Source organism: Acipenser ruthenus, chromosome 8, assembly GCF_902713425.1.
Source record: "Acipenser ruthenus chromosome 8, fAciRut3.2 maternal haplotype, whole genome shotgun sequence".
Lineage (NCBI taxonomy): Eukaryota > Metazoa > Chordata > Actinopteri > Acipenseriformes > Acipenseridae > Acipenser > Acipenser ruthenus.
This window is the reverse complement of record NC_081196.1, coordinates 11,893,029-12,181,386: the sequence shown is the minus strand read 5'-3', so window position 1 is coordinate 12,181,386 and position 288,358 is coordinate 11,893,029. Positions and strand designations below refer to the sequence as shown.

General features: G+C 36.5%; 2 protein-coding genes across 6 annotated transcripts; one reads left to right on the top strand and one right to left on the bottom strand.

Moving 5' to 3' along the window:
• Positions 1 to 23,798: 23,798 nt before the first annotated feature.
• LOC117972789 (platelet-derived growth factor D-like) lies at positions 23,799 to 82,340 on the top strand. 2 transcript variants are annotated; one of them, XM_059028509.1, is made up of 8 exons: positions 23,799 to 24,550; positions 52,604 to 52,808; positions 53,630 to 53,810; positions 60,686 to 60,742; positions 61,774 to 61,975; positions 64,002 to 64,216; positions 67,347 to 68,454; positions 81,673 to 82,340. In XM_059028509.1, the coding sequence occupies exons 1-7, from the start codon at positions 24,439 to 24,441 to the stop codon at positions 67,476 to 67,478; spliced, it is 1,104 nt and encodes a 367-aa protein (XP_058884492.1). In that variant the 5' UTR covers positions 23,799 to 24,438; the 3' UTR covers positions 67,479 to 68,454; positions 81,673 to 82,340. The 2 variants fall into 2 exon arrangements, with proteins under 2 accessions (XP_058884492.1, XP_058884493.1); XM_059028510.1 differs by having other exon boundaries at positions 23,800 to 24,550; positions 52,622 to 52,808.
• A 32,067-nt stretch (positions 82,341 to 114,407) lies between these two features.
• LOC117406115 (cytoplasmic dynein 2 heavy chain 1-like) lies at positions 114,408 to 271,950 on the bottom strand. 4 transcript variants are annotated; one of them, XM_059028505.1, is made up of 91 exons: positions 271,691 to 271,950; positions 270,050 to 270,253; positions 266,349 to 266,519; positions 265,937 to 266,075; positions 265,543 to 265,661; positions 265,094 to 265,238; positions 264,136 to 264,368; positions 263,650 to 263,784; positions 263,435 to 263,548; positions 263,066 to 263,177; positions 262,841 to 262,965; positions 262,242 to 262,417; positions 261,537 to 261,732; positions 261,318 to 261,413; positions 260,431 to 260,592; positions 260,204 to 260,302; positions 259,456 to 259,595; positions 259,112 to 259,340; positions 258,835 to 258,962; positions 258,030 to 258,145; positions 257,703 to 257,830; positions 256,996 to 257,145; positions 256,524 to 256,729; positions 256,263 to 256,418; positions 255,919 to 256,033; positions 255,427 to 255,597; positions 254,272 to 254,654; positions 253,671 to 253,803; positions 253,404 to 253,521; positions 252,557 to 252,669; positions 252,352 to 252,465; positions 251,418 to 251,568; positions 251,120 to 251,325; positions 250,193 to 250,375; positions 248,828 to 249,010; positions 247,470 to 247,693; positions 246,478 to 246,593; positions 245,864 to 246,063; positions 244,818 to 245,082; positions 244,331 to 244,538; positions 243,578 to 243,707; positions 242,991 to 243,146; positions 241,616 to 241,875; positions 240,290 to 240,536; positions 239,644 to 239,795; positions 239,071 to 239,215; positions 238,410 to 238,512; positions 237,645 to 237,812; positions 236,934 to 237,064; positions 234,522 to 234,770; positions 233,659 to 233,767; positions 233,172 to 233,285; positions 232,151 to 232,293; positions 231,639 to 231,720; positions 231,336 to 231,490; positions 230,909 to 231,046; positions 230,187 to 230,300; positions 229,214 to 229,374; positions 228,571 to 228,694; positions 228,209 to 228,330; positions 225,243 to 225,329; positions 224,847 to 224,973; positions 223,142 to 223,283; positions 222,823 to 222,932; positions 221,823 to 221,843; positions 219,567 to 219,665; positions 218,763 to 218,886; positions 208,176 to 208,339; positions 207,591 to 207,710; positions 206,979 to 207,113; positions 202,996 to 203,139; positions 201,198 to 201,287; positions 195,493 to 195,558; positions 194,964 to 195,014; positions 194,726 to 194,803; positions 192,926 to 193,057; positions 192,563 to 192,635; positions 179,441 to 179,601; positions 178,639 to 178,764; positions 174,609 to 174,719; positions 174,084 to 174,239; positions 170,514 to 170,589; positions 169,321 to 169,532; positions 168,655 to 168,759; positions 147,579 to 147,695; positions 138,551 to 138,760; positions 134,813 to 134,902; positions 123,553 to 123,662; positions 123,275 to 123,356; positions 118,744 to 118,860; positions 114,408 to 114,978 (listed from the first exon to the last, which is right to left on the bottom strand). In XM_059028505.1, exons 2-91 carry the CDS (start codon positions 270,242 to 270,244, stop codon positions 114,820 to 114,822), a joined length of 12,951 nt encoding a protein of 4,316 aa, XP_058884488.1. In that variant the 5' UTR covers positions 270,245 to 270,253; positions 271,691 to 271,950; the 3' UTR covers positions 114,408 to 114,819. The 4 variants fall into 4 exon arrangements, with proteins under 4 accessions (XP_058884488.1, XP_058884489.1, XP_058884491.1 ...); XM_059028506.1 differs by having other exon boundaries at positions 237,645 to 237,794; XM_059028508.1 differs by having other exon boundaries at positions 237,645 to 237,791.
• Positions 271,951 to 288,358: the final 16,408 nt, after the last annotated feature.

The following is a 288,358-nucleotide window of genomic DNA, read 5'->3' as shown; positions in this document are numbered from 1 at the left end:
AAGCACCACTGGAGGTTGGCTCTTAGTTTAATTGATGGCCTAACTGATAAGCAAACTAGATATCAGAGAGGCACCTTAAAAAAGGTGTGTGAGTGAGTGAGTGAATAAGGTCAGGATGCTGGCAGGAAAGCGTATGTGTGCTTCAATAAGTTCAATGTTTTGCAATTGCAGGTAAGGTTTGTACTACTGTACTACATTATTTTGGTACACATACAGTAACAAAGAACCATCTACTGTGGTTACCTTGAAGGAACCCCATACTTAAATTACTTTGTTTGAGGAAAGCTAACAGTAACAGCAGAAATAAGGGGATTAATAATGTTATTAACCCTATTAAACTTGGAGTAGATTGGCTCCTAGTATAGGAGTTGGCCATTTAGTCCTTTGGGACACAACCAAGAAAAGTGCCAGCAGTTCCTGTTTATGAAGTTTATTTATAACCTTAAACAACTAACTGCGACTTCAAATTCAGAATATTGTAGTCCACATCTTGCGTTTAAACCACTGGAGTCCATCAGTAATTCAGTGGTATTTAGCATCACAGGTTGCCCATCTTTATATGTCATACTTAACAAACTTTTTAGGAATATACTGCCTAATGGGACACTGTCCTCTGAAGCGGACAAGAAGTTCATCCACTGTAGGCTGGGAGAATGCAAGACGAGCAACATCATTTTGAATGAGCTGAAGGGGGCAGACTAGCCGAAGCATGGAGACCAACAAGGAGAGAGTCCAATCTGGAAAGTATAAGAACTTGGACCAGGAGTTGAGTGGAATAAGTAGTGAGAAAAAGACGGATTCGGTAGATGTTGCTAAGAAAGATGTGGCAAGTGCGTATCAAGAAAGAGATGTGTGGAGGCATATTCAGACTGTATTCCTTATTTTCTGTCTTACGCTTAGTTACTAGATTTAATATAATGTTATAATTACATATATGTTAGCTTCTTAATCTATGTGGTAAACCTTTTTTAATGGAGTCCACATTTGGAAGACTTGGTTAGACACAAACCTTGTGAAATAATGATGGTTCCTTTATCAGTCAAATGACTCATGCATTTTAAATGTGTTTTCCTATCTTCATGTGACCTCTTGATAGAGAATGCAGGACGCAGCACTGCAGTATTAAAATATCTGCAACGAGCACTTGGTAAATTAACATTGGTTTCAAAATAAATACAACAAAGTGCCAGTAAAACATGGTCAAATTTACTGGACTGACTCTTGTCCTTTCATTCTGTTTAGAACAGGCTGCTGTCTATTATTGCATTCAATACATTTGGCATTGCTTGGGAACACCACATTCCTTTTTTGCTATCTAACCTCTCAGTGAAATGAGAGTATGAAATCTTTCCCTGCACTGCTGCTTCACTTCAGTATGTACTGCTCTCCAACAAGAACAATGTGTTTCAATAGAGTTGTTACAGGGGGGTGCACAACTATTGGTGGAAAAGCTTAAGCAAATCTGTGTTTTTGTTTGCTGAGCTTCATAAATCCAAAAGCTATGACCTTTATCCTCGAAACCAAGAAACTGATGATGACCAATGCATGCTAACTGATCTCTCAATTTTAACATAAAAAGTATCTTTATAATTGTACACAACAGACCCCTCGTGGTAAATTGGCTACCATTGTTTTAACAATGTTACCATTGTCTCACCATGCTTCTCTTTTTTTTTTCAAACTAAAATTATGAACCTTACTTTGAAGCAAAGGAAAGAAAAAAATAACCAATTATCTGATTGATTTAGTTGGTCACTTGCCTCAAAATAGGGCCTTAAATACACAATGAGAAAACAATATCGTTTATGCCTGAATGGGGGTGGGAAGTACCAACACTTGCCCTTGAGCATCAGTATTAACAACCAAGCAAGATGAATGTGTGTTCATGCCTAATATCTTGATGACAACCCCCTAATGGAAGTGTTGGTGCATCTATCAACAATATGGGATCCTTATATGTTCAATGCATAGATCCTGCTCCCACTCTATCAGCAGTACTGTAAATGATCCTCTGTACTCCCAATCCATTATCTTTTGCCAATTTGTCAGGAAACGTTAGTCTTTACAGTGATCAATGACAGTTCTTGCAATGCTGTCAAGATTTCTTGATTAAGTTTGAAGGAATATTTATTGGGGACTGTTTCATTGAGTTCTGGGGAAAATCTATTGTTGTTTCAACAGCAAATTGGATTCAATTAGCAAGAAATATGCAGATAAGGATTATTTCTTTGGCAGACAGTCTTACTGTGATGTATTGGACTTTATGAAAGTTTGGGTTTTTTCTCATAGAAAATGTAGACTGTATAGACTGTAGGTTTGAATTTGTTGTTTGTAAAAAGGAAATTTCTTTTTTTACCTTGGGCAAAATCAAACTCAAAGGATTTTCCTTTGTGCATCTGACAATCAAATGTAACACTAGTTTGACTAGTACGGTGTCCATATTAGGACATCGTCATTTCTCACATCTTAGCGTCAGTTATCAGGAATTTCTTTGTCATGGATCATTTAGTTTGGTGATCAGTCGTCATTTCTCAATCATTTTTTCTGTCATCCCTCATGTGTTTTTTATGTCAGCCATTATTTCTATCAGGTATCATTTGTATTTTGTGTCCGCCGTCACTCGAATTTCGAGTCACGGAAAACCTCTGTCAATGAAATTCTCTGTCAACCATCAGACAGCATTTTTTCTGGGACTTAACGTAACAGCCAATCACGTTTCTAAATTTCCATATCCTATGATTTCATTGGCTACTGCGAATGTCAATCAACTGAAAACAAAAACTTTTCTGCATGATTGTTGTGGGGATTAGTTATTAGCTGTGGGTTGTATTTAATGTATTTATTTGTTTGCTACGAGCCTAATATATTTGAACATTTACAAATACCCGAGCTTAAACCTCTTTCATGAATTGAAAATATGAAGACAAAAATAATAAATAACTTGAAGTAAATGTTAGTATTGCTACGTGAACGAATAAAACGCAAAATAACACACTTTATTCCTTAAGCGTCATTAGGACACTTATTCCTTATAAACAAATAAATACATTAAATACAACCCACAGCTAATAACTAATCCCCACAACAAACATGCAGAAAAGTTTTTGTTTTCAGTTGATTGACATTCACAGTAGCCAATGAAATCATAGGATATGCAAACTTAGAAACGTGATTGGCTGTTACGTTAAGTCCCAGAAAAAAATGCTGTCTGATGGTTGACAGAGAATTTCATTGACAGAGGTTTTCCGTGACTCGAAATTGGAGTGACAGAGGTTTTCCGTGACTCGAAATTCGAGTGACGGCGGACACAAAATACAAATGATACCTGATACAGATAATGGCTGACATAAAAAACACATGAGGGATGACAGAAAAAATGATTGAGAAATGACGACTGATCACCAAACTAAATGATCCATGACAAAGAAATTCCTGATAACTGACGCTGATACGTGAGAAATGACGATGTCCTAATATGGACACCGTAGATTAGTACCCTGCCATGCATTTATAATCATCATTTCCCATGGCTGCACCAATAGCATGCACTATTATACAACAAGAAATTAATTGGGTATGGGTTCTCAGTTAAGATACCAAGGGCAGGATTTTCAGAAGGTTGTAAATGATAACTCCAGTGTTAATCAAGAAATCGGTATGTAGCATTGATTTGGGCATTTTCAAGCGGTCGTTATGCCTATTTCATTATCAAGTAACCGTCCTAATGTGATTTCCCAAATTATGTTGATTAACACATTTCATTTGAAAATCACTTGCTACTAAAGCTCTCATTACTATACCACGAGTTCGATACAATAACACTAGTTTATCCTGTAACCCCTGCCCTAAATGTCTTGGGGGGCTTTGTACCATGAAAGTTGGGGAACCCCTGCATATTTTACTGTGTAAGGAACATTCACTGCCCTCAATATTTCATGTCTTTTGTGTAATATGTATGTGTAAATCAGGTACAAAAAATAACAATGAAAAGCTGTATTGTTTCCTTTCTGCATGTATTTTTAAATACAATGAAAACCTTTTTGTGTAATCATGTTTGTATACATTTATTTGATCACTTGATTCTGTTCCAGAACTGATATGCCTTGAATGAATTAACCAAAGAAGTTTTAAAATACTTTTCGTTATACCTTTGGGTTTCTGCCTAATGAAATGACTTCTTCAGATAATTGAAAAATGCATTTTAAGTATATACCCTGCATATGCATATATAACATGTTAGTTTATTTTTGTTTGTTTTAGCAATCAGTAATAAAAAGAAAATACAGATGCACACTCTTAATAAAAAAAAGACTTTTCATTTCAGCTTTTATACCTAATAAACAGATGACGAATAATAGAGAGAAGGCACATTTTCAATTTAAATAACTAAGGTTGTTTTTACATCAAATTGCTCTGAAATTAGCATGAAAAGGAACGTGTGTTTACAATTTCACTAAAGGTATTTGTGACTACCTCAATGACAAGTTTCAGTATAACACCAAAGCATTTATGAACATTTTAGTTCCATTATAAATGTTTCACATACAGAGCATGATTTCCTGTCACCTCTCAAGGTATTGTATGTTTTCAGCAGAACCAGGTGAAAGTTTCACGATAATTTACAGATAAGGTTCGTTGGTAAAACATAAAATCCAAGGTGTGCCTGACAAAGAATTTGGCCAGTGCTTATTGTAACAACTTAAATCAATAATCCCTCACAGACAGGATGTTTATGTCATCTTTTATAACCGTCTAGATTAAGATAAGATTAAATTTTACTTAGGTATATTAATTATGTATTTTTGCTAACACCAGCAGAACAGATTGACCTTTGTTCCACAGTCGTCTGCCCATGAACAACAGCAATAAACTGTCAATAATGCCTTATCACACTACCTAAATTGAAAATGGATTGTGAATGGAATGAATGATAATCACCATGGATACGGTGTTAAGCCACATTTCCACTGCTAAGAGTATTTAATATGGTATTTTGTGGGCCGGAATATGCAGCTAGCCCTTTTCATATCTTTTATGCCTTTTTACCTGGAGAAATAATCACAACGTGCCACCCAGTGAATAGTCAGCTTAAGAGAGCCGACAGCACATTGCTGTTGTGTGTTTTCTACTGTATTTGTACAATTATTTTTCGTTTTTGGTATTGAAGATCCTGCTTGCGTTTCATTAGCAACAGCACTATTTTTGGCTTACACTGACACATGATGATTTTTTGGATCTAGGAGATTGGACCAAACTGTTTTTTTTGTTTTTTTTCCTGTAAATGGCTTAGGTACTGGTGCAGGAACACATATACATATACAATATATTTCAGAGAATGTAAAGGCAAGTATTTATTTACAAATTGCATTTTATGAGCCATTGTTAATGTTTCATATAACAACTGTTTTTACTGTTTGTGTGAAAGAAAAATATTTCTTCTTATAGCAGACTTTTTCTAACGTTATCATTTTTCTTTAAATAGCACTTTGATATTACAGCACAGTGTTACAGAAATGCGAGGGAAGCAAAATTTTAATATGCTCGAAATAATGGATTACTCTATCGAAGAACACATGAACAATGCATGTTATAATCCTGCCAGCAATAGGTATATAACATTATTAACCTAGGATTAATTGAATATATAATTATTAACTTATAAAAACAATAAAGCATTTTAACAGCTCCATTCATAAATTAATTCTATAGCTTTAAAAAAAAAAAAAAAAAACGGTTTTATTGGCTTCCAGCCAGCCTTCTGGTTCAGCAAGCCTTTTTTCAGTTATGACATCCCCATGGAAGATGTGTAACTGTATGCTGAAATTCTAATTAAACTGGGGGCCTTTATCATGACAAGGCCCAAGGATCTAAGCTAGAACTGATGTTTTAATAATAGTTTCTGCCAAATGCTTGTCAGTTGCAGCTTAGGTTTATCTGGGAATTTAGTTCAAATAGCTGGAAGTTAGTTATATGGAGATAAGAGCTGATTTTATTATATAACCATACAATGACAGTGAATTGTAGTTAAACATATTTTACCCCTTCTCTAGAGGCCAAACAAATGCTGCTTAGTTAAAACAACAAGGTACAATTAAAATAACAAACTGTTTCCATAGACTAAAGAAACTTTTTTGTTTACACTATATATGTTTAAATTCTAGGACTACGAGATTTCCTTAAGGTTTTGCACAACTGTCATATATATATTATTTTTATCGGATACACTTACCACTACATGAGCTACACAATGTTACTCCAGTCACCATTTACTACATGCACTTGGCATACAATTCTGTAAGTGTAAAGATAGAACTGTATACTGTGCATTAACAATAGATATTTAACACATTTTCCTGATCATATCATTTTGTTGTAAGTACATATATTAAATTACATACCGAGTGCTGAAGTACAGTGTGGCTTCAGTGTATTGATGTTAATGTACCTGTATATTAAAGTGTGTCCATTATTATTATTATTATTATTATTATTATTATTATTATTATTATTATTATTATTATTGAACTCAATATAAAAGTATGCAATACATATAACACAATATGGCTTTTAAAACTATTTAGCCACAAATTATACACCCAGGAGTGCACTAAAATTGGCTAACTGCTTAAAATTATATATTTTTTTAATTAAAGAGAATACTAAGAGTGAGAGGATAGCTATTTAAATAACCATTAAAATAGCCTATATTTAAATGGTTTAATTAGTCTTATCAATTATTTAACAATGTATCCCGGTTTTGAGTTTTGAAAATCTGGTTACCCTAATAATAATAACACTAATAGCTTTTAATAGTCCCCAGTCCGAGTGGCATGTACCCATGGGTATTTAATGAAAAAAAAGGGACAATATCTCCAGGCAGCTGGCAAGATTTTTGACAAATCAGTAAAGACAGACGTTGTCCAAGGTGACAGGTGGATTGCAAGCATGGCACTGATATTGACATCAGCTGTTTCTCCAAACAGTGCTTTCTTATCTGACAGTTAAGTCCTAATGTGTCTTTTTAGCACCAGAAGTAGGCATAATATGTAATAAACATTGTATTGTGTGTTAGTCATACTCTACAAAAACTGCCATATTCGTTACAGAGACTCGTTGTACTTGTTATTTGGCACACTCCTATTAACACCATTGTCTGAGACAGCCATCATGCCTAAAAAAGTCTAACTTCAATTTAGACTTTGTCCATTTACAGTACTGTTTTAAAGACTTTAGAGCCATAACAATATGAGTATTGCTTTACTGTGCTGTATCCTTGTATTTGCCAGATTGAGGGTGAAGATAGCAGGTGTTAATAAAACCATTGAAGATTCAGTTTTCAGAGTTACGAACATTTCAGACTTACAAACAACCTCCATTCCCAAAGCGTTTGTAACTCTGGCGTTCTACTGAACCAGTATTGATGTATGCGGTAATATGTTTATTATCTAACTTTGTAACATTTGCAATGGAATGCAATGTTAAATACTGGCATTCCATCGTAAAGTAAATCTTATTCTCATTCAGATTAGCAAGAGGGAAGGGACATGGTACTATTGCTCCCTGCTGTCTACAAAGCTGCTTGGCTACCAGGATTTTTATCAAAGATGTATTTCAGTTCTTCTATGTGTGTTTCTGGGCAGCAGTGTGGAGTAGTGGTTAGGGCTTTGGACTCTTGACCGGAGGGTTGTGGGTTCAATCTCAGGTGGGGGACTCTGGTGTACCCTTGAGCAAGGTACTTTACCTAGATTGCTCCAGTAAAAACCCAACTGTATAAATGGGTAATTGTATGTAAACATAATATGATATCTTGTAACAATTGTAAGTTGTCCTGGATAAGGGTGTCTGCTAAGAAATAAATAATAATGGGTTACAGAGACCAATATTCAGAATATGAACTGATTTGGGGGCTAGTTATTAAAGATTGAGTTTAGGTTGGCACTGGTTCAAAAAAAAGAGGGCCCTGGTTTTTTTTCTTTGTATAGTGTGTTCACTACAGAACGCTCTCACCCTGTGAGCTGGTAAAATTCACTTTTGCTGGGAAAATGTGAACCCTGCTTCTGTTTGTTTCAAGAGAAAGCTGAAATTGCAATCCTCATATCGAAAGGCTACTTCTTACCATGCCAGTTATTTGCTTCTGTGCCATAGGCAGCAAAGCTCACAAAACAACAAAAGCAATTTCATTTCAGAGACATTAGGTCCATCATGTTTTGACTGGATTCTTGAAGTTTTTCTGGTAAGGTCATTGAGTCTAAAGTATTCAGTATTCATGCCATACAGAATCCAAACCATCTCTGCTCAATTAAATACAGCCCCATTAATAATAATGGAACTCTCCTTTCCTGTGCCAACACCCTTTTATTAAACAGTTGTCAGAAAATAAGGTAACTACAAATGAGTGAACATTGGCTTGACCTATGAAACCAAATGTTAAAAACAATAAAAGCTTTGCATGCTGTTTCTTTGTTCCTCTACCTAATTCTAGCTTTAAAAAGCATTTTATGAAACTGATTAACATGTTTTCCAGTAGAACTTTTAATATTTTATTCAAGGTCAGCTGAAAATACTTTTGTTAAATTATAGGATGCTCCTGGGTGTTCAGGTGTAAGAAATTTGATTTGTTAAAAGACAGTAATTGGGGTTTAAAAGTAACGTAGATAAGTAATGCATTTACAACTAGGGATGAACTCTCTAAAATTGTCTCTATTTCAATTTTGTTTTTCATTATATGTCTCTCTTTACAACTCTTCTAATTATAACACAAGACCATTGCAAAGTTTCCCGAACATACTAGGTCAGAGTTGTCAGCTCTTCATTCTACAGCTGATGGCAAATCATTGAAGTGAGTGTGCATCATCAAAATCCACAGCAATTCGAATGCAAATGATTCAATCAATACAGTGTCTAGGTAGAATTCACCCTTGGAGTGGGACTCAAGGGGGAATAGCTTGGGACTGGTGTAGCAATACATTTGGTCACATTGCAGTTAGAGTTTAAAATATGACCGAACCTGTCATTTTGCTTACTTTAAATCACATAAATACACTAAAGAGACACATTGCTAGTTTGGCTTCCACAAAGTCCCTGTCTTAAATGATTTAACAACGGCAGTATTTAGATCAACCACTGTTTAGATAAATTGAATAGACCCCATGAAGCCATTAAGTAACAGGAACTTTTCATCTATAGCATGGTCTGTGAGATATCTACATGTAAACTCAAGCTCAAAATTAACACATCTCTGACATAAGAAAAGGGGGACTAGTGATAATATAGCCAGTGTTAATAAAAAGTGCATGGATTTGATAACTTTGATTACCACTCCTTTAAGGTTTAAAAAATTAGCAAAACAGGATAAAGTACTTGGCGTTGCCATTCTTTTCTTTATATTTGTCCCTGCCAATTATTTTTCCTTGACTCAAAGGGTAATTACCTCTAAACTGGTATGTGTTTATTCTCCAAGAGAATTTTTGGGGTGATTTAACTAGTCTAAAATGGCTCACCTGTCTATCTTTCAATTTCATTATCCTTGTCAGTTTGAATCTCCAGCTCAAGTCTCCTTCAATACCCGCTGTTCATCATGTTCAAGGGGGCGTTCAAGATATGCCCCTAATAATTAGTCATGCATGTACAGTACCCAGGAGCTTTTAGTACTCTGACAAGCATATCTAAGAACTGAATAAAAACCCTGGCCTGCGATCTTTGTTTTTAATATCATGTGACAATGTACATTTTCAGTAATTTTAAGGCATAAAAGTACAAAAGCAGTGTATAACTTATTTTGAAAATGTAAAATATCAGTAAGGTATTACAAAGGTTTTTTTTTTTTTTTAAACTGTAACCTTATGGAGTTATGTAGTTTTGCTTGCCGAAGGGGTGAACGGTATAGCAGAATACAAAACAAAATAACTCAGTAAGTGTAATTCAATGTCCTGACCAGAGCATCTCACTTTTAAATGCAAACTGCCAGGCAACAATTTTAAATACTCTATCCTGATTCGTCAAAACAGGTCGCACGGAGGTGTGGATATTACAGCATATCACCATGGGTTGGCACTTCTTTTCAAAAAGGGGCAAATCACTGGTAGATATTCATACGGCACTAGAATTTTGGTGAAAAAAAACAGCAGACATATTGGAATTTATCGCAATAAACATGACTGAGATTTATGTAGATGTTGACCTTTTGGGAAACCAAAGTGTACATAAGATATTGAATGAATATGAATCGGACACCAGTGATTAATTAAAGTAGTGAAATAAGACAAAAGTAAGTATTCAAATCAATTCAAAACTTGCCATTCTGATCACTCTGCTGCTTCTTCCTGAACTACAGCATTTCCCTGTCCCATTCTGAAAACAGTTTAAGAAATATATTTGGATCGCTCTTAAAAGAGACTTTGGTGGTTAAATGGATGCTTTGTTGCCGCTGCCCCCATCTCTGTGTGTTCTTCTCTGGTCGGTTGCATCTCCTGCCCTGCCTGCTACCACAGGTCCCACTCCCTGCGCAGCTGTGTGGTCTGATGCAGAGTATTTATAAATGCATCTCGACAATTCCTGCCGTACCTTTCTCTCGATATAAATGTGTCCAGGTACGATGGTATCATCTCTTCTGCTGTGCCCTGCATTGTTTCAAATAGTTTCTTAACTGTCCAGCCATAAACTGCAAAGTCAGTTTGATAAGTAACCTTGTATTCCATAATGCAAATAAAGTATTTCTCGCCACTGAAGCGGAAGCACAAATCTGGTATGGCTAATCGCTATATTTATGTACGGTTTAAAACCCCTCAGCAGCCAATCAGCGTGCAGCATCCGAACATTCCGTTTTATAAATATATATCACTTTTAATGTAAATTCATTGTTTATCTAATAAATTGCCCTTTTAGATGACCACTGATACATTTTGAAAGTCAACAGCTGTAATAGGATCAATGGGATAATAGTTGTCTATGGAGGTCATTGTTTCTGCAATTGCAGCTAACAAGGTTGAAATTCCTCACCTCCAAGCCTTTTATAAAGCTTAATAGGAGTAGGAGATGCCCATAATATAAGCACATTATAAAACATTCAGTCTCAAGCTTTAAGTGGTTTGAAATTGGACATACAATGCAGACACAGATACAGAAGCCTGTATCTCAAAATGTTTTTTACTCATCATATCAGAAAATAGTTATTTATTGTCTCTCTGATTACATGGTCTGTTATCTTCACGCCAGACTGGACCTTTTCTGTATTGATAATAAACATGTCAAGCATGTAAAAAAGTTTGTGTGATGGAACAGCAGACTCAATATACTCTGTGGTGTTTCAAACTGATTTGGGAACATGATAAACAACATATTTTTCTAACTAGAAAACCAGCTTCTCAATATTTCTTAATCAGTGTTTAAAATAAATATACTTCTATGCGTTACTCAAACTAAATGCTAAAAACAAATCATTAGCAATTGTGTCAAAAGTTTGATTACTTTGATATTTCAAGTATGGGCCCTGCCTTGGTTACAATATCTCCATGACTGTTTATATCTGGTGAGATGGGAATTCTAATTTCTTATGAATCTTACCTAGCTCCAGACATAATCATGAAGGGGTCTTAGACCACTGAACCCACACATGCAATCAGGGAAAGGGTATGCTTGCACATGATGAAGTACAAAACCACAAGGTCACTGTGCTTGATTGCAGATAGTGCACTGTGTTAACGTTTGTCGAAGTTTTACTGTTTCTTTTCAGTCCTTCTATATAGTTGTTATTGTATATGCTAGTAAGTGCAGTTAAGAACAGAAAAAAAAACTATTTGTATTTGTTCATTTTGAGGCTTTTTTTATAAATAAGAATAATGGCAGGGAAATGTCATAAACACAGCTATAAAAGGAGAACACTGTCTCCATGTGTTATTGTAAAATTTTAATATTCATCCACAAGCAACCAGTATTTTTTTTTATCAGAACAAGCAAATATGCTACAGAGATGGATACTGACACAGAAGATTAATATAAAATGGATACATGGATTCTTTCAGAAATTTCAATTTTGCCATGTTTCCAAAACACAGGGAAAGTATAGAGCAGTGTTCCAACCCTGTTGTAAATTGTTTAATTGATCTAATTAAACCTACAACCAGACCCTGCAGTAGTTCATTATTTAATTATACTTGGTAAACCTGGAGTGGAATGGCCCTCCAGGACTGTGATTGAATAACCCTGGCATAGGGTATAGCAACTATTTAAGGAAGGGAGTCCCTTAGTAATATTCCACCGTGCAGGACTCTCTTGGCTTATTGTGCATATTGATTGATACCTTTCAGATACCACCATGCTTGTTCTTTTTCCCAAAACTGTCACCAGAAGGCACCAGTCAGCAGTTGTCTTCTGGGACATTTCCCATCACACAGTGGATCAGTTGCAGTCTAAAATACAGATGCTTTGTTCAACTGAGGTGTGTCTATTTACTTCCCAGAAAAAAAGTATATCACAGCTGGTACATGTAATTGGGACAAAAAGTCTAATATCAATTGGATCCAATTTTACAGACATTGAAAGAGATTATTGTATTTGCAGGGCTTTAATCCTCCTGATACCATTACAAAACCCACGTGAAAACATGTCATAGCATTGGTATATTATTGGCATGGCTACAAGAATCTTGACACTGTTGGAGAGTGTGCACATTGTCTGGATATGTAAACACACTTAATGATGCATACTAACACCTTCAATGTGTTGATTAAGTAACAATGAGGCTCAGTTATACAGGAGAGATAGTACATGCCAGCTACAGGGCAGATGGTTTATAGAAACCTGAATTTACAGCTCTCCAGACTGAACATTTGAGGCTGATTATCCAAGGTAACTTTCTCTGTATGTGAATTTAGCTTATGTGCACCATATACTTTAAGCATTAATACATTAAATATGGATTTCAACCTGCATGTAGTGCCCTGGGTCATCCTTGAGTGGCTACCATTTTAAATGAAAAGTTCAAAGAGCTGAGTGACGGTTTGTAGATAAATGTAATCAATTTGCTTTAGAGCAGGAATGAAGTGGACAAAAATGTCAAATTATTGTCAATATGTCAGACACTGTAAAACGCAGAGTCCATATCCATCATTATGATGTGAAATAGAAAGAGCTTGAAAATTGTAGGTACGTTTACATGAGGATAGCCTTGTCAGGATGCCAGTAGCATTTCACATGTATGATTCTTTTAACCCTTTAAGGACACGATCTTACTGAAGTGTCTTTCTGGGCCTGTGATTGGGTAAACATGATAACACTGTAAATCTGATGTATTGGACTTATAATTATATTAGAACATTGATTCTGTCTCATGTGTTTTAATAGTCATAAATATCAAGAAATCAGTGGATATAAACAGATAATGTTGCAATTTCACTATGTTTACTTATAATAGTGATTTGTAGTTAGCACTATTTTTGTTGTTCTTGCAGTTTGTAAAATACTGCTCTGATAATAGAATATCCTGTGTATATGTTTACTGTTTATGTACAGAAATTGATATGCACACAATAATATAAATGTTTCCACTCTACAGAATTTCAAGATGGCAAGACAATTAGATGACTCATTGTTGGCAGAAATACTGTCTGGTGAATCAGAATTTTCTGACAGTGATTCAGTTTATATAATATAGGGGTTCTCGGTATTATTTATTTTTAAAATAAATGTTCAGTTCTAAACCACGTATTGTGTTTGTTTTTTAACAAAAGGCTCTAAATTCATCAAATCACTCAGATGAAAGAATGTCTTGTATTTTGCCCATATTTTTTAAAACTCAATAATTTTTTTTTTTTTTTTTTTTTGTGGAAAATCAGTAAAGGTACTTTGTGTAGTTCCTGAAGTGTATAATATTCTCAGATGAAACAATCACTGAGGTGAAACAATGTCTTGTAATTTGCCCAAACATCAATATTTTTCAACAAAACTTTTAGTAAGTATTGTAAGATCCCTCACGTCATAGTGTAACATGTTTTTAAATACATACATAATAATAAAAAGAAACTTAACGTTTAAAAAAAATATATATATATACTGTTAAAAAAAAGAGAGACATTGTTATGTTTTCTGAAGTACTTTATAATGTTCCCCAGAGTGTTCTGATAACAATTCAAAGATGCTACTGTAAAAAGTAGATTTTTATTGGGGGGTTTTGTAGGAAAACAGTCAAATACAGCCAAATAAAACCTGGTCCTGGGGAAGAATCCTACTGAAAAAAACTTGGTCCTTAAAGGGTTAATGACAACCATCCAGTCCCAAAAAAGCTATAGAATGTAGTTTTAACTGCACTTCAGTAACCATTTATAATTCATCTAGTCCCTGAGCAGCCAATAAAATTTTTTAAAAAAAACTCAATTTACAAATATTTTCTGACAGCTTGTCTTGCAACAGTTCTATGGACATCAATATTTCCATTCAAAACCAGAACAATCTAGGACAGATAGGGTGTATGGTCAGCCTTCTCAATGTTCTCTTACAGTATACACCTAAGTGTTCACAAGAGACAACTACATATAAACCTTTATTGCATCTCAACAAGAGCATTCCCTGTGTATTTCTAGTAATCTTAAATGCAAGACAAATTGTGTTACTGTTCAACAAACCTCTGTACAACTACACTCTGGAGGTAATGTCCCAATTTACATGGAATGCATTTCTGTTGCAGTTTAAGGGCCGATGTATTCCATATTGTTTTGACCTGTATTTCACTTGCTTTATTTTGGTTTATAATAATATCCTTACTGTTTCGACATATTGCTGTTTAACAAGTCCATAAAGATATGTATTGCAATAGATGAATCACTGCAGAAGTGGAGTCTGTCGATGAATGGTTTAAGATGCTGTAAAGTCCATCACAGTCATTTATTTGAAGCCCCTTATTTGCACCCAGTCTGAGCATGAACATTTTGTGTTTGTTGCTACCTCCATCTTCCCCTCCGTTACCTCAGCAACGGTCTCCTTGGAGATCTGGCTGCGCCAGGCTTCGCCTTCTAGGCCAAACCCTATGCTTTACTTGCTCTTATCTGCCCCCTATTTTACCGCATTTAATCCTGTACTTTAGATTACTGTAATCTGTCAAGTGTTATTTAATCTGTAGTATTTTGTATTTAATTATATCCTGATGTAACTATCACTGACACTGTTATCTGCTCCATTATTGAATCGTATTTTGTCATACTTGTACTTGCTAGAACCAAAGTCATTGTATTTATCTTGCTCTTAATTATATTATTAGCTGTACTGTGATTCTTGAAATGTATTTGTTTACGACTGTAAATCGCCCTGGATAAGGGCGTCTGCTAAGAAATAAATAATAATAGTAATAGTACCCTCCATACCCTCCACACAGCCACTGCTCCTATAACAACCCTTTAATATGGAATAATATATCTGAATGAGATGGCTGAAGAAAGTAGATGTCAAAAGAGATAAAGTGATAAGAAACATTGGGATGGGAATGGGAGTGATTAAAGAGACACAGCCCTCCAGTGTAAACTAAATGTGAAGTGCGTTCTGTATTATTTAAGGCTTCATGCAGGCCTCAGAACAGTGACCTTAGACGTGCTGATAAGGATAAAAGAATATGCAATAATAAAGCTAGATGCATTAAAATATGTGCCTCAGTAGAACCCCAAATAGAACTGCTATTCTAGCAATGCCCGACATAACAGGTTTTCCCGTATAGTAGGGTACATATCACAAATACATATATAATGTAGGGGTTTTGAAGGATGTAATTTGTTTGAAAATTGCAGCAGTATGCCTAATTGACATTTAAGGTTAAAATAGGCAGCAGTGATAGATGCTGCCATCTAGTGATAGCTGAGGGAAGTGCATTTGACACATTCATTTTTTTTTATAGTGTTCTTCAGGACAAATTCACCCCAGTGCACTTAAAAACCAAACCACAACAAATACTAAAAACATATTTTATTCCAAGAACATCAGTTATAGCAATGATGCAATTTCATTCAGCAAACTAAAATGACAGTTTAAGACCTGTTCAAACAAAAATGTTTTAAAAGCTAAAACAAACTCAGCTGCTCTGAAATCCTGGGGCAGAGCATTCCATAGTTCATAATAACTATAGGCCCTTTCACCCTTTGTGCACAGTCTAGCTATAGGAAGTCTCAGTAAGAATGAATCATGAGAGCACAGTGCTGACAGGAACATACGCAGACAACCACTCACACTAATATGTCCTTTTACTGCCATATAAGTAAATAGTAGAATCACCAAACCATATCCTTAATGCAATCTGAATTGGGGTGATATGTTCAGTTTTCTTAGTTTTAGTCATATTCTGGCAGCGGTAAATGAGACAGAACATTTTCAGAGCTGCCAACAAATACTGTAAGACACTACAGTAGACTATCTTCAATGACACAAATGCCAAATCATCAGATAAGGATATAATGGATGACAAATATACTGTATCTGATTTCAGGAGCTGCTTCCATGTCAGCTTTATTGAAATAAAAGCGAGCGTCACCTAGTGCTGAGCTACTTTGGACCAAGTTTCCTTTTGTATTTCTGTCAATACACAGCTGGGCTCTATATAGTGGCAATATAAATAAACGTTTTTGCTTATCTAGCCTACATAACAACTGTGTATGGCAAGAAACTAGAGCAAAATAGAAGCTCCTGAACTCATAGTCAAAACACCTTAGCACAGAGTTATCAAAAGAAAAGAAAAAAATATTAATATTAATAATGAACATTAGATGTCATTTCCAAATCGGCTTTTTCGTAAAAAGTGCTTAGCTAACAATTCTACTACAAGGCAAGGCCATTTTACAACGCATGACCTCTGGAGATATTGGAAACGGGAGAGAAAATGAAAATTGCCTTGAACTTTGATCTTCCGTCAAAGCAGCATGCAGAGAATGTACAAGGTCCTCCTATGCTTTCACACAATTACTCTAACAATGGGTTTCAGTTTCCAGTGCATTGCAGTGTTTTTTCTTATCTTATATCCCTGCCTTTGAGCTACCGTCAGTGTACTGCCCTGCTTCTTTTGAAAAATGACAACATATGGGAAGGGTTGCCTACACTGCGTTATGAGTGAAGTTACTCAGAACTTTACACCCAGTTTAGAACGCGGTCACAGAGAGCATGCATGTAATCAATTTACCAGGAATCAATGGAACAAGGGCATGTATTATAATAAATATTAACCAACAAGGCTAGCACTGTGAGGTTCAAGTATAAAATAGTGTCGTAGAGCACATGAACATATAACTCATCCGTGCAGAACCTTTAGTTCAAATCACAGGTCATCAATATAATATTGTAAAATGATTACCCTTTTAAAGGGATTCTGTCCCATTCTGATTTCTCAAACGCTAAGCACTGCTGGGCCTGTGCAGTGCATGTTTATTTTGAATGTTTCAGTAGTTTGCTTCGCTTACTTTGTCACTCTTAAATTCTGCCAAAGACCCTTAAGATATTCAAAAGCATTGCTGGTGTGAAATGAGAATTTTATTATTGGATGCTTGCAAATGTATTTGCTGCCATGGCTTTCAAATGGTAGTCTACATGACTTGATTTTGGAAAAATACAAAGCAGTAAATGAAATAAAAGTATTTGGATTTCCATAATTTAAACAAAAATAAAATGTTGTTTTTTTTTTGTTTTGTTTTTTTACAAATCATAAAACACATGCAGGTGATAATATACCTCAAGGGCTATGCATAAACTGTACCATCTAGATTTATTCCTGGAACATTGTACTTTTTTCTAATTCATGTTGTCAGTTTGTTGGCATTTCAGTTTTAGGACTGTGATAGTGGGTATACTGTACAGTGACAACAGACCTTTTTGTTCATTTGCATACAATTTGACTAACCCATAAAAGAGTTTGATGCCAGTAAATTGTTTATTTTGCATCACCAATAAAATCTGTAAAGCAGCAGAGGAAATTAATCACAAACCTTTTGTCACTTGTTTTTACTGTCAATTTTGCCCTGGGAATAGAGCGCTGCAGATTTGTTGACATTTAATAATATCTTATGTTCCTATTGAAAACATTTAGAATGTGTCAAATAAAAAACATGATGCGTGAATATTATAATGTATTCAAATGTTATACGCCAACTTGCTTTGCTGATACAGTTTCAAATGCATGCAGAGCTGGTAGGTTTGGCAACTGTTTTGGACTTTTGTTTTGTTTGTTTTGGCCCAATTCATTTTAACCACCCAGCTGCTTATCCCGCGATTTCCACGTGGACCGCAAGCGAGTCAAAATGTGGCACTCCCGTGAGAATACTTATGCAAGCAAGATATTTTAGTTTTTTATTTTTCTTAAAAATATTTCCCAACATAAAACCAATGTCACCTTACAATAATTGATTTTGAGTTTCAGTGTTTTAAAATATCAAACAGAACGAAATTTCAATGTACCATTTGTAATTCAGTAATATGAGAGAATTGGTCAGGGGTCTGAATACTTTTGCAAGGCACTGTGTATATATATATATATATATATATATATATATATATATATATATATATATATATATATATATATATATATATTCCCTTATCCATAGACTCTCAGGAAAAAACATGAATAAATCACAAGGGTCAAAGTTAATATTAAGGCTGGTGCTGGAGCCAGGGTAGGGTAATGATCCGGAGCAGTTTTTGCAAAATGAAACTGAACTGTACAGCTTAGTTTTGGGTGAAATGCAACAAATTATTGAAGATATTTTATTAAAATGTGCATGGCATGAAAATATATAGATCTGAAAACAAATATTTACATTATCTGTGCAAAAATGAGACAATCCTTTTCTCTAGCTACAGATTTAGTTTAGAACTCTTCATTTCCCCTTGTCCCATAATCAATTAGGAGGCACAGTATATCCGACAGGCAAGCTATGCAGCTGTTTCAACACATTCAAGTTATATAATACAACTAGAAACAAGCTATAGTTTGTGCGTTGTTTCAGATGGTCTTACAGAACTGGATCCATACATCTTTAGCCCCATTTGCCAAAGGAAAGATTGATTATCACCAGAGGTGCTTGACCCGCACAACACCACGTTCACATCCAGATGAATCACAGACGCCCTGCACTCTGTGATTCATCTTCCCTTGCTTTTTGCGGCTTCAACAGAAGCTGTCCCTTTCAGAAACCATGAAGCTTGTAAAACAGCACATATAAAACTCATATTTGAAGTCACCCACCTGTATTAACATAAACGTTTTTATCTTGTCAAAAAAAACTTGCATTACAAAGTAAAGCTTTTTTTAAACACACATTCATTTTATGAACTAATATTGAATGTAGTGGTCTGAAATGAAGACGTATAAGGTATATGGTTGGTCTGTGTGTTGAATTAGCTCTGCCACCATGCAATCATATTAATATACACCCAGATGCATGGGATTTATTCCGCCAGGTAAGTTGGTGTGTAAATCATATTTAAATTCTCCCCTGGGGAACTGAATTGCAGTTTGTGAACATGATAGTGACTTTAAGGTAAGGATTAGGTGTAATGTAGATGCTCCTGGAGCATTTGGCTGTGGATGGGTAACATGGGGCATGTACAGTGTTGGTTTGCTTCATAGACATTCTCATTTAATATACTTAGACTAATGTTTCATTTTTATTTAACCAGAGATTTTTTTAAAATTATATGTGTGTGTGTATATATATATATATATATATATATATATATATATATATATATATATATATATAAATGTCTTTACATCTATCACCATCTTTTATTAAAAAAGTTAATCCCTTATGGTCCTCAGTTCCACAACAGTAAAGAAAGAAATATGATTGGACAAACATTCCGTAATCTTTTTCAGCACAGCATACGTCATGTTTTCATAGGTTTTATTGTTTGGATGTTTATATATACAGTCATATCTTATTGTCGTCAACAACAGGGTATTGCGCAAATCAGAAACGCTGCATCCACAGTTTTACTGCTCATAGGCCTGTATTATTGTATTCCGGTTGTTCAGAATGGTTGAGCAAGGAATGTTGAAATCTGCAGCAACATCCTCTTGTATGGTGATGTATTATTCACCCCTTTCAACACCTGTATATACTGTATATACTGTATATATATATATAGAATATTGACGCAACAATGTAAGCCTATAGGGCCTTTCTGTGGAAGCCCCTGCAGGCTCTCTCTCATGCTCCGTGGATGGATAGCTGCAGGCTGGTGTTTCTGTAGGCGAAAGTGGACCACAACAGCGAAGCCTCATATCCCAAACTACGCACCACTTTACCGTGTGCATTTCTACCCTATTGAATTTGATGGGGCTAAGGCCTTTATTGGCCATTTTATCCTACATAACCCCCTTACTGACTACATATATTGGCAAAATAGAACAATATATTTATATTATATATTAATTATTATTATTAATCCGCACATTTTTCAATCACAAGGCCATCTTACAGGGAATATGTACCCCAAAATATAATCCATTTTCTAGTGATGGGAGTGGACTGAAGGGTATTAATGCCCCTCCTCTAGTCATTCTGCATTCGCAGAAATTACTTTTGTATAATACTAATGAATTAATTTATATTTAACAATAATTTAGTATAAAGCATTTCTGTGTCATTACTGTAACAGTTCAGTCATTAATGAAACAAAATAAGTTATTACGGTATACACATTCTGACCTTGCCGAACATATAAATCATGAAATAAGTCTAACCTATTGTAAAAGGTAGGGATAACAGGGTACAGGTGCTGGCCATAATTAACAGCAATCAAGGCTTAATTGTCTTGTGTATTTACCTGGAAAAGCAGGAAAAGAGTTTATTCCTTTGTCTGTCCTGGGTTGTAGAGTTTGTCAAGTTGTCCCCACTTGTTCCAAGGTAAGCTGGTTGCGCTGTCTTAATTCTCTTTCTAGTGATTGGGTATTTTTGAAGGGAGAGTTCCAGTGTATTTTGTGTACAGGACGGCTGTTCCTCTGAACTCCCTGACCTAATTGTTTTTAATTGTCTTTTCTTTTAATGATTCTATAGCCAAACGGCTTATTTTCTGTTGCTTTAGAGTACGGGTCTCCAACCCTGGTCCTGGAGGGCCGGTGTCCTGGTTTTTGTTCCAACTGTACCCTAAATAACTTATTTGCACCAATTAAGTGCTTACTAGAAGCTTAATTGGTCCAATTAATTTATTTACTGTTCAGTTAGAACAAAAACCAGGAGGGACACCGGCCCTCCAGAACCAGGGTTGGAGACCCCTGTTTTAGGGCATTGGTTAGAACATAAGAACATAAGAAAGTTTACAAACGAGAGGAGGCCATTCAGCCTATCTTGCTCGTTTGGTTGTTAGTAGCTTATTGATCCCAGAATCTCATCAAGCAGCTTCTTGAAGGATCCCAGGGTGTCGGCTTCAACAGCATTACTGGGGAGTTGGTTCCTGGGGGAGTTGTACTGACTTTGTGTTTTTTCTCATTGAAGGACATCAGTTAGCCACTGCTTTCTTGTCTGCTGCTTTTACCTGGGTTTTCTCTCTGTTCTTACCTGTGTCGTGCCTTATTTAAAAGTGAATCATTTTACGTTGAATCCTCCTTTTGTGTATTAAAATAGTTCTGTTTTGAGAATAGTTTCTTAGGAGGAGCTTGGTAGGCTGGGCTGCTTCATTGGAGACAGGTGTGCATCCCTCTTGTTCTATCCCCTGGACTCATTCCGACTCCAGAAACACCTGTAGGTTCATTCATTTTATTGGTATTTAGAATATTTCTTTGAGTTTCTTTTATATTGTTTCACTACCTTGTTTCTTATTTATACATGGTTTTCTATGCTTGTTTATGCACTAAATATGTAAGTTTAGAGCACTGGTCACTATTGTTTAGCATTGTGAGCACTATTTGTTTCACTGTGATGTGCCTGGCTGGGTCTGGTCTGGGGCTTGTCTGGGGCTTGGTGAGTAGGGTGAGCAGAGGTGAGCTCACCTGGTAAGCTTTGTCCCCGGTTTGTGTCAGTGCTTGGTCTGCCTGTGCTCGCTCTCGCTTTATGTTTTCCAGTGCTAAAGAAACTTTGCTACAGAGGACTCAAGATTTGTGTTCTTTGAAAAACTATTTTTATTACTGTTAAAATAAATGATCCTGCTCGGACGAGCATAACTATAACTTTGTCTTTCATTTAGTTGGAAGGGGCTTGTATCGGGGAACCATGTGTTATTTTATATTCCATACCTCTTTGAATTCATATTAGAGCTTCTCTTCCTCTTCAAACTATAGATGGCGTAGTTGAGGCTATAATTATATTTTCATGAAACTGACGACCGCTACACTATAATCATGTGTTAGTAAAACATTTAATCATAGCATAATACCATGTACGGTAATGGCACATAATAAACCTAATCAATCATTTTCAGACAGTGTTTGAAACGAATCTACTCACCCTTTGGACATGTTGGAAATGATACAATCTCTTTTCATGATCACATGATCAAAGGTGTGGTTTTCAATGGCTTTTTAATCAAAAATAAAACAAATATTTTAAAATAGTTCAACATTATACTATGATACAACATTCCTTTTTCAAAAAATATTGTCATGTTTTAAAATTATTCCATGAAATACATTTGTTTTGATGAGAAAGTACAAGAGCTGGAAGTGGGGACACTGCACTTTTATAGAAAATCACCCTTAAATGTAAATATTGCATAAAAATAATGATGCATATTTACTAAATGTTAATTAAAACAGCTAAAGAAATATATGTATACTGCATCCGACAATTAAATCGGGGGAATCAGGATAATGTAGAGGGTGGGTGTGCGTGCAAGGGGTTGCATGTTGTGTGTGTGCATGCAGGGGGTTGCATTGTATTGTGTGTGTGTGTGTGCAGGGGTTTCATGTTGTGTGTGTGCGTGCAGGGGTTGCATGTTGTGTGTGTGTGTGTGCAGGGGTTGCATGTTGTGTGCATGCAGGGGTTGCATGTTGTGTGTGTGCGTGCAGGGGTTGCATGTTGTGTACGTGTGCAGGGGTTGCATGTGTTGTGTGTGCAAGGGATGCATGTTGTGCGTGTGTGTGCAAGGGATGCATGTTGTGCGTGTGTGTGCAGGGGTTGCATGTTGTGCGTGTGTGTGCGTGCAGGGGGTTGCATTGTACTGTGTGTGTGCGTGCAGGGGTTGCATGTTGTGGATGTGTGTGTAGGGGAATGGGGTGCATTTTTGGCGTGAAAGACGTGGGGCAGGGGTCTGAGTAAGGGGCGGAGGGATCGAGGGGATATAAGGGGGTGCGTGGAAAAGACCAGGATATATATATATATATATATATATATATATGTAATATATATATTCCTGGCCTGGTAAACTGAAGTGCATATTCATAACATGTATTGGAACCCTTGCATATATATGTTTTAATACATGTATGCATACACACAAAGTCGTGTGTTCCAGTTCATAATACCAGGTTGTTCCAGTTCTGTGTATGACAAAATTACAAAACAGCCATGACATTTTACAACTTCAAGAAAACTTAAATTGGGGGTTCATGTTTAATGCTGTCTGCATGTGGCACTAAATTACGCCTACTACTGCTCAATGAAAAGCTTCCTGCCTTAAACATATTTTTGTAAAAAAAAATAATAATAATAATAAATAGCAAATAAGTACGTGATGAAGGAAACTAATTCCAACTTTTCTCAAGATAAGTATACGGCACATATACATTGTGCCTGTTGACAACTGTGAGTCATTGCCTGTGCAGCAGTACACACAGGCTTTATCTGTACATGCAATACCAGAACATCGGGCAAAAAAGAAGGAAGAAAACAAAAACACGGTCTGCCTACGTGAAACTCTTTTCCTTAGAACGTGAACACTCAGCCACTGGCTTTTCCTTTTGTTTATCCTGCCTCAAAATGAAGTTTCCTCAGGCGTTTTAACCAGCGTGTATTTCCTCGCCTTTTTTTCAGGGTGGGCGCACACAATCCTCCGAGATCTGTGCTTGTTGGTCACTCTACACAGGCAGCAGGCAAATATTGTTTCACTTTTCAGATTGGAAACTCTGGATGCTGCAAGATTTCGCAAACAAACAAAAAAACGTCTCTTTAATTTAAATGTGTGTGCTAATGTTTTAAAAGCTTGAGTCATGCGAGTATCCCTTTGGAAATACAAGCCGTCTTGAAAAGAAACAAAACATCTCATACAGAAATTACACGCCGTTTCTTTCTGTATGACTGCTGGTGAAAATACATCAACCTGTTTCTGCTGTGGTAGATTTAAGCACTGCATTGCTGAGCTACTTTTCTGCAGGGAACCAAAGGAGCAATTATGCAAAAAGTTGGACCAAACTTTTGAGGCCAATCACTGCGGTAACAAATACTTATCAAGGTTAAAGAAGTTGAAGAATTTTAAAGAAGTCCATTTGGGATTTACTATTTAAAGTGGTTGCCATCGAAAATAATATCAACGTTCCCAATGCAATTATCAGTGCTTTTAGTAATAGTTCTTGCGAACTATTGCCATCAAGGCATTGAAGCCCAAGGCGGATCAATAAAATCTTTACGATCTTCAAACATAAGGCGAGAAGGTAAGTTTTTCTCCCTACCAACTGTACTTGTATGATAGATAGATGCATGTATAAATGCGTATATTTCGACTTCAATTTGTATGATTTCTGCTGCAGCGGCTGTCTGGCGACTCCTGTTGGAATATCTGCAACAACAGTACTGCAAAAGGTGTTTTTTTTTTCCCTTCTGACTTTTGACCGACTGTTTTAGGTGATATAAATTAACCGTGTATTTTACTGACTTGAGACAGCAGGCACAATACTGTCATATGTTCGCTCGTGCACAATTTGATATAATTTAAGCATAATCATAATTATACAACACTGTATAATGCAATATACCACTTAGTTAATTAATTAATTTAAATTAATTAACTAACTGCCATACATTTATTGTCATGCCAAATAGCGTGGAGGGATGAGTCACTCTAACTTGATTTACACAGTTTTTGTTTGGAAATGTATAATTGCTCATTGAGCAGAAAATAGTTGCTCAAACAATAGATAAAGCAGATACAGAACGAGTCTATATTATTTTTCACAAAGGGTTCCCTAGAATTCAGTGAAGGTTAGTCTAATGTATGAAATCCATAACAAGAACCACAGGCTGGCTAGGGAGAGTGTTCAACAAAGCAAGCTAAATTAAAAAAAGAAAGTCACTGAAACTAACACTTGTCTTCATTTCTGGACAATGAACCCGACAGACATATACTCTTGCTAGCCTGTGAGTCAAATGGCAAAAACTAAAATGAGGAATTATGTTCCCGACCAAAGATTCCTACACTATTCTCTTCTCTGTGTAGCATTTTAGTGTATATATAAAGCAAGTAATTATACAGTAATTAATAATAAGAAACACGAGTATATTTTCTAGTCATACACCAAAATAGGACAAAAAAATAAATACTTGTATAATGGTGAAATCCAGTGTATTATGCAAACAATTGAATGTTAACTTACACAGCAGCTGTCATAATTTCACCAACAATCACTCACCATAACTTGGCTTGATTTAATTGTCTCCTGGTTGCCTGGACAATACCAAGTATAGTATTATTAAGCAACTTACAGAAGACTCGGCCTTGTGAACTATGCATCAGCTACAGAGTCACTTACAACAACATCTCACTCGAAAGACAGAGCACAAGAAGTTAAGTGACTTGCTCAGGGTCACACAACAAGTCAGAGGTTGAGCCAGGGTTTGAACTGGGGATCTCCTGGTTGCAAGCCCTTTTCTTTAACTGTTGGACCACACATGTGATTTGTATTCTACATAAGTGTCCGTCCTCAGTCCTCCCAATTTGATATTAAGTATGTAACTGAAGAACCAATCTCACTACATTTTTATCAGGTTAATGTGTTGCACTCTCTTTATCATTTCAGACATGTCTGGGTAAGACCTCTTAACATAGTTTTGAACTGTGCTTCATAAGTATTTTAGGTGGCCATAAAACATCTATTAGACACCTGCTGGGAGTAGCGTGCTCTAGGCTTCTATGACCAGGCTGTTCCAGCAGTTATTTAAGTTGAAGCTGGGCTGGCATTACTTATACATTGAGTCAAGTGGTGTCAAAAGAGGTTTTCTGGTTTGAGCTTGTCTTTCCATACAGCCCTGTAGATCCTGCGATTTCCGAAGTGAAACAGCTGTGCATCTGTAATTCAATTTGTTATAGATATTAATAGCTCTCTAATTGCAGTCAATCAGCCTTGATTATCCTCTTGGCATTTGCCCATACACTTGACTTATTAACTGAGGGTCATTCTTCATACAGCAGCACAATATCTGCCATTACATATTAATCTGAAAAGCATTTCTAGAGAATTTCATGAATTTCAGAATTTCATAAAATGATAAAAAAAAAAAAGAAAGGTGCAGTGATGTGATTTGTTTGAACTTCTGAAATCATCTGTTTTAATACCATTTGCAAAACAAAGTTGCCACCATTGGATTCATGAGCTTTACTGTAGTGTATATAAAGAATAAATACGGCATTGCTCACATATGTGGAAATATTGTGTGGAATACTGTCACTTTTAGTTACATACATACATACAATACATTGTATGTATGTATTGATTTTCTTTTTTTGCCGTATGGTCTTCATTTATTCCCTAAACAATGGAGTCAGTGAACATAGCTGGCATGGTTCTTTAATTTTCTTTAATTCAACTCTTTCTTGTACAATATTTTTTATAGAATATATCTGGTTAATATTGATCAATTTTGAGGATATGAATTTGACATTGTTTTATTGATTTGAAGCCTTGTTGTGTTTTGGGAGCCACATCAATTGTGTCACCCCCTTGTCAAAATCAATTCAGGAGTCCCCTATTTAAACTCAGACTGAGCCTTTCCCTTTGTCTCAATTTCTTTGCTCCATAACTTCCCCTCCTCTACCTCTGCAATGGTGTCGTCCCTCTGGGGGAAGGTTCTTGTCCTATTGGTGACCACAACTCTAAAATTATTTCATTTAATTAATATTCTTTGGTTGTGTTCACATGTAGCCAATCCAGGGAGTTAACCTCACAGTCTAGGCTTAGGGTTTTAAAGTTTAAGGGTCTTACATGGCAGAATTCCTTGTAGGTGCCTGGGATTTAGTAAAGAGAAGCAATTCAAGATAAACTAGGCATACAGTGAGTTCACTTTCCAACAGTTACCCATTGTTTCACATTGTTTTGTCAGTACACAAGCAGAGGTGTTGACCAGACCATTAGAAACCTTTCAAAATCTTCTTCTTGGGAACCGGTGAAGTGATTGATCTGACACTTGGCATATATCATCAGCAACCAAACTCACTTCAAGTTTGCGAAGCAGAAGTTGCTGCGATAAAGTTTACTATCAAAATGTCTGCCACAAATTTTACTGAAATGCGCCCCTAACAGCAAACTGCGTTTATTTGAAAGCCGCTTGACCAACAAACTCCAAACTTGGTAGGCATCGTCCCAGTGACAATGGAATACAAATATATCAAAATTGTGATGTTTTGTAAAAACAATATGGCCGCCAGACGTACATTTACGTCTTGCATTTAAAACTGCTTCAGTTTAAAAACAGTTTACTTGATTAACTCCAAACCTGAAAACCATCATGCCTGTGTCAGTACAATTGACTTTTTCAAACGTTGTGTTTGTGCATGAACCAAGATGGCTGCCTGATGCATTTTTTGGAACAAACTTTCAAAATCTTCTTCTGGAGAACTGGTGAAGTTAGTTATTTCAAACTTGTCAAATATCAAGAACTAAACCCGCTTCTTAAGTGTTTGGTACTGGGGCTTGGGAGCCGTAAAACTGCCTGGCAGTTCTAGTTTATTATTATTATTATTATTATTATTATTATTATTATTGTGGATTATTGTTTAAAACAGAAGATATTGTTTTGATTTCAATTGTTGAGCAATTTGTAGGTTGTAAGGTACAATATTCTACCACCAGGCAGAATCAAAGAAACAGTTACACCTTTAAAAGGGAGTGATTTTTTTTTTTTTTTTTTACCACAATCTACAAATGTTTTGACAATTTAATGGTTAAATTCTGCTGGCATTTCACATTTATATTTCCACTTTGAACTGGAGAGTAGCTATACATAGTTACCAAGGTAACTTGTCAAGAGGGAACAGGCAGCAATGCAATAATAGCTGAACTGAACATAACAGTTAGAAAAAGCTCAATAGTCACCCCAAGCTCGTGATTTATATCCCATGAAACACACTATTGGTTCTGATTTCTGGTCATTTCTAACAAGAAATGGGTAATGAATGTCAAGTAGGTGGTAAATACAGTTGTTTTGAAATGTTTATTATAATGTGCCAGGTACTGTACGCTTTCTCGTCGCCTGTGTTATTTCCATTGCTTTGGAGGAAATACAATTCAGGCTTCTCTACAGTTAAATATATAATACAATACAAATGGTTGTTTGTTCCTCAAATCCTGAAAACATAAAAGTGGTACATTGTCAGGTATCCCAACACTACTCATGCGATGTGTTGGAGTTATTCCTGCTGACAGAAAGGTATTTTGCCTTCTTAGATACAGATATTGTTCATATGGGAATTTTTTTTTTATTGTGTAGGGGTTTACACAGTCTCAAAACTGCCTTTTTATGGAAACATTACATTTAACAGTAAAGCATTTTTTGGTAGTTTTGAATTCAAGGGAACTGCAGTGCGTTGTTCAGGCCCAAGGCTTTGTTTATAGAGAGCTGGTGTTGGCAACAGCCTCCCAGAAAGTTCTAGGAGGTCTGTGTAAACATTCCGTTGTGTCACCACATGCATGGTATTAAATATCGGTGCAACATCTTGTCAAATAACACAATGCACGCGCCCAGCTTTCAGTAAAACAAGTGCAGCCCAGATTTGTCTGTACCCTGGCTTCGGCCCAAGTGTGTAACCTTTTAAAAAGTAACGCAGCTGTACTGTACCATTTACTTTGAAGGAAAGCAAGTACCATGAGCCCGATTTTCAACTGTGCTGTAACAATAAGGCCGAACAAGGATGTTATTATTAAACTTTCTGTAATTATGGCTACCAATGCTTAAAAAATGTAATACCTATCAGTAAAACTATGTATAAGTACAGCATAAATCAGTGCTTTAGTGTTGCATACCAAAATTGCCTAGTTTTGATAAAGAGATGCCTTTTTCTTACTTGAAAACAAAAAACAATAAACTTAGTCACACAGCTGGCTGTGATAAATTTGGAAACTGTTAAAAAAAAAAAAAAAATCGCTTTTTTGATTTTGTATTTCTGAGTTTTGAATAAATGTTTATCAGTAATGTGTTATATATTTATATATGTGTTGCATTTATATAGCACTTTTTATACAAAAGTAACGCCAAGCACTGTACAGTACATAGCAGAAAAAGAACAAACCACAATATATTTGTATAGCATGTCACACAACTGCCAAGTCAAACCATTTAAATAACAGTATGCACATAATACAAAAGCAGCAATTTTAAAGTTACATTAAAATCCACTAAGATAAGAAAGCCATTTTATAACTTATAATACACATTCCACATGCTCTTCAAGTTAAGGCTAGCAGTGTCTGGTGGCTAAGTGGGATAAATGTGTCTTACCAAAATAATGTACTCAGTTATTTTTGCTTTCTATACCAAAGAAAATCTAGGAGATCAGTGATAAAGAGGTCATTTCTAGTTTAATCGAGCCATCAGCAGAACATTGTTTCCAAGAGCAATAATAGTATACAGTTGAAATTGGTGATTAGTTAATGCTTTAGAGAATTTCAATATTTCAAAGCCCTTGGGTAACTGGGGCATTGCCAGGACATATTATCTGATGAAGCTGAGGCATTTTGTATTCTGTTCTTGTCCATGTTTAATATTTATTTTTTGAATACAATACTTATTTTGTCTCTAAAGGGAAAACTGGTGTAAAATTATCTACTGTTCTGTCTACTGAAAAAGTATTTTGCCTGCTGATTTTAATCTTTAAAGAGAAATCGGAAATACTGTGGCTTAATCTGACATGTTGAAATACAGTTTTCTTTGTGGACAAGATACAGGTCAAGTATAGTGACACGATGTTGCTGATAATTACACACGTCAATACAACAAGATGTGCCTGGATGTTGGGAATGTATTAGAATAATTCATTAACTTATAGGCCCAATGGCAAAATGCTTAAGAGTTTAAAGAGCTTGTGAAAAATATGTATCGTTTACTGATTTTATCATTTCAATGTTTTCCTGTAGTCAAGCGCTACTGAAGGACTTTTCCCAGCAATACTCCCCTCACTCACACTCCCAAGCAGAGATTACCGCATGGATCCTAATTGGAGCAAGCCTGTGTTTATGATTATCTGCCTCGCTCCTCCCCAGTCCTAGGTCTTAGCAGCAAAACCTGCTGCGCAGCAGTGTGTCAGAACAAGCGTGCCAGAATACACACCCCACTGAGAGTTGGCAAGTCTTCTTCCGACACATGAAATCTGGGTCAGCCCACAGACTAAACGTCTCCTTCATAACAAAAAGGGAAAAGTATAATTGTATGCAAGGTGAGCAAAAGGAAAGTAAATAAAATGAATAGTTCTTGTTAATGGTAATTTTAGACTTTTTAAGATTGTAAATGTTCGGTGTTATTGTTGTCACGTTGTGCCATCTGCATTTTCATAATATTTCACTTCTTACCTGTTTAATGTAGGTTCTCCATAAGTCGTATTGTTGTTTCTGTTTTGATAGTTAATAACTATGCTGCTTACTGTCTATAGCAGCGGTTCTCAATCTGTGGTCTGTGGAAATGTTACATAATTACGGAAAGGAAGCGGCAGCATAGTTTATAGATCCCAAAATTTGAGACCTTAAAAACTCAATTACAAACGCAAGAAAATGCATGCATTGAGAATATCTTTTGGAGTGTCTAAATGTATTCTTTACTAGAGAGTTTGCGTCTATTGCGCTCACGTGCACAGCCGCTTGTAAAGTAAGGGATAGTTGCATTAACATAAGGCTGATTTGGGGTTGGAGGCACAAAGTGAAGTGCCTTCAACCAACAAAGCCATATGTTAGTGCCACACAACACACAAGCCCTGGAGTGTGTTTTTCAAAAAAACAAACAATTTTATTATATATATCCTTCCGCTTTGGAGAAAAAATAGTCCATCAAACAAGGTTCTATGTGTTGTAAACATTAAACTGGAGGTTTTCAGCATTTCCATTTATTGTAATTAATTAAAATGAATGAATCCTCTGTGCTGGTCTCTATAAACAGAGCTGACATAACCCGCAATGTTAGCCTTGTTAGTGACCAAGCATTTAAAAATGCCAGTCATGTATTTTTGTTGATAATGAAAAGATACAGAAAAAGGAGGCAAAGACAAAGTTCACTATCCACACATTACAAAAATACATTATTAGCATTTTAAGTGCTTGCACTAACAGGCTGCCATTGCGGTTTATGTCAGCACTGTTTATGGAGCGATTGAGACCAGCATGGAGGCTAACATAACACAATTGAGTAGCCTACTCTCGACCAGTCGAATTACGCACTAAAGCATAGAATCCATTTTTTTTCCTCTCTGTAAATTCGCTATGAAAAGGAAACTAGAACCATTCTTTAAAACCCCTAATTTTAAAATAGCTTTGCTCACAGAAATGCACCCATCTACCACATTAAAACAAAGAAAGGTAATCTACGGTTATTCTTATTATTACAATGATTTTTTTAGGTGCTTATTTTTCAGTAAGCTAGACTGTTTATTGTCTGGTCCGCTGGTATAAAAAATCAGGTGGTCCGTGAACAAAAAAGTTTGAGAACCACTGATCTATAGTATTCAGCAAAAAAATTAAAAAATTAAAAAATAACTTTTTTCAACCACTTCTAAATGATTAATTGAGTTGTTTCCAAAAATGGCCACAAGGGCTGTGCAACTGTAATCTCTATCCATGTTATAGAGTTTCCATTTTCTAAGTCACGGTTGCAGAGACGGTGGAAATCAGTTGCACACTCCTAGTGGTCAATTGAGCTTTTAGAAATAAAATGTTTTTTTTCTGGAATGCTGTAGTTTGTAAATGCTGATCCAAACAAACACATTTAGAGAGAATAGTAGGAAGGGTTTTTTCTTTTTTTTTTTAGTGAGGTGTTTCTGGTCATGTGCGTTATGGCATTACCAGTTGGTTGCTCTTCCTCCAAGTGTGCAGATGGCTTAGTAAAATAGTTCATAGTTTATTTCACATCAAAGTGAAATCATTTGGGTTTTAGTTAAGGTGTTGACACTTACAGTGATAACCTGGTTGTATGTACCCAATCTCATAAGTCTAACGGAGCAGAAAGCATTAAAGCTTTTTTGCAGAATTCAGTAATAAGAATCATTGGAATAAGTGTGCCAAAAATACTTAGAGAAGAGGTAAAGTCCCTTTATAAACAAAGGTAAACATAAGCACATGTATGGGGCATGGTTTTTAAGTTTCCTGGAAGGGGGGCTTATATATTTTTGTTATCCCTTGCCTCCGCCATTTTAATTTCGGAAATGGGCAAAATATAACGGTACTATTTGTACAATAATGGGGTGACGTTACTTTTTGGTTTCCGCAATGAGATATGTGCTTCATACGCAGAATAGAACTGTGTTCTCTTATTCTCTAGGCCAAGTTTGATCATGGGTATCCTAGAATAAAAAATCACCCTATTGTTTCCATATTTTTTATAAAGCTTCTGCGTCTACAGCAGGGGTTCCCAAACTTTTTTTGCTGTGCCCCCCTTCTAGTAAACAGTGCAATATTTAGAAAACTATAATTTTCCTAAAACAACATATTGTAACATTGCGTGTAAAATGAAAGCAGGCCCCACACAGGCAGTAGCTCTGTGCTCGAATTCAGCAGTTTATTAGCACAGGACAAATAAACAATTAAGGCCCACGCCAAAGCAAAACAAAACAATAGCGACCTATCTCTCTGTGCTGAATTCCAGGTTACCTCTCACTCTCACTGAGACAGATTCTGGGGGTACAAATGCATGTCCAGGATTGGTGAACACGGATAGACTTACAACCAACACTCCCCCACCCCCCCCCCCCCCCAGCTATTGACGTGGCGCAGCAAAACATTATGTAATACAGAAACATAAAAGACAGACAAATGGCACAGTCAATAAGTCCTGCAACAATGGAAATCGCCGGGTCGCTACAATATTGTAGCTTTCAGCGTGCTGTAGGTTCTACCAATATACAGTGCAGCTGGGAAAGATGCAACATTTCAAATGAATAGAGTAAATGGCAGTGGAGTCGCTGAGCTATGATAGGTCTGAAACGACACAAGCTCTGTGGATGGGGATTGGTCAGATTTGCCAGGGGGTAGTTGATTGAGTCAATCATCCTGGAGGTCCACCGAGTCTGCCATTTACCACAGAGCTTTTACAATCGCCAGGAAGTCAGAAAAAAGTTTTTCCGATCAGGTATTGGTGCCCCCCCAATAACCTTGTTGTGCCCCACAGTTTGAAAACCTGTGCTCTACAGTATCAAAGTATCATATCTCAGAAACCACTTGAGGAAGTGACTTCATATTTGTAGGATTATATGCTAGACACACTTACACAGCTATGATTCTTTCAATAAAGTTCTTTTACCAGTGTCAGTGTTGTACAGTAAAAAAAATCAATCAGATATGCCATCCCCTTTACATTATGTCCCTGGGTATGCTTTGTTTTTCTTTACAAAAACTCAAATTGCTAGTTAGGATGTGTATTTTCAAACATGAGCATCCCCCTGTGAGCTGCCCATTTGATTCTCATTTTTATACAAATTTTTCATATCATAAATAGAGAAACTCCTGATCGTTCTGGTTATTATACTGCCTGATGTGCTTATGCTGAGTACTCAGTGTTGTTCTGGTTTGGCAGTTTTAAGATGAGACTGCTTTAAAAAAAAAAAAAGTCATAAGCACTTTTTTCCAGTAGGAAAGCCAACTTCACAAATTAAGAATTAATACATTTAGGAAAACTTAAGTAAGGTCTGTACCTGATGTAAATACTGTAATTAGTGTCAGACCAGGTAGGATTATAGACCACCCATCCTCCTATCCTATCCTTGTGTCCATCCGGACATCTGCTTGTTAAAATGAAAGGTTACATTGGGCACTGTACAGTAATAAGTCATTGTCACGGAGAACGTTTGCTAGAAATCATTTCCAGAGTCAGACTGCACAGATCATTTGAAGAAGAATGGTTTGGGGAGCTTCGGCTACCGGTTCTTGCAGCTTACCGAACATGCGCAAGTTAGTTTAATTGCTAGTAAACATCTATAGTTAACACTTCACACACTTTTTTTGCACAGAAACAACTCTTTCTTCAGAGCGCCACCTTTCATAGACAAAAACTTGACTTCACCAAAATAAAGTACACATTTAAAACTGTCTCCAAATCCTCATCTTTTAACACATTCTTGTTTTGGATTCGTGTGCAAGCACACACACACACACACACACACACACACACACTGTGAGCTGTTTCTGTTATTAAAAGAATCAAAACATGACTATACAGTTCACTGAATCAGGAGCCCTACATTGTGCAATATGTCTTTCTCTTTTATTAAAATAACTTAATTCTTGCCTGTTGACCATTTGTGTGGCCCAAAGTTAATCTATCTGCCAAGTTCCACAATCACTGAACTGAAAATTATATAACTGATACATAATATTATCTTTTTGGCACTCATACAAGAGACATAATTTATAGTGTGACAGTGGATGTTAACATGTTTGTGGCCCAAGCAGCTATAGATTTATGCAAGCTAACACATTCTTGTATGTTGTAGTATGCCCATTGACCTGGTAAGAAAAAAAAAAAAAAAAATGTTATAAAGTGCACTGCACACCTTAGAAAAAAGACTAATTTTGCTAAAATAATTGATTCCTTTTCGCAAAATGTAATTAAAACATATATTTCATTTCCTTTCTTTTACATGGATTTGCAATCAATAAACAAGGCCCCATGTCCCATTAAGTGCTGTAAAGGAGGACACATCACTCCTTCCTTTCCCCTCGAGCAGAGCTCTCTACAGTACCCATCCTGCATCCTAATGAACAAAAGTGAGGATTCATAGACTTAAACACCACAGCATGTTATCTAACAAGGGTTTGAAATGGGTTTACCCCCTCTGTAGAAATTAGATATCTTGGAAACTTTGTGGAACGAGGTTGGTGTGAATAATACTTTTCTGAGTAAACTTAGCAGGGAAGGGATTTATGACACATGAGTTCCATTCCAGATCATTTTGAACTCAACAGGGACCTCCGAAATGTAGTATGGGAAAATAGAAACAGAGTTAAAATGATAAACATATGGAATTTGTGTACAGTATTTGTGGTTCTAACTGAGTTAAGTCCAAGAAGGTGAATGAACATCTTGCATCATAATTTTTTATTTCAGTTTCAATGATGAGTTTTGCCTTGTGGACTGTCTACTCAGAGCTGGGTAAAGACCAGCAGAACTCAGATAATTAAACCACACCATAAAAATGAAGGCAGTTATGAAAAACCTTCTACAAGAAATGGGGGTTCCTATTGATTGATGTTAGCATTATACAATGCTAACACAAAATCCTGTACTGCATATCTGACCTGGGATGCAAGGTTTCCTGGGTAAACTGTGGGTGATTTTCTGAATGGGACACCTCGGATACATTATATTTTTGAAATCCCTCAAATTGTCTTACAAGCCATTGTTTTCAGATCAGCGCACCACAGTCACTCACCTTGTAGCACACTGCATGTTTCTCGTGCTGTCTGCTTATTTATCTGACAGCCATATTCAGAAACACATACGTGTTAGCTTTTACTGAAGCCTGCTTTCTCAGTATCCGAACAAGCATTGCAACATTACATTAATGATTAAACATTATATCATGCAGTATTTTCTACCAAATATATTTTGTAACACTGGACCAGAAGACCATATGTTTAACAGGGGCACATTTTTCTTCTTTCTCCCAACTGATTAGGGGAAGCATTAGGGACACGACACGTTAAACAATCTGGAAACCATTGATCTAATGTATTCATTTGATTCGGTCCCAGATAATAATTTCAGTTCTACAGCAAAACAGTAATGATCTATTAAGGACAATAAAAAAAGAACACTACAACACAATAGCATGTGTAACTGTGTGCAGATTTCATTTCGCGATGCATACCTTCTTTAGATTTATTTTGTGAAAATGAGCTTTAATCCAATTCCATGTAACACAATAACAAACAAAAGCCAACAATATTCCCTGCCCATTCACTTTTTGTTTTCTAAACATGTGTGTTTGTTAAAGGAGATGTATTGCATTGTTAACTAGCTGAAGTCCAGTGTCTTTGTGTGTCTCTTGCCTAGTCAGCACAAGTCTGTGTTTAACAGCATGATGAAGAATAATGATTTTTCTTTATCTTGATGCAAGTGAACATCTGCTTTTAGGATTCATTTAATAACGGGCAGTTTGCTAATGGATAAGTAGGCTTGGGGAAGCTGCCGTGACTTGGACAGTATCTGTAAGTATTTACTTAAAACCTCAAAAAAACTCTTGCTCGTTCAGCTTTAATCAGAGCACTGTAATCGAGTGCCCAAATAAAACTCATTACAAAGTACTTTGATGAATTATTGAGTAATTAAAGCATTTCTTACATTTGTAGAATTCTCGGGAATTTGTAGAATTTTAGCATAAGAAACAAATAGTTTATTATATTTTTATTATATAAAAAAAAACACAAATTGATTGAGATTGAGACGTTATTGAAGCATCCGTTATTATTTTTTTTTTTTTTACAAAGCTCGGCAGGGCAGAATGGTAACCAGAATGGCCCTAAAGTTTTCTTAAGTTGAACCTGGACTGAGATGCAGCATGGCTTGATATGCCATAGAAGTATAAGTGCATGACTGCAAGACTTAACAGCAGCCTATCGTATACTGTACATCTTGTCAGAGCACAAATATGAGGGATAAAAGAATGAACCCGCAATGGAAAAAATCAGTATTTTATCAAAATACTGTACTGAAGTAGACATTTTATTGTATTTCAATTGTGAACTCTCTATCTAGTAAGGTTACCTCCTTTTAAGAACACATTGTGTTGGTCTCTTATCCGGCCTTATTAGTAAGTTTTTACTGTGAATCCCAAGTAGAATTATGCTTTGGATTGTGGATAAATACAAAAGCCTAAACCCTTACACTCATCTTAACTTCACCGATGGGGTCATATTTTTAATCATTGACAATGAACTCCAAGCCATTGGGTTCAGATATTCTAACATATATAATAATACATACAACAATATCACTCAATCAGCCATTTATCTTTCTGATTTGGTCACAGAGAGACAAAATCCAAATTGGTAAGGTTCGCTTTAGAATCCTTTACGATAGTATTTGTAATGATTTTGCACTTAACTTCCTTGTTTGCAATATGGTTGAAGGAATTGATTTAACCTTTTGATCAGATTGTGCATGTCGTTTTTTCAGAAGCTTTTCAGAGGCTGAAAAAGGACATAAGTCAATAAACCAGGAAAATGTGGTCAAATCAGAAATAACCATATAGAATTATACGCACATAATTGGATATTAAACATGTAAGAAATTTGTTAATATGAAATTGTAGATGATCCCTTAAACATGACCAAAAGAAATGGTGAAGTTCACCTCTTCTGGAATGTAAATGTTATTACTAGCATTCATCACAGCTCATTCAATGTGCAGTTTGTTAGTAAAAGGGTGAGCAGTCATTCAGTAAATAAAGTAAACTTTTAAGCATGTATTTTTTTCTCATGCTGGAGATGTCTCTTAAACTTGAGCAAATCTGCTGTAAAACACTTGCTTCTGTTTATAGTTATTGGCAAATAGAACCCGGTCTATAATAACCGCACAGGTTATAGCAAGACAGTGTTTTAAGAACATAAGACATTTATATATATAAAAAATAAAAACTACACTTTCTAGCATGACATGAAGGTTTACAATACTAGTGGTAAACTGCTGTTCCTTGTTAATAACCTTCAAATATCGTTTATAAAATGCAGTTTTTCAGTGGTTGAACTGTTTGCTATTATTGAATATGAAAACTACACTCAGATAAAATAATCATTCTGGCAGATTAGGTATAAAACTAATTTCGTAAGGGAGTAATAATACATAGGTGTGAAAATGCGAAACAGTGTCATGAATATGTTACCATCTTTGAAGCTTTGTGTTACAGCGTGATGAATTACTTGGGGAAATGAAACCAGATGAATATTCTTCTTTTGAAGGATTTTTGTTTAACTTTTTTGTGGGTTATAAGATAAATAAAACCTAATACAAATGTATGATAGTTTATTTAATACATGAATACTGCCATTTCCATCAGCAGTACTGCCATTGTCTGTACACCAAGTAAAATTTTAACAAGGAATCATTATCTTCTGTCTGTACATCAAACTGGCTCTTCAGTTATTTTGCTCACCCCTTTTGTTCTGTTTAGATATGAGTTTCATTTCTCCAGTAAGCTTATTCATGGATTACGGTTACCATCCTGGAAATCAGAAAACCAAGTAACTGAGATCTCACACCATAGGCTAAGTAACAATAGAAAAGTACAATAAAACTAATTCTGCAGTTTTTAACTCATTCATCTTGCAGTGGTACTGAAAAATCCCATACTTTTTAGTAAATACTATTACAAAACACTGCATTCTAAGGCTCCAAAGTAGTGCAGTATGCTGCATCATATTGCCTAATACTGCAAGATATTTTTGTATACTAATAAAAGCAATACAGTTGTGAAACAAATTAGATGTTTGCAGTCACGCATTGCCGTAATGTAACCAGCCCCCTATGTATAGGTCACTTCCTGTGTGTAACATGCATGGCTGAGGTGCCATGGGCTAGATCTTTTTTTATAACCTACACATGTTTTATAATGTGCACATTGTGTATGCTATGCTATTAATAAATAAATACATTTGTAAACTATATAGAATACTAAAACCTGAGTATATGCAGAAAACAATTAAATTGTACACAATACTGTATTTTATAAATGAAAAGATGTAGATAATAGCAAAGATGTGGAAATAAAAAAAAGCTAATTTTAGCACAACGTCCTTCAGAAGTAAATCTGCCCTCTACATTGCATGGTGGTGGTACAACCTGCAGCCAGATTGATCATGATACACCAGCTACAGAAAACTAGCCTCCAAAATGCTGATGACTGCCCTGAAACTGACAGATTGGACCCCATGAATGTGATTTATGACCTCTGTCTGGAACATCTGTTTCATGCTGATTTTCAACTAGTCCTAGCCAGAATAAAAGATTAAAAAATAAAACACTGCTACACTGTTGAATTCTCTTGCTTGTTTAGTATTATCGTGTAGACTAAGCCTTGGAAACACCAGCAGAACAGATGGAAGAGGGATATGGCCTTGGGCTGGAATGGATAGAGGCATTGGGGAAGAATACAATGTGGTGCCGTTAGTTTATTTGGCTTGGAGATGGTTGGACTGAAGCCAATAAGCAGCAGGAGATGAATATGCAAGATTTGATGGTAAAATCAAACCAGGTACTACAAGAAGAGCTACAATGAAAGGGGTTTGTCTGTACATGGAGAAAAACAATCCTAGACACTCTTTGATATGTGGAAACCGATAATGTAGAGTTCTTAAAGAAATTAGCCAGTTGCACAATACCATTCAGAAAACAAATGTTTTTAGCGTGCAGCGCAGAATACTGTGCAGGTCTTGGCTGCTTGCCCACCATAACTTGTGAACAAGAGCTTCAGAATCTGTGATCTAAAGTTGAAGTGGTCATTTAGAAATATAAAAGCATCTGTCTGTGATATAATGCTGGTTAAGCTCTACAAAGCACCTGATGACAACTCAATCAATCTGTTTAACACAGTATTACCAGCATATCACAAAAACTGCTCTGCTGGAAGACCAGTTAAAAGGTTTCTTCATTCTAAAGGTAAAGAGCAATCTAATTCCTCCCTTGCTATGCAATGACGTATTGAACAGAATCTGTCACACAGTATCAGACTGCAGCAGTGTGCTTAGCTAAACAACATTTAGTGTTTTGTTTCATTCAGCTTCAGCCTTCTGTACCAAGGTTACATTATGTAAACCAACTTATTTTTCAGTGTTTGAGGACAATACATTCAATATACACGTAAAATATGAAGCGATTAACAGAAAAGGGTGTAATTCGGTAACAGAAAAAAATAAAAAACAGGCCCCACTTGTCATTCTTAATCCACTGTGGGTCAGAACCTGAAAGGGACGTCAAACTCGGACGTCGAAATACTAACATGTGCATGTGTCTTGAATAGAATAAAGGGCAAGAAAGAACTAGGGAATACAGGAGGAATGCAATCGCATGTACAGGAGGCATTATCGTCACAGCCAGGAGATCCAGGAAAGACTGAAGTCTGTTAGTATTTCTGTTAGTAGAATAAACCTTTGTGACTGAATATGACAACCAAAACATCGCTCAGGGACAAAAATGACAAGATTGTTGGCAGCAGACATCAGCAGAGGATGACAATCCAGACATCAAATATTGTGAGCAAAGAAGCAAGCTTCCTAAGATGTTTGACCTGATAATGAGAACTAATTACCATATTTCCTGAATTCAGATGATTGATGTACATCCCAAATCTAATTTCGGCTTGACACATACACAGCAGAACAATAAATACATGTGACCTACATTGATGTATTGAAGTGAAATATTGCCAAGAGGTAACATACACATAGTAATGGTGTTATAAAAAGCAGAGAACCGAGATGGAGCCCCAAGGTTCTTCAGATTGTAAGTCAGTAAGAATGAATGAGAAACCGTCCAGACTGGCAGCCGGGGGTCAATTAAGATCTACAGTAAACCAATCCAGAGCTGTGACGTGATCAATCTGGATACAGTACTTGGACCATGCTTATACATAAAGGCAGTGGTGGATAGGGCAGCTGTGTGGAGTCTGGGCAGCAGTGTGGAGTAGTGGTTAGGGTTCTGGACTCTTGACAGGGGGGTCATGGGTTCAATCCCCAGTGGGGGACACTGCTGCTGTACCCTTGAGCAAGGTACTTTACCTAGATTGCTCCAGTAAAAAAACAACTGTATTATTTTTTACATACATAAATTGTATGTAAAAAATAATGCGTAAAAAAATAAATAAATAATATAATTCTATGTAAAAATAATGTGATATCTTGTAACAATTGTAAGTTGCCCTGGATAAGGGCATCTGCTAAGAAAATAAATGATAATAAATAATAGAGCACTGCTTTTTCTTCCCAGATCTTAGTAATGTGTTTGTTTGTTTTTGCTAATGCCGTTTTTTATCATGGTTTGGAGTAGAATTTACCAATTTATGTATCAAGTAGTATTCCAGTATCCCAGCCGATTGTTACACAGATGTAGCAATAGCTATTTCGTGAATGTCCAGCTTCTAGCGTTTGTAAATCATTATCAGGAACAAATTCCTCTCTCAGCCTTCTCAAACTTGCATCATCTTCTGTCAACAGATTTCAATTTGGTGTCTATTTTAATGATCTGCACACATCCATACAATAATACCAAAAAAAAATGTGCAGATCCAACTTATATTATCTTAATTATTATTATTTATTTTTTAGCAGACAACCTTATCCAGGGCGACTTATAATTGTTACCAGATATCACATTATTATTACATACAATTACATGATTTTTTACACATTATTTCTACATAGTTACTCATTTATACAGTTGAGTTTTTATTGGAGCAATTTAGGTAAAGTATGTTGCTCAAGTGTGGGAGGCTGTGTGGTCCAGGGGTTAAAGAAAAGGGCTTGTAACCAGGAGGTCCCCGGTTCAAATCCCACCTCAGCCACTGACTCATTGTGATCCTGAGCAAGTCTATAGTTACAGAGTTGTTATATGAAATACAAATACCTGCTGTCTCATTAGACAATGAATGCTGCATAAATAAAACATGTGATTGTACACATTAGCTGAAGTGAAGATGTGCTTTACATCAAGTAAAGCCATGGCAGACAATACTCATTGCTTCACTGAATTCATATCAGCACAGCATAAGCTTTGCATCTTCTAGGAACATGTAGGACTCTGCTGAAAAATAACTAGGGTGTCTGCAGCGATTTAACATCCCAGGTGTGAAGAAAATCTCTTTTCCTTCAGGTTTCATTGGCCGTGCTAATGAGAAGGCTCAATGTGTGATCCTGTAAATTGGAGTAAGATTGAACTTGCAAGTAAATGTGCTAGCTGTTGTTTTTTCAGAAATGTAAGAAACTGTTTTCTAAATGTTCCTCTCAAGAAAAATCAGTAGCAGAACATTCAGGTTTTCATTTTCCAAGAACTCAAATGGCCCTTTTCCACCGTGACAAACTGTTTTACCTTTCATTTTATGTTTTACAGCCATAAGCTACAAACAAGGCCAAATTCACTTAACATGCTTCCCTCAAACAGATGGTCCAAGGACACTAGCCAATTTGAACGTTTAAACTGCTAGATTGAATAATTACCTAAAATAAGACACTTTCAACTGCTGGTTAGCTGTTCTTGGATGAGTCAGGGGTGAAAGACACCAATGCCAATTATTGACACATTATATTTGTACAGACAGCCAATACATAGAAAATATGGCACTTTATTCGTATTACTGTTTTTTTGGTGTTAATGCCAGAGAGAAATGCTTTCTCTCTCTCTTGTCTGTTCAATACATTTCTTTCTAGTGAATGTGCTTTGTGCATGAGTGTACAAAGATTATAGAGACTGTTCGTAAATCATACCTATCATGGTCTTCGGTTTGCTAAATAGATATCCTATCTGCAGTTTTGACGGAAGCAACATATATATTTTCAGACTACCTGAAAGTAAGGCATCTAAAAGGTGAGCTTTCTTCACCTAGCAGGGTATAAGATATCAATCAAATTATTTTCAAAACTGCACACGTAGAGTCAGTAGAAGAGCACAACATGTACGTTTTATGGAATTATTTCATTTAGCTATACGCCCTTTAATAAATAGATTCAGAACCGCAGTCTCTCAGCGCAGTCTATAATTTTATAAAGCACAGAACACTGCTGTTTCCATTGACCTTGTGTTTATCAAGTAGTTTTTTTTTTTTTTTTTAGCAAGTTTATAATTATTTTTGCTAACAAGCAGTAATAAAAACTTTAACTGCGTAGGCAGCGAAAAACGCCTTTGAGCAAAAGGCATCTGAGATTATTTAAATTCTCTTTGGGAGAATGCCACTAGGGGTGATGCCTGTGTCTCGTTAAGAATGTGGTGCTTTTGGTATCAGAATGCTTTTCATTACTGGGCTGAAAATGCAGGACTATTCATTTGCTTAGGTTATGGACAAGCAATCATTCTACTGTGGGAGCGGCCGAGCTTGTCTCAGGCGGATTACATTCAGACAGTCTTAGTATACACGACTGAATAACACATAACTAATTCTGCTCAGCTGGCTGTCTGACAAAAGTGATTCTTAATTGAATAAACATTTTCAATGTATGTGTGTTTTTTGGTAGTCCCTAGAGATTGCGGTTTAAATCTCACAGCAACCTGTGTTTTTTTTATTTTTGGATAAATAACTGCTGTCACTGGCAATGGCAGTTCCTGTTACCCAGTCACCCAGTAGTTCATTTTTCAAATGCAATGCAATTAAAACAGTTGAAGTATATACCATCTGCATACATATGTATGCATGTAGTAGCATGTGATTAATTGGGTTGCAGCCTACCCCTGACACTTAATCCAGTGATATGCCAATACATGGGTAATTTGAATGTATAGCTTTTTGTTAATGGCCAAAATGAAGGCAATAATAATGAAGTGATACCAACTTGAGACATTTTGAGGCATGAAACAGAATATACATGTTGGCTATAATGTTAGTTGTCCACTTGCTGCTGTTGCTGTGAATAATATATATATATATATATATATATATATATATATATATATATATATATATATATATATATCACTGCATACAGTAGCAGCAGATGGACTCACCCAGTGGTTTCCCCGACTCTGGTCCTCAAGATCCATTTCAGTACAGATCTTTTTTTCAACCAGGTCCTAAATTAGTTAATTGATTGGGTAAGTGCCATTTACTTGCCTCATCATATAATTCATTAGTATGTGAAACATTAATTGATTAGATTTGGCAGAACTGCTCTCTCCAGAGCAAGTATTATCTAAACCACTAAATAATGCTTTATGAGCTTTCAGTTACCATATGGACGAGTATCACATGGTTGTCACATGAAATAAGTTATCAGGGGAGACCACTGAAGAAGGTTGTTTGATTGAATGTGCTTCTTTTTGGACCGCATACAGAACTGGGGCAGAAACTTGGAAAATTCAATTTAATGTCAACAAATGCAGTGTTACATGCCAGTCACAAAAACGTAGGATCCAAATACGTAATGGGGGGAGGGAGGAGGGGGGAGGGGGGAGGGGGGAAGGGGGAGGGGGTCCAACCAAAAGCAGCAAGACTAATCCCAGCAGGGCTTACAGGAATGTGCTATGAAGATAGGCAGAAAGAACAAAAATCTATTTAGCCTGGAGCAAAGGAGAATTAGAGGGGCGGGGCATTATTGGTCTTTAAAATCCTAAAAGCAGTTGACAGTTAACCCTAATCTTTACTTTAAGAGTAATACAGAAACCACAATCAGAGGACACAGTTTGGAAATGAAGTGGAGATAGACTTAGGACAGAGGGAAGGGAGACACTTCTTCACTCAAAGAGTGGTGAGGGTATGGAATGGGTTACCTAGTCATGTTGCTGAAACAGAATTACTTGCAACCTTCAGGACCAAACTTGACAATGTTTTGATATCAATCAGCTTAGTACATTTCCTTGTGTTCTTATGGGGGGTGGGGTGGAAAGGTGATCAAAGAAAAATGAGAAAAAAGGCTGATGACTTCATGTTTCTAAAATTGCCATATCCATACCCATCTCATTTACTCAGTCTAGTTATATGCTGTAAAATGCATAGCTAAAATCTAACTAAAATATCCTGGCTATCATTTATTCTTCACCAGCCACAATGCCACACTTTTTATATTTCAAAGGTTAGAAATCCCCTGTTTAGTCTTCCAAGCTACATATGAAGTGAGATGATTAAAGAAAAAAATCAATCTGGACTGTCAAATGACAGCTGATTTACAGACTAGAAGGGTAGGACATGATTACTATTCACACTGCAGTTCATGCAGAGCAAGTAATGTGTGAAGTAGATCCAGGTTTGTTCATATGCTCTGCAACATCAAGGTGCTATAAAAATGTTGAAATGAGAAAACAAGGTGGTCTGTTTTAATGATCCAAACACTTGAAGGGCATCAGTAGATTTGCCACTGTTTATATCATTAAAATAGACTCAAAGTTATGTTAAAAGCTGTATATTTCTTTGTGGCTGCTGCCTATCGTAAAGGCCAAGAGGAAAGAGTGTAAGGGGCAGTGTTGTGTCACCCTGCAGATGAGATGAGATTACAGTGGTTAAGACATTGGCTTGGAAAGTGAGTGGCCACTGGTTTGTGGCCGGCATTCACCTGTTACATACACAATCCATTACATCTATACACATTCATACACAATTACATCTATACACATGCATACACTGTGAAGGGGACACCACAGTGGTGCCTTATTAGGAGGCCTTCTACTGAGAATCCAAAAAGACGTGCTGGATAACACTTTACTGAACAAGAATAGAAATTTTCCTATGAGGGTTAATTATATTTTAAATTATTGATTTTTTTTTTTTATCAGGTTTACCCAAAGCTAGTTTAAGTGTTGCTCTGATGGTATACACTGTAGCCTATTCCCCGTAGAAGTGAGACTTGTTGTAGTCAGTGATTCATTTTCCTAGTTAAGCATAATTGAAATGAATACAAATTAAATTCTGCACTGCATTGCAAAACATTGCTGTGGGATTGTGCCTGCTTTTCAAGCACATGCTTGTGTTCATGTTCGAGGTTCAAACTTTTGGCCATTATTTGAGTAGTAAAGAGCTTCTATTTACCATACTGCCCTGTGTAGCTTATTCTTTGGGATTTACAGTCCAGTTACCGTATTCGCTCGAGTAAAAGTCGACCTTGTGTAAAAGTCGAGCCCCCCATTGTAAGGGCGAGATTCAGGTATCTTTTTTTTTTTTTTCATTTGTTATTGAAACAGATGGTAAGTAGTTTAGTGTAACAGAAAACAAAAGGTAACTCCTGAAATCAAAACTGTTGTTAGAGTACACTTCAGGTGTTAGTTTTCCTAAATATATGTATTTAGATATCCTGACGGCGTCTGAGCGGCAGATTTGCAAAATTAACAATTTTATAAGCACTTCTACCGAGAACCGCAGTACATGTGTGTGTGGTTGTTTTTTTTTGTTTTTTTTGTATAGCCTACAATAGTATTATTTCAGTATACAATCCCCACCCCCACTTCCTTCCTAGCCCACATGGATGTATGTATTTCAGTGGAATGTGGGAGGTGGTGTGGTCTGGCTGTACAACTGCATCTGTGTTTTACGTGACAGCTCATTTTTTTATAGATAGACAATGTCATGGAATCGTTTTCGCCAAATCTTGAGATGTTTGCGTTTTTGATTTGAGAGAACGAGGGCAACAAGGACTTGCCTACAACAATTGATGTGCTGCTGTTTATCACAGAAGCACTATGCTGCAGGGTCACGCAATTGAAAAGGTATTATTATTATTATTATTATTATTATTATTATTATTATTACATACCTGTCAACTTTTGAAAATACAAAATCGGGAGTGTAGATTGGCAGCGGCAGGGGGGGCGCAGGGTGCAGGTCCGTGGCTAAGTACTGTATGTGAATGTCTCTCGCACTGAATGCATGCCTGCACAGGGCTCCCCTGAGTCCTAAACCCTGCTAGATACAGACGGGGATTGCAGTAACCACACACCGGCCATGACTTTTGCAGACATTAACGTTTTGCTGACATAAGGGGTTTTTTGCTTGTGTATCAGTCAACCCCCCCCCCCCCCCCACAACTTCAGGATTGTGTTTTGGGGTTAAATTTCTCCACTTATACTCGAGCACATATGGTAGTTTAATCATATAGAAAATAGATTTCCCAGAGTTTAGAGCAAGCATTTCTCATTCTTTAGCAGTATTTTTTTAAGCTTCCCTGTGACGGTCTCATAAACTTAATTTTTAAAGTGTTTTAGAGAGGCAAAATGTAACAGCACCTTTCACTTTGACCTGTATGGCTGCCACAGTGGGGTCATGTGATTTTTTTGTTTTCCGGATGATAAAGACCTAATAATTTGATATTACCTTATTGTTTGGTTCAAAGTTCTATTCTGTGATTCTCTTGGTTAAGTCAATCAAGGGTATCGTACAGAAAAACGGACTCTTTCATGGCAGATACTTTGTAAAGCTGCCACCACCACATTGTTATATATTAGAAATAATTTGAGGTGTTGTGACTTCATATTTGCAGGCTTCTATAAACCCTCCTTCCTTTGGGTAACTTAATGTGTAGACCTTTGAGTACCAGCAATGCACTGTCTTCTTTGAAAGTACAGTAGATGGCCCAGATTGCTGACAACACTGTGCCATGCAGAATCAGTTTCAACAATCCTGTACTGTTATTCCACCCAAATGGAATCAGTAGTGTGCCAGGGTAGACGGGGAATATCGTAATTCTGTTCTGGAAGAGCTGATGTATTGGTTTCATCGAGGTAGCATTTTGTAGTTTTGGCTGCCTGTTGGCTGCTCAGATTGAATTATTATTATTATTATTATTTATTTCTTAGCAGACGCCCTTATCCAGGGCGACTTACAATCGTAAGCAAATACATTTCAAGTGTTACAATACAAGTAATACAATAAGAGCAAGAAATACAATAACTTTTGTTCAAATGTGCCATTAGAAGAGAATTGTAGTAAAACAAAACAGTTAATCTGTTTGCTTTTGTTTTGTAATAATTATATGGCAGTATGTAGGCCTAAGGAAGTGTAGCTAACTTAATAGTTAACAATGATGTCATGTAATGTTTCAACACAAGATTTTATTATTATTTAAACCAGGGCTTCGCCTTTGGGCCACCATGTTATTTCCTAATTAGGTATATGGAAGATCACCTCACTGAGGCCTTAGAAACAGTTTGTGGATTGTCTTTTCCAGCCAGATTGCAGAACAGTAAGGCACGTCATACCTCTCCCCACATGGCCACAAGGTTGCCTTCTGGTTGACCTGCTCTAGCGCCATTGAGACCATGTTATCGTTCCATTTGCAGTCTAGTGTAATTGGCTCCAATTAGGTGCAATGCAGAAAAAGCCATTATTATACAAGGTTGTTCTGCTTGTATAAAAATTGCGCCTAATGTAATTAGAAATGTCATTAGAAAAAAAAGTTTCCATCAGCAACAGACTATATTCAGTACTGCATACTTTTGTAGTATATTATCCATTTCACCTTTTTTTTTTTTTTTTTTTTTTTGAGAATCTCATAAATTTTCCATGCCTTTTATTCTGCTTTCGTGCCCTAATTTGATCTAATGTAAGCTTTTTATTTCATGACTTCTGTGCTTAAATTATTGCTGAAAATCATTCTGCTATGCCATTGCGCATGATGGATTCCTGGAAAGGGGCCGGTTAAACTAATATATATAGGGAAGTTGGCTCTTTTGAGCAAACACACACACACACACACACACACACACACACAGTATATATATATATATATATATATATATATATATATATATATTATAGCTGTCAATCGATTACAATTTGTGGACATCAGTTGATTAATCAGTAGATTAATCCGTAAACATGTTTAATAAAGGTAACCATATTATAGCGGCTGTCCTGCATAGTAATACAAAAAAAATCAATAGAATTTAAATAAAAAAAATTGGGATTAAAAGGGAAGACTTTGTGATAAAACCAAGTAAAACTCAGTGCCCTATCAAAAGCCAGGGATAATTTTATGCAGGCTTAAAAAAAAAAAAGCTTGACAGAGGAAATCAACCTCTTAAGCGTCAACCATTTTTGATATAGTTGTCTGTCCAAAACAATGACAATAAAGAGATCAATATGCAAGGCCTTGTGCCTGTGTCGCACTGTGTTAATTGGAGTGGTTTTAAAGGTTACAGTGTTTTATTCCAGTTTCTTCACTATAGAGTAGCTTACTGTCAACTCTACTCTGTTGATAGATCACTGAAAACTGCTCTTTTCATTATAGTAGTGGACAGTAAATTGGAAGAAGAAACACTTCTTCTTCATCTTCTTCTTAAATAAAGACCCATCACAGGGGATTTTATGTTTAAGTGACAGTTCTGTTCCCATTGCAATGTACCGTTGTTCAGTAAAGCAAATCAGGTTTGGTGTGACAAAAAAGAGTGGGATTGTGCAGGTGCCTCATCATCTAAAAACAAAGCGTTTTGAAATATGAAGAAAGTTACCTGGAAATTGGATTTGCCTGTGTTGAACCTCGTCCTCAGTGTGTAGTCTGTGGTGATCCACTGGCTAACGACAGCCTATTTATTAAAAACAAAAGTGAAGCCGGAGAAACATGTGTTTTTAAAACGTTTATAGTGATTTTAGTAATATATTTATTCAGAGAAACTAGTGTCCAGTTCATCAGAATGTAAAGAAAAAGAGTAAAATTTATAGGAGGATCCATTTTACAAAAGGTACGAGGTATGCGTGTGTTGGAATTAGGTGTGGTGTTCTGTGCCTAGGATGACATCTGTAACCAGAAATTTTGGCAAATACTTGCGATTGGTTGATTTGTGCTATGTGATTTATAATTATCACTGTTGTGATGGGTAAAAAAATTGGTTAAAAAGGTTGATAACCCCTGTTCTAAGATACAGAATCAGCTGGCTCCACTGTCCTAGTTAAAAATGGAAAAAAATGTGAACAATTTGTGGTGTTTGTAGTTTGTACGTATTTAGAATGTGTTAAGCAAACATCCCGATTATTTGTGGTAGTTGTGGTATTCTTGTAATCTTCAAATGACATAGAGATGTAGAACTGGAAGGATGCAGCTTGCACACGTTGCTTGTAGATTTTCAGCTTTGCTAAGCAGTTCAAATTTACAGAAGTGCTATGTCAGAAGCTTTAGAATGGCTACGTGACTGAAATACAACCCATGAGATTCTGGTGCAGCAGAAGAGGTTGGCAGAATATGTATCCCCCTGCAGGAGATTAATTTTCCTTGTGACAGGGATATTGTGGAATTGCTCGTATGGTAGTGTGTATGTACAAATGATTGTGTGTCATGCTTATAGTTTTATAGGCATCAGAGTCTAGGTGACAGTGACCTTGAATTTTAGTCTTGATAGCTGTATAACCTTTAATGTAAAGCAAAGCGATCAACCTGTTTTTCATACTGCAGACTTACAGGTATTTTGTTTTAGAAGTTTTTAGTATTTTCTTGCATCCATAATGCATAAGCCACTTAAATTGAATTCAGCTGATAACTAATGTTCAGCTATGACACTATATATTATATATTATATTATATCATGTTATACATATTTTAATCTGGCTGAACAGATGGTAACAGAGAGAGACAGCTACGTGGAACAGAGAGACTTGCCACTTGCAAAGGCCTTAAGAGCTCCCGTTCGTTGCTGAATGAGATTCAAGAAAATTGCCATAGATACAGTACACATCAAATAAAGGATTGTCCTGTAAAACTCAAATGATTTTAGTGTGCTCATGGGGCTCCCCCAGTTGCTGCTCAGTCACATCTAAGTATAGGCCCACTGATGCATCCTGCATAGAGTGCTTTGGGTGACTGACATGAATAATCAAAAACTACCATTTGAAAAAAAAGGCAGCATGATTTCTTGATTTTTTTAATGTAATATGACCCTTCTAGGTCCTGTGTGAAAATCAGCCCTATCATAGCTACTGGTATCAAGTAAGCATGTTTTTCAGAACTGTCTATAAAGACGTCTACTATTTACATCTTCTTTTTAATTAAACACAATGTTAAATACTTACTAACTCTTCCAGTAATCATATGGAAACACTCATTAAGGCTGATTTACTGAAGTGAGATGAGGAAGCATATCATTGTTGCTGAGGCTTCAATGCACACTGCTTCACCTATGGGCTTCAGTGCACAGAGCAATGTTAATATGCTTCCACACCTTCACATCAGCCATGAGGTGTCTTCAGAAGCTGCTGTTTGTTTTTTTGTTTTTTTAGCTGGAATAGGATTGCAATCAAATAGTGATATAAGCAGAAACCTCAACGGAGAATTAAACAGAACACACATAATAATTTATCAGACAAATAAGAAATGACATATCAGAGAAATGTAGCTGTAATAAAGTATGCATGTAATCCAGTATTCCTGGCCAGATTCCAACAAAGGTGTTTAAAAATCTTCTCACCCCAGTAACCAGAGATCTCTTTTAAAAGATTCTCAGTACACACAGCTATGGCCAAAGGTTTTGCATCAGCCTATAGAATTAACTAATTTGGGTTCATAAAGTCGATTGAAACCTGCTGAATAATATTATGTTAACATATTGAATTGCATACCGCTTTTTAGTTTTCCATATACTTAAACAAAAACTGACAACAATTTTAAAACTTGACTTTTCGAAATCTAACATGAAATACTGTGCTGCTATTATGGCTTCCGGTAGACTTTTGCAATATCATTTTGTAGTTTCTTTGATTACATGATATTAAATAAAATATCTAAATTATGTTCATATAGTTTTTTTTTCTGTTTGTTTTTCACTTATGTCTCAGTTCTAAAATTCCAGGTGATGCAAAACCTTTGGCCAGAGCTGTATTCTCTATTCAGTATCAGCTTGGAATAAGTCAGAATCAGTCACAGTAACTGGACATCTTTTCTATGTGGCAGCCATGTATGATCTCATGTAGAAAACCAATATATGTTGCATATCAGTAAACTGTGTACCGATGTGTCAATCCTATTAATTCTTATATAATACCAAATTGATCATAACATGTGATTTCAAGATTTATGAATAGGGACCACTTCATAGACACATACTGGTTTATATATATATATATATATATATATATATATATATATATATATATATATAAGGAAATTTGAACTAAGGCCCATTTACTATGGCGGCTCAGTACTCAGTCTGTGCAACCACATAACCACGTGGTAGCTCTCTGATATCCATTTTGGAGTTGTCGAGATTATATATTTCAGTTGTTACTCACTTGGACTTTTTGGGGAAAATAGTAAATGGAGAATCAGGTACCAATAAACAAACAAAACAAATATGTCTGAAATAAAATATAAATGACTGAACTGGTGCTATATTGCCTAATGTAATGCTGTGGTACCCTGGTATAGCAGACCTATAATTTACTCTGAGGAGATTTGTATCAGAAAATCTATAAAGTATTGTTATTATTTGTTTTTATTGACATACGAATCATATTAACCATGTTTTAAATCCAAATGAAAAATCATAACACTGCTTGAACTAATCGTGTAACTTGCCTCAACAGGTGACGATACCCCATTTGTTATATTGTGTGTTTTTTTTTAATTGAATTTTATTGTATTTTGTTCCAATGATTAAACACACTAACTTATACAAGTTGTGACCACTAACAGACAGCAATCACCTCACAGACTTATACCGGAAAGAAGATACCATCATAGTCTCGGAGAATGGCTACATCCAGAGTCCTCGCTTTCCCAATAGCTACCCAAGAAACCTTCTACTGACATGGAAATTGTTCTCTCCGGAAAACACTCGGATACAGCTTGACTTTGACAGCCACTTTGGCCTTGAAGAGCCGGAAAATGAAATCTGTCGGTAAGTAAAGCCCTCTTCAAATATGATCCGTGAAATCTCATATGAAGTACCAAATCTTTTTTTTTTTATGTTGTGTAAAAACTCACTTCCATTATTAGGTAAATACCACCACTGTGTAATTTTACCAATTTGAGGTCCTACCCCTCTTCCTTTCAAAGTTTCACCGGCAGTCTGTGAGTGCTGTTCCAAAGAAAATCCAATGCAGTGAGGCACTGATTAAATACAGTGGATCTGAAATCAGCTGAATTTACTGAACTGAACCTATTTCAGTTCTGTAAGAATATGAAGGTCCAGCTTCTGCATAATATAATATAATATAATATAATATAATATAATATAATATAATATAATATAATATGGATATTAATTAATAACAACATATCTAAACGTGTTATCATGATATTAAGCAGGAATTAACATCCTAAACATATTGTGTTATAACAATGTAATTAATACAGTTATAATGCAGTATAAAGCATCAACTAGTTGTGTGGCAACACTCTTATGACTGTTATTAACCCTCATTATTAATACATTAACATTATATAGATGTGTATTCATTTATTCTTGTGCTGCTGTTCTTTTTTCCCAGCAATATTTTGCATTAATATTCTTATGGGGCAAAGCAGATGTATTTACAAACATTGAAGACCTTCACTGCCCTGCTTAACAATCAGGTTGGAATCATTGCCTGTCAGGTTTCATTGCTAGAGTACTGCAGCATTCCAAAGTGTTGCTAATGCAATAGCCGTGCTGATGTTAGATCCCTGCCATGTAAATGGTGTTGCTCTATTCAAATGTGTGTATTTTTCTGTTTGCAGATATGACTTTGTGGAGGTAGAGGATGTATCTGAAACTAGCACAGTTATCAGGGGGAGATGGTGTGGACACAAAGAACTTCCTCCTAGAATCACTTCAAAAACTAACAAGATAAAAATCACCTTTAAATCTGATGACTATTTTGTTGCCAAACCCGGATTTAAATTGCATTACTCACTTGTGGTAAGTGACGACAGTACACATGGTTGAGTCCTTGGCATTATATCTTGTGATTGCAGGCTTCATGCGGGTGAAGTGATCCAGCATGGTTGTTATGTGTTATTGCTGTGTTGACTGCTTTTAGATTAGAGGGTATACACAAAAGCCATTAAAAAATAAGACATGTACTCTTGGGGGAGCTAAATGTGTAATATTTGATAGAGGTAATGTTTTGTGTTATGAAAAATCCGATAAAATCAACACTTTTCATTAATCAGTGAGCAAAGGAACATTTGTTCTCTATGACTGTGTGATATCAGATTTTGGAAATGGGCTTTTTAACCCTTTGCAGTCAGTTTATTAAGTGTTTGTCAGGCACGTCAGGTCCAATTTATTTTCACACGCGCAGTTAATTTTAGACGCGCTGTTTAAAAGTATTTTTTTCCACAGTCAAACGGGTTTAAAAGTCCCTGCATAACAACAAAACACTCACTAGGCATCTCCAGCCCCGCCCCACCCTTTCGTTCGCTATAGCTTTCACCTATGTAAGAAATAAATAATAATAATTATAATAGTCGTACATACCGATCAATCATCTCCTGATCACTCATTTTATCACCAAACTCCTCAATAATGCGATCCAAGTCATTATTTTATTACTATAACATCTCAAAAAAAGCTCTGCAAATGTCCGTGTTCTCTGTGCGCTGACACACTATGAGCCAGCTTGTTTACTTATGACCGCCCCGTTATCTGATACCAGGGCCATGTATGACTAATCATGAGATACGCCTTTTTTTTTTTTTTCGACTTGTCTCGTCTCCTGTCGCTCCCACTCGGCCATTGAATGGTTTTCTTGGCTTTTTCCGGAGAAAAAACGACTAGAAACCCGATTTTTGCGTTCCTATAATGATGTCGGACAGGGTCCGACAATGGACCTGATAGGAATAATTGCAATGTCGGACCAGGTCCGACAATGGACCGCAAAGGGTTAAGCATGGTATACCTGGAGGGAGTAAAAGTCTCAGTCCAGCCACAGAGAAGCATTGACGCTTGTGAAATACCAAGCACAGCACACAAACACATCCTTTTTCATGGTATGAAGGAATATTAAGGGACGCATTTAAGAAATTGTCAGAGAGAGGAAAAAAGGTAAGAGGAACACTTCTATTAAATCTACTGTAAGCCAAGGTATTTAGGTAGGTAAAATTAAACCTTGATTATAAAAGCTTAAAAAGTCATTGTACTGACCTTTTTTAAAGCAGTTCATGACTAGTTCACTTTTTCTGAAGCATGACAACGGTTTCCTACTTATCATAAAATGACCATTTTTTAACAGTAAAGCATATTAGTAAAGCCATGGTCCTAAAAAGCGAGGTCAATTGAAGTTTTTCTCAGGAATAATAGTACCACATCATGCTATCCCTCTAATTTTGTTGAAAACTATTTTATTTTTTTAGGCAACTGAAGGGTTAAAAGCTAGCTTTTTAAAGTAAATATTTTAAAATGAATGCCAGTTCTTTTGGCAGCTGAGCAAATACTTACCAATGCAATAGCAGTTGTCCCTGCTAATCTCTGATTATTGTAATGCACTGATAATTATAATGTAAATACAGTATAGAACATTCATTTTACAACAACAAAGTAGATGTTATATAAAAAGACTAATTCACCCTGTTCTGGATGCAACGTTGCAAAGTGAAGTAGATTTGCTTTGGTAAAGTTTTAGAAGGGATAATTGAATGTATTGTTTCAATGTGCATTTTAAGCTCAATGATTTACAGCACATTTTTCCTGCATGGACTTAGAGCAGAGCAAGGTTGTTGAGTGAGTAACTGGAGCAGATGGGGACTACAAGTACATACTCCCTTGAACCACAGATAGATTTAATGCATTGATTCAGCTGCGGAATTGTTCCCATCAGCTGAGTAATATGTCATTTGAATGCACATATAATCATGCATTATAACTCATTTAGGAAGGGATGATGTGTTATAAAGGTCACCCTTCACAGCTGCTGGGCAGCATGTGTTCAGTGGGTTTGGTGCTTGTTAGAGCGGGGTTGGGAGACTAGGACAATTTTTCTGTACTTCACCCACTGACAGAATATGGTGTTTAGTTAATGCTTGGCTTAGTTACAAAAATGTCTGCTTTACCCCATTTCATACATCCCATTAGTGTCAAATTCTGTGGTCTTGTGGTGAAACATAACTGAGTTAAAAAAAACTTTGTGACTTACAAATACACTTCAATATTTTCCAGTCATAGATACTGAAATATTATAAAGGAAAGGAAAGGCTTTGTCACTATTTGGTAAGTCAATATAGCAAATTAATGTAATGTAATCATTTCTGAGTATGACTTGCTTATTTAAAGAGTAAAGGGCATTACAATCATGATAATAGTGCAGCACTTTTAATTCCTTTTTAACCCCAGTTCTCTAACACAGCATGAGCTACATGATATTCAAGTTTGAGATGGCTGTGTTGCAAATTACTTTAATAAACTAAATGAACTGCTTTCATGTTACAGAATTACGCCCTATTGTAAATTTGTACACTTCAATAATCAGAATCAGAAAATTAAGAGTAGTGTCAAATTGATATCGGACTGGAACCAAGAAATATGGATGTACTGTACAGACTTTGTATTTGTCATACATTTAATTTAAACAAGGACAGGCACCAATGCAGACAGATTGAATGTGCATTCAAAGATTCACTTCATATTTTATTATATTGGAAAGCTGAATTTCCTGTACACACACATATGTTTATTGTCAAGGGCTAAGATGGCAACCGCTACCTGTGATACAATCCACTGAGGAAATCAGTCACACAGTTTCTTTCTGAGAAATATTGCTCTTACTATTAGTTTTATATTGCACTTTAAAAATAGCAACTCATTGGTATATAATATCCTGTATCTTTGTGTCCTATTTGTTCTTCATGGATCTGCACTGACAAATTATACAGACGTTTAACTGAACTGTAAAATGGCAACTTGACAGTATATTGTACAGTCTGGTTTCTATATAGGGTACAGAGAGGCACCATGTGTGTCAATCTGTATATCTGTCTCTATGTCACCCTTAACTTTTTTTTTTTTTTTTAGTCGTCGCCAATGGTTTTTACTCCGGTTTTCTCCCCAATTTGGAATGCCCAATTATTATTTTTATCCCGGTTCACGGCTGCAACCCCTTGGCGACTCGGGGAAACGGAGGCTGAAACACGCACCCTCCGAAACGTGTTCCTGCCAATCCATCATTTTTCGCACTGCGGATCCACAGCGATGCCACCATTGATAGTATCAGAATAGGGTGGTATATGGAGCTGACTGTCAGTATATCACATACATTCTACATGTGCAAATGGTTGATACAGATAGCTCTAATTTTGTATTTACTGGGGATGCACGACATACTTGTTTCAGTGAGGTCTTAAAACAGTTGGATGTGGCATACTTTGGTTTTAATTTACTTCTTAACCTGGTCTAGTCAGAAATCATCAAGTTGGATTAAGGTTTTTATTTTTAATTGATGACGTTAAACCACAAATAGTACCGGTGTTGAAACGTTATTGTTTTTGGCTCTTCACACCCCCACATTGCATAGACATGTTGTGAAGTCAAGCATCGACTTCCAAAATCGGTGTACTGTAGCCTTCGGTTAGATAAACTTTGATACTTCTGTCTGACTTCAAGCTGGCTAATGAAGCACAACATTTCAAAAGCTTTTGCTGAGACTACATGAAATGAACTACAAGGGATTTGAAGAAATACACCAGCAGACCAGAGAGAAAGTGGTGTACGAGTATACTATGTGCAGCAAAAAAGCAAAGCAAAAATGAAGACCTAGATTGTACATTCATTCGTCATTATTACAATATGTGGTGCATACATAAGAATGTACTTAATATTTAAATATTAAATCTTAGTGCTTTAACTACACAGCATTGAATGAAAAAATCAGTTTTTTTTTACTAAATAAATCTTGATATTTGGAAACATAATATTATTAAATATTAAAGTATTAAAATGCATACTCTGAATCAAAAAGTGCAATTCAAATTAAAGTTAATCAAAAACTCTTTGAACGTGTTATATTCTTCCAGATTTCTAAATGTCAGCAGCCTTTTGTGTCCTTGAGTGAGTTTTGTTTTTTATGAACTAGGAACAGACATGTTTCAACAAGTTGAAAGTCAAAAGAATGAGCTGCATTCCTTCTGTCTGTGAGATGGAGGCATTTTTGTCTGCTGCAAGTTGTATGCCCTAAGCATCTTCCGGAGGTTTGGTGATGTAAAGATTTGAATCAGATGTTTATCTTAAGAGGAGCTACCAGCTGTTTGGGTTTCTGAATGTGATGGTGAAAGGAATTTTCTGGTATTGAGTCAAACATCCCTACCACTCACTGTCTTAAAATATCCACACACAAAGAAGCATTTGTCAGCACTGACCACCTAGAGATTTTTAAATGAGGCAATAAGGGTTAGGTCTGGGTTGTTTTGTTCTACTAGAATTGGAAGTGAATATGTATGTTAAAATGTAAGCACTGTACTTTGCACCTCGATTAACCAAATGGATGTATTACTATGAGTGTATCAATCTTGATCCAATCAAAAATCAGATTTTTCAATCTGGTGTTCTTTTCTTTAAATAGTGTGTGGGTTACCATCATAGCCCAAACAAAAATGTTCTGCAAAATAACCTACCGTTTCATTTGGTGTAAAACAGTAGACCTGTACATTGATCTGGAACAAGAAGCACTCTGGATTCTGAAAATATCACCAAAACCATTTGATTTCTCCTCGGGTGTAGGTGGATGACACATACCTTATTATACAATTGGAATCATAGAAATCTCAGAAAATATCTGGACTCCTGCAGGAGACAAGAGACACTTCTTTGGAATGAAAATTCACAATAATAATCTCAATAGTATAAGTAGTAATATCGCAGTTCTGACTGTTATACTCAATTCCATCATACTGCCCATACATTTTCTGCAAAGCACCATTGTATAACCCTGGTGATCATAAATCGTTTGGAGGTGCAAAGTAAAGATCATTCACAATTATTTACTGTTATCACTGGAATGCGTTAATGAATTGTTCCTGGCATCTGTACGACTTTAATGAAGCCAAGTTTGGGATCTTAAATGACTTAAGAAATAAGGAAAATATATGGTTGTAACTATTTTATTGTCAAAAATAAATAAAGCATGATCAAATGTTCATGTTCCAGTGTTAATTTAGTTGCTCAAAATGATGACTAAATATTAGCAGGTAAATAACTCACCAAGTGTTTTCTTAGGAAGCACATTTTAAAGCTTTGCTTGCTACTGGTACTGCAAGAAACAGTTTATAACCTGTTGTAATAAGCATTTTCACTTCCAATTATTTTGTAAAGTTTTAGGGGTTAAACACTAATGTCATTCTCATCATTCTGTTAGTTTTCACTCACTCCAGAGAGCTTTTTTATGTTTTTCTAAATAAGTTTTTCACCCTTGGCACATCTTTTCCCGTTTTGAAGAATATCTGACTCTGGAGGAGAACCATTTCATAATCTAAAAGTCTTGCAGATAAAAACAAATTGAATTGATACATTTTGACAAGGTTTACTGGCAGTGCCATAGCAACAAGCCAAAGTCATGCCTGAGCCAGCACATACTGCAGCATCTCTTAGACTGTGATATGGAAACAATATGTTGAAGAAGGATTAGCTTTTGCTGTACCACCCAATTAATTTTGCATTAGCTTTTTTTTGAAGGCTTGCCTATAGAATATGTGACATAATTTATAGCTTTATTTGTAAAATAATACTACCTCATTGAACAGCACATTTAGCTTATTGTCGCCAGCAACTACAGATATCAGTGGATACCACAAGCTAACACGTTGTTTCAAAATCTTTATTTTTACTGAAATAAAAATGAATTTTCATTTTTAAAATGTGTTTCCTTTTTTATCAATAGCAGACATGAAGTGCAATTAACAACTGATGGTATTACAGCTTCTGGTGGTGATTTTTCAGAAAACATTAGTCTCTACTCCTTTGCTTGGTTAAGTGATATGACCTCCAGACTGAAAAAAAAACCCAACACCAACCTGATATTCAATTTCATACCTGTTGTTTACTTTTGCTGCTTTCTTCAGAAATATATTAGAGCAAAGAAATGGTCCATTAAATAATGAAAAGCTAAAATCTTCAGTGAAATATCCAGAATTACAATGGACACGGCTGCATTTATGCAATAATTGGAATGAACTGAAAAAAGCCAGTTTACATTCTGCAGGCAAACACATTGAACATTTGTGTTATCACTCTGGCCTGTTTGTGTGACTTATGAATATCCCTGTATCTCAAGGGGCCCCATGCTACAATGGAGACTACAAGTACTACACGAATAAACAATTTGGGCAACACGTGAAGCAATTTATCACTTGTGTGCAGTTATCCATGAACCCCTCCACACCCACATTACTGAAATGTCCTAAACCTATTCATTAGGAAAAGGTGTCTGTTTTTATTTGTCCAACATTTAGTTCCCCGAGCCGCAAGACCAGGTCAGTTATGGTTTTGTGTATCAGGATCTTTTTTGAATACATTTTTAAATCTGGTTTCTTTAGGCTGTTTGTTATTTACATTGTAGTTTTAAAAGAAGAGTCCATGTTCTGATGTTCAATTAGCTTTATGAAAGCGTCCGCCGAAGGATAATGACCAAAATCCACTCAGAACCTGATTGATTGACTTTATAATAATGGTTACAGGAGGTTTTACATTATTGAGGAACCAGAGAGTGATCAAGGTTGATTGTTTGATGGATTCTTTTAAAGAGCTCCAATGGCCTCCTTTCATATAAATGACCCAAGCTGTTTGTGACCTTTTTTTTCCTTTCTCAGGATGACTTGCCTGCAGCATCAGAAACTAATTGGGAGGCAGTCACTGTCTCAGTCTCAGTAAGTAATTTGCTACCCCATCCATGACAAATGAATTGACCAATGTCAAGATACATGCTGAATGTTTTATCAATGAATACCTTCTTTTTTTTTTAATTACAAGAATCAGCTTGCTCCCCTTCAAAAAATGTCAGCCATTAGTTATCCAACATTAACTCGTTATAACCAGAAAGGTAATTGCCCATCATTAAAGCAAGTTTAAGCGATACCACTAGAGTACCGTAATGACAGTGTGCAATAATTGGATTTTAGTGCTATCAAAACTATTAACTGTATGGCTGTATTCAGAGAAACAAAAAATAGTATCCACTAAAAGAGCACAATATTTCCAACAGACCTGTAATGTAATTGAAATTTAGCTTCGAGTCAAATCTGTTTTGCCAAGTCATTAAAGAAACATCTAAACAAGAACAATGTCAAAGATAAGCTTCAAATGTAAAAGCTAAATTCACTATCTTCAAACGTCTGGCTCTTCCTGTTGGTGAAGAGTAGATTTAAACAATGAATACGGAACTACATTCACAGTTTACACAAACAGAAGAATGCCTTCATGTAAACACAGTTTTATATACTGTATCAAATGTGTTTTTTTCAGAAATGGTGTATTAATAGGTTGATGTATGTTATGTAACACATTTTTGGTAAAACAAATTGTAATATATTGCTTTGCATTCACAGAGGGCAGAAATCATCAAGCAATGTTTATTATGCTATCTAAAAAATAAATTCCATATTTAAATGTTAAGAAATGATGATAACTGTAGTGAGACAGAAGAGTTCACATGATCTAAAAGAAATCCTTGGACACTGGACCAGCAAAGACAGTCTCACTTTGAGTAACAAAGAAAAGTATCTGCATAAAGTGTGTAGAGAAGTTATAAAAGTGATAATATCATTGCATCGGAGCATTAAAAAGTAAAAACAGATTATTGTCCTTTTTAAAACAAAAGTAATGCATCATGGATACTGAAGATAGGATTAACTAGTTGAATATATGGATTTTTAAAATGTATTTTTATTTGAAATTCCAGGGACCAGCTGTGTTTTCTTCTTCAGTAACTGAGTCTCCTCTGACTGCTGCTGCTTTGGACCAGACGATCGCTGCCTTTGATACAGTGGAGGATCTACTAAAACATCTCAACCCAGAGAGCTGGCAGGAAGACCTGGATAGTCTTTACAGTGACACAGCGCACCTTAGACCCAGAAGCTTTCACCATGAACGAAAACAGAAAAGTAAGGGGGATTTTACTGAATGAAACAATAGAAAACGAATATAAAAGGAATACAAAAGGATTACAAAAATACACACAAAAACCAAAAAACATACTACAAATAAAGCAATGTATTAAGGTTTGTGGCCCCACAGAATTAGTAATAAAACTAGTAATAAAATTAGTAATAAAAGACTTTATATTAAGAAAACATTCTGGGCACTACATACAGTAAATGCTTATTTTCCCCACAAATAGACGGCAGTGTAACGGTTAAATTAAAATAATAGTTCCCCTCAGCCTCTTTACAACCTCAGCATTTTCTGAATAAACATGTTAAAACTGCAATAGCTTTTCAAAGTTCTCTTAAGTCGCTGTGATTGAAGAGCAGCTGTGATTCTTAATGCAGAGTGTGCTCTAGAGCTCTAATTGGAAATTCTTGCTGACCAGCCAGACAGAAATGTTACCAGTATCGGCATTTACCTTTTTTATATTCATTAAGTAAAAAACAAATCTTTTGATGGTGATTTTAAAGAATAAACAGCATATGTAACATTAAATAGAACATGTGAGATTGACATAACCCATGACTGGAAACTAATGGTACACATTAGTGTCCTGTTTTTGTTATGAACTGACCATATCCTTGGCATGTTTTTCCATCTTTATTTGGTATCACTTTTACTTAAAGGAAAATTCAGAAATAGACTTGTACGCTTACCATGTGTGGTGTACATTACAAATACATATACACAATTACAGCTTACAAAGGGATAAGCTTTTAATCTGATGTTTAGTAGAATGGTTTTAACCAGCTATAATCTCAAATGCACATACTCGACCTTTGAATTTTGAATTTCACAGGAACACTATTTCATCTGCCGACACATCAGTGATACCCTGGGTTATCTGTGCTGCCATCGTGTCATCTCTCTGTCTGCAAGCTTAAATTGAAATGAGACCCCACAGCAGTTATTAAGAGCTGTTTGTTTGTTATACTACAAAAATGTAAAAACCTGTTTGAAACATTTAGTAAATGAATTACCAGACATATAGCTAAATAGTAAGCATTAGTCAGAACAACTGTTTCAAGGACAAGACGAGATAAATATAACAAGTAATATAATGAGTAATATAACATGCTACTTTCTTTACTAAGTAAATGCAAGCACATTATATAATTTTTTTCTGATGAAATGAGTAATGAGTAATAAGTAATTTTTTTCAGTAAAATGCCCAACACTGTTTGTATATTATTATTATTATTATTATTATTATTATTATTATTAGTAGTAGTAGTAGTAGTAGTAGTAGTAGTAGCAGTAGTAGTATTGGGTTCCATACTGGATAATATATATATATATATATATATATATATATATATATATATATATATACACATATATAAATTCAAATTGGAGGACTGATGTGCAAGGGTGTGCAGAGAGATTTCCCACAAAGCTTATTGATTCTGAAGGCTGTTCATTGCCAAAATCGCCACCTTTTATGCCATTTTGTGTGATGGTTTTGTCATATGGACAGCTGGTATTGCCTTAAATATATTCAAATGTCTGTCAAATTTCAACATAAACTATGAATAAATGTATAAAACTGTACAGAGAGTGCACATATGCTAGGGAGTAGCAAATACAGGTAACACTTTAAAATAATGATCACACGTGAATGAATTCCAATCAAGTTTCATTGGACTGTATAGGAGTAACATCTCAATAAAAAAAATGTTTTGTTTTTATTTTCTAATGCTTGTTAGCTATTCCAATGGTGATTCCAATCACCATTGGAATAGCTAATGCACTGGAATTCATAGGAATTTGCAGCCACTATTTTAAAGTGATACCCAAATATAATACATTCAGTTATATTTTTGTAATGCAGTGTAAATGCTGTGCAAGAGATTATTATACCCAAACCAACTAACAGATATCACAACCCCAACCCAAATAGAGGTATCTTGTATCACATAAATGCCCGTCTCATTGAAGCCGCATTGTGGTGACTCTTTTACAATCTGATTGTTTGCTTTCCAGTTGATTTGGACAGGCTGAACGAAGATGTGAAACGCTACAGCTGCACGCCTCGGAACTACTCTGTAAATTTAAGGGAGGAGCTGAAGTTGACAAACGCTGTTTTCTTTCCACGTTGCCTCCTGGTACAGCGATGCGGCGGAAACTGCGCCTGTGGCACAGAGCATTGGAGGACATGCACCTGCACAGCAGCTAAAACAGCCATGAAGCTTTACGAGGTATGTTGCACTTCCTATCATGTTATACTGTCCTCAGGGTGTTGAAAGTAAGCAAGCTTAATGCCTGCAGATCTCTATGCCTTGGGCAGTTAACCCTGTCCAGTCTGGATCTGCAAGGTCAAGCCTGCCTGGGGTCTTAAAATACTGATAAGAATTTGTAGAGGTTCAGGATACTGCATTCAAATTGTATTGGCTTGGGGTAATCTTGTACAATAGTGGAGAGGTCAGATTTCCCCATGGGGGGATTTTGTGTTGTCCTGCATCATTTTAGTTAAGCCAGCTAATGCTGTTAATCTTGGAGCTGATCTTGGTAGGCAGCAGCTAAAGAAGAATATCCCCAGTCCTGATTCTTTCCGCTGGTTTCAGATACAGTACAAGAGTGATTTGGCATTTAGTATTTTGCTGTATTTGGCATAGTAAATTGCTATAGTACAAGGTTGTTTGACTGAAACAAGCATATTTTATTATTATTTGTTTTGTAATGGATACAAGGTATCTCGGATGGGGCTTACAGCAGAACATTGGGAATTGTAAGTCATGTTATGTTTCCACTGAATATAGTTTTTATTGCCCCACTACTGTACAAATAAATAAAGTGAGAAATAACCAAGCCTGCAAAAAACTAAATTCAATGCTACCAGTATTATCAGCCTGCAGTCTAACAAGTTGGGATGTATTGCTGTAGCTGTAGTTAATTTGGATTTGGCCCATGTTCCTATTCCCAAAAGCACATTTCTTTTAAGACCAGGCAGTGCTTTTATATCTTCTTACACAGCTGTGTCAGCAGAAATGTTTGTCTACTTAACTTTCTGATAGTTTTACCTTTTTAATATCTTACCAGCCACCTCTGCAGTCACTGGTCAATTATTTATTTATTTATTTATTTATTTATTTATTTATTTTTTGCCTACTTAACTTTGAAGCACTTTGAAGATTAGAGTCACAAGTCGGCAAGAAAAAGCTGTCCAATTTCCATTCTGTTCAAACATTTCTTTCCTGTCTTGTCTGGGAATGCGTCTGCCCATTCATTTTCCTTTCTTATCAGTTTTGCACATATAGCCTGTTCATGTTTCTTATTATAAAACACTGGGAAAATCCACCAGCTGTCCTTCAGTCTATAACTATAATATTATCTCAACATTCCTAACTAGCTTAAACTGACTCATACCGCATTAAAACAAGCCAAGCTCAGCCAAGCAGTTTCCCTTTTAAGTCACATGCACTGAAAAACAGCCCAGCCCCTTGGATGGCAGTTCCTCTTCAGATCCCATATCTCAAGTCATCACAAAAAGATTTAAAATGATCTACAAACCAAGGGATTAGGGAGCTTCAGTGGATTAGTTTGCTATCCTTCAGCCTTTGTAACCTGGCTTTAAATCCAGCCTACAAATGTTCCCTTCCTCTGGTGAAGATAACGAAACCAGATGAAGAAATAATGTAGCCCTGTACCTTTATCTGTTGCTACAGTAAAAGTATTTGGCTTGTCTTTGCAATTCTCAAACCAGGTTTTCATTTAAAGTTTTAACAGAATGTAAAAACAAAATGTTGTGAAACACCTTCCGTTCTTATATTATAGATTCTGATTGGTCGATATCGGTCCAAATGCAAATTTGGAATTGATGTACACAATGATTAGATTACTTGAAAAATTCAGTATATAATACAGCTAATACATATCTAAAAGCGTGGGTTGTCAGGGCAATACTGAGCCTGGCTTTCCACTTGCAAATACCATATTGAGTTAAACTATTATTTTTTTGGAAATAACTAAATATCATTCTATTGTGGGTACCTTTTGCAATTAGAATGCTAATAGGTTTCTCGCTGTTCCAGCTAAATGCTTAATGTCTAATAATTTCATTAGTCCATTCCATGTCCGTGAAGAGCCAAAGTCAATTTAGTCAACCCTTTGTTAGTGTTGGCTCTGAGCAGTTCAAATTGAAACCAAGGGTGTTATTTGTGGATTTAAGGGACAGCAATGCAAACCTGAAGGCAATTATACACCTGCCAACTGCTAAATCAATACATTAAAAGTTGCTTCAAGAATATGTTCTCAAAAATGCTTCAGGTGCCATTTTTTAAATTGCAAGCACTCAATAAGTTAAGATATTCCTGAAACAATTCTGAACGTATTGACTTAATGTAAAAAAAAATATATAATCATTGTGCAGTTGGATCATTGCTTAACAATGAGTCAGCATGAAAACTGTAAAATGTGCTACTCCTCTTCAAGGAAGGTAGTCATTTTAGTTGGGGTGTGCAGTGGAGCTAAAATTCATTATTCACATACTGGGGCCTTCATACTCGTAATTAGAAAGGGGTGGGGCTAAAACCATAAATGTCGTAGTTTTGAAGTGCTATTGTGTATTTCTAGCACACATGTGGGCAAGGCTGAACTGGTAGTGCCTTAAAAAAAAGGAGGAGTAATAAGCTTTGTACTTGTGTATTACTCGTGCATTGGTGCGGGTGGAGAATGGAATGGGGATAGCTCCCACCATCGCATTCCATTACCACTGCTGGTCATACAGTCAGCTAGTCCAGTGGGTGAAAAGAGAATTGTCAGTGAGAACTGAGGTTGCCTTTTGATATTCAGCCTTTCTCTTTGGTAAATGCAGTGGTGAAACAACATTCAAATTGGGTATTTAAAACATAGAAAAAAAGGTGATGAAAAAAATGACTGTTCTTTATCACTAATAAACAGATGCTTTTTTATTTTCTTCTAGTGTATCTTTTGCATTCTGCTCTGCTTTACAGGCAGGGTTTTGAGACCTGATAAATTAATGGAAATAATCAACTGTTCCTTCCTCAACAGTATCACAGCTGCTGCAGCAACTTCAGATGGCACTGGGCAGGAGTCTGTGAAAAAAAATAATTAAGAAACAAAGAAAAAACATTTTGATCATCACTATTCAGATTAACTAAACCCAAATATTGAAACAGCAGTGAAGCTTGACCAGCAATTAACTGGCTGATTTAACAAAGTGTAATCCTTTTGCAGAATTTTCTTTCAGAACACACCCTAGTGCCACTATTGGTAGATTTTCCATTTACATGTTTATTACTTTTTGCAGACACTGTTTTATTAGGTGAAGTGACTTCACGTAATGAAATGTTTTCTTGTTTTGTCTAGGTGCTGAAATTTGCTCCAGAACCAGGTTATTTCAGGAGAAGGAGCCGAACTAAGAGCATGACGCTGGCTGAAATTCACCTGGAACACCACGAGCAATGCGATTGTGTTTGCAACACCAAACCACCGCGATGAAAGCACAAGCAATGAGAAATCTATGTGACATTTAACCTCTTCAGATGGCCTTATTTACCCCTGGCAAACAGACTTTGCTATTGCGCTGCATTGCAAATGAGTACACAACTTGCTGTGCTTGAGTTAAACCTTTTGTTAAACTTGCATTGTCTCGGCTGAATGTTTTCTTTAATATCCTTCTATGTATTTGTAGCAAGAATGTAGGATATTTAAGTCCCCCTGTTTTGCAAGACAATCAATGAAGCCAGTTCAACTGGTATTCATTTTTAAAATGAGATAATGACCCCCAAATTCACCTCACTCAGAAAGTGATCCCAGGACTGTTAATGAGCATATGACAAAATATATTATTATTTATTTTATATACTTTTTTTTTCATTGTAAAATAAAATAAATAATAATTGTGTCTATATTTGCGTACTCTGCAGTGGGAAGTTTTAAACGTGATTTTATAGTAGAAGAATATTGTTTAGGGTGGTGTTACAACATAATGATAATGCCATAATATTTTTATTGTCCCTTCAGTTGCTGGCATTACTTTACGTAACAGCCCCGTATTAACCAACCATATACATTATCGGATTTGATGATGTGGGTAGGAAAGTAACTGACCTATTGTATTTAACGTGAGCATTCTGTTTTCTATTACGTTTCCAGCAGGTGGTCTTGGTTCTGGTTAGTTCAGAGTGTAACTATGAAGTAAAGTGGTTTGGTCAAGTGGGTAAAAGAAAAAAAGAAAGCCGCTGACAGCTATTTTTTGAATCATCGGATTTGTCGGTTTTATCTGCACTTCTAACAGCACATCACCCCCAAATATCAGGTGATTGAGACAGAAAGGACTGGGCCACCAACACTGCCATGAACTCTTGGCTGTCCTTGAAGGTTCCCGCCAACCAAGTACCAACCTTGCATAGGTCAAACAGAATCAGCATCCAAGGAGGCAAGACTGTGGTACTTTATTGGACTGGGGTGGAAGGTACTAGCTATGGGGGGGAGGGGGGGGGGATTTAGCCACAGACCAAGCAGCCTAGCATATCTCTAGTTATACTACTGCAAATAGATGATTATTTCATTAAGGGTTCCCATTTGTATGCAGTTTATATAGGGAAATGAGTCTAAGCTCTCTAATAACACTCTGGAGCTTGTATCTTAATCAGCAACACATATCAAAATAGTGTAATAAACTGTTTAACACAGGGTTAAGTCTTAAGCAAACACATGGTGAAAGTGGATTCAGTAAATAAAGTTGGAATACCAAATAGAAATCCTTCACAATTCATTGTGTGCCTTAAATGACCTTGAGGTAGTAAACATCAAAGCAGAATTATATTAACAGTGGGTGCAGTGGCACTGGTGCACTGTGGGTATTTTTACATAGCTGTGTATTTTAGTCTCTGGTTTATTGTTGAAACATAGATCTGCAAAACTTAACATAATGTGAGCATTTTGAAGTTGTAGGTGGTTTAATAATATAAAAGGCTGAATTTAAAGCATCATCAAGCACATTATTGTGGTTAAACAATGTGCATGTTATGTCATTTAAATTTGAACTGCCAAGAATGCTGTTATTAGTTGTGTATGTAAAGATTTCCTAATGACGCCTTATTGAGGTTTTCAGTTATTTGTCCTTAGACCACAGATGTTTATGGAGCCAGTCTGCGTACAGTTTAACACCGGGTGGGCAGAAAATGGGACCAGGCATGTTAATTTAGAAAATATTCTAAAAGCTTTTATTTCTGCATCAAATTCTACTGTATTTCATCCAAAAAGGGATTATTCCCAGTACCACAGAATTATGAAGCAGCTGCTTTAGGTATCAAATGAATCGATCAAATTACAGCTTCCATACACTTTTTAAATGAAAAGTCCACATATTTGAGTAGCTTATGTCATATTTGGACTGGCCTGCCTTGCAAACACAGTAATTGTTCAAATTGTTTCAAATATAACACATTTGTTTTACATTACTGCCTGGAAAGACATAGTTAATGAATACAGAAACTCAAACTATGGCAATTTAGCTATTTAGGTTGCATTAAATGCAGCTAAACAGGATAATCATATATACACATTTGGAAAGCTAGTACATGTAGCTTATTTTGGCAATAAAATGTGTACTGTGTAAATCCATGATTATGATAAACTGGAAGTGCATTTTTAACATACTTAAAACAAAAATGCCCTTGTGTTTTTCATGGAACAATGTCAGGAAATGAGTCCCGTGCACTAAGTATAAATATTCTAACAAAAATATGCAGAAACTTCTTTTCAGCACATACATTTGATCTAACTTTTTGTTTTTCTGTCTAAATATTATTTAATTCGTTGTGTACAGTTTAACACGCAACTGTCTACTTTGAAATAACATTGCTTTCCATTTAATAGGAACATTCAACTTGATGAAAGTGGGGTAATTTACAGTATTTATTCAGCTTTTGTGTTGATTTATACACAGCACGGATCTCCCTTTGTGCCAGTGTAACCAGAGGTCTTTTGTGACACAGAACCAATTCATTTCTGAATGTTTTAATTCTGTCAGTCTCGCTTATAACCAGAAGGGTTTTTTGTACTATATTTAATGAGTTACAGTAATGACAGTCCCTGCTGAATCTCCATTAATCAAAGAGAAGGCTGTAACATGTTTAGTAGCTTCAGTTTTCAAGGCTTTACTTCGTCAGTCCAAATCATTTGTGTTGACGTTGGCTCCAAATTCAGGCAAAATAGGTTTGCCTTCTTTTGTTATTAAAAAAAATAAAAATAAAACAGCCAATACAGGAAATACAATGAGAAGCCTAACGAGCTGAGCTCATCGAGCATGTATCACCATAAGCTGTGTTCACTGTCTTGTTTATTTTGTAGCATTCATTTTAGTAGTATTTAATTAACAATAAATAATTTAAGTTGTAGCTTTTAATTACAGTATTTTGGTAATGGGTGGTGTTTCCACTACTTACTGTATAAAGTTAACAATTTGAGAAGGATTTTAAAGCTTTGTTGTAAAACCCATGCTTTTAAAATATCTTTGTCTGTCCAAATCTCTGTACATTTTCACATTTCAACTTTTGTTCTTGTATTTGTAATTAGTGCCCTTTGTTATGATTGAATGTAAAGATTGCTTAAGAAAGGGAATAAGTTCAGGATTATTTTTTGTTACAAAAATGCAATAAAACCAGTATATCAGACATGTTCTTGTGCTATGGTCTTATCTGCATGCAGCTTTGAGTATTTTTAGGGTCATTCATTTCAAATAATAACTATAAACAGATATATGAAGGTATTTACACCAAAATGCAATTTGGTACTGGAGTCATTGAATTAACCTTTTGTAACATTTGCAGTTATATATATTATATTCATAAAAAAAAGTATGTGATAGCGTGCGGCGTATTATTTTTCTTTCGCATTGATTTCAAATTGTATTTGGTGTTAGGATGCAGCCCCCAGGCACAGGCTTTCTTATCCATGAACTTTTGACCACCAAGATTCTCTGCAAATCAAAAACGCTGCACATGTTCAACCTACATATTGAACACTAAGGGCCAGATTCTCATTAATTAACAATTATAAAATGAATGATAACAATTGATGCACTCCTTGCCAGCCACTCAGTTAAATGTCAGGGTTCCTTATTTCTAGTATGATTTGTGTTTTTTTCTAAAAATCTTTTGAAGTAAATAGCATTGAGGATCTGGCACATTGCATCATCCCTATGTAATATAATACCTTACCTCCACCTGTTTCCTCCAATATTCTCCTCTGTAAACCAAAATAGGCTTCTAGTTAATCCTGGTGTTCTTCAGTTATGCAGTTATACGTTTGAGAAACGGCATTACTTTTCCGTGCCTCATTTCTGGAAAGCAGGAGCCCTTATCTTTTGAATACAATGTTGCAGTACCCCAAGCATGAAAAACTGGAAAGCGCAAAGTCGTCAGAACTTTCAGAGCTTTATATATTCTTAGCATTTTGGTACATGAGCGATATCAAGTCAAATATCAACTGTAGGAACCCAGTTTGTTCAGCAGCAAGCTAAACAGGGATGACACATTTGTGTATGGAACCAGCTGGATCATCACTGAATGTTGTTATTTTATTCGGAATGGCGTTACTTAAATCATTCTGTCAAAAAATAATCCCATCTATTATAAATAGTTTTATTTAATACTAAAATAAGAGCTTCTGAATACCGCTGATGATAGACGGTTAAAATAGGACCACCTTCTGTAAGTGCATGCAAGTTTTTTGATTGGCTGAGAAGAACTTGATTTACTGTAGATTAGTCCCTTCTTTCACTTGTCAATGTGGCCCTGAAAGCCTTTGGGACAGACTTAACATTCTGAGTAAAAGTTTTGAAATGTTAACAATTATTTGATTAACAGTTTGCAAACTCACTGGAACAAAAGCTAAGCAAATCCAAAATCACTGCCTATGGTAAACTGTGTGACGTTATAAACTTAACATTATTGAGCTGACTGATGACTAGCATGCCACCACCAATCCACTCAGTTTGATAAACCTGGTCTGTGAATCATGCCATCATTTTTAATATTCAGTGCAAGAGGTTTGCACAGAACCAATCATTTAATGAACTGGCATTTCAATTTCATTCCACTGCACCAAAATAAATAACACTAGTCAATTTCAATGACTTTGAAATGGTTACATTGTCTTTGCCCCTAATTTTACTTGTGTCTTCCAAAGGGCCAGGATTTTGGCCAGGTAATGGTTTAAATTTCCATTCGTATTCTCCCATCTACAAGATATCCCCAATCCACATAATCCTCTCTGGCACTAAAGACGTTTTAAGACGCTAATTGTGGTGGGAAAGAAATCTTTATAGAAAAGAATGAGAGGAAAAAAAAACAATGTGTTAAGTGACTGTGAGAATAAAGCTTTCTTCCTGTAGCACCATGTTCAGTGTAGTCACCAGGCAGGCTTACTTATTCTAACAAAAGCTATGATATGTTTGTTCTTATAATACAAAGCAATGTGCATTTTTACAGCAGCTTTCATAAGAAGGGTGGTGCTTTCCAAGAGCGACTTATTAATGGGAGGTCATGACTAATAACAATAAAAAGGGGTTTTAGAACTGAAGTTGGAAAAGGTCTGCTTGAAAAGACATCCTTCCACAACCAGGGTGCATAGTGACTAAATAAAAATAACAGCATAAGCAGCATTAGTTCACAGATACTTTAGATACATATTATAGGATTTATTGGTATCAACTGATCTGCAATTATAATGTCCTGCTGCCCAGGATATCCATTGATTCATTTATGTATTCATTTTATATTGGAGAATGCAATTACATTTACATGCTGTAAAGATGATTTACAGCTGACACTATTTAGCCAAAGATGGGGGTCCTTAATCCCTTCCTACAGTAAATGTCTTCAATGGCTGTGCAGTGGCAGTACAGTGACAAGCTATTTCACAGTGGTAAAATGTGTATACTTTAACATCGCAATGTCATTACAATGATTTATCAACATGCATTAATACACAGTGATAATCCATTCCAGTACCACTGCACCACATCAGCACCCGTGTGCCACACATCAGCTGTTGTTCCACATCCACAGGGTCATCCTTGTGTTGTGCCGAGCTTTCCTTGGAGTAGTTCACTTGTATCATAATGGTATAATCCAAACATAACTCCTTCATATTCAGTCGTACTAAAACTTGGTTTGGGTTCTTTTTCACCGATCACTTGTCCATCTGTCTGTATGTTATAATTACATTTTTACATGTGCATGTAGTAGATTGAGGTCATGGTGATCCACTTTTTAATATTACTAATAGCTCTTATATAGTATATACAGCTGTGGTGGGAGATGAATGTCACTGACATGTTTGTTTTGATACTTTTCAGTAAAGAAAATCTCTGTCGACATTTACAATCATTTTAGTTTTTGACTCTTATGCTTGAAACAAGATAGGTTACTCTTATTAATAATCCTTACCCATTAAATCGAGAACTTTAAGCTTTTACTTATTCATTGCTCTGCATTTGCTATGTGAATATAACAGTTTTCTTCTGATGTACTCAGATGTGTAATTATCATTATTTTTTAGATTTATTTTGACATATTGTTCAGTGGCCATACAGTATGTGGTTTTGATAACCTTGACACATTTTCAAAGTTTTTGTTCAATGTAATGTAAATATTAGTAGAGGAACTGACTAAAACTGAGCACTGTTGACGGGAGTGACAGGGTGAATTAAATAGTTTTGACATAGCCTATACTATATTTTATAGGTAGATTTCCTTGCTGGCCATTGGATGTCAGAGAGAGATAAGATGCATGGGACCACTACGGAGATTGCTGCTCATTTTATTCATTTCAACCTATAGGATCGTGAAACAAACAACTGTAAAATGCACATCTCAAAAGTACTGCAGATAAGCATTTAATAAGCCTTCCAAACCAAAGCTGCCAGCAGCAACTGTGACTTGTCTACACTTAAGTCTCAAGAGCAACATGTCATTAAAATTGCACTTCTGAGTTCAGAACTGGTTTTGGTTAAGTTACGAAGCTTCCCTTCCAAATGGTCCTTTCTGGTATTCCTTCTTTATACCAGCTTAAGCATAAGCATCCAATGCGATTTACTAGCCAATAAAGCACTGGCGTGTATGGAATATGTGAACAGGTTTAATGAGCATTGTCATTTAATGACTTGATTAATTATTAAATATGAAAGCCCATACAGAGTGGTCACAAACAATCCTATATAGTAGCCATAATAAGAAACTAAAATAACTGACTTCATTTTAATGTGCATATGCATGAGTGATTCCCCCCAAAGGGCGATCTAACCATGCAGTATTAAAGGCAAAGCTGATACATCACTAATGGAAAATTGTAGAGGTCCCTATCAGCTTAAAGACATACTGGACTGTTATTACAGTATGTTTTCTGTAGCCTGCGCAGCACTATACAACGGCTGTCTGTAATGATGTAAGTACACCCTACGTGCTCTATGGCTTTGGTGGTCGTTCTACTTTACAACATAAGATTAAAGCCTCAAATATGTTTCAAATATAATCCAGATGACAGACTGACACATTTTACCCCAGTATAAAAAAGAAAGTGGAACTACAGTAGAAGGGGGTTAGCCTAATATTGTACATAAATGAGAGCCTGCAAATGGTAATTCTCATAGATCAGAAAGCCAGTGGGTGGGATTTTGGGGTGCTTTGAGGAGAGCTGTTAGCTGTCTTTTTTTCTTCCATTAAGAAGCGTTTACAAATGTTGGTAATGCTTCATTTGAAGTGTAATAAATAAGTATTTAATATGCAGTTAAATATTTGCTGAAGTCGAGTTACATGTTAATAAGCAGTCACTAGCTATGCCATGCATGTGTGTATCTATCATTAGACTGCCACTGGAGCTCATATTTCACATGTACAGTATGTTTTTTAAGACTTGGTATTTTCCTGCTCTAGTAAAACAAGAAATACAAAGACTGGTATGTAGCATTACTCATATTATTTTCTAAGCTATCCACACACCCTAAATAATGCTCATTTAAACCACATGATTGCCATTCACATTTCACTTTTTTTTTTCACTAGGGCAGGAAACTACAAAGTCTCAAAAACATACTTAATGTACATGTGAAATATGAGTGCAAATGGCAGTCTAATAATAGACACACATGCATGACATATCTATTGACTGCTTATTAACATGCAACTCAACTTTAGCAAATGGTTGATTTCATATTAATTATGTCACTCCAAATAAAGCACTACCCACATTTTAGAGCAGTCTACAAAATAATATTGAACCATGACTGGAGCGGTGACTTCCTTCTTAATTCTGGGAAATTAAGTACAAATCTTTCAAAACATTGTCACTGGCTGTTTACAGGGGAAAAACACATCGGCATGTGGTTGTGATGATAGAAAGAATGTAAAATATGTCACTGCTACAGAAGTGAACTACAAAAGTGGCACAGCAAATGTGACCTTCAAGCTGACAGACTCTGCCCTTTTGTCCTTCTGTCTACTTGAGCTCCCTTGTGTTTTAGATGGTGGGATGATAATATTGCTATTATGACTGACATTCAGTAAAACTGGCCACAGTCTCCATGTTACAACCAAAGGGCAAATGCAATGAAATAATGACCAACACGTACCGTAGTAATCTGATAACAATTAAAATGTTGTATTGCATTTGTAAATCTAATAACATATTAAACAATGGATTTATTATTAATTTATATATATATATATATATATATATATATATATATATATATATATCATATTTCCTACTGCGTGTTATGGAATTAAATGTGTAATAACCAAAGCTTTAAAATACACCCTCGTACCTGTATTAGCGTGAACAACATTTGTCTATGTCAGTCCATAAGAATATGTTTTAATCAGGGAAGGGATGGAATGTCATACTTTAGGCATTCATTCCTCAACCAACTCAGGTATAATCACGCTTTTAAAAAAAGTCAAACAACAAACTTCTCTCCCTTGCAAACAAAACTATAATCTCCAGTTGATTTTTTATTTCCGACCTGTCAAACAAGGCAAGTTTTTAAATTCCTCTATAGCTACTGCGGTTCCTTCCAAGCTAGCTTTATTAGGAAGATCCTTCCTGGGAAAGCATTTAAATTTAAAGATTCATTTATTGCAACAATAGAACTATGATATACAAAAGCAACATAAAGAAACAATAGAAAATAATTTCCATTGCAAATGCTAATTAGTTGTATCATCTAACAATACATCCTGAAAGATGTCAATATACACATATAGATTTTTTTTTTGATTGAGCCCCTATCACTCCACAATTATAACTGTCATTTACATAATTCTCTTTATGGTAATAAAAATACATATTGAAGTATGTACCTATTCCATAATTTCTGATGGTTTAGGTTTTTTTACAGTCACAACTACAGTAGCTCCTGAACTATATTATTTTAAAAACATAACTATTATCAGCAACATACTATAAACAACAACTATTGCAAGTAATTACAGACAAGAAAGGGACCAACATCATTGCGTGTTTTGTATTACAACATGCATGTTATTATGCTTGTTGGCTGCATACACTGTATTTTCCAAGTCATGCCACATCTAATTTTTAGTTTTTGTAAAGTGTTGGCGATAGACGGTTTCCTTTTTCATATTATGCTATTGATGTGTGCCAGTGGGCTGGATTTCTATAATTTCTTAAAATAAATATTCTTCCATTGTAATTCTTTGCATGTGGAAATACAAGAAAATACTACATTTGACTTGCAATGCCATTCTTTTACTACAGAAAATCTAAACACATAAACCATTGTTCAGATAGCCACATGGCACATTTGAAATGAATAAAGGTTAGGAATACATTTATTAAGTGAACTTATATACTGATATAAGTTGAGACATTTGTCAAAGTCAAAAATCATACAAATAATACAGGACTTAATATAACACTTGCAAGGTAGGAAATCTATAGTATCATTAATACAAGCTCCTAGTACATCATATTCATTCATTCACTGGTCATATCTACAAGCCAGTTACCAGCAAGTTTCCATCCTGCCGTGCTTGAATTACCACCTCCTCCCCAACCACCATCACCTCACTCCCAGCCTCGTCCGGAGGGGGGAGTATACGATGCTCCTCCGCCTGACAGTTTTTGTTCACTGGGTTCAACATGTCGCATAGATTTATTATTGTGTTCTTTGTTTTTTAGCAGGTGGCGCCTTAATGCTCTGAAGAACGAGGCTGTGCTCCAACTACTTTTAATTTTTTTCTTCAACCATTGTTGAGGTTCAAGGTGTTTGGAAATCTGTAAGATTTCGTATCATAATAAAGGTGTTTATTTAACGCAAGATTGTGTTGACTGAAAAGAATGTTGTTGCACACATTGAGAAAAGGGTACAGACCTCTTTAAAACTTAACCCATCCAAAGAGACCAAAGGTTCCCTCCAGCTTTCGTATTTGAAATCAGTAAACTCTGCAGCACATTATTATTTTGTTCATCTTTTTTTACACTGTATGAAGAGGATGTAACTTGTGAGGTGGCTGTTGATCATGCAGCTTTTGTGATTGCAGCACAGCAGGTGCAGCATACACAGCCCCATCACTGCAGTGATGGATAGCAGACTGAATACTGACACCACTGTCTTATTGCCTCAGGCTAAGTGGGTGGATCTCTGTGAAACAAAATGTATGCGCAAATAACTTTAATCACTGAGAGGAGAAGAAGAAAAGAAAGAAAGTTAACAAGTAAATTACAAAGAGAAGAACGTACAAGTGTGTAACAAGGCAGTACCACTAAAAGAACAAAGGTCTTCTGAGACTTTGAAATATTCATGAGCCTCATTAATGTCTTACAAGAATGCAGATTCTGTGTGTGATGAAGGGATACAGTATGACATATGCAGTAAGGCACCTGGCACTAACATGTATTCATACCATTCATCATTTTGAACATATCTTGTGGATGCCCAATTTCCACATTAGAGCAAAATACACAAATCAGCAGTTTTTTCAAATGTGGTCGCCATGGTGATTCTATGTGGCCACATCAAACCCCTAAGTAGCCCCTGTCTTAATTAACCTTTCAATGGCATTGTAACAGTAGATGCTGTGTGGCTTTTACTCAACCCATTCCAATGATGTTGTCATGATCTGGGATTGCATTCTGATTCCTCCTTACTGTTTCCCTTTATGTTGATTTCTGTTGGCCAGCCAGAACAAAATATGCTGCCATCAAACAGTACTTTTCTTGTATTGCAATCTTCAGGGTGGGCAAACGGTTCTAAGTTTCTGCACTCCCTTTAATGTATAATTAAATACCTTTGAGCTGAATGGAATTCTTAATAATAATAATAATAATAATAATAATAATAATAATAATAATAATAATAATAATAAGTAAAGGAACATGTTGATTACACAAGAGAATTAACTGCCTTCTCTTCACAATGTGATAATTTCAAATGATTGCCTCTGAGATGTAGATTTGAAATGATTATAATATTAAGTGAAGGCATCCTTCTACTTGTGCAGTAACTATGTTTCTTTCATTTTTAAAAAGGTTGTACAGCAAACATGTACTGCATTTTCATACAATACTAGCTTAAATAATTTTTTGTTTGCAAGCCTTATTTTCAGGTTGTCTTGCGTTTCATTCAATATAAATAGACCAGTGCATTTGAATTTGAGTACAGGAGATTATAAAACCCTTGTGTACAGAAGTTACAATATTTCTATGTACTTTGTTTTGTGATACAGTATGACTGTGCCATGTAGAGAAACTCATTCTAAATGACAGTAGTTTTTATGTTGTTGCACAAATTGCCTGGCAATTTTACTTTGTAAAACCACTGCTATATTCAGTATAGTACTGGTGATATAAAAAAAATGTGACCAGACCTTGAAGATCGCACACTCTAAAAAAAAAAATCTCTACATGATGTTCAATCTTTATTTCACTGACATTTATAAAATATGCCACTCCATCATCTCAGATGTTTAATGCATAGGACTGTAAGCACACTATAAAGAAACGGTCACACCTGTCATTACTTCAGCATTTATCATTCCAAATGTCTTTATCAGGCATGAACAACCTCAAGGTGAATCCAGGACGAAAGCTGCCAATTAGAGAAAAACGGCAGGAGTGCTCCGTTTTTAAAGGGTTTGCTGAAGTGTAGATTTACACCATTTTTCAAAGGGAAGGGTGACTGTTAAAAACCAGTACGCTGCAATCATGTTAAATTTTATACAAAAAATGCTTTTGGAGTCTGTTGTCTGTTTATCTTTCTACTTTATCAGAAAGGAGACTTTGATAAGAAGTCTTAACATTTTTTTGTTTACGTGCCCCACAGGTAGTTTTAGCTGTTGATAGCCGTGATTACTATTTTCAGCAGTAGGCCGTTACCTGTATCCTCTCCAATCTCTGTTATAGCTCAGGAAAGTAAAACAGAAATAGTATTAAAATTGACCTACAGAGATAAATAACTTAAAGGCGTATTTGTCCCCATGGCTGAAAAATGATTTTTTTTAGTAAGCCTGGTGAATAATGAAACAGCAGTAGAGAGCAATTGAGGGGAAATAAACAAACAAAAAAAAACCCATAAAGGAGATTAAAAAAGAAAAGCTACTCATAAAAATGCTGAGGAAAAATAAAATACACTTTCATGTTATTGTTTTATTGTTTCTTTCTGCTGACAGGCTAGCTTGCAATGTGATATCTAAAACGATACATCTCCAAAATGTAAAAATAAATAAATGAATAAATAAATAAACACCGGCTTCAAATGGGGAATTTACAACCCCAGAAGTGTATCCCTTTACATAGAAGTCACTACATTTCTCTAAGAACCTTCTTACATACTGCACAGTGTGTAATTAAAAACAAATTATATGGGACACTATACTTTCAATGTACCATACAAAAACTTGTCACAGGAATTCATTTGTAAAGAGAATTTGAGAGAGAACATTAAGTTCATACCTTTATATTAAAACTAAAAAAGACAGAGCATCTTAAGCTTTCCATCTGGAAACCTATTTTGTGCTCCAAGTTTTAACCTTATCCAAGTTTGACAGTGCCAAATGTGAAAAATAAATCTCTCCTTTCTTCCACGAGTGTTACACTGATTCAGAACTCAGCTATACAGAGTCAGGTTCTAAAAATATATGGTTAACAGAACTTTCTCAGAAGAGGGTCTTAAAACCCAGTAGTGGCATGATTACTACTCCATGTATTATACATTATGTGATGTCCATTTTAACTTACCAGATAAACCATGTTTCCTGTGATGGCGAAGAATAACAGCCACATACAGCAGAACTGTATTGAAATAAGAGGTTTATGAATTCAATTGTGTGTTTAGTTTTCAGAGTTTAGTCGCTGATTTACTGTATTCACATTTAACCTCTAAATCCTGCACGTACTACTCTACAAAGCTGCTGGCACTGCAGGCTGCCACAGTTTGTGCTTCATATAAGTGAGACTGGAGTTTAAATCACCACAGGAACTCCATTACTGTAGCCTAATCTCTCTTGTGCAGAGGTAGGAATTGCAGGTGAAAAAGTTACAAAGGAGCCAAGTGCATGAGTCATCTGGAAAAGTACAACAGGATCAATTCAAAACATGCAGCAATCCATTATAGAGATGCAGTACTTTGCAGCAAGTGAATGAGCAATTAACTCACATTCTTTTTAAAGGAATTATCTTTGCGCTTGCAGCAGGATTACTTTCTGCTCTGATGCCAAGCAGCCTTTCCCTGATTATCTTGCATGCTCCATATTATATTTCTGCATTAACATTTTATTTGCATGTTAAGTTTGTTCTGCTTTTTCCAATATTTAACTAATTTATAGGTTCCGGTAGAGTTGCACCAAGTAGAACAAATTGTCTAAATGTGTCATCCCCTGGATAGCACAAACCAATCACTTTTAAGGGTAATTCCTGGATAACCACAGATATGGACGTTGATGCAATCCAGGGTGATTCCACTAGAAATACATCTGTGGCTTAACTCAGTGGGGTATTGTTTGATCTGCCTTGTGTATGATACTGTAGAAATGGCAACACTATGCCAATGTGGGTATATATTTACATTTTTTTGTAGATTGTAAAACAAAGGTCAGAAATAAAATTGCCTGGTCAAGAAGCGGCTGTTAGTTACAGAGGAAATAATACAAAATAATAAAAAAAATTATAGCAAAACTATAAGGTATGTCCCCATGCAGAAGTTCATTTTATCACACAAAAACCAAGGCTGTTCTACTCTATTTTTGCTTGATACTTCATATTGTTTTGGATTAATTCCCCAAAAATCCACAAACATTTGAAAAATAATATTATCAATCTCAGTAAACACTGCAGTTATAACTATTTAGGGTTTCAATGGACAAGTGATGACTAACCTCATGTCACTATAAGGTGTAACCCTGGAGGAAACCATATTTAGGATGTAGCCTGAGGCGGTGGTTTTCAGCCCCGGTCCTGGGGACTCACTGTGTCTGCTGGTTTTCCAACTGAGCTCTCAATTACTTAACTAGACCCTTAATTGAACTGATAACTTGCTTAATTAGACCTGTTTAATAATTTTCAGCTCTTAAACAGTTGCAGATTTCAAGTTAGCTATAACATTTTATAGTAACTTGAACTCTGCAACTGTTAAGAGCTGAAAACATTTTATTTTCTTTTCAAATAGGACAAGATATGTCGGAGAAAGAAAAATGTAAAAAGAAGCAGGAAGAAAGAGAAGCACACCTGCAGTTAAGGAATTATAGAAACAACCTTGTTTAAATCAATGGAAGATGCCAATCATTTTTACATTTCAATCTCAATACATACCTGTTCCATATTAAAAGGTAATACAGAGGATTATCTGTACTCCAAGCTAATCAATATCGACCCTGCTTTAATCCTCTCTTTGGTTCCAGCAGTCAAGCAGCAAGCTAATCTTACGCAGTACAAATAGATGTACAGTTCAGTGCTGCCACATTTCTACTGTGTTATCATCTTCATGAACTTTGCAAGACAGATCAAATGTCTGACAGTATCTTGACACAGTATCTTGCTCCATGCTTTACTTTTCGTAAACAACTACAAGCTGGTTTCTGCTAAAGGTGGTTTACAACCCCATTCAGTTTACATGGTCTAAATATGATTGTTAAAGCAAAACTTACTGATGGTGTTGCACATTGCAATGAAAATACAGTATCATACACATTTTTTTTTTATCTTGCAAGACCTTTTATGTGCTCTTCTCCAAGTTTTCAAACAGAATATTGTTGTAAATGTGGATTGTCGGTCTGTCCGCCAACTGTCTGTATGTTGCATGTCCAGCTGTAAATGATTAAAGTTGCTTAGCACCTTCTTTAGCAAGTTATTGTAAATGAAATATGAGGACTGTCTGTCCGTCTGACTGTCTGTATGTCACACCTACATTTTTACTTACATCACAGAAACGCTAATCCCATTTTGAGGAAACTTTAAGAACATTCTTTCGCACATTTTGTTGACAGTATCAGAATATGAGGGTTAAATAGAGAATGTCTGTCTGTCCATCGATCCGATTGTCTGTCTTTATGTCGCACTTACATTTTCAAATATATCTAGTGAACTGCTTTTAACCTGCCATGTTTTTTTTGGTAGAAGTTCTTCGTATATTTTCTTTCCCCTATAACGCTCCTGCTTACCTTTACAGGCAAGTTTATCGTGCATTTGCAGTCAGACAGTGTACAACTGAGTGCTGTAATTACAGAGCGGATCCCAAACAGCTGTCAAATGACATTGAACAAAATGAAAGCCGCAGTGCTTGTACTGGTACAAACTAACAACCTCTCTAAAGGTGTAAAAAAAAACACAATGTCGGGTGTGGGCTCTCAGTCTGGAAGCATACTGTAATGTCACCTTGAGCCAAGAACGTTTGAGAACCCTTGCAGTAGTTCTGTGCAACATTTTTTAAAGTTTGTTTCCCATGAACATAGTCATTCTGAGCTAAAAAAACAAACAAAAACAAAAACGTTATCTTTAGGGTTTGCTTATCCAACTACTATATAAGGTCTTACATACAGTACATACATGACAAGTTTTTCTGTTCAGGTGAGCTGTAGCACTTTGGGTAGGCAGGTACAATACAAAGCAAAAAGTTTCAAGAGTGCTTAAGAGAGAACAGTTGCATTCTCTAAGAGTCAACTGAACAGTGAATGCACTTATTATGAATCATGAAGAAAAGCAAGGCTTGATGCACACAGTGAGTTATATTTTAAACCGTGGTCATCTACATACTGGCATCCCTTCACTCATAGACCCAATTATTAGCATTACAACATACAATACAATACAGTACAATCAGGTTCAGGAGAAATCGGGTTTATCTGTTTCAGAATGACAATATTAACATGTGCCACTGTTGAGATCATTTAAATAAACCCCATTGTGTTATTATGACATGTTGGCATCTGCTGATATTATAATTCTGCTGCTTTTTTTTTTTTTTTTGAAAAGCTGTTTTTTTTCTGTGAAAAATTGCCTTCTCATCTGTAATTCCCATTCAGTAAGGATTATGTGAGCATCTTTGGCTACAGAAGTCCCTCATTAAGGAACGGAATGCTTTGGACCGTATTCTTCAGCGCTACTCCAAATATCTCATTTCACACAATTTGGCATTCAAAGGCAAATGACGAATAAACTGATAACTGTATTGACAACAGTAAAACACATGGTTCTAATTAATACACTCTTTTGGCTCTAAGAAACTTTACAGATATGTAACCCTAAAATAAACAAAGAACACTCCATCAGCTGATAGGGTTGACAAATAGAACCCGTGGCATATTGAACATTCTCACCAATAAAATCTGCCTGGGTCAGCCTCTATATGTTTAAAGGGTAACTCCTTAATGTTATTTGATTACTGCAACTATATCAACACCGCTCACGATAATAAAAAACACTTCAAACAGGAATTTTAAACATAATATGGGAAGTCTCTTGTAATACGTCCACCACTTCTGAATGGTCCTGTAATTGATAACATGAGGCCCAGATGTAATTGTAGATGTTAAAACAGGAACATTATCACATGGTGAGAAAGTAATAATAATAATAATAATAATAATAATAATAATAATAATAATAATAATAATAATAATAATAATAATAATAATAATAATAATACATGCTGAAATGTCTGTGGGAATAGAAGGATCTTGGAGGTGAATAAACCCTTTTACAAAGCTAGGTAGAGGCCTCTAGTAGGAAAATGGATTAATGACACCAGGTATTTGTTCCCTTTGCACTGCATATGGATATTGCTTCCAGGTTCCTGTGTTGAGGTTTCATGCAGGCTATTGGTGTGTTGTATTACCCTTCAGCATGTGAGTTTAGCCATTGTCCATTAGCATAAATATATCTGGAGTAAGAGAGCTCTCAACCACTCTGAATATTGGCAAGGAGTTCTATTTTGACCCACATTCCTACTTTCTGGCAATCCTGTTGATAGTTGTGGAAACCTGAGGTACTCACATAATTCAAACTGAACCTTTTTTATAGGCTGTTATTTTCAACACTAAAAAGTAAATCAAATCTGAATAATGTCCTAGAAACCTAGGATGATGCCAAGCCTCTGTTGCTAATGCCTCTTTGTAGCACTGCCAGTTTTTAATCTGCTTGGATAAATGAGCAATCTGATAACATAGATAGGCTTTCAGCACTTGCACAATGCTTGGTCACCCACATAAGTGCATTTATGAAATGCATAATTCACTTTTATATATGATTTTTAAAACTCTTTTTATGAATTTATAATTATGGCATCACCTGCAATGCTGTCACTCTGAAACTAGGGAGAGACAAGAGATGTGTTTGTAGAAACTGGTTTACAATAGGATTACATAACAGGAATACTCCTTTAGATTTCCTGCACACACTAGAAAAGGAAATCTTCCCAAAGATTTATAGAGTAGTCTATACAAAGTGTGCCGCTAATTTGGACAGTTGATTGTTGTCTTTGTTGTTTAGAAGTTCATACTGTAATATAGGAAAACAAGTCCTTTCATGTTTAAGTCTGACATTGACGTGTCTAAAACTTCCTCCTCAACAATGGATTTTGGATAAACCATTGAATCTCAGAAGAATACACAATAAATACAACAATGAGAATGTTTATTATTTTTGTCAACACGCAAAGGTTCTTTCCTTTGTTTGTCAAGGCTAGCAATATGTTTTTTCAGTGATGTAATACAAAATGCTTTATACCTCAGGTTTATTTTTTTCCAGGAGTACAGAAATTAAACTAGTCTGAACTTCTTCGGTTATGGAACAACATATCTCATTGAAATGACTCAATTACTAGCTGTGGTAAAATATCAAATACATTGTGATTTTGTTTTAAAATAGACATTTACAACAAACAATATAAAATGTTATACATTGTATTCTTTAGTGTTTAAATTGGTGTTTGATTCAAATGTTGTCATCATATTTTCACAGTGGACAATTTGTTTTAAACGGTACTTAAACACTTTAACTCATGTTTCATTTAACTATCAGTTACAATATTGAGGGTCAACCATACTTTTTTTTATCACATTGGTAGTTAGTATTGAGAATAGCTGTAGGATCCAAACCATGCAGGACAACACAGTTCATTTTAGACAAGGCATTTCATTGGAATGGTTAGTCTCATTCACTCATGCACAGGCTGAGGCAGGACACAAGTAGGGTCTCACTCCCAAGGCAGATACAATGAAATGTTAAAGGATAAATTCACCTCACATCCCCAAAGGGTTTGGAAGGCCCATTCAAGCTGAATGGGGCAAGGCAAAGAGCAAGGTCTCAACCTCAGAGCAGGTCAAGTGCACTAATCTCCCAGGTGCTATACATCAAAATAATGTTGTTGAATGCTGTAGTTAAGAGCTAGAGGTATCACTCTTTCCTGATTCTGGACATGCTGTTGCTTGGCGTTATTAAGGCTAATGAAAACATTTGAAAGGCATGTGTGTGATTTATTTAAAAAGGCAGTCATTAATGCGAATTACTGTATCATCCACCAGGTTTATTCTAATGAATCCATGATTTAAAGTTTAAAAAGAGGCCTTAAACTCAACCTTTGTTCATGGTAGGTAAGTTAAAGAGGCTTTTAAAACTCATCCAGAGTGGCAATTTGTCCCATTGACAGAACATGAGAGCATTTAAGTGCATTAAATAACCCTTGTTCCCTGTGCCGTCAGTTACCCCTCAGTTCTAGTCAGGTTACCAGTTACATGAGAGTGTGTCATCAGGCATGTTCAGTATAATTAATCAAAATGTATATAGTGTATATATACAAGCTAATGCAAAAGTCCTTTTATAGCGCCTTTGTTACTGTAAGTAACCAAAGATTTATTTTAATATTTATTTTTAATAAAGTCGTTATGGTAATTGGAACACTTTCACTTTGCAGCTGGCATCGTCCAAGGGAGGATGGCAGCTGTGCAACCTGCTCAGCCTTTTGTTGTTTGTCGAGCATACAGAGGTGGGACTGGGTGTTTCAAAGGTCATAGCCAATAGTAATTTGTTACCTAATTGCCAATGTCTCCTTTCTGAATATTTGTATTACTTCTGGGCTATAATCTAAAGCTAGAGCTTGAGTGCCACAGAAAAGGAGATGGCTGCACTACATGTTGTATATGGGTATTAACATGACTCTATTCTTCCAGAACATCTTTTCCAAAGGCTGTGGTGGTTTTATCTGTATGTTAGCAGCGATCTGAAGAAATGGCTGATTGTCAAGTCGCCTGAGGAGTCAGAGACAGCTTTAAAATATAAATATTGTTAATGATTGCTCCCTTTTCATTCACCTTGTCCTAAAAGATGGCATCTAATTGCTTAGTAATCTCAGGAGACGTTTTCATGACCAAGCTCATTGCACTGAAGATGGATAGAAAATATTACTTTTGAGGATAGAGAGGGCATCTAAAAAACGACATCTTTAATGACCATACTCATTTTGGTATCATACTTACTTAGACCTCAAATTCAATCTATTAAAGGCACTGTGAGACGAGAGTCAAATATAAAGTAATGCAAGCTCTGTGCTTAACTCAAAAGAGAGATTTGAGAGTAGGTAAGCACTGGCATTTATCCTTACTAGGAAGGGAGCTTTTCCACTGTATATGCTTCATATCCATTAATATAAACACCATATGGTTTCTATCTGCCCCTGGGAGCAGCAGTCATACTGCTCTGCTTAAGCTTAAGTGGAGGACAACATTGGTATCCTCAAGTGGTACCAGGTGCCTTGGATAGGCAGCTCAGGAAATGTATACTTCCATTCAGGTCTTAAAACTCAGACTGGGGCTGAAGCACTTCATTCCCTGGTGAAGAACCCTTTCAGTGTGATGGCTGAGCAGTTACCTACTGAGGATATCGACATGATCACTGATGATGGTGTGAAAGCAAAATACATAAATACTTACTTGCTTACAGTATGACAGGAACGAAGTTATGAACCAAAACATAAACGTTTGACAAGGAGTGATTTCAACCACCAGCAAATATAAATTATAACAAAATAAGTTTTTTTTTAATTATATATATTTATTGTTTCCTGAAAGCACATTTAATTAAATATTCAAATACATCAATTTGTTAAAGAAAAAAAAAAATTGAACTGTGAGATCGACCTCCTGAAGATAAAAATAAATTTAACATGAATTTACGTTACACCTAGATAAGATGACAAATTTGACATAAAACAAGCTTTGTTTATGTTTATGAAAAATAACTAATGGTGTTTCGGTGCTTTAATCTTCATTGAATTTCCAACAAACCCTCCCTTTAAACTCAGAAATTCACGCATGCGCAATGTAGGCGAGATCTACTTTTTTCACGGTCTTACCAATTTCCAGTGACAACGGTATTAAATAATTGCAATAATTTCATTTCAAATAATGTTGGACATTCAAATAAGATAACAATTATACTGGTCTTACAGTCAATTAGCTGTAGGATAAAAAAAAGACAAACAAACAAACCAAAAAGCAAAAAGCCTGGCTCAAGCTCATTGTGGGGGAGGAGTTTGTTTGTTTTTGTTTTTTTTACGAGAAACACTAACCATTCTGAAAGGATTCTCAACCAGTTAACTGGGATAACACACAATCCAGTCTATTTAAGAGAGCATTGCACACTCAAATTTCTTTTTCATTTAGGCGGATTGTAACATTCTTTTTAACATGCTCTAAGATCAAGCTCAACAGCTATCATATTTTAAGTGCCCTATCATAAAATGAAAAAAATAAAAACCTGTGTGACAAATGGGAAATTTAGTATTCTGTAATATCAGCTCTGACAGACTGCTATAAATAATTAATCCCTACTGTCAACGAAGTCGTGGTGCTTAGTCCAATGGTTCGTCTAGTTATGACATGCTCTATATGTGATGGCTGAGCAGTTACCTACTGAGGATATCTACATGATCGATGATGATGGTGTGAAAGTAAAATTCACACAGCTGCCTCTAAATCAGTTCTGGTGTTCAGTTGCAAGTGAATACCCCCTGGTGGCTGAAATGGCCCTGAGGGTCCTTCTGCCATTTCCCACTACCTACAAATACGAGAGTGGATTCTCCAGCCTTCTCACAATAAAGACAAAATCCCGAAACCGGCTTGATGTGAAGGATGACATCAGATGCGCCCTTTCCAACACAGCGCCAAGAATACAACTTCTTGTGTCAAAGAAATAGCATCATCCATCCCACTGACTGCTTGCTGCTTATGGTGAGTAATAACTAGTTTAACATATTCTTTGCATCATGGTCATAGGGTGGGAAAGAGCTTGGGGACATTTCCTGCAACAAAAGAGAAGCAAGTAGATCTAGAATGAGGAGTCTCCAGTAGCATGTGAGCTATGGGAGCTTTAATGTTATCTGAAGAAGATTTATAGAAGCAATTAGACTGGGCATATTTCCCTGTGTGGGAGTTCTAATAGGCATAATAATTAGCCTGACTAGGTAGAAGTCAAGAACTGGTCAGTCGATACAATGTTGTTTAGAAAAAGGCCTGGACATTGTACCTTTCAGCATTTTTTGACCATTTGGGAGCTGGATTTGTTGTGCTGTTATTCTCCCTTAAAATTAAATAGCCTACTGCCATTGCTACCTTACTGTATTATATTAAAGATGGATGCAAATGCTTCCTAGGTATCCAAGTCACTACCACCACCAACCTCAGGGGTATGTTCCAATGGGTAACTCCCACTCTGTGGAAACTGTACATATTTAGACATATTATGACTTACAGCAACATTTATTGTAGATGTGAATATAATCCAGCAGTCTGGCTCAAGTCCCAGGGTAGATAACTCTTCAGGTCTTCTAGACATAAACACTCAATAATGTGACATCTAGACTGGAAGTGTTTTAATGAATTGTGTTTGGAAGTCTTGTCACAGCTGTAGCTAACTTACATGGATGGAGGTGGTGGATTAGTTTACAGGTGTTGCAGAATACCTCTGCAAAAGAGGCAGCCTTTTTTTTGTTGCAATGTTTAGTACAATTGTAAGTGGTTTCAGTTTTATTCATTATTACAGACCCAACAAATGCAAATAAAACTACTAAATTAAGCAAGTTTATATTGAAATACAACAACCGGGAGAGCAGGAACAGGTTTTAATATTATTTGTAAAACAAAATCCCATTAATTAATTAAACTAGATCTTACATCACATGGTAAAAGAATAAATAAATACCTATACTAAAGAATAAACCATGTTTGCAAGAACGCTGAAGATCCCAGAGGAGTGTGCGTATATATTGAATCAGGCATGGTGTGTGATATAAAGCAATTCATTTGGCCTCAACTGCTGCTGGGAAGGCAGCTGAGAACAGCATCATGAGTTGATAAAATATTAAACTACAAATTATAGATCTATGGCTATACAAATTATTGTGGTGATACCTTTAATGAGATGCTTGGAAATGCTGCCGCTTCCAATAATATATTTGCGCCCCTTCGTGCATGAAGAAAGATAACTTACACAGATAGCACACGCACACATACACGTAATAAAAACGTTGTATATAGCCGTACGTCATTTATATAGTTGATATGCAAGTTTATTGCCAGCATGATGGAGACTTACTTTCTGCAGTGGGAGAGGAGGAGCAAGAAATCACTTTTTGTTTAATATTTATATCTGATGTTCTTTCTGCCATTAGGACTGATATTGCCAATATACGTTTTACATGGGTGCCGTTCTGTAAGATTTAATAAAAATAATCAATGCATCATCAAAGTAATACATATCAGGACTGGTCTAATAAGGGCTTTTAATGCAAGACTGCATTTAAATGTACAATAATACAGTAGTCTCCACCTAAGAGAACACCCCTCGGGAAGCAAGTGAAGTGTTCTTTTAGGCGAAGTGTTCTCTAAGACAAAGTTGACCTCCAGACACAATATGAATCAATAAATAAATTAATATTCATTACTTGGCATGACGCACGTGCATCAACATATGAAATGAACATAATAAGTAAGAGAAAAGCCATAAGTGTATGTTAATAAACTATGCAACTAAATTAACACAGAACCCCTACACACGTTACAAGATTAATTATGAATACCTGTACAGGAGCAATATTCAAGACATGCATACAATTATTTAACAGAATGTTGAAGCAACTCACCAGAATGGAAAACATCAAATTGCTCAGCGTGTCTGATTCAGGTTTTTTTCAGGAGAAGCAATTTTCAACTTTTTGTAGCAAGAGAAACAGCGGTGCGTTTTGCCTTTTGTTTACATGCCATTTTGTAGTGATGAGGTGTACTCGTGGAAATCAGAATACAAAACGAGACAATGATATGATGGCGGTTCTGGAAAGATTGAATAAACCAATCAGTGTGCTCCAGCAAGCAGTTGTGAACGAATCACTAGTGGTGCCAAAAAGGTGTTATTTTAAGTGAAATTTCTGCTTCTTTAAAGGCAGAGCTTTTATGATGGGAAAACTTAGTTTCACCGCAAGGATGTTCTCTTCGGCTAAGTGTTCTCTTAGGAGGTGTTCTTATACGCAGAGACTACTGTAGCACTGTAGAATTAGATATTAAAATACATTTTATGTTGGGAACTGAAACCTGTCATCGCCACTGAATAACATGCAGAATCGATTCTTGAAGAGGATCATTGAAGATCATTAAGCATATGTTGGACAGTGATTAGTCATATTAGAATTTTGACCATTATTGAAATTAATATGGACTAATTGGATAAACACCCCAGCTATATACGGACAATATTTTTTTTTTAGAAGGATGGTGTCCTCTGAAGCACAGTGCGTTCTCGCTCACAGGAATGTGTCGCACCTACATCACTTCCAACACAACACATGTACAAAGCCAGAGTTCCAGAGAGTTACACAGAATGCTGAACTACGCGTCTCCGTAGTTTGTCAGCCTCATGGGGGACATCAAATTGTCTGGATACACACATTACAGACATTTCGTTTTTTAATAACTGCCTCCCTTTGGGGTTCATATTTGTTTACTGTATCATCTGTAAAGATTGAAAACAGAAATCTGTTTGTCACTCCACTTTACCGTGACAAAAATAAATGTAGTTTTGTTTTAATGACCATTCTGGTTCTTTGGAATACTTTATTTTATATAGTTTTTGGCTACTATGCAAAGGAAACATGTTATGCTATAAGTTGAACCAAATTGGATAACATAAAAGATTATGGGAGGAAGAAAACAGGAAGGTGGGAGAAAAAAGAAAATGAAATCTACTGACCATTTCCAGTTGAAATAAAATCTAATTTCTTTTGTCTCAAATATATTTTTGTCATAGGTCCTCAATAAACTATAGTTCTTCGGTACTTCCTCTCAGCTGTTTACAGTATGTAATGGATCTCCTTGACATCAGAATAAGATAAGCATTTACATTTTGACTAGAGAGTGTGGTCCTTCGTTGAATAGTAAGACATAACATTGCTCTGCATCCTGGGGGACGGGGATTGGTTGCTGGGACTCCCTGAGTCGGTCAGAGGACCCACACTTGTGTTTAGCTTGGATACTGTAATGGATCTCCTAGCAGCTGATGAGTTAATACGACTGACATTAAAATAAGACATCTCTTGACTCAAGAGCTTGTTCTTTAGTTCAGTTTAGTAAGGCGCTGGAGGGTAAGCTGGTGTGGCCTGTAAGAGTTGGGTATTTTTTGGTTTTGATTTCTTTGTTACCTGTCTGTTATCAAATAATATAAATACAACTACAGTATACTGGCAAGTATTTGTAGCAAATTAAGTTATAGTTAACTATATGAAAGAGAGATCTCAATAAAATAAACACGATTTCCTAATATGCTTTTCAATTTTGGTAATCCAGGATTTTATAGAAATACAGCTATGCAAAAAATAGGCACTAAATACTTTACACATCCTAGCCCACCCTGCTGGCTTCCGAACCCCCCAGTCTAGTACTGTCCAGCAAGTGCTCAACCCAACTTTACAATACAGCAGCCCAAAAACTAAACACAGGGCAAAATAGTGTCAGTTATTTTTAAAACAAAGTTTGTCCTGAACAAAACATTAAAAAAATTAAATAAAGCAACAAGACAAGGAACTGGCAGTATTATTCTTGTGGACTTGTTAACTTTAAGTGAACATGACTAAACATTGGCTTACTCCTCACATGCAATTAGTTCCACCTGTTCCATATATATATTAACTGCCGTCATACCCTACTTGCTTTTATAACAGCTGGGGCCTTTAACCTGCCCTGACTGGTGTCAAGGAGGTTTTAGTTAACATGTTTTAAGCAAGCACTTGAGAAAGCCATTAAAGCTTAATAAATAAGGTTTTAATTATATTCGTCGATTAAGGGAGATGGGGTATTTTAAATGACTGTAAATTCAGTACATATGAGGTTAATCACAATAATAACTAGAAGTATATCTTAATATGACCTTGACGTTGATTTTTTTAAACAGGAATGGATCTTAATACCACTGTCATGAAATCTATAAACCTGATCTTTTGTGGAATCCAGGAAATTATTAAAAAACAAACACACGTCGAAAAATAGTAGCAGGCACGTAGGGTAAACTGTTCACATAACTACCACAGGATTAGGGTTAAAAGTAATTATTTTTGCTTCACACTGCTTTAACTGTATTTGTGCATGACTGTACTACAATGCTTAAATAAATATTTATAAACCTTTGACAGAATGAGTTTGAAATTCACCCTCACGGTGAGGAAACAGAGGATATGCCATCTTATCATCTATCATTCTCTACAGTTTGCATTGAAGCAGTAATAAAGAAGAATGTGGGGATTTGTCATTCAGTTCTAAATGCGTTCTTTTGATCTTGAGGTTGGATTTGATGAGGCCGGTCGTGGTATAGACAACAGATAAAAATAAATGGTTTGATACGGCAACGGAAATATAAAGGCCTTTACACACCAGACGAGACGCAAAGAGCAACACGACAAAGCGATACGAGAAAATCAATAAAACCAATGCTTTTAAATAGCACCCTTCACACCAAAGGTGACACGACAAGCAACATCGCCTCGACACAAATTCCAACGCAAGTGATGAAAAAAAAATAGATCCTGGTCCTATTTTTGCGAATTTGTTGCGCGACAGCTACACAACTGAGCAATCAGATAACATCTTCATGTCATGTGGTTTGAAATCAAGCCCTGTTTCACTTTCTGAAAATGGAAGAGAAGATCATACTTGCAGTATCTAATTTCCCTGAACTTTTTGACAAGAGTCAAAGCAATTATAAAAACACAGAAGCCAAAAACGTAATATGGGAGTCAATTTCTAATGATGTGAGGTAAAATGGGCAACCCCCAAGCACCACAAAGGGGTGTTCAGGACTCTGCACAGTATATACAGTACAGACTCCCGACCTGTTACTTGTTTGTTATGGGTGACAGATTTCCATATAAATGGGAGACACAATGCTGATAAAATTACATACCATATGCCATATCGTTGGCCAGTATGTTTGACCAATAATTGCTTCTTTTATTTATTGTCAGAGAACCATGACAGCAGGGGACCAGATACAACGATGGTATTCAGTGTGGTCTAAGACTTTGGTTCCTTTCATCTCACCAGGTGTAGTTATTGCTAACCGAATGACTAAAAGTGTTTGTTTTGTGCTTTCATATGCACCACTTCAAAGAACAGAACTAGTGGGTTGGAAACAGCTGAGGTAATTTCTAGAAATATTTAGACAATGTTTCCTGCTTCTGTAGGATTTCCAAAGGTTAAGTTAAAAAACTGGTCCTTCAAAGGAAATGATAACCTTCAGGAAAAAGCAGCTTGGTGTATCATTAATACATGTAATATGCATTACTACATTTAATAGATGGATGACAGAAATCAGCAAACCCAATGTGGAAAAATAAGGTTTGATCATGTATTTAATTGTCGCTAAGTTTCAGATCACAAGCTCTTCCTTCAGGAAAATAAGTAATATCTTTCAACACAAATAAAAAGTCCTATTCCATATACTGCTGAACTGTCAAGTATATTTAAATGGAGAAAATGGTCATGTATAATCGAGGTCAATAATGTTCTATCTCTTATTTCTTTGCACTGACCACCTGACCAAACCACATATTGTATTCCATCTTGTGTTCTAAAATAAAAGCAGATCGTTTCATTTACATTAGTGATGTACTTATGCCTGTATTTCACTCTGTCTGCAAAAAACCTGATGATGGTATTGATTGAAGCTCTTTGGAAATGGAAATGACATTCAAGAAAAGCCGAAACCCCACAAACCCAACTGTCATTGCACTAAAGCTTTACATAAAGTGTATTCCATTCATGGCAGCTGAATTTAAAAGCTGCACAGAAAGCAAACAGTGTGTTAATTAACAGTCTGATTTACATCACGCTCATTATTTAAAGAACAAGAGTGGGTTTACTTTGTTTCATGGTTATTTCATGTCCCGTTCCAGAGGAATAATTTTTGTCCAATGGGACCTGTTATCTTGCACACAAAAGAACGCGTAATGAATCAGATTTATGGGTTGTTAAAGAAGGGCAAACATGGCCATTAAATACAAACTAATTGACATGCTGCTATATTTTGATTCAGTGGTTCTTTTAACGGAATTAAAGCCCATATCTCAGCTGTAGTTTAAATGTTTTCAGTCAGGACAGTCTTAAATAACCACCTTTATTATAAAAATCTTACGGATTCCAAAAACAATGAACCCAAACAATGGTTGAAGAAAAATAAGTAAAGTAAAAATGGAGCACAGCCTCATCAATCGGAGCATCCTGGTGCCACCTGCTAAAAAACAAACAATAAAATAATAAACCTACGCGACATGTTCATCCCGTGAACATAAACTATTAAGCAGAGGAGCAGCATATACTCCCCCCCTCCGGACGAGGCTGGGAGTGAGGTGGTGGTGGGTGGGGAGTGAGGTGGCAATTTGAAAGCACGACAGGACTGAGTTTGCGAGGTAGGTTTATATACCTTATGGGTTGATGGGAACTTGCCAATAATTTGGTTGTAGATTGACCAATGAATGCACTAGGCACTTGTACTATAGATTTCCTGCCTGAAAACCTCACAAACTTTATATTAACAGAAAAAAACATTAGCATAGAAATTAATTGTACTGCATATTTCCATTTTAAGAATGGTTCCATTTATAATATTGAATTGGATATGATTTGCACCCATATAAAAAGCCTCTATAGCATTGTGGTTTCCTGTGGGCTATAAGTACTATTGGTACATGTAGCAGTTGGATAGACAGCTTCACTTGCCCATCCTTTATCAACTGGGCTGAGTTCTGAAAGGCATGCTAAAATTATTTTCATTTAAAAACATAAGAACAATAAACCAGGGGTGGCCATTTGGCCATCAGTGCTTGTTCGGTTCTTAGTACCATAGCTGAAAAATTGAGTCATATCTTAAAGGACCCCAATGGATCAGCATCAACAACGTGGCCTGGTAACCCATTCCATACACTCACTACTCTGTGTAATTTCCAACTGTGTCTTCTGGTCCTGGCTTCTGTTATGAGTTTAGAGTTTGGCTAGAACTGACTTTGTGTACACTATGTATTCCTGTATTTCATAATAAAGAACTGCATTTAAACTACACTGAAGCCTGATATCTATCTTCTTAAGGGATGTTGTCTTAATTACTAGTACATACATTAAAAAGATTGATTCTCTTTGCCCTGCTATAGAAATATATAGTTAAAGTGGCAGACTAAATGACAAACCCATCAAAGTCACTTGCCATGCAATATATTTTAAATTATGGCAGCCTTGCAGTTTTATAGCAAGCTATACATTCACTGGATATATATTGCTTTTTCAAATACAATACCTATGGCCTCAATCCTAACCTTAAATTAATCATTATTAAAAGACATGAAAGGAAAACTATGAAACTAATAAATAAATGATTAATTTATGTGTAATTCCTGTTACTTATTGCCCAGTTACATGAAGTGCCAAAATGAATACAATATTTTTTTTGTTGGTTTACAGTATGTACCCAAGTCTGTCATTCCAAACTGAAAGCAGCCAATTATTATAGGTTATTTAGATGAAGATAAAAAATAGGAACCACTTTAGCATAGATGAGGACAATGTGCTGCTGGCTGAAGCAGTGCCTCATTGGGAATGGTCTTTGGTTGCATTTTGCATTCAGGATTTTTTATGGAATGGTAAAATAAAATGTGGATATGGATCTTCCTCAAGATCTTAAAGGTCTAAGAAGGACACACACAAAATGTGATTATTTTTCAGAAAATATGTGGTATGTGAGGCTTGACTTTTTAAACTTGTGGATATACAGTAATTGGCTGCTACATTTTTAATATAGTTTTAATTCATGGCCAACACAATTAGATATAAACTATTACATGGACTGCAATTAAGATGTTTTGACAAAACCATTAATTCTAACCAGTTTTAAGGCCAAGTTTTCAGATGGTATGGTAAACAGGATTAGTCCATTCAGGGATTATTATTTCAAACACAGGTGTTTGACGTCATGCCAGGGAATTGAAATACACAGATTAGTTTAAACGAACATACAATTAATTAATGTACAATACAAAACTTGGCTGAAAAAATAAAAAATGAAACCATGAAAAAATAATACATTATTCATTTCTATAATTGAAATTCGTCATAATATACAGCAGCAAAAATTAATTCCTACTAAGGCGTAGACACAGTGAGTTGATGTGAGACTGACAAGCCTGGCTCTTGTGCACAGTGGTTAATATCTACAGAGTTAAGTAAGTGCAGAGGTACCTAGTCTCTGCTTGTGCAGTGGGTTGTCTCATTCAGTGGACCCCCATGTCTGGGTATGAACACTGCATGTAAAACTGAACATGTTTGTGGGCTGTTGCTTCTTTAAAAGTTGGTGTTTGAATGCGGTTAATATCAAAGGAAATCAACTATCTTATATTTGTGCTTCAAAAAACCCTGAAATACTTTGGCTTTTACTATGTTTGCCAGGATTGAGTCAGGAAATGCTGGTATTTCGTTGTGAATTCAGTTCAAGGTGACTCTTGGAAACCCACATTATTAAACGTTGACACAGCAGAGGCTAAGAAGCAGACATACTGGTACCAACCATATGTTTCCTGTTTTGATTTTCTAGAAATTTGTTTTGTGTTGTCTGAGAAATGACATTATCCACTTCAAAGTGGAATGCAACAAACTCTGTTAAAGGGCAAGTATACCATAGACAGAATACCCTGCAGCCTGACAAACCTCAAAGTGTGTCCACCTGAAATCTTCCTTAGTAAGCCCATCTCAAATGTAGAGCACTTACTCCTATCTTTACACAGCTGCATGTATCACATCAAGTACTGAATGCCATTTGCAATACCAGCTGTCACCATCTAAAAAGTCCAACAGACCCAGGTCTGATGACTCAAATTTAGTATGCCAAGGAAGAGGTATGGGACACACACTGCTCTTTTTAATTGTTCAGTAATTTGATTTAAAAAAGCTCATTCTCTGGAATACATAATTGCCCCAAGAGGTCACACAAGACTGAAGTGTATATCTGATAACTCCTGAGACAATTCTCACAGATAATTGAATCTATATCTGCAACACACAACTCTTAAGTAATTCCTTTATATCAAATATTTTAAATAATGCAGTCGCCAAGCTGTGTCAGAAAATACATACCATACTGGATGTTTATTATCAGAAAATACTCTCACTTTGATTTAACCTTAACCTTACCCTATCTTAACTTATGGGTAGATGTCAGAATTTAATACCAAATCATAATCTATTTTCAATATTAGTGTCTCAATATGAGTACAGTAATATTTAGTAGCTTGTTTGTATCCGTTTTTTAACCTGTTTTTCAGCACAATTTGAAATGCCCAATTTGAACATCGCTTTGGAGCTGCAACCCACTTGTAATTGTCTCCCGATGAACCTAAGAAATGGATGTTACCAAGCTTCATGTAGAACCCCTATAGAGAGATGTTAATTAACCCCTGTAGTTTTTCCTCCCTAACTCCACAGCACTCTAAATTAGTAACATTTCAGATTGTACTTCAGCTGAAGCACTTTTCTTCAATATTCCATTCAAGATATCTTGTAATGTAGCGTTTCAAAAGGCTGTCGTGGTAAACTTGATGAATAAATGAAAAGCCTAGCAAGTTTGCCCAAAGCTGTGGCTTTGCCAAGCTGTTATGCTAAGATGCAGACAGTCTTGAACTGCCTCAGTTTGAATGCCTCAAGCTATTTACTGCTATATTCAGATGAGTCAGTGACTTCTTGTCCTAAACTCATAAGCAGTCTATTTTTATCTGAAGTCTTTTTAATCTTTATCATGTGTTCATCTTAATTGCACATGCTTTAAAAAACTGATATGTAAGGGTGCAACATTCTGTGAGGGGCTTGCTTCAGAATCTACCCACAGTCTGGTCTGTGTTCATCAGTGAAGAAAACATGGTTCAAACAAGTATAGTTATTTCCATTACACTGTCTCTTTATCGAGTGTGTAAAGCATTTCAGTTATATTATTTACTGTATTGGCTCATCCCCTGGGAAAATTCCCCTGTTTTCTATTACTGTTCTTAGCAAGACTAAAGAGCAGGATGCCAACCATGGGAAACCGGGTTGATCCCAGGTCTTAATGGAAAGTGCTGTGAGGAAATGTTAAAATAATAAAATCTCTTCGACCTAAAAAAAAGAAGGGAAAGCAGGGACTTAATTGAAGTTCCTAAAACCCTAAATTATTTTATAGACATAGGCGGCATTTACATGCCATGTCATGACAGTTTTCGTCACAACGTGTTTGCCGTACTTTTCAGGAAATGCGTTGCTATGCAGTCCGTACCAATGAAGATTACTCAATTCATAGTCATTTAGGGGAGGGGATATTTAAATGTCCGTGTCTGCTTACTAAGTAGGAAAAGAACGACTCTGAATATCGTGAGGAGAGCTTCATGCGTTGCCATGAAGATAAAAACATTTAACAAGAGAAATTAATTCACGTGTTGTCACGCACATTCTGAATTACGCCGCGCATTACTTGTTTGTCTGGTTACCTTTCCAACACACACACACACACACACACACACATACACACACACACACACACACAATTATATAAAATATAGTTTCTACTAAGTACAACTAATTTACTACTTAGAATTTATATTTGTGTGCGTGTGTGTGCGTGTGTGTGTGTGTGTCCGTGTGTGTGTGTGTGTGTGCGTGTGCGTGCGTGTGTGGAACATCTAAAAGTTTAATTTTATTATTATTGTTTTTATTTTGACTATAACCTATAATATTCTATATATATATATATATATATATATATATATATATATATATATATATATATATATATATATATATAGATAGATAGATAGATAGATAGATAGATAGATAGATATACAAGCCTGTTGTTATCTCTACTGGACCCACCAATTCCTTCATTTTGTACAAGAAATGCACCAAATATCAGCAGGAGAGATTTCATCTTGAAGCTAGCCACAGAGCTTCAGCAGAAACATTTCGATCAGAAAACTACAAAGCTGCAGGCTGCAGCAGCTCAACCTGGATTCTGTGCTGCGAGTGACACACACACAAGAGAAATCATAAGTTACTTGCGTTTTAGATTAAAAACTACTTTTGTTTTTACAGTTTTGTAAGTACATAAAACTGTTTACGCACTGGTTTCTTTTGAAATGTTTATTTTATTATAGTTTTTTAATTTTTTGAAGTAGTGCTTTATGTGTGGTAAGGTAGAAAATAAAGCCTTTTATGTTTAATTGTTCATTTAAAAACAGCGTTTCAGCTGTGCAGATGTTTGATATGATGTGCAAGAATAAAACTTTTGAGTTGTATCTGATAGTTTGTCTTTCATTTTAATACTGATGATGTTTAAAACGTACCATGATAATGACTGCCATCGGTGGTTGTAGGTATGAGTATAACCACGGCAGTTCTAGTGTAAAAGTAGTCCATAAATGTACATTTTGTGTGTGTGTGTGTGTGTGTGTGTGTGTGTGTGTGTTTTGTACGGCCTTTCTGCAGGAGATTACGTGAGATTAAGTCAGAAGAACGGGATTTTGACAGATTAAATCTTGTGAGCCACAAGCACGATTCCTGGTTTACATGGGTTTTTACAGCTATTTTTATCATGAGAAAGTGATTGACCCTGCCCTTACAGTCGCGCTGACCAAAGGACGTTCTTTTGCTGTTTCACGATGTATTCACCTGACAACGTCACACAGTCATGACTGTAGAGTCGATTTTCACGGGCATGTAAACCAAGCCATAGTTAACCCAAGTCACTATTTAAAATGTAGCACAGTGAGTAGGGAACGAGAGATGAGAGGGAATAAATGGAAGTTTAGTAAAACAGAACAGAATGTAGGAAGCACTTTTTTACACAGAAAGTTATAAATGCATGGAAATGTACCAGGTGTAGTGCTGTAGTAACCCCTAAAACAGTAGGGACATTGAAAAAAAAAATGATTCAGTCCTATTAAAGTAGACCAACTTAGTAAAGGCAAATGGTGTGCTAGGAAGAGATGCTTCCTGATGGGCCTATCAGCCTCTTCTCAATCCAAAACTTCACTTATGATCTTATGTTGATTACAAGCCAAAGCATGTGTATTGAAATTTGAAATTTCCAAAAAACAAATGGAATATTTTCATTTCAGTCTAGCACACCTATACCGAGTTATATTAAGATTTCAGCAGTTGCTAACTAAGTAATGAAGCAGTGACGCTGAGGCAGAGTGGTATTTAAAAGGATTATGCAAATACGAATCTAAAGTGAGAGTTGTGAGGATGGTTTTAATGCCTTCCCTTTGAAGAGATAATTTGGACTAATCAAACTTGGCTATTACTCAGAGAATAACATGTCTAAATTTATAACAAGGCTAACTATTTTTAAATGTATTTCTTTTTAACAAATTGCCCAATTATCAGGATGAAAGAAATAATAAAAACTCTAATTAGGCTAACATAATATTTCAAGTCATTTGAAATAATACAAAAAAATAAGTTCATTTTAAGAGACAAATACATTAAAAGTTGTTTTTTTTTCAATGTAGTGTTTATTTTTTACTTTTTACGTGTTTATTTTTTTTCTTATTTAATTAGTCATTATTTATTTTTTACTAAAGGAATAATGCATGACAGAACATATATTGTGCTGGGATAACATGACTTCTTGGGTTGTTGAGCACAACACACAACCTGGAGTCCATTATTCCTATTATTCAATGGCTCACACTGTAAAAAATAGCAAATAATACTCATTTCATATGTTTGTCTACCTGTCTGTCTGCTATTTCCTCCTGGATGCACTCGCATCACCTCAAACTCAACCTCTCTAAATCTGACCTCCTTTTCTTTCCCTCCTCCTCCCCCTCCTCTGATCTCTCTATCTCTGTTCCTCTGGAATCTACCACACTCTCTCCCTCTTCCTCAGCTAAGAACCTTGGAGTCACCCTGGACCCCTGCCTCTCTTATTCCCAGCACATCTCCACTCTGGCACGCACTTGCCGATTCTTCCTGAGCAACATCCGAAGAATCCGACCCTTCCTCACCAACTATGCTACCCAGCTCCTGGTCCAGGCCCTGGTACTCTCCCGCCTAGACTACTGCAACTCCCTCCTGGCTGGCCTCCCTGCGTCCGCCACCCGTCCGCTCCAGCTCATCCAGAACTCTGCTGCCCGCCTGGTGTTCTCTCTGCCTCGCTTCGCCCACGCTACTCCACTACTCCACTCGCTCCACTGGCTCCCGATCACCGCTCGCATCCAGTTCAAGACTCTTGTACTAGCCTACAGATGCCTTGACCAGACTGCACCCAGCTACCTCCAGACCCTCATCTCTCCCTACACCCCCACTCGACCTCTCCGCTCCGCCTGCACTAGAAGACTAGCTCTACCTCCGTTACGCTCCCCTGCCTCCAGAGCCCGCTCCTTCTCCACCCTTGCTCCGCAGTGGTGGAATGACCTTCCTGCAGATGTCAGGACTGCCCAGTCCCTGACCACCTTCCGGCGCCTCCTTAAGACTCACCTCTTCAAACAGCACCTGTAGAACTCCTCTGTTTGTATCCTGGGACACTATCACCCTTCATGTAAATGTGCTTTATTTTGCTCTTATCTGCCCCTATTTTACTGCATTTAATCCTGTACTTCAGAATACTGTAATCTGCCAAGTGTTTAACCTGCAGTACTTTGTATTTAATCATATCCTGATGTAACTATCACTATTTAATCATACCCTGATGTAACTATCACTATTATCTGCTGTATTATTGAATTGTGGTTTGTCACACTTATACTTTGCTTGAACAAAAGTTATTGTATTTCTTGCTCTTATTGTATTACCTGTATTGTAACACTTGAAATGTATTTGCTTACGATTGTAAGTCGCCCTGGATAAGGGCGTCTGCTAAGAAATAAATAATAATAATAATAATAATAATAATAAAAAGTGATTTTAATTAGACAAATGTGGAAATAACATTCCGCCTCATAAAATAGTTTGTGTTTTCCATTTACAGTAAAGTATTAACTATGACATTCTAATAGTATATTATATCAGGGGCAGTTCATTTACTGTCTGTTTAAGCCCGCTCTGAGCCCCGCGTAACTGCTTATGCCATACGACTGTCCGAAGCTATTTCTGACAGAGGCATGAAATTGTCGTAGAACTGTATTAAGGTGTTCAAGTCTATATTTGTATTACTCTCACTAACCCAGTCATGAAAAAACCTTGACTGCCCAGTTTGTTTGTTGTTTTGTGGAGACTTCATTTCTGTCAGATTCTATCTTGTCTAGTCCCTTTATTAATTTTTTATTATTTACCTTCAAAGAGTCAATCTCCTGGTGTGTTTTTTTAAATGATTCTTTTCACTCATTGAGAGGTGCTGTCTGGTCTCCTGGCTGCTCTGTGTTTGAAGGCTCTTTGCCAAACGAGGTTTCCACAGTTGTCATGTTGTTTAAGGTAAAATTCACTTCAGGAATTGCGTAATTTAGTCTATGTTATTGACAGTTGTGGCGGATTGATATGTCAGTCTAGGTTTTCAGTGAGGAGGTTGCCGATACTAGATCTGTGATGTTATGCTCGGGTAACATCACGGGTCTAGTGCAAGGCTGACCAATCACAGCTCAGGATTTTTTCTTCCCTTTGTATAATATTTATTATTTATAGAGATAATTAGATAATGCCATAATTATTGTTTCCTGGTTTTGTTCTACTTTTTCTTTCTCTTAGGCCCTGTCCCTATGTAGTATAGAGTAATGCGCTTGTAAATCCATGGCTGTTTTGTATTCACTAGTGTGCTAATGCTGTATGATAAAGGCCCTATTTTTAGTTTTAAGTTCAAATTCTTTTTCAAGAATGGCTTGACCTTCAAAGAAAACAAATGGAAATGTGCAGACATGGAAAATGAGCATCATAGTAACTGAGCTTAGATAATCATTTTAACAAATGCATTTCAAGTTCACATTGTTAGAAACCAAAAATCAATGATTGCAACTGGTATTGCTGTTTAGGTTAAAAAAAGAGTCTCCTTCAGTACTGCAGTCTAATGTTTCATATGTATTGTAACGACAAATGTCAAAGGTTCAATGGCAGCAGGAGTTCAGGGACGTCAGAGATGGGAGAATCACCACCAATCAGAGGCTCGGCTTGCTGCACGAGCGGGACCCGGTTGCAACATTGTTGTCACAAATCAGTGGACAAGATGTTGCAACAATCAAGGGATCGAGAGCGGGAAACCGTGCATGCTTGGGATTGGATGTCTGGTGCACCGGGGGCGTGGCCTGGACGCGGGTATAAGTAGCAGGCTGTTGAAGGTGCTGAGAGAAAACAGGCTACTGCTGCTGAGACGAACAGGCTGTGGCTGGAGTAAGAAGAACAGAGAGAAAGATTGGAGAGAAACAGCCAAGGAGAGCCGGAGAGAAGCAAGACTGAATAAACAACCAAGGAAAACCAGAGACTGCATTTATTTGGCTGTAGCACATGACCAAAACAGCGTGCTTTAAAATGTATTTTATTTTATTGTATTATTTTGTCACAGTCTGAATAGCACTACACTGCTCAGCTGTAGCTGTACCTAAAGCAGCACGCTTTACCTGTCAAGTGTAGAGTCCCGGCTTAATTAACCACTGCATTCTCGAACCTGCAAAACCTGTGAGCCTGCCTTCATTCCCATGCAATGCTACAGTATTGTACACAATTATGAGTAAAAAACAGCATGGTCAGTATTATTTACTTTAGAATCAGTTAAAAAATAACCATAGCAAATGTTAGTCCCACATTTGTGTATGAAGGCTTTACATCAATTCAGCTATATTTTTTTCCATGTTTATTCTAGTGGTTGAAGTTCTAACAGATCAAAAAACACTGGTAACTGCTGTGATCGAGACAGAATGATTCTTGGTGATAAATCTCCTTCCTGATCTGTGAGAGCGCTGTGTAAAGGGAACAGAGTGCCCTGCACTGGATGGCCAGACAATTCATTCCCAGGGTTAGGCGGAAGTCGGCCATCTAGAAAGGGGGCGGAGCTACTGTACACTAAATCATCAACCCGGAAGGGAAACGATGTGGCAGCCACAGATTGGAGGAGCGGTTGCTCTAGTTAACCAAGGGGTCATGATTGACGGTACAAAAGGGGACATAGCGAAGTGATCTGCTCTTTTGTATGGTTAATGCTGAACCGGAAGGAGAACCCGTTTTGTTATCGTGAGTGTTTTGTTTGTTTCTGTCGTGTCTAAAGAATCACTTGTTTGTTGTTATTAGATGGCTAACACAATCCGTAGCCGTCGCTAAAGGCCAGCACTTACCTGGACAACACTGCACCATTGTTCATGATTAACTGTATTTGCACCACCAGCACTGTAGCACTCACTGTGGACTTGTGATTGTGTTTGTGTTACGTGTGGGTTTTTAAATATTGGGACTATTATTTTGGGACCAACCCGTAGATTAAACGGAGCAATACACAATGCTGCACTGCCTGTTATCATTATGTTATACTGTTTTGACATCAAAGTTTGGATTATAAAAATAAAACACCATTGCACCTGGATTATCATTGTCTGTTTATTGATCACCTGCACCTGCACACTGTTAACCACTTTGCCACAACTGCTCACAAACTGTTTATGAGTGTTCATCTTGATTCACAAAGACATTAATTAATTCCACCTCATTTGACTGAAATTATTATATATGAAATTGTTGTTCTTGTTGATTGCTTATTGCAAATGATCGATAACTTTTATTGTATCAATGTCACGTTATTCTAAAATGATGAGGAAACTGAAACATGGTAGAAATCTACTGCACCCAAATCAGAATCTTGGAAACAATGAAAAATGTCTGTAGACGTTAACTTACAAATGCAAATTTAAATATGGTCCATAACATTATAAACTCAATCATAAGTTATATAGTTGTACTACATACAAAATATCAACAATTTACAAAAGTGTTTAGTACTACAATAACATGTAATAGGAATTGTTATTTTTTATATGCTTGTACTGTAAATAAACATTAACAAAATGGTTGTCACTTGTGATTTCTTTCCTATCTTCCCTACTCTAAAAGATTTTTTTTTTTTTTTGTAGTATGCGTAGTATTAGGTACCTTTTTGGGAAACTTCAGATGCTTACTGTGAAAGGTGACAGCAGTAGGATTCACTGCAGGGTTTTGATAAAAAGAAAACTAGAAAGAAAGCCTACATCAGCATGCAAAACAAAGTGTTTGTAAGTTACAAAATAGCTTGCCAACAAGTAAAGAGAGCTCTGGGGGGAAAGTGGTAGTGTCTGATAAAAGGAGGAAAGAGCTGGTAAGTAAGCCAGATGAGGACACAGTGGAAATAATAATGAATGTCAATGCATTTTGAAAGGAAACGCAGCTTATATGTACATAGGTCAAACACACAATGCCACGCGCTCATGTAAATCCTGTGTTTAAAGCCAGTTTTTCAACCCTTTTTCCATTTCCCCCCTAAAGCTATGTGGTATTGATTATGGTCTTCTTCGGATGTGTCAGTTATTCTACTGCTCCCTTTCAAAGAATGAATATTCTTATTCTAAAGAGCACAGAAAAAACTGGTCAAGGGCATAATACATTTCCATGTAACAGCTCTTAAGAGAAGGAATGACAAACGTCACAGATAATGAGATCCACAAAGCCAAATCCACATGCCAAACCATACCGAATTTGGAAAGCTAAAGAGATAAGTCTGCCTAGACCACAGAAACAAATGATAAACAGAGGCAAAGCATCAGTCATATCCCTCTTCCTAGCCTCTAATGTGTAATTTGATCCAACGAAGCTGAGAAATTCTCTTTCCTTAGCCGTAGCTAAGCAGCAGCTGTTGTTCTAAAAAAACATTATTTTCTTTTACTTTAATTGTTATTTTAGCATTTCTGAGTCATCCTGCGTATCCCCTATGACCTTTCAAAACCCCTGGTATACACCAATGCCACCTGCTGGACATTTGACAGTTAGGAAATGTTTTAATATTTTCTACTCATAACTTTCCAGTGGCCCACTATAGTCTATGATGCACTCAAAATGAAAGCTGTATTATATAACTTTTTCAGGATCAGCCGAGTCAGCCTCTTTTGACTTATTCAATTTTTCAAAAGGCTTAATCAATTGCATGTCAGCAACATCACCATAGATATGAAAAAATATGGAGATAGCTGCCGAATCAGAGAATGTGCCTGTCACCTTTAATAGTGGTTCATTTTAGGATGCTTGTTAGAGTACCTGGAACTGCCAAAGCATAATCTGTTATGAATATCACAGAAACCTTTACTGAACCCTTGATATGTAAATTGTATATGCAAAGTCCCAGTTGAGCTTTGACAAATGCATTCAGAGCTGTCAGTTCAGTGGGGCTTTGATTACGTGTCCAGGTATACACATACTTGGGCTGCAAAGGTAATCATTGTCTAGTTGCTGCCTCCCCAGTGATGAAATTCTTCATTACAGCCATTGTATTCCGCTGGGTTCATTTTCACTTCGCTGATTAAAGTCAAAGTATAAATTAACCAGACTTCAAAAGATCACGTTACATCCTCTCTGTTTTTTTTCAAAAGTACTGCATTTATGATCTAAATTAACCAGACTTCAAAAGATCACGTTACATCCTCTCTGTTTTTTTTCAAAAGTACTGCATTTATGATCTGGAATGTTCTTGAACTGGTCAGAATGTTAACTGTGTCCTTATTGGCTGCTGGCAAGCAGAGGTAATGGTATTATCTTACATTGAACAGAAATCATGGCTTTGCATAAATTGGACTGAGTTTCAAATGAAGGCGCATGTTTTGTGTTTTAAATAGTCAATTGGCAGTACCACTAATTTATTAACCATGGTTAATATAAATTAATAAAAAATGTGACATGAATAGGACAATTGTCAAGCCACAGAAATTACTCATTAGATGTAGAATTAAGTCATTATGCCTCATTGGATGCTAAATGTTTTTATTCACATTTGAATATCTGACACACACAAAATAGCTCTACCTGAATTAATGAATTAAAAACATTTACAGTATATATTCAGGCCCGGAGGAAGGCCTGGGCAAACTAGGCAGCCGCCTGGGACAGCAAATTGAGGGGAGCGGCAAAAAAACTAAAAATGAAAGCAAGGAATCTGCTGCATTATGTGTGAAGCACCGCTCTCGTGACGTCTATCTAACCACTAGACTTAACTGCTGTCCTTCTAGCTAATGCTCAGAATTACCCATATGTGCACACACCAACACAGCCTGCTGGACACCTAACAGCTCACTGAGATAAAACCTCCACAAGAAAAGAAAGAGCAGAGCAAGCTGGGGACTTTTTGTCAGCTGCGATAGTGCAATAGACACTGACCAATTGTTATTTTAGTAGACAATGTTAGTTACACACACATATATATTATATATGTATATATATACATATATATATATATATATATATATATATATATATATATATATATATATATATTACAACGCTATGTTACCTGCCGCTAGTGTTTATTGTGCCTTTCCACAAAACTTGCAGCATTTCTTTGAATAAAAAGTTGTTTTGACATTTGTCTTTACATCATTGGTACCAATATCCTTTTTTTTTTTAACAACCAATGATCTGGCTCAACGATTGAGCTATTCACATCTTTCTCCTTGAGGCAAATTCTACATTGCCTCACAGCACTGACTGGTTACTATGGCAATGCTGTTTTGACGCTTTTTCAGTTGAATTCTTGAAGGCCGCTGCTGGTTTGTGTACATGAGAAAAGGTTAATTTATTCAAAACTATTTGTAGATAATAGTCAAGAAAATATACAATTAATACAATTGATTGCTGAAAATGCTTAGTGCTGTAGTGACTCATGTGGCCAACACTAGGGAAGGACTGTTTCTTTAAGTATTACTACATAGTCATCATCCTTTATACTGTATCACCCTATCATTTTTGGATAGGATAGGTAAAGACTGAGATTTGTCTCATGCATAAATCCCAGTTCTTTGGTACTATAAAATGACTTATCTTATAAGAAATGTTACAAAATAAGATGCTCAAGATGCTTTACCCCCTCTGTTCTTAACTGCATGTCTTTTGTTCCATCTACTTTAAATAACTGACATATAAATAACTGTGAAGAATGTGTTGTTAACTGGATGACACGAGTACAGTAATATTTCAAACCATGCATATGTTCTTCCTTCTGAGCTAAAGTGCAATGTTGGCTAAGATATCTACCTCCCTCTACGACTGTACTAATACAAAATATTTGTCTTACAATATACAGAACTATATCATTTGAAATATATCATTTAAACAAACATTGATTTCACACATTAAAAAAACACTACAGATAACATAATCTTGTTACATTACCTAACTAATATAACATGCTCAAGTCAAGTCTATAGGTTTTATGAGACTTGTAAGATATTTGTCATATAATTTAGTCAATCGGTTATGTTAGTAGGGATGTTATTGTTTTGTAATTTGCTTTTTTTTTTTTAATCAACGCATACAGTCCTCAGTTCGGGTTATCTTTGTGATTTTTTTCTTTCCCAGTTTGCAGAGTGAAAAAGGTGCTGAAGATGGTGGTTACACATAACATTGCCATGGACTGAATATGTACACCTGAACTAGTTTATTTCAGGGGAAATATTAGGATAAACAGTTTGGATGGAAGCATGCATTTTAAATTAAATACACACAGACAACATCTGAAATTGATGATAAACTTTCATCCCTGAGGTTTACAGGAGCTGGCTAATTATAGCCCCAAAATACTAAGCACTGGAGGTTGTGTGGATTTCAAATGTAAAAATGTTTTGATAAGATATATACATTTGCAAAAGCTATTCACATTTGAAATGTATTCTCTGTACAAAAGGATCTGACCTTTTTGAACGAGCTAGCTGTAGAACTTATCTAATATGACCTCATCTCATCAACAGAGGTCAGTAATATCTGTAACAAACGTGTCATAACCAACCACTACACTAAGGATTTACTTTTTAGAAATGACTTTCATTCTTAACAGCAATGTATTTAAGTACCATGCTCTATTTAAGGGTTATATTGTAAAGAAAGCTACACTTTATTCTGAAACCCCAGATAAAACACAGTATACACTATGGATTTGATAAAACACAGCATAAGGAATTTCAAGCAACCTCATTTACCGGAAATAACATGTACCTTGCCAGAATACATTTTGATAATTGTCCAAATGATTTACCGTATGCAAGCAGTGTAGCTTATTGCAACCCTCCTGCACAAATGTTATGTAGCTCGTGCCTGGCAATAGGTTTTAGAAAGAAGAAGGATGGGTGTGGTCTACAAGACTTATTTGCTAGCCACCAAACCCATTCTCTTAAGGGTGGTAAACAAAAGGTGTCTATAAATCATGGGGGCAAATCACTGTCACCTTCCCTGTTATACTGTGAAGATGCATGAAGGGTAGTTTTTACCTGATTAATGAAAACTCACGGCAGTAGAACATTTCTATTTTGCTTGGCTAACAAACCAAACATGTCAATCTCCAGTTTTTGATAGCTGTGGCCACTTGTGAGAGCCATCTTATCTTCACTTGAGCATACAAGCCCCCTCATCTATATTTACATTTAATTACAGCTCTTGACATTTCTCATGATTTCACAACTCCAGGCAATATCAAGGGAAACCAAAAAAAGAATACTTCAGCGCTTTAAAAATGACAATATTGCATGCATAAATAAATTACAGTATTAGGCGAGGTTTACTAAATTGAAAGTGCTTCCTTATCACAAATGAACCTGTCTCATACATAGAATGGAAGGCACAGGTAATGTGTATGAGGACTTCTATTTCTGTAGAGGTGCTGGAAGGGCTGGTAATGTGTATGAGGACTTCTCTTTCTGTGGAGGTGCTACAAGGGCTGGTAATGTGTATGAGGGCTTCTCTTTCTGTGGAGGTGCTGGAAGGCACTGGAAGGCAAATCCTCAAGCTGTACAACAAATCACTCAGGCTTCACACACCAAGTGCATTTGGCATCTTAAAGGGATTAGTATAGGTGCTTAAATATGATCACTTAGTAGGAGGGTATGTAACCAGCAAGCACCATTATATTTAGTTCTGCTGGGACCATGTTTGTAATGGACAAATATAATGTCCATTAAAAACAGAGGTAGGTAAACACCTGGTCTGCATTCTGGCTTTATGAGTCAGGTTTTCTCATCAGATGTTTTCTCCAAAGCGTTACATTGACGAACTATCAATCATGGACAAATGTTTACCGACACAACATGACATCCTTGTCTCTGACTTATGCATGTTATGCAGGCTGGCTTAATAGTCTAGTCATAGAATAGTCAGAAGGACTGTGTGTGGCCCAAATAGGATGTTCTTCCATTTTAAGCTGTCAAGAAGGCAGTGTCCTCATATTAAGGTCTCTAGCAGTGCTTTACAAGTTTTGATGTAACTAAAACCAAATGACTGATAGTAGTTTTGAGGTTTCTATGTACATTACATTGATTTGCATAGCTCCAATATGTATATGTCAGTTATTAACATTTTACTTTTAAATTCCATCACAATTTAAAGGACATTTAAGTGAAGTTAATTCGATCCATTTTACAAAAAAATATAAAGCAGAGACACTGGTTAAAGCAGGGGAGGGCCCTTCTACTCAAATTGTTTATTTGAACCAATTAAGCTTTCATCAAGGTCTTAAATTTATAGTTAACTATTATACAGATTCAATGTGCAGTGGAATGGCCCTCTAGACCGGAATTTCCCACCCCTGACGTACAGGATGCCTCAGTTCACCACTCTAATCTGATAAAACCTGATCCAATCTACCATGTCTCCTTCATTGTAAAGGAAACAATAGCAAAAGGGTACCTTAAACCTTAAACATCATTTATAAGCTGGTTGTTCCCAGATCCCAGTAATTGTATGGTATTCACACAGCTAAAACCACTTAATATATAAATAAACATCTAAGTGAATCTGCCATCCAATGGAATGAATTAAGACAATTGAACCCAGTCCAAGAATAGCAGACATATGTCAAACCCACCACAATGATGGGTGGATGTTATGAATGATTGCATTGGGAAGTCCTTAGTAATTGAGACTGTAATGTATGACAACAATATGAAACTGTATTGAATCCCAGTTACGTGGTACTTCCTAGAATTATTCTAAGGGGTATTGTGTTTTATACTGCTTCTATGTGTGCTAATATCTCCAATTAAGAAAATGGCAAACATCTTCCTATGATACAGAACAGCTGATAAGTGGTGTTATTTATACCAGCTACCAAGAGCCATGAATCAATTCCCATTGAGATCAGTAGTTATGTTTCTGTTTGCTCCATGATAGTAACTGCCAACTATTCAGAGCCCTAACTAATATTAAAATGCCCAACCTAGTTAATGTTTCCCATGTTCTTCTTCTTACCAGCCTATTTATTTATTTATTTATTTGTCAATGGATCAGTCCTTGAGCTCCAATATCTCTCTTTCAGAGGAAGGTCAAATATTAGTTACCAAACTCTACAACACAAAACATGTGGTTCTTTATTTATTTGATTTGATTTGTACTGTTAGTGGAAACTCTGTCACAGCTCACATAAAGACCTGATTTGCACTAGTTTCCACGGTGGACATAAAGCAGCACATTTCCAAACCTTCAGACCCTTTGTGGAGTTAATGACATGCCATCTCAGGAATATCATAACAATAAATGGTGGGCCAAAACTTTATTAGATCCAGGGTCCTAAAAAAGTGTACAGTGAGTGTACAAACCTACGTAGATACCTTATAATTTGTGTTGTTATACAGATACAGAAGGCAGTGGAAGATATCTAATATGTATCTAGGGTAATACAGTTCAATGTCATAATGACTGTTATTAATACTGTACAAAATGTCTTTATCAGGATATTCAGTTTGTTAAACAAATATTAATAATTGTGTGTCATTCAACATATATCTCCTGTTTACTGGTTTTACCTCATTGAATAAACCCAAGACCATTTGTTTAACACTGCCATCACCTCCATTGTTTGCTAATTTCTGAGGTCACGTTCAGTCACAGTTGGATGGAAAATATGCTCAGACTAAACAGTGAAAGTTGCAGAGTTCAAATTCTTCTGCGCCTCAGAGACTATCCTGAGCCAGGTGTTCTACTTCCCTCTTCAGAAATAAAAGGTTCATCAACTCCACTAATTAACAATAAGCAACCATTCCAGGGGCTTGCGGAGTATATTGCAATAATACTGCATACTGACTCAGCCTAGAGAACTGTTTTTGTAGTCTTATATATTTAACTTACTAGAATGGCAATGAAATTCACACAACACTATAAAAAGGTTTGTTTAAAACAAGATTTGACAGAAATAATATTATTTCTAAACATACATCCCTGCGCTTAACTCAAACCTCTTCTCAAGTTCTACAGATCTCATGGTTTTACTGTATGTTTCATTCAACATGGCTAATTGACATAAGCATGGTATTTAAAATACGCCTCTTTATCTTATTTCAGAATCTAAGCAAGTTTTGTTTGTCAGTACTCGGACAAATACCTCAGCATGATGTTAGAGGGAACTGCAGCATTGTTCATTTGAAATTTTAAACCTTAATGCCTTTATGCACATATTGGTCTGATGGCAGCCTTAAAAAAATAACCGAATGTTTAAACTGTTTTGGCAAAAACAAATCTTCATTTTCTCTACCCTGACAAATACCTAGAAATAAAGTATACTTTGTGAAACTATAACTATAATTACTTGCACACAGCCTGATTGCAGGGATTCTAACAAGTGCATCTTAACACAAGTGAACCTGTCTTTCAGTGTCCCTGCTCCCACCATGCCTCAGGAGTGCAGCATCAGCATTGTCCTTGATGTTTACAGCATTGCTGTAATCATACAATACTGATTGTGCTGACTTCATAAATAGTGCTGATGAGATCTAAATACCTCAGCATGTCCTTGTCCCAAAAGTGTGAAGAACACATTCCAAATGATCTGAATTCAGATACATTATAAACAGTGTTACATAGTTGAATTATCAGTTTTATTGAGAGTGTGTGTGGTGTACTTCTAGAACATCTGACACTTTCTAAAGGGTTTCTCCAAACGTTTATCAAGTGTACCTAGAAGAATTGATGCTGTTTTGAAGGCAAAGGGTGGTCACACCAAATATTGATTTGATGTAGATTTTTCTTCTGTTCACTCACTTTGCATTTAGTTAATTGATAAATATAAACTATTAACATGTCTATTTTTGAAAGCATTCTTACTTTACAGCATTTTTTCACACCTGCCTAAAACTTTTGCACAGTACTGTATATATAAGAAAAAGTTAACGTAGGTACACAAAAATGTGAATAATTGATAAAAAATAAAAAAAGATTACATCAGTCCTTCAGCTGGATGGATTTTTTTTTTTTAATTGCTTTGCTCTGTCATTTTTATTAATTCAAACACAAATTTAATACATCAAAATACAGCAATACATTAAATTATGCCAATGTACAAGTACTAAAAATATACAGAATGAATATAATATTTATTTATCTCTTGACTTGTTTAGTGAAACTAGTATGGTAAAAATCATGGACTTGAAAAGTGCTAGCTAGTTCATATAGATGTGTAACATATTTCAATACATTTGTAATTGTCCATAATGTTTTAGTCTTGTACACACTTAAAACGGAAGTAAGATTATCAAGAACAAACAGACACTTATATACAGCATGAATAGAATTAATCACTAGTGCTATATAACACATAACTTGTAGAAAATGATTAAAAACAACAATACATATATGTTGTTGTTAAATTATTGCTGCTTTAAAAATAGTGCTGCTCCACACTGAATCCACTGGTCTGGGTTTCCTCCGCACGGTACATCAATGTTTGTCACTACACGAACTCGCTCTGCGCTGGTGTACACCGGCAAGGGGATGCACTCTTCAGGAGAATAAGGCCCGCTGGCATTCTGTTGGAAATGAAAAATAAATAAATAAATAAATACAGGAAGTAATTGTCATTGCCTAACACATCCACATTTGCCTTTTGCTATTTTATTACATAATAAAAAAAACAGTTGCTCAGTAAGCAGATACACACTATAAAAGATATTACCTGTCTGTACCTACTCAATAGCTCCAACATGTCCTACAGCATAAGGTCCCTTTAAAACTACTATGGTAATGAAGGCCATTACTACAGTATTTATACTAGGGTAAAACGTATACAAGAAGTGCATGGTATGTAGCCCAAGGTTGGTTAGTACTGTAAAAACTGTTGTATAAGTTGATTATCTAGACATTTTTGTGGGGCCCGTAAAAGGGGGGAGCGACTAATACACCAGTGCAACATATGTGTCGTTGTGTCTAATATTAAACTACTGTACCAGTGCCACAATGGGATTACTACAACCACGGTTATGGCTCACACAAACTTAACTGTCAACAACCAGATTATTTTTTCATGATCTACGGCATTCAGGTCATTCATGTTGCTGGGTAGAAACACAAAACCACTGTTCTAATTAAAATTATTAATTTTTTACTCTCAATACTCTTTGTCATTTTGAATGTTAAACGCAAGCTTTCAGACTCTTGACCGACCTCCTCTCGACCCTGACACTTGCATACGTGGAGAAAAAAAATAGTGGATAAAGTTATCAATCTTCGGAATAGGAAGATGTCACAGCTATATGCTTCATTGTTAACACAATAGCTGTCAGTCTCTATGAATTTCCTTATTCCCACCCTCCTGAGCCATTGATTTGTCAACATTCAGACTGAACCCGCCCCTGGGATCCATAGCAAACAGCTATTGGTTACAAAGCAGAGAAAACGTATCAAGTCTTCCGTTCGTTGTAACTGCAATGCTATAATAAATGCAGATGATTTTGAGACTGGATAAAGCAGGACAGTCAGACAAACAATGAAAATGCTACATAACAGGTTTGAAATTGCACATTGCTGAATTTGTTGAAATGTAATCGCAATGCTGATAAAATTGTACATGACTGGAGACTAAACAAAAGACAAACAAAATGACAAAAGAAAAACGAGCTGATAGAGAAGGAAAGTGTTTATGGCCTGTGACAGGCTAGCTGTTGGGAGGACTTCAGACCAGAAAGAATCACAGAGACAGACGTACTGTGTGTAACTGAGTCGCAACAGTGATCAGTGTTTTAATAAACAAACAAAAGGTTTTAAACAAAACAGAAAAACAGGACACGGCACTTGAGCCAAAATAAACAGACAAACAAAACAAAACAAACAGACACTAACAAACAGGGACGAACAAACACGGTGAGTACAAACATCACTACTTCTTATTCTTATTATTATTATTATTCTTTTTGTTTATTTTACCTCCTCTCCACATCCGTTCTCCACTCACCGAACACACAACCCCGAGTGAGTAAAATGTGCATGTATATATACTGTTGTGCCGGGATTCAATTACTAATTAATTATTCACTTGAATCCCAGCACTTGAATTAATTATGTGCAACCTCATGCTCACATATTAAATACTTTAAATGCACGTCAAGTGAAGTGCAATCCCCGTGCCTAAATACAATTATACATTTTAAACACTTGTGCTCATTACCCACATTATATCCTGTGTACCAACTACAATACACCAACATTAACACACCACACGCAACATATAACACAGAAATGCACACAGGGGCGGGACACATTGCCACATGGCCCCATGTACTTTGAATGACTAACACATACTGTAACTTGTTCTACATGTCAGTGCAACACAGTGGTACACAATTTTTAAAAACTGAATAGTTTCTAGCAGTTTTACTAAAAACGAAAAAACAACACTGTAAAATTATTAATGGAATAAAATGTTGCAAACAAGGGTTATTTCCAAACTAAACTGGCGTCTCATTCTTTATTTATCAGTTTGAGCGTGTAGGAAAAAAAAATAATTGTAAAAAAAGTATTTTAAACATAAAAAAGGTGTTTTCCTAAAATTGAAGTCTGAAAAAGGGGGGAGAGACTTTTACGCCAGTGCGACCTATACAACGATTTTTACGGTAATCTACATTATACAAAGGGTGCGTGTTTAATTCTGAAAAATTATGGTAATATGTGCCTTTTAGATTAAAAACATGTTATTGTTACCTTTTCTTGACATAAAAAATGTCTAAGATCTGGCCACACCAGTGGTTATTCAAAGTACTAAATTCATTTTCTCAATGAAGGTTCTGAATTTTTTCATCATCCTGCATGCTTTCAAAACTGTTAAGCAAACTCTTTTCTCCTGTTGCTGAAGCTCATGATGATTACTTGAGACTAGATCAAACAAAGCATAAGTGCAAAAAGGTATTTCATCAAAGAAAATGATAAATAATTCACCATCTGTCTCATCACAAGTTTATGTTAATGAAGCATATACTCCAGACTTGTTACTGTACAATTCGCTATTCAAGTGACTCCAAACCAAATGGGAAGTAGAATTGGAATATCCCCCGAAGATGCTCAAATAATTCAACAGGTGACAGCTGTTAATGTGTCTCTCTGTGTTATTTTCCAGTTTCTTTGTTTTAGGTTTGTTTAAAACACAAACACGAATCTCAAAATGTAATGTAGAAGAGAAATGTCCTTGATATAACTATGCTGATTGTTTCCTGTTGCATTCCTATTACTATTGTTATTGTTATTGCAAACTATGCCTAAACAAATTCCAGATCTCTTCTGGGATATGTGATGGGTATGGAAGCTCATGCTGTGGCACTTCGGGAACAGAAATCCAAAAAACATAATTATTTGAGCCAAGGAGTCTACAGGAACAAATGTTTCAAAACAGGAAGTATGAAGACATGCAAACAATGAAGAACTTTGAACATGATGTCCTTTAGTTATATTGTTGTCTCCTTCAGACTGAAACATGAATAGCCAAAGTGGTTTGTTGAAAAACAACTTCTCTCAGACTTTCTGCAAAGTGGGCTTGACCTCTGTATGGCTTCATTTAACCAAAAGGATGGCCTTATGACATGGGGAATGTGCTGGCTTGTTCATTTTATCAAAAAGTCTGCTGTATTACTGAATTTAAAATGTTACAGACATTTTCCAAGACTACAAAATCTGAGTTAACCCCTTGACCTCCAACCATGTTTAACACATTTGTCTGTGCAGAACAAAGCAGCAACAGTAAATGTGATCAATATGAAAAGCTTCCTGCATCTACCTTCTGCACTAAGCTTTGAGCACCTCAATGACATCAGCAACAATAAGTTTAACGGATGAAATGTAGTGTTGTATAGAAAGTGATTCCTGATAAAAGTGGAAATAGACAGGTGGAAATTGCTTATTTTTTATGAAGAGGGTTGACAGAAAAAGGCCATTGGATAATGCTGGCGCCAGTACTTATTGGGATATAGGTCAAGAGCTGCTAGCTGATTATAACGTATTTTAATGTAGGCACAGAAGCTATCTAGCAGTTATGACTACAATATCCACTGCACCTTTGTTTCCTGGGATTTATATACTTACCAAACATGAATGGGCGAGACATCTAAAGATGCTTTTATTTTTCTACTTTTATTTTCTGCTATGACAGGTTTTAAATTGGGATCATCTTATTATGGTATCTTTCGTTGAATTAAATGGATCCTTTTTATAGAAGCAGGTCAATGAGAGAATGGTGTGTTGTTCAGATAAGACACTGACTGAGGCCAGAAATGGAAGCTAAAGGTTCAGGAGACTAAATAATTTAGTACCTGAGGAATCCAGGCCATATAACAAGGGGGCACCGCTGACACGCTGGGGGAGTCGTGCTGGTTCTCTGAAAGACGGTTTCCGTCAAAGCTGCACCCTTCCAGTTGCAGGCCGCCAATCTGCAACGGAAACATAAAATATTTACAAAACACTGTGAACATTAAAGTCACTATTTATTTAAAAAAGATCAAGCACTGTCAATTTGATATGACTATGACAATTTTGTACCTCAGGGAACTCAAAGCAATTACCACTATTAACACAATACGACCTCCCTTAACATTCCTTATTGTTAATGATGAGGGATATTTTTTGGCAGGTTTCAGTCCCTGCAAATAGCCTCTTCTCATTCCCAAACTCTTCTTATATTCTTATGTTCTAATGCTTTCCACAGGTGCTTTGACCGGATTTTTTTGTGGAAACAATGCATCAGGATGCAACAGTAAGGGAACAATAAATGTTCATGGAACATGAAGAAACACTTAAAAATGTCCTCCTGGAAATATGAAATCAAGTGATAGCAGGATAGCTTACATCATCAACTAAAATGTATGTTATAACCAGACTAATTCCTGTTGCTCTTCTACTGTGTTGGTCTACAAAAAATAATGAATACATTATGTACTGTTATCTAAATACATTGATATGTTTTGCAACACCGAATGGACTAAAGCATTCTCAGGGTACTTTATCCACACAGTAATGTGAAAAATCCTGAATGAATGTTGCCCCAAAATATTCAATATCCCCAACTAGTTCTTGCTTTACATGACTGGCAATGTGTGGTCATATAAAGGTTGCAAAGTAAGATGTTACATAATATTTCATCCATCACCAGGTTACTGTAGCATTGATAAGCTCTTACTTTATTCTCTAAATAAAATCTGGCACTGCTCTTGGATTTTCACAACTAGCTATTTAAATTAAACATGGAATAACCAAATGATTCTCCCCTACAAGATTAGATTATTTGTTGGGAATGCTAGTGAGGGGCAAGGTTCAATGGGCTGCACAGCATTTTGTCATTCTCAACATTTCTTCTGTTCTTTAATCTATGTGTATTTGGGGGTCATAATTATGTGTCCATATTTTGGAGTCAGGGTGTACAGAAGGCTTGCTCAGCTCATTTTATTTAGAGGTATACACAAACAAATATGTGCAACTTGGTTATTGAGTATTAAGTAATAATAATTGTTCCTGACATTGTCAGTAGTTCACTACAGTATAAATCAGTACAGTAATGTTTTATTCCTATTTTACAGAAGTGAGGAAATGAAGACTGATGAATTAAATTAGCCAGGTAAGGTAGCCAAGATTACAGACAAGCACTTAGTAAACTTTAACCACTTTTTAATAAAACTAAAAGCAAAATTTCTAGTAATTTAACAAATAATTTGGCACCCCTGCTTTAGCATTGCGTGTGTCCTCCTTTTGCTGTTATTATGGCTTTCAGACGTTTGCGATAATTCTTAACTTGTATGTTACATCTTGTTGATGAAATCTGGGCCCATTCTGTTTTACATATTTCCTTCAGCTCAGACAGACACAATGGTTACACAATGTTTGGTGTGGTAAAGTGCTACAAAGCAAGTATGTCAGCCTCAGAATAACAAGAGCGTTATTCCAGGCAATCATAGATTCTGACCAGTAGAGGGCTCTGTTTTGCATGTAGTCACACTAATACAGTAGTGTTCAGCATATAGGAACACCTCCTAAGAGAACACTACGCCTAAGGGAACACTCTTGTGGTGAAACAGATTTTCCCATTGTAAATGCAGCTAAAGGAACATGAACTTCGCTGTTTCGCTTGCTACACAAAGTTTGAAATTGTTTGAGCTCTTGAAAAATACCTGAATCAGACAAGTTGCCAAGCAATTTGATGTTTGCCGTTCTGGTGAGTTGCTTCACCATTCTGTTAAATAATGTGCATGTCTTGTATATTGCTGCTGCATTTTGTAACGTGTGTAGGGGTGCTGTGTTAATTTAGTTTGACAGTTTATTAACGTTAAGTTAACCCTAAGTAACGCCCATTATTTTGCCTCTGCCATTGTGTTACTATAGTCTGAAACACACCCGCCAGCTAATTTCATAGTACATAGTAATTTAAGCTTTTTTACCTTGTTGTTTTGCTTTAGTTTTACTAACGTTAGTTTATCTGTTACTTTATTATTATAGTTTATTAACATACACTTGCCTATTTTTTTGCTTTTACTTATTCAGTTAATTTCATATTTTGATGCCCATGCGTCATGTCAAGTAATACATATCTATTTATTTGTTTATTGATTCATATTGTGTCTGATGGCTAACTCTGTCTTAGAGAACACTGTAAGAACACTTTGCTTGCTTCCCGAGGGGTGTTCTCTTATCCGGAAACTGTAATGATATTGGATTGAAAAATTAATGAATGGTTTATAGACTTTACTTAATGGTAACTGGATTAAACCAATCTGTACACCTGGATAAAAAGGCTCTCAGTGATAGGTTCATGTGGGTTGTGTAGGAGAGCTGTGGAAGCAAGTAAGAGAAGAGAACAAGTACGGAATTAAAATTGAAAGTATAAACATCAAGTCTGGCTTGGATAAAGGCGGTTTGGTGTAGTGCAATACACAAAACACATTCGGACACGGGTGAAAATATTGTTTAGTTTGTTTGGCTTTGTGTCAGGGAAATGGCTTAGCTGTGCTGACTTTAGGCAGGGAAAAGGAAAACTGTGAAGTTAGTACTCTGAAACGGACTTAGGATTTTTGTTGTTTATTTTTTTGTTTCTTTTCCTTACCTGTAAAAAGAATATCACCCCTGTGTTACATGATAAAACACGTGTTGGCTTGAACCTCAACTGCAAGACTCCAGTATCTTACATTATTACGCCAGCATGTACACCCCACTGCATTGGCCACAGCTTTTTTCAGATCAGTCCAAAGCATTTCTGTTGAATTGAGATCTGGTGATTGCGAAGGCCATTCCATAACTTATCTTTGTTTTCTTTAATAATTCCAGAGTTGACAGCCATATGCTTTGGGCTGTTGTCATGTTGGAAAATAAACTGTTTGCCAATCAGCCTACAAGCAGATGGTATCATTGTACTTTGTAGAATGTTTTGATATATGGCTGCATTCATTCGATCTTCAAATCACACGTCTCCAGTTATGAATTTTGTTTAAAAGTGGTTTGCAGCGAGGTCTACATACATACAACTTTTCTGTGTTCTGGTGCCTTTCTACAGTTCTTTCGTGCACTATTATGCCTGATGCTTCTAATTCTTTCTTTAGTACTTGGCTGTTAATCTTGGATTTTTTTAATTTATTTTTTTACTGTTCGAACAGTTCTTTTACATGCTGTACCTGTAATTTTCTTTGGACGTCCACTTCTTGGTTATTGCTGATTATGGATTTTGGTATTCCATATTTCTTTGATACTGTTCTGTAGCTATTCCCTTTGTTGTAGTTTGCTTCTTCAACAGATGTTAGGAATAATTACCTCCTTTTCTGGTTCTTCACTTCATAATGGAGCTTTATTTGGTAATGTGTTTCAGTCAATGAATATATGTTTTTAATTTTTTTAATTTGTACAGACTTTTATTATAAATGTATTGTAAATGTGCCAATACTTTTGTCATGAACAAATATTTGAAATTGCTTAAGTGCTTTTGTATTTTTTATAAAGTTTGTGGCACGTCCGTACATCTCTGTCCTCTGTCCTCCTTAAACGAAGAGTATGTGCAAACTACCATAAATTGTGTATTCTGGTCTTTGCCATATTAATTGGTGTCTAATGTTCACTAAATGCTTTAACATGTTTTTGTGAATCATCTTATATTAAGTGTGGGGTTCCAATACTTTTGTCTACGACTAACAAAATGTTGAGAAATGCACTGATTGTTTTTCAAATTAAGTAACACAATTACCTCTGAAACTACATTTGTGCTTGCTGCTACTTCAGCAAAAGGTCTTAATTGTATAGCCTTTGCCACGTGCATGTTGCCAGGCTCTGGGGTCCAATACAATTAAATAAAAAGACTGTCTCTAGTTTAGATCAAAGGATAACCAATATTTTCTATGAATGTGAGTTCCTCTCAGTGGCAGTCATTTCCTATAATTATCTCCTGATTGCTTCGGTGTTAACAGCAGTCACTGGGGTCTTGCAGCCGAGAGATAGAGAGATAGGCTTTAACAATGAAGTGTACACAAATAATACACCAACCCCTGGCCAAAACAAACTCCCGGTTTTGAATATAGCCGCAAGAAAACAAAGTGTTAGAATGCATTGTGTGGCACAGCTGAGATAACATTACTCCCCCCACCCCCGTAATACTTCCCCTTGAACATTTGTAAGTTTTATTTTTTGGACACTGACACATTAAACTAACAGTGTATTATGAAAAGGAATGTATTTTGATTCCTTTGTTTAATTAAATGAATGTGAGCTTCTGATGGTCTAGCAATTTAGGAACAGCTTAGTCAAAAAGGTTAGGAGCCATAGAGCATGAAGGGATTTTAAGTAACAAAATATTATTATACTAGGTCTTTCTACCTTGACTTGTTGTTGTGCCCCTGTAATTCTGCTTTTCCAGGATGCTACAAATTTCAGACTGTCCATTGAGCAAGTCATGGTTCTGATAGGAGAAAATAAAAAGAAAGATAACTTTTACATTTTTTTTCCATGATTTCAACAAAACTACTAGAAGAAATGGTAATGGTAAAGTTTAATAATGATAAAGACATGTAATACAACATAGGTAGATAACCATTACAATTTAAATGTATTTTAGTGAAATGTACAAAATAAAACTTAGCATGCATATAACATACCTTGCCGTCTCCTGTCGCAGGGCATTAAGGAAGGTGTCAGGATGGAACAGTTCTGCGAGATCAAGTGTATCTGAGAGCAAACTCTGTTTCTCTGCTTTGTCAACCCAGTTCTGGAATTTAAAATATCAACAAATCAAGTCAGCCATTTGTATTTTATTGGCAAAACTTGAAAACACAATAATTATCTTTTGCGAGTACACTGCTGAGAGAAATATTTGGGAATAACTTTCAGTACAGTATTTTGTCAGCCTTCCCTTTGTTGCACAGAACAAGAAACATACATTTCACATAATTGTATAAATCTCATTTCGGTCTTCTCTTTTGGAGTTACTCTCAGAATGATTGTACTTTGCTTAGTGAGTCAGTGAGGTGCAGTAGTAAAAACTCAGGGCAGAGTGCCTGGGGATTTGGGTAATCTAATCTCACCTGTGCCACAGACGTGTTTGTACACCTGAGGCAAGTTGTTTACCTTCCACATGCACATCACATTAAATTGTTGCGTCTGATTTGAACTACATAATAATAACAACAATTTAACAAAAATTAACATTTGATGTAAAAACCTTAATACATTTGACTAATCGGGCTATTTGCAAAGTGTTTACTCCATTCTTTAATCAAACAGCTCTTCATTTTAAAAAAACTAGATCCAAGTCCTCTTATGCACCCTCAATGTGTTCTGGTTTTCATTTTGTAACATGGCCCATTGTGTCAAAAGCAAAGCACATTACTTTAAATTGTCTTAAAAAGTGCTACATTTCGTTTTCCCAAAATGGTTGTAATTTATTTATTTATTTATTTATTTTTTTAGTGACAAGGTAACAATGCAATTTAGTTAATCCAAAGAAAACCCTTGTTCTGATTAGCTATCTTGTGTTTAAATGGTCAGGAAGTTTAATTTTGCCACGTAGTAAAATGGCACAAACATTAGTATGTGGGGAAACCCATGATGTGCTTACTTAAGTTTTGTTAATCAGGTAATATCTTGAGTGCTTATTGTTTTTAAACAACTGTACCAGTAATCCCCAGAGCTTTCTATTGTAAATCCCATGAGGACAAGGCTTCCTGAATTTGAATTGGGCTGATTATTAGTGACTGTTCTATGACGCAAATGTCTCAGAAAGAGGAAAGTTAGGACTGTTTACAGATGAAAGGTGTTACATCAGTTCCTGTCTGGAAATCAAGCTCTGAAGAAGTACAGTATGTGTCCAGAGGGCTCCTATAGCTCAATGGAGGTAAAAAACAAAACCATTTTTGAGGTACATGTATGCTTTGTTAATATCCTTCCTAACAATTTTGCATCTTTCTACTTAATTTGTTGCCAGATAAATAACTGAACTTACTGTTTTTATGTCGATAAACAACTTGTTTAATATATTATAGCCCCACCCTTATTAACACAGTCTGAAAAGGGAGTTGTTGAAAAAGTAGCCTCAGTCTCATGTTAAAAGATTTTCCATAACTCATCTTCCCCTGCATGAGTGGGCTGTGTGGCATAACAATGTGAGCTAATTCATTGCTGTGTAGAAAACAACGCTCCAAGGTCAAGTAAAGTGCAGTCAGTAACAACAGTCTTTGTCTGCCGCACACTAGCACCTCAGCTCCTTTGGGGACTATTTCCAGTCTCTCAATCTGCTGTGGTGGTGGCTTTGGTGTGTAGCTTCTCATTTTGATGCGATTTTGTCAGCATAACTTTTGGGTGTGGCCCAATTTGCGTGTTAGCTTCAAGCGATTTTGTTTGTTAGTCAAAAAAAAAAAAAGAAAAAGGTATCATCTCTTCTTCTCTTGTATATTATTTAAGGAAACAGTTTTTGCTTCAGTCACACATTCATTACCACCTCACCTGTCATGCAGGTGGCAATTTACAAAAGGCAGTCCCCCAGCCCTGGTCAGGTGTCACTGGTGGTTTGTAAAACCATCGCAAACAAATAATATTCATGTTTTTTGAAATCTAAACTCCACTGTTTAGAATAATGTATTGGATTAGCGCATAACCAAAATTTATAACGATGTATGCAGTACACAAAATTATGCAACTTTATTTATTTCCTCAGATCTCGGAGGATTTAATCAATTGTTCTATGACCCAACTTACATTCCAGCATAGGATGTCAAAAACAGTATTACAAGTACCTCCAAATGAGTCCAAATGAGTCATTCTGTCCAATCAGTTACTTAGGGTAGAGTAGACACAGCTGCTGTATGACAGGCTACCAGGGGTGTATTTGGGCTGGAGCGGACTGGGGCGTTGGTACTTTTTCGGGGGGTGGGGCACTACTCCATCACTGTATTACCTAAAGTCAACATTTTTTTTTGATGTTTGCATTTTAAATAACACACTTTTCATGGATCCTGATCGCAACTCATATTCTTCAAGGGTGAATTGCCTGAACTACTGTCACTCACTGTCATACAGGTCACTGTTCCTATGCCTCAGTAATTATGAAGAATGAAGTGTAGCCCTATGTATTAAAAAAAATAAATAATAATCATACAAATGTTTATTTTTCACTGCAGCGCTAAAGTTAATGAAGCCACAAAGATAATGTTCAAAGATAATCAAAGATAAACTTTTTACCCTGTATGCCATATTGTTTTATTTATATATATATATATATATATATATATATATATATATATATATATATAGCTCTGGAAAAAATTAAGAGACCACTGCAAAATTATCAGTTTTTCTGGTTTTACTATTTATAGGTATGTGTTTGGGTAAAATAAACATTTTTGTTTTATTCTATAAACTACTGACAACATTTCTCCCAAATTCCAAATAAAAATATTGTCATTTAGAGCATTTATTTGCAGAAAATGACAACTGGTCAAAATAACAAAAAAGATGCAGTGTTGTCAGACCTCGAATAATGCAAAGAAAATAAGTTCATATTCATTTTTAAACAACACAATACTAATGTTTTAACTTAGGAAATCAGTTCAGAAATCAATATTTGGTGGAATAACCCTGATTTTCAAGCACACCTTTCATGCGTCTTGGCATGCTCTCCACCAGTCTTTCACATTGATGTTGGGTGACTTTATGCCACTCCTGGCGCAAAAATTCAAGCAGCTTGGCTTTGTTTGATGGCTTGTGACCATCCGTCTTCCTCTTGATCACATTCCAGAGGTTTTCAATGGGGTTCAGGTCTGGAGATTGGGCTGGCCGATTCCAGCCTTGCTGAAACACCCCCAGATCATCACAGATCCTCCACATTTCACAGTGGGTGCGAGACACTGTGGCTTGTAGGCCTCTCCAGGTCTCCGTCTAACCATTCGACGACCAGGTGTTGGGCAAAGCTGAAAATTGGACTCATCTGGGGGTGCTTCAGCAAGGCTGGAATCGGGCAGATTTGTCTTTGTGAAGGACGCATGAATCAAGCCAAGTACAAGGTTGTCCTGGAAGAAAACTTGCTTCCTTCTGCTCTGACAATGTTCCCCAACTCTGAGGACTGGTTTTTCCAGCAGGATAATGCTCCATGCCACACAGCCAGGTCAATCAAGGTGTGGATGGAGGACCACCAGATCGAGACCCTGTCATGGTCAGCCCAATCTCCAGACCTGAACCCCATTGAAAACCTCTGGAATGTGATCAAGAGGAAGACGGATGGTCACAAGCCATCAAACAAAGCCAAGCTGCTTGAATTTTTGCGCCAGGAGTGGCATAAAGTCACCGAACATCAATGTGAAAGCCTGGTGGAGAGCATGCCAAGACGCATGAAAGGTGTGCTTGAAAATCAGGGTTATTCCACCAAATATTGATTTCTGAACTCTTCCTAAGTTAAAACATTAGTATTGTGTTGTTTAAAAATGAATATGAACTTATTTTCTTTGCATTATTCGAGGTCTGACAACACTGCATCTTTTTTGTTATTTTGACCAGTTGTCACTTTCTGCAAATAAATGCTCTAAATGACAATATTTTTATTTGGAATTTGGGAGAAATGTTGTCAGTAGTTTATAGAATAAAACAAAAATGTTCATTTTACCCAAACACATACCTATAAATAGTAAAACCAGAAAAACTGATAATTTTGCAGTGGTCTCTTAATTTTTTCCAGAGCTGTATATTGCGTGTTAGTTTTGAGTGATTTTGTTGGTTAGTCAGAAAAAAAAGGTATCACCTCTTCTTCTCAATGTTTGTATATATATATAAGCACATTTGATGACAGTTGAGAAATGGAGAAGCATTCAGTTGCTGATATTTATTTTCATCTGCCAGCACTGCCAACTCTCTCTCCATCTCTCTTGCTTAATCCGTTTACAGTAATTGCAGGTTCAGAGTAAAAGGTTACACTGTAGCAAATTGTACTCCCACCGTCTGCTGCATAATCACTCCTGGAATTAATACATTCATGCTATTGGTCTATAAAAAGAATTATTTATTTATTTATTTTAAATCAAACAGCTATTCAAGATAATTACCAACAAACATCATAGGCCAATTACGAATGTTTATGAGACTACTCTTGTTATTATTGTTAAGCGACAGTATTGTGACACAGTCAAGCCTGCAAGCACAGTATAGAAAGAGAGTGCATCAATGCAGCCAATGAATACATGTTTATAATCTGTTGAAACAAGCAGGGAATGTTACAGGCTTATTTGAAGTATGTTTGAAAGAATAATAGCCACAACATGTTGGAAGTACAAAATATATGGGTACACAGGTCAATAAAAGTTTATTTAAATACAGTACCTCAGGAAGTCTTTACAAATTACTATTTCACAGGTTTGTGAGAAACTAAATATAACCCACGGGTAATAGAGCATACTGCTGCTTGATCACATTATGGATGAGAATTACTATGGTATAGGCTTGTTAAATGCGAGGAGAGATTAGAGTGCCCTTGACACAGTACTCCCTTTCTGATGGTATTATTTACACCTAAATTAAAGAGGCCTGGGTTAAAATGTGCCTGGTTTTACAGCATGGTCTCACATTTACAATTCCCATTAGCTTTGTCTTCTTCATTACTTGCTGAGGAGAGTAAAGAGCCTGTCACCGAAGCGTGTTTCTGTACAGGTCAGGGTAGATTTAAGACTCAGTCAAAAGCTTTTGGCAAGCTTGGAAGTTAAGACAATGATTAAACCATCCCTGAGGTACTTCCTACTAAGCTTTTACACAGCATGAATAGTTTGAAAGCTATCTAACAACATTACAGTTAAAAAAACACAAATAAAGAGCAAATAAGCTGAGGTGGCTGTTGTGGTTTGGAGACTTGCAAAATTATAAAATAGTGTGGTTAAATTCACTTCCCGGTAACATGTTATTGTTTACCTTTGATTCCAATGGGATTTTTACCTGGCACACAGTGCCACCTATTGGCTAATTATTGTAACTGCACAATGTATTTATTTTGTCTTAAAAGGAAAGTAAAATCTTAGCTTTATAGCTGATGTTTAACTAAAAATGGTTTTAAAAAAAAACATTAAAAAAATAACATCTTTTCAGATGTGTATTCCATTTTCTTAAATAAAAATGTAGTATTTCATACATCTTGTATTTGGGGTGTTTATAAAATATCAGTCAAATCTAGGATGCTATTTTTTTATTATGGACTGTAGAGCACAGTCTAAACAATTACTATTCCTAAGTTTGCAACACCATGTGCATTTTCCTATTCAGCAAATTAACACAACTTAAGCCGTATGCATAATTTACACAAACATATGCAAGAAGCATATGTACTGGTCGACAATTAACTATTTGAAAATTGTTATAATCATTGCGAGCTCAGTTGGAATGAAAACCAGAAGACACAGGGGGTCCCCAGGACCAGGGTTGTGAACCACTGATTTAGAAGACTGAAATAATTTTGTTGGCCATGTGAGCAACCGTGAGCTCAATTTAGGAGCAGTGTTTCTATTTAACCCTTTAAGGACTGTGATCGTGACTTACTGGGTCACCATACTTATACTGGTTGAAGGGGAAGGGATTGAATTTCACAGCTGGAATTAAAGAGGCCTTGGTTAATATGTGCCTGGTTTTACAGTATGGTCTCACATTTACAATTCCCACAGATTAGTCATCTTCATTGTTTCTGTACAGGTCAGGGCAGATTTAAGATTCAGTCAAAAGCTTTTGGCAAGCTTGGAAGTTAAGACAACGATTAAACCATCCCTGAGTTGCTTCCCACTGAGCTTTAAAGCTTTTACAGAGCATGAATAGTTTGAAAGCTATCTAACAACATTAAACTTAAAAAAAAACACAAATAAAGAGCAAATAAGATGATGTGGCTGTTGTGATTTGGTCACATAACAATCGGTGTGCATATATATATATATATATATATATATATATATATATATATATATATATATATATATATATATATATATATATCCTGTTAAAAAAATAATGTTCATAATGTAATATAATGTTCCCCAGAGTGTTCTGAAAAAAGGACACCAATTCCAAGATGCTACTGTAAAAAATAGCTTTTTAGTGAATTTTTATTGGAGTCAACTACAGCCAAAAAAAAAACTCTGGTCCTAGGGAGCATCCCACTGAAAAACGCTTGGTCCTTAAAAGGTTAAACATCCTAACCTTATAAAGCAGTATGTGGAAGCAAAATACTGCTTTTTGAAAACAAACCAGTTTGACAATACACCCTAGAAATGTTATAATTACACCCATGATTGTCAATCCAAACTGAACACACAAGAATCAGACCCTGTTAAAAGTTTCTGACTAACAGCTTAATGCTTTGACATATTTCCTAGTCTTTGAATGTACTTTAACCACTTTATGAGAATAATGTAAAAACTGGCCCTACACAAGCATTGTTTTAAAAAAGAACAAGAGAAGACATTCCGTGCCGGTCATGTCGTAAACACTGCTTTATGGAGTAATAAAACCTGTAAGCGAATCTTAGCTGGCTGGAATTCTATGTTTATAAATGTACTTTATAGTCCAAAACTACATTAAGTTCAAATAGATTCGTGAATTTCAGAAAATCCTTATCTCCCTTAATCCCTAGGGTAAACTGTGCAACATGTACTGAATTTAATGAGCAAACACTGGATGTTCACCTTACTCTTATAGATTAGTTTAAATAAAACTGTTAAACTTTGAATTACTGGTACATTATGCACTTTAGCTTATTATTGTTTTTTTGTGATGTCGTGATGTGATACAGACAAGAATCATTACAACCAAAAGACTGCAATACAGTGTCGGAGGACAACACAGCCCTGGGCAGCTGACAGGCATGCCCGCAGGCGCTCGGCCACTCTACAGAGGTCGCTGGTGCGCGGTGAGCCGAGGACACCCTGGCTGACCTAAGCCCTCTCCCAACAGGCGGCGCTTGGCCAATTGTGCTCTGCCCCTTGGGAACTCCCATCCACGGTCGGCAGTGGAATAGCCTGGACTCGAACCAGCGACCTCCAGGCTATAGGATGCATCCTCCATTCCACGCGGAGGGCCTTTACCGGACATGCTACTAGGGAGCCCGAAGACTGCACTTTTTATAGAACTTTTTAAGTCTTCAAAAAACATTACAAAAAAAAAAATTAAAAAAATCAATTGTCAATTATATATTTAAAAATTCTTAAAATCAAAAACTAGTAAAACTTTGTAAGAAAGGCCCTTTTTAAAAAATTCTGCCTTTGGGCAAAGTTAAACCAGTAACAGACATAATCAGGATAACAGAATCCAGCAAGGACCAGGGGCAACATATAATATGTATTGTATGAAAAGTTTACAGAAGACAAAGATCAATTTATAATTATCAGGATGGCTGGGCTGAGATCCCAGAAGAAAAAAAAAAAGATGAAAAAAGTCACGATCTTACTGGAATATGATCCAAGATACAAATGGCGATATCCTTTAGACATGTCGAAAATCTAAACTACATGCACATGAAAACTGAAAGTACCTGTTTTGAGGTGCATAGTTTGTAAAGCCTGGGGCCAATAGTATATATTTACCCGAACCTGTTGTAGTTCATTAGGTCTGAATATTATTTTGCTCTGTAGAAGCACATACTGTACAAGTACTAAACATGTTCCATCTTCCTTGAGCTTCCTGTAATCATAAATGTGTTGAAGACATTTCCCATCTGCCGTCAAACATCTTTTCCCTCATCAGCCCTCAGATTAAAGAGAAACTATCTGTGCTCAACTGATGGCACTCCCTGTATCATCAATTTTTTTCACAAGATATTTTTTAAAAAGCTAACTTTTAAAACTAAAAGGTACTGTTCTTGTTTAAAGCTGAATGTTGGTTATTATTTACTTGTGTTTGTGTGTTAAGTACACAACTATAAATTATAAAGTATTCTTTTCCACAGCAAATATGAAATTAAAGTTGTCATTTAGCATAATAAACGGGTATGCATGCTTTAAAACTGGTTAAGTGGTTATCAGGCAAGCAGATGGCCAGCATAGTTTAATAAAATGCATACAGTTTGTTTCCAAAATATATTCTCAATTTGTTTAATCACAAGCCAGTAGTTCTTTGATGAAAAGGGGTAATAAATATATCTATATAAAACAAAGCTCATGCACAATGCCGTCTCATCTTGTGTATATTTCTTTTAACAAGAACTAGAAAATAGAGCAATTTAAAACATGTAGTTCCATTTGAATTTTTTCACCTTGTGAAAGGCCACCTTTAAGGAATTCGCTTATTTTTTGTTAGAACAAATAATGTGCTAAGACCAATTAATCAATCACTTTTAAGTGTTTGTGACACTGAAATGACCCACTTCTTTGTATCTCAGACCTTGTTCCAATAAGATCATTACTTATTATTACTGTTTAATTGCAGTCAAATCAGGATAATTTGTTTCAATAAACTACCTCAATGGGCTAAAATAAACAAACCAAACAAGCAATTGTTTTTGCAGTTAAACAAAGCAGGCCCGATATCAATGAAGGGGCAACCCTCCAACACTAGGGCAAAATGCGTCTGCCCCTGATTTTGATGAAAAAACTGTGCCAATGAGAGCAAAGTGACTTTGCACTATAATGTGATTTTGGTGACATGCTTTTCCTTTCCTTTGCTACCTGCATTAGTGCCAGTGGCCGGCTTAACTTTAGGGGCGTGGCCTCATTTGCACGTTAACTTTGAACGGTTTCGATCACAACGCAGCCGGGGGCAACAGCATTTCAAACTAACCAGGTAAGGGGAGGTTTATTTGAAATGCAGGTGCTGTCGATCCCATTACGGAAAGGGAACAGCAAGTGGTGAAGGAACAAGGGACCAAATGAGAGATTAAACACATTTTCCTAAACATTTCTGTGCCATGCGAGTACTGTCACATGGCAGTCGTGACCCTATCAAAGAGGGAACGTCTGGATTCCATTTTCGGTGGCCAGGGCACCTGTAGAGCTGCAGGGCAAGCACTGGGCTTCCAAGTCCTCAGAGGCTGTGAGGGACAAGGTGCCCTCATGAGCCAGCTCAAACCTGTGCAAGGCTACCCAATCAAGCACTCCTCACAACTACCCACACGACACAAACCTTCTCTCCTGTGTATGTGAAGGAGTGTGGGTGGGTCATGTGAGTAATCCAGACCCAATGAGAAACTATCATCTATGGTTGCTAAGGAACACTGAAAATGTTTTCCGAAGGAAGAGAAGCAGAAAAATTCGAAAAACAAAACAACCGTGGCGGTCAGCGCAGACTCCTTCCAAGGCAATGCTGAAGATAAAATGGTGCTGATCCCTTCTGCTCGTGGCACTTCATCCCCTCGGAGGCAGAGGGGGCTCTTAGAGCAGCTTCGACATATATGTGCTCAAGTGAATCGGTCTACACAGAGGTACTGTATATCCCAATCAGTAATGGAATAACATTTCGTACCAGAAAGGGAACTGTATTACCTTGAATACTGCTCTGCTGATGTTAAACTCAATTAATAATGAAGATAAATAGCAATAAAATAAGGTTTATTATATGATGAATTAACTGTACTACAAATTACCTTGTGGTTTATAAGAAGACATTAGCGTCTATTGATCGTTGACTAATTTAAATGTCACCAATAAACTGACCTATTTACAGCCCAGGCAAAACCAAAGATGGTCGCATCAACATAATGTTATTGGTGATTAGTGCTTTTGTTAAGAATTTTCCATAATGATTACAGTACTTCATCCAGCATCTGCAAATGTTTTTGTCTAAATAAAATGTCAAATAAAAGTAAGAAAAATAAAAACAGGTAAAAGAAAGCCTGTAGATTGACATAAAAACAAACATGCGTATGACAGTAAAAAAAAAAAAAAAAAAATACATATAATTCGGTACAAAACCTTGCACAAACATATTTTTGCACATGTCTGTGTAGACAGATTCAGTTTAGTTTAGACAGCAATTTCTGTCAATTACGAACATCAACACAAAACCCTTTTTTAGTGTTTTCCAGATAATCATGGAGATTTAATACAGATTTTTTTTTTTACTTCACTCAACGCTTCTTGTTTATTATTTTCCATTTAAACTGACGCCATCTCCCTTAGGTAATATTACACTGTACCATCTTATGAAATGAATAATTCAAGTCGGGCGATTGGAGCCTCTTAATATTCACGAAGTAATGTCTTAGTCAAGGTTGGCGTGTCTGATACAATTGACTACTTGCTATCGCTTTTAACTTTTGAATTTTGCTTTTAAATATATTTTTAGGTACATATATATTACAATACAGATTTCATGGGTAGCTTTCAATAATGCAGGGAGTACATTTTTGGCTATACCTTTAAAGTCACTGCCTTCAAGTAAATATTGGGACATGTCTACTGTAATAGGAATCCTCTTAAAATGTAGATCAGATTTAAATATAGATCAAGTGTTACTGTTTTATTTATATAATACAGCCACCACTTAAATTAATAAAATAGTGACTTCCCTGGTGTTGTAAATACACTGCTGCTGAAATGTTGTTTCATAACCTTGTAATGATCTAAAAAGCAGCTGTTTTAGATCCACCACTTTAGAAAATTAAAATATGGCTCATGTCGATATTTTTATGATGGCTATAGTAAAGCTATACAGATTGATTCCAGGTCATACTTTGTTTTCTATATGCATTAAATTCTGCGAGAAGGGGCTAACTCCGCGATCGCGGAGTCACGTTTTTCTGGAGGTACTATTAAGAAGCCATTTCCATCACGTGAGGCAGCCATGATCCTGCATTAATTCCCATTCTCTAACTTACATTTTCTAACACAAAAGAACAAATACTTTTCATCAAAAAGTGAGTCTCATTTGATATTTAGTTAGTACTACTGAATTATTTATACACTAGTTTACCTGTATTGCAAGAGTTCGGGCCACAACTCCTCTGAGGTACTGCATGGGATCTTCTGGGCCTTCCCATTTGTTCTGCCAGCTTAGTGGGCACTGGAGAAATGGGGTACAATTGTATTTAGAGATGAACATGAAAACAGAGTTAGCATTTAGTTAAGATATTTATATACAATGGGATGACGCTCCGAGATGCAACATTCAGGATCTCCTCTGGTCTTTCCTTCTTGGTTACATATCAAAATAAACACACAATGTCACCTTCTGAGTATTAACACATTATATTTTCATTATCTGTAGGTATTGTTGCATGTTTAACCATTTCTCTGTGTTAATAGTGTCTGAGACCACTTTACTGAAAACATAAATCTACTTGTTATTTAATGGCTTTAGTGATGCATATTCATAAAGCAGTGCATATGCTAAAGCAAACAGCAGGTCATATCTGTTTAGTTGTGATGATTAATGACTAATTACAAGTGCTATTAGCTGCTGTGTTGCTGCTACTATTTCATGTATTATGTTACCATCATGTATTATGCACTTTCCACTGTATTTAATGTACTATTTCATGTATTACGCTACTATCAGATATTATGCACTTTCCACTGTATTTAATGTATTATGCATTTTTTTTTAATACTGTATATCATGTATTATGCATTTCTCTGTATTTAAAGTATTATGGATTTTCTTGTTGTTACTGCATCTTGTAAGCGCTTTGTGATGGTGGTCCACTATGAAAGGCGCTATATAAAATAAAGATTGATTGATTGATTATTCAGTAATATTGTTGAGCCACGTCATTTCATTAGTGTAAACATACTACAAAAACCTTTTCACTGCAAATAGTCAGTGGCTACATTTACCTGTACATGCAGCTGTTTTTTTCACACTACTGTCATACATGCAGTTCTCACACTAATGTTATTTCAATGGATACACAAGACACAATTAGACTGACCTCCTGAAACAGTGTGAAATGCATTGAAACACAAACACTTAGATAGTCTCTTGGAGTCAGCATGTTTACTGCTGAAGATCCTTGATGTGCCGAATGACTACTTGTTCTCAACAGTATGTTTGTTTTTTTCAAAAGCGCTGGCTGTTTAAAAAGAAAACTCGTGTAATACTTTGAATAAGGTCAAAGTAGTAACACATGCACATTTATTATACAACTGTTTTTAGGGTCTAGAAATTAAGCAAGGAGTCAAAAGCACTGTTTCATTCTTACCTGGTATGTCCTTCTTATCGGATAAGAGTTTTATTTTGTAATCCTCCGACTGGCCCGCAAAGCAATCATTTTTATCAAAAACAGATCAAGCTTAAGTTGATCATCATTGTTCACCTACATGAAAAGGTCAACTTCTGGAGGAGTATAAATTAGCTTAATGGAATTTGACAGAAAGTCCCTTGCAGGGAAATATTTATAATGTTCCTACTCTAGAGATCATGTGGTTTCTACCATAAATAAATTAATTACATCTCTAGAATAGCAAACACCCGTTTTTCATTAGGTAACATAAAAAGCAGCAGGATCAGGGGAGGCTAAAGTGGATGTAGAATCAGGGAATAAATAAAGCTACATAAATAATTTAAAGATGCATCAGTAAAAGGGGGGGGGGTGGAATGAAGGTGTGGGGGAGTGGGGCAGGGCACAGCAAATCAGCCACAAAACATGTTACTTTACCAAGAAAATCTTAATTATGAACCTTTCGTGCATACCAACAATATTGGGATGCTAAATTCAAAGATGAATAATTTATTTCTGATTCATGTCTGAACAAATATAACCTCTATCTGCATTTTTAGCTAGTTTTAAAAAGAGGGCTTGTGACAAGCAAACATATGTATAAGATTCAGATTTTCTCCAAAAAAATACTGACTGCTGCTGTGTCCCACAATCAACATAAATGTTTTATTAAAATCGATTCCGTTGTTAAAAAGTCATTCTAGTTCCACTGCATTCTCTATCTGCACTGCTCTAATACAGGATCAGGTAACTCCAGCCCCGGGAAGGTCATTCCTATTCAGGTTTAATAGGTATAATTAAACGAATAAGCATGGTCAGACGACGTTTAATTGTCTCAATTAAAAAATGAAGGAGATAGCTGAAAGAATGACCTGCACTAGAAGGGTAAATGTGTCCTACCCCTTCTCCATCACCATCCCTATATTTCCTATACCGTATATCCCCTTCGGTCACGATTTTTAAATACCATTTTTAGAAATGTTAAAAAGGTTTGTGTAAACTCTTTGGAGTTCGAGACGTTTCCCTGCCAAAACTTTGAAAAAGCAGTATGCATTATAAAATAGATATGAAACTTAACATGGTACAATTATACACACAGTAACTGAAGGGGATATAGACATGTTGACAAAATAATCTGGTGTTAATTTAATACAATGATCTCACCGAATCTGCTCTAGGGTTGCAGCAATACAAGATTTTTCACATCACGATACAAGCTAAACAGAAAATGGCGATATCCTGATATTATCACATTACGTGATCATCTTGATCTAGAACTGATATTTTTAGATAGTTTTAAAGAAAGGAACAGTTGTATTAATGCCATCAATAACCATACAGAATAGAATTCCACTGAATATTATTCTTACAAACTTCCAAAAGTAGTACAATAGTACTTGTCCAGACAGTAAATGGACTTTCATTTCAATGAATTATGTTGAATTAAGAAAGAAAAAGAAGAGAACATTGCCTGCAATCGGGAGTCAAACTCAGTTATACTGACAGCAGATAAATATACAGCTACAGCCAAAGGCTTTGCATCACCCTATAGAATGAACTCATTTTGCTTCATAAAGTCGAATGAAACCTGCTCAATAATGTTACTTTAACATATTGAATTACATATCGCTTTGCAGTTTTCCCATATACTTAATGAAAAACTGACACAAATTGAAAGGTTTGGCATTTCGAAATCTAACATGAAACACTGTACTACTATTATGGTTTCTGGCAGACTTTTGCAATACTGTTTTGTAGTTTATTTGACTACATGATGATAATTAAAATATCTAAATATCCTACACATCACATGACACACAAAGGTCCTTTCCTCTGATGGGAACTAGACTCAACCGTAAGACTTTCACACTGATCAGTAAGGAAGGTTTCCAAGTGTGAATTGCTATATGATTCTACATATCTCTGACTTACTAACATTATTTGAACCATTATCCTGTAATATGGCTGTAATTACTTTAGCAAGTGATACAAATAATAACAATTTCTGTATCACAATATAATGGCATAACTGGTCTATCAGTGCAACCCTAGTTTGCTGTTATCTGCTATGTGGGGTGCTCTCTCAGTGCTGTCACACATGGGCTGTTTTCCAACCTACTGCATGTAAACTTAAGTAAGTAAAGTATGAAGGCCCTTCAATTACATTGCATAACTTTGAAAATAGTTAGGGTACCTTATCCCATTTCAAATAAAGAAATTGCTCATTTAAATGTATTCACTTTGGTCTGAGCAAGATGTGAGTGTTTAAAGGGCTGCAATTTTAATCGGCTTGCAGATCCATCCACTAAATCCCTTTAACAAGGAAAACTGTATCTCTGAGTTGACTATGATAATTACAACGTAGGTCTTGGAAAGGGGGCATAAACAGAAGAACAAACAGCTTAAGGTTTTAAATGTGTATAGTTTGACATCTGACTGAGATTTGACTGTTGTATCTATCAAGATGATATTTAATGTTACACTTTTCTTACCTCTTGGTTCAGTAATGCCGTAGCGAGCTTCTGCACTTCAGATGTCAGCAGGGAAGTTCCTCGGATAACTTTGCTGAGTGCTGCCAAGGACTGATGAATACTCTGTACCAGTCGGATCGCATTAAACTGCTCTAGGATAATGAATGACAGAACTGGGGACCCCTGCCTCTCGTTGGGAGGCGATACCTTCTGATGGATGAGATTAGAACCCTAAAACAGAAATGAAAGAACAGTGTGACAAGTCGCATTAGGACAACTCAATAAACTGGATTTTGATCTTGGTAAGCATTCAGCTTGTAAAGATTTGATGTATTCCATTGAGTACAGTGCTGTTTGCCATAATCAAAAGTAGGATTTACATGGTGACAAGCATATCAAATCACCACACTGAGAACAGCTGCTCTTGGAATACCATTTTCACTTCAGGTTGGTCATCAAGAACTAATTAAAAATACATACAAATTGAATCATGATACATGCTGATAATACAATATGTTCTGTTTCAATGTAACCAACACAGACGAGAAACCCCAGAACATTATAACCTTCAATGCTGAAATTAAATTCCTCAGATTTCTGTTCCTGGAATACCTCATAAACAAGTTTAACGTACTGTTAAATATAAATGTATTGTAGAGCTAGCCTGACACTGGTAATATATTGAGCTGCAGAATCCACAGCCTGTGAGCGCAATTCTATGTGATTATTTTCATGAACAAAATTCTATGTAGTGACACTGTGATTACAGACCTGATTCTAAAGTCAATGGGGACAGGGAAAATAATACATCTTCTGTCTAGAATGATTTCCAATGTTATTTACGTTGAACATATTCAGGGAGAATAAGGCTGGGACTTACCTGCTCCTCTAGTTACCTATCATCTTCATAATGTATCATTCTCTGGAGTACTATATTAAAAAGTCAAGCTAATACGAGTGAGCTGTTGTGTGCACTGTGACTCATCTACTCGTGAAAGAAGAGGGCCACTCAATCTTGTGTCCCCATGTTCCCACTCAGAACATCCTTACCCTTGAACAATCAATTGGCCTGTCATTTACTGAAGCGGTCACTTAAGAAACAGTTACTGCTTAAAACACTAGGGACATGATTTAGGGATTCCTAATGATGATCCCTTTGATGTAGTTGGCACACAGTGATACCAGGTGTTCTATGCTGTAATTGCAGCAAGGATCTTAAAACGGAAAGTAAAATTTGAATGTCCAAATGTCATCTCCCCATCTCCCATTTAGGTTCCCTTAACCTAAGGCTTATTGTATACAAAATATATAGGCTGGTAACTGCATAGTATAACCATGGGACATGGAAAAAGCATAGGAAAACTGCAAAATTGCTATGCAAATATACCATGATAAACTTTTATAAGGGTAAGTACGCATTCACCAGCAGCTGTATCCTGTGGTTTAAGAAAATATTAATAGCTGTGTTAGCTAAACATTGTAAGATAATGCATATTGCTGCGCTACATAAAAGGTGTATTCTTGTTATATCATTCTAAACTGCTTGCAGCCTCTGTCTACATTGGTTTAGAGTCTATCCAAAAAGCATAGCCAAGATACCATCACATTCTCTGAAAGCAGACTACTAATCTGTTGAAACAAATAAATGCACTGATCCAAAATGGCACTGCAAATAGCGTGACACAAAACAACAAGCAAATAATTAACAGGAGTAAATAGTTACAGAGAATTACAGAAGGTTATTATTATGTATTTATTTATTTATAATACACGGTAAACTATCATTTTTTTTATTAACGTAAAGTTTTGCAGTCTTATTATATGCGTTAGTGGTGGGAGACCTGTGTGTAATACGATTAGATGGTGGTGTGAGACCAGTGTATAATACGATTAGGTGGTGGTGTGAGACCAGTGTATAATACGATTAGGTGGTGGTGGGAGACCAGTGTATAATACGATTAGATGGTGGTGTAAGACCAGTGTATAATACGATTAGGTGGTGGTGTGAGACCTGTGTATAGTACGATTAGATGGTGGTGTGAGACCAGTGTATAACATGATTAGGTGGTGGTGTGAGACCCATGTATAATAAGGTTGATAATACAACTCTTATCCTCAATTTTTAATAACAAACACACAAAACACTGTTAATACCAAAACAAACAACAGGGGCCTGCAGATTTTAAGTTTTAACTGCAGAAGAGAGGGAGAAATTTGTAGAAGAGCAGATGAAAAAAAAATAAGACATGGTATCTCATAATCCTCGTTGCTTAATTTGAATGAGACATGCTAATAGCATTTGTTACTGAGAAAAAGAGAGGGACCAGCTATTCATTACTAAGCAGTTAGATACCATACAAGCTATTAATACTTTCACATTCATCTGTAATAAAAGCCCCTTTAATAGTCTGCATCGTTTTTATGCTGTACCTAGGCATTAAAAGAAGCTTATATAAGATTATACCATTCTCACTAATGATGCATGATCTGTTAGATACATAAATACTGTAATACTGTACCCCTTTGAGGGGAAGACAACATATTATAATTGTTGTACCAAACGAGATAATTTGAATTTGCCACACTATAATCTAAATACAAACAAATAACAGAGTGAACACTGAACAAAACAGTCACCTAAAGCAACTTGTGAATTTCAAGAACACATGCAGGTACACTGCCATTGTAATAGGCACACTGACGTAACTGTACTTTATTTAAACCACTGGAAATGACAATGCAAACTATTGGATATTTATGTTGTGCGTCTTTCCATGTTTTAAACATTTTTGTCATACCTGTTAACCCTCCCTTTTTTTTGGGGGGGGGGGGGGGGGGGGGGGAACAACAAAGAAGACATGTCAATCCTGTCAGGTCCTGTAGAGCTGAGTTCAAGAAAATTATATAGGGCTGGCATACATCTGAAAGGGGTTTAGCAACACATACTAGCTGCTGTATAGTGCTGAATTTTGGTACTGGCAAAGAACAAGTCATTAAAAACACAATGATGCAATATAAGATCATAAAAAATGTATCACTCTAAACTCAACCATACAAGTGATAGTATATGTGGACATACCTCAAGTGACTTTATCCCAGCCCCATACCGTCACACATACACACACATAACATTCAGGATTGAGGTGTGGGGGCTTTTTCCACTCTTCTGAAAAGATCAGTTTCAACAGTTCAATCCTTGATTCCTTTATTACTTGTAAGCAATAAGGCACTTCAGGGTGTGGAATATACTCTAATATCCACACGCCCCGGGTGCGTTATAAGTCATGAGGTGAGGCATGTGGATATTAGAGCATATTCCACACCCTGAAGTGCCTTATTGCGCTTATAAAATGGGTTAACTAACTAAAAAAAACAAAAACAAAAAAAAAAAAACGTAAAAACATGTTTTAATTAACAAAAAAGTATTTTATATTAAATATCCTTCCGCCTCTGACATAAAAAATAGTCCCATAAAACTTAAAAAAAATAAAACCAAAAATGTATTAATTAATTTTTTTTTTTTAAATAAACATTGAACAGATTAAAAACAAGAACACTGACATTGAAATTGCAGCTGTGAAGATTTACAGGCCCTTTTTTTAGATGTTCATTCTGAACAGTAGGTGGAGCTGCAGCAAGCGATTTCGAGCAACATCACGCAGACCTTCTTTGCCACGTCTGACCATATTTAATTGCACATCAAAACAAACCTTTATCACAAGACCTGCGGCAGTGTCAGGTGACAGTGTTGCAGATGGTTTTTTTGTTTTGTTTTGTTTTAATCGTCCTTTGTGATTCGATGACAGGAGGTATCCATGCCAGATTTGTAGGACCGTTTCACAGTGGCAAAAAAGATGTGGTTTGCATTTTGAAATACTCGGACTGTGGCATAAAAAGTACACCCGATGCCCAGGCAGTGGACTTCTGTGTATTTTTTTTTCCTTTTCATTTTCTTGTCCAGAAGCCGTGCTTCAGTAAGTTTGATGCTTCACAGTATTACTTTTTCACCCTTGAGTAAGTGTTGGTGTCTGATTCAGACTCATCCAAAATCTCATCGAGTTTGTTTTCCCAAAAGATCAAATTTGATATACCTCGTCAGTCATCTGTATTGCGAATTTAAATATAGCTATCGTTTTTTTCAAAATTATATATTAAATGTCATTAGTCATGTTTATTAATATAAATTTAAATATGGCTACCGTTTTTTTTTTTTCAAAATTCTAGTGGCGTACGGATATCTACAAGTGATTCGCCCATTTTTAAAAAAAAGTTTCAACACATGAGAATATGGTGTAATAGTCACACCCCCTGTGACCTGTTTTGACCAATCAGGATAGAGTATTTAAAAGACCCATTTTATAATGACAAACCGTGATGCTTCCATCCCAGTGTTAAAACAAAAAATAAACAATTATTGTATACTACCAGGAGAACAATGTCACTATTTACAGTAGAAAAAGTCATGATGAAGCAGTAAAAGATCAAGTATATAAATGGCGGGTGAATAGATTTGCATATGCTAAGCTGCTACTACAATATAAATACTTTCAGAATGAATAAAGTGCTGTAATGAAGTGTTGGAATCACCTTTGTTCTGTGTGTTTGTCACCATCTGTAAAACACCTTTCAAAATGTATTTTTAATTTTCAAAAAGCAACCACACGACAGGATATTGAACTCCACCAAGTCAATATTTCTAGCAAAATAAATACTGTACTAAGCACAGGAAACTAATCTTAGAAAACATTACGTTCAGGGTGTTTCGGTATAGTAGGACTGGGAGATTCAGGTCAATTCTCCCTTGGCCTCTGAATTGACTGATGTAGCCACGATGCAATCCTAACATTACAAATATGTGCAATACAGGAAACTAATCTGTACTATTTATAGTCAGAAACATATTGGCTGTGCCAAATTTACAATAAAGTAAACAGTTTTTCACAAGCAATGCTAAATGTACTAAAACAACTATTCCAAGAATCAGCTAGGGGCACAATGTCTGATGCTCTGTTTCTAAACATACTGTTTTGGAACACTATTGTGCATTCTAAAACAGCTTGATTTAAAGTAATAACAATAACAATAATCATTTACAATTTAATGAATTGCAACCGAAACTGCACTTCCACTTATTATTATTTGTTTATTTAGCAGACGCCTTTATCCAAGGCGACTTACAGAGACTAGGGTGTGTGAACTATGCATCAGCTGCAGAGTCATTTACAATTACGTCTCACCCGAAAGACGGAGCACAAGGAGGTTAAGTGACTTGCTCAGGGTCACACAGTGAGTCAGTGGCTGAGGTGGGATTTGAACTGGGGACCTCCTGGTTACAAGCCCTTTTCTTTAACCACTGGACCACACAGCCTCCTTCCCTGCACGATTCCCTCCCACTCATGTGATGCGAGAGTAGTCTACTATCAGTCTACTATTAGTTTCTGAGGTCGACTGTCACTTTACTGTTCACCTAGGCGCTTTCGCTCGTATCAACCAAGCAAATGATTGATGTACTGAACAATGCGCACTTTAAACTTGACAAAAAAGCAATACGATTGCTGAAACAGGACAGCTGGTGTTGAACTTAGGCCACCATCACAATCCATCCCGCTTTGTTGTAGAATATGTCCCGGTGGTCTTGATGCCTCATTGCTGCTTTGTGCTTTGAGTTCAGGAGGCCATACAGATGTGTTGAAATGTGTGAAACCATAACTGTTCTGGTAGGTATGAAACACTAGTGCCACCAGGGCATTTAATGCGTTACACATCTGAGAATATAAAAATGCCATGGTTTAGTAGTGTGATCAGAATTTCTCCAAGAAGCAATTTTGTAAACTACTGTACAGCACCTGACAACTTCTGGATACGATTATCTGTCCGCTATTTAAATCAAGTCTGTCTGTATAAAGTTTAATATTTATATTTCCTCACAATAAATAACTTTCAGTACATTCACACAAATAAAGCAATTGGCTTACTCTTTGGGATGATGATAGTACCAACCTCATTTCATTTCAATTGAATATAGGGGACACAGTAACAAGAGAAAACAATATTCAGCAATTTTAAATTATGAATGTTTTAAAGGAATCCTTGCAGTGTGAAAGATCACGTTTAACCATATAAATATATTTAAAAGAGACACAATAGGAACTGCGACAATAAAATATTAATGCACTCTTGGCATTCTTAATGAACTCTATAAACCCAAGAGGACAAATGATAGATAGCACTGTGAATACACAATGAGATAACCTAGGTGAGCACTCTCTCATTAGGCATAGCTTTCTCAGCAGTTATTTGGTGGATCTAATTAATGTAAGGCTAACACTAATTAAATAAAGGTACATGCGGTTTCTTGCACAGCTGAGTAACTTCCGTATGAAAAATAACAAATTGTAACAAATTTAAAATGAAGTGTAAGAAATACAAATTATTAAAACAATTATTAAAAATATGTATGGAATGCACGAATGGCATGTTGTTTTGAGTATTTTGCTTAGAATGTCAAAGTTGGGTGACATAGTGGATAAGTCTTGGAAAGGGCATTAGCCGTAGGGCCTATAGGGTCTGTTTTAATGCTACCAGATGACTTGTGCAAAAGCAGTGCTGATACTGAAATCTCACTCCAGAGTGGGTATTAGTTCACAACACAAACTACCATCACTACTGGCTTGAAAATGTCTCCAGTTCAAGGATGTAGGTGGGATGTTACTAAATGTATAATGGCTGTTTGTCTTGCAGTTGCTGCACCTTGTCTTTGTAAAGTACTTTAACCTTTTCTGAGTCATTTTAGCAAGATCTCAGTATTACCCATTATTATTTCTTTCACTTAGGCCACAGGGACAAGCTTTGTAGAAGATGTGATACCTACAAAAAAGGGCCAAGATAAATACACAAAGATGTAATCTAAATTGGGGCAAACTTGCAGTAGAAGCTAGTAGCAACCTGAATAAAACAAGTGGGGACTAAGTTTGCCCCAGTTGTGTCTAGTTTAACTTGGCTTCTACTGGGATTCAAAATCATGTTTCCAGATGTGTCACAGACTTGACCACAGAGCTTTAGACCACTAGGCCATACTGTCTTTGCAAATTTCAGTTTTATTTTAGATACCCAAATACAGCTTGAATCACAAAGTGGTCATATGAGATTATGGTATCTGTCAATTCAATAAAAAGGAAACACTGTGACCTTGAGCAAGTCACTTAACCACCTTGTGTTCCGTCTTTTGGGTGAGATGCTGTTGTAAGTGACTCTGCAGCTGATGCATAGTTCACACACCTTAATCTCTGTAAGTCACCTTGGATAAAGGCGCCTGCTAAATAAACAAAAAATAATAACAACAACTTGCCAGTGTTCTATACTTTTGTTTTACCACTACACCACGTCAGATAAGATTTCAGATCTAAAGCTAAAGGTCAAAATTTGAATCAGATACAGTTTACTATCAATGTGACAAACAGATTGTAAATAATTTGGTAAGTGAATAGAAATATGAAACTATAACACACATGCAGTATCTACATTGTATAAATGTAAATATTTTAAACCACCAAGATCATACAACCCATTCTTACTTTGTAAGAATTGCATTTGCTTAGGATTTCATCATCAATTTCAATATCAATTTCAATAAGCACCTGTCAAGAATCCGCTTCTCCTCTGATGTTTCATATTTTTTGGAGCGTCTCTCTCTCTCTCTCTCTGCATAAATACATGTTCACCATTTATGTTCACTTACCGTGCAGCTGTGGTTACATTTTTAACTGGGAAGTAATGCATGTTTTGCTTAATGACAATGCATTTCCCAAAGGGTGACAAACATTGACAATGGCATGGTAAGAATTTAAATGGGACGTTAACAAATGTAGGACTACTAGTGAGTTAAGTAATTGGTGAAACGTTATGCATTATATTGTTTATCCAGCTCTGACCCCTGCACCTGCACCTGCCCCCAAGTAGTCATTGATAGATTCTGAGATATATGGCTTGAACTCTGTGGCTGCAGGAAAGGGTTATTTTTTGCACAATTTTCACAACACTAAAAATGTGAAGTTGCCAGCTTAAACAGTTTCTGAGATATTAATAATAGTAGGTGCAGCTGTTGGCCAGTTTGAACACTTAATGTAATGCTAGCATGTACAACTGTAATGCTCCATGTTAACAAACTGAAATGAAGAAGGGTGGCACTAGTTCTTGAAAAGCAACTAATGAATGATATAATCACCAAGGGAAAAATAAGGGCATTTATCCAGGAACCCTCATTACTTTTTCTAGGGCTAAATGCACCATATACTCAAAAAACAACTTTTAAGAATCGGTTTAATGGCAAGCAAAGCAACAACAAAAACTACAGGTCAATAAAACCAGCTTAAGGTAGCTATAAAACAAACAAAAAAGGATATAGTTTTATTCTCATGCCCCAAGCTACCATAATCTGTAGGATTTTGATGCACAGAATGATTATAAAGATAATAGTCTGGCTTTTATTTTTTAATAAGGACTTTATTAGTTACAAATAATACCGATAAAAAACTTAAATCATTAAATTATAAAGTCCAGGAATATAAATATCCAGGAACTGTTTTAAATGCTTTAGACAGTGCAATTTTAAAAAGGTGGCTGGGATACCCAGTGGGTATGAACATGTCTGATTTATAAGTTATAAACATGTAACCATTAATGAACTACAGCATGCATGACTGTACAGCCTTGGCTTACATCCCCTGTAGAAAGCATACCCCTTGTATAATACGCACATCTGTATAAAGAGCCTTTCTTGTGTACTATAGTATGCTATAGAATACTCTTACACATCTGCACACAGTACATAAAACCCTACAATTCTTCCAATATTTGTTATAGGGTGCATGTTATATACTATTAATTAAGGTATTAAAAGAATGCTAAGAAAATAAACTACACAGTATACAATATAAAAAAAGATATACAAGATACAATAAACGGATATGACTATATGTTGTACTGGACCCAAAACAACCTAATTATCTCCATGCAGTGCAATGTACTTTTCAGCTGGCTAGTGTCTTACCTGATTAAGTTTCTTCCAGAGGTTGAGGACAGGTGAGAGCTCGTTTGACCAGATTTCCCTGTCGAACTTGGAGCCAGCAGTGACAGATCTGCTTAAGATTCGCAGCTGGGAAATCACCTGGAAGGACAGAGGTAATGAGACAGGTTGTTATCGTGTCACTTCTCAGGTTACTTTAAAAAGGTTTAAAAATAAGCCAAATGGAATGTGAAACTGTTTAGAAGGGGGAATTGTTACTTGCACGTTGTGTATTATGAAACAATGCAGTAAGTATTATACATTGTGTGCACATTTTTCAATGTTATACCAGGGGCCACATTAATACAGCTGCAATGCACTTCCTGACATACTACTGCTTGATGAATACCGACCCCTAAAAATGTACTGCATGAATAATGCAACAGAACATAAACGACTCATATCACTTTTGCAGCCACTGTAATTAATGAGTGTGTTTTAAACCAGCTCTAGCTTTAGACTGATTTTTAGGTCGGCCAGGGTGTCCTCTGCTCACCGCGCACCAGCGACCCCTTTAGTCTGGCCGGGCGCCTGCGGGCTTGCCTGTAAGCTGCCCGGAGCTGCGTTGTCCTCCGACGCTGTAGCTCCAAGGTGGCTGCATGGTGAGTCTGCAGTGTGAAAAGAAGCGGTCGGCTGACGGCACACGCTTCAGAGGACAGCGCAGGGGTGGTAGCGGTGAGCCGAGCTTAAGAAAAATTATTGGGTATTCTAAGTTTGGATAATAATAATAATAATAATAATAATAATAATAATAATAATAATAATAATAATAATAGACGACTACTAAATAAAAAAAAAAAAGAAAAACAATATATAAAAAAATAGCAAAACCAGAAGAAATTAAATAAATTTAAGAGCAGTACAGATTGTTTTAGTTGCTGGTGATTTTTTTGTATTTATTTTTCCAATCCTACAAGATGTATAGGGATGTAGTGTTTCATTTTCTTTCCCTTCCCTGATAAATTATTTTCATTTGCTTCAGCTGAACCTTGCACTAACATCTGATTTCTCAGACTTGCCTCAGAAAAGCAGTAACTGTGGTTTCAGGCAGGTGGTAGTTGGATGTTTCAGGAAAATTCTTTACTGTACTTACTAATTGAGTTCCAACACATGTTTTAAAATGTATTTTCAAACCTCTTGTTTGAATAAACAGCATTATTACTGGTTCCTTTAAAAAAATATCCAAACAAACAAGCAAAAAACAAACAACAAACAAAAAAAGTTAAATCAAGCTGGTTATGTTATTTTGATGCTATCAATCGTATTAAAAGATGACTGAAAAATAACAACACTTATATTTTGAATAAAAAAAGCTAAATTACCTGTAAACTAAAACTTAAGAAAACACCAAAACATATCCATACACAAAGTCAGGGATCGTTTTTTAAATGTCAGATTCAGTAAGTATTTGAAATGTCTAATGTTCTGTCATCGGTGCTATTCTGTGTTAGTTCTTCAATGTTACAATGGTAAACCAAAAAAAAAATGACATGATTATGCCAAGGAAAACAGAATACTTTATTTTGTAGCTCTGATGTTATTTCAAATCAGTAATATGATAGAGTTAGTCCCAAAAGTACGTGGGTAGTACTACAATGTGTTCTGACAAATGAATATCAAAGCCAAGGTTGACAATCTCAGCACAAACATTATCCAACAATATTTTCTGCAGTCTTTTTTACTGACAACTGCTCGAATGTCACACAGATTAGTTTATAGTGCTGTGTTCAGTAGAAAAAATAAATAAATAAAAAAATACACAAAAACAAAGATATTAAAGGTGAATTTCATACATAACCTCCCTAATACTGTGAATGTTCTTTTACTTTTAAAGAAAGCTTCATTTTCTTCTTTTAAATAGAAAGTCAAATCAAGATTTCCCCAGATTCCTCAACTAATTCATTCAAACGTACATACACCCATATGACAATATAGAAGCTTAGCCAGAAATACACTGAAGGCTAAGATAAATCCTTTGTGAGCAATATTTCAATATATAAATGTGAGCTCAGTCCAGGATGTCAGCCTATAACAGGCTTGATCTGAAGAGGTCCACTGTGTATTACATCACAGCAGCAGTGGGAGAAGCATTCTGTCCTTGCAGTTCTCTGTTAGACTTTGTATCCCCAAATTCAGCCATCACAGCGTAAGTGAGAGAGAGAAATACATCACTTAGTCAAGATGTACATTTACCGTCAAGCACCAAAGGTTTCAACTTTGGCATTGAGAAAAGGGTCAAATATTCTTTTGCTGAAGGTAGCATAAGTGGCCTGCCAGTAGCTGCGACACATGCCAACTACTATGCCAACTACAGCATAAAGAAAACAAAGAAACCAATTATGCATGCAGCCAATAAAATAAAATAAAAACATAACACATATCTGGGTTGGTAGCTGAGATATAGGTTATTATCATAACCCTGGTTCCCTGAAATAGAAATGTAACCATTACCATATGGGTAAACCTGAATATTGATATACCAAAGCTGCTCAACGAGCCTGTGACGCAGTTCTACCCCTTCAAGTTTTTCCTTCAAGCGTGTTGCAATCATAAACACAGCGACCTTGAAGGGTAATGGTTACATTGATATTTCAGGGAACAAGGGTTATGATAACATAACATTCCCTTTCAAGTACAAAATGTAACCATTACCATATGGGTGAGTGTACCAAAGCCCTTGCAAGGACTAAGCCCAAGAAGTTGCCATGCTCCTGGTGGAATGGGCAGTGAGCTTTTCTGGAGGGGGCAAGTTGGCCAGCTCATAGGCTTAACCATGACTGCTATCCACAGCAGACAAAAATTGTTCGGACTGCCTCCAACTTTTCGTCCTGTCAACGCAGTACGCCTGCACTGGGTAGTGTATGGAGCTGCCACTTCCTGTCAGACTGGAAAGGAGGTGGATGGAAAGCCTCCAATTCCACAGACTGGTTGATATGGAATGCGGAGGTGATAGCGAGCAAGAAAGCTGCTTTGAGTGATAAAAACTTCAGCTCAGCTGAATGCATGGGTTCAAATGGAAGCTTCATGAGAGCATTAAGCACTACGCTTAGCCTCCAGCGACAGTCACATAGAATCACATCCGTAAAAAGTGTAATGTGACAAACGTCTATTAACATTCAGTCAGTCGGATATCAAGACAATAAACTACAAAGGTTTCAATGTTTTAAAAAACCTGAAAGGTTTAAAATGGTGAATCACATAACAGAACTGTGCAGTAAACCAAAATATTTATTAAGTTACACAATTACATGCATGCTAATATTCCTTATTCTGAATGCTTAATATTCAGAGTACATCTTATTTCTAAAAAGGCAAGCAGTATTTTGAATAGCATTATTAGGCAATTCAGGTTTCAAATAATAGCACACTCATGCGGTTATGCAGGTTCCAGAATTCCTGATTCTAGATTTTGAATGAGTATGGTAAGCCTACCTGGTAGTCAAACTGAGGACTAGAAACAAATACTTGTGCGTTGGATGTTGTCAGCCAACAAACAACTATGGTAAATGAAAAGGCTGTAAGATGAAACACTATTTAATGTATTCTATTCTACCTCAAATCGTATTGATTGAACATAACTATAAAAAGAAAATAATTTATTTAGCATGGTGTGTGCGCTCAAGTGCATAACAGCTATGCCAATGGTCACAGCATGACTCATGCATAATCAGAAGAATCAATCCCCTTGGGTCATTGTTTTTCTTCACTGGCCTCACATATACTGTACATACACTGAATAAAGCCAACATTTGTGTCAAGCTAATGTATGTTTTTTTTTTTTTTTTTTTTTTTTTTTTTTGCAATTATGCGTACATTTCTGGCTGTAACTCAGAACAGTACCTTAAATTGGTTGGTATACTTCGGGCTAGACATAATTAGAAACCCAAAAAGGGGGATATAAATATATTTAAAAACATGGGGCTCCCGAGTGGCGCATCCGGTAAAGGCACTCCACTCGGAGTGCAGGATGCATCCTATAGTTTGGAGATCGCTGATTCAAATCCAAACTATGCCACTGCTGACTGCACGGGAGTTCCCAGGGGGCAGCTCACAAACCAAGCGGATGGCTGATGGCACTCATTTCAGATGACGCAAGTGCTCGTCTTTATCTCTCCCGAGTGGTGTGCCAGGATGAAAAATACTTGCACATTCCAAAATTGGGAGAAAAATCCCCAATCCCCAAAATGTATTTTGTGAGACAGTTTCTTCTGTTTGTTTTTTTTAATATAAATTAGCAAATTAAAAAGAGGGACAGCTTTTTTAAAATCATGCGCTAACGGTGTATTATAAATCAGACAACTAAATCTAATTATGCTCCAAGCTACAGATTTAGAAGGACTGTCTGTCTCTGGCCACTAGGTTTATTGGTATCCCTGTAAATCTGAGCCACTGAAGCATGACATTGCTTCAACCATTTAGAAGATAAAATCAGGTTATGATACTTATCCACTAAATCTAGCAGCCTAATGTAGTAACAGAACCCAAATGTGAATAATGGTTGTGGTAACAGGGCTCTTTATTACATTGTCTAATTAAAATGATGTTGGACCACTTTTATCATCCACTATATTTTTTAATACTTCTTTTCAATTTCCTTGATATTCCTTTACCTATGCGAGCCATACTGTCTGTTGATACAATAATAAACACAAAACTATTGACCTTTTCTAGGTCTACAAATGTGGCACTTTTTATCTGCCTTTTTATTTATTAACCACAACCACATGAGCACCCTATGCTTAAGCTGCTGTGTTTATATCATGTTCGTTGATCTTTTTAAAATGCCAGTACAAAAAACAATCCACTTTGCAATGCAGACATGGAAAAACATTTCAAACAGATTAGAAAATGTTGCATTCTGTCCTGTATGCTCATTCAGTGATGAAACCTATCCTTTAGATAAATGGTTCCCATATTACACAAGTAATGCACAAAGAAGGCATCAGTCCAAGAATCTTATTGCCTGACATCTTATATTTTAGTACTCATTACCTCTCTCCCCTAGGTAATGGATGTCATATTTTATTTAAATTCTATCTCCCATGTTCTAGACAACACGGCGCCCCAAAACCTGTGCAAAGATTGGGGCCTGTAGTGATTAATACTAGGAGTAGTCCATCACACAGTCTCTGCTCTCCTTTGCTTTCTGTTTTATGCGCTGTATTCAACAACAGCTCATTGTTTAAAAGCACATGCTGGCGGGCCTTGTGAGAACATTACTCTTGTTTTTTATTGCTGCCCTGTACTGGCTTCTGTTCTGTATTCTGCTTGAGCTTCATAATGTGCTAAAATTGACAGTGGCAAACAGCAAAGGAAATTAATCAGGAATCAGTACCCTGACATGACTGCAAGCTACCTAGACACAATTTGAATGTTAGCACAACACACTCCACTGCCTGTGAAGTTATTTATCCTCGGCATTCTGGAACATTTATAGAAATTAACAATTACGGTCTAAAAAAAAGATTACAGTAGGACATGCCCTAGCTGAAGGCGATTCCTGATAGTGTTTAATTATTATTTTTTTGCTGGAAAACAGATGTCAGGTGTATCTGAAACTACCTAAAAAAATGAATGAAATTTATTTTCTTTAAAATTTCTCTTCAGAGAGAGGAGTGAGGAGCAACTGATTGGCCAATTGTCTTGCCGTGCAGGTGCTGGCATTTAGCATTTCAATCAATTGGTACTAAGCAATACTGTGCAAGCGTGGGTGTTCCCTGTCTTAAGCAATGACCTAACACACCACCTGAAAAGTCTCACTCTTTGGCATTGAATCTCACTCTTTGGGACAACCAACCATTGGCAATCTCAGGGTTGCTGTGTTCTGTACATAAAAAATAAAATATATCGGCAGATCTGCATTAATGTAAAAGAAGAGGCAAGACAATGTATTTTAAATCATTGGTTATCACTCTTATACAGTATATACATACATATACATATACATAGCAGTCCCTCACTATTACAGTCACCATTATGCCGTACATTCAGATATACTGGACACGTATGTCCCCCAATAATATCCAATTAAGTATGTTAGGTCACTGTGAATTGCATGATCAAGAGAGACACACTGAAAAAAATGGCTGTTGTACTGACACCAAAGACAGGACAAAAATAAAACAGAAGAACAGATACAAGTAGCTTACTAAAAGCAAGTACATGATTACAAGAGGGCACATAAACACATAGTCTACAGAGTTTAAACAAACTGTGATCTATCGGTTGGAAAAGGGCAAGAAGCTTTTAGAAATACCTGAATGGTTTAAAACGCAAGATGTGGACTACAATTAAAATTCTGAATTGGAAGTCTTTAATTGCTTTTGCAAAGAGAGTCTGACTCACACCAACAGAAAACAAAAATAGCAGGTAGGCTATGTGTTTTACTTTACAATTTCTGTAAAGTGTGTGCAGTTTATTTAAGGTACTGTATAGTGTCATAACGTGTCAAACCGGCACCATAATCTCTTTTCTGTTAATTGTGTACTAAGTAGGTTACGATAAAAAAAGAAAATGCACTTAAATAATTTACTTTCTATTTTAAATAATCTAATTATTTCTGCATTGTACAGTAATGTGTACAATGCAGCACCATGATTTATTTTGTGTTACCTATAGGCTAAAGTAAAAAGAAAGTGTGCTAGGTATTCATTTGATTTTACCACTGGACTGTACTACAGTATAGGCCTACTGTACAGATTTATATTTACATTACAACATGTAACGTGTACAGAGAACACACTAAATAAGAACTGCAAATGTATGTGTGTGAAACCAGAAACCTTGTTATTTGGACAACTTGTCTGTCATCCGACATGTCCGGTTTAGCGAGGGACTATATTTAATTTTTCCATTTTATACAGCTTGAAAGTTAACAATTCACTAAATAGGTCATTTGGGAAATGGAAGCTAAAGAGATGAATGTCAACCTGGTTAAAAGACTGCTAGCCCATAGATCAGTTCAAAAGACTTCAAAGGTCAAAATACATCAGAGCAAAAGAAACACAAACTGAGGGAAATATACTGGACCTGAAAGTTTATATGCTAAACTATATGTTTATATAGTACGCTGACCATCTTATGTCAGATCAGTGCAGTTTATCCACTTTAGACATCAACGACCTTATACTGTACCATTGTTTTGACTGAAATAAGTGACCAGGTCAGCAGCAAGGTTTATTCATGATGACCTCACTGTTAGCCTATGAAGTTGCATTTGACCTTTTATTCTACCAAACAAATCGTCACCTTGGGAACAGGTGCACTTCAAACTGTATCTGTTCTAACTTCACCCAGACATAACCCTAGATCGCTCCGGTGGGGAACAGCGATGTACGATACAAGGATAGGCAAGTTCAATGGTCCAATATTCTTTTCATATTTAGAACATAAAATAACATACTTTTACCCAAACTATTTACCCTAACTGGTTAGTTTCTATACAGGTGTCTCCAACATCCTGTTTTTCCTCCTTTGCACTAATACAGTAATTAATATTATATATTGCAGACAAGTGTAAACAAAAACAGAAAAATAGCCTGGAAAGCAGCACCAGTATATATTAATTTCAGACTTTCTTTTACTTTAGATGTCAGATTGACATCTGAATAAACAGGTTGGACCAAAGGCCAATTTGGATGTAGGGATTTTATTAGGCTGCAATGTGTTCAAAAAGTACTCTAGTAATACAGTAGTAAATTACAATTACAATAATAAAAAATACTATGACTTACTCAGCAACACCACGTGTGGTATGAAGTAACCCTATTTCATCACATTTTCTATACAATAGACAGATTCTATATATGTGATTCCATTTTTAAATACACACAAACAATGTTGGCTGTGGATTTGTCTTTTACCAGGCTAATGAGCCAGAGCCTTTCGTTGCAGAAGCAACACAAGGAAGAAAGAATATGTTGAGAAACTGCATCATTCCTTGGCAGAACATATAAGAGATGAAATTGGTATAAACAATGAACACTTGAATCACTTGGAAAGAATCACGAAGGGGAGTGGTTCGTGTAACTTCAACAATCCCATACAAACAAAATGGCCAACATACATGAATAGTGTATAGTTTAAAAAAAAAAGGAAAAAGGAAGAAGAACACAACAACTGACAAACACAGTCATGGTTACACAACTGGAAAATAGCTTTAACATTCCAGACTTTAGTTTTCATCAACATTTCAGGGGCAAAATCCAGGCTTTCAAACTGGACGCTGTCCACTTGGCAATCCAAAACTGATGGAGGCTTATCAAAAAAGCTTTTCATAATTTGATTCTGTGATGTTTGACTATGGTTCAATTACAAACTGTGAAAAGGGATCAGATTGCTATCCAACAATTAAATATCATTATGTATAAATTACATTGTAAACTAGTAAACTAATGTAGTGGCAATACCAGAATATTTTAAAGAGCTTATATTGAATGAAATGGGACAAAGATACAGACCATCCTTTTGTGTAGAAGTACTTTCATGTTTTTACAGTTGCTTATTATGACACACATCAGCTGTTTTAGTAAAAAGATGTTTCAGTTTCAACAAGGGAAACAAGACAACAGAGATTCAGAAACTGATAAAGAAATCATGCATGCTGGTTTTTTCATACTTGAGGAAAAAAAATATTCCCTCAACAATCCTTCCTTATCTCCTCATACTAATTACAGTATCTGTAGCACTAACAAAAACACTGCTTTTTTGTATCTATGAGATTAGCTTTCTGACTAATTCCCTGAATAACCTGCCCATTTTAATTCCATTCTGTGCTATGATCACCTCTACTGGCTGCCTCATTTACATCACCCCTGTGTCGCCTACATATCTTAAATTACATACCATCATTATCTCTCCTCTATCCATTTTCTACATACAAAAAAAATGTACAGACAGAAAGAAGCAATGCTTAAGGAAATAAACTGACCATTAACTGTCAAAACTAGCATTACAGATGCATGGAATCACATTTATTTCACAGTGCTTTCCCTTCAGATCACCACTTGTGATAATAAAGGGTTTGATAATATCTTGCTCAAAGGTTACCTCTGTGGCAAAGGACATGTTCATTAGTGTCCAGATCAGTGCTGCACAAAAGTGGTGTAAAATGTCATAGGTTACCACATATGTAGTGTCACTTAAACATGGACACAATATAAAAGAACTACCAAGATGAATCTGAAGAATGTAGCTGTAAGAGCCCTTGTTACAAAGCTGTCCTAAAGGCTGGCTATGAGCCATGTTAACAAAAACAAGAGACAGTCCTATAGTCAATGGTTTCTGCAGCAGTATCACCAGTGTTTGTCGGCCGCTATAGGTTTTACATATCAACACATACATCTCAATATTGTCCTCCTGTTTAAGGTGTGCAGTACGGTAAATGGTTAACTTGGCTTTTAAGAATATGTTAATTAATATACAGGGGGATCTGTTATCTCTTTCGAGCAGTGGTTCCCAACCTGTGGTCTGTGAGTAGACTCCAGGTGGTCATCAAAGAACTCACAAAATTCGGTTACGCAATTCTTGCAAAAACAATTTCTACACAATCACACGTTCTGCTACTAATATTACTAAGCAACACAACAAATAGCTTTAACCACATGATATATAATTATAAGATATGTATGTAGTCTGCATTTTTCCCATGTATCTGTTTTCTTTTATTATGGGCGTGTTTATAAATTTAAATATAATACAGCTCCCTTTGATGCAATATCAAGCATCGGCTTCAAAGCCATCATTAACTGAATCAGCTTTCTAATATGAAACAAATGCTAACAAAATAACTTAGAAATTATGAAGGCACATTTGTCTTGTCAAAATTACAGACATTTTTTTTTTAGGCAGCATTAGGCTGGGTGCCCAGCCCTCCTATTGTTCAGTTTTGTACCAAATATCTGGGGGCAGCCCATTTCTTCTCTTAAAATGTCTATCATGGTGTCATATTTACACTACTAAAATATCTCCACTGGAAACATACCAGTTTTTTGGTTTTTTTTGGTGGGGGGGTGAAATTTACATTAAGTACATTAAGTGGAACTTTTCAAATTTCAATATGTAACTTAATAAAGTCAATATAATTTGAGGTACATACTTCCCACTATTATTCAAGAAACAGCGACAGTGATGCTGACTGAAGATGAAGATGAAGAGGATGTGGAGCCAAGAACAGTACAAACTTTACAAACAAAAGAGCTTGCAGCTACTTTACAGGTAAGCCAGCTGCAAACAGGAAGCTGTTTGGTTTGAAATGGCACTGCTGTGACGAAATACTATCAAAACACAGCACTGGGTACAGGCAATGCAGCAGCCAGATCCATCACAATGCCCGTGCAAAGTAGCCCTGTACGTGCATTTGTGACTATCCCTTCAACACAAGGGAAGCAGAGACTGCAACAAAAAGGTGCAATGGTTGTGAAGGCAACCCCAGGTTCTGTTGTATTGAACATTTCAATAAATGGCACAGAGCAAGTCGATAATGGCACACATTTTGATGTTGTTAGATTTTTATTTGATAATTACTGTTTACTGATTATTATTGTTATTAGCAGTGTTTTTGTTTTCATTGTTCAAAAAAAAAAAACAAGTGTTTTATCTCTATATTGAATATGGGTATGATGTACACAGCAGCATAACGGGTTAATGAAAAACACAGTTTAGGTAATTTATTTGTGTTTTTATGCATCATATGTTAACACTTTATACCAATTACAGGTTTGAAAACATTATTATTATTATTTTCAAAATCTGGTACCTGGGAAGGGGTTTCATTTTTACATCTGGAGCTGAAGTGGTTAAAGCATCAGAACACAAGCGACGCTTGGTACCAGGATCCCAAGTACGCCATTGCAATGGAAAAACTTTTTAATGAGTGGCCCAAACAAAGAAGCTCTCACTGAATTCATTTTTCAAATGTGGCAAAATGCTAGCCCATTTACCCTAAAGGATACGGTCTTGTTTGTGTCTCACATGGGATACAATGTCACCAAATACATGAGATGGATGGCAGAACCTGTGTTTCACTGGTTGATGAACTCTGCTGTGACCACGAGGAAGCTGATACAAAACTGTTGCTTCATAGCAAGCATGCTTCAATGACATCCAATGATATACTTGTCAAGAGTTCAGATACGGAACGGTTGTGGGGTTTAGCACATATTTACATTTACTGGATCGGAGGATGACACAAGACCCAGTGCATTATTTGTCGGGAGGTTGTGTAAAAAAACCCCCCTCTTAAACCTGGAAAATTGAGACACCATTTATCTACAAATCATTCAGAAGGTGAAAAAAAATAAAAAAAGAAACAGGAACTTTGCCATCAGCAACGTTCAATGAGCAAAATGACAACAACCCTTGCTGGCCTGGTAGCGAAGATTCACCCAGGAATCTCACTGAGTTAAGTACGTCATAGAAATACTTTACTTTCTACATGTACTTTACATATACACATACAAATTTGTTTCAAAATGCTGCTGTGAAAAAATGTGTGGCAAGTGGTCTGCGGGAAAAATCCAAACACCAAAGTGGTCTGGTCCGGTCCCTTAGAGGGATCAATCTGTCACAGAAAATGAATGAATTAGTGTTAACTACAATACAGAATGACCTTTCTGGAATGAAATGTGTTGTACATAAGGTTTTAAAATCCATGTTTCTGATCTCTAATTATCTTGTCTTTTTCATTCTTGTTTTTCAGTATAGTCCTTGTTAAAGGTACAGCAAAACACTCTTTGAAACTAAAAGTCACCAAACATTTTTTGAGGTGCATGGAAGGTCATGAAATAGGCCATAGCTACCAAAGGAAAACAGAATCTAACTTAATGCAGTCATTTTTATGTTTTGTAATACATACAGACTTTAAATAATACAATGTTCACAAGAAAGTAAAAGTGGACAGACCTCACACTGTCTGTTCCTAATAATGGATCTGACTGCCATGGTCAGTAATTGCTATCTGCTGGCAACAATGAAAACCTGGGACATGGAACCCCAATTGTGCTTGTCTTCATTTGCGTATCGTATTTAACAACGATACTGAAATAGATGGCTACATTCTGAGCCATAATACACATATGGTCCATTTTCAATTGTATAAATTAAGACACTACTGTCAGTCTGCTGCAAGTAAATCTAGGGTTTTTTGTGTGTGTCAGAACAAATGGACCAACATCCCTAATAGATTTTTCATTTATTGGGTTCAGATTTTCTTAAAAAAATTGATTTTTTTAACAGCTATTGTTATTCCAATCTGACATTTGGATACTTTCATCAAGCCATGACCTTGATACTATATGATATTGTACAGAGAAGTCAAACTGTGATCCAGTAGGAAGTTAAGAAATTATAAATACAGTAAATATTGGACAGTGTTTGACAAAAAAAAAAAAAATCTGAAATGCATACGATATTGACTCCAGTGCACAAAGGGCCCTCGGGGGTCATAATTTGATTTTGGTCAAGAATGAGTGCCTTTATACAACTAATAAATACATATAAAATGACAATGTGGGTCAATACTGTTAGGTGGTAGAACAGGGGACTAAAAAATAAATAGATGTGTACTTACAATATGGAAAATAAATTTAAGGATAGAAACTTTCCACAAGATGTTGGTGCATTATTGGCCCTAGGGGAACCACCATGTGCAGTACAGCTGCCGATTAGCCTAAACAGCATAAGCAGGGCAGAGCTTAGCCCCAGTATATGCTTCAGAGAACTGAAGCTCCCAATCTGACAGTGCTTCAGGATGCTTTGCTATGTACACATCTGGCCCACCTCATTACAATAGATGATAATAAAAAACAAATATAAATATAATAATAAAACATGTCTGAATGATATCAGAAAAGGATGAGAGTATACAACACATACTGAATACAGTCTGCTCACATTAGACCGAAGCCAAATCTGGTTTCTAGGTTCTGCATTTCAAAGTGCAACTGCATATCAAATATTGGCAGGGGAAGTGCTGGAAGTTTAACATTCTGATCTTACTAACTGTTTTTATTTACAAAATATCGCTTGTTTCATCTATTCCTTTGGCTGTGGTGTTAACTAATGGTGCAGCGCAAGGCTGCAAGCCAATAAACTGATGGCACACGTACACAACTCATTGCATTGTAAGTGCTAAAAGCAGAAAATGAAACCCAAGAGAGGCTGCCGACCATCTGGCTGTCAACCACCACAGTCTTCACATGGCTGGATAAGGCCCTCAAACAAAATGTCTGCCTGTTTCAAATAAAAAAAGTGCTACTTCCACATGCAACAACATTCTTTGCAAACAACTGTATACACTATAGTAATATTTAACAGATTAAGAAGGAAATGTTGACAATTATATTATTATTACACGCAAGAATTACATTTTGGTGCTGTTTACTTTTTAATTCCAGTTTTTAATAGTGTTACTAGGTGTTTAGACAACTCACACATAATGTAATTGCACAGTACAAACGTCTTTCATAGTATTAGGATTTTGTTTAAGTAACATCTGAATACATGTTTAAAAGGCAGAACACTTCTTTAATTAACTAAGGTCACCTCAAGGTTTCTATGTCTAATCTTAGTAAATTGGGGAGATAAGAAAATACTGCATCTCTTAAATCGTAATGCCACTGATTTGCTGTTCTGCTGTTATCTGCCGGTCTGCATACTTATGGAAATCTGCTCATTTGATCTCCTCGAAAGTACATGATTTGGGTTCCACTAGTAACAATGCAACATTCTTTTTCATTTGGTCTTCACAAAATCTTCAAAGGAAATGGTTCAATTCATCTTTTAGGCCTAGGTAATTAATTCCATCTACTTCTGGATCAAATGTATTATCAGAAAAATATGCTGTTGTTGCATCAAAGATCCAAGAAATCAAAAATAACTGGCATCTATGAATTTCATTCCATCCTCGCAAAAGCATTAGGCTGGGCAATCACCACAACAGATGAGGCTGCTATGGCTTTTTAGAAAACAGAATCTCTAAAAATAGCGGACGCAGCTACTTTTTCATTTTTAACTGAAATCGGCATCGTTTTTTATTTCTTCCTCAAATTAATTAGATCTGAATGTAAATACAAGACGGCTGATGTACTGATTTATCGTTTTTCCCTTAAGCAAGTTACAGGGCCAAGTCTACCTATTGAAAAATGTCTCACTCAAAGATGCTACAAACAATTTAAGAGATTTTTCTTCTTTATGGATGTAAAGAATACAAATAGTCTTACATATACAGTAGGCCAAAATGATACCTTACATAGATACAAGGCCAAAATCTGTTAAACTATTATAGCTTGACTATGAGTACTTCTGAGTGGGTTTTTAGCTGGGTGGTAAAAGGGTTGACAATCGTACAGGTGTGTCAAGATAATAAAACTGAAAGGTGTCTAGTTTAGGTAGAAGTATTATCTATGGATAACCTCCCTAATTATGCTTTCCATCAGTCCATTCATCCTTCACTCTCTGGTTCTCACGTGGAGGTCCTTGTCACACATTGTTCACGGTGCAGATAACCTCAGTACAGAACCTGACCTCTCTATATATGACATGATAATTGATTACATTATTAGAATCCATGAGGTTGCCGTTCAAAGGAGGTCACAATTCAAAAGAGGTCAAGTTCTGTTCCTATCTTCAGGCAATCCTTTAAAAACTTATACAATGGAATAGTCTTCATGGAATATTGATCAAGTATTTTTATTTATTTACTTTTTTAAATAGATATTTCAAAGGCGGATTGTGGCAGTGTGACCCCGCCTTGTGCGTATTGTTTGTTTATATGTTGCATGTAGTGTGTTAAATGTTGGTGTATAGTCATTGGTACACGGGATATAAATGGGTCTGCGTAGCACGAGTGATAAAATGTCTATTTGTATTTAGCCACGAGGGTTGCACATCACTTCACGTGCTGATTAAAATGTAATACTGTGTGAGCAAGGGGAAGGACACGTAATTAATCCATGTGCAGTTGTACCGAGATTCTAATTGAATGATTGATTAGCAATCAAGTCTTGGTACAACTGTATAAAAGACGCACATTGTCACTCAGTCGGGGTTGGGTGTACAGAGAGGAGGTACGGGGAGATAGAGAGGAGACAGAAGCGAAAAATAACAATTGCTATTCGTTCAGCACGGTACTTGTTTGTCCGTTACGTCCCTTTTGTGTTTGTTTACTGTTTTGTTTGGCCCTTGTTCCCGTTTGTTTTGTGTGTTTTGTTCAACTTTTATTTTTAATTATTATTTAATAAAGAAACCGAGCACTTTCAGGTCTCAGTTTTAACCCGCAGCTGCTGTGTGTTTGCGTCTTCTTCCAGGTGTGACGTCACCACTGCAGCCACCCTGCCACACGGATACAACCTTGACTAATACTAGGAGGGTGATCAGTGCATTAGATCAAGTGTTGGCAGAAGGTTGATGTTTTAGGAAAATGCAGAATGAAGTTAAAGTATCATGTTAGTAAACAGCCAGTGGAAATGGTTCAATACAAGTGTATATAAGGATAAGGGCGTCTGCTAATAAATAATAATAAAGATTTGGGGACATGTCAAAACCACTGTCTGGACAATTAAAGTCGCGATCTGGGCAGCTCAGACAATCCTCTATTCTGTGTACACATGTGTACTTTGTAAAATACATACAGGCTGTTGCAGAAAGGAACTTCACTTCATAAATGATTTGGTATTACAATAAAAGGTCTCTGCGACTTGAAGAAAACCATCCTTAGTACTAACACAAAATCTCTGAGGATGCACTGTCATAACAATAGTACACATTCCAGCAGTTTCGAGCTTCACTGACAACCAGTTGCGGTATTTTGTAAGCAACTCACATGAAATTACAGGAATGTACATCAATAAGGAGATAACATTTTACATGAGATGTTATCATTCAGCAGCCAAGCCACAGACACTCATTGCTGTCCTGTGTGAAATATGTAAAATAGACAGGCAGCTCAATCCCATTCAATTATATAGTATGTAATGTGCATAGAACAGAAGATATATATTTTTTAATTACTATGCAGTGATACCATAATAGATAATCTGAAGATGGATCAATTAGTTGCAAGAATGCATTATCTGAGTCAACCAGTACACTGTTTTGTTAAATACCCAGAGCTTCACAAATATCAACATTTTGACAGCTGATTCAACTTCCCATTTCAACAGTCCCACCAATCTGGTTATTCTCGTAGGTAACTACAATATACCTAACTTTCTCTTGTATATAATACTACTGAATTATTTGGCATTTGATGATTGTACAACTTATTTTAACCAAATCGCTAATATTTGAAAGCCTTTTCCATTAAAATATACCATTTTTGAACCCTGGCACTGGCATGGGTTAAAAACAATTCATTATCAATTATTAGCTGAATCTGTGTTCAGACGATTCTTGAAACATATTCATCAGCTGGCCTCAGGGTTTTATTGATTTCTGCATAGGGAGATTCAGTATATTGCAGGCAAGCCCTGAACTGCACTGCACCACTGCCTGATTCTAATAGCCCTCTCTGTCACAGCTCAGCGGCCAAAACCGACATTTTTATTTTATACTTAAATTGAATTCCATACCACAAACAATGTGGCATATTCCATAAAAGAGATGTTTTTTTTTTTTTTTCTAAAAAGTTTAAAGTTACCAGTTCAATACAATGTTTAATGTTTTATAGACTTTATCAGGTTATTGCTTAGCTCAACAAAACAGAAAAAAATCTGCCCTTGAAAACAACTGAGCCAAAACCTTGAAGCGTTAGAATTATTTTTCATAACAATGCCAGTCTTACATTTTAGGCAATGCTGTTTAACTTTTAACTAATCTTCATCCTGTTTAGAGAGAGTGTGGTGCCTAATGGTAGAGGCTGAATGATAACTGGATGCAAATACTGATGCTAAATTGTACTCCGCCTATGCTTGATGATTCCTTGCTGTGTGAGACGGACTGTTGGGATAGGCAGCAAGATAGGGGAAAGAATTGCGCGGATATGCTTTTCTGAGCTTTCTGGCTTGATGCTGTAGAAAGGAGCGAGGAGATGTGAAATGAAGGATTCTACCCTGGGTGATGATGTGAATTGCGTAATTGAAATGGCCCAGTAAGGACAGCAGGTCCCATTTTTTTTTTTTTTTAGAAATTAAGGATCTGAGGTTGCCGAGTGTAAGTTATTGCAAACTTATGATGATACACTATGAAAATATCTTTAGTCAGTAGCAGTGAAACTGGAAATGCACAGGATGGGAAAATCCAGTACGAATAGCAGTGTGAAGCCTGTTTCCAAAATAAACTTGACAAAACTTGGCCATATCTTTTAGTACTTGCAAGCAGTCTTAAAATTAGAACTGTACTTGAAAGTGTTCCTTCAGAAAATAAATTAATGAGCTGGAAAACAGCTTTGAGATTCTAGCCCTTAATGTTGCAAAAGTATCGAAAGTATAACCCATATATGGTCGCTGGACTTGATTTCTCACTACAGGCACGTGCTATGGACCATTGAGGGAGCTACCAGGTTGTAAGTAGGAACGTCAGCTGGGGGGACTAGAAGTGTTGAACCGAGACGGCCGCCGTGATTGGAGTGGCAAATACTGGGCTTGATAGAGATTGCTGCAGCATTAGAAGCTACCTGTTTGTCCATATCTTTCAGCCGTGTATTAATTGAAGCAAATGAGACGACGAAGGGTGAATAAGGGACTTCATGTCCTCGAAAATGTTGTTTATGAAGCTGAAGGGTGGGATCTGTTTCGGCTGTGCTCCTGGTAGCTGTGCTGGGAGGAGACGAGTGACCATGACTGGAGAGGAGGGCGGTGCTGCTGCCTGTCCTGAAGCTCTGGGAGCGAGTTTGTGGAAGTGCGCTTGAGAAGCAGGCAGCATGGTGTAGCGGATATAAAAGGTACCATAAATATTGAACAACATACTACCGCTTCCAGCCGGGATGCTGATATTGAACAACATACTACCGCTTCCAGCCGGGATGCTGATATTGAACAACATACTACCGCTTCCAGCCGGGATGCTGATATTGAACAACATACTACCGCTTCCAGCCGGGATGCTGATATTGTTGCCGTGCAGGGTTTTTTAAAAGTTAGGCGAGAGGCCAATCCTTGTAAAATAGCTGCTCCGGAGGCTGAGTCTGCTGGCGGGGCGTTTTGATCTCCGTAATGCCGGGGCAGCAGGTCTGGTTGCTGGGAGAAACTGCATTAGAAGTAGGTGGTACTGAGTTTCCAACGGAGAACGAATGAGATATTGTTGAGGAGAATCCGGCAGGGAGGTTTTCCTGATCTGAATTGGAGTCAGTTCATGCTGAAAATTAAGAGTTTTAAATTTTGCACAGAGAACGGATCACAGCATATGCAAGAAAGAGAAACACTAGACAGAGAAGGAGTGAGAGACAGGGGTTTAAATAGGAGGTTAATGATGATAAACATTAATGAATTAATCAGCGCAGCTACCACCCCCTGAATTTCGCACTAAGGCTAACATTTACTTCAGTGACTTAACTTGATTTCCCTTTAAAAACATAAGCACAAATATATATATATATATATATATATATATATATATATATATATATATATAATATAAATATATATATATATATATATATATATATATATATATATATATATATATATATATATATATTAGCTCAAAGAGTCAGCTGCCCAACTCTTCGATATGTTGTACGTATCTTTCACAAGGGAGCATGTGTTTGAATCAAAACATTGGAGGTATTTATAGGTTTTTGATAGCATAACAACTACTTGTTATTGTTTATATTCAAATCCATGATTTATTCTATTTAGGCAAAACTATTTGAAAGCCTTAGTAACTGGGTGTATCCTTTTTAATACTGGATCTGAATTGGAGTCGGTTCATGCTGAAAATTAAGAGTTTTAAATTTTGTGCAGAGAACGGGTCACAGCATATGCAAGAAAGAGAAACACTAGACAGAGAAGGAGTGTGAGACTGGGGTTTAAATAGGAGGTTAATGATGATAGACATTAATGAATTAATCAGCCCAGCTACCACCCCCTGAATTTCGCACAAAGGCTAACATTTACTTCAGTCACTTAACTTGATTTCCCTTTAAAAACATAAGCACAACAATATATATATATTATATATATATATATATATATATATATATATATATATATATATATATATATATATATATAGATATATATAGATATATATTAGCTCAAAGAGTCAGCTGCCCAACGTTTCGATATGCTGTACATATCTTTCACAAGGCAGCATGTGTTTGAATCAAAACATTGGAGGTATTTATAGGTTTTTGATAGCATAACAACTACTTGTTATTGTTTATATTCAAATCCATGATTTATTCTATTTAGGCAAAACTATTTGAAAGCTGATGGACTAAATAAAGGTTTGTTATGATTAGAAACCCTTAGTAACTGGGTGTATCCTTTTTAATACTGGACAAAACATTCATATTTTTAAAGAACATTTATAAAGAAAAGCATCAGTATGTGTATGGTCACCAGATATGGTGCAATGTTTTAGAGTCTCTTACATCAGGGGTTCTCAAACTTTTTTTGCTGGGCTTCCCTTTGGAAATGTTTCAGGCTTTGACGACCCCATGTGTTATGAGATCTGATATGTACCCCAAGAGGGACATCGGATTGAGGAGTGTGCTTAATAATGGCAAAAGAGATTGCTTATATTTTCAATGGGTAGGATCCATTGACTAAAACTGGATTAATACATCTGATCATTTCATGCAACTGGACTGAGAGAACGACTTAGACTGACAGACTAAATTAACACTGCTAGCGGGTTGAAAATATGCTAGAAAATGACTGCAAAATTATAGTCATTTATCACAGTTTTTGTAATTTCATCAAGTGAACTGGAAAATGAGTCCTTTGGTTCCAGCTGAGGAGCAGTGACTCCCTAGCATCATGAGGTAACAACAGAATGAAGAGGTACTATAAATACCACACAAAAACATTTACAAAAATAAGGTATTATAAGGATGAAAAATAGAATGGAGTGTTTATGTGAACAAAGCATCCCTGGGGCATAATGCTAGGGGAATGGCATCTGCAATGTGTAAACATTTGAAAATTTAGTGGATTTAAAGAGGAAGGTTAAGAAAATGTGACCATGTGAGAACATTTCAGTTAGAACAGGATTCAGTACCATCAGCTTCCAGCTCTAGCTGGGCTTCTATCAATATGCATATGCAGCTTTCACAACATCCAGAGCAGATCACAGATTTTCAGCTGACGTAGCAACCGTAATTGGCCTTTGACAACCAATGTACTCAGAGGGAACAATGGTGTAAGTACCGATAATATTGTTTTCTAAAATTACAGAATAAGGGCAATGAGTGAAAAGACATACCTGCTCCTCATTTTAATTAGCGGTTACTATGAACCCAGTGTGAATAGATACAAATTCAACAAGAAATAAGTATTAGATCATGCATACGTATATCATACATTAGAATTAGTGGCACATACTAGAAAGTTCTAACAGGTTTAGCAGTCATTTTACAGTATTCACAATGCAAACACTCGCCCTCAAGTGAAACTGCTCTTTTCTGGCACCATGTTCTCTATCAAGTTTATTTGTAAGTTGAGTAAAGGTTAGGATGTGGGCTCACAAAAAACACCTGCTCCAATAATTAATTTAGACTGGAAGCAAAGACAGCTTATTTCAACATGGGCACATTTTGTTTTAATCTTTCCCTAGTGAACAGACCGCACCAAAGCTTAAATTTCCACAGGAAATAACAATGTTTTCAGCCCTTCAGTTCTGTAGAGTCCCAGCTGAAATAATGCTTAGACAGTGTCATCATCCCATTTTGGCTCTCTGCTTCACTCGTTGATCCTTTGGAATGTTAGCACTCAGCACAATATTTGACTGGATTCATTATAATTAAAACACTGTGCATAAGCAAAACAGAATCCATTTCATGCCTCATGAACAGAAAGCAAATATAGCAGACCATGTACTCTATGTACTGTTCTCTACTGGTTCTTCAAAATATATAATAATGCCTGTAAACAAAAATTGCTTTAAAAGGTTCAAAGCTTACCTGGGAGCTGATAATACGCTGGGACGAGCGCTCTATGTTAGCAGGTAGACCAAAGAATGCTGGCTTGTCATCCTCTGGCAAATTTTCAATAACACTGCGGTAGTCCTAGAAGTAGATAGAATAACAATATGCATTCATTAACAGCACTTCCTTTTAAAAGTATGCCTAAAATTAAGCCTGCTATTGTCAACATTAACTTTTGTTTCCCTATTTGAAGCTGCAGTTTAGTTTTCAACATCTCTGCCTTTCTTGCTAAACATATTTTTAAGTCATACATTTAACAAGAGAATCCTTAGTAGTAATAGATAATATTACAAATAATACTGATTCTGTCAAAAACCCTCCTTTAATTATCTCTGACTTACCTCACAACAAAATGACCTTCTCGGTGGGTCGGTGGGTCAGACACTTTCTAACTTTCTAACTGTCTGCACACTAACGATTTAATTACGCTATTCAGGTGTCCATATAATCTATTATTTGTTAGATGTAAGAAAGCATGTGTCTCAATCAGAACCAAAAGCTCAGAGAAATTGTTTTATTTCCAAATAAAAGACAATTCTTAAACTGAAAAAAAAATGTAAAAAAATAAATACTGTATTTTTTAACATATGCTTCCATTTAGAAATCTGCCTGCAAATCCAGTGTTTTACTATAGCCACCTACCAAAATACTGCAGGAGTTGGGCAGGCTGATTTGTGAAGGGAAAGCGGTTGCTTTCTTGCCTCTGGACTGAGATCCCATGATAACTCTGGAGTTGAAGAACTGCTCCAGGTAAGAACGCAGGATTTGCAGATCAAACACGTTGTCAATGCGACCACCATAGATGGCATTTTCCAACAAACCATGAACAAACTCCCACTGAAAATCTTTTGTTCCTGTAAAGCAAGGAATTTAGAAACATCCATACTGAGTTATTATGACTAGTGTCAGTACATAGCAGTAATAACACTGTACCAGATCTTTCATACCATAGGAAAAACACAAAATATACTGGTGCTTGTTGTCCTATAGTACTCATGTATTCATCTTTTTATGAAGACCAGAGCACGTTGTTTTGTGGGGCAGTGCTTTGGTTCCTGTACCATGAATATCATTCTACTCTGCTTTGAGGCTGCTTCTGTGGCATATTTATATGATATGTCATTTTAAAAGACTTGCATATTTGTGTTACATTATGTTTGAAAGGGGGTGGGGGATACACAGTTTGATCCAGAATGTGGCATATCCATATGGTCAGCTTCTAGTTTTCCATCACGTTTTAAAATGTGTGTTTAGGTAACATTAACCCTTCATGCATGCCGACGGATACAAATAAATAAATCACTGTCTTCTTGTCTTTATATGGGGACAAACAGAAGGCGTAAATGCATCATATCCGCATGAGGCTGGTGATGTTACCTTTGATGCATGGTGTGTCACATAAGGGATGCCATTTTTCCCCATAAAAAGCAATGAAAAAATATATATTTATTATGTGTCCAAAACCAATTACATTTTTTTTTTTTTTTTAGCAAAACGTTTTTACTGCCTGCTGTGGTTATAGTGATTGCTTTGAATAAACTGACAGAAGCATAATTTATCTTCTGGACTTGTTAGGTTTATTCTAAGTTATGTTTATTCTACTTTGTCTTTTGGGTTTGTTAGGTTTATTAATTTGTCTTCTGACCATGTGATTCTGAATGATGTTTATTCTAATGTTATGCAAGGGAAGCAGGAGCCTACTGTGGTTAGCAAGCCTGGTAAGTAATGAACAAAGTAAAAACAACAGTGCATGTTAGAGAACACACATACAAAGAATTGAGAGGTAAAAAATGAATAAAAAAATGAAAATGTATGGATTTTTATACTGCACTTACCTTCAAAACGTCTATCAATGATTTCAAATCCTGCACGAAGATCTGACAAAGAAAACTCATAGAACTTGGTCCAACCCTGTAATAACAACAAACAAACAATGCTATCAAACAGGTTAAATAGCAGTTCAGCTACTTTGCTGGTAGAGTTGGCTGTGTATCCTGGTTATGGCTAAACAAGTTTACCATTTACCTCTCTTTAGCCACTTTTACACTGGCATGGTCTACCCGGGGTGGAACCTCCCCGGGTCAGGACCCAGTGTCATGTGGGTCAGGTACGCAATAAAGTAGGGTTGACCTGGGTGACAAATGCAAGTACACAATGTGCTATGTGAAAATATATTATAAAATAGGTATAATAATGAATTATAAATGAATCCTACACTACTCCTGTATAGTTTGGCATGTTATGATTAATCAGTTGCAGATCCCTTTCTTGAAATTCAATTGTAATGACCTTTAGGTTAATTTAACATTAAAACACTTTAAAGCAGTTCCAACCTTACATAAGGATCAGGATATATAGCATATTCTGGCTAATTATCGTGTTTGGCACAGTGACACAATTATTGAGTTTATCTGCTGAAAATCATAAGGTTGAAATGAAGCTATCAATGGTATAAGCCTTGCAAATTAGCCATAGAATGTACCCACAATACCACACTGATGGGTTCCATTATGTACAATACGTATCTCTTACACTATAACTGTTTAAAGCAAAGTAACAGATGCAGAACAAGCAGGCTGCAAAAAAGACCTGATTATAATATGTGTGTGATTCATAACAAAGCTAGCCCTACTGTATGAAAGGCACTGGTGGTAACTAGAACAGCATCATTGTGGGCTTGGATCTTCCTTTATTAGCAATCTTTAACAAACAAGATATCCCATTGTCTGAATAATACATGCATACTATGCAAGCCTTATATTTGCCTTTGTAGATGAAAATACATCCCTAAGGGCTGGAACATTTACATTTAATTTAATCTAGGCCCCTGGGTTGCATGTGGCATTTTTTATCAGTCTATGGTGAAAGCTGAAAATAATTGCAATTTTGAATGGCACATCTGCACACTTTGTTAAGACATTCTCAAATAGTCTGAAAGAGAGTGTTGAAACCTTCCCTTCTGGGAAAAAAAAACAGTGTTTGTAAAAACAGTCAGTGAAACTTATTTGATCTTCAAGTGATTTGATAACAATCTGATTCTCAAAGCAGTACATTTGTTTTGAAAATACATAAAACACATGACATGAAGCAGATTATTCTAGCTACTTATTCTGTTTTTACCAATTCACGTTTTAGGAAAAAACAAAACACATTTAAAGGTTAAGCTTATTGTACTGTCCAGCAAACCCTATAATAATGTACATAACTATAATAAGCCAGTTCAGGGCCGATTAAATGAGGATGCTGATTGTTCATTTGTGCTGGCAGAAAAAGCAGGTTTTCCGCTATATACTTCTTTCTGGGATTACAGAATTCAAACAGGTATATAAATTGGGTCAGTTCTATGTGAAAACAAGATATGGTGAAAACATCACCTCATCAGAATCACACAAAAGTCAGTGTAGATGTGTGGCGGGGTGACCCGACCCTGTGTGTAGATTGTGTTTTATGTTGTATGTAGTGTGTTATTGTTGGTGTATATATATTGGTGCATAGGATATAATGGGGCTGTGGAGCTTAAAATATATAGTTGTATTTAGGCACAAGGATTGCAATCCCTTCACATGCAGATAAAATGTGTATTAAAATGGGAGCACGGGGAGTGCACAGACAATTAATTAATAATTGAATCCAGGCACAATTGTATATATAGATGCATAAAGCACTCACTTGGGGTTGTGTGTTCGTGAGTGGCGAATGGGTGTGGAGAAGAGATAATTTAATAAGAAAAGGAATTAACAATTGCTAAGCGTGCTGGCTTTTAAACCAGCACAATACTTGTTATTGTTTGCTATCTGTCTATTTTGGCCATCATGTTGTTTTGTTTTACAAAGTGTTTTTGTGTTTAGTTTCACTCTGTTTATTTTGCAATAAAACATGCAAGTAGCAGATTCACCATATCACCTCGCATTACTGTGTGTTCTTCCGTGTCTGACGTCACCCCTACAGCCAGTGTGTTCACAGAATGCCCATAACATTTATATTGCCCCTGTTCCCTTTAGTTCCTGAGATACATTTTTGGTTTTGGCAAAAATGCAATCTTGAACAATAATGAGCAAGACATCTCACAAGTAGAATGGTACCACAAAATGTTCTCCTTTTTCTAGGAAAGCAGTACAACTGGGGATGGGGAGTTTGTTGCCGAATAACTTCACTTCGACTACTTGGTGACTAAATATCTTGGTATCCCTGAACAGATAATGGTCTCTTCTTTAAAAATATGCTAAGGCTTTTAATAAACAATTCATCTCACTTCAGTGGTACCCTAAATATTCCATAAATGACTGGTTTCAACAGAAATAGCCATGGAAATGTGCTGACTAGAGAAACCTCTTTGGCGGTACAGAACAGCAGCTCTCAAAAGTCATCCCGACAACATCTCTGTGAAAGATGCACTACAGTCAACCCCAGCAAGTTTTCTATCAGCCAGATGTACTAACATGTACAATATTTGTTATATTTTAAATGTTATAGGATGATGAAGACTCTGGTCAAAATAGTTGCTTCTGTTTTTGCGTCGCTAGGTCGAAAGTTGTAAACAAACAGCCAATGCAGTGACTCCACTTTCCCAATTTAACTAGTTATAAAAGACTCTTACTGGCTGCATTATGATGATGATGGATCCCTGGTAAAACCTGCTGTTCTACACTGCAGTGTATGGCAGGAGCTAGAGCTTCACGGCTCAACACAGCTCATTCTAGTAAAGCTGGATATGGTAATTAAATCATGTATCCATATATATGTTTGGACAAGGAAATGATGAGAGGGAAGAACCAGAGGTAATAAATATTATTGCTGCTGAAAATGCTGATGCGCATTTCACATACAGCAAATTAATTGCTGTGTGGATAAAGCTGCAACAACTTAACTGTCCTGCATCTAGCAAACGGAGGGAAAGGAAAATGAAAGATTTACAACAATGGATACAAATGAAATGCAAGTATAAAAACAGCTGAAATATAGGTTGCACATAACATGAGAGAACATTATTTTATTATAAGCAGCCTGTTTTTTCCTTTAAAATTAAAACACTGTTTATCAACCAATGGTTGCAAGATAGCCTCCAAGTAAACTTGGCTACCAGTGGGAGAGTTTTAATATTGTTTTTAAAACTGTGAACAGGGTGTAAGGTATAAAGTCAGGTAAAAGGGAGTATATTCAATTGATCTAAACATGGGTGATCTATATTTAAACAAGACCAAACCTGGAATTTTTCTTACTGTTAAAGACTAAAATACACAAAGACACACACTGTTAAACAACAGCAGTATTTAGACCCACCACCATTTGTTGGATGCCCAGTCTGTCTTCATTACCCAGAATCCTTTTTAAAAACCATAATACAAGTTGATTAAAACCTTCCTTGTTTTTTATTTAGATGATTTTATTGGAAAAATAATACGTACTTGAGGGATGTAATTCCTTCGCTCCTGACACACAGCATGGAACCACGCCAAGCAAAAAAGGGACTGAGCTCGAGGCAAGAGACCCGTGTGACTAATCTGTTCAGGGGTCCAGGATTCATACGTCCTCATCAGGTTCTTTTTCAGACCTGGAGGCGCCTTGGAACAAAAACAAAAACAAAAGTGATTTGAATGTTTCCCTGAATCTAATTTATAGCATGCTTTTGCTTCTATCTTTGACTAGATCAGATAAAAATTCAGGCATAATTTTGAGTGGGAAACAAATCCCTGCTGCTGTCACTAATCCATGCTTGTATCTCCTCTCCACTAATTAGAGCAATTGAGTTGCAAACTGTGAATTTATGATATACAATGATTAAAGTGTGTCTTTATCTTTTCAGAATGCCCCTAATACTGTACATTGCTGTTTAACAATACATTTAAACCACCCCAACAAGAACCAAATAGTTGTTACTATACCCTTGGTATTTTGTATATATACATAAACCTTGAACTGTACATTATTACCTCATATGTAATCTTTAGACTTGACTGAAGGAGTATTGGCGTGAATTTCGGGTGAACTTCTGCAGTGAGCCAAAGGCGGAAGTTAGATTTAGGCTGAAGTGAATTTAACTCCTAAAAAAAAAAACAAAACACACAACACATTTAGTGTGAATAATTGTGAATTAAACTATATTTACATACATTAAATGACAAGTTGGGATTAAGAAACAGGCATCAAACCAAAACAAAGGCCATGATGTTAAACTGCCTCTAATTTCTTGGCTCATTTGGATTCTACCTTTCAAGAAAGGAATGTTGCTTATCAGCATTTACCAGTTAATATAACCAGTGCATTCAATAAGAAAGATGATAACATGGTTTTATTGTTTTAAGCACAACATTATCAAAAGCTAGTGGAGCACTGAATGTTTTAATGTATTTATAATAATGTATTACTTTCAATCCAAACCATTTATTCTCTTGTATTTAAACCAAGCTATACAAATCCACAGTGGTAGTTAAACCTGTCAGATGGATGATCACTTGTGCAGTGTTGTAAAAACAAAACATAAAAATCCAGCAATAAATAAATAAATAAAATAATTATAACATAACTAGTCCATTTGTAATTTGTCCCCAAAAACTATAGAATTACAGTGGTCAGAAGTATGCAGACAATGATTCCATCTTGAATGAACCCATTTGCCCTTCTTTGGTCTGGATCACATCCTTCAGTGTGAACTACATGCAGTCTGGTCTATAGTTTTGAGATTAATATACTATAGCAAAATAATTACAGCTAAATGGCCCAGGAATCAACTATTTTTATTACCTGTCAGAATTGCTCTAAAGCATTAGGCATCCAGGCTGGATAATTCATATTACTGGGCCAACAACAGTATAAAACAAGCATATAAAGAAAGGCAGAAATATCCAAGCACTGTATCTGTCACACAGGCAAATCTATTTTACTCTCATTGATAACTTCATGCCAAGAGAGTCTTGTCAAAATAAGCTATACAGTAAGTTCTGCGTCTCCCCTTACATGGATTCTTTGTTAATGCCTTGTAAAAAAAATGTTACTGAATAAACACTTCAATTCATACATATTCCTTTTATTACTGATTTGAGCCTGCAGGCCCACATACATTATGTGCACTCTCTCACTAGTGGGATAAACAGGGTGACTCATGGAAAGCATTAGATCTTTTCTTAATATCTTTTGTCACAAAGATACAAATTCTGCTATGATCATTACTGAGATATTCAGCATCAAAATGTTTGTTTACTTTAGTTTGTTATTTCAAATCCTCTAAATTGTGTAACTGGTTTATGGACTGCAAGCCAGCTATTACATACTATTGTTTTTATGGTACATACAGGTGTCACTACAATATACCCTTGCCACCTTTTGAGGGAATAACAAGCATTCCAAATGTGATACATATTGTGGTTTGATTAAACTTAAAAACACTTGGCATGTCTAGTTCAGTTTGGGCTGTCTTCATATGACTGTTAGGCAACGTCATCCTGGACGTATTCTGTAATATATAAAAGCTGCATCTTCCTGTTTAAAGTCAGTTCAGTGGATATGAATATGTATAGTGTCCTGACAATATATTAATAAAATGACTTGCAATACGAGGCTCTGTAAAACACTTAGCTGTTGCTGTGAAGTACACTCCCACTGGTAAAAATGTCACATGTACTTTAAGTCACCCCTTAAGGGGTTTTAAATGTTCAGATGATTTGGGACCTGAGACCTGTGCCATATTTTAAAACCTCATAATTAAAATGATACATCTCCCAAGTCATCATATTTTCCATGTTTCCAAGGACTAAATATTGTTTTGAACTGTAACAGATCCCCAGAGAGATTGATGTCTGCAAAAATAATGGGAAGGTTTTTTTCTTTTCATTCTCATCTGATTACTCCATCATCTTCAGACTGGCTTGTTATTTATATGTCTTTTTTATGTATTGGTTTTATCAGGTTTCCTCACAGAGTCACCCTGCTTGTTCTGAGGTGACCCTTGTTTTTCGTCCTGAGTGACCCCTATGTGTATGAGACAGCCTGCAGTAGCTGTTTGTTCCCCTTTGACCACTGCTTGATAATGCCAGCTCTAACTCAGCAACAAGTCATGCTTAATAAAAAAACGGACCACCAGTTAGTTGAACCTTTTCACCTCTTGTACGGAAGCAGTCTAGAACATAAGTCTAAGTCTTCCGGTGCCTAAAGGCACACAGTTTACACTGGATGAAGCGATAAAGCAATTTAACTTTAGACACAAACACTTCTCACCCTGCTAATCAGTTATCATAACTTTCTGCTGGCTGTAAAGAAGCAGGGAAATATCAAATGCATGAGACACCTGAATCCTATCTGCCCTGTGAGATTAAAAAAATGAAGCTTTTGCAGAACTTTTTCATGTCAAATACCCACATTGTGACACTTGCCAGGCCCAAACTAATATTTCAGCAGCCAAAGTAAATTAAACAAATGTAGTATCATGTATCATTAAAGTAACTGCGTGTATGGTAATAAAAAACATCTATTTCTTAAGAGTAAACAGAGTAGAGAATTGGCAGAAACAGGAAAATGTAGTCAATAATTTAGAAATTACAGTATAGCGGTATTTTGGAACACTTTTTAAAAATTGTTTCACTTTTAGAATTAAAGTATTAAAGCTGTACTCCCATATACAGCAGGCCACAACTGAATCCTTAGAACGCTAAAATTAACCTGATTTCAATACGACTGTTTGCTTTGTTATCAAATTCAGGCTTTTACACCAATGCAACCCATAAAACGATTTTTACGGTATGTGCACAAGACAGATGTCAAAAAAAAGTGTAGCAGCCACTGGAAACCTCTGTATCATCATCGGGTCCGGCACCAACTAGTTTGTGGAATGATAATTGGGGGCCACATTATTGGGAAGTCTATTCATTAAGCTGCAAAAGAAAACAACATGCCAAGTCCCTGTTATAAACAGAAGCCAACTACAGAAGATGCTTCTCAAATATTACTCCACGAAGTGTCATAACTGTCTAGCCTCTTGGATATCACAAAAAATGTTTCATGAAGCTGAAAGGACATCACTGTCTGGGAATACATTTAAAAGTAAGTGGACGCTGTAGAAATGGCAATCAGCTATTTGGAGTGATGAATTACGGTACACGCTATTAAATATCAGACAAAAGTCGCTGGTGTTTCAATCATAGTATGGGGCTTCCTTCTGTTGGTATGGGCTTAGACCAAAACTTACAATAAAGGGACACATGACTGCAGGAACTTTGAGTTTTAAGATAATGTGCCACATGCGATATAATGCACCTTCTTAAATTGCAAGCTCTGTAGGCGAGTGGTTCCTTGAAAATAAAGGAAAGCTTTCACCATGATCACACCAAATCTCTAACCTTATCCTAACCAAGCAACTATGGCAACATCAGAAAACCTACCAAAATCTGTGTTGTTTGTAATTTCGGATGCCTTTTCACATATTTTTGGAGGTTAGTGTATATACTGTAAAAAAAAACTTTGTATAAGTCTATTTTCTAGGTATTTTAGGGGGTCCTGAAAAGGAGGGGCACTTATACACTGGTGTGACTTATACACTGTTTTTTACGGTAATTACATTCTAAATGTCAAGTCTATGCACTTCCAACATATTTGCACTATTTTTAAAACTGCTATGATAGAAACAAATTATTTTTAAAGAAAATAAATACAAAATAAATATTGTGCAAGGTTAACTGAAGGACACATTTTTTTGTGGAATGTAGAAAGTAACTTTTGAGTTGATATTTTTTCAAATTATATATACACACACACACACACACACACACACACACACACACACACACACACACATATATATATAGATACACACACATATTAATTTATGCTTCCCACGAGATTAATTCATCTGCTCTCTCTCTCTCTCATTCCCACAATTTTAACTGTTGTGATGAAGCACATTTGTTAAAGGTTTTCCTTGGGCCTCCAAACTGGATAAAACCAGTGTGAACAATACAGTGAAGCTCTCACCTTTTCTAAAACTGGAAGCCAAGCTGTAACCAGATGCAGATTTTTCAAACAAAGCCATTCCCCATTGCGTGCACATTCCTTAAGAGTCTGGATGGCGATGTCAGCCTGGCCCTGGCCCATAGCCACCTGAAAAAGGAAGAAAATAAATCAAAAGAAACATCATTCAAGGGTTTTTGTCGGCTTCTTTAGGAAACCATTTTCTAATGGAATATATACTTTATATAAGCCTCTGAAAAAAAAAAAATCCTCAATGAAATTATAGTTGCACACCCTGCAACTGTAATTTTTGAGATTGCATTACTTCAGAATTTTATCTTTTAGAAGTCTATTTAGTAGCTTACCCATAGCTGTAAAAGGCCTTTAAATTAGTTAGTTTTTACCATTATTTGTTTATTTTATTAGCTAACTTTCATGAAACCTTTGATTTAAGGTTATGTCTTTTTTATCTCATATGATACAAGTTTATTCCACTGTATACTGTAATAATGCTTATATTTCCTCTAATTTAGTATTCATAAAGAACATTATTGTGTGTGTTTTTTTCATGTTTGACTGCTCAAAGTTTTGTTTAATATTTTAAAGCAATCCCCTCTGATGAAATTCAACAGCAGCAGTGGAATCCAGATACTCAGTACAAACCTCTATTGGAGCAGTAGAACTCTCAGGCCAGTCAAAGTGATTGCAAACATCACAAAGATAAGGAAAACAATAACACAGTAATACAATTTGAGGATATATAAAAGTGTTTTTCACCAGGCTTCACTATGCAAGCAATACTGACCATTTTATGATTAGTGCTTACCTCATGGTAGTACTCTTTGCCAATCACCTCACTAGCAAGTTCCAACAACTCTAGGGAAGGATCAGCACCAGGAGAAATAATAATCAGGATTGGCTCAATTTCTAGGGTTTCCTTATACAGCCTCTTCAGATTCAAAGGTGATGGAGAAAGCTCTCTCATTCCTGTTCAAACAATAAAGGGAACAGAATCCAGCTAAGATTTTAAGGCCAATTAACCATGCAGCCATATATTTTCACTGATGCAATACAAAACCAGTTTCTAATCTATTGTAAATTGCAAACCCTTCTCTGCTTAATTACTGTCTCTTGTGCTGCTTTATTTAAGATTCAATGAGACAAACCACCATTAAAAAAGGGATCCCTGCGTAAAATATCTGCATTTCAATAAGAGCAACTTATTCGAATCTGATTACGTCAAGTACATTAGAAATCATGCATGTTACTCAAGCATGTAGTATAATCAATGCGTACATGTGGCAGGGCAGAAGCCATGCACGTGGTGAGTGGGTTTTGTGTCTATATACAGCGCTACCCCGTTATAACGAGACCTGTTGTAGTGTGGAATCAGTTTTAACACGGTAAGGTCATGGCTCCCATTTCCCCCACAATGCAATTTGACTCGCAAATGTTGGGTGAACATTCCAGATATAGAGTACAAAGCATGGCAGACAGCAAAAAACAAAAATCTTTCGGTCATTCACCCAGACCCCATGTTCCGCTCCCCTTGGTTGACCAGACGTCGCTACACTGTCGCAGAGGCTCTCACCTCTGCCTGCAGCCCGGGTCCCCTGTCACCGGTTCTCGGGCCCCTTTAAGGGGGCGCCGAGGTGGAATGAGCGACAGGGTAGCCATGTAGCTGATAATCTTTACCTTGATAACTTTAGTTATTTGTGTAACTATGTTCAAAATTGTTGTTGCTATACAGAAAACAGACAACTTACAACATGAAGTGTGGACACTTTATAAGGAATGCTCCCTGTGGACTGTTCAGGTGAATATAGCTTAATATTGTGATTAATGCATGTATAGACAGACTTCTTTTAGCTGCCACTGTGGTCTGCAGCTGTAATCGTCCCCTATCAGTCACCAGTCGTTTCTTAATGCTCAGAGACAGATTAGCAGTTCTCTTCTGGGTCATGTCTCACTATGGGTTTTCATTTTCAGGTAGAAGAATATAGACTTTCCGACTAGTCAGGCACCAATCTCGTGTGAATGCTGTACTTTATTTCCTAATGAAACTGACACATCCATGAAATAGTAATGCACAATAAAGAGAAATGTAATGTCTCTAAGATATTTCTTTCTGTATAACATGACAATAATTGAAGATTGGATTTCTGTACAACATTCATGTAGATCCATGCCTTATAAATGCTGTAATAGTGAAAATATCCTCCTTACCAGGATCTCTATAAGGATTTAAAACTTTAAAATAAATATAAATCACCTATTTGTAAAAACTCTGCTGCAAACCTTCTACGAATGATTATATAAAGAAGGTCATATCAGACATCTGACAAGCACTGGGGGTATACTCCACAAAGAAACAGAACTGCAGTTACTCTGGCTTTTTAATGAAAAGTTGTATGACTGCCAGAATAGAAACGGTTTTCCACTGGAGAGAAAACACGGCACAAAAGGCTGTCATTCATATTCAAGTCGCGAATGAAGACTTCAGCTCAGGTACTGGCTAAACAATTGCCTGCAGTGACCTTTTCCCTGTGTTCCCATAGCAACAATAAGAAAAGCAGAATTTAAAGCGCATTCTGTGAATGATTTAAATACCACCTGTTACTGAATGTCCTCAGAGAAGTGCTAGGTATCTCTTTTGTTTACTTTTTAAAATATTTTGTCAATTACAAAACGTGCCAGGGAGACTTTAAACCAAGACTTGAACTTCAAAAACATAAAAACAGGGTTCAGAAACAGATTCAAGGCTTTTTCAAATCCTGAATATATAAAAAAAAAGTACCAAAAAAGAAAAAGAAAAAGAGAACTATATGCAGTGCAGAAAAACTACCGGGGGGGGGGGGGGGGGGGGTTGTAGTTTTGACTTCAGGAGATTAATGTCAATGTAACATCTTTCCAGCAATTCTTACAGCATTTCAGCTGGAAAAACATAGAACCACTTAGCTTTCTGTTACATTGTTCACCAGAACTAAACTTGCCTGCAGCTGTAACACCTGTGACTGTTGATTATGTCAGACTTCATACACTAAGCAGGAGTGAGCCATGACAGAACTTTTAACTGTGCAACTTTTAGGGAAAGACAGGTTTTGCAAAAAGAGAAGTGTAGGGCAGAAGGCACTCTCCTCTCTGGGATGGAACTGTCAATTCCCCAGTGCTATGTAGTGCAGGGCTGTCGAACCTTTTCAGTTCAAACAGACATACCGATGACCAGGTAGTTCCAGGGCTCTAATCTATCTATCTATCTATCTATCTATCTAATAATAAGGGCCGTCAGGGTGTCCGTATACGTCGAATATACGGACTCCTCGGGGCGTTGTGCAGCATGCAATAAAGTCGAGTGCCTCCAACCCACGAGAAGTCTGTATATTCGACGTAAATAAAAAAAAAAAAAGCATAAATCATGTTTAGGGCAAAAAATGAGCTACACACTCAGTTAGGCTCAGTAAATTAATTTATTTGAAACATACAAAAGTAAGTAAATGTTTATTTTTGATGTGTTGAATTGTACATTGCCATTGAAAAGATTCACCAGGAGGCGGAGTTGAGATGGCACAGAATTTTTTTTTTTTCTTCATCTAGGTGCAAGATGCTGTTTGAGCAGAACGGAGGGGGAGTGGGTAAAAAAAAATTCAATGCCATCTCGGATTTCAATAATTTAAGGTCTGTGTCAGAAAGGGGTGGATAATGTGCAGTGTCGTTTTGTGTTTTTCTGCAGAGTTTACAAACCGCTAAAAAGACTATTTGAGTGAAAGTCAGGGTGAGTGCGTATATTGACAGATTCCCCAGTTTGTTTGAGACAATTCGTTTTTTGTTTCAGCCAGTCCTGAAAGAGAGCGATTATTTATTTATTTTTAAAATATTTTTCTGTTTTGCTATCTTCCTGTTAATTTAATTGTTCTTCATCCAAATCGGCATGTCTGCTTACTACTTTAGGGATTCTGTTGCTGGTAATTGGTCACTCTGTTTTATAGTTACTGTATATCTGTAACTGTAAACAAGTAGGCTACCAGCATTAAGGTGCACACATGAGCCTTTAAAGTAACATCCTGGGGTATTTTTTAAACTTAACACTGGAGAAAATTATTTTCTGTGAAGTCATAACATAATATAATAGGGTAGAATTCAAGCACTTTGTTGACAACATCCAAATAGTTTAGTAATTCAATTATGCAGAAGCCAACCTGGATTTTGGCTGCATATGCTGTAAATAATCTATTTAATGTTCTTCTCAAACGCATGCATCACAAATTAACTATTTAAAATTTCCAGCAACCTTTCAGTGATTAAGCCATATACCTACAGATCGTGGCTAATACGTTAATTATAGCATTGTCTAGTACCAATTTGCTGGATAACTCTGGAATTAATCAACAGGATACAAATTTCAGAAATAAACAACAAGGGTAATAAATATGTAACAGGGTCAAGAATGCCCTGTTCAAATTTATTTTACACTTGTATGTTATTATTTTTATAAAATTATTTTATTGATTTGTGCACACCTTTTGTTGTCTGACACTTTATAACTGATTTGTATCACGTTATGTTGGCTTCTCCACTCGCTTCCTATGTTTGCCCTGTTGAGCACCTAGTAATTGAATTATTGATCAACTTACGCACCTGAATATAAATAGCACATGTTTTTACAAACGGGATGGCCATCCTGGGGTTTGTATGTCTGTGCAGGAGTGGGAACACAGTGTTTGAAGCGTGGAACGATGAGTGAGAGAGACGGAAAAGGACCAGTAAATGGAGCATCCTGACAATAAGTATTGGGCTGATTGTATGCTGGTGTTGAATAATGACTGTGTTTAGCCTGTTTGGTAGTTCAAGAAGTGTACAGAGCAGGCTATATTGTGATGCTGGTTTCTCTCTCGCTCTCTCTGTGTGTTCCCTCCCCTGCACGGACACTGTGTGTGTGTGTGTGTGTGTGTGTGTGTGTGTGTGTGTGGGTATTTGCACTTTTGTACTGTGGTGTTGTTTTTATTATGACAGTTTTACTGTGTCTTTGAATGTGTATCTCCACTTTATTGCTGGGTAGCAGCGTTGTTGCATTTGCACTTTAATACATGACCTCATTAATGTGAACCTTGTTTGATTGCTTGAAATCTTGCTACCTGTTAACAGGTGAATGGAATTATTTTATTATATCAGTACCATTTTAAACCATGTGTTGCTACTGGAGTTTACAAGAAACAAAAGTCTGTATCGGTGTGATTTTCTTGGCAACCTTGTTCCTACATTTTTAGATCTGTTATCTGAATAAGAAGAACCTAAAGGATCTTCTATAACTCGTTCTGTGCCTTATAGCACTGAACTGGCATAGTCGCTCTACATCTTGTGATATTTGGGGATTAAAGGCAGGTGTGTGCTGCTTGTGGTGTGTCTGTACTCTCCCGTGACCGGGCAGTGTTACAAATACAGTACATACTTTATTAACGTCAAATTGTCTTACAGAAAAAATATTGCATCCTCTAAAACATTCCCACATTGAACTGAAATTCAATAGGTAGGCTATATTTTTTAGGTTTTGGTATTGCATTTGTAGATGTAGTTGTTGTTCCATTGTCCATTGCATTACTGAAAGTAAAAATAATAAATAAAAAAACATCCTTTAAAAATGATATTGGTCCTACATAACTTAACTAACTCACCTTCTGCTCCTGACATTTGTAGACCAATATCAGTCATTCCGTTTACACTTCTGGAACAGTTTAGAAATCATTCTGTTAAGGGGACTCCCGAGTTGCGCATTCAGTAAAGGCGCTCCGCATGGAGTGCAGGATGTGCCCTTTAGTCTGGATGTCGCAAGTTCGAGTCCAGGCTATTCCTTTGCCGACCGAGGATGGGAGCTTCCAGGGGTCAGCGCTCAATTGGCCCGAGAGCCGCCCGGGAGGAGGGTGGGCTACTTCGGCCAAGGTGTCCTCGGCTCACTGCGCACCAGCGACCCCTGCAGTCTGGCCGGGCGCCTGCGGGCTTGCCTGTAAGCTGCCCAGGGCTGCGTTGTCCTCCGACGCTGTAGCTCTGGGTGGCTGCATGGTAAGTCTGCAGTGTGTAAAAAAGCAGTCGGCTGACGGCACACGCTTCAGAGGACAACGTGTGCTCGTCTTCGCCACTCCCAAGTCAGCACAGGGGTGGTAGTGGTGGGCTTAGCCTAAAAAAATAATTGGACATTACTAAATTGGGGAGAAAACAATAAAAATAATAATTGGCGACCACTAAATTTTCAAAAAAAAAAAAAAAAAAAAGAAATCATTCTGTTCCGGAAGGAAGGGTGCATTTACACTTGTATGAAACAGCAGGGGGTAATTCTCTCAGGAAAAGAGAATGAGCATGCGCGCTTTATCAAGGTGAAGATGACATCGTTTGAAAATACTACCTTTTCAGTGCTTGTTGCAGTGGACATTGATGAAGAGGATTAGAAAAACCTTTGGAAACGTAAGCAACATACATCTTATTTTACTTTTACTATGTTTATGTACTGTATAACACAGTGACTGTTTAAATCACTATATTTAATGCAATTGCCTAGTAAATCATGGAAAGGCAGCAAATTGATGACATGGGAATTTTCTCTAATCGTTTTCGGAACACGTCCTCAGCGCAGTTACACTAGCAAATATTCCATCTCGGCCAGAATGGAACCCATGTTCTCATATACCCATGTTCCCTGTGAAGTACACCTATACTAATCCTAGCTGTCTACCTGCCTTGCTCTCCAACCAGCTTCAAATGAGAGAAAAAAAAAAAAAACACAAAGTAAACAGGAAAGTATGGCTTGTTGAATACCTATATAAAAGGGGTATGACATCTCTGTACACTTGTTTTCTTAAAAATAAAGAATGTGTCAAAGATATTTATAGTACAAGCTCTGAAATGTTGTATTCATCACTCTTTGTGTTGACATTAGCACCCGGCCCAATTGGATGCAAAGGGATTTCAAATATGTGTGGGGGCTCAGACATTGGAGTTGGGTCAATAACACAGGGATTAAACTTGATGCCTGACACAGGTTTATGTCAGAAAATAGATGTGATATCTTTGTTATGCAAGACCATTATCGCAGAGAGTCAGAATGTGATATCCCCTAAAGACCAAAAAACTGAATTAAGTTTGCACTTCAGAAAGAATATGAAACTCTGCAGCAAGCCATGTGCTCATTAAATAAAAGCAACCCAATTACTTCCAATTGAACAACGTACTATTTGAGCACATCTTAAATTAAAAGAATGAATATTGAGGTTGGAATAACGGAATTTTCAAATTGTAAAAATCAAAAACACTTGCATCAGTAATATACAATTCTGCTAAATACTGTATATAAATAAGGATTTCATACAAACTTTAGCTAATACCCATTTTACAGTTCGGTAATACATCTGTTTGCAAGGATCTTCAGATATACTTCCATACTCTACATTCAACATAGTACTTGGTTAAATGTAATTTGCTCATCTATGAGTTTCATTGTTTCCACAGCAAAGCTCTAAAGCATGTGATAGTGTTGCTAAATTAATAAAGGGCTGGTCCCTCCTTCCCTTAATAGACACCCTTTCCTTTTAATTTCCCAATTCAGGCACATGTGGCATTAGGTTATGGGAAATATTAGAGGCACATGAAAACACAAAACTGACAATATTACAACAGCGAAACACAAATAAAACTAAAACTTGTCCTGAACCAAGGTACTTTAAATGCCTATAAAACTGTAAGACTTGCACAGGACTTGAATAGCTATCACTTTACACTGCACAGCAAGCAACTGTAGTGTAGAGTGAATGTATATTTTCATGCAGTCCCAAGGTTAATAGTGCTCCATTATATAAAAAAGTAATAATACAGAGGAATCCATCTACACTAAGATATTCACATCCAAACTGAAAGGGACTCAGAGTGGTATGAATGACGAGCTGGTCTTAGTTGTGCCATTCGCATTACTGTATTAAGTTAATATGCAATCCTTTGTTTTTTCAAATGATTTATTTTAGTTTTGGAATTGCACTCTATCACACTGATATCTTAAATGGCATAGGTGACAATCTCAAGAGTTACTCTTCTGGTAATATAACATGAACATAGAAAAAATAAAATAAATTGAAAAAGCGCTCTGAACTTTTTAAGTGGAAGAACAGTAGGATATAAAACTTTTGTTCTGCCAGAAAAAGCAGTTCTCAATTTGAGCGCAGAGCTGCATATTCCAGCATCAACACAGAGGCTGTCTTTGCTGCATGATAAATCAATAGTCAATTACAGAAAAAGCAATCCAACTGCATTGCATATGATTGAACTTTAATGGTAAACATGAAAAAAGGAAAATGATAATGCCTAATGCAGATGGACAACATATAAAATAAAATAATGTATTTTAGCAGGCAATTTCCCTTTTCTTTAAAACATGCTTGTTTAATACAGTCAGTCTGAAAGAACATCTGATTTATATTCAGCATCTAAGAAACAAAAGTGAAGCCTGATTTAGGGCTGAATTCAATTAACTGTGAAAAAAGCCTTTGCATTTTTAAACAGAGAAAAAAAAAAAATTTGTTTTGATTCAATTAACGCATCATTGATTGCCTGTACATTTACATTTATTTTTCAAACTAAAGAATTGAATTGGACCCATAATATAAAGGAAAACACATTTTATGTCAAATAAAAGAACAATACCGTTTGTGTTAAATTTAACACAAATTGTTACCTTTAATTGAACACACTGTGTTAATTACTTTTAGAGTATATTTAATTATTACGTCCATCTTATGGTATAGCCTTTTCTTTCCAATTATTACTAACACTAAGAAATGAAGGGTGAGCTAATCAGCAACTCAAATGTGATCCAATCTAGGAAATTAGTTACATGTACAATAATTACACCATGCAGAATCTAGCACTCAATTTTCTTAAATTATGCTCTTTACAAACAATGCAATATGCAGTTGAGTTGATTAAATGTGCACATAATATCCAAGTATTTGAAAGAATTCAAGAAAAAACACATTTTTATTTGTTTCCCTAGGGAATAATACCTAGCACCACCACTTGAGTCTTGGAAATTTTGTAATTCGTTTTAGTTGAAATCTATCCTAATATACAAAAATATTTTTAGTATACTGTAAATTGCATGCATACAATGTTGTAGAACAGTACTGTATCTCAAGATTCTGTAGCTGACATTTAAGCGTTAATACATCTATTTAGCAAAACCCACTTTGTGCAGTGAACACATTAGGGCATACCAGATGGTAAAATTCAGAAAGAATACATTCTGTTCATTTACTGTTTTTTTTCTTGTTTTTTTTGTTTTTTTTTACCTAAGCAACAGATGCTTGTAGGCTCTGGAACTCAATGACATGAACTATCCCCAACATTTCTCCTCAACTCCGCAGGAGCACAAAAGCCAATCCAGCGCTTACTGTACATATTGAAAACTTTGTGGGATTTGAACCACACTCACAAGGCTGACTCTGTACTTCAAATGGCAGTGATTTTACTATCTGAGCCTCTGGTCTGCTTATACAGTGTCTGTTTATTCTTATAGCATGCAGTTTTTAATAACGTGCATTTTCAGAACATTGCAAACATTTATAGTTTGGCATCTCTGTTGAGAATTTCATGCACAGTAAACGTCCAATTCTGAGAGAGACAGAGATTGGTTTATACAGATATGCTGGAGATGAAAAAATAAATTAAAAAAAAGTTTACTGAATGTCTTATGGTTCTTTGATTCGAAATTGAAGTAATAAATACAAGAAAATAACTTAAATACCCTTTAGCCAAAGAGAAGCTAGAACATTGATCATATTGTCAGTGCTAATAGAAGGACATCGATTTTAAAACCTTGGTAGGCACATGTGAAAGGGTAGCGTCATGGCCAGGATGTTGTTGGCAGTGAAGCGCTAATGTACACTTTATTTACACATACAAAACAAAACACATTAACAAAACAAACGGCACAAGGGCCAAAACAAAAGGTCTACACAAACAGGACAGGACAGCATAGCACAGCACAGCAACACACCTTCACCTAAGACCAACATTAACTCTTCCTTAACACCCCTGGTCACCCTTTTTTATACATCTGTGGCTGGAGTCTAATTAACACTAGAACCGCCATGCTGGTCAGTTTGACCCATTTTGGATTTAAAATGTTAATTACTCTTCCGTTGTAAATCATATGTGTATGTCCGTTTTTGACTTTTCTTAAATATATTAATTAAATATCATGACGGCGTTTGATAGCCGTAATCACAAAAAAGTTATAAAACAGTTCTACCTAGACCCACCACGTGGGTCAATTTGACCCATGCCTTACAATACATGTTTTTTTTATATAAAAGTAAGATATTCTAATTTTTTGTAAATGCAGCAAACAAGACACGCCTCCTTCTCCTAGCAACATGTTTCTTTTCTCTTATTTCAAGCCTTTCTTTGTTTGTAGACTGACTATGTGACAGAGATTGCTATGATTGTGGATTTGTACTATTGCGCCAAGATGCCAGCTCAGTGAAAGCCTAGTTGCTTTATTTCTCAATGTACCTGGGAGACATCAATCCTTTGTTTTGTTCCAGAAATGCAACTGGGAATATATCAGAAGGCATTATTTAATCTTGAAAGTAGTCATTTTGATTGGAACACAGCAAGATGCACAGATGCGCACAGCAAACTGAAATGGCAGGTAGGATAACACCGTATGTGCCTAATATGAAGCATATATTATATATTCTTTTTTTATATATTACTTTTAGAAAAAAAATCGGTTTTACAGGTTTGTATGCACTAGTTTACACGTGTTTACACACCTGTTTCTTTTGAAATGTGTATTTTATTATTTTTTTTCACTGTTTGTAGTTGTGCTGTATATGCGCTAATTTTCCATTGAAATACGGTATTTCTGCAATGCAAATGTTAGATATGATATTAATGAATAAAACTTTTAAATTGTATCCGATAGTATGTCTTTCATTTTCATTACAAAGCCATTTAAAAATGTATGGGTCAGAATGACCCACCCTGCGGTTCTAGGTAGTTCGAAAATCCAGCGGTTCTAGTGTTAATCATTAATTCAATTTACGGTTCCAGCCACACTCCCACATGTTTTGACAGGGAGGAATTTAACCTCCTCCTTACCATGCCCATATTCCCCCCAAACACACACATTTTATACCAGCAGGGCTTTTGCCCTGCCATGGCACACCTTTAAGAAGAGACTACAAATATGCAAGAGAGACTCAGACACTATAGACATGTTGTTTTTCACAGTCAGGATGTAATATCCCCTATGGATCATTGACTCTGTAAAACTGCAGGTTTTTTTTTTTTTCTCTCTACAGTGCACGAATTATTAAAATGCCACAGCTACAAAGAAAAGTGTACAAACAATCAAAGACACTTTGCATAAATGGGACACAGCTCAAGTCCATGACTCAGGCTATTGACATGTGTCATCGCAATTACATCCTGGAAATGCTGTAAACCTATTCTAACATGGTGGACTTATAGTCAAAAATAGTAGTGCTGAGAAGACCATCAATGTAATACAATTTTAATGGATTTTAAAACAACTCTCTTTATGTCAGCAAAAATCAGGTTTGCGGTCATTCATTCTCAGACAAATGTAAATGCTTCCTTGGCCCCAAATGCTTCTGGCCAAAAAATGCTCTCTTTACTGCGCCTGTTGTGTAAAAGGTTTTTAAAGTTTCAGCATTGTATGTCTTGTGTATTTTATTACTGTAGACTTATTTAAACAGACAAGTAGAAATAAATCACATGGTATACAACACGGATACAGCGAATGTAGGCAGATAAAATGTCTAACCTTATTTAGATCAAGAAAAACAGTATTATCATAACCCTCTTGTAATCATATGAAAATATCACATATTATATTCTACATCTCAGATATATCTCATATTTTCAAAAAACAGAATAGAAGTTTGCAACCAATGTTAGCGCATGTTTTCCCTTTTAGTAACAAAAACCCCCAAACTAAAGAAATGATTTGCCTTGCTTCCTTTGACAGAAGCCTTCTGGTCTCAGGCGGAACCCTGCTTATCATGGTACAGCTACAAAGTCCTACGTAGGAGCTACAAAGTCCTACATAGGAGATACTTATATATATATATATATATATATAATAATTTTTTTTTTTTTTTTATTGGCACTAGGATGTTTCCGTACATTCCAAAAGGTTCAGAGGTGCCCAGTTTGAGTATCATATCATGTTCTTTTAACTTTCTGATATATAGATGCAGCTTGACAAAATAGGTATGTTTCTTCATCTTATGCAGTGTGATTGTATATGATTTTATGTAACCTGTAATTAGAAAACAGCATTCTATTCATCTGACAGACAAAAGAAATGCTGCATTTTGCTGTGTAACTGAGTACCAAGTGAACTTTTGTAAGGTCACATCAGTAAAGTGGCCCACTTCAAAGAAATAATATTACTTTCTGCTCTTTTGTAAGACACTTCTTACAAATGGCAAAATCAATTGTTCCCTCATTATTCTACCGGATCTTAGCATCTAACAGCATGATATTTCATAATAAACAGCAGCCTAGCGTTTCAGCATGACTAATGATATTTTAAAAACAAAAAAAATATTACCTTTTGTGTATTTCTATAGATTCACAGGATTAAAAAAGACAATTCACCCATAACAAGGAGTGTAAACAACTGGCCAATGAACACAAACTGTCCAAATAAAGCATGACAAAAACATCGGCACTGCTGAATGACACATGCATTTTTGTGATGCACACACAGGAACATAGTACTGTCATCCTTGATGGTACTGGTCTTAACAATTTACAACTGGTAATATTAAAATGTGTTGTTTCACTGGTAGGAGCTTTGATTGCCCTGGCAGCAGCAGCAACACATTCTAGGCTACTTTTGTCTCTACTACCTAAGAATATATGCAAAAATGAAAATGTAGCCAGTGGTCTAACTTGAGATCACCAAGAAAAGAGCCTAATCCCCCAAAACAGTTGCAATTTTTGGTGCAATACTTGCTGCTCCTAATTGGGGACATCAGTTTATGATGCCTGTATAGTGTTAATTTAGACTTTGATCAATGACCTTGTCTGACGGACCCCCTGGGTAGTGCTGACTCATTAGGACAAAATCAATAACAGTAAGATAAACACTGTTTGTTTATTTTGTTACTAATTTAGTCCTGTTTGTAACAAGAAGCTCACTCCATAAATCAGCACTATTTATCAATTATGGTGAAGATGTATTACTGAGCAAAGGACTGTTATAACTATGTTTTTGTGTGCGTGTGTTGTTAATACTACCAATTGTTTTTCAATAAACTCATGACAATAGATTATATTTTTTAAGAGTTTGGTTAAAGTTATCTGCTAATGGCAAACAAACTCAAAATAGACAGTAGACAGTGTTGTTGGCTATAGCCACATCCCCAACTAACACAAGCAGAAATAAAATGTCTTCATTGCCATAAAATAATAATAATAATAATAATAATAATAATAATAATAATAATAATAATAATAAACAGCCCCTGCATCATAAACTTCCAAGAATACAGGTTAAATTGTATGCTGGTAAAAATGTTAGCTATGCAAGGTTAACAAGGGACAGGCAAATACTACAGCTTTAAGAAATGTAATCCAAATATAGACACACACTTACATTGCAAATAAAAGAACAAACAACATCTTGCTTAAATCAGAGCAAGATCTGATTTAACTATCAACTAGGTACCCTGTGGAAACAACAAGACAACCCAGTGTGAGGTATGTCTGAGCGGAAATTACAAGCACACTGAGATAACAACAAAATGTGGTTCACACCAAGTACTCGGATCAAACGCACCACATAAAAAAAAAAGTATAAATCCAGTAGATGTAAGGTGAGAATAAAATGCTTTGTGCAGCTGCCAACAGACTCTGAGTTAGCAAAACAACTCACCCAGGGCTCTGGATGCAAAGACAGCCATGGCACTTTGAAGTCTGTCTGGTCTGATTGCTTGGACCACCAGGACCTTTTATGAAAAGAAATAATACATTTTTTAAAAAACCAGTCAAGGGTGAGCAAACACTGAACAGTTGTTTTTGGTTTTTGAATAACTTTTGTGCCAAGTTAAACCATCATCCATCAAAGTTATAAAGATTTATCAAGAAACCATACAGAACCCTGAAATCGTTTTTGTGAAAATGAATACCACTGTCCTTCTGATTTCAAACCTTATTTTATAAGGTATTACTTTTTAAAGTTTACATCTTTAACTTAGGCACCTACATTGGTTTCATACAGTTAAAAAGCTTCACATACCTGTTGGAACAATGTGATTTTCTTAGAAATGGATTGTGGGAAGTCCTGTTCACAGGTAAAACTTTGAGAGAAAGTAAGCCAGAGACTTGCATCATCCAAACATAAACTCTGATACAAGGATGTGAAGGTGTTCTAGAAAACAATGAACATTTATGAGCTAACTATGTATTTACTAGTACATTTTCAACAAGTCTAAATTAGTATTAGCAGAACTTGTAGACTGACTTACTAAATCAAATATTTGAATTGTTTATTTTTGGTTTGGCAACCTTACTGGGAGTATTTCCTTTTTGAAAAGAAAAAAAAAATGTGCGAATGCCAATTTATAGCTAATTGCTTTGAGAATCAGCCCACTGTAAACAACTAGGGCACATGCATATTAACATAATGCATAATTACACCACAGTGTTACTTGTATTACAATGTAAAAAAGCTTGTGTGAAGCACAAAGTAATCTAATAAATTAATAAATAAAATAATCTGACTCACAGAGCAATCATGCAGGTAAAATATAGGTGGAAATATTATCCTTGGAAACTACTATAGACTTAAACATATGCATGAGTTACTTTTTAATTAAGATGCATAAGCTTGGGGACTCAAAATAGCCAAATAACTGTTCTTTCCACCTATAGGATGGGTTCAACCATCAGTACAAGTAGAAGTATGCTACTTGTGCACCTACAAATAAAGGTCCACAGGTACCACTGATGACCAGTGCCCAGTTGGAGATGCTTACTAGTGGAGTAAAGAGTACAGCAACATTCATTTTGAAACCATATGGATTAGTGGGTGAACTTTTAAATCTATGACATTACGTGCTGCTCACTGGACATTTACTTGTGTTTAATTTGGCGGGATAATGTTTTTTCTAACTTAGTTTTTTGTATTTATTCTTTTTTAGTTACATCAGCACATTTTATGTTTAATTAAAGTAATAACTCACACTGTAATTTTATTGTCTTTAAAACTGTTTTTAAATTCATGTGTATACGTGTCCAAATACCCAGTGCAGAAATAGCTCATTGTAAATGGACTTTTAATCATCTCCCTAACACTTGTTAACTGACTTAAACCAGTCTAATGTTTTCTTAACAGTAAATACACAAGATTGTGTGAAAGGGTTTCATTGGCCTTAGGGGCTCTGTTAATAAAACAGAAAAAATAAAGTAGAAGTTTTCCTTTTTCATAAAAGTGCATTACACTTTCCAGGGCCATGTGACAGCTGTTGACCTTTAGATAAGGAATGCAAGTGCTACAAACTAACCTCTGGCGACAGGCCAAAAATGTCAGGATGGCAGAAAGAAATATTTTTATTGCTTTGAAGAAACATTCATTAAGGCACGCAAGGAATACAGAGATGTAATGCGAATGTCACTTTTAGAGACGAGGAAGGCTTTTTGTATTTTCCAGATTCTCAAATTACATCCTGCAGCTATTCATTCTACAACATATTTCTAAATAAGTTTAATACATTTACAGGTAAGTTTTCAGTAATTGTATCTTAAACTTTAATGTGAGGGACCACAATGACTTAAATAAAACTTTGAATAGCATACATTCATGTTTTGTACTGGACATCTAGCTACATTTGTTTCACCGTTGGTATACAGACTGTAAGAGCACTGAAAAAGTGTAAGGAATCAGATTCTTTTGACTATCTGTGCTTTGTGATAATCTGATAACATCTTATTACTTGCAATAACAACATAACCCCTCACACTTGATTACACTAGTTCAGCAACCTTTTATTAATCAATGACTATAGGAAAAGCAAAATACATGCTTTGAATTGATTACCTTGAATAATGCCACTGCTCCCATTCTTTCTTGGTCAATCCACGATGGAATCTGCTCTCTCAGGGATTTCTGTGTATCCTAAATAAAATAAAAAATAAAAAAATTAGACGTCTACATGTGCATAAACATTCTTTTAACATGACATTTTAAACCAGAGAAAATAGCCTAGTACTAATGAGTCTATTTAGGCTTAATTCTTAGAAATGAACTGTACGAAGGAAGTGCATTCTACACATACATTTTTTCTGATCATGTCTCCAACAATCAGTCCAGTAAATGCATCCCATTCCTAAAAGCAAATAAAAAACTGTTAACATTACCTTCAAAAAGTAGGTTACCATGTTCTAAATTCACAGTGGACAGAGCTAATGCAGAAACCCATTCCTTGGTATTTAGTATAGTAAGGCAAGTGTAAAGTTGGTTGAAATATAACTTACTATATAACATTTGAAAGGTTGTTGGTGTAAGAACTTGTGCTAAGGAATGATCAAATACAAATGTTACTATATTTCCATAACCGGGGATACCATGAAATAATCAAGTAGCAGCGCCTTATGTTTGAGGTGCAATGTTTGAACTTGTGTTGTGTGATGCAAGCTTAATTTAGGGTTGTAGTATTACTGTGTTGCTACACGGTTTGGAATAACTGCTTGGTTAAGGGTATGTATTCATGGTTGAGTTTGATTTGTGGCAGTTTGTTCTCAGATTGGCTGAAATGACCTTGATAAAAAACAGGAGTAGTTCCTCCTGCTTCTGCCACAACTTACGTTCTCTTGAAAGAGCTCTGGATGCATTCCTCGGACAAAATGTAGAGCAAACATAAGCTGATCAGCCTGTAGGAAATACATAAAGCAAAGTGTGAAATACTTATTGTTGTCTTACAGCCATTAACCAGACAAATGCCATGGTCTACACTTAGAGCAGTCCACTTCCATAGAAGTTTCACAAACCAGTTTTAGCATGGGAAAGTAAACCTTATCATGATCCCCAATAAAAGGAAATGAATCTGAGGTCCTATCGGCTGTTGCAGATAAACGATAATAGCTACCTATCAAGATTGTTATCCGTTTTCTAAAATCAGTGAGGGGATGAACCGGTTTCCCTCTGAAAGCACTACAACAAAATGTAGTGCACTTTCTGTAGAAGCAACAGGTTAAGGTATTTTGTAAAATAACTGCACAATTTAGAATTTTGAACATTTTTATTTTTTTATTTTTTTATGTAGCCAGGCTACAGGGGTCACTGGTGCGTGGTGAGCAAGGACACCCTGGCAAACCTTTTACCTTTTTAACCTGCTAAAATTATTCCCATTTCTTAACATCCTACTTCAACTCCTTCATACCCACCATTCCTATGCTAGCTCTAGCACAGCCCATTTTATAATCCTCACTAGTATTGTCGCTTGTATTTTTCATCCACATCTGCGATTCTGACCAAAACATGCTTCTGTTCCTAACCACTCTGCCACCTGAACATGATGACAAGGCTATATGTACAATAAGTGGCATAAATCAAAGTGAAACCATTTTCAGCCTGGGATATTTTTTCATTTTGCTTTGTGTCTGTAATAAAAAAAAAAAAAATTCCACTTGGAAAACTGCATTTATTGAATGAAACTGTTGTTGGTTAATGGGGCAATATGCAATCCACCCTAAGAGTGATCACCAAAACCAGTATTCAGCAATACTGCATTCTTTTCAGTCAATACACTGGGCAGCACTATACGTCAGATGGGTTTGTGGGAAAAGCGGGTAGTGGTAATGAATACAGCATATGAATGTAGTGTTTGAGGTAAAAGTATGAAGAGATAAGTGGGGGTATTCTGTTTATAATTTAAGGTACTATTCACACAAGACTAAAAATCACCAGATTTTCAGTTGGCTTTGGAATTTTTACTGACATCGGTGAAATTTAGTCCCCTGCAAATCGTCTGTTTCGTTTTACCCCAGATAATTTTTCCAGGGCTTGTTTTACAGTGCAACGCGACCTCCTGTAAAATTTCAAACTCAGTCATCATGTGTTTTTGTATGTGCGAATCGACCATGTCAGTGTTATGTTACAATTAATATCAGTATTTCCGTGTTATTCGCCTCAATGCTTTTTGTAGAAGACAGTGAAAATACAAGTTATAAAAATGGATGCTTTCAGCGATGCATCTCAAAGTATGTTTGGATGTGAACAAACACTTATTCGATGTAGAATAAAAATAAGAATAAAAATTGTGCTGCAAAGTGCTTCAATCTTTTCACTGCACTTGGTAAGTTTTGAAATTTCTTTTTATTTTTAACGTAATTTTTTTTTGTAAATCTTGTTTGTTTAGGGAAAAGGACAGAACATTTAGATTTCAAACTTAGTTAATTGTACACAGAAAAATAAATGCTATGTTGTTATTATTTTGCACAAGTTTTACATCCGGTTCATTGTTCACAGATCACGTGCAAAAGCGCCTCCTCTGGCCATCATTTTGAATTTAATTAAAAAATTTACCGACTTCTCGAAGAAAACCAGTCCACGTCTGGGAGATTACTGGACATCCTCTGCTTCAGACTCTGAGGACCCCCTGTTTTTTAGTGCTGTGCAAATAGTACTTAAGTCTAATTATGGAGTCTTCTCTCTAAGGTTGTGCTTCTGATTGCTCCCTGCAAGCACAATGCTGCCTCTCATTCTATGTTCTGGAGATGTTTAACACAAAACAGACCCAAGATGTCCTACTGCTGATGATGTATTTTATTTTTTATTTTTTTGAACAGGACTTGTATATCTTTCATTACAACGGCCTGTTGAAAACTGATGAAAAGGCAGTGTACTGCACTCAATCACACCAGGAATTACTACTTTACAGTCTGAGAAGAGAAAACGGGATAACATTATGATTGATAACCTAAAAAGGTCATTTACGGGTCACAGACATTTGTGTTGTTAAATATGGCTTCCTGGTGTATATAGCCTGTATATTTTTTATCTTGTCGAGCTACAGATTCACCTCCCTGGCTGCCAATGACAGCTGGATGCGCTTCAGATGAATATCTTATATTTTCTTCTTTGAAATCCCTGTGGCAACCAGTCACTATAAATTACGGCACAGTGATACCACTAACGTGGTTTGTTGGCCAAAATAACTGTTCTTTATCAGCAAGTTATTAAACGAGTTTCATACAAGACTGGTGGAGCTGTGGCTTAAAGCTTCCATTATATATGTTTGGAGTGGGCAATTGGGAGTACAGTGTTGTGCCGGGATAAGGGTGGTTCAAAGTGGGATTCAAAGTCTTGATAAATCGAGAAAACAAATTGCTGCCCTCTAACATTCAAGGAAGAAAAAAATATCGAAGCACACACCGGGCTGTGCTATTATCTGTCCTATAGATCACTTCAGTCTTCATACTGCTTAATTCAATTATCGGGAGACCACTGAGCATTGGCTCATGTTATTCCGCTAATTTATATTATGTATAAAAACGTCCCAACAATAAAATCTGAAAATGGCAAGATGGTGAAATAAAAAGGATACGCTTTATATATTTGATCTCAAATATCTGGTAAGGTTATTATTTAGCTTTAGACTTGGTCTTGAAATCAGTTACTTCCCCTAGTAAGTAATTCACATGAAATATCAGCATTTCTTCTGCTTCTGGGCTTAAAAGTGACATTGTTAATACTGACCAAGCAACCTCATGGATTTTCTAGAAGCGTAAAATAGGAAATTGCTGAGAAAAGGGAAAATATGCTGCCTTATCATTTTGACCTACCTCAAAGAAGCTAGTGCAACTATAAAGGGGATTACACAGAATCAGTACTCTTTGAGGCTAAAGGACTTGATACTTTTAATTAAAATGCCATCCTTTCCATTCTTGATCAAAGCGTGGGATGAAACACAAGGGCACACAAATAGTTGTGGCCAATTGTTTAGGCAATGCTAATAAATTAACTGTTCTATTTCTCAATTTCAAAATCACTAATCTATAACCATAGTCACTTTTTTCATGTATATGCATGTCAAAGTCATTTGAACAGGCAATATCTATATCTACAAATTAAATTCCATATTTTGTTCTTGAAAGGAACAAGAAAGTGATCATTAAACCTTTTGTCATCTTGGTGATTGCAATTCAAACATCAATATGACAGGAAAAAACAACTGTTCATGTTAACAAAAGGATGAAAACAGGTACCCATTACAGTCTAAATCCAACCTGTGGATGTCTCTAGTTTTGAAACAGTTAGATCAAACAACACTTTTTAGGAAAGACCTTGGCAAGGCTGACCTATTGTGTCATATCTTATCAGCAACACCTGTTTTCCTTGGAGTCATTAAGCATTATCAGGCCTGGCTTTCAGCTACTGGGTTGCTTTTCAATTTCCATCATATAAACAAAACTCTTCCTGATGATTTGTTGCACTTGATGTAATGCTCACCGACCATCACACTGTATTTCGCAAGTTGCTACACAAAGGCTGTATCCAGAGAAAATAAAAAAGAGAATGTTTCTTGCATTACAACACAGCTCTGGGGCAGGTTAAAAGGCCCAGCAACAACTCTGTTCCTTCCCTATTTGAAATTCATCTTTGTCTTCTGAAGAAGTAGAAAACATCTCCCTTTCATTCATACTGAAGCAGTATGAGTATGAGTAATAAGTCTACAGCTATACAATTAACAAATTAGAGGTCGGCACAGGTAGAAAATCCGGAACCAGGTACCCAGATCTTTTTCAGGTAATGATTAAAAAAAAAAAATCACATATATTATTGTTTTAAGTGCATGATCTGTAGACTTGTGTAACCTTTTTCAGTACTGGAAACATCAAAATAATAATAATAATAATAATAATAATAATAATAATAATAATAATAATAATAATAATAATAAATACCTTCATTGCTCATTTCTTGTAAAGACACCAACATATCTGAATTTTGTTGATCGTGGTTTTCTTTTGAAACTTATCCAATCACATGAAAATAATTAGTTATTTTCCTTATCTTGGTTTGATAAGTTTTCAACCTGTCTGGAAACGAGTAGCCATCGCAATGATAACAGTGAAATTGGCAGGGTATGGGATTTGTAGTTTTTAATGTGTGATTAACAGTGGGCAGTGGACACCAATAAACTACATGAAAATAAACTTGAAAAGCGGCCTTCTCATTAAGATCAATTCAGTATTGATTATAATGGATAAAGATGTGAAACCACATTAGTAGGATACACAGCCAGATAGCCATAACTGCTGGTCGAGCAGGCTGTCAGCCACCCAGTCAACTGACACATTTAAAGGCAAAAGCAGAAAATGTACAAAGGCAGTCAGCTTATAGTGTCTAGCTGCATTGCTTGAGCAAAGTGAGGGATATTGCATTCAGAACATTTGTAGTTGCTTGTGAGGATGAAAAAAACACTAACTAACAAAAAGTCTAATATCATGTTGTCCTTGATTTTAATGGTATTAAAACAGGGAAGTAAAGAAAGATTTGTGAAAGTGGGACATTAGAAAATTAGGGACTGCTAGTGAGTACAGCAATTAATGACAACATAATAGTTTAAGATCAGGTAAATATGGGTATCTAATGCAAGTGTAGCTTTAAATATTGTTGGTTTCCCTATGATTATATTGTTATTTTGTATCTATAATTATTTATTAATGTTTCATTATTTTGCTCATTGCAATGTATGAATGCATGTTGTTTTGGTTTTAAATTACAGCAAATGGGCCTTAACTACCTTCCACCGTCTTTTTACTTTAGGAAGTAGTTATGTATTGCCTGTATAATAAACACTGATGTTTATTGTAGACCCCTACGTAACTTAAATAACTTCTCACTGCTCTCTCCATTACATTTTTTGCATGCATTTGGTGTATACAGTGTAAACTGATGATGTAATGCTTTTGGACTGAATGAGTGTGATGGGTAGACAGAAGGACAAGATCAGAGTTTCCTTCTTTTTGAATGAGGACCATAAAAAGCAATGGTGGACTTGACTGTTAGATTTCCTCTGGTTTACACTTTTAACCAAGGCTGAGCTCATCACAAATTTTACATATGATGAATTAAACTTGCAAATAATAAACTGCCAATATGTTCACCACTAGGAATAAAAAAGTGCCAAGAACATATGATCATTAAAAGTGATTTAACATCAGTTTCCAGCTAGCTAGATCTTAAGTATAGGAAAGTGTTCATTCCACAACCATGTCTATAGAAACAGGATTATTATTATTATTATTTTTTTTTTTTGCAATATATTTTTTTCTTAAATGAACATTTTTAACCATTTAGCATTCAGCTTTAAGGAATGCTTTCCATTTAAAATAGTGTGTATAAACATTATGTTAGATTCCATCCCACTCAAACAGTTTTATGAACTGCAAACTTCATTAATTAATCTTTTATTAATTTATTTTTTTAAATACATGAATAAAAACTTTACTTAAACCTGTCCTTGACATTTTATGGCAAGGGCCCATAGTCATAAAAATCGTACCTTAAAAAGGGAGCGACAGACATATTCATACACTGTGTTCTTCAGAGAGGTAATCAGAGATGTGATTCTGACTTCAGTGTTTTCAGACTCCTAAAAAAGAAATATTTATTCATAAAATATTAGGCCGATAATGGGTTTAAAAAGAATACAATGAGAGCATGATTTACTTTTAAAGCAAAAAACCTTAGACAACTCTGCAGCAAAACATAATTTAAACATGATTTAACACTTTTATAAATTATACTTTTATTTATACAGTATGTGCACAGCAAATCTACATACTGCCTTAGTCTAAATACTGTATCCCCATACCTAGTGTTTTCCTGTACTCTACTTAAAAAAGAAAGGAAAAGTCAGGATTGGTGCTAATTCAGGTCTGTGAAACCATCTGTTAGTATAACCTATACCTTACAAGGTTACAGAGCTAAACAGTTACTGAATAATGTCAACCTTGTACCTGTACAATAAAAAAATAAATAAAAAAAATTATGCTCAACCAACACAGCTAAGAATGGTGGCAAGGATTGTATTCTAAAACGCTTCAGAAATGTCATACTTCAATTTCTATTGTAAGAATCACTCTTCCAAAAAAAAAAAAAACCAGAGCACCTGGCTTCACAGTGTAACTTGTAAAAGCCCATAAGACTGTGTACAGCAAAGGCAGTGACCTGTTTTAATTGTTGCCACTGGAGGCACAATCTGTAATCAATCAATGGAACCTCGTGCCCTGCTAGTCCTGCATCACTGTAAAGGTCAGTTATATATCACAAGGGAAGTGCTTGGTGGTCTTCCATCAGACAAGAGCATGAAGCATGAAAACCTTTACAATGGTGGATGCATACCACTGGCTCTGTATTGACAATTTCACCAACTCCTTTTGAGTGCTGAGAATGTTTAAACAGAACACGTTCCACATAACTATACCCGTTTTACTACATAAATAGAGCTTCATTCAGCAGCTGCACATTTTTATTAAATTCTGTATTATAGGAAAAAAACATCTGTGATTCTTCTAGTTTTACTGTTAAAAAGTGAGCGGATACAAATTCCAACATGATCCTTACAATTAGAACTGTACAATTAGAATTGTGTGGCCAAAAGTGAAAATATATTTTATGGGACAACTTTTTCCGTAAAAGACAAATTGCATATTTGTTGACTGAAAGCCCTGAAGACTGACTGAAGTTATCATAAGGGTTCAGGCTTATGTTTAAGCTTTTCCTACAAATGCCTCCTCTAACTGTATCTTTGAAACCCTTAGCCTCTTTGAGAGACTACCTGCATTACAGCCAAAATTGAAGGCAATTTTGCATTGTGGAGACCAATACACTTAAGAGGGCTGAGACAGTGATAATTAATTTCACACAGCCCTCACTACTTTAGAAAAAAAAAAAAAAAAACACAACCGACCTTGGTTAGAATCGAACCAGCAAACCAAAGGAAAAATACTTTATTATGCCATTGCAAATTCACTCAGCCCCTTCTCTAGATGGCATGTTAATTAAGGACATAAAAACAGACTAATGGAGAAGTAAAGATGATAAGCTTCTTTTCAAATCCAGAGCAGCTTAACTCCTGCTGGGTTGGTTTATCATGCAGGCATTTAAGCATAACCATACTTCATCGAGGCTATAACATGAAATTATACTCAAAGTGGACATGTCAAGTAATATTTTGACTTAAGTAAGCAAAGTAACTGTTTTTTTACCAGTCTTTATAAAAATGTCACACAGTTTAACAATCTGTTTTTAATGTAGTTTTGTATATTAGGGTCAAAGGGTCAGCACGTTAGAATTACCTTTTTGCTTTGCAGAGCCCTCTGGAAGAGCCTTAGAAACGCTGCCAGGCTGAAGTGGTACATGTTATTAATTTTGGATAAGTCTGTTATAATGAAGTACATCTTGCTTGCACTTTCTGCTAATGGAAGATAGGCATCTCTCTCCTGCAGGAGGAAAAAAGAAATCAGAACTGGTGCGTTACTGCCCTCTAGATTTCACAACGCTCTTTTCAAAATATATCAAAATGATCTTAAGCTTAAGGTTTGTTTTTATTTTTTATTATTATTTTTTTTAAGATACTGTAATCGTTCAGAGTGCTGTTGCCTCAATATTGAGTTTTATTTATTTATTTATTTTTGTATCACCTGTGGAAGTACTTTGAACCGCTGCTGTAAACAGATATATGCACTTTCCCAGGTCATATGAAGAAAAAAAAAAAATAATCTTTACAACTCAGTATTTGAGCACTGCACTCAGAACTACTCAGAATTGCTGCAAATTAGGGAATATAAAAACTAAAGAAGATGCTTTAAATATAACCCTTGAACAATGCATTACAAAACATCTCACCTGTTCACCCATACACCTTATTTATTCTGTTTACTTAAAATCAGGTACATTTATTTCTTTATAATAACTTAAACCTGAACTGATAGTACCATACAAATGTGAAGTATAATGTGTTTGACAGAATATTGATGTTTCAGTCTCAAGATTTACCAGTATAATCCTTTGTTTTATTTCTTATAGCAATGTTTTGATCTAAATTAAGAAAGAATATAACATGGACATCTCAAAAAGCTGCACAATAGCAAACTAGTTTTTTTCTAGCCTTAAAAAAAAATAACGGAATCTCATTTTGATGTTTATTATCAATGTTTGACACTATTAATGATTTTAAAAAGGTAGCACTTTCCTTAAAGTTAAATTAAATAAGCACACACTGTATAGCAAAATCATGTATTTGCTTTCCAGTTCTTTTAGTGCTGTCGCTTTAAAAAGGATTGTATGTGTGAAGTATGTATGATTTCAGTGACATCACTGTGTGACAAGTTACATCTTAATTGAAACATAGAGCTACACATCCACATCTCTAATTTCATATGCCTGCAGGCAACAGCACGTACTGTACATGACCTCTGAATCTATACACAGCAGTACAGTATATTGCTTGCAGTATTTACTATAAATACTTGGCTATATTCAATTATGCTAAACAACAGAGGACCTTAACTATTCAAAATGATCTAAAACACCTCTGTTGTTTTGGTTCAACTCCATCCCCCCCTAGTCATCTTCTTGACACCACACAGTGGCAATATCACCATCATTGGGTAGGGTTAACATCCAAGAGTGCTAATCAAATGATCTAACAGTATTTTTAATTTCATAATATTACCAGTGATTCAGACTACTGAAGAGATTGTTTACAGACACATGGCCTTGGTTATAAAGCAGCATTAACACAGCATGCTATTGCTTAACTTCACTGAACAAGTATAATTGAATCTTTTAAATCACAGCATGCATGAATAATAAATAGAGGACAAGTCATGAAAAACCATCACTTATGGTATTTGAGTCATGGGTGGACACTGCCATGTTAACCTCCTGCCGCTCACCGCCCATGACAAATACAGTAAGTCATGGTTTTTAATGAAATACCTTGTTTATGTCACAAATGCTTACATCAATAAGAACATGCTTACATACTATATATATATATACACACACACACACACATATATATATACACACATACATACACACAAACACACACACATATACACACTTGTTTTAAAACACATGCCTTCGCACTAGTTAGTCAGTGAAGGACAATATTAAAATAAACCATATTTTATTGTAATTTGGCTTATGATGTCACTGCACTTGTGTGTCCGTAGTAGAGCAGATGAACCTGATGGGAATTTACAACTACAGATACCGATGTTTAATTATTAGTGCTATATAGGCAAATTAGTGACTAATTAATAAGCACATTTAAAACAAACACATTGGTTGCTTTTTCTTGTTATTCATCCTATTTTATTTTAATGCCATATATCACTGTCCACTGCCATTTTCCTTTTACTCAAACTCTTGCTCAGCAGTGTTTTCTTTTTGTAATCATTCCTGCATTAAGAGGATAGTGAGTCTTCCATCAGAGACAGAGGTTTAACACAGTGAAGATGTATTCAGAGGTTTGGACCAGGCACCACAGTTAGTTATATAACATAAGACATTGGGTTATTTTTTTAGTATGGTACTGTATATCACATTAAATTGCGGGTGAACCATCACAGTTACTTATTGTAATTAAAATGAACAGAATACAGGGACTAAACTGATGCACCACAAGGCTTAACTCATGTCAGAAGACTTGATATTGCTTTCACAGCATTGTCATTTTTGCCCAGCCTAATCCTGCTTCAAACTTTTGTCATTGCTAAATATAAGTACCTTAATATTGCAAGCAGTATACTACTCATTTAGTACAGTACAGCGAGTTATGTTATTCAAATAAAACAATGATGCAGCTGACTTTATCCACGTGTATCCCAGCTTGACTGCATGAAAGGGAAATATGAGGTATCAGTCAGTACCTCACTGTCACACAGCACTTGTAACTACTCAATGTTATGCAGTCTGACATTTGAACAGCTTTCCTTGGTTTTGAAATGCTGCAAGCAAAAGGTCTGGGCAAAATGCTTTACTGTTCATGTTAACCAGTATGGGATTTTGTTTCACCTGACGTGGGAATTATTTTCTCATCCTGCCCTCAATCCAGATTGCACAGAGTGATTACCATCCACTTCTATTTTCAAGTCTGACTCTAAGGCAGCAAGCTCTCTGTATCAACATCACCATTGCATTGATGTAGAAAAAAAAAAATCCCAAGACGCTTTACAGAAGTGTAGCCCCAAATTAAGTACTATAGGAGGTAGAAAATGCAGCAATGAATACAACGTGTTAGAGCAATCTTCAAAACCAGATAAAGGGGTCTATTTAATTCATCTAAATACCAAAGCTGCATGTAAGATTAAAAGGGTCGTTTCTGTACCTAGGTTATGTTAACCAACATTTCTAGCAGTGCATGATTTTACAGTTTACATTTTTAAAGCAGTGGCAATATTTAGATCCGCTTCCATTTAGATAAAGTTAATGGATCCCCCCCTAGGTCTTGCCATTGGCTTCACCAGGAAGGACTGCATTACTGTATGTACAGACTGTAGACTTTTGAGTTGATTTGTGAAATGAAGAAGTAACCTTCAGCATCTAGAGCCCATGTATAGAGGGATTTGGCTTTGTTCATCACATAATGTATACTGCCTCCATGCCCAGTTAGACAGTGTCTGTCTGAGATCAAGGTCAAGGGAGGATCCACTATGACTCACAGAAGCAAGCAGTGACATAGTGCAGTATAAACAATTTAAAAAATATGTAATCTGGAATTTCTGAATCCAGGTAAATAATTATCAAATGTCAATTTACTAACTGTGAGTTTTTGAAAACCTTTAGGGCACTGTAAACTATAAGGGCAAATTTGAAACATTTAAAAGGCGTATATATTTGTAAAAATTGTAGCATACACTTTCTATAAAATGACAAGGTTCTCATCTTGCTGACAGCAGATGAACAGGTTTATGTGGCTGGTTATACAGTGGAGGCTGATATAAAAGAGATGTTATCAGGGATAGCCACACATACATTTTGAAAGGCAAATTATTATTTTTAGTACAGTAAGATTTTCAAAATTCCCCACATCTTTAAAATTTGATTAAGATTAAGGGTGTTTTAGTTTGTTGTTGTAATGCGACATAACATTCTAATCGAATTTACGTCAGTGAGACATGTTGCATTCATTAACATTTTCAACATAATGTCCCATGTGTTTCTGTGAAAAAATAAAATGTGAGGGTATTTTCCTGTATAAAAATGATCTGACATAAATGCCATGCTTGTTTTATTTGCATTGGAAATTCAACATGTAAATGGGGCTTACCTGATCCAAAGAGACTTGTAGCCTATGTGACTCAGTGAGTGACTCCTGAATGAGGGCACTGCTTGCCTTGGTCTTATTCAGAGATTCGATTAGGTTTTTGTTTTCCAAGATGTTTCCTTGTGAAGTTGCAAGAGTCTGAAGAGGGGAAAAAAAAACACTTAATTTGAATATTGTAATGAAACTGTCCACAATATAAAAAGGTACAGCTATGGCCAAAAGTTTTGCAACACCTAGCATTTTTAGATTTTTAGACAATTACAAAAAAAAAAAACTATATGAACACAATTTAGATATTTTATTTAACATCATATACTGTAAAAGTCTACCGGAAGCTATAATATTAGTATTTCATGATAGATTTAAAAATCTCACATTTTTTAATTGTCAGTTTCTCGTCAAGTATATGGAAAACTACAAAGCGATATGTAATTCAATATGTTAATGTAACATTATTCAACAGGTCTCACTCGACTTTATGAAGCTAAATTAGTCCATTCTATAGGGTGATGCAAAACTTTTGACCATAGCTGTATGAACCACATCTGTGTGCGGATCTGCAGGATCCTACACAGGAACCCAAATTAACAAAAAGATGAGACTTGATTACAGTACCTCTAAAAGAGATTCTTCAAGTTTAGCCAGCTGTATTTTCTTATCCTCCTCTTGCTGTAGAAGTTTAGTCTTCTGCGTTTCCAGGTCTGGCTTCTCATGTTGGATAGTTAATGCCAAAAGCTACAATGGCAAATAAATTAAATAAAAATGTATTTAATCTTCCTTTCATACACATTACCTATGGTTTCTATAGTATTAGCTACATGTGCATTAACTCTCAATCTAAGACTGCTAGCAGTCTTCCAGACAAAACCACTGGCAATGGCACAGCACGAGGACTGAGCCACATACAGTACCTGTTATTAAAAGTTGATTAGGGAAATCTAACAATTCAATGGATGTAGTCAGTAAGTATTCAATATTATATTTATAAGGATGTATACACTAATTAAACAGTTTAGAAATATTAAAAGAACCTAAAATTCAATGACAAGCTTTTCAGCAAGTCTTTTTTTTGTCAAAACATTTGTCACTAATTTTGAGGTTAAATTAGTTTTTCTAAATTCAGCACTATTGAGAGTTTAATAGTTATGGATAACTGATTAAACCGTGCATAAGATTACTATTGTATGTTTAGAAAAACACCTGTCCTCGGAGACCAGCTCTGGTTGTAGTAAAGTTAACTTCTGTGATGACAGATGCTGCGTCCGGTGGAATAAAGGGACTGGGGTTCCGAGTTGCAAGGAACAAGCGAAATTCTTCGTTGTAATCAATGATTTTGTCTCCAATTTGGACAACATAACGAGGGCCTGTAGAGAAAAAGATTATTATCATTACAATAGTGATTCTAGGATTGATATGGAGGCCTGTGACAGAAATACAATGAGTTCTGGTGATAAATCTTCCTCCCGACCTGTGAGGGCGCTAAAGAACGGGAGGAGAAGTATCTGGAAGGGCTGGCCTGACAGTTCGTTTCCGGGACCGGAAAGTGGGTCAGCCTGGAAGGAAGCGAGACTCTGTTGTAAGACCGTATTGATTTGACAGGTAAACAAGGGGCAGCTGCAAGTAATAAGGCAGCTGCAACCGTTTACCTAGATATCATGCGGGATTACATATAGGGACCAGGGTAACACTGTTCTTTTCCTTCGTTTGGGTTAAACGTTTGGAGAGAGAAGGATCGAGAGAGGAGCTCTCATCGTTAAAAGGAAATAATTACGTGTTGGGTTGTGTTGTGTTTGTCTGTGTAATTGTCTGTGTTTTTCACCACCAGACAGTTAAAGCACTACTCCGGAGCTGTCGCCAAGGGTCAGCACTATCCGGAGCACCACTGCACCCCGCACTATCTGTGTTTGCCCCAGCAATACTGCACTCACCCAGGACTGGTGACCGTCTGTTTGTTTTTGTTCAGGACTGTGCCTTGTTTATTGTTATCCCCGTGCGTTACACATCGTTGTGTATCGCCGGGGATTTAGTTGCTTTGCGGTCACCAGACCTGGAAAAAGAATAAAGCACTGTTTTCACTGGAATACCGTTGTCTGCCTGTCACTCCTGCACCGCATCACCGCTACACCTGTTCCCCTTACTTACCACTTTGCCACACGTGGTGTCAGACTAAGGATCATGGACCGCAACGCACTGGCGGAGCTGCTGCAGGCGCTGGAGAGCAGGCGCGACGCAGAGGAGAGAAGGAGGGAGGAGCGCTACACGGCGCTCATTGAACGGGTAGGGCTGGCCGTTGCTGCAGCGACGACCCCTACCACAACACCGCTGATGTCGCCCCCGAAGGCACGGGCAATGAAGATGTCGGCGGAGGATGACCCGGAGGCGTATTTGGTGGCGTTCGAGCGGCTGGCTACCGCGGCGGCTTGGCCGCGGGAGTTCTGGGCCAGCCAGTTGGGACCCTGCCTGATTGGGGAGGCTCAGGCAGCCTACCAAGCCATGAGCGACCATCACGCCACCGATTATGACCTGGTCAAGCAGGCTATCCTCCGCCGGCTGAACATCACCACGGAGACCCACCGGGCGCGATTTAGGGAGTACCGGAGAGCCCCGGAGACACGCCCCAGGGTGGTTGCAGAGCGGTTGTGCGACCACATGGTGCATTGGCTGACCCCCGGGAAGAAGACCGCCCAGCAGATGGGGGAAGCCATTGTGGTAGAGCAATTCTGCCATGTGGTCGGCGCCGAAACCCAGGCGTGGATACGGCGCCACAACCCCGACACCCTGGAGGAGGCGGTCAAACTGGCCGAAGACTTCGAGGACTCCCTGACCTCTGCCCGGATCGGGATCCTGTCGGCCCCTGCCCTTCGGAGCAGCCGACCTCTCCCTCCCTCTCCTCCAACACCACCACCACCACCACCCCCCACGTTCCAGGGACCCAGACCTCCCAGAGCACCGACCCCATTGGGCCCCCTTGCCTCCCCCCCATGGAGACCAAGGTTGGCCCCCAGCTGGGGTAGAGGTGCTGCCCCTGCCCCGTTGCCATATCAGCAGCGGGACAGATTTCTGACCTATGCCCCCTCTGTCCCTCCTATCTGTTTTAGGTGCCACCAGCCGGGACATCTGGCCAGGTCATGCCCCGCTGCCATGGAGTGTGACGTGGCCGCGTGCAATTGGGCACCTGAAACTGGTAAGCGTGGGGAATATGGTCGGGAGGGGCCTTGTTTGATTAATGTTGTGTTAGGGAATGTGAAAACCCACGCATTAGTGGACACAGGGTGTGAGCAAACCTTGATTAGGACAGCTCTCCTGGGCGGTGTGTCGTGGCGGCCACGAGGTCAGGTGGCCATCTCCTGTATCCATGGAGACACGGCGGCATACCCCACATTAAAAGTATATTTATCGGTAGGACCGATAAAACGTCACCTTGTAGTCGGGGTGGCGGAAAGGTTGCCACACCCAGTTATTCTGGGTCGAGACTGGCCAAAATTCAAAGAATTGATGCAAACAATGGCAGTCTCAGCCACACACGTAAACGTGGCAGAGAAAAAAAAAAAAGAGGAACGAATTGGTGATGTGTTTCCTTTTCACACTGAAATGTTTTCCCCTCTTTTCCGTCCTAGAAAAACAAATAAGGAGAGACGGACCGCGAAATGGGAGGGAGCATTTGTGAGACAAGGCTGGGGTCTGGTGGGAGAGTGCTGCAATGGTAACAAACGCCAGTCGAAGGGAGTGGGAACGCAGTGTGACCGAGAGAGCGAGGTTACTGGACCGACTAGAGCAGAGGTTATTCCAGCCCCTCTCAATGTACCGGACCCGTGGTACTCAAGCGCGGACCTAGTGTGGGGCCAACAAATCGACCCGTCACTGGTGCACGCTTGGGGGCAGGTCCGGTCCATTGAAGGTAAGGATGTTGACGGCGCTGGGGCGCTAGTATATCCACATTTCAGTATCAAGGGGCAATTACTATATAGGGTAAACCTAGCCGCGGGCACAGGACAGCCTGTAACACAATTGTTGGTTCCCCCGTCTTGTCGGACCGAGGTCATGAGGCTGGCGCATGATATCCCTTTTGCGGGGCACCTCGGAGCCGAGAAGACGAGGGAACGGATATTGGCTCGATTCTATTGGGTAGGTCTTCATACTGATGTGTCGAGATATGTAGCCACCTGCCCAGACTGCCAGCGAGTAGCGCCGGGTCGAGTGCGCCCCGCCCCTTTGGTCCCACTGCCGATTATTTCCACTCCTTTCGAGCGCATTGCAATGGACATAGTCGGCCCTTTGCTACCTTCTGACTCCGGGTATACGCACATTTTAGTAGTGGTGGATTATGCAACGCGATACCCGGAGGCAGTTCCATTGAGGTCCACTAGTGCCGCTGCAATAGCCACCGAGTTAGCACAGATTATGGCCAGAGTAGGGATCCCCAAGGAGATTTTGACCGATCACGGAACTAACTTTTTGTCCAATACGTTACAGCAGGTGTACAAAATATTAAAAATACGTCCCATCAGGACGTCCGTTTATCATCCACAATCGGACGGTCTGGTGGAACGTTTTAATCAGACCTTAAAGTCGATGCTGAGGCGATTTGTGACACAAGAGCAGAAACATTGGGCATCACTTCTCCCCTACCTCCTTTTTGCAGTGAGAGAAGTGCCGCAGAGTTCAACGGGGTTCTCCCCCTTTGAGCTCCTGTACGGCCGGCAGCCTCGCGGCATTCTCGACCTGCTGAGAGAGGGGTGGGAGGAGCACAAAGGCTCGTCTAAAAATGTAGTGAAGTATGTGCTCCTACTCCGAGATCGCCTGGATTTGGTCGGTCGTTTGGCCCAAGACAACCTCAGATCGGCTCAGCACCGACAAGAGCAGCATTATAACAAAAATGCACGGATTCGAACCTTTCGACCAGGGGACAAGGTAATGCTGCTACTTCCCTCATCAGAGTCAAAACTGTGTGCTAAATGGCAGGGGCCGTATGAGGTGATTCGGGCTATAGGGAAAGTAAATTATGAAATTAGACAGCCCGATCGCCGGAATGAACGTGAAATTTACCACATTAATTTGTTGAAGCCCTGGCAGGCAAGAGAGGTCTTATTTATAGCCCCAGGCAATATGGAGGATGATTTAGGTCCCTGTCCAGAGACCCCGAGCACAAGAGCGATTTCAATGGGGGAACAATTAGTTCCGGATCAGCAAAGAGAGCTGCGTAAGCTTATTGAGGAGTTCAGCGATGTTTTTTCTGATGTGCCCGGCAGGACGAACTTAGTTGAATATGACATTATCTCTCCCCCAGGTGTCACAGTGCGAGAGAGACCGTACCGGATCCCGGAAAGTCGACGAAGTGGCGTTCGCAAAGAGGTACGGGATATGCTCGAGCTTGGAGTGATTGAACCTTCCAGGAGCGAGTGGTGCAGTCCTATTGTAATAGTGGCTAAGAAGGACGGCACCAACCGCTTCTGCGTAGATTTCAGAAAGGTGAACGCTATTGCCAAGTTCGATGCGTATCCCATGCCTCGGGTCGACGAACTTTTAGACAGACTGGGAAAAGCGAGGTTTATTTCCACTCTGGACCTGACGAAGGGATACTGGCAAATCCCTCTAACCCGCAGCTCCAGAGAGAAAACCGCATTTTCAACACCAGAGGGGCTGTTCCACTTTAAAACCATGCCGTTTGGGCTACATGGTGCGCCCGCTGCCTTTCAGAGACTGATGGACCAGGTTTTACGCCCACATCATGAATATGCAGCAGCGTATATTGATGACGTGGTGATTTACAGCTCCACCTGGCGAGAGCATTTGGCTAGGGTTGCAGCCGTTCTTCAGTCTCTAAGGGCAGCCCGGCTGACAGCTAACTTGAGGAAATGTGCGTTTGCCAAGACAGAGACTCAATATTTGGGATTTGTAATGGGAAATGGAAGGGTGAAACCTGTGGTCACCAAAATCCAGGCTTTGGTTGATGCAGCGATCCCCAAAACCAAGACTCAGGTGAGGTCACTACTGGGCTTAGCCGGTTATTACCGCCGCTTCATCCCCGAGTACGCCACAGTGGTTAACCCGTTAGTCGACCTCACCAAAAAGAGTGCTCCAAATTTAATTAAATGGTCAGCTGAGTGTCAGGGGGCGTTTGATACGATTAAGCGTAAACTTTGCCAGGCCCCCACTCTTATTACCCCAGATTTCACCAAGAGATTCATCCTCCACACCGACGCCTCGGATGTAGGTTTGGGTGCAGTCTTGTCCCAAAAAGTAGCTGGAGTAGAACACCCGATATTGTACCTGAGCAAAAAAATGTTACCTCGGGAGCGTAACTACTCCGTAGTCGAAAAAGAGTGTTTGGCCATTAAATGGGCTACTCACTCTTTACGATACTACCTGCTGGGACACTCATTTGATCTTGTCACAGACCACGCCCCACTCCAGTGGTTAAGCACCATGAAGGACAGCAATGCCCGGATAACTCGGTGGTATCTGGCATTGCAGCCCTTCATGTACCATATGGTACACCGTGCGGGGAAAGACCACCAAAATGCGGATTATTTTTCCCGGGAGGGGGGAGCAATGGGAAAGGTAGATTTAGCCGAGTGTTCCTTCGGCTCCACTCTGAGCGGTGGGATATGTGACAGAAATACAATGAGTTCTGGTGATAAATCTTCCTCCCGACCTGTGAGGGCGCTAAAGAACGGGAGGAGAAGTATCTGGAAGGGCTGGCCTGACAGTTCGTTTCCGGGACCGGAAAGTGGGTCAGCCTGGAAGGAAGCGAGACTCTGTTGTAAGACCGTATTGATTTGACAGGTAAACAAGGGGCAGCTGCAAGTAATAAGGCAGCTGCAACCGTTTACCTAGATATCATGCGGGATTACATATAGGGGCCAGGGTAACACTGTTCTTTTCCTTCGTTTGGGTTAAACGTTTGGAGAGAGAAGGATCGAGAGAGGAGCTCTCATCGTTAAAAGGAAATAATTACGTGTTGGGTTGTGTTGTGTTTGTCTGTGTAATTGTCTGTGTTTTTCACCACCAGACAGTTAAAGCACTACTCCGGAGCTGTCGCCAAGGGTCAGCACTATCCGGAGCACCACTGCACCCCGCACTATCTGTGTTTGCCCCAGCAATACTGCACTCACCCAGGACTGGTGACCGTCTGTTTGTTTTTGTTCAGGACTGTGCCTTGTTTATTGTTATCCCCGTGCGTTACACATCGTTGTGTATCGCCGGGGATTTAGTTGCTTTGCGGTCACCAGACCTGGAAAAAGAATAAAGCACTGTTTTCACTGGAATACCGTTGTCTGCCTGTCACTCCTGCACCGCATCACCGCTACACCTGTTCCCCTTACTTACCACTTTGCCACAAGGCCATATAGGTATTTTAAAATTTCTACATTGTTTCTGTGATGACTCAAATAAAAAATGATATAGAAAGTGAAAATAAACACAAACACACACACCCCTAAAAAACAGACAGTATCCATTTCTCCTGGGAGCCCTTTAGCTAATGAAAATGGCATCAAATTTCTGCCTGGTTAATCCGAGGGCTGCAACTAAAGTTGTACTCACAAAAGACAAAAAAAACTAAAACAAAAAACAAAATCTAAGCCTTAGTAAAATGCATTTGCACGTCATTATAAAAGCAACTAATTTAACGAAAATCAAAAAAAAAAAGCACACTTCTTCCATTGTCCATTTGCAATTGCACGTTCACATTAATTATGGTGAACGTTCAGCTATGAGCCACTACTGCTCATAGTCAAAACAGCTAGCACAAATGATTAGTTTTCCAGGCCTTGTTTTCCTCAATATGCACTGTGAGACTGAAATTGCAGTGCTAATTAATTAATGGTTGTTATAGATGAGCAACAATATACTAGCAGACACAGCAAGTGGTTCTTCCAGCTCAGTGACTGTAGATTCAACCACAACTCCATCGGGAGAAGAATTAAATAAATAATGCATTCACAAAGTTGGTTCTCCTTTTACAGAGTGCTTAGGGATGTGCATTTGTGCTAAAAAAAGGAGTTACCAGATAGTTAGGGCTCTTCGTTTTCGGTTTTTATTTTTGATCACGTGAGGTCCCTTTCAATTACAACTCTTGGAAAATCGCTGATTGTGAAACAAGTTCACTTCAGTTTTTTCTCCCATAACTTGATTGAGACTATGATTCTGTTACATTGATAGTCAAAAAAAGGAAGTTCCTTATTTTTTATTCAAACCGAACGCAAACAGTGAGTGAAGTTAAATTGATTTAATGAAATCGTAATTAAGAGGAAATTGTTATTTAACAGGATTCATTTAAAAATAATATACACAACTATGTACATTAAGTTGAAATTTTAAAATAATACTAAAAAGTGACAAAGTTATGAAAATGCTAAAAAAAACAAACATGTACCAGTGAATTTAAGTCTCTTTAGGTTTGTTGAAATATGAAAATGGGTTCATATTTTAAAAATGTAAAAGACAGTGGTATTTAGATCCAATGTTGTTGAAGAAACCCAGTAACAGTTGTTGAAAGTGTAGTGGTGGTCTTTATTTGGAGATAAAAGACCTCTTGCTGGGATGCTTGATTACTGTATTACAGAGAGTTACCTAAGGGGATATATAAGGCAAAAAATACAGTTTCTTCAGCTTGCCACGTTTCAATAAAATATCATTTTCTCTCAGAGCAATTGTCTAGTGGTGCTTCATATTAGACACAGACCACTTGGTATTTACTTGCCAAGCCTCCCTGTGTCATCCAATTGCCAATTTAACAAAAGAGCTTGTCCCTGTCTTCCATCACCGAGGCTCAAGTCCAAGTCTGTGACACATGCACTGTGTGATATAACTGCATCGTCTTTTTAACCAAAGTTTTTTTTTAAGTTTTTTTTGTATATTATGGAGTGCACAGCGCTCACACACACACACACACACACACACACAGTTAAAAAATATTTGGAGCACGAAATCTGCTGGAATCCTAAAAAGCATGTTTATAATTTCACTCATCCAGCTGCTGTTTTAGAAGCATGGAGTAACATGTGGTGATATTTAATTTGCTATAAAAAAAGGTTATTTATCCAGAGAATTGAAGTCAAATAAGGCAAATGTTCAACTCAGTAAAGGCTCGCTCATACTTCTGTTGCAGATGAATGCGATACGTCAGGCGCAGACAGCTATAAAAGCTGTGCAGCTTTACTATTTGCTGTACGAAGGACAGCCCTTTTGACTGCACAGCTGTCGTTCATACTTTAAATATCAGTCCGTTTTTTTTTTTTTTTTTTTTTTTTTTTTTAATAATACATGCCAAAATTGTTTCTATTGTCTGGGCATCTCTATATTCTTTAAGTGAGGGATTATATACTGTAAATGTGGATGTTTACAAACATCTTCTATTAGGTTCCTCGAAGTCTTGCTCCATGATGGTTACCAGCGTACGACAATGCAGCAGATTTTGAAAATTTTCAATATCACCTGACCCAATGCAATTTCAGGTCACAGACGCATGAGAAAAGGCTGTACGCCTTTCCTAAAAAGACGCACGTCGCAAGAGTGTGGATGACATAGTTCCGACCTGTATCACAGGGTCAGAGTCCTTCGACTCCGACCAGAAATTATGTTCGAGTCTGAAGTATGGACCAGCCTTAAAAGAATAAGTAGCGGGATTCTGAAAAATATAGCGTTATACCTCCCTGCATGTTGCGGGAAATGTTTAAATAACGTACCTGTCGTTTTTCTTTCCATTGTTAACATCTTGACAACTTTAACACTTATAACTTTAAAGTCTGTTTCAAAGCTCTTTTCAAATTTAAGTAAAAACTATTGATAATACCCTATTTAGGGTTTTGTTTGTTGAAAGCTAATAAAAATAAGTTTGAACACTCTACTTAAAGGCAGTAAAAACAAGTGCCAAGTCTTAAAATATTGTTTCATTTTGTTACAATGCTCACACAAAACTATTTCTGAATCCCAAACTAACCCAACTTTTTATTTGTATTTATTTTTAAATATAATATCCATTATATAAAAAGACTGGATAAGGTGTAACTTTTACTGTTGTCAAAAAAGTGTGAAGGCTTTGCCTTTGATCAGTCTGAATGAATACCTTCAAATGAAAATCAAACCCACACTTAACTGTGACTAGAACAGTTAATACCAAATCAATTGCTGACATTATATATATATATATATATATATATATATATATATATATATATATATATATATATATATATACTGTATACACACACACACATAAATCTTAATATATATTAATATAATCCTAGCATTTTAACTTTTGCTAATTTGATCAATAAAGATATTGATGAACTAATTAAGAACAAAACCATGTCCTCAATATCATAATTTAAGTCCTGAGGAACAATCTGCTTTGAACCAATTAAGCATAAATAAGAACACAGTAAAACAAGTCTGCAGACAAAGGGGGGGGGGGGGGGGGGGGGGGTCGTTGTTATGGACTTACAGAATTATAGAACTGAAGTATTGTCACAAATGTTAGTTTCTTTGCTCCTTTAATGAATTACCCTACTATGGACATTAAGATGAAAATAGACATGTTTGAATTGAACATCAATATATAGTACTTCACATTGATCAACATTTAAACGGTATTGTGACAAGGCAGCAAGTCTCAATCGAGCGCCCATCTGTAAACAATCATTTGATCAAACATAACAACTCCAAAAAGCACACAAAACAAACCTGTTTCCACATATAAATTACACCAACACTAATTTTCCCCCGGTGTAGGGCAATCGCCCTGCTACAGGTATGTTTAAAAGAAAACAGTAAACAAATGAAAAAGGAAAGAATGTACACTTACATGCTGAATACAGTAACTACATGTCCTTTCTCTTGAAAAAACTATCCAGCATAGATTGCTCCTCATGACCGTTGCCTGGTTGCAGTTTGTGTGAAGATGATGAACAGGCAACGATTGCATTCATCATGCATGATTCGTACTACAATAGGTCATCTTTGAATTAGCGTTATCTTTGAATCAGTCAACCATGGTCTTTGTTTTCACTGAGAGAATAACACGCTTGACACTGGAGAAAGTTCAGTGTCAGTCAGTATTGAGATCGTTGTATCCGGGTCGATCATGTACGTGATCGTTCTAATAGGGCTAATTTGCACTGAAAAAAATCGGTTCTTGCTGTTGGGATTGTTAAAAACGGGTGTTCGTTATAAGAAAGGTTCATTATAGGTAATTGTGTAGTGCATGGGAGAGGTGTCATGGCCGTAGGGCTAAAAGACTGCAGGACCCAGAAGCCTTTAGAGCTAAATGGGAAACACCTGGGTGCACTTGGAGATCGTTTTAAGTTAATTATTGTTTAAGTGTTTGTAATTAATGTAATGTGGGTTTGTATAAAAGCTGGTCTTTGTCTGTGTTGGTGGTGGGTTATGAAGTAGGAGTTTGATGGTGAGAAGAGTGAGTAATATTGACAACTGTGTGTTGTACTGGGTGTTGAAACAGGTAAATCACTCAGCAGTAACGTGGTAGTAAAGAGTTTAGTTAGCGTTTCTTGACGGAGTTAAGTTTTTGTTTTGGGTTTAATAAAAGGGCACCTAAGTGCTGAAAAGTACCGTTCTGCATCTGGGTCTGCTATTTTAAAGGGCGCAAAAGATACATAGATATCTTTAGTTTAAGCTTTAAGCAGTTTATTATATATTCGTAAATAAAATTAATTGTATCCATTATGTTAGTGTCAACTTTGATTTAAGGGTCTGATTTCCACAGCATTAAAATGAGATCATTCATAATGACTGTCTCTTTCACAAAAGATGCCTCTTGCTACTTACCCTGAGCAATAAGATCCCTTCTCAGCAAAGGGTAGAGGACTGGTTCAACTCCATCCATCTCCTGGATAACAAGTGTCTTACCAAAGCGGACTGCCAGTTCCAGGGTTGTGATAAAGTTTGAGTCCTGCAAAGATAAATCGACTATGTGATGACCTTGAGAAAAAGAAGAAAACGTGTCCCTAGGGGTCAATGATTAATTTATAAATGAATATATATTGCAGAGGACATACTGCAGAATGTATCCTATAAGATTTAAAGGACTAAATCTGCACATATTACATTTCAAAAAGTGAAGTCCTTTGTAAAAATGTGGAAAGGACTGTTTATCTTGCATGTACATACACAAGAAAGGTTATTACTGAATGTGTATCAAAGAGGTCATATAAAAATCATATAAAAATAGGGCCATCTTTGATATTTCTTATTCTGTCACAAGGAAACATGTTAATGGTTACTATCTAATGTAGGGGATGTACTTAGAATTTAGACAAGATTCTGAAAGTTCTATTGAGGTCACAGGGATGCTTTTGAAAAGTCACCAGGATATGACAACACAAGGAGGATATGTCATATACATATCAAGATAAGGGTAAGGCGGTCTGGGATGTTTTCTGGGAATCGATAGTACAAAAACAAAAGTACCAGTGTATTGTGTCCAGAATATTACAAGGGTCTTTAATATACATGTAGATATTATAGTAAGCAATGTAATGCTAACAGGAAGGCAGAATGTATATACTGTACATTATACACTCCTTCCTCAACTCTCAACATGGTTTGTTTTAACCCCAAGGAAATCCATACCTGCTGGTTTATGATTTCCAGACGTGACTCTTTGAGATGTGTCCTCAGCCATTCTGTAGCACGGGAGGAAGGATCTATCAGGAATGGGCACGCACAGCTCTAAATAAAATAAAGTTTAGTGATTTATTCATTGCAACAGAGATGTGGGGGGGGGGGGAAGAGTAGTGTATTGAGAATAATTGAGCTTTTAGCTAGATATTTAAAATAACCAATTCCAGATGATCTGCTGTCATCCTTCACGATGATCTGTGCATAGAGAAATGTGCTCATGAGCGCATCTGTCTAGGACAACAACAAAGCATCAATGAAAAGAAATCGAAATCACTGCTGTGAGAAATGGCAGATTTAGCTATTTTCTTTGCAAAAACATGACAGGTGTTGTAGCAGACGCTGTGATAATGTTTTAGTTTTTTTTCTTTTTTTTTTTTTTTGTGTGTGCATAACAAGATATTGAGGCTAACATTGGAAAAAGCACTATCACAGTTCCCCCACATTAACTCAGCAATTGACTGTCCTTGGCATGAACACAATTTGGAGACACAAATTGTAATCTAGAAAACCATGAACGGCTATGATGATAGCTTTGTAAAGGGATTTGTTTTTTTACGTCCTCTTAGAGCTCTTTATGAAACTCCAGACATAAGAAAAATATCTGACCTAGATTAATGCTTTTTTTTTAAATGGCTGTTTTTTTATATGTAAAAAATTGCCAAATAAGGAGAGATTATAGCTGCATCCTCCTAAGGACACAGATCACAAAATGTTTTTTTAATTTTCATTACCACTAATGCTATTATGCATTTAGTGCAATTACATTGTTTTATCTAACAGCACAATCGTTAGGTAAATTGATTAGATACAAATCTAAGTTAACACTTTATAAGGCAGATCATTTTGTGTACACCTTTATTAAGAACACCCAATCCTTCCCATAAAAATATTAATCAGCACCAAGAAAAATATCACCAAGAAAAATGTAACCAATAGAGAGCCTTACAGCTATGGCAAAAAGTTTTACATCACCTTATAGAATTAACTAATGTTGCTTCATAAAGTTGAATGAAACCTGCTGAATAATGTTACATACCGCTTTGTAGTTTTCCATATACGTAACCAAAAACAGACACAAATTGAAAAATTAGACTTTTTGAAATCTAACATGAAATACTGTACTACTATTATGTCTTACGGTAGACTTTTGCGATACCATTTTGTAGTTTCTTTGATTACATGATGTTAAATAAAGATCTAAATTATGAATATTATATATATATATATATATATATATATATATATAGTTGTTTTAAATTATGTCAATCCTATAATGCAAAACGGTTGACCATAGCTGTACATATTAAATATAAAATCACCATTAACCGAGTACCTGTGCAAGCAATACCCGTGCCATGTACTGTATATGTATGTACTGTATACATATGGACTTTGCAACAAACCAAGGGAATGAAATGCAGGACAGGAAATGATAGCTAATGACACTGAATGTAATCGTAATGTTGCTTAACAAGAAAAAGAACAATACAGTCTGAAGATTATAGACTGTTTGAAATGAAGGTAGTCATGCTCAATTAAACATTGAAACTATGTGTTGTAAGTACATTAATATGCACAGGCCTCACACTTTATTTAAACTGTCGATTTACTGTATAGTTACGGGTCCAATGGTGGCCCTTTGAGAAAAGCAACTGTAATTATGTCAGAATTCCATGTAAACTGTTGATTTGCATAACAAATTACTGTTTCCAAAAATACACACTACAGAAAACTGAGTCTCTGAATCGCATTTATCTTAAAATGATCACCGTTTTAAACAAAGGTGTAATTTCCCAGAATTATTTTCGATAAAACAAAAGGAGAAACACATTGCATTGCTATAAAATGGTTGCCCAGTCTTAAGGAGTAGAATCATTTTTCATGCCAACACTCATTAGCATTCTAAACATGATAGGCCCCCCACTCTACAACACTGAAAGCTCATCAGTTCTGCTTGATGCAGTTACTGGACGCAGTAATTCTATGGATATTACCAATCAAAGACAATGTCAGTTTCTATAACATGTGCAAATTTGATTTATATGCAGTGCAGAGTGAAGGGCACTCAGAGCATTCGACAATATTCAAACCTGATCTCACAGATAATGAAGTCATGTTGTTAGTGTAAAATAAGTATAATCACATTGTCTACGGAAGTTGGCTAAAACAGATGTGATAGAGCTTTGAAATAAAAGGGACTCTTACCCGGGGCTTCAAGGCATTGATCTAATGCAGCAATAATGGTGAGGAAACAAAAAATGGAAAATTAAAAGAAATGTGTACCACAAGAAAATGAAAAAAAGTGAAATTAAAAGGGATATTGGTCTTTTTTAATTTGGAAAATAAGGTTCATTTTTAATACATTGTCCATTTTAATTGAGAATGGTGCAAAAACTGAAATAAACATTGCTGATTCAGCACAATATATACTGTTGAACAATACATACTTGGCCAATAGGTCTTCATCAGTGAAAAGCTGCTAAGAGTAGACACATGTTTTCTTCTACAGTTTTGATTTCATCCCATGAGGTATGCTTTTAAGACCATTCACAGTGGACTAAAACCTATACTAAATGTCAACTTCATGGATATTACTTAATATTTCAAGGACATACACACACAGTTTTACTCTAATATCAAAACAGTTTTCTAAGAATAGATACAATATTAACTTTCAAATACAGCTTACAGCTGTAGTAAAATAATGAACCGTGAATATTAAAAGTGGTACAGACCAATACCCTAATATCCTCAAAAGTTTTTTGGACTTTATTTTTACAGCAATTCAAAATAATCCACTTTTCCCTGCACTCACTTTGTCTTACAGATAATAGGACTTTACTTACGATTTACACAGACATTCTTTGCTGCAACTATTTAATTACCTACTATTTTATAAATTAATTACTTGGTATCAGGTTTGTTTTGTAAAAACTGAAAAAATTGTAAAGATGGGAGGAAACGCTTTGAAAGTATGTCCCTCTATGGGGTCAAGTGGGGTCAGGTTGTTTCTAATGCTTCAAAACAGGGACAACTGACCAACATGCAAGTGAAAATAACGTCTGGGGAAACAAAAAGATCCACAGCAAACAACAATGGATTAATGAGGTCTTATGATAATGAGCAGGAAGAAAACCTTTTTTTGGAGAAAGCCTTGGTTATTACACCTTTAAATAGTCCAGAAATTGTGACTACATGTCATTACCTGCAAAATAACAAGAGCATTCTCCATTGACAGGTCATCTGATGGCAACCCTTCACTCTTCCAAATGAGCTGTTCACTTTCCGTGCACAGAAAATGTCGGAGATCAAACTCTGTAAAGCCAAAATAGATAGTCAACATGCATTATAACATCTTAAATGTATTAAAGATATATACAGTATATCTTTAATTTGTTTTGATTAATTACACAGTGTACATTATTCAAAAGTTACATTTAAAAAAATGATTGGGTAGAAAAAATGTAACCTAATTAACATACTACATTAAGTACATCAAGAGGGAATGAAATACATGACCTTACTTTGAAGACCAGATAATTCCATCCATTCCTCCAAGCTAGCTTTTCTCTGATCCTCTGGTGCAGCAGATAGATAAGTGATAAACGCAGCTGCAAGCTGGGCTCGCTTAGGTAATGTGTCCAGCTCCTCGGTTATCTCTGCCACCTGGACAAATTACAGAACACCACAAACTATTCTTAAACTCCTTTCGAATGGCAATAAATACACATTCCTAAAAAAAAAAAAAAAACATGGGGAAAAAACAATAAGAAATGTTCTTTGTGCAGAAAAACAAAGCATCCCCAGGGAATGGTTTAAGGGCAAAACAATATGGCAGTGGTAGGGTTCACTGAGAAAATTATAGAGCACACCAGTGTGGCAATTGTAAGGACACTATCTCCTTTGCAGTGTAAATGTTGGGTCAGCATAATGGCAATGAAATTCAACTGATAAAAACCACAGAATACAGCTGTAAGCCATATGTGTACACAATAACAAAGTGTGCCACATGACCTCAACATGGCAGCCATATGGTCAGAGATCAATGTCATGGTCCTCAAAAAATAAAGCATACAGTGTTTATAATACCCCAGTACACTTGCTGTAGTCCCAAGAGCATTTAGTAATTATCCATCCAGATTAGGGAACTTGACACTTTGCATTCTATAATGCTCAACAGGATATTTCCAGCTTTCAGTCTAAAGTTGAAATTGTTATGATAAATCATAAACCTTGGTTAAAAAATGTTTGCATTGATTTAAAATATTCAACAAAACATTATTTTGCTTTCCATGTCCATTTAACATTTGCAAGATCTCAGGTGGTGAATTGAAAATTGTGCAGCTTGAGCTGTTGGCATCTGTTCCTGCTTTGTGGCATGACTCCAACTCAATGACATCTGTGGCATGTAAAACAAAACACTTCACACCACTGATCAATCTGCTAGCAATATGAGCCTTGCTAATCTTTTAATTCCATCAGAGAATTGAAGTCCTGCAAAAATACATAGCAAGCAGATCACATGTAAGGAACCCTCATTTTTCTCTAGATAAGCATTTTCAAGACAAACCCTAACTTCTGTGCCCTACTGCGCTGGGAGCCAGTGAAACAATAGATACAATAATGCTTTTTTTTGTACTTTAAGTGTTTAAACAATCTTGGCTAATAAATGCGTGCATTTTAATTATATTTCAGGGAGTACTGTATGTCGATAGTGAATGGCAGTGTATTATTTATATATAGAGAGAATTAACACATTTTGCTTCATAAAGTTGCATGGAACCTGCTGAATAATGTTACGTTAACATATGGAATTACAAACCGCTTTGTAGTTTTCCATATACTTAACAAAAAAATGACAAATTAAAAAAAATTGACATTTTGAAATCTAACATTCGGTACTACTATTATGGCTTTTGACATATCATTTTGTAGTTTATTTGATTACATGATGTTAAATAAAATATCTAAATTCTGTTCATATAGGTTTTTTTGTTTGTTTGTTTTTGTTTTTGATTTTTTTTTTTTTAATTATGTCTCAATCCTAAAATCATGATGCAAAACTTTTGGCCATAGCTCTGTTGCCTTGATGTAGATTTTTTTTTTTCTCAAATCCTGCTTCCAGCACCCAACAGGGAGAAAATATTATAATGCATCTTGTAACTGACAAGCATATCTTATCTGCTCCACACAGAGGCTGAGTGAGGGCGGCAGTCTTTATTACTGTACCTGGGTATTCCATCTCTTGTGTTCCCCATCAAGCTGGTGGATCAGTTTTTCTGCTGCCTCGATTGTTTCTTGGGCCTTGCTCACTTCAGCTTCCAGCTTGGCAGCCTCTGTTGTTCTGGACTGAAATCTAAAAACGCACCGCAATTATAGAGCGCCACCATTGTTCATAGCTGATGTAGCGGATGTAGTTAACTGGCAGTTATCTTGCACAATACATTATATATTTAAGTAGGTTTTCATCTGTTATTATTAAACCACAGAACCATCTGTCAAAGTGATTCCTATGGGTTTCTGCCTGAGTGTTTTAGAGGTGACAAATATAACCTGCTCAAATAATTACTGATAAATTGTAGACTTAAAAAAAAGCAATTTGAATCAGAAAAAAAATAAACTTACTTTTCCTTTAGTTCTGTAACTTTCTGACCCACGGAGTTCAGCTCATCTTCCAATTTATTTTTTCTGCCTTCAGTTTTACGGAGATTACTAGTGAAAAGAGAATCAGCCATTCAATCACAAGTTCTTATAGCTAGAAGGTTGCATTCATATACATAATGGCATCAATATCCTATTGTCTAAAAGCGACTGAATTTAAAATTCCATTTCATTGATTGCTGAAAATCAAAATGTATGTAGATACCTGTAGTTACTAACAACTGCCAGCTTTCTTCAAAATGAAAGGGGGAAATTCAGATGCAACACTAACAAGGCATTCACTCTGCATAGAATTCATTTGATGTACAGTCGCCACCACATGTACAGGGTTATTTCGGGCAGCCGTTTATCAGACAAATAGCGTTTGCCGTTTGTCATTCCCATTGATTTCAATAACAAAGGTACCTTTGTACTATGTTAAGCACGACGTATATTTCGGGTAAAAACTGAGGCCGTTTATATCTCGTTATGTGCCATTCACATGGATTTAAATAACAAACGCACTTGCTTATACTGTATAAGCAATCGCTCTTACTAATCCACAAATCAGATGTTTTCACCTTGATACCTTGCCATTCACATAGATTTAAATAAAAAAGGCAGTACTTTACTGTAGTAAAAAAGCTTCACAGATCGATCAATCAGCTGTTTGCACTTCGTTACTGAGCGATTACCCCTGTACTGTACCTTGGCTATTTAATCCCTGTACGCAGTGTCGGGTTTATTTACAGTTTGAAAAAACAGCACTGACTGCAACATCAAGCAAGCATGGCTGGAAAGAGAAAAGCGATGAGCATCAGCGTGAAAATTCAGTGTAAATAAAATGTCTCTGTTAGATGCTGTGCACTTGCTAAAGCATGCTTTGAGGTCGCCGGTTCGAGTCCAGGCTATTCTATTGCCGACTGTAGACGTGAGCTCCCAGGGGGCGGCACACAACTGGTCGAGCGCCACCGGAGGGGGGGGGGGCTTAGGTTGGCCAGGGTGTCCTCGGCTCACCACGCACCAGCGACCCCTGTAGTCTGGCCGGGGGCCTGCGGGCTTGCCTGTAAGCTGCCCAGAGCTGCGTTGTCCTCCGACGCTGTAGCTCTGAGGTGGCGGCACGGTGAGTCTGCAGTGTGAAAAAAAGCGGTCGGCTGAAAGCACATGCATCGGAGGACAGTGTGTGTTCATCTTCGCCGCTCCCGAGTCAGCACGGGGGTGGTAGCGGTGAGCTGATCCTAAAAATAATTGGATGCTAAATTGGGAGAAAATAATAAAAAATAATTGCCGATTACTAAATTTATTTAAAAAAAAAAAGAGAGGTTGAGTTTGTGAGCGAGTGGAGAGAAACGAGAGCCATTGTCCACTAAAAGCTAGAAAACTAATAAATACAGCAGTTTTCTACTGCTTTGAACCACAACTGTTGTCTGTCTCATTATATCCTGGGAACACCACAGCTCAGTGCTACAATATGTAAATAAATCCTGTTCGCCTGCGGGGTGTATCAACTTCAACCTCCGCCTCGATCTCCTGCCTGTCACTCAGCAGCGAATGCATGCAACCACACGGCAGACGGCTGCTCTGTCACAGGCATTAATAGCCTGTATCTTTCTAAACAAGGGATTTAGGGGAGCTCCCTAATAAAAGCTTAATCTCAAAACAATAATAATATAGTACAGTAACTGTTGCAGCTGTGTATAATGGTATTTAAAACAGGATTCATTTATTCACCTTTTTACATCTTACTCTGCTCCCACCGCAGTCGGATACGTGACGGATTACTGTACTTTTTATTACATTCATAGGTTTTAATTAGGGCTGTCACTTGATTAAAAATGTTTTAATAAATGTAACAATGTTATACTGGCTGTCCTGTATAGTAATACATACACAAATCAATAGAATCTAAAATAAAATACGCCCAATGTTTGCATGAAATACAAAAAATTCAGGACCATGAAACAGGTAAACATCAGTTAAAACAACTCTCTGACTCAAGTTCCACAATATAAACTAGTAAAAATCGGTATACACAAACAACTTGAACAGTAATGTAATATTAACAGTACTAACATCAATAAAACAAAACGTTATAGTCGCGGCTTGTGACACTAGTAAAATGCATTTACTCGCCAGAAACCATGCCAGGCCAAATGAAGGAATCGTGGAAAAATAAATGCATCCATTGAATTTAATTTTGTACATCCAACTTAAACATAAAAACTCCCTTTTCACCAACAGTTTTAAAATGAATAAAGTCTGCTTTGATTGTAGTAGATGCAGACATATTTTCCCATGCCGACAGCAGACGTTTGTGATAGTTTTGGACGTTGCAGAAAATGTAAGAAGTGTGCGCAGCAACAACAAACTAGATACGAACAGCCTCGGGAAGCCTTCTCGCACGCATTCTCTCTCAGCAGGGGATGTTGGGAAATGGAGTTCAAAATGCCAAGCCAAAAAAAAAAAATAATAATCTGCCCAATTAAATAGTAAAAAAAAAATGCGATCAACTCTTTAGCAGCCCTGGTTTTAATACATCTTTTTTATTAGTGGAATGAGTGTCTTAATAAAGATTTTTAACCGCATACACACTTGTTTGTTTTGATTACTGTACTGGTGATTGGGGGACACTTTGAATGTCAGGTTATTCTGTGCGAGTTTATACCGTCCATCGCTTACTGCAGGTAAATCACGTTAACACCAACGCGCCCGTTCTAAGCGGTGGCGACTGTACTGTACTTGATCTAACAACCGTAGGATATTAAATAGGTCAGGAATTAGATATTAGGAAAATGCAGATGAAAAAGTTTCCCTTTTAGGAGCTTATAAATCTGATTTTTTTTTTTAATTAATCTTATTAATTGTTAATGGGTTACTTCTTTAGAAAATGTATAGAAAATAATAATAATAATAATAATAATAATAATAATAATAATAAAAGAACCACTTACTCAACTAATCCTGACTGCTCCTTTTCCAGAGGCTGAATCCTCTCCATCACATGTGAGTATTGAACGTTTGCCTTGACCCAGGCTGCCAGCGGAGCAGCTGCAGCACTTGCACGCTTCGCATTCTGCAAGTCATTAGAAACGCACTCATTTGCCAGTATACAATTTACACATGAAAACCAAATACAGAAAATTGAAGACACATCAGACGTTGGTAGTTTACGGAGTCCTTCATGTATTCCAAAATAAAATGCTCACATCAATGAAAAAAACAAATTAGCTTAGTTGCTTCAAACAAATAATGCTTTGTTTAGATGAGCTAGTTAGCAAAGGGAGTCCCCCTGTGCTACACAGAAATAACATACTTTTGGGTCAAATGAAGCCTTGTTTTTATGAAGAAGTTCTTCGACACTTTCTCGAATTTCGTGTGTTATGTTTCGTGCCTCAAAAGTTGCTATATCTTCTCTCACCCCCCTTTTAGCAAGGAAACTGTAATAAAAAGGATTATTATTATTATAAATACATAACTGAAACCCTAATCACATTCATATCTAGGGTGCTTTTCTCTTCAGTTGGTCTTTGACAAAATACTATTGTAACTTTTGAGTAAAATGTATAATGTAAATGAAAGGCTCCTTATAAGAGTTATAAAACAATAAACTGTGAAAATAGGTATTACAGGACAAGTTAAACGTATTCATCGTGTAATTATTGAATATGTTATGGATGGGATACAGCTGTGAAAAAGTCTACGTATTCACATATATTGGAATATGTCAATAACTGACTCTATAGTTAGGGCACTACACTGCTTTGTAATATTTAAATCCCTATTGAGAAAAAAAGGTGACTGTAAAAATAATGTTTACCTGAATGTACAGTATGTGTGGATCTTAAGCATATCCTATATAATACTGTATTCATCAACTGACGAGACCCCACAGTCAATGAGTCACTTTCGTTGACATGATACAATTAGAACAAACAAGTATCCCTGCTTTACCTTACCTCTTCATGCTAACCCATGAGGTATCAAAAATTCCCATCAGTCTCAAGACACCCTCCAGAATATCTCTAATTACATCTGGCGGCATGCGCAACGACCGGATTTCAGAGAGCGATTCTGGCTTAATGTTTCCTACAGCTTGTTTAGCTTCATCTACAAGAGGCTTGAAGAAACAAACAGGACATGAAAGTATAACGCAGCTTGTTATCACAGGAACATTGTCAAACAGATTTATAACAAAAAATATCCCCTGTTATGTTGCAAGGACTCCTAGAATTATATCTGGAGTTTACTTGTTAATGTATTATTATTTATTCATTTATTTGGCCAACACCTTTACCCAAGGCGACTTACAGATGTTACAGGGCAGTACAGGGTTACAAAATGTATATTTAAATACAGTATAATTTACAGTAAGTGCAAATAATACTACTATAACACAAAATGAAATGGGATTACAACAATTATATCTGTAATGACAGTAAGGAAAAAGTGCAGAGATACTGCATCAGCTGAGGATCCAGTAATGTGGTGCTGAGGTCAGGTGAATACAGTGCATAGAAGAAGGGGTAGATCAAGAGATCTACAAGTATTAGCAGTAGTATTAAATTATAAACATTTAATAAGCATCCAATTGTACAAATTCCTCTGGCAACACAAACAGTGTTTTATTCTAACAATCAGTTGTTTCAGAATAGTATTCCGGAGGGCAATTAACCATGTTTCATTTAATTATTTAAAGCTTACTTAAAATGCATCTACTTCAGAGTGTGAAGATAAACGATTATGACATAAATGTACTGTACTACTAAAGCACCACCTAGTGTGAAAACCATGCAACAAATCCATGTGTGATATGCTTAGTTGCAAATGTACAGCTGCAATACAACATGTATAATACTGAAAGGATTTTTTTAAAGCTCTGGTGTATACTCACGTGCACATATAATACAAGGGGAGATATTATTTACTTACTTGTACTTCCTTGAGTTCACCTTCAATTGTTGCCTTCCTCTCTTCAATTTTAGAAACTTCTTCCGCAATCTTATATTTTATCTTTTCCATCTCAGTCTTCTGATCACTAGTATTCTGATTGAAATCAGAAGGTAGGTATTATTACTGTAACTACATTCATGTAGTAGGCAATATTGTCTTTAACTTCACATTACGAGTTTATGTAGGTACATATACTTAATTCAAAACACTAGAATGATGCATCTACCTCCCTTACTTATTTCTTCATTTTAACACACTTGTATTAATAACCTGCTCTTGTTGTGAAAAGTAATTCTTAAACAAAGAATGATTTTCTTCTTTAACCTCAAATTGATGTGTATTTCAAATTAAGCCAGGCTTCACATGTTATGCATTCTGCACAATGAACAGCCCTGACATCAGCTCTCTTTGACAGATGCTAGGTTATCACCCAGATGGAGAAGATTTGCGACAGCGCCTTTCCAGGCAGACAGCCGTGTAGTTGTGGTGAAGCTGATTTAGGTAAATGGTGCTTTTGATATTAGAAAGATTAAAGACAGCCTCCATTCTGTGCAAGTCTAAACAGCTGCTTTGTGAGTAAATTGGATACAGGAGGTCCAACTCACATGGGTAGGTCTTAATAAATAGGCAGGACAATGTACATGCCTAGTGGCCAGAAAAATAGACCCAACCTCATACCACTGCATGCAAGCACAACATACCTGCATGGACACTGTGATCTCTTGTAGGGCTGCGTCAGCTTCTGCTTGTTTTGTTCTTAGCAATGTACTCTGCTCTGCAGCTTTGCTCTTAAGTTCATCCACAAGTGCTTTGGCTTCATTCAGTTTTGAAACACCAGCCTGCATTGCAACAACAAACAACACCCTAAGTGCCTTGGATTGCATGCAGATATGAAGAACGTACTTTATACTTAAAATAAATGTAGAAACAAGAGTTATTTACAACTTGTTTTGGTTTGATAACAGGGAGCTGATATATTTAATGTGAATGATACATCTATGTTCGTAGCTACCCAGTAAGAAAAATATATTCCTTTTTTTACTGAAACATCTTTAGTGAAATATTGAATATACTAATGTAGTGATTTGCTTAATACAGTCGAATATCTATTTATCATAGATTTTTCACCTGTAAATGACTCTGCCTTTTTATTAACTCAGTTTTCTTGCTGCTGTATATGGTGCTGTAGATGTGGAGAAATGTCATGTATTCACTGGGAGTAGCACCATATTCTTTACATGACTCGTGGATCACCAGAAAAGATTTTGTAAGAGCATCCTGTCCTACAATGATAAAAATAGATATATTAAAAAGAACAGTGCAAGTTGAAATGAATTACTGTAGATATCACAATAAATGAACCTCAAAACGTTCACTATTCAGCATGACATACTAAAATATATGATTAAAATCTGAAAATAAAGAAAATACCAGAGATCTTTCTATTATGTTCTTTTTTGCCTCCTTTGTTCTCTTCCTGTCCTGATGTTTTTGAAAGCAGCATTTCAGGGATCTGCATGGAAACATGGACAATTAAGACTTATTCCATGTTTTACAGTGTAACATTAAACACCAAGTAATAGCCCATCGCTTATATTGCTGTAGTATAATCTACCAATCACAATAAACATCAGAAAAGATACTGTAAAACTCCAACAAACTGTCAAGCAGCCTCTAAACAAAGCGCAGAAAGGATCAATAACAAAAAATGAAATGATGTTAATAACACCTTATTAATGAAAGCATTTTCTAAAACATATTTACAAATGTAATCATGCAGTAGTTTAACAACAACATTTAAAGAGTGACCAAAACTATGTAAAGTTTAGAAAGTTTGGCAACATAATGAAAAATATAAACTTAGATAAACAGTTAAAATATTTTTAATTTATATATATAATATAGGTAATAGAATGTATTGACAACATGAGCAATGGACATACTTTTCTCATGCTACTGTCAGACCAGCCTTCCATCCACTGCACTGAACATTTTCTGTACAAAGCCGGGTTGCTCTCGCAGTTAATAGTGAAGTTGGAATTCGTGCAATCCATTATCAAGACGATATGAAGGTTCTGCTGGATTCCTAAAAAGCGCATCAACAAATTGTCATAAGATGATACTACTTGTGATTATTATATACAAGGGTTGGACAAAAGGGAGTAGGGCCACCATTACCATGAAAAGTTAGCAAGGTGTTTACTGTGAGTGATACATGGCCATTCATCTATGATCATCACATCTAATTATTTCAGAGAAGCTGGAAGTCTGTTCTCCATAACAGAGTCATTTCCCAAAGCACCTATTGTCAAACTGACAAAAAAGAGGTGCCTTAATAAAAGAAAAATACATTGCATGCTACAAGTCTTTGTGACCTCAGTTTACATGGCTGAGTTCAAAGTCACTAAAGCCTACTACGGTAGTTGTTGTTTTTAAAACAAAGTCACAGAACATTACAATACACCAGGCTGAGCACAGAGGACCTAAAGGATGCTGCAAAATCAGGTGCTTTGTATTACAGAGGTTTGAGCTGTAGTGATCTGGGAGGCAGGAAATGCTGCATTGCAGATACCCAATCTGTACCAAAGACTGAGGGTAAGTGTTTCTAAATATCAGTATTGATATCTCTCTCTTCAAAAAGCTGAAATCCTAGTGCCAATTAAAAAAAATAATAATAATAATAATAGGAAAGTTTAAAAAATACATGCTGTATAAGCAAAGCACACACCACTTACAACTCTGTAACAGGATTAAATTGAAAACCTTTTCATGCACTGATGAAAATACACACAAGTTTAACTTGCTTTACAGAGATGCACAGAAGGATCTCTCCGAATGTTGGGATGTACTCACATCTGATTTACTCCATGAAGCCAATGACTCTTCTGCTTGATTAAGTTTCATCAGTCAAAATGTTCACAGCATTTAATATTTTACATGGGTGGCACATTGCATCTCACTTACTATATGAAAAATAATTAAAAATGGGTCCGGTGAAGCCATCTTGAGAAGCCTGGTCTTTTAAAGGTGATAGAAGTGGTTCCAGTTCTTCTGTAGTATACAAACCTGGAACCTCGCCTGAAATGCAAAAACCCAGTTTAATAAGAATTAGGTAAAGAGATTAACAGCACGTCCTATGTCTATGATATATTTAAGGACACGAGTTTCATAAACATTTTTCCAGTGACTGTTGTGTAGTTTTATCAAAGTGGAAAAACCATGAAGTAAAACTTTTATCCCTAGAACTTTCATGTAGGAATTGTTTTGTTTTATGTTAACTGTGTTTACTGCAGGGCATTAAAAATATTTGATCAACTGACCAAATGCATTTTTTGACAAAGAGCACAACACCAAAATACTGCTTTCTTGAAAATACAACAGTGTATACATTAGCAGTTTTCCCCAGATAAAAAACCTTTTTTCCATTTATCAACCTAATTTCTGCACTGACCTGAAGACAGCAGACTATTGACCATCTCGAGAAAAGAAAAGTGCACAAACTGGTAGTCTTCAAGAAGAAGAACTACCTGCTGCCCTTCAATTCCAGTGAGCTGCATCACCTACAGGAACAGCAATCAAAAATTCCCATTTAATACTAAGTGGCAAGGATGATATACTGGAACATATTTTCAAAGCGTTTCCTTAGGTCTTTAATAACCTGCAGTGAAGCGTGGCCGACACATATGTTCCAGCCTTGCGGAGACTTTTCAGAAGCATTGTACACATATAACAGTACATGAAACAGTTAAGAAATACATTTCTGTAAAAGGTAAATAATCTAGTATCCATTTAAACTAATGTATGCTGTTCTATAACAAGCACAGCAATAACAGCTTACTAGAAACCTCAGAATTTCCATTCACAAATTAAGTATCTCCTTTGCAGGGCACCATTCAGATAGAATGTTTAACTTTAAAAAGCAAAATGCAAAAAAACTGTTACAATATAAATACAAGCACTGTATACCAGTTTCTAATCACAATAAAACCCTGATTAAATCAGGCTTTATTTTGGTAGTTGACCTTGTTTTACCCTCCCAAAGTCGTCAACTACCAGACAGTAATGCACTCTATTGCTTAAATAACCTTGCATTACTGCAAATGGTAGCAGGAGCAGGTAGGAAAAGGGTAGGAAGAATATTATGTCCCTGCATCTCAAACAACGTACACCAATAAGTGGTACTGTATATTTGAGTCAAACTGGGGATGGTCAAGGGGAACTGCAGCATTACATAGAATGTATAAGCTATTTGCAGCCTGAAAAAAAACAGCTAATGTACATACTGGAAAGTACAGGAAGTTTAAGTACACTTACATGCTTTAGGTCATTTCTGAATTGCTTCAGTCCATAACCCCTGGAGATCTTGGGTGTGAACATTGTGGCTCCATGCATGTGGCTAACCACAGAGGTGGCAGTACGACGGCCCACTCCACTGCGTCCAGCCAGAAGCAGTGACCCTCCAGGACAGCTCAAGACTCTATCCACCCTGGACATGTATTCAAGGACCTCGTGGAAAATCAGGATGTCCAGTTCCCTGTTGTCTCTTCCATACTGGATTATGCCCTGTTGAGAACAAAATAATATATATTTTTTTTAATAAAAATGTTGTTAATGTTGTTAATCCTTTTTGTGTTATCTTCTAAATACAAAAAAAATGTAGTATTTTTTTCATCTGTTAAGATATCCTTTTCAATTACTGCATTTTTTGGAAACAACTACTTGATTCACTGACTGAACGGATGTTACTTGGTGCCTTGTCTCTGTTAAAGTATATTTTCATCCAATGTCAGGAACCAAAGGCAGTACTCAGTGAAGATGTAGGTTTGTAATGAAAACAGTGATGGGCCTCACTGTTGCATTATCAAGGTGCACTTTGTCTGAAGGTTGTCCTTGACAGTGGTACGACTGGATTTATAAACAGAAAAACATGTAGTTATTAAAATGGTTATTCCCTGCAGGAATGCATTTCCCCTGTCACATGGATATGTACACATGTAACACTTTAGATATATTATGATGAAACTTTGTATGGGCATTCATAAAACAAGTTCTGGAGAATATTATGTAATTGTGTTTAATAGCTATCTATTAATTCCAGAGGTCTTACTTAGGAATTAGTTATCTTAATTTATTAAAACTTGTCATGCACATTTGTTACAAGAGTTTATTTTCATAGGACAAGGACATAACTAGAACATTTTCAGCATTGTTTTAACCCAATACATATCAATGTCAGATCTTTTTTGCTTTTCCATTTTACTTCATGTTTACAAACCATTCAATCTGATCTGACATTCCCCTTAGATTATTTAGGCATTTATTCTGTGCCATTCACTCTGTGAAAATTTTCATTTTGATAAACCCTTGCATAACATAGAAACAGATAATAATAATAATGAAACTTGGAAAAATTGTAAAAGCATGTCCAGCTTGCATAATTTAATCATTTATTTACACCTGAGTGTCTTTACTGAATCTGAATAATTAAAACCAATCTAAAACAATCCCTTCTTTTGAGCTCTCATACTATTCATTAAAAGTGGGCGGTCGTTGCTGGCACAATGACTAGATTTTTGATACAATCTAACACCAGCATTTAAAGTTTTGGCATACAATCCAAATACTTGTTTTGCTTCCCCCCCCCCCCCCCCCCCCAAGATTAAAGTATTAATGCATCAATAACTTATGACAGGTAAGATTTACAAAACTCCAATACAAATCTTTAAATGTCTCTACACACAAGAAGGTTATGTCAATTTTTTCAGAAATAAAAATATTATTGGTTTAAAATAGGAACGTTCACGATAAGATGTTCTTTTGAGATAACTTTCAAAACGATATTTCCAATAAATCAAATATACTTCCAAAGTTTCAGTACACTGACTAATAACGCTCAACAAAAGGGCAAGGAACTGTGCTTCAGGATATAACCACATTTAATAAAATGTCATCTGCACATTGACAGGATACTTCTGACACAATGGAGTAACAAAAATAAAGCTATAAGTAATTCTTGAAGCCATCTGGTTTAAAAGATAAAACCAGACTACAGTACACAACACAAACCAAGTTTGCCCAAACAATAGGTAGGATTGGCACGTGTCACCCTCTCCTTCCCAATTAAGACAACAACAGTTTTTTTTATCCAACCAATTAAAAGTAACCCAGACTTTTTACTTTCATTTCTTTATGCATACCTACATCTAACAGTATGCAGTGCATTCCTTGTTTGTTTGGCAACCCGCTCATCTCACACACCTAAAAGGATTCCAGGAGCCAGGACCTTTTCCGTACCCTATTTGATTATCCCCTTAAACTGTTCTTATTTCATACATTTTATATTCATTTTAACCCCATTTGTTCAACTCAATTTGGAATGCCAAGATGAACAGGCAACCTCCATTCCTAATGTTAAGTGAACTTCTTATTTTCAAGCACCAAACCTAAGCAACAATGTTATCAGGCTACTGAGCCCATGGGACAGAAAGTGTCAGTGAGGTGTAATATCCTAAGATTTTACTACCTGAGGCAGTGCAAAAGCCAATGCTCCCTGTAAATCCCTGGCCAACTTGGAATGAGCAAGATTCAAATCATGCTGACATGACTCACCCTACACTCCCAAGAGGCAGTGCTTTTACTAGTTGAGCCACTGGGGCTTGTTGCTGTTTTACTAACTTCAGGATTACATTTGAATTTCATTGTAACCAACTTTCATTCAGCACCTACCTTGTGGATAACTTCCTTCAAATCCATGGAGCTCAGTCTGCCCAGTGGTTTTCCATGTGAAGGTAAAGGCTGTCCAGGAGCTATTACTGCACCAGCTTCATGAGGAGCTCCCCAGGTGACATAGTAAGAGTCTGGAAAATGTATATTGTAATGGGTATCAGTATCAGTATTACCATGCTTTAAAAAAAAATGTTTAATATACATTTATCATGTCTTAAATCCATTTCACATGTAAATCTGCATTCAGATCTGTGAATACAAATAGGGCTTTTTGGTGGTCACACAATAAAAGGGACTACTGTGTGTTGGTATGTGCTGCATCTTCAATGTCACATTATTTTCTTGGCTAAGCAATTCAACCATGTCGTTAATTACTCTTGCAATGTCAGCAAACAGACCTTAAAATAACAGATGTATTTCATTAGCTGCATTTTTTTTAAATAAAAAACATTCAGCAAAAAACCTTCAAAAATCTTCCTGCAACATCTGTAAAGTTTACTTATTCTGACTGCAAAATACATAAACAAATAGACCCTTCCCCAGAATTAAACAAATCTATTTCAAAAGCAGAACAGAAATACATGAATTATACATGCCCTTTAATGGGAATTGCAACCTGGGTTATTTTTAGTCAGAGATAAAACCTAAAAATGCTACCATTAAACAGATCAAAGCAGAGCAGTGCTTTCTTCAAACACACCCATGAATTACCTGCCATATTTTCTAGCACATCTGAACCCCAGTCTCCACGAATCACTGACATCAAAATGTTGTCAAATGCATTGATGTCCTTTGTGCTCACAAGACGATCCCGGAAGAGACGATGTCCTTCGTAAGCTATAACTTCTAAAACGAGGTCTACTGAGTTTTGTGATGTGCCTAAGAAATAAAAATCCAGATATATTTGTTTTCAATTTAGACTGGCAGCAGTTTACAGATAAATAGAGTTTGAGTGAAAGGTATACATACCATTTGAAAAATCATTCAGAAGGCAAGATTAACAAGAAAGAAAGAAATAACAATTTAATACAATTAAGATTGATGTTGTTTTTTTGTTGTCATCCATATCACACTTCTGTGTATTAAGTCAATGTAACACAAGGCAACTTTTTAATCAACATAATTCTTGCAACATGTTTAGACACTTTAGGGTGGCATCTTTAAGTAACTGTCACCACTTCAAGTCACAACACCAAATCAATCTTGATTTTTGCTACTTACTGAAAATTTCCCCTATGACGAGTTGCTTAAAAAGCTGATTGAAAAATGCCTGGTATTACATATGATAGACCTATCACCACAACTAATTGTCTCATTACATACACTGTGTTTGAATCTCTGTTGTAGATGATAAATATTCATGGTCATTCAACAGAACAGAGAAGAGAAATATGTTCTTGTTTTATCAGTAGCACCGAGTCCATGTGTACCCTAAAAGAACGACAGTCGGCACCTTTGAATAGTGTAATATCTCACCTCCGGTTAAATCATATCGAAACAAACTGAGCACCCACTGTGTGAGAATGCAGGGAGTGAAGAGGTAGTGACTGTAGTCATCAACTGTAAATTTCGCTCTGACCTGAAGACAAAGCAAACAGAAATAAGTCAGGAGTTAGTGCCAGCACAGCCTGACCTTCATTTTGAAAGTCAAAGTCTCATACTTCGGCACAGCTTTTATAAATCAAGACGCCCACACCACCATCCCTCTTTTCCCTTATACTGAATACCTTTTCTGTAAATAAAAAGAGCAGTACCACTAATAACAGTGTCACAGGTATTAATCATTTAAAAAGAGCAGAATACATGTTTCATATATATCAAATGTAGATACAACATTTGATATGGACTGCATAGATCATATATTAAATATATTGAAAACAGATTTTCTTTCCATATAGGTGATTATCTGGATTGAATAACATAGTAAGTGGTAAGATTGTATTATATATTTCAAAGGCATTTATAGCTTAAATGAAAGCTAACTGATAACCTTGCTTGGTTCGGGATGTTCACTTTAAAAGCTATTAAGAGCTGCCAATTAAAAAACACAGCTCAATTGCTCTTGAGTGGGAAAATAATGTGAAATAACCCTGGCAAACTTATTCTACAATAAGATTGCTTTGTCACATTTTTATACCTGCTCATACACCTGCACCATGGATCCAGCCAGCTGGTGTATTTTGCCTGCTGAACCCCAGGCTGGGTGGCTTTTTAGGTTCCTGTGTAGCACAGGCTGAAGATAAGCACTGTAGATAGTCTGCAGTTGGTCTCTGTCAGGATAACTATTTAAAAAAAAAAAAGAAAAAAGATTAAGATGCCATCTCATATATTGCATTTCATATTTTCATGTGTTTAAGAGAACCATAACCATTAAATTAAAATAACTGAAATGCATTTCTAATTTGCCCTCAAATATGTATAGTTCAGTTAGGTACCAGTAAGCATGCTTGGCCCCCCACAAGGTGAGCACTTGTTCTAAAGGATATCCTTATCAAGTGTCATCACAATTTGATAAGCTGTTATCGAATGATAAGTATCGCATATGCTTCCCCAGCAGGGGAAAATAGTAGGGTATTTAACCCACCAGCTCAAATAATAAAAAGTTAAAGGGTGGAAGTACTTGGAATCCCCACCACAATCAATGTACAGAAAAAAAAAAAAAAAAAACACTGCCTGCAAGTAGAAGGAATTGACCATTAAAAAGACTTACTCGATTGTACATATGCGAACAACTGATGTAAATCTAGTCGTTAGGATATGTCTTCCCACTGTGCCCCCTGCGGACATTGAAGCCACAATCTGAATGTTCTCCAGACCAACCCACTCCAGATTATCATCGTAAAATCCATGATAGGTCAGCACCTTATTAAAACAAATTAGGCCTGAATGACTAAAGGGAACTATTACTTCAAGAAAATTAATCACACACAAAACCAAAACCAGGGGTCTCTTACCAGTATACAAGAATATTATACAAACATCTGAATTTCCATCTCTCCCATTTTTTTTTTTAAGTGTATTTAAACTAATGAGCTCATTGCCATCTGTTAGCTGTGCATGATTAACTTAAAGCATATGGTGCCAAAAAGATTGCAACTGTTTAAAACAAACTTAATTAAATGGGACTTTTGAGGTAAAATACAGTCAAGGGAAAGAAAGGAATATTAGAAAGATGAAAAGCACAATCCTTTTGAGAGAATATTTTTACAGTGTGCAGGTAGACATCTTTAAATACACACACAGACACAGACACAGACACAGACACACACACACACACACACACACACCTAAGCCTTATCAAATACAGTTTTGGGAGGCAATGACAATATTTTTTACTTCTGCAGCCTAAACATTACCTGCTGAAGAAAAGCTATTAGATTGCTGGTTCCCCATTTGTCTGGTTTTGGCAGGTTGATGTCCTTTAAGTACAAAACAAGACGTTCACAATCTTTAGGTCTGTAGACACGTCCAGTGTTGGAGCTAAGTATTAGACAGGTCTGCATCAACTTCTGCAGAATATGACGAGAGGGGGTCTGGGCACTGCAATGCACAGTGGCAACCTGTGTGGATCTGAGCTGGGAGAAGGCATATCGCAGGAGCATTCTAAAGATCCAGAAGAAGAAATGTTTTATGAATTAGCCACTTCTAAAAAATATTTAAATGGAGTCTAAAACAGACCTAATTTCTTTAATATATTGGGATTCTGACATAAGACACATTAAACAAATTGGAGACATTAAACAAATACAATAGCAAATACATGTATTTTTATGGGCAAGGTTGATGTAACTTAGAATAATGAAAATATAAAAATCTCATTGATAATAAAAATAAAATCAGTCACTGTTACTTCAGTAACCATAATGACTTGTAATACAAAATGATAATAGGCATAACCAATAAGAAGTAATGCCAATATTAATAATACATATAGTATACAGCATAAACATAGGGAATCAGATGGTGAAATCAGACTTGACTAGGTCTTTGTGAACTTTGCTTAGAAAAAATACACATCAAGTTGATTTGAGTATGTCAGAAAAAGGGAATTTACAGATGCCAAAACACAGCAGGGTAATTGCTCAAAACATCTGTTCCAATTAGATGTACTTTAAACAGTGACAGATTCAATAAATCCACATAGTATTCATGTAAATATCGTTCACGTGTTAAGCTGCTAATATACAGTAGATCCAAAAGCAAAATTGGTAATTAAGAGCTTGCTAAATATCTATGCATAATTCAGTGCTGAAAAACAAAGGTCTGCCATGACTATGCAAATGCATGCATTTATACAGTAGTTCTGGTAATCTTCCTGTAAAAACTAAAGCAACCCCTAAATATAAATTGCAATTTTGGCATCCAACCTGGGCTAAGAGTCACAGTACAAAAAAAAAAATTATATTCAATGTAATCCAGATCCACAAAGTAAAACAGGGATCCAAAATACAAACAGGTGTGGCATCTTGTTATGCAGACAAAATTTAAAATGTGAACTAAAATGTCTGAATGTTTATATAAAATCATAAAAAGAGTGGCAAATAAATAGGTCTAAATAAAAATCATGTTCTACGGAGACGTGGAATTTGATGGAACTATAGTACTGCTGTGACTACAACACCACAATTATTAAAATTAATTCACAATACAATACATGAAAATGTAAAAGTTCAAATTCATACCCTTTTCCACAGCCCTCAGGTCCTACTAAAATAAAGGGCTGCCTGTTTTCAGAGCTGAGCCATTGCTTGAAGTTATCAAGACCCCTCTGCATGTCGGGTGTTTGAATGACTGGAAGTTTCTGAGGGTTAGTGAAATCGTCTGCAGACAGATTTTCTGGCTTCTCCAGCAAATAAGCCTTCAGGCGTCCCGTCTGAGGGTCATACAATGTGTCCAGAGGCTTCCTCGGATCAGGCGGGCTTTCACGGGCCCAGCTTAGAACCTAAACACAAACCAACAATTCATTGTGTCAGTGTGTACCGAGATTGAATGCATCAACCTAATAAATGCTATTAGGTCAAGTGACATCACCGTACAATAAAAATATAATAGGGATCCTGTTACAATGCCTGTGTATAACCTTGAGCTCACAGTATCATTACCAGGTAATAATCACAGAATAGATTTGTGGTACATATTTTATTTGGAGATTTACAGTAGCAGAATGGTACTAGTTAGTCCCCATGGAAATCTGCAGTCAAATTTCCTAAAATCTGCGAAGAGAAAAGTGTGTTTTCTGCAAATAACTTGTCAAATTCTGCGGCAAAGACGTTTTAATGAAAAACAGTATTAATAAAAAAATGAATTTAACTAACTGTGACTTACTTTTTCTTCTTTATTAATACTCATTAAATCACATTACTAAAATTTGAAAAAAAGCCAGAACAAACATTTGCCATATTTTATGGAAATCAAAGAAGAAAATAAACACATACAGTAAAGCAAAGAGAGTTCACCTTTTTCTTATTTATTTATTTATTTATTTTTAGCTGTTACAGCACTGACTATTGGATGCCAGTTATGGCCAAAACATATGACTGTATTTAATCACATTAGTAATAATGTTTGCCTAGCAGAATAAGATTTTAGTGGTGCACTGGGATTCAAATTAGCATTGGTAAATTTTACAAATGCGCTGTTTACTGTGTACGAGGCTTGGAGCATTTTCGTACAAATGTAACAGTATTTTTAGAAACATTTGTTGTTCACCAAAATGTTGTAATTTTAAAACTTATCCACATCAAGACAGCACATAGAAATAGTTTGGAAACAGTGACAGTATATAAACGTGTACTACACTATACAAAATAAGTTGCATTATATTTGACAATCTCAACTCTTTTGCACCCACCTGTCGTGGTTTCAAATTGAGATTACCACCAATGCGTGGATAATGGAAAGATTTTTAAAAATACGTTGTATTACATATGACAATCTCGCCTCTTTTGTAAACTCATGCCAAGATTTACAATTGAGACTGCCGCTAAGAAATAGAGTACCACCAATGCGTGCACAATGGAAACAGCATAGAGATCTACTATGTGATAAAAGTCTCACCTCTTTTGCAAACTCCTGCCGTGATTTCAGATTTAGATTGCTGCCAAGACCCCTGATGAGACTGACGACAAACTGCCCTCGCTCTCTGACACCACTGAGGTGTGACAGCCCATTCAAGACTGTCCCTACCAGACTGGTATCCACAACAAAGTCATTCTGCAGATTGAAGATAGAAAGAGAGGATTGCTTGCGTCGTTACAGATTATAATTTGAGGGAGCATTAGATAAGAAAAATAACTAAATGCCTTAAGCAGTTTTACACATCTAGATAAAGACAGAACTTAAAGGAAAAAAAAGAAAGTGTGATTTTTAAAGATGTCAATTCATGTATGCATTTTGATGTTATATTGATACTGCTGAGTTTTGAAAGAAAAAAAAAAACATTTAATGGAATTTGGAAGAAATGTAGAACCATATTTAGAAAGCCTTTGCCCCAGTTTTAAGTTACAACAGAAAATGTTAAAAAGCACCAAATTAATAACTCAGGACATTTATTTGAGAGCTTATCTTTCCGAGACCTATTTTGGGTAAATAAACCTCAAAATGCAGACTTACTTAAAAGGCTTTCACAGAAATGTTATACTCACTTGTTTCAAAACCCAGTCTAAACTCTTTTGAAAATAGTCTCCAATCCAGTTTTCAAGATTGCTTCTGCATTCATCTGACTGATTTTTCAACCAGGATTTCACCAGAGAATTAACATCTGTATCTTCATCGCTATATAGTTAAAATACAGCAATTTAGGTCATTAAAATGGAACACTTGCATTGAATTGCAAACTATAATGTATAATGTAAGGTATGACCAAGCACAACTTTCTCATGTTGACAACATGCTGGGTTCTCTGCAGGATTATAATGGAATGGATTGTTAACTTATATGGCATGGGTCTCCAACCCTGGTCCTGGAGAACTACTGGGCCTTCTGGTTTTCGTTTCAACAAAGCCCTCAGTTACTTAACTGCACCAATTATTGGCTTAATTAGTCAGGAGTAACAGCTATTCCAGATCTTTAGTCATTGATGGAAAGACCCCTAGAAAACCTGCCGGATTGAGCCTCTCCAGGACCAGTATGTACACTCTTTAAAAGAGCCATAACTGAATTATAACAAAATTAACCAGCATCCCTATTAGCATACTACAGTGATTTTACAACAACTTGTTGTTTGACATGTTCATTGATATTGTATCAAAAGTGTGAACTGTGCATAATGTACTGTACACATATTCAGGTGACAAATTCATTAGTATAGCTAAAAGTGGTTATTAAGATACACATATCAAGATTTTATAAAAATGTGTCCTGTTTAACTACAAAATGAAATATTTACTGTATATTACCTCAGAAAGATCATTCCCATTCTAGATATGGTGGCAGGAGAGGCACAGCTAAGGTCATGTGTTTCAAACAGAAAGTTAACATTGGGACCAAACTGAATTCTCTCCCCGCTGGGCATAGTGAGCAGCCTGTTGTCATCCAGGACTGAGTTCAGGGACTCAACCCATTCAGGGTCAATATCACCATCACAGATTATCCAGGAGCTCACCTCTAAAGAAAGAATGAAAGTAGGAGTCATTCAACTGTAAGCAAGCAGATCTCAACTGGAAGCCTGGAAAAATAACACTGCTATTTTACATAGTTTTCATTATTATAAAGTACAGATAAAAAATATATTTAAAAATAAATGCAAAATGAGGTAGCAATGAAAACCTGTGATTTAATGTTATTCTTTTTATATTATTTTTAACATTACTTTAAATAATATAAATACATTATGATATTAATGTATGGTTTAAAATTCTGTCGGTGTTAGTCCTAAACTCTTACCCTGTGGCTCCCGCACCACCTGTCTCGCACTGTTAGTTAGGACTCCATCCGACCACTCCCTAGTGTCCATGTCGATGTGGCCCAGAAGCTGCTGCCTGGGCATGGCTTTGGGGTTCATAGTGTACTGTTTCACCACCTTATCATTCTTGCCTAGCGCTGCCTTCAGCATGCGCCACAGCGTTGACTTCCCGGCACCACTTGGGCCCACGATCACCACTCCCATTCTCTGACGCAACTGCTCATAAAGTTCAAGAGCCTTCTTCATCTTAAATACAAATTCACATGGGGGGGGGGGGGGGGGGGGGGACGGGACATTAATGCCTGGATAGGCTATATAAAAATGTGAAAGAAATGCACATTTTATTATTTTTGGTTTGCATACTACCAGGAAACACAGGATTAATAAATATAATATTGGACCTCATCTTCCCTATTAAATGGATAAAGCATAACTGACCCTCAAAACCTTGCCACACAGTGACGGCATATAATTGCATCAACAACTGCTTTTTAAAGATATGGTACTGATGATGTGGCTAAGCAGAGGTCCAGGAAACATATATAAAGTAATTCTGTGGCAGTACCCTTCTTATCACTAAGGCCAGAGCCAGAATATGAAGCAGTATTGGTGTAGGATATGTCACCATGAAAGACATCAATCCAGCTTTGATGACCAGTTATAAAGTTGATCAATAGGGGCAATGATATTGATGCAGCTGCGTTTGACATCTAAAGCATCAATCCTGTGCATTCCCTCTGTCTGTGTTAGACTTGAAAGGACTGGTAACTGCATTTGTTTAAGACATCTTAGGTGCCAAACTACCCAAGACTTGAAAAAACAGATTAACAGATGGAAAATATGTACTCACAAGGGACATTGTGGTCTATTTTAATGATCTAAACACTGATTTATCTTAATGATGTTGCATAACAATTCTGAAACCTGATTTTTTAGACCTCATTTCATTGTATTTTTATTGTATGTAATAATGTTATTATTAAGTGTGCCAATATATGGCTTGTATACATTGTTCTTAAAAACTTACCTGGCTTGGTATGATTTCTAACTTTGCCTCTTCAAACACAGCCTGTAAGGCTGTAGTTAACTCTTTATATTCAACATCCTTAAAGTCAACCCCAGGGAAAACATCTCTAACCAAGGCATCAAATCGAGAGCAGTCTGTAAACGTCAGCTTCGACATGGTGTTTAGACGCAAAGCCTGCACCACAATATGACTTTCCTTTACTGCAAGGAAGAAGAAATATAAAACAATGAAATAAGACATGAATATTCATAATACATAATCAGATCAAAAACCTGTTCATTCTTATACAATAACAGAATGTTAGAAACTACAGACATGTTTTTCTTGGTTTAAAAAAATGGTTTCACAGATGGCTTTAATTATCTTTTGATATGTTTTTAAGTTGCTTGATTATAAACTACTCTCTTTTTTCTCTGTATCCTCATGTAAAGTACATGATAATTATTTTTAAACATGACCGTGTTGGATTAAGAGTAATCACTTAAATTCCAGAACTTCACTTTTTTTTTTTAAATGAGTAAAATGATTTATAATCATTCTTGAGTATTCACTTTTACTTCTTTTTTCACACTAAAAGTATAAATAGTTTAAACTTGCTAATTCATCTTTCTTACTTGTCTCTTTGTTCTCGTTTTTTTTCAGTTGCTGCAGAAGGCTTCCACAACCCCGGAGAACAGTTTTCAGGGCTCTCAAACCCCAATCATAATGCTGCTGAGGGGTTAAAAGCTCTCTACGCATTGAGGGGAGAAGAGCAGATGTGCATTAAAATTATGCATTAGTAAAAAAAAAAAAAAAAAAAAAAAGGCTAAATGCTGCAACATGCCTTTATTTTTCAATACTGATTTTAAAGCAACAACTTTGCCTGTATAGGGATTGCAAATTGGTTGAATAGCTTAAACTGATACCACACAACATCCAGGGCCCAGTTTGAAACATCAGATCACACAGGAATACACAACCTTCTTTCTGGTTCATTTGGCATGAGCCCCAAAGCACTCTGGAGAGAGGTTACTTGTAAAATATCCCAGGAGCCTCATTTCCAGATTCATGACTAAACACACATTTTACATTTGAGCCAAGAGCTCTCATATCTCACTGATACAACAGATTAGTGTTTACAACCACTTTGGTGCCATTCACCTCACTCAACTTTGGGAATAAGCTTGCAAATATACAGCTATCGTCCCTTCCTCATAGCTCATGGTCGCAATATTATATGAAATAATTTATATGAAAATACAACACAACTTAGAAAATACTGGTACTTTTATTTTTTCAGCACTGAATGGAAGACATAACTAATCAAGCACATATTTCTTCAATGCATAAAGATATGTACGTGTATGAGGTTAGATGCGGAAAACACTACCACAATATTTTTTAAAAATATAGCCCTGCAATACGGACAGCGCAGGACATAGCAGGCAATGTAATGGGTTTCTTGTAAACATTACAGGGTGTTCTGTAACAGTTTAAATAACAGCTTTCTTTGATGCCATAAAACAACAACCTATCAAAAACTTAAGATTCAAAGACTTCTTTGGACTTCTATCCTTCTTTTCTACTTATTTATATTGTGTCACCTTTGAAAAATTACAAAACATACCTAGAAAGATTAAAGATGGCAACTAATTTTCTGCCTAAAATCTTGCCATCTTTGAAGCCCTCAGAGTACAGAATGACTTCTGCGATGAGTTCGTTGTCAGGGCGAGACATGGCCACAGGTCTGAAAAGCTGTTTCAGATTATCAGGTAGTTTCTGTCTTCCACCATAGCCCTTCCCTGCGGGGTTCAGGGTTATGAAAATACCAGAGTTGGGATCCAGCTCCACCTGTAAAAGACAAAGATTTTGTTCAGTTTTGGGGGGGTGATAAACATACTAAGATACAATATAGTTGATAATACAGTAGTCTCCGCATATAGGAACACCTCCTAAGAGAACACTTCGCCTAAGGGAACACCCTTGTGGTGAAACTGACTTTTCCCATTGTAAATGTTCCGGCTACAGGAACAGCAACTTCGCTTAAAAGAACACCTTCTTGGCGCTGTTCACAATGTATACAGTACTGTTTTGTAAAAAAAGTGACTTGTCATCGGGAGTGTCTGAGGCACACTGATTGGTTTATTAAATCTTTCCAGAACCGCCATCATATCATTGAATTGTTCTGTATTCAGATTTCCAGGAGTGCACCTCACCGCTACAAAATGGCATGTAAACAATGCCGAAATGCGCCGCTGTTTCTCTTGCTACACAAAGTTGGAAATTGTTCTAGCTCTTGAAATAAGCCATACAATTTGGTGTTTCCTGTTCTGGTGAGTTGCTTCACCATTTTGTTAAATAATGTGCATGTCTTGTATATTGCTGCTGCATTTTGTAACATGTAGGGGAGCTGTGTTCATTTAGTTTGACAGTTAGTTTATTAACGTTAAGTTAACCATAAGTAACGCCCATTATTTTTCCCTCTGCCATTGTGATAGCCAGAAACACACCCACCAGCTAATTTCATAGTACAGAGCAATTTAAGCTTTTTGACCGTGTTGTTTTGCTTTAGTTTTATTAATGTTAGTTTGTCTGTTACTTTATTATTATAGTTTATTAACATACACTTGCCTATTGTTTTGTTTTTACTTATTCAGTTCATTTCATATGTTGATGCACATGCGTCATGACAAGTAATACATATGTATTTATTTATTTAATGATTCATATTGTGTCTGGTGGCTAACTCCTGTACATGGCTATAAGAACACTTTGCTTGCTTTCCGAGGTGTGTTACCTTAGCCGGATTCTACTGTACTTGTAGATGACATTTAAATTTTTTTTTTACAGTATGCATGTATAAACACCTTATAAATAAAAACACAACTTACATATGCCACAAAAGTAGTTGTCTAATAGAAGCACATATACGCAGAATAAAATATGTCAAAATGCCTTATTGTTGTCTAAAATACATGCACCTACCTCTTTCCCAAGAAGTTCACAAGCATTTCTTTGATTTTTCAGGGAGTTCTGAATAGCCTGGATTTGCATGGAAACAGCTGACAGCACGGCCTCCTCCAGCCGATTGAACTCGTCAAAGCAACCCCAGGCGCCACACTTCACCAAACCAACAAATATGCGCCCCATAGACTTAACATCAATACCCTTTAAAAGAAGAGGAACAATGATAAACGCTTTTATTATTTTCACATAAAAGGGCAATGAAATAAAAATAATTTCCTACGAGGGACTGTTTGTAGACACACCATTTACAAAACCCAGATCATCTAACTTTGCATAAATTAAAAAGAACAGCTGCGACTTGTTTATTTGTAAAAGTACAAATAAATAAATAAATAAATAAATAAATAAATAAATAAATAAACAGCCTCTCCCTGTTGGAAAAACAGCATATCTGATCTAATGGTTTGTAAACATGAGGCAAAATGACATCAATATAGTAGCCATATTGGATTAAATGACAATGTCAAGGTATTTATCCCTGAAAACAGCATTACCTCAAATAATCTCTGAAAGGATCAGAAAGTGCTGAACAGAAGTTTTGTAAAAAGTAATGCTACAAACGGGTATATTTTCTTTCACAACAACCACATTACTGTTAATTAGAATACAAATGTGTATCAAATGGGAAGCCAATATCCCAAAGCATTCAGTCTTAAACCAAAATGTTACATGACCTCAGCATGGCAACCATATTAGGTCACAGGTCAAAGTGAAAGCTGGTGTACTACAACACTTTGCAAGAAGAGCAACCACAACATAGAAAATATGAAGCTGGCACCTTAAACACTTTAGGATATGAGCTTACAGGAATGTTTCATTATTCTTCATGGCGACTTTAAACTCGCATTAACATTCAGTCAATGTTACAATCATCATTACAAATGAATATGTCTTCTCATTGGTCTCTGTGTGGTCATTTAATAGAATCTGATTGTCCTTCTTCAACTCAGACTATCATATTTCTCATTAATCTTGCCAATAACTCCACACAGATTCTGAATGTAGAAATGCAATATATTTTCTTATCTACTATAAAAAAAATAAACAGATGGCTTTTTTTGTAACATGCTATTATAGACAGTTTTAGAATGTTGGTCTGTCAGTCTTATCCAATTAGTTATAGAGACAGTCAAAAAAAAAAAAAAAACAGATGAAACTCATTGTTAATTGTTTTTCTATTGATGAATGATACAATTAACACAATGCTTTAGTCAACAATAACTCCTCTCATACTAGGACATAATGGCCTATAATACACATAATACATGAACTTGACATGTTAACAAGACATGTTACCTCTGGTATGCACATTCACTTATTTACCTCATCACAATTAAAAACAAGAACCTGTCTCCCAAACAGTCCACCAAGAGCTTTTACAGACTCAGTCTTGCCAGTCCCTGCTGGCCCGTAGGGATTTCCTCCTAACCCCATCTTCATGGCTTGTGTCAGAGTGAGATAACACTTATCTGTCAAAGGAGTGTGAACCAGCTTGGCCGCATTACCCTACAGGAGAGGACCACAATGACAAAGCAAAGCAACATTTATGAACCCAGAAGGTTTCAATTAATATGCTGTCATAAGCAAAGATAATTTATAGCAGCTAGTTAATGTGTAAAACAACTTCAAAAGAGGCAACAGAAGCATGTTCAAAAGCCAAGTAAAAGCTATCCACTGCCAGATTTGATTGATCAGTGCTTTCTTCAGATACACAGTGCCATCTTGTGGAGGATAGGCATTTTTGTTTGTTTGTTTTAATAATTAACAGTACACTCCATCTGTAGTGTAAATTATAGGCAGAGTAGTCAAGTCTGTTATAGGTAAATACAGAGTGGTTATAAAGTCATTAGGCCACTTTGTGAACCACTTTTTTTTCATATTATCACATATTGTATACAACCATGAAACTCACAGGTTCACACGCCCCTTCACCTTTAAATAGTTTGGAAATTATGTTGTTTGTTCCTTGCTCCCCATAGAACCACATTTACTAATCGTTTTAAGCATACTATATCACTGCACAATATCCAAAGACTCAGATCTTTCATTTACTAAATATGTATTATAATTGCTGATTTTACAGAAATAATTTTTATTTAGTTCACTTCTCTTAATATATACAGTATGCCATTGAAGGAATTAAACATACAAATTCAAAACATATTTTACATTTATTTTTACCCTATTTGACATAATCAACAAACTGGCAGTTATTTCAGAAAGCAGTCATTAGCTAAGGCCATAATGTACCTGGTATTCATATGTATAATGGAATTCCGCATCGACCATCTGAATGTAGCATTTCTTGTCTTGCTTCATATAGAATCGCAGCTGCTTCTTCCAAGCCCAGTCCTCCTTACTGCTCACCTCTGCTTCTTGAAGCTGCTTCACAATATCAATATTATGGATGATGTCAAGGATAAGGGCTTTTAATTTTAGCTGCAAAACACTAACATCTGCAAAAACAAGCCAGTAATTCAAAATTATTAAAACAGCTGTAACATTTATTACAGTAATGACACAAATTAATGAATTTCTAAAAACACACCAGTTTGCCCTGAATCCTCATTTCTGGTATCCACACCAGTATAATGGTCCAGTTTAGCCATCAAATCCACCTCCAGTTGCTGAAGCTTATGAACCTGAATAGCATTTTCAACATCTTCTGTAAACTGGATCTGTTCAGCTAAGCACAGAATCTAAAGACAAATCAAAGAAGTACAGTTCTTGAGTATTCATGGCTGTGAAAGTTGTTGCAAGAATCGAATACACAGTTAAACATTGGATCGTAACTAACAGTATCCTAGCTAATTGCCTACACAAAAAAGCCACAAGAAAAAATGAAAAGAAAATGTCGCTGGCTCAGTGATTGTGAATCTCTTTGAGAAACTGCTATATGTGAAAGGCACTACTATATCTGAAATTCCCTTCCTTCCTTCAGACATTTATCTGTGCTTATTTTATGACAAGATGTGACAAAAAAAAACAAGCGGTTTGCTCAGGTGGTAGAATGGCAGTATATGTATCACCACGGTGTTGTATAAATGTATCTGTCAAGGAAAACATCTGATGGAACAGTAAGCATCAACCTTGTGGAAGTGATTTAGAATAGGGTGTAAAAATGATGTTTTCACCACCTGGCACTATTTATCACAGAAAAAAATTGGAAGAGAAAATAGCCTTTGAGCACAATTGGCAGGGCGGTTGTGGTTTTTTTTTTTTTGTTTGTTTTTCAGATTTTTGACATTAAATATGTATAACTGATATGGATGTAGGTAAACATTGCTGCCGGGAAAGACCAAAGCTCATGTTTCACATGTCAATAGAAATCCACAGCTGGCACAGCTTGTTTTTTCTTTGTTAAAATAGCTTTTCAAAAAACAGTATTTTCATTTATGTTCTGAAAGATTATATGGATTATATTATATTTAGGAACAAACAAACACAATTATAAGCAAACACATTTAATTGAAGCCTGGTACCTGGGATGGAAAGCGCGAAGGATCAATGCCTGATCTTCTCCCAGCAGTAACACAATCAAACAGCAGTTGTTTCAGTGTTTCTTTCATCTCAGAAGCTAAATCGCTCAGCCAGACCTAACAGACACAATGTGAATTTCACAGCAATTATTCAAAAGGAAAAATAAAATATACATTTGAAATGTATCTGAATAGTTTTTTCTCTCACCTCAACATCATTTGAAATGTGAATCTTATTTTTCAAAGACACAACTTCACCCTCTAGAGATTTCATAGCAGTAATATGCTGAAATTCTTCATCAAAATCCACAGTGTTGATACCTGTCCATAAGCAAAAACCAGAAATCTCATTATATTTTATTAAATTAAAAACTAAATTTGAATATAGTGCTGTTACTATGTTTTCAATAAAATACTGCAACATTAAATATACAGGGCTACAACATTTCTGTATATCAAATATTGATTATGTAATAATTCATCCTCACACAATGCATTTGCTACTGTATGAACAGTACATATTTGACATGCATATTTATGACAACTAATAAGCAAAATTCTGAAACACTAACAGTTGGCTCAAGTTTAAACTCTAAACTAAGAATCCAAGTACTGTATATACATTTTTTCAATGCTTTGGGAATTTCAAATTTTCTGAACTTTTGTGCAAAAATATTAAAGCATGTGACTAAACAATATTGAAAATCTCTTAGAAATCTAAACCAACACAATCAAATAAATAAATTAGTATAAAGCCTATGAAACATGAGACAATTCTGGACAACTTTATCTGGAAAGGTTCAAGCAACTACAGCAATTGTTGATCACACTTCAGCAATTTTGTACATGTCAAGAGAAAAATCATTAATTTTTAATGTAATGTAAAAATGGCTTGAAAATGTTGCTTTTTACAAGCTGAAAGTTGCTGGTGTCTCATGGGCCTAAGACCCTGAAATTCAGTTTTTAAACCTTAAATAAGGTGAATTAAAACTCTAAAATTACAATACATATCATGGTATTTTTTTCTCTGAGATCATAATGATAATAAATCATACCTGCAAAAAGTTTCTTTAGGTGAGATTGAATGACAGTAGGGTTGGTGGCTTGTCCAAGGATCTCCAACAAGTCATCATCTCCAATGAAATAAAACCGTGGGAAAGCAGAACGTTTCTCCTGTTAAAGATTAAACATTAAATCTTTTGATCCATTTATGCTCTGAAAAACTTATGGTACCAAGTTATTAAAATGTAGCCAAATGCAGTAGGCCTACTTGCTGCTACACTTTTGTACTGCTAAAACTTTTATTTTTATTTTTTAAATACCTCCAAAAATTCATTCAAAGATTTCTGGCACCGTTGAAGTTGATCCAGTATAGTGATAAGAGAATGCCTGATTCCTGCTCTTGCATTAAGTGATGTAACTCTGCTGTCCCTGTGCACATCTGCCATTATAGCTCTACATTACAAATGGAAAAAAGAATATGTTATTCCATTATTTTTTTAAAAGATAAAATAAGTTAATTAAAAAAAATAAGTTAATTTAAAAAAAATATATATATATAGTAATTCGTTTGTAGATATTGTAAGATCCATGCTGAAATGGCATCAATAGGCTTGGTAGGCGTGGTGGCTGGTGAGTGATTTAGATGTATAAACAAACAACACCTTTATGGGAAGCAATTTCAGCCATATGCCATTTTATTGTGAATCCCAGTGCAGTATTAATAAAAAAAATTTAAAAAAATGTAATCATTATTTCATGCATATGAACCTTTCAGGATTTTTACATTCCTTCATTTGAACGTATTATTATTTTTTAATGCTTAATGTTATAACTTTTGCTTTTCATCATGAATCAGCAGGGTGAGCTTGGTACTGTTTGGCATTTATATTAAGAAAACCTTAACTGGTAGAAAAAAAATACCTGAAATCCTCATCCACTCTCTTGAAGCGTGCCTGCTCCCTAGGCAGTGCTCCACGACCAAAAATGGGTTCCAAATACACCCACTTCCTCTGTATCTGGTTCAAATTGTGCAGGTATTCATCCAGTTCAGCCAGCTTTGTCTCCCATATGTATACTTTGTCCTCAAAGCCTTTGTAATACGGGGAGTCTTTCAGTGACTGAAGAAGACAGCGATTATCCCCGACCTGGTTTACAATATCCTTCCAGTCCTTGATCAGTTTTATAATTTTGTTCTGGCTGTCCTCATAGTCAGTTAGGGTGAAAACAGCACCAACTCCCCACAGGTCGAGTTCACGTAGAGCTTCTCGAATGGTGACTTCAGCCTGCGCTCGGCTATTCAGGTCCTGCAAGAATTCATAAAAGTATGTGATTTTAAAACCTAAACACCTATGGGAACATGGTATTAAACACTGATAATCATGTTCCAGTTGAAAAATGAATTTTCTCAATTTATATGTAGTAGCCATTTAGAGATAACTTAGGTCAATGGTTTTTAACCTTTTTTTAAAACTGCACCCCTTCTGTCTGGAGGTTTCAGATCAAGTAATCCTTTACAATTTTCACTCTACCGAATGGTACCACAGTTGCAATAAAAGTTTGAATAATCTGATTAACGTATGGTTTTATACTTCTAAAAAATGCAGAGATTGCGTTTCACTAATTAGTATTCAATTATAGGACAAGTTGAAAACTGCAAAGTTCACGAGCAACACAGAGCGCTCTAAGCAGAATCACTAGACGCCTACATCAGCCACCCTAATATTAGAGTGAAGATCAGCTCAGTGGAAATCTCGCATTCGTACAGGTGGGTGATCATTTTGAAACTATACTATACTAAACTCTGAGATGTTAAACAAAAATTGAATATTTATGCACAGTGGTTTAGAGGTAATATATAATACCGTTAAAAAATGAATTCAAGATCGTTATTTTCTTTCACTTCCATTTTTGCATTTCTTAGTCGTCCTGCCCTATGAACCTTAGAAATACCCCCAGGGGTACACATACTCCCACTTGAAAACCCCTGACCTAGGTCAATAAGGTTCTGACAAGAATTCTTTACTTGTCATAAAACTGTGCTATTTATATATTATAATAGCATAACAAATAGCATACTTTGAGTTCTGTAGCCTTTGCAACAATTGTATCTGCCACTCGGAGCAGGTCCCCAAACACAAGCTTCTCCAGAGTGGTGCCTCTGGGGAGCCCCACGATACGGAAGAGGTCCAGCCAGTGATCCTGAGAAAGATGCTCTCCCCGGACATACTTCAACACAGGAACCACCATCTGCAATAAGATGTACAAGAAATGTTTTAGCAAATGTAATGGGTATAAACTTGCAGATTAGATACAATGTATCAACATAATTACGTTTTTTTTTTTAGCATTTCCTCAGAAAATGTATAATTGTCTTTAAAAATTAGAAATAAGCAATAATTGATTCCAAAATAGTTCACCTCTGTATTACATATAGTCTTCAAAGGGTAACATACTGGTATGCACAATAATACCCTACGTACCTATCCCAATATTGTTTATTTTATTATCTGACGTTTATTCTTCATAAGTTCTACACAAAAACCTTACAAATCCTTGACAGATCCTTACTTTGTATTTGTCAATCTCATCCTGCAGTTTTACAGTCATCGTTGTGTGTTCCTCTTGTTTTCTTAGTCTCTCATGCCACATGAAAAGGAACTCTTCAAAGAGGTAGGTCTTGCTCCTGCAGAAGTAACAGTTACATACAAAGTTTTAGTAGCCCTTATCTTGTTATAAAGCTCATGCTGTAAAGTTCATAATTACACAAACTTCTCCAGAGTGGTGCCAGTGATCCTGAGAAAGATGTTGTCCCTGGACAACCACCATCTGTGCCTTCTCTATATCACTATTGCATGGAAATATGATAAGGATTGCAAAAGCAGCTTTACAAATGGACTGTATATTGAACAGACCTAAAAGTGATCCAGTCTTCCTTTGTCATCTCCAGAAATCCTTCCTGGAATTCTTCATACAGAGACCAGGTCACTGAAAAGTCCTCAATGTCTCTGAGAATGCTGTCAGCTAGGGCAAAGTCAGGCTGTTCCAATTCAAAATGATGACAGTCTTCACTAAAAGTACACAGAAATATGTGTTTAAAGTTTTAACAATGTGAATGAGGTGTGTCTAAATAAAAATCTAAAATGAACAATAGTTGTATCTGTTCAAATACACACATTAGCTTTTTCCTTGTGTTTTCAAGTTCCCCAAACTCAGCCTTCTTCTCCTTTATGGTCTGGACACACTTTTGAAGGGCCTCCAAGTTACCAGTTTCAATGATGTCATCATTAGGCTTTAATTGATCCCAACGGGCTTTAAACTTTTCCAGTTCTTGTTCGTACATCTTTATACGAGATTCAACATTTGACTTCATCAACTCAACCTGTGAGCATGGGGAGAAAATACATAAAAGTAGGAGTAATAACTAACCAATGTATCCACAACTACAAATTGCCTTCCTGTGCCATAGGTATTATGATTCCACCTGACCCCACATTCAGATTTCAGCAGCACAGGCACAGACGAGACAACTCAATACAAATGTAATAGAACATGAATATGGATTTAAAAAAAAGAAGACTCATATTTTAAAATCTTACGTGAATGGTACTTTGATAATAACATTGTCTGATTATGCATTTCTCATACCTGCTCTTTGATCATAAGCTGATGACTCTCCATCATTAATTCAAATTTATCCCATCTGGCTCTGAGAGCACTGATAGCTTCAAGACCTCCACCTGCCACTGACCGCAGGAGACGGTTTTTATCTTCAGCCTCTTGAAACAAAGGTAAAATCTGGAAACAAATGCATAGTTTAAATTAAAAAAAAAGTTCCAAATTCAACCAACAAAATAGGTAGGATATGTAGGGCTGTCTTTTAAAATTATACTTTACAAATAAAAACTGTATTGCCCAAAAGAAAGGCTAGGGCATAGTCACTATTTAAAGGTGGGGGTCTTTATTCTTAATCTGATGGCATTATTTATATAATATTAAAAAAGAACAGACAACGAATTTGACTGGAGTTATTAGATCATTTGCAAGAAGGCATCCAGCCTGTTAGCAATCACACAACCTCTTCCAAGCCAACACCTACCTGGGGCCATTTTGGAACGAGAAAAATGAATGAAAAAAGAAAAAAAAAAAAGAGAAAAATCAGATTTTCACTGCTGTAATTTGAAAGCATACGTAGGTCATGCAATTTATGAAAAGACCAAAGACTTGAGAAATTGGAACATGGCATTTTATGGGGTTACCAGCTACGCTGTATTGATGACCAAAAACATGTCGACTGCTCTCAAATCCCTTTTAGTCTACCATAGGTCTTGGCACAGTACTACGAAATTTCTTACTTCAGGCTTCTTAGTTTGCAGCTCTCCATGCTTGGCATTGGCCTCTCCAATTTCATCTACTGTTTGCGGTCTGGTTGACAAGGTTTCCATTGCTTCTGTGACAAAGGTGTCAATGTCTTGTATATTGGCTAAAGTAAAACAAAATAATGAATTCATTAATAAGGTAGGTATGTTTCAGAATACTCTACTTTATTTTCAAAACACTGCAAGCTCAAGGAGCCTTCCTTCTTCTAGGGACAAATGATTCAATATAACTATATTCTTCATGAATTACACATATTTGGGATTTTGAGTTCTGAATTCAATTACTGTGTCAATGTATTTTACCTTGAATAGATTTCCTCAAAGACAGGAGAAGAGCATCAAACAGCCTCTGAATTAAGTCATCAATCACAGCTTTCACAGGATTGCAGTTAATTGTTATACAATCCACCTTCGCTGTGCTGAAAATTGAAAAACAAGCAGATACAATAAGTTAAACAACAGACAGAAAACATAGCTAAATTAGGTTAATCCCTTATGGGAACTTAAAAGCAAATCACAATTACTTTGAAAATAGATGCTGGTATAAACCTATGTAACACTTTAGAGTAGGATAAATCTCTACAGATGCTCTTCCATTCCAATGATTTTCAATAATTGCATCAGCTGTTTTCATCCAACACTACATACACCACATTAGAAAGCCTTTCAGACAAGATGAGTGGGTAAGATAATTTGATTTTTCATTAGTTCAGCAAAGTAATTGCATTACTTTAAGCAAAAACAGTCCCAAAATGCTGTATGTGTGCAGAGAATGTGTATTTGTATTTCTCTTAAGACACTAGCTAAAAGGCCATTAGCACAATTTGCTCAGAGAATAAAAATGCACCCAATAAAATCAGAAATAAACAACAGTCATTCAATGTAATGGCTAGTGAGTAGTTTGCAGCTATTTTATATTAATTTCCAAATTGTAGGTCTTTTATTCTTTCAGACAAAAATAACACTAATAATAATTTGGAGTAAATACCTTTGAGAATCTAGCCACTGTGTACAAAGTATAAATCCCATTTCAAATGAATAATCTATTTATTATTATTATTGATACAATTGTCTTCTATTTCACATTCCTGCTTAGAGACAGCCTTACCTCGGCAATCGTTCTGACTCTTTCCCTCTGGTTTTCAAAGCCTTAAAATTCCTTTCCCAGTCATGGACATTGTGAAGATGCTTCTCCACTAATGCGTCAATATCCACTTGTCCAAAGACAACCCATTCCTAGTGAGAAGAGGGTAAAGATGATTCCAGTCTCAAAGTTGTAGGGGGCTATTTATATATTGCAATCTGGTAGTGGGATACTTTTATCTACTATTTTGAACTTTATATTAAAGCAAATTTTATGAGGTTAATGGTTAAATATTGCATACCTTAAATGTATCCAGAACTGCTGCCAGCCTCTTGAACAGATTTTCTGCTTTACTGAAAATAGTGACAAAGCCATTTGCATTTCTGTCAATCATGACGGTGAAAATCAGTGGTTCTCCCTGTTCACTCACTCCCTTGAACTGATTGGGAATGGAGATAAACCTCTTCATTTCTCTGAAGTATTTAGCACGGACTTCTTCAAACGGAGGCTTAAACTGCAGCCTTCCCTGTCTGTAACATTTCAGAAAAAGAAAAAGAAAAAAAAGTGAAGTTATAAAGTTGTACCAAAGGCTTAAACTATACAAATATACAGATAATATACAATATATAAAAATAAATTACTTACTTAAAGGTTAAGTCAATGTTTATTTCCGGTAGATTCTCATTTAGTGCCTCTAAACCCACTTGATATTGATGCTCTAATGCTTTGTATAGCTGATGGTTCCAATGCTGCCTCCATGCTTTCATGTCACCTGAGCGAAAACCCTAATCACAAATAAACTTTAAATAAAACATAACTTGACACAAGTGCAAAGGCTGTAAGGAATAATAAAAAAAAACAAAGCAGCATGAAACTAGTAAGAAATTTAGTGGGAAAAATTAGTATTTTTTATTATAGCAATTATAGTTCTGAGTAGTTTTTTATTGCTCGTAATATTTAATCCTATTAAAACACATGGCTTTGTGTTTTGTATAATCAGTACAGTGTATGGAAAATAAATTTAAGTTTAAACCTAGATTAAACAGCTGAATTCAAAGAATAAGTTAGAACAGTGCAATTCGGACAGTTATTCTGCCGTTAGATTGACAATGTGCTTTGCATTTAGACAGCTACAGACAGACAGGTATTTCCTTATATACCAGGATTCTGAGACTCTCAATTACTTGTGCTAATGAATGCCCTAATCAAGTTTCATTAAAACTGGAAAAGCAATTCTCTAGATAAATGTAAAATGTGACAAATCAAAATAAAATCTAAAAACTTAAAAACGGGAAAAGGTAAATCCACTTAGTATTATGGCTACCTCTTGCAATGTTTGTTACATTTGACAGTCACTATCTTTTAAAACAAATGGTCCAATATGAAACCCTACCTGCGACTCTAGACTCGCAAAACCAGTCCTCAGCTCTTGAAGACCATCTTTCCACCGTTGCTGTTGTCGAAGTAAATCAACACTCATCATTGTTACTACCTGTAAAATAATTCATATGATTCACTTAAAATAAAATGACTGACTAGTGTAGATATTTTATGATAACGATAGAAATAGGAACAAGGGTGCAAACTGTATTAATTAAATAAGTTTATTTTCACAAATACCTTTTCACTGAAGTCTGTATGCCACTTCCTCAGTTTTCTGTTCTCAGTAGAAAGACGTTCAGCTGCAGTTTGTAGTGTTTTAATATAACCCTCCAGTTCTTTGGGATTATCCCAGGTAATTTGCACCTTTCCTCCAGATTCCTTGGAGACAGCTTTTGGATTCTGCACACAGTGAGACCACAGCATTAAATCTTAAATACAGCCTCTCCTGGGGAAAGGGTTTTATGGGTATGTATTGCTGCATTTTAATATCAGAATTAACATGTAAAACATGTCAAATTAAAATGGAAATCATTTGACTGCTGTAAAAGCCTTTCTTAAATGTCTTCAAGAAAGATGTAAAATCAAAACATTTGTCATTGTCTTTTAGTAGTGCTACACATAGTATTAAATGATTTGGTTTAATAAACCAATACACTGCTGGGATAAGCCACAGCTGTAGGGAATAACCGCCGTGGCATAACCACGGATACAGTAGGAGTTAGATGTAATCCACAGGGATTTCCCAGCGTCATAATATGCAGATGTTGCTTATCCCAGCACGGTATAGGTTGATCACATCACCACAAAGGCTGACTGCTCTGCCTCGCAGGAGTAATGCTAAAAACACGCAAATGTCCCTTTAAATACATACTGCTAATAGTGTTGCTTGTGAAAGAAAAGTCCTTACTGTAGTTGCAGTTTAAATTTCAGTTACTTCCTTCATTGTATAAATAGAATAGAACAGACAATTGAGCTGAGTTCATCAAAACCTTTGGAAATGTTGTACTGTGAAATTACATTTCAGTGTCAGTCTGGCACTGGGCACTATTATCAGTACCTAAAGATACAGAACTTGAATCCTTTGTATCATACACAAACTATAGATTTTTGTTTTATTTTCTTACCTTTATGATTTTTTCAAAAGCCAAGGCATAATTCAACATCATTGGTCTCTGACTTGGAATCATCTGCTGATCAATTGTATTGTAAAAATGGGCAACCTACAAACAGATAAAAGAAATATTTCAAAACAGAGAGTTGATTATGTTTTGGATATCATCTGCGATAACTAGCTTAAATGTAGTGCACATTGGTTTATCAAGTTATACTTCACTCCTACTTGCCTGTTTAAGAATAATTGCTTGTCTGTAAAATTTATCTGCTGAATTGGATGCCTGTTGGATTTTAGCAGGAATAGCAAATCCCAATGCAGAGAGTTGCCTCACTTCTCTCAGAAGCATCACCAAGCGGTCTGAATATTGGATTTTTAACTTCCCATCTATGTGATCCAACTCCATAACACGACTGCTGGCTTGCAGGCTATTGGAATGAACAAAATGATACAATGTTTTAGATTACATTGATCACATTGTTAAAGTTGTTGAATCAGTGGCAAATAATCGTATCAAAATAAGGCAGAACTGTTCTAGTTATTATTGTATAATATGCATTTGATATAACAAAATATTTAGATTTAAATCAGTAAAATATAATGCATATGATGCATTAACAGTAAATCAAATACCCTTTTACATGCACGCACTTTCTTTAAGGTTTTAAAAATATATATATATATATATATATATATTAAAACATAAGTATTATAAGATTTTAGCAATAAGCGTACATTTAAATTAGCTAAAATAATTTGCATAGAAAAAAGGGGCCACTTCCTGGCAATGTCTTAACATGTGGGCTTAGATATTCTCAAAGTTTGCACCACAAAATAGAGTAAAATAACTGTAAATGTGTCCCCTGCTATAGAAAATAAAAGTATATTTTAGTTTTTAGTTATTACTGTGATCAAAAGTTGGTGGGGACATGATCACCTGATGCCAGATTTGGGATCTGACAGCCCTGACTGAATGTCTCTGGACCAGTCATCAAACTGATCCTGTTCGTAAGCCCTTAGCTGCTCCTGCAGGTCATCTGAAACCTTTACAAATGAGCGGAATAATGACAGATCTGCAAGCAGGGCTCCAGCTATTTTAACTGAATCATCCACCTAAGTAAATAAAAATGAGAAAAAGGAGAGAACAAACTGTTAGAAAACTGGTATGTATGAAATATCACTGTGTACTCTTCGTCTTGTTTAGAGTCACTATATCATCTCCTGTTTCGTTCATCACATCCTGGTGACTGTTTAAAGCATCCTACTGGCCTCAACAGAGCTCTCCAACATTTTTTCTCTCTAAGTTCAGCTAGTATACCAATGTTAGTGTATCTGGATTCTCTTAAAAATTGTAAAGCACACATACAACACTTGGCCACTGGATGCCGCTAAAGTAAAAGAAATAAAAACTTCCATAAAACCAAAGCAAAAATTAACTTTTACAGGTGAAGAGATGTGAATAATGTTTTTTGTATTATTTTAGCAAACTCTATAAAGCACTACCCAACTAATTATTTATCATTTTAACTGCATTACCTTTAGTACCAGTTGTCGTACCCAAACAATGTTATTGACAACTTCAGGGAGATTTCTGCCTGCTAGTGGTCCAGATTTTTCTCCCGGGACACCATGACATCGATTTTCAAAGTCTGTACGAATACCTGTACGAATTTTCAAAAGAAGGATTTATTCATAAATGAAATTAAAAAAGTTCTGGGAAAGGTGAATAAAACCTGATCTCACCCACAGCTTAACTCTTACCTTTGGCATAGTCTAGAAGTCTTGCCAGTAATAATTCCCTTTCAGAAAGCAGATCCTTACTAATGCTTGGTCGTTTGATAAGTTCCTTATACTTTTGAAAGGCTTGAAGTAGCTAAAACAATAACAGACAAAAAAAAGCTAATATTTATTGAAGGAACATAAACAATACATAAAAACATAATACATATATCATGTAAAAACCCTGTAACTGTTTTTAAACCCAACACATATTAAAATGAATACTCCACAAACTCCTTTAGGTATCTAATATGTACTGCAGCTCAGATACTTGGTGAATAGTACTGTAGATACAATATCATAGATGGAATCGTATTCACAGCTTAAAACATTAATCTATTTGATATTGACCTGATGGGGGTTGTCCTGGACTTCAAGAATGCAGGCTTTCAACTTGCTTGCAATTTTCATCTCAGCAGGTGCAATGGCCCGTTCATACTGTGATACTGCAGCTTTCCACAAGGGCTGTAAGTTTGAAATAGTAAAGTTAGTTTTAATAATATTTTAAATGATACAAAATATATATATATAATATATGTATAAAGTTGATTTCAAGCCTAGCTCACCTCTGTGTAGGGGTTATAGTGCAGCGGATTAAGACCAGCAAATGGTTCAAACACAAGTGCCACTGAAAGTGCTTGTTGGTTACCTTGTGGCAAAAGACGAATAAGCTTTTCATGCACAGTGCGAACTGTCAGAACCTGCAGTTATAAAAAAAAAAAGTACAATAAATGAATATGATACCGATAATCAGAAGTGTTACTTATTGATGACTTTATTACTAGTAACTTTGTGATCTATTTCATACAGGCAACAAATTTGGCACTACTGGGTTTTAAACCATGGACTGGTTGTACCTTACTGGTGATATAAAAGCACATCTATTTTATAGGGTATTTCTCATTTTAAAAAGATATAAATTACACGTTGTGTGCCTTCTTGAAATAAGGAATCCAAATTACTCAAGCAAGATTAGGCAAGTTACAGATAACTGAAGATAACTTATATATTTAACAGTTTCAATGACGATCTAAATTTCTCTTTTACAGAACCTCTTCCAGGCGTTTAGTCAAGTTCTCCAGACGTTCTGGGGAATATTTGTTGTTCTGCCACTGATGGGGTGTATAGCGTCGCCACAGCTGTCCAGTCAGATAGTCACAGGCTCCCACCCATTGCTCACAGACAGAAATGCCAGCCCGGAGTTTCTCTTTTACAGTGTGAAATGGGTCTTCCCAGAGCTTCACTGGACCCAGCTTCTTCTGAACATACCTCCCCAGGGCAGAACCTTAAAAAAGCATATTGAACACATATATTAAACACCACGGCACTTGGTACACATTAAACTTGTGTTGAATGCATTTGGTAATAAACCAGAGCTTTATGAATATGGTTCTAGATTCATCTTAAGTACAATGATTTTATACCAAGTGAATAACTTGCGTGTAGGGTGCACTATTGCACAAGTGATGTCATATAATGTAGTTTGTTATTAACATAATTACTGCCTCCATTTTATTTTGCTATAAATTTTCACTGATGTTTACATGTTAATTTAGCATATATAAATATTATAAATGCAACACTATAAATCAACTGCTGCATCTTGTTACCTCTGCTCTAAGTTACATGGTATGATTGCAGCTACAACATTGGAGAGTGTTTGAACTACAACACAGGAAGTAATTAGTTAACAGGAAGTAGCAGCACCTGCATGTTTAATACTTGAATAGGCAAAAAAAGAACCAAAAGATTTTCAACCACAGACACAAAGGGGGAAGTTATAAATGTCAACAGTGAAAATTTAAGAAATGTATTTAAAACTTTGGACAGCACTCCTGTAATTAAGTGACTCTCCCTGACTATTCCAGTCAAGGTCCTTAATTATTTAAGTGATGCTAAGGAAAATAAATAACGAAGGTATTGCTTGGAACAGGTTTTTAGGCTAGAATGGTCAGGGGAAAAAACACATGTTAGAGACCAATCCTTTCAACATTACTTGCAATGCCGTACCTATCACATCCATTAAATGCTGCATGCGTGTCTCTGGGTAAGGATCATGCTCAGTTTGTCTCCACACATCATCTAATGCGTCTCGTGTGGTGTCAACCAACTCCACAGCATCAGCCAAGGATAGGCTCTCCAAACTGTGGTAATCCTAGTAACAAGATAAAGAAAATACCTTTTCAATTAGGATTATTAAACTATTCCATCAACACTTTCCAGTGTTCAGCTGATCAACTGATTTAAAATATTAAATAATACTGAGCCTAATCATATTTAAAACCAAATAGTACATAACAGGTAGAAGAAAAGTCTTTGCCATTGACAATTACTTAGAAGTCAAACCTTAGCCTGAAACCTCTGTAAAACCATCATCAACAATACAATCTTCTACAATATAAGTATGCAGTTTATCCTAAAGACATACCAAAAGAATATCTGCCCTACCAAACACCTACCTTTACTATTGGTTCAAAAAGACTGTTAAAATGGGCAGCTCTCTCCTTGATGCTGGACCTGCCTGCAACTTGTGCAAGTTCTGCCCAAAACTGAAATTCATCACATGGTGTTAAAATCCCTGCAACACCAGAAAAGAAATGCAATGAAGTAGTTTTCTTTAATTGGTAATGGTGTAAGACAAAGGTAGGACAGACCAGGGAAACTGTGTCTTTAACATTACTTTTATTTTGTTTTGTTTTTTGTAATAGTATTAGATGGAAACATTCTCATGTTTAACATAAATAGAGAGAGAGAGTTTAAAGCATACAGACATGCATTTAGTTAAAGAAAACATTATTCTGGATCAATGTATCCACAGCCTTACACAATCTCAACTTTTTTAGATTTCCATACCCAAAATATCATCTTCTTTGCCAAATTTCTTTCCAGTAAAATTTAGGTCGGATCGCCTTACAACAGAGCCCAGTCCTGCTTCAAGTTCACTCAAGAGGTTTTGAAGTTTTGGGTCAAAATTCTTGCTCCATTTTTCATCCTTTAAAAAAGGTGTAGTAAAATTGGTTATAATATAATGCAAACTTCTAGAAATGTTAAAAACACTCAATAATATCTCCTATTAAAAACTGTCAAGTAAAAAACATAGGCATTGATGAAGGCCCAATCAGGCAATCTTATTGGTCCACAAGAGCTGGAATGACCCTGTATGTTTTTACATCTTAATAGTAAAACACTAAGACAAGTTAGCATGCATATTTTTATATGCAGAATTAACATTTTGAAGAAAAAAAATTCAGAATGTAGCACCCACCTTTAAAAGTATTGGTGCAAACACCTGATGCACAGCCTGATATAGTGTGTTAATGGGGGAATCCAACATTGAGGACACCAGAACATTACTGTGAAGATTGTCTTCAGTTATAACATCTGGTCGCAGCTTGAAGAACACCAGCACTTTGTCCTTTGAGTCACTTGAATCAACCTATTAATAAGCACAATATGAATATTTAATATTTTTGTGTAGACTCTCTGCTTATAACTTCCACTTGGTTTCCAAATCCTAACACCCTGAGGTAACATCAGATGGTACATACTAGATAACAAAAGTCCCACAGGGTCCATTCACAAACATGCACACAGTCTGCCTTAGAGTAGAAGTGGCACATAACTGCCATTTTTTATTAGAAACCTAGACCTTAAAAAAAGAAAATACCCAAGCATTTGTAAATAATATATAACTAGAGGACACATTAAACTATGAATCATTGTTCACATACTGGGTAAAGAAATATGTATTTTATTTTCCAGTCATTTGGACTTTATCCACTTTGAATATCTAAATGCAGATCACAAACATTTAAAAAAAACATGATATATGCCTATACCGGTATTTGACAGAGATCGAATGATTGTTGGTGTTAGATCTCCCTCTCCTACCCTGGACTAAATGGCATGACAATTTATTCCTTGGGTTAGGTGGAAGTCGGCCATCTAGAAAAGGGGCGGAGCTACGGTAGCCAAACTCAATGACCCGGACGGGAAACGGCGTGGCATCCACGGATTGGAGGAGCGGATGCGCTCGTTAACCTAGGGGTCATGAGGAGGGTATAAAAGGGGTCGTAGTGCAAGTAATCTGTTCCTTTGTAAATGGTTAGATCGACCTAAAAGGAGACCCTGTGATTCCGGAAATCGTGAGTGTTGTGTTCTATTTGTCCGTGTTAGTAAAACTATTTGTTGTTGTAGACTACAACTAACACGATCCAGAACTGTAGCGAAAGCCAGCACTGTCACCCCACCACCACTCTTCCATCCTAGATTATATATATATATATATATATATATATTTTTGCACTGCTTTGTCGCTCCTACACTTTTAAATGTTTTAGGAATAACCCTGCTTATACATAAAGAATTTGCACACCGGTAAACTCCAATACCCAAAGGATTTATGAAAAAAGCCTTGAAATTACGAATCATCAACTAGTGTAGTTAGGTTAAGCAGTGATGATCACCCAACCTTGGCAAGATGAGTGACAAATGAATTTAACGGAAGAAAGGCTGTCTGTGACATTCAAACCTGAGTGGGTAGATGAACTTGAAAGAGCCCCTTAGGGACACTGCTTTAGATAAAAGCAAACCATGGAAGTGGAAGTCACTGGCAATCAAGTGGCATGCCACAAGTTGACACTAAATAAATTGTGTTATCTAAAAGTATATGACAAGTGGAATCTCTCAGCCATTCAATTTAATAGGGATGGGGATTCCAAATCCTGTTATCCTTCATTAACATGACAGGGTACAGTTCCAATATACAAGTCACAAAGATTCCCATTCACAGCACAGCATACCCAATTGCTGAACAACTGACTCAGACTCGGAGCAGGTGCAGTACATAACTGACTTGTATTAAAATACAGGATGTTAAAATAGAAACTACAAAGCAATAGCTACTGTATATTTAGAGCAGTGTGAGATTTGAGGGGGGGAGGTGGGGATTTCCCTGGCTTTGCACTTTCAATTTTCATCCCCAGAAGGGGTAATAGATTTTGCACTTGCAATGTCTTTCTTCTGGAAAATGTAATTTATACAAATAATATTGATATCCAAATGCATTTACAGTAGGCTTTCTCTCGTGCAGCACACTGCCTCACTGGTTCTCAGCGTCTCAATGGACTGTTTTCTAGCTGCCACATATGATTGTTTCTCTAAACACTTTCGAGCATGCAGACACCAGGAACCAGTGGACACACGGACAACACTTTTTTTTTTTTTAATATAAAATTTAGAGTGATCAGTTATTCTTTTTTTTATTTTCACCCAGTTTGGAATGTCCAATTATGTTTTTTCTCCTCACTGCATTGAGTCCCCACACAGCACAGATGTTCTGAGGGCATGCAAGTGTCCTCCGATCTCACAAACCTAAAGCCAAAATTGCTTTTACACAGAGCAATCCAGAGCAGAGGTGGGCGGGCTACTGATCCAGAACAACAGAGACTAGCCCTGCCTCTTATCCACTCTGAATGTGCTTGGTGTCTGGCCAGTTGGGTTCACTGTTGCACGATGAGGAGAAGCAATCCCTGCCGGTTTCCCATCTCCCACCCCAGGAATGTCACAGCCAATGTGACGCCCCCCCCTTGGTGTCCCCAGCAAAGTTCGGCCTCTTGCACAGGCTGGATGTGAACTGGCACCATCCAATCTGTGTGACTCATCCTGCGCTCCCAGTGTCAGCGTGTTAACTGGATGAGCCACTCTGGGACCCTATAACACTGTTTTTAAGGGGCGTAATAAAGTCAGAAAAATTAAGAGAAGCAACCAGAAATCAATAGTAGATTATTTTTTAAAACAATTAGAAAATAAGTCATTTGTATGGGTTACACTGTGTTTGAAATGTGTGTCTACACGTTTAAATTGTTTGAATTTCCATAGGTTTGGATTTTGACAGTTAGGGTTCCTGCATATTGATTGGGGGTTAACCTTTATGTAGGGGATACAGGAAGTGAAAATGAGAAATGTGAGTGAGACTTGAAACAAGATTAAACTGCTGTACTATCCCTTTTGCTTTGTACACCACCTACCGTGTACTCTCCCAGCAAAGCCTTTGAACCCACTTCTTGTATCAACAATTAATACATAAGCCTTACACAATCTTCTCAAAGCCAAACGGAACATAAAATATCACAGAGCGGGTCAAACTGTCTTGTACTGCAAGTGTTTTTGGTTGATTATAAGCATATATTGTTATTGCCTTTTAGTTATCAATAACAATGAAAAAAGTTTTAAACGACAACAACTGCATTTGCATGGTGGGAGAGGTTGGCACGAGTGATGTATTGACATGATGTACCTTTACTATAGGCTTGCCTACTGTTTTGTAGTTTGTGTATTTTCTCGCGCCGCCCACCTCCACTGGAAATTTGACAAATTGAACCCTGATCTAGAGCAGTGGTTCTCACTCCTGGTCCTCAAGGATCCCTGTGTCCCTGTGTCTTCTGGTTTTCATGCCAACTGAGCTCTCAGTTACTTAACTAAACCCTTAATTGAACTAATAATTAGCTTACTTAGGCCTTTTTAATTGTTTTCTGCTCTTAAACAGTTGGAGATTTCAGCTTAACTATAAAATGTTATAAGTAACTTGAAATCTGCAACTTTTTAGGAGTTGAGAACAATTTAAAAGGCCTAATTAAGCTACTTGTTAGTAAAATTAAGGGTTTAGTTAAGAAATTGAGAGCTCAGCTGGAATGAAAACCAGAAGACACAGGGGTCCCCGAGGACCAGGATTGAGAACCACTGATCTAAGGACACATCAAGTCCACTTGGAGACAACTGTCTACCTTGCAACTATAAAAACCTCAACTCTGTCTCCAATTTGATCGAGTCAGACCGTTACAGTATCTCCTTGTACTCGTCATATGGTTTTATTATAAAAATAGATTAATGAGAGTTAAATAAACCACGGACCATAAATTGTCAAACGTTAGAGTTCAATAGTCAGAAAAAAATAAATCACTCTACCTTGTTAGACATGACAAGGTTCTTCCCAGACTTAAGAATCGAGAGCACAAATTCATTGCCATCATCTAAAAAACAGTTAAGTTCCTTGCTGTCACTCAGTGGAGATATGAGAGGATCTGATGGCTGGAGTCCAAAATAGTTTTCTGTTGTCGTGAGGATGAAATTTTTCCTTGTATCAGTCAAGCCAGTCGTCATCTTTCTTATCTTTAAGACAATAAAGAAAATTGTTACTTTTAGATTTTTTCCTGGATCCCTTAGATGTGCAGTCGAGGGTTTCATATTCAAGATACAACTTCTGTAGTAGTTCTGTATCTTTTATTAATGTGGAACTGCTGGAGGGCAATCAATTGCACAGTAAATATTAAAACTGTTTCTGCGAGTTGTATCTCAAACTACACTTGTAGGTATCTATTGGAGTTTTTAGTTTGAATAAGCATTTATTTGTATCTATTAGGTTTTTATTTATTTATTTTACGCACATCATTTTATTTCAGTCATTTATTTGTTTTATGTGTAAGTTTTGTTTTAAAGTAGTTAACAACATAATTCCAAATATCTCAGCAATTTTGCACATCTATTAGCTACACAGGCCCTATGTCTCAAATGTGCAGTTTTAATAGAAACAGGTTATAGCTCTTATAGACTTTTGTAATTCCTTATTCTCATCTATATTAATCAAGTTCTGAAGGTAAACTAAACCTAATAATTAGCAAGAGTTACAGGTGGCCATGTGGCCAGTGCTTAAAGCATGTCCAAGCCACTAACAGTGTAGTTCTTAAAGTTGTAATAAAAGAATGAAACAGTAGGTTTCACTATCGGTCTGAATATTACTTGGTACTGCCATGACCATTTTTTGTAATCTTAACCACTGAAAGGAATATAGACTAATAGCCTGGGATATATTTTAAATCTTACATGCCAACTAATGACTGGCGCCTAAATCAAATGAAAGTGTATGGCACTATCATCGCTATACTTTAACATGGCTATGACATGCCACCATTTTGATTTAGTTCAAGCATGGACAAATGGTCTACACTTCAGTTCAACGAATCTAAAATTCTGTTCCGCTATTGTATGTCTGTTCATTCATGTTGCCAAGATAATTTTTATAGCTAAAGGCAGCTAGATACATTTTAAACGTGCATGTTCTTTCAAATCTTTCTCATTATATTTTTTATTTATTTATTTTTTTTAAAGTCAATTTACTCTTACTAGGCCTACTTGGCTAAAGTTAAGAACACAGAAAAGTCGAATGCTAAATAAATACTAAAAACGTATGGATTTTGGGGGGGGATTATTATTATTATTATTATTATTATTATTATTATTATTATTAATTTCTTAGCAGATGCCCTTATCCAGGGCGACTTATAATTGTTAGAAGATATCACATTATTTTTACATACATTTACCCATTTATACAGTTGGGTTTTTACTGGAGCAATCTAGGTAAAGTACCTTGCTCAAGGGTACAGTAGCAGTGTCCCCCACCTGGGAATGAACCCACAACCCTCCCGTCAAGAGTCCAATTTAAATCATAATATAATCAGTTTTAATTGCTTGATTAATTAAATTAGATCAGCGGTGTAGTACCCCTTAAACGCATCATGCATTCAGGAACAGCAATGATAAACTTACCTAACAGTCACTGCGTACTCAGACCAAACGGAAATTGAGTCTACATCTATCTTGTGTAGTGGATGAATGAAATGAATAAAAATTATACAGCTCTGCACGGCAAAAAGCGTTAGTTTAGTAATTGCATTTAGGATATACTGTCTGAAAACCTGCCTTGCTTTTCTGTTGACAAACAGAGAAGCTTTCGTTGTTACCAGTGTAACGGCTCTTAGCCCCAGTATTCATTGTTCCAATTGCGTTTTTTTCACAGCGTACCAACGTTGGATGCTTGGGGACTTACGTAAGAAATGTTTCGTAGCTGATGGCACGGAATACGCTTCGAAGGTGCCAATATTATGTCAGTCAAATTGGACAAGTCTACAGGGGATGCTCAAACATTTTTATTAATATTAACAAATAATTTAATGTATAGTTATGTATCAAGTAAAATTAAGGACTCCTTTTTTCAGGCATTATGTAAGACTCCTCGGAGTAGCTTTTGATGTGCCGCACAGCAGTGGAAGGGCTGCAGAACGCAGACTCGCACAGGGTAGTGCTGCGTACGCAACTTGTAATAGACGTCATCATTATTGCTGCAGCCCGATCACATGGGTGCGTTCACGGAGATCATTCTGCGCAGATTCTCTGCAGAATCTGACCAGTTTAGCTAATGATCTTCTAAGAATGATCTCCGTGAACCACCCATTGGCTAAATTGATCAGATTCTGCACAGAATCTGCGCAGAATGATCTCTGTGAACGCACCCATGATAAAGGTGATGAATTTAGGTACTAAAACTAAGTTTATTTCATAGCCAGGGTGCGATTTGATGGGGGGTTTCCCTGGCTCTGTCTGCACTCAGTTGTCATCCCAGGGGAGGGGATACATTTACCCACCCGGTAAAAGATTTTGAATTAACAATGATTTCTTCGGGAAATGTTTAACATATTTAAATGATAAATGTATGCTGCATCATTTTTACCAAAGGGACTTAAAAAAGAAATCTCGGTTTTAGCACCCGAAGGTAACATCAGTAGCACATTGTATTAACATAATTTGTTTTAAAAAAAATAAAATAAAAAAAAGCAATAGAGTTTAGTTTCACTGGAGCCGGATCATAAAGTTCGGCTGTCTCAAGTCCAAGTTCGGATTCCACTCACTCGTCATTGTCATCCAACAGTACGCACCGTAGCAAGGCAAATTGACCAATGAAAATCAACTACGGCAACGTCATTCAGTTGCTGTATTTCAAACTGTTTTATTTTTATTGTCATCGGAAGTGTGTACTGTACTAAAGAAAAAAGAAATCTAGACAGGCCACTAAAAATCCATAGTAGATTTTTTAAACAGTCCCAGAGACTTGAACTTTTACCCGCCAAATTACCCGCTGAGCAGAGTGGCCAAGATTAACAACAATTAACTCCTGCAGATTAAGATGTTAAAATACGTATGTTGTATTATGTTCCATTTATTGTTGTTAGACTTTGTGCAGTTATCAATGAGGTTATCTGCACAGTAGAATTAGTGAAAACCACACGCTGTGCTCTTCATGCGGCTGACACATCTAATTTATAAAGGTAAGAATGCTTCATGTCTATTTTTACAGTCATCATGGTCGTGTGGTGTTGAGTTGGGAGAATACGTCTATTATATGATAATATTGTAGCGTGCACGGGGGAAGGCAGCAGCAGGGCTGGTAGGTGACGTAATCACACACAAAGACATAAACCCGATATACGCTCCTTGCAAGGGAGCCAGCTCCTTTGTACAACGGTATCGGCGCTATGCTTTAGTGCGAGAGGTCCCGGGTTCGCACCCGCTCTCTGTCTGTGTGTGGATTACGTCGCCCTGTGTGATGCGCCTGCCTGCGGGAACCAAGAACTCTACATTGGTGTCAGCGTGGGATGCAGGTACCCCGGCACGCACTCGTCGGACTGTAGCATGGTTAGCAAGTCCGGGCGGATTTGAGGCTGGCAGGGAAGAGTGTAGCGTGCACGGGGGAAGGCAGCAGTAGGGCTGGTAGGTGACGTAATCACACACAGAGACATAAGCCCGATGTACGCTCTTTGCAACAGAGTCGGCTCCCTTGTACAACGGTATCGGCGCTATGCTTTAGTGCGAGAGGTCCCAGGTTCGCGCCCGCCCTCCCTCCGCCTGTGTGTGGATTGCCTCGCCCTGTGTGATGCGCCTGCCTGCAGGAGCCAAGAACGCTACAATATTTAGGATCAGTGTCCTGCTGAACAGTTTCCAAGTGTATAAAAAATAACTGCATTTATCCTGCGTGATGGCAGATTTTAAAAATGTGTGATTCCTAAATATTTTTTAGCTGTGATTCGGTATAATAAATAACTTAGTGAACCAATTAATTCTCGCAGGGTAATCACTATGTTCAGTGTAGTCCCCTCCCACGCTGTTTATGGTCAGGTGGTAGGGTGTTGAGGGTGAATGCAGCATGGCGTAAATTACGAGTTGCGCACGCAGCACTACCGTATGTGAGCTTCTTGCGAGAGCTACGGTGTGCAAGCCCTAGTTTTGCGGCTGTATGCTCTTGAAGGAAGATTACCATTTCCACATATTAACGACTTTGCATGCTTTTAAGAAATTATATATTTATTAAAAACTACTTTTAAACATTGTAAAAACGATTAATACATTCTGTGTAGACGCTAATAAATATAATCTATAAATAAGACAATATTGGTAATTCATTTATTAATTCTATACATACATTTTTGTTTTGCAAGTAAAATTAAAGCAAAAAATGCAATAATTAAATGTATTGCTAAATGGCATTTCACTTCTCTGACATGTATTCTGAATATCAAAATAACTCTTAAACCATTAAACAAATACGGTAAAGTAATCTTGAATAAAAGCTTTTTTTCAGTTTCCGATGATTACTTTGTACAAAATCTGGTGTATCACCAGGTTTAGACTCCTACAAAAAATAGTGTGTGGACTAAGGTTACGCAATGTGGAGAAACGGTGTACGTATTCGCAGGGGGATCTGGGACCCATCAGGCCCCCAGTGAGGTCCAGGGCCCCTGGGGAATTTGTCACATTTACAGTGCCAGTGTAGTCAATTTTACACCTAAAAAGCTGAAGAAATTGATCTAGATATTATTTGGGGAGTCTGGGTCCATGAAAAATCATACTGCTAGTTGGATGGGAAAATGTTTATTTGCATGAACATCATTATATTATGTGAAGATTGGAACGAAGTTTTAGGTTACCAGTAATCAGTAATTATAATTAACAGTAGAACATGTTGGACTGGAAAATACTGCCTATCTCACTGTTGGGTAGATTTTCTATGGAAGGTCCCCAGCCCAAAATTAATAAGGGGACTCTCGCTTTCTAAACCAGTGGTGCGCAAACATTCTAAATCCGCCCCCCTGTCGAACGTTTTGGCTGCTCAGGTTTTTCGTCGTAGGTTTCTTAATACTGTATAGCAATGGAATATAATAATAATAATAATAATAATAATAATAATAATAATAATAATAATAATGCAATTAAATACATCTACACACGTCTAAAATACCCTCTTTTAAGTACAAGATTGTTTACGAATTATTTTTCTAAGACACAAAAAATAATATTACAGGCTGCTATGAGTCTTACCATGGATAAGTGACATGTAAGAGATCTACCGTTTTACAAAATATTATAAATATGGGTGTGATATGGGGTACATTTTGTTAACAATAATTACCGTAACACAAAACACTAATTTAGCACCAGTAGGCTCTGACCACCTGGAAGTTGGTTACTTATTCCCGGTTCTTTATTTGCGATGTAGTTGACAAAGCAGCGTGTTCTTTTTCTGTGTGTGTTAACTCACTTACACATCTTGCTCAATTAATATATTGCCACTATTTAAAAAATAATCGCTCCTTCTTTAAAAAAAAAAAACCGAAAATATTAATAACAAATCTGTATCAGCAGCATAGCGATACCCCCCTCTTTGCAGAAACACAAAAGATTTTAGTGAGCAAGCCGTACCCCACAATCAGCAGCACCCCAAAATGCAGCCCATTATAACCAATAGAGAATGCATGGGGGCACGTTTTGATGCCCAATTTACCCCCCTTAGACGCCTTGCTCACTAAATATCGAGGTATCCCTAGATAGGTTATCATCTGCTCTTTGCAAAAACACTAACCGCAGCACCCCAAAGTGTAGCCCATTATAACCAATACAGAACACATTGGGGCACGTCATTGGATGACCCATTTACCCCCTTAGACGGCTTGCTCACTAAAATCGTTAGTGTTTTTGCAAAGAGCAGATGATAACCTATCTAGGGATACCTCGATATTTAGTGAGCAAGCCGTCTAAGGGGGTAAATGGGTCATCCAATGACGTGCCCCAATGTGTTCTGTATTGGTTATAATGGGCTACACTTTGGGGTGCTGCTGATCGTGGGGTACGGCTTGCTCACTAAAATATTTAGTGTTTTTACAAAGAGGGGGTTATAACCTATCTAGAGATACCTCGATATTTAGTGAGCAAGCCGTCTAAGGGGGGTAAATGGGGCATCAAAAGACGTGCCCCCATGCGTTCTGCATAGGTTATAATGGGCTACACTTTGGGGTGCTGCTGAGCGTGGGGTACGGCTTGCTCACTAAAATCTTTAGTGTTTTTGCAAAGAGGGGGTTATAACCTATCTAGGGATACCTCGGTATTTAGTGAGCAAGCTGACTAAGGGGGTACACCGGGCATAAAGACGTGCCCCCATGCGTTCTGTATTGATTATAATGGCCTACACTTTGGGGTGCTGCTGCTCGTGGGGTACGGCTTGTTTTTTTAAAGAAGGAGCGATTATTTTTTAAATAGTGGCAATATATTAATTGAGCAAGATGTGTAAGTGAGTTAAAACACACAGAAAAAGAACACGCTGCTTTGTCAACTACATCGTAAATAAGGAACCGTGATTAAGTAACCAACTTCCAGGTGGATAGGCTCTGCAGCTCATCATGTCGGCACCTCACAAGTATGAGCCCTATGAAAATGCTGCAATACATGCAGGAAAACAGATTAGCCCGACAGATCATTCCAGTGAAGATTGCTTCTGGTGAGCGCAGCTTTTCCAAGCTGAAACGGGTTAAGATTTTGCGCTCAACGATGGCAAAAAAGATTGTCAAATGAAGTTGGCAAGAATTTAGAATACTCAAATTTGACAATGGACTAGGAAAATGTCTAAGAAATGGCTAGGAAAATGTCTTTGCAATTTATAGTTTTAAGTAGTTTTGAACGTAAAATTAAAAAAAAAAAAATTGATAATGCCCAGGGGTTAAGTTGTAAAAAGTAGCATTGCACACAGTGTCACGTGTCAAAAAGAAGAATTGTTTTGTTGTTATTGTTTATCTCTGCCTGGTTATACTCGCCGCCGAACTGTCAGAAGACTTATCGTCAGGCATTACAGTATTTTTCAATAGGTCTTTTTAGAAAAAGGAAAGGTTAATACGTGATGTTTCAAGTAGACTGGAATTCTGAGTGATTTTAAGTTGTGAATTATATCAAATGATAAAGTCTAACAAACAAACTAAAACAAGTATTCATTAACATTTGAATGTCATTAATATTATTTACCGTATCTTAACGTTGGTATATAGGTGCATATGATTACATGCACCTATATACAAACATTAAGATACGGTTGCTACTGTCGCATTAATTTGATATTCTAGACCCCGCGCTTAATCATCACCACCTAGGGCCCCACACAGCCTATATGTTAACAGAATATAAATATAAAAAGAGTATTTCGACAAAAGCTGCCGGGAAGCACTGCTGATTGATTGTTTCTGCGCGGTTTGAAAAGGGAGTCTCGTCTTCCAGAATATCACTTACAATGTGCGCCATCAAAAATAAAAATAAAGTTAATAAAGAAGATGATTTCAGCAAGCTAAAACACCACACGTGACACTTTCTATATTGGCTTGCTAGCTCGCAATGGGCTGCTGGTCCGCGGCGGTGCGGCACTGAGCGCTGGTTTAACATGTTACAGGTGTTATACAGCGCCAGTAGGCACTGAGCGCTTTTCACCTCCAGCGACAGTGTGTCACTGACGCTGGCATGCGTATCGGGTGGGGATGCATTTTCTGCAGAACAAAGATATTTTGTCCACAAAATAGAAAAGGCTTAGTATCAACACTGCAGGACATCAAAATGGCACACTGTTATCCTTTGACAAAGCAGTTATTCACAATACAATATAGCAAAGAAACTTTCGGTTCTTTCAAATAAGACAAGTGCTCAAAAGGACCACAGTATAGCATACACACTAACATACATCAAATAGAATAAATATGATTGCTGCATGCTAAGTCGTAACAAATAAGACCTTGCAACTGCAGATCGCAGATTAAAACGAAAGCAGACAGTATTAGCCTTATACTTGTGCCTTTTTACATACAATATAATACCCCAAAGCTCTTTTAGAATAAAAAAATATAAAGACCATAGAGATATCACAGATAACAGAAATAAGAAACAAGCAAATAGAGTGAATACAATAAAAAAAGAAAAATACTTTAAAAATCAGACAAAATAAATAGCAGATCACATAAAAAATAAACACGACAAAATGTACGCAACAAAATAAAGAACGGGAGGCTTTATTTATAGCCAATTAAAAACAGGTGTGTGGTGTCTTTGTAAACACTGATATGATATTAAACAACTTTCGCTTTGTAAGCTTAGATTTATTTTCAGCAAGTCGAGAGATAGGTGCAGGATCGATGAGGGGGGCACTGCATCTTGTGTGCTGTTTTTCACCCAGCCTGTCGGATTGTGTTTAGTTTGTCAGTTTTGGAAGGGGGAAAAAACAAGGCCAGCTATTAATGTTCACTTAGTTTATTTTAGAAATGTTTTAACTGAACCAACAAATGTTATGTGATAACGTTATTTTATAAAAAGTAAAATGCAATGCCCTAAAAACAGTTGTCACCTCAATTTCAGTGCACGACGCCGCTTGTCAATTTCAGTACTGTTTAGCCAGATAGCACACGCAGACGCGATACAAGGAAAAGTTGCGTCGGGACATTAAACGAGGACTTATAGGAGAGAAATAAAATAGACTACTATTCAAGATAAATAACAGTGAAGATGGGGTGTAGCTTCACCAAAAATAGTGGGTGGGCTGCGTCCACCCTTCTAAAAGACTGAAAAGCTAGCTGTTGCTTCCTGTGGTTGCAAGCAGGGAAAAGCTAATTTAGCTCTGCAGCTTATGCAGCTAATGCTTTGTGTTGCATACACTTTTAAGATATGTTGACTAGACATGTCTATGCATGTTTTGCCTTTGCTGTTTCTTTCCTATGCTGTTTTTCTCTTAAGTGTCCCCTGATAAAAGTTTACCACAGGATTTGTGCATGGTAATTTATCAGTTTCTCATGCAGTTAATATGAAACTTGGTAAGGACATTCTTTTGCACAAGTTATCAAGAGTATCTGTGGATATAAGGACATCTCTGTAAATGGTCCCATCTGCTCAATGCCATGTTTACATTCTTTTTTTAAATATCACGATACTGATAGCTTTAATTTTGTATTTAGAGATTGAACCCTATATCCTGCTCTGTAAAATAAAGCCTGGTTGAATGTTGTTGTTTTTTTTAATTACTTGTTTTTTTTTTTCAAATTGTTTAAGCACAAGAAAATAAATAGAAATCTATAAATAAGCAGCATCTAACTGATATAAGGTGAGATGAACATGATTTCCAAGAACTCAAATGAGGTTAAACACACATTTCTTTGAAAAGGCGTGTGGCTCATCTAGCCTTCCAAGAAAAATGAAAACCCACACAGTCTTGTGATTGTCTTTCATTTCTTTTCTCTCACAGATGTATAACATCATATAGCTTAATTGTAACTATTTAAACTATTGAAGTTAATAGATTCAATTCAGCAGTGGAAATATATACTGTATTTATGCATTTATTAAATTAATAAAATTGAAACTGACTCCATTAATTTTACTGATTTGAATTACAAAAACATAGTCAGGACACCAACGTGTACTATTACAGTGAATGGAATATAATAATAATAATAATAATAATAATAATAATAATAATAATAATAATAATAATAATAATAATAATAATAATGTAATTAAACTACATCTGCGCACGTCTAAAACACCCTCTTTTAATACAAGTTTGTTTACAAATTATTTAAGAAAACAAATAAATAATATTACATAGTGTTAGACTGCTATGAGTCTTACCATGGATAAAAGAGATGTGGCAGAATTTCCTTGTTACAAAATATTACAAATTTGGGTGTGATTAGATATAGGGTACATTTTGTTAACAATATTTACTGTAACACAAAACACTAATTAATTGGCGGCGGGTTGGCGGGCTGCACGCAAGTCAGTCTGCCTAGCGCTCGAGCGCGGACGGTTGAAGGCTTAAGGCATTTTTTTATATTATTTTAAAACAAATATGTAATACTTAAAAATGTCGACAGAAAATACTAAAAATCGAATTCTTGTGTTAGAAGACTTACCCGCTGTAACAGAGACAGTTCCGAAGGTAAAAAGCTTAGCAAAACAAAACGGTCTTCAAAGAAAAATGAGGATGATGGTCAGTTGCCACAGTTTTTTAACCCGTTTTACCCTTCGGGGATGGGAGGTAAATAAGTTAAGGAAAGCGCTGGCCCTGTGTGTGCAATTTTATCTGCATTTACTAAAATGTCTGACATGTTTCAAAATTTTATGGGCCTGGCTACACATTGTAATTTTGTAAATATAATGTTTTTTCAGACAGCGACTCGGACGGTGATTGCGAATCCCCACTGAAAAAGGTTAGGTCTGATGACGAGGCGTCTTTATCCACACCAGTTTCTCCTCAATCTAGTCCTCAGGAGCCAAGCGTAAACTCAAGTCAAGCTGGTGAGTCAATGGGATTGAATGGGATGCTTTAGAGCACGATGTCACGTCTTTAGAAAATACTGGAACCGAGTGTCATTCTAGACTTGCATCAATTATGCAGTCTGCATTAACTAGGGCCTACTCGTGTGTCAGAAGATGCAAGTAATAAACGGAAAACAAAATATCCGAGACCCTCTAATGATAAGTCACAACAACAAACTAAGGTGAACAGAATGTTGTGGTCAAGGCTGTCACAATCTGTTCAGATAACTGACTTTCATGTTCAAAAAGTAGAGGGTTTATGTCTAGGTTGTCTGCTGTGACTGCATTAGTCCAGGCAATTTCTAATTCTGAAACACCGAAAGTACAAGATTTATTGATAAAGTAATGACGCTATTGCTCTTGGTGCGCAAGTTGGTCATGCTTTTCGTCGTAAAACCTGCAAGCAGTTTTCGAGTCAAGACAAACCCGATGTTCAGGATTCGTCCTTCCGTCACAACAAGCAGCATCCTTTTTTAGGCTAGCACAAATGGTCACAAAGAAAAAAGCCGCAATGGAGAGCAAAAAATCCAGCACGGGGAGAACAGGACATATTTTAAACTGTAAAGAAATAGCATTGCCTAAGGTAAGCAATGAATGATTTCTTGCTGGAAGGCTGAGACTTTTTATTGAAAATTGGAGAAAAATGACATCTGATGTTCAAGTTTTAGACACTGTGTCTCATTTACATGTGGAAATTGATAGTTGTTTGCCTTTACCTCAGCCTTCACTTCATAATAATTTCACTTCTGGAGGAATTATGTGTTTTGGGTACTGAAGTTCAGTGTTTGTTAAGTAAAAAGGTTACTGAAAAGGCACATTTTACACATGAGGAAGTTGTTTAATCAATTTTCCTGGTTCCAAAGAAAAAAGATGCAGAATTTCGACTGATATTAAATTTGAAGAGTTTTAACAGGGGAGTGATATATAGAAAATTTAAGATAGACACTCTAAAGTCAATTTTACAGTTAATCACTCCTGAATGTTATATGGCATCTACTGATTTAAGGAAACATATTATACTGTACCTGTTGCCTATGAACACAGAAAATACTTGAGATTTGTTCATAATGGGGTTAAATACCAATTTACATGAATGCCTAATGGTCTTACAAGTGCACCATGGGTATTTACAAAATTGTTAAAACCCCCAATGTCTTTTTTATGTTCCCTTGGTTACACAAATGCTGCTTGCAAATATGACATTTTCCTCCTAGGGGACTCATTTAAGCATTGTACTAATAATGTGCAGGATACTAAAGATCTCTTTGAGCACCTAAGATTTTTTTATTCATAAAGGAAAGTCTATTTTTACTCCAAGTACTAATATTACTTTTTTGGTGTTTATTATTAATTCTATGGATATGTCAGTTAGACTGACTCTGGATAAAATTGATAACATTTTATGTCTTTGTTCTTATCTACTTAAAGCCACTTCATTAACTATAAGGAAAGTAGCACAAGTTATTGGAACTTTAGTGTCTTCCTTTCCTGCTGTGCCCTATGGACCTTTTATTCTGTCGCAGCCTTGAAATTCAAGCCTTAAAAATTCAGAAAGGTCATTTTGATGCACGTATGAGTTTACCTTCAGATACTAAACTGGATTTACAGTGGTGGCTTGACAATGTTGAAAATTAATCGAGCCCAATTCATAAAGCAGCTCCCACAATAACAGTTTACTCAGATGCGTCCCTTATTGGTTGGGATGGTGTAAGAGAAGATGTCTCAACGGGAGGTAATTGGTCAGAAATAGAGGCTTCTGACTTTATAAATCTACTGGAATTGTGAGCAGCATTGTATGTAGGAATATTTGTCACGCACACATTTTAATTAATGACATCTGTTGCATAGTTAATGCTATGGGGGGCTCAAAGTCTCCTGCTTGTAATCAATTGGCTCAAGAAATTTGGAGATGGGCTATGGACAGAAAAACTGGATTATAGCCACATATTTACCAGGTACTCTAAACATAGTTGCAGATAAGGAATCTCGTATTATAAGGCAATCTGCAGAGTGGCAACTGTGTCCAGACATTTTCACTGAACTGCTATTTGAGGTATTCCTGAGATTGATCTCTTTGCTAGTAGGATTAATACGCAACTTCCAAGATGTGCTTCCTGGAAGCCTGACCCTGATGCTGAATTTATTAATGCAAACAATACCAGCTTGGACAGATCCTAAATGCTGATCAGACCCCCATGTTTTTCGACATGCCATGCAACAGTGCGGTGCTGTTGTGGTTGCTGGGTTACATGTTGCCTGATGCTGTGGAGTGTTGTGTCATGCTTGCTGTTGCCAGGATGTGTGATGTCGTAAGTGAGTGAGTGGTGTGTGTACGACAGAGATGCCATCTTAAGTATTACACAGTGCGCAGCACAATAAACAAGCTCTGTGGTTAATCTACAACAACACTGTTTTGTTTCAGTTTTCTACAATACAAAAGCGTAACTGAGTTTGTGTCTTTGTAAATGCATATTTATTTCATGTTTTATTTTTCCCTCAAAACGAGGGTGGTAAATTTTGACTGCATCTTAAATTTGAGGGCATCTTAAATTTGAAGGAATACTGTATAAATTATTTCATGTTTTTCCACCTTTTATCCTTATTAACAGGTGTCTACAAAAAATGTTGTTTGAATCAGGGGAGTGCATTCTCATTGCCCCAGTATGGACAACCAAGCCTTGGTTTTCAATGCTACTCAACCTATTAGTGGATTTTCCAATTTTGTTGCCACAGAACCAGACATTATTACAGTTGCCAGGGTTTCAAATGACTCATCCACAGGCAAACAAAATGAAACTGATGGCAGGCAGATTGTCAGGAACTGTTTCCAAAGTCAAGGAATTTCAGAGAGGGCTGCCGACCTCATCATTCAGGCCTGGAGACTTAAAACACAAACTCAGTATAAAACATACATTAAAAAATGATTGGAGTTTTGTTATGAACAGCAAATTGATTATACTAAAGCGACTGTTCCACAGGGTTTAGATCTTCTGATTTGTCTTTTTGACAAAGGACTTCGCTATAGTTCTGTCTGCACAGCTAGAAGTGCGCTGACTTTTGTTATGCCTAAATATAATAATCTTTCTTTTAAACAGCCAGATTGTGTATCCAGGACTGTTAAGGGCATGTTTCAGCTATGTCCAAGCTTTCCTAGGTATTCTAGTATCTGGGATCCAGCAATAGTCCTAGGATATCGTAGGGGTTTAGATGTTACTAGTGAATTGTCACTTAAATTACTTTCATTACAGCTTACTATGTTAATGGCATTAGTTTCTGCACAAAGAGGTCAGACTATTTTCTTGTTCAATTTAGATAACCTACAGTCCTCAGATAAAGAATATGTGTTTCTATTACCTTGTTTACTGAAGACTACCAATCCTCTTTCAAGAGTCCAAAAGATATGCTTTTCTAAGTTTCCAAATGATGAGAATTTGTGTGTATATAGTGTTCTTACTGAATATTTGAATAGAACTCAGCCCTTGCGTGGGGAAGTTAGTCAACTTTTCTTAGCTTTTCAGAACCACATAAAGCTGAATCTAGGGACACAATTGGTAGATGGATTAGACAAGTTATGTGTTCAGTAGGTATTGATGTCAGTATTTTAAAATCACATAGTACCAGGGCAGCTTCAGTTTCTACTGCAAAAGTAAAACATGTTCCTTTGCAGACAATTTCGGATACAGCTGGTTGGGTTTCTTCTTGTACCTTTGCTAGGTTTTACAATAAACCTGTTATACCCCATAATAATTTATTTGGGGAACAGGTATTGCAGATTTAGGTGACAATGTTATCTGTTTAAATAAAATGTTGTTGTTTATTTATTTATGTTTCTGCAGCAAAGTGTACATAATATGTATTAATTGAAATTATTTAAATATCATTTTTATGCTTTTAGTTTTTCATTTGAATGTGATTGACCCTGCTTTTTGTTTTTCTGTTGTAAGACTATAATTGTGCTATGAATTGGTTGGCTAATTGAAAAAGCGGCTTGGATTCTTGTCCTCTTATTAATAAAAAATGATTTTCTATTTTTGGGTTTCTTGCTTTCAGTCTCATGGTGCACCTGAGACGGTGACGTCATAGAATATGGAGATTGAACGAGACTTACCTGTAAGTTGAAGTTCAATCATTATTCTATGACGTCACCTTTGTCTCAGGTGTAACGTGCCCACCCTATCCCACCCTTTGGGGTCTGTTTACTGTTTGTTAAATAATCAAATAAGTTAATAAATAAATAAATATATAAAATAATACACTACTGTTAAGTTTGCATTTCATCCTGATCTGTATTTTGTATGTATAATATTTTGTTAGCTTTCAATCCTGACGTGCGTGCAGCCTGAGGCATCTCATGTTATACCTGAGACAAAGGTGACGTCATAGAATAACAATCGAACTTCAATTTACAGGTAAGTCTTGTTCAATCTCCAGATTAGCCGACAGATCATTCCAGACTTTGTGCTCAACGATGACTCAAAAAAGATTGTCAAATTTGGCTATACTGTCAAATGAGAGCGAAGTTGGCAAGAATTTATAATACTCATGGACTTTGCTGCCGCTAAAGCTAGGAAAATGTCTTTGCAATTTATAGTCTTAAGTAATTTAGAACGTAAAATAAAAAAAAAGGATTTGATTAATGCCCGAGGGTTAATTTGTAAAAACATTTTGTAAAAAGTGGCATTGCACACAGTGTCAAGTGTCAAAAAGAGGGATTTTTTGTTGTTATTATTATTTATCTCTGCCTGGTTATTCTCACCGCCGACCTGTCAGAACCCACTTATAGTCAGGCATTACAGTATTTTTCAAGTATTATACACGGTGCACAGTGCAGACGGTGCTTGGTACCCACTGCTACAGCAGTAGTGCACGAACGCACAGTGCGCACGGTGCTCGGTAAGCACGGTGCACACAGTGCTTGGCCATTGCCACAGAACTAGCGCAAGAGCGCACGGTGCTGCACGGTACTCAGTGCACGTAGTGCCACGGTACTCAGTGCACAGAGTGCTTGGTGCCACTGCTACACTAGTGCACGGGCATACGGTGCTGCACGGTACGCGGTGCATGAGGTGCCCACGGTACACGGTGCGCACAGTGCTCGGTACCCTCTGCTACAGCGCTAGTGGTGAGCGCACGGCGTGCGCACTTTTAATTAGTGCTTGAGTGTAGTGCAAGGAGTATTCAGTGCACAGCCCATGCACAACACCAGGCCCATGTCAGGCAAGTTGTGCGCAGTGTTTGGGCGTCCAACTTGCCACGTTGGCCCTCAAGAGGGACATGGCCTGCAGCATCTGTGAGGCTTTTCAGCCCCGGTTGAAGGAAGCTAGATTGGAGAGGGCCACGAAGACGACCTCCGCGTCCTCTATGGCCGGACCGTCGACGGCTCTTGGAGCCCCAGAGCCTGTCCCAGGACCCCCTGCTGGACAGCCCTGATACGCAGGCCTCCTGTAGTCGCTCCCCATCTCCGCAGGCGAGAAGGGTGAAGAATTCCAGGCAGGCGAGGGACATTATGGACCTCAAAGCCCCGATGGCCCAGGTCATGGAGTTCTTGGCCAAACAGGCACCTGCGGCCCCAGCCGCAGTCCAGACTCCGTTGCAGCCCCAATTGCCATATCCCCCCTCCCCCAGGGGAGATCAGGGTGGATGGGAAGAGGCATCCCAGCTGGCACAAGAGGACACGCTTTCTATAGGGCCTCCTTCTCCTTTGACATGCAGGTAGGTGAACCCTTCGAGGTAGCCTCGGATGCCAGTGCTTCCCCATTGTCTAGCTCGGTTTCGGCACTTATGGGACGCGCTGCAGCCTTCCTGCAGATCCCCCGGAGGCCAGCGGCAGAACCACGCCAGTCTGTGTTCCGGACGCAGGAGATGGCTCCTCGCCCTCAAAAGTTCCCGACCTTCCCAGATTTCATGGAGGAGGTACGCTCCTCCTGGGACCATCCGGTCTATCGGCAGTTCTGGTATAGAGAGCTCAGCGATACCTACCCAATGGGCAGGCATATCCCATACGTAATGTCATTGGTGGTCGTCTTCTCTTTCAGGGAACCAGGGTTATGGTAAATAACCTAACGTTATCCTTTGACACAGCACAGTCAGTAACAATACAATGTAGCAAAGACACTTTCAGTTCTTTCAAATAAGACAAGTCCTCAAAAGGACCACAGTATAGCATACACACTAACATACATCAAATCGAATAAATATGATTGCTGCATGCTAAGTCGTAACAAATAAGACCTTGCAACTGCAGGTCACAGATAAAAACGAAAGCAAAAATACAGACAATATTAGCCTTATACTTGTGCCCTTTTACATACAATATAGTACCCCAAAGCGCTTTTAGAATAAAAAATCTAAATACCATAGCGATATCACGGATCACAGAAATAAACAAGCAAAAAAAGTGAAAAAACTATAAAAGAGAAAAAACAAAAAAATCTGATAAAATAGCAGATCACATAAAAAAAAAAAAAACACGACAAAATGTATGCAGCAAAATAAAGAACGGGAGGCTTTATATAAAGCCCATTAAAAACAGGTGTGTGGTGTCTTTGTAAACACTGATATGATATTAAACAACTTTCGCTTTGTAAGCTTAGAATTATAATCAAGGAACGCCAGATCGATGAGGGAGGCAGTGCATGTTGTGTGCTGTTTTTCATCGAGTCTGTTGGATTGTGTTTAGATTGTCAGTTTTGGAAGGGAAAAAAACAAGGTCAGCTGTTATACTAATTTTCACTTAGTTTATTTTAGAAATGTCTTAACTGAATCAACAAATGTTATGTTATAACATTGTTTTATAAAACTAAAATGCAATGCCCTAAAAGCAGTTGTCACATCAATTTCAGTGCACAAGGCCGCTTGTCAATTTCAGTACTGTTTAGCCAGAGAGCACACGCAGACGCGATACAAGGAAAAGTTGCGTCGGGAACATTAAACGATGACTTATAGGAGAGAAATAAAATAGGCTACTATTCAAGATAAATAACAATGAAGATGGGGTGTGAAAAATGTAGGTTCACCAAAAATAGTGGGTGGGCAGCATTCACCCTTCTAAAAGACTGAAAAGCTAGCTGTTGCTTCCTGTGGTTGCAAGCAGGGAGAAGCTAATTTAGCTCTGCAGCTTATGCAGCTAATGCTTTGTGTTGCATGCACTTTTAAGATATGTTGACTAGATATGTCTGCATGTTTTGCCTTTGCTGTTTTTTTTCTATGCTTTTTTTCTCTTAAGTGTTCCCTGATAGAAGTTTACCACAGGATTTTTGCATGGTAATGTATCAGTTTCTCATGCATTTAATATTAAACTTGGTAAGGACATTCTTTTGCATAAGTTATCAAGAGTATCTGTGGATATAAGGAAATCTCTGTAAATGGTCCCATCTGCTCAATGTCATGTTTACATTTTTTTTAAATATCATGATACTGATAGCTTTGATTTTATATTTACAGATTGCACCCTATCCTGCTCTGTATGTTTTAAAATAAAGCCTGGTTGAATGTGTTTTTTTTTAATTAATTGTTTTTTTCAAATTGTTAAAATACAAGAAAATAAATATAAATCTATAAATAAGCAGCATCTAATTCATAACAATCGTGCTAGAAGTTATCAAGATAAGATTAACAAGAACTCAAATGAGGTTAAACACACATTTCATTTGAAAAGGCTTGTGGCTCATATCTAGCCTTCCAAGAAAAATGAAAACCCACACAGTCTTGTGATTCGAGATGTATAACATCATATAGCTTTTAGAATTGTAACTATTTAAACTAACT

Excerpts from the sequence above, each read along its gene's own strand:
- LOC117972789 (XM_059028509.1), top strand. The coding sequence starts at position 24,439 with ATGCAATTATCAGTGCTTTTAGTAATAGTTCTTGCGAACTATTGCCAT. Across the intron at positions 52,809-53,629 it reads CCGGAAAATGAAATCTGTCG|ATATGACTTTGTGGAGGTAG; the intron begins GTAAGTAAAGCC and ends TTCTGTTTGCAG. Across the intron at positions 53,811-60,685 it reads AATTGCATTACTCACTTGTG|GATGACTTGCCTGCAGCATC; the intron begins GTAAGTGACGAC and ends TTCCTTTCTCAG.
- LOC117406115 (XM_059028505.1), bottom strand. The coding sequence starts at position 270,244 with ATGACGACTGGCTTGACTGATACAAGGAAAAATTTCATCCTCACGACA. Across the intron at positions 265,662-265,936 it reads CAAAGAAGATGATATTTTGG|GGATTTTAACACCATGTGAT; the intron begins GTATGGAAATCT and ends CTGGTGTTGCAG. Across the intron at positions 134,903-138,550 it reads CGGCATTACTGAACCAAGAG|TGCCCACTAAGCTGGCAGAA; the intron begins GTAAGAAAAGTG and ends CCATTTCTCCAG.